The sequence below is a fragment of the Echiichthys vipera genome (genome assembly GCF_963691815.1).
Source record: "Echiichthys vipera genome assembly, chromosome: 13".
Taxonomy (NCBI): domain Eukaryota; kingdom Metazoa; phylum Chordata; class Actinopteri; order Perciformes; family Trachinidae; genus Echiichthys; species Echiichthys vipera.
In genome coordinates, this window is record NC_139838.1 from 654472 (window position 1) to 863162 (window position 208691).

At 41.8% G+C, this 208691-nt stretch overlaps 3 protein-coding genes across 5 annotated transcripts; 1 reads left to right on the forward strand and 2 right to left on the reverse strand.

The window, feature by feature from the left end:
- Window positions 1-16127: 16127 nt before the first annotated feature.
- On the forward strand, window positions 16128-133452 carry gatad2b (GATA zinc finger domain containing 2B). The gene is made up of 11 exons (XM_083925399.1): window positions 16128-16220; window positions 90597-90977; window positions 112145-112274; window positions 114034-114165; window positions 118920-119048; window positions 124258-124422; window positions 124886-125249; window positions 125337-125539; window positions 126804-126914; window positions 128906-129119; window positions 130125-133452. Exons 2-11 carry the CDS (start codon window positions 90598-90600, stop codon window positions 130259-130261), a joined length of 1965 nt encoding a protein of 654 aa, XP_083781525.1. The 5' UTR covers window positions 16128-16220; window position 90597; the 3' UTR covers window positions 130262-133452.
- Window positions 133453-166712: 33260 nt separating this feature from the next.
- On the reverse strand, window positions 166713-170019 carry txnipa (thioredoxin interacting protein a). Its single transcript, XM_083925698.1, has 6 exons — window positions 169638-170019; window positions 169132-169207; window positions 168869-169016; window positions 168351-168710; window positions 167956-168258; window positions 166713-167844 (listed from the first exon to the last, which is right to left on the reverse strand). The coding sequence occupies exons 1-6, from the start codon at window positions 169891-169893 to the stop codon at window positions 167797-167799; spliced, it is 1191 nt and encodes a 396-aa protein (XP_083781824.1). The 5' UTR covers window positions 169894-170019; the 3' UTR covers window positions 166713-167796.
- Window positions 170020-188318: 18299 nt separating this feature from the next.
- On the reverse strand, window positions 188319-195443 carry LOC310955737 (uncharacterized protein). Of its 3 annotated transcripts, none has more exons than XR_014593455.1 (10): window positions 195388-195443; window positions 193512-193589; window positions 192805-192829; window positions 192504-192630; window positions 191882-191964; window positions 191346-191389; window positions 190177-190229; window positions 190007-190069; window positions 188830-188880; window positions 188319-188531 (listed from the first exon to the last, which is right to left on the reverse strand). XR_014593455.1 is itself a non-coding variant. In XM_083925747.1 (9 exons), exons 5-9 carry the CDS (start codon window positions 191960-191962, stop codon window positions 188499-188501), a joined length of 315 nt encoding a protein of 104 aa, XP_083781873.1. In that variant the 5' UTR covers window positions 191963-191964; window positions 192504-192630; window positions 192805-192829; window positions 193512-193589; window positions 195388-195443; the 3' UTR covers window positions 188319-188498. The 3 variants fall into 3 exon arrangements, 1 of the variants encoding a protein (XP_083781873.1); XR_014593456.1 differs by having other exon boundaries at window positions 190177-190263; XM_083925747.1 differs by lacking the exon at window positions 191346-191389 and having other exon boundaries at window positions 190177-190263.
- Between the last annotated feature and the right edge of the window lie 13248 nt (window positions 195444-208691).

Here is a 208691-nt window from a genome sequence, read left to right on the forward strand (position 1 = left end):
AGGTGAACAGAATCGGTCCAAGGACATTACCCTGTGGGACTCTGTGACTAACTTTAGTGTGAATGGCGGATTTGTCATTAACATGTACAAACTGAGATCTATCTGATAAATAAGTCTTAAACCAGCTCAGTGCGGTTCCTTTAATGCCAATTAGATGCTCAAGTCTCTGTAGCAGGATGTGATGGTCAATAGTGTCGAAGGACGCACTAAAATCTAGTAAGACAAGTACAGAGACAAGTCCTTTGTCTGAAGCTATAAGAAGGTCGTTAGTAATTTTCACCAGTGCTGTCTCAGTGCTATGATTCGCTCTAAATCCTGATTGGAAATCCTCAAATATCCCATTATTATGTAAAAAGTCGCACAGCTGATTGGCGACTAATTTCTCGAGGATCTTAGAGAGAAAAGGAAGGTTAGATCTAGGTCTATAGTTGGCTAGTACCTCAGGATCAAGACTGGGCTTTTTAAGTAGAGGTTTAATTACAGCTACTTTAAAAGGCTTGATGCCTGAAGTACAGATCAAAGCCTAATAACTGCATATTTGGTGGCTAAAATTAAATGCAGATACCTATTTTTTTGGTGTACAGTCTCACACATACACAAGTGTATAATGCAATACATCACATGCAACATGGTCCACCAAAGACTATGCAAACAGTGGATATAGAGTGCTGCAGCTATGAGTCCTAAAACCCTAAAATGAGCTATGCCAAGCTCTCACTACAAAATTTTTAAAGTGGTCAGTTAGCTGTACTGTTCAATTCAATTCAATTCAATTCAATTTTATTTATAGTGTCAAATCATAACAAAAGTTATCTCAGGACACTTTACAGAGTAGGTAAAGACCACACTCAATGACTTATTTATGATTTACATAGACCCAACAATTCCTCTGTAGAGTACAGTGGCAACGAAAACCTTCCCTATAACAGGCAGGAACGTCAGACAGACCCAGCTCTGTGGAGGACGGCCATCTGTCTTGACCGGTTGGGGAGGAAGAAAAGGAGAGAGAAAGAGAGAAAAGACACACAGATGGACAGGGAGAGACAGACAGACACACTTCCAGAGATGCAAGCAAAGCCTAACAGTAACTATAATATTTATAGTAATGTGAATATGACGTATATGTTAAGGCAGTTAATACAACAGAATAGTAGAAACAAGCACAGCTAAAGTGACAGAATATGAAAATGATAATAATTATGGTGGCAAACATGATCAATGATGAGTAGTGGCAATAGCAGCTACAATACAGCTACAAATTTTATAGTTTATTAAATTAGTGATAGTATATATGAGTAACAGTGACAATAGCAGCAGGAAGCGTCATGTAGGACCACGGCAGCAAGCACCACCACGATCAGCAGAGACCTGCGAGACGACAAAGCACAAACAGCTCCGGGGAAGAAGCTGAATCAGTAACATGCATTGATGGGACATGAATGATTCAGACAGAGAGGAGAGAAGCTCAGAGTATCAGGAAAAGTATTATCCCCCGGCAGACTAGGCCTATAGCAGCATAATTAAGCAGAATAAAGTCTCATCGTAAGCCCTAGCTGTAAGCTTTATCAAAAAGGAAAGTTTTAAGTTTACTCTTAAATAAGGGGACAGTGTCTGCCTCCCGAATAACATTTGGGAGTTGGTTCCACAGGAGAGGAGCTTGGTAGCTGAAGGCTCTGCCTCCCATTCTACTTTTGGAGACTCTAGGAACGACGAGTAGCCCTGCATTCTCAGAGCGCAGTGATCTAGTCGGGTAATACGGTACTATGAGTTCTTTAAGATACGACGGAGCCTGACCAATAAGAGCTTTGTACGTAAGGAGAAGGATTTTAAATTCTATTCTAGATTTTACAGGTAGCCAGTGCAGAGAAGCTAATACAGGAGAAATATGTTCTCTTCTATTTGTTTTAGTTAGTACACGAGCTGCAGCATTTTGGACTAACTGGAGACTCTTAACAGACTTATTGGAGCAGCCTGATAATAAGGAATTGCAATAGTCCAGCCTAGAAGTAACAAATGCATGAACAAGTTTCTCTGCATCTTTCTGAGACACAATGTTCCTAATTTTTGCAATATTACGCAGGTGAAAATATGCAGTCCTTGTCGTTAGTTTTATGTGAGAATTGAAGGACATATCCTGATCAAAAATAACACCCAGATTCCTTACTGTGGTGCTGGAGGACAACACAACATCATCCAGAGTAACAATGTCTTTAGCTATTGAGTTTCGGAGGCCTTTGGGGCCAAGTACAATAATTTCAGTTTTGTCTGAGTTTAACATCAGGAAATTGCAGGTCATCCAGCTTTTTATTTCCTTAATGCACATTTGAAGTTTATCTAACTGATGGGTTTCTTCTGGTTTGATCGACAAATATAATTGTGTATCATCAGCATAACAATGAAAATGTATGGAGTGCTTCCTTATAATAATTCCTAAGGGAAGCATATATAAGGTGAAAAGAATCGGTCCAAGGACAGAACCCTGTGGGACTCCGTGACTAACTTTAGTGTGCAGGGAGGATTTGTCATTAACATGTACAAACTGAGATCTATCTGATAGATATGACTTAAACCAGCTCAGTGCGGTTCCTTTAATGCCGATCAGATGCTCTAGTCTGTGTAGCAGGATGTGATGGTCAATAGTGTCGAAGGCAGCACTAAGATCTAGTAAGACAAGTACAGAGACAAGTCCTTTGTCTGAAGCTATTAGAAGGTCGTTAGTAATTTTCACCAGTGCTGTCTCAGTGCTATGATTTGCTCTAAATCCTGACTGGAAATCCTCAAATAACTCATTATTATGTAAAAAGTCGCACAACTGATTGGCAACTAATTTCTCGAGGATCTTAGAGAGAAAAGGAAGGTTAGATATAGGCCTATAGTTGGCTAGTACCTCAGGATCAAGACTGGGCTTTTTAAGAAGAGGTTTAATTACAGCTACTTTAAAAGACTGTGGTACATAACCTGCTGACAAAGACATGTTAATCATATCTAATACAGGAGTGCTAATTAAAGGTAACACTTCTTTAAGTAACCTAGTTGGAATAGAGTCTAGAAGACAAGTAGAAGGTTTTGATGCTGAAATAGTAGATGTTAATTTGTTAAGGTCGACTGTAGAAAAGCAGTCCAAGAATATTTCAGGTCGTACAGTTTGTAAGGTTCCTGGGTTTGATGAACAAATAGTGCCAAGCGAGTTGATTTTGTCTCTAATAGTTATAATTTTGTCATTAAAGAAGGTCATGAAGTCGTTACTACTGAGGGTTATAGGAATACATGGCTCAATAGAGCTGTGGCTCTCTGTCAGCCTGGCTACAGTGCTAAAAAGAAATCTAGGATTGTTCTTATTCTCCTCTATTAAAGATGAGTAATAGGCTGCTCTGGCATTACGGAGGTCCTTCCTATAGGTTTTAAGACTTTCTTGCCAAACTAAGTGAGATTCCTCCAGTTTAGTGGAGCGCCATTTACTTTCCAACTTTCGCGATATTTGTTTTAATTCACGGGTTTGTGAGTTATACCACGGAGCTAACTTCCTCTGTTTTATTATCTTCTTTTTTAAAGGAGCAACAGAGTCAAGTGTTGTTCTTAGAGAGCCTGCAACACTTTCAACAAGGTGATCAATTTCAGAGAAACTAACGTTAGTGCAGGAATCTTGAATATTAGGATAAGGCATTAAAGTAAATGCAGATGGAATCGCTTCCTTAAATTTAGTTATAGCACTATCAGATAAACATCTGGTGTAGACACTTTTACCCAGTGGTGAGTAGTCCTGTAATATGAATTCAAAAGTTATTAAATAATGGTCTGATAAAATAGGATTCTGTGGAAAGACTATTAAGTCATCAATTTCCACACCATAAACCAAAACAAGGTCGAGGGTGTGATTAAAACAGTGAGTAGGTTTATGTACACTCTGACTAAAACCAATCGAATCTAATAGAGAGATAAACGCGATACTGAGACTATTATTATCGCTGTCCACATGAATATTAAAATCACCTACAATTATTACTTTGTCGGATTTAAGGACTAAATTTGACAGAAACTCTGAGAATTCGGACAGAAATTCAGAGTAGGGACCGGGAGCACGGTACACTGTAACAAATATAATTGGCTGCACAGTTTTCCAGGTTGAATGTGAAAGACTAAGAACAAGACTTTCAAATGAATTATAATTTAGTTTAGGTTTAGGGTTTATTAATAGGCCTGAATTATAAATAGCTGCAACGCCTCCTCCTCGACCACTGCCTCGAGAAATATGAGTATTAATATGACTGGGAGGAGTGGATTCATTTAGGCTAACATATTCTTCGGGACGCAGCCAGGTTTCGGTCAGACAGAGTAAATCAATATGGTTGTCTGATATCAGATCGTTTACTAATACAGCTTTAGATGAGAGAGATCTAATGTTTAAAAGTCCACATTTTATTTTCTGATATTGTTGCATTGTCGCAGATTTTGCGTTGATTTGTATCAACGCAACTGTTCAAACGACATACCTTTTACCAGGCAGAATCGCCTGAATTGTTTCCATCCCACCTCTGCAATGTCCCCCCTGGCTCCCGGTCTGCCCGGTGTCACTGTGTCACTAAGCCCCCCACTCTCTCCAATCGGCAAACTCCACCAGGCATTTCTGTTTGGCTGTCTTGTGCAAGTTTGAGATTCCACCTGGATGCAGGCATCAGATGTGTTTATAAAACATCAGCACAGTGACAATACAGACATTTGATACAGGATGTTCATATGATCACCTGTCACTCTGTCACTGTCACGAGAGACACAAGTATGCAGTGTAGCACAGACATTTAAACCACTGAATTGTAGAGTTACGTAATGTGATATCAAGATCAAATAGAGTCTCTCTTTCTCCAAATGCTTCCTTGCTGTGCTGTGTACAGCTTCATGTGAGTCACTAGTGAGACCCTTGGCTCTTCTCTACGAAAAGTTCACACATTGCACTTGTGTTGACCATAATCTCCAAGCCAACAGTGATTTGTCTCCATTCTTGTAGTCATCTGGTGATTAAATTCACGCTTCAAAAATAATTCGAAAATATATTTTAAAAGATTGCTTGGGGCAAGTCAATTTTAAACACAGTTGTTGATTAACACTGATTAACTGGGCAAAACATGAGAAAATGTAATAGAAAATTATTGTGAGAGAATAAAAATATCGACAATAACTGGGCCCATCATGAATCAAGGTTAACACTCATCACAGAGTTCCAAATTCCAAGATTCTCAATTCTAAGTTCCTAAATTCCAAGTGTCTCTTAACAGAACTTCCCCTCTTTTACTGAGGTTTCGTATGCTGACAACATTTACACCAGGTCTTTCCAATACACATTCATACATTTACCATCAGTAGGCTCTATTTTGTGTCCAGACGTCATCATGCCCAAATATAGTTCTATTATTATTAAAACAGAATGTGTGCTTATCAGGCCTATGTCCCAAGTACATTGTGACCTTGTCTTGTTATTCACTTTCTCAGTCATGTTTTCTTCCACAATGTACATTCATTTCTTACAGTATAATTTCTTTAGTTATGGATTTATTTGTGGCCAATATCTACAGGAAAATATTCACAGTCACCAATGACTAATTCAATATGTGCAAGAGTTCAAGAATAGGATTCAAAACTGATCCTTCACGAAGAACATAACACTCACATTTGATACATTTTGTAAATTCCACAAAAATGTCCTCCTTTCATGTAATTTTACTGTCATATCAATGTAAATGGTCCTGTTCAATTGTTTACAGTTAGCATTCATTTAGATTATATTGTCACAAGTATATTTCTTTTTTAATAGTTTATTTAACTATGACTATGTTTACAAGGAATCTTTTAATTCATTTCAGAATGTTCCATTCATCAAGGGTCAACCAGTTTCCCCTACAAAAACATACTGAGGGAAAGAATCAGGGAGGTTCGTTACAAAATGCATTAGAAATCACTGAGAAAAGACAATAAACAATTCATTAATTTAAGATTTAGGTATTTGTGTAATGCTATATGTTAAAATGTTCAGCTAATATTCATATCAGAAATTGTGTTATGAATGTAAATTTAAAGTCTTGGACATGAAAATAGTAGATTGCACAAATGAAGTCACAATTTTTATTTATTTTAAAGTTATATTGATAGTATCATGCTTTTATGTCACAATTAGTCCCACTGAGTTTATTTAATTTTTGTTATTTTACTTCAGTTTAATAAGGGACAGCAATATCTGATTGTCAAACAAATCACCTAGCTGCCAAACAATGTTTTGGGCAGTGTGTTGTGCATTGGACTTAAAATTAATTCACAGTATAAAATAAAATCAAGAACCCCCCTGTGCAATATCACTTAAATGTGAAATGAGTCAAAATTATATTACCTTGTAGAAGTGAGTTTTGGCCTGGTGTCTAATGCAATTTGGCGCCATACATACATACATACATACATTTCATACTGGCAATACAGTCTTTAATCAAATGAAACCTGAATTAGTTTGGGTCAGATGAGGCCCTGGCCATTAGTGCTGAGTAAAGGGCTTTTCACACAGATTTCGCAGCAGCATTGCATTGAAGGCTAAGCGTAAAGCAATCCCAGTTGTGATTTCACACAGAACACGGCATTCTGGAAGAAAAAGAGATGTTGGTGTCTAGTGTGTGAGACGATCTGCACCGTTTGGCTCTGTCAATTGCTCAAAGCCGAGCATACTCAATAAAGGCAACTTTATGCATTATAGTAGCATGGCTGTTAGTAGATAGGACAGAGATGGACTACAGTACTACAGTACCCCTTGCATGTTTGAGAGAGGAAGAGAAAAGAGCGAGAGGAAGAGACAGTGGACTATTGCATGCAATGTTTCTGTTAGTTACTACTAACTCAGGCTACCCTGAATGCTGCTTTTTCATTTTTTGACCGTCCTGTGGGTCAGCTCGTCATCACTAACGTGTGTCGTTCATTTACACAGTGTGCTGTTGCATCTCTGTGACTACCTCCAATGCCAGCTCAGAGGTGTAACAGATCTATCCCCCCCCCCCCCCCCCCCCAATTCCTTCTCCATGCCTTTCACGCAGACGTTGGGGAAATATGATATTGAAAAGCTAATTTTCAAACAAGAATGCATGCATACCTGTATAATCCATGTCTTATTGTAAATAGTACAGTGTCAGTAAAATTCTGAAGAATTAATAATCAATGAGTGAAGTATCATAATCGTGTTAGCGTGTGTATTAGTAATGATTAATGAGAGTGTGATAATCAATGAGTGAAGTATCATAATCCTGTGTTAGCGTATGTATTAGTAATGATTAATGAGAGTGTGATAATAAGACGCAATAAGTATAATCATTTAAGAGTGTGATGGTATGATTATTAGTCCAGGCTCAAGCTTTTCTGCTTTCTGCAAAGCACACGAACCTTTGGCAGTCAAGGTCACAAGACAATGAAATAGCCAGCTTGCACAAACGCACCTGGCAACTAGTTGAGATTAGGGAACTGCCGTTCGCAAACAACAACCATATAAGGAGGCAGGAACAACCAAATAAGGAGTCAGGGACAGGGAGGATGAGAGTATGTGCTTTTTTCACAAATAAAGAAGAAGAGTCCTGTGGAAACAGAGGTTACCCAAACGCGCTGGGAGGAAGATGGAGGCTGGAGCAGCGGCTACTTTTGAAATACACATATGCATGCACAAGCAGACACATAAACCACACCTTTGTAACAAGCATAAATGCTGGAGTATTTAGAATAGATATCAGAACTTCTTGCCTCTGATCACGGGTACACAGAGTACACAGTTACTCTAGATAGAGAATAGAACATTTCTCCAGACGTCTGTATCATCCGATGTCCATTTGCTAATAAATGCCTGCTGGCGCACTAAACTGCCAACGACTCTGCTGACTCCAGGAAGCCTCCTGTAGAATTTGAATTACGCAATATATACTCTGAGTTCCTTCTGATTTGACTAAAGTATAGTGTGTAAAATTCCCACAATTCCCAAAAACAGTTTGACATTAATACTTCTTGCTGTGTTTCTGTCTTACAGTTGGTCCAAATGGAAAAACGTTCCAAATGTTTTACAGCAATAAATGTTTTTAAATGACATACCAGTTACTGGCTGTGTTCCTTCTTATACACTTGATTTCTATGATTGTTCAGAACCTTTCAAGAGCAAATTGTAGTGGTTTCACTTTCCCCCAAAAAACATTGTGTTATTATTAATGTTGGAAAATTTGTGTTCAGTCACCATCTTAAAAACATGAGAAATAGAATGATTTACTGAGCCTGTGAATATTCTCATTTGTCCAGGTCATCGTTATCCCCAAAGCAATTTCAATCTCCTCTCAATTCCCTCTCATCCCTCTTGGATGAGAGGTGAAATGTCATCCTAGACAAATAACCAAGTCCAGTTGCTTTTGACTGAAATTGCTTTGGGGAGAATGATTTACTGAAAAAGGTGGATGTAAAACTATTATTTTCTGGCTTATTTCCTCACCATTTCTTAAAGCAGAAATAATTTTCCATATCCTCGATTTCTTTCTATGTATTATGTCTTTTTGCCCATCCATACCAGTGTCTTTGTAAGATGAAGACAATACCCATACAAGTGGAAGAGTACATCCTGTTCACACAGCTAAAAACAAAATGTTATCTTTTTACCTGTATCCCTCTTCTGTCAGCTCTGTGGGTGGTGCTAAAATGTAAAAAAAAATTTTAAAAACAATCAGATAGAAAATAAGGCAACTCTTTATGAACATGCAGATTGTATGTCCAAATCTGAGGATGTACAATTTTTTCCCCAAAAAGATTTGTGGTTAAAAAGGCAATCAATCATTACAGAATATTATAGCATCCTACTGCTCAGAGTGTTATTGGATAATTGAGTTACTGACTGTACCCTCCTTTTAAAAATAAATTGGATTTGTGGAACATACTATGTTTCGTGATGTTCTCTTGAGTGTGACAAAGGAGGCTGTCTACTTTGTCCAAGGCCTTTCTCAGGTACTGGCAATGCTGGGTCAGCTCCTTCACAATTATTAGTTTTTCCTCTTCCATATGCCTGACCAGCATAACCTGGTCAAAACGTCACGAAGGCTCACCACTGTTTTGGAAAAGAGAACAGATGGGACAAAATTAAAACCCTCAAGCCCCTTTCACATTTACACTGCAAACATAGAATTATCGAGACATTAATCAGTATGTAAGAACACAAATATCTGATCCAGTCAGACTGGACATCAAATGGAATTTACCTAGCCAGCTCCCTAAGTACAAAGACTTGTTAACCTCTGAGTAGGTTCTCGTGAGAATATAGCTGCTTTTTCTCTTATTATGCATGGGAAAAGTGGAGCAAAACAAACCTCCAACGGGGAAGAAGGTTGATTTACACATACGGTAACAAAATTGTCTTAACGGGAGAGATGACGATATACATGAACTTCTGTCGGTAAGGATTAACTCTGAAATCGTCAGACAATTTAGAGGAATTATAAGAGACTTGTTTGTGAAGAAAAAAAGTACCAGATACATTAGCCTGCTGTAACTACGTCATGCATGCTCTACCCAGGCACCAATCTGGTTGAGTGCTGCATGTGTTAAAGCAAACTCAGGACTATGTCAAGCAAATTGAGGCCTATTCTGGACCTGATTTTCCTAACATTGTTCAGGGATCATATGTGAAACCGGCTTTAATATGTTCCACCATAGGTCTAGCACAATGTTCTTCATTGTGCGGCTTGCAAGCTTGAATGGGTAGCCTGCATCACAGCTAATAATAAAAATGTTAGTGTTTTGCTTTCGGAATGCCGGAATTCTGTGTGAAATCACAACTGGGGCAGCTTTACATGGCATTTGCTTAGTCTCTTTGACTGACAAGCTGGCGGAAGGACTGATACTAACTGTTCTACATTCTTTTCTCAACTTCATTCAGTATTGTGATGTCAGGAATATGATTATTTTTATTGACAATTTAGATTTGTTGCCAGCAGGATATTATTGGTAGATTGCGCTCTACCGGGCCGCCGACTGGAACAGGTGTCGACCGGGCCGCCGACTGGAAGTGGTGCCGACCGGGCCGCCGACTGGAAGGGGTGCCGCCCGGGCCGCCGACTGGAACGGGTGTCGCCCAGGCCGCCGACTGGAAGGGGTGTCGGCCAGGCCGCCGACTGGAACGGGTGTCGCCCGGGCCGCCGACTGGAACGGGTGTTGGCCGAGAAGGGCGCCATGGCGGACGGAGGGAGAAAAAAAAACAAACCTGAGGGTCTGCTGGGTCCATGTTTGGCCGGATCATTCTGTCAAGTTGGGTGACGGGGAATTCACAGAGGATTTGACCCAAATGCAGACACGGAACTCAAGAGTCAGTTTTAACAGATTTAATAAACTTACTTTAACAAAAAAGGTGCACAGAGAACAAAGGCAAACAAGAAGAAAACTGATACAAACTTGGCCACAAGGCATGAACACAAGAGGCCAGGTACACAGGGAGACATCTGGGTGGATAGAGTGTGTGGAATAACGATCCGGCCCCGAATGAGGCTCAGGACCGGCTTAATATACAGAGTGGCAGGTGATCAATGCCAACGAGAATCACCTGCCAGGAAAACCAACTGGAACCAGGGAAACAAAGGGGAGCACATACAGAAAAACACCGACAGAGGGAGACAAAAACAACGAAAAAGGAGAGTAGGACTGTCGTGATCCAATCATGACACAAATACCATTTTCTCGATATAGCTCATGCTTTTTTCTTCTGAGGGAGTACATGATCTCATCAATTTCTGTCTGGAGCTCTTCCTGGCTACTATGAGCTGCAGGTCTCTCTTGAAAATCAGAAAAAAGCAAATTGACCATAAAAAAACAGTATTGTAAAACATTTAGCGAAATGTATGGCAAGACTACCAAATCTATACACCCGTGACCATAATACATACCACTACTTTACGTCATACACCCACAGCTCCGTGTCTTCCAGAGAGATGTTGAGCGCCTACTTGAGACTCTCAAGATTAGCTCCTTCTATCTCTGTGTGTTTAAAAAAACAAAACACAAATAAGTCCTGATGTGACCCTTATAAAGGTATATTAAAATAAGGCATTATTGATAAGACAATGAAGATGTTTTCACATATGAACAATGTCAGAGAATCAGGTCCGGAGATAGTCACGAGTTTCTCTTTCACACATGCAGTTCAAGCTCAAATTCATGAGGATATTCTTAAAAGAATGTTCTCAAAACAGACCATGTACCTCATGAAACAATTATTTCCTTGTTATAAAAAAGGTTATTTTATGGTGAAAGAATGCAATACATATATAAAAATGCTAATTGGATAGAAAGGACATTGAGTTGTTTGCTGCAGTCATTTGACGACAAAAACACTAAAAGGCAATTGTTGTTAGTTGCCATGATGACAACACACGGGAGTAAAGTCGTAAAGTACAACAAACATCCTAAATCAAAATTTACTTTTCTGTAAAATCAGTTAAACACTTCAAGCTATTTACAAACCAATAGTCCAATAAATCCACCTTACTGCTCACAGCTTTGAGTATAGCTTAGTGTGTTGGAAGCTATATGGCATGTTAAAGGTTAGAAATAAATCTGTTGCTATGTGGAGAACGTGTGCCGGAACTCATTGGGAAGATGCTTGGGAGACGTTATTCAGAGCGGGAAGGTGTGAAGAGGAGGGACTGTTAAACCCAGTAGCAGTGAGTCAGCGGACCATAAGACCCAGCCCATTGTTCTGCTCATTTTCTGTAGCCAATGCAGCACGAAAACACGGTGAACCAGCAAGCTAGCAGCCAACCAGCATATGGCTCTCTAACTCCGCCATGCCTCCACATCCCACCAGTCACAGGACATGAGCCGAACAAAGTTGTCACTCATTTAACCTGTGATGCCGGTTGCCTGTATTCAAGCCCAAAAAAAGTAACCATGAAATGACAGATGTTAATTTGCAGTAAAGACCTTTTACTTTGACAAATCTTTTCACCAGTGTCTTTTGGAGACTCTCTGTCTTCCTGTTGTTCCATCCAATGGCAAGCACAGTTATCTGCTCTGCCTGTAAAAAAAAAAAACCCACACACAATAACCCCCAGAAAATCTCAAAATTCAAACAAATTTAACAATTTGGTACCGTGTCAAGCCTACTCTTTTTCTGACTACACACCAACCTGACTTGGTCATCTATTTTGTAGTCAGAGCAGCCCTTGAGAGAAAGCTGTTGACCTGTTCCACCTCCTCACCAACTACATTTCCTGCACCATCTTGGCTTCTGCCACCCCACTTCACCTGAAAACACATGTACATGTGGACTACCATTTAGGAAACACCAATACTTGAAGGGATAACAAGCCATATCAATGTTTCCTGTGCAAGAGACTGTAGGGATATGTTCTTCAGAAAGGTATTGTAACACAAACATTAAACTTTTACACTGTACCTCACATTTGCCAGTGAGCCTTGGCATGCATCACAGAAAGAAAAGGCTTCATCACTGTAAGTGGCTGAAGCTCAAGCAACTTCTCTGCCATCTTCTCCAAATATGGCCAATACCTGTAATGGGAAAAACAATCTGTAAATGTGCGTGCATTAGAATTAACTACTAGTGCCCATCACTTGCCGTTAATTCCAAGATAGAGTAATTGCGTCAGTTCCTTGATGGCCAATCGAGCACTCATTTTTCCAAATATATTTTTAGAAGTCTTCCAGCAGGAAAAATTATGCACAGCAATACAGCCTACCCAACACCTAATGCTTATTCTCAATCTAAAACAGTCACAGTTTCCCTTTAAGGATTGATTTTTCACAACTACAATTTCAAAACACTGTTTCCTTACAAAAAAAAACGTAATTAAATTCACATTTGCATTCTGTTAATGATCAGTCCTGCTGTGGAGAACATGTGCTCCTCTGGCACAGAGGTGGGAGGGATCAGCAGCTGATACCTTTTATTTTACTGTGAAATTTGTATTTCAAACCTTCTAAACAGAAGTTAAAGTCAATTCCATGTAAACATGTTTTTAGCTTGTAGAGGCTGGAAATGAAATTTACTTTGTCAAGAAGCCAGATGCCATGGAAAAGTGAATCCAACCACATTTCTTTATATTTATGCTACTTTACACATATATTAATGTAACTTGCTTGAGCTTGTAGAGGCTGGAAATCAAGTGTTTTGTGTGAAAAGGCCAAATACCATGGAAAAGTTAATTCAACTAGTCTGGTTTGAGATTTGTTCGGTTGTGTATGGTTGGAATAAAGGTGAACAGGGAGGTCACGTCGTAGGATACCATGGTTTCGTCTGGAACAATTTTTAAGTCTTGGACGTTGTTCACAAAGTCTATGGAGTTTTGGATGTGGTGTGGGGTGTTGCCCACCAGTGGTGCCAGGATATTGGCTATGTGCTTGGCAATGTTGTAAGTGACCGAATTTATGCTGCTGACAATGGGCCTGAGCGGGGCCCCTTCTTTATGGATTTTTGGGAGTCCATATAAGCAAAGGGGGGGTCGAGCCCTGGGGTTAGAGCCTGTAATATTATGATTTGTCAATGACCCCTTATTTTTGTAGTTGCTGTAGACACTCTATAACCATATTTTAGTAACCGCTGATAGGGTCTCGTTTCAGAGTTTCATAAGTGTTAGAGTCACTGAGTAATGCAGAGATCTTTGCCTGGTAATCAGTTGTATTGAGAACAACTGTGCATCTACCCTTGTCTGCTGGAAGGATTGTGATGTTGTGGTCTTGCCTCAGTGCTGTTACTGCTTTTTTCTCCTCAATGGTGAGGTTGGACGGGGGGACCTTAGCTTGGCACAATGCTTCCACTTTGCTAACATCGTTTTTTGTTTTTGTTCCTATTTTTCGCTTTAAGGCAGACATGTTGATACACTGTACAACTGTTATACTTGCTCTTGTTTGATTGTCTGCAAAATTCAATTAAAAAATGGGAAAAAGAAAGTTATCAACTTTAAAATTTTATTTTGTTTGTAATTTAACAGGATTCTCAGGCAAAGCTGTACTGATACTAAGTGAATTATTCTGGTAAATCGAAAAAAAGCTTTTTTAAATTGCCTTATAAGAAAGTGCTCCCAACATGGGTCACCGGAGCAACACACATTTAATAGCTCATAATTGAATGATATTAAGTGATATTATTGTAGATCCATAACATAAAATAAACATTACAAGATACTAAATACATGAACAATAGCAACACATTTCTGTTCACCTTTACTGTAGTGCAGTTAAAACTTGTGAAACTACTAGAGGGCTCAGTCTCTGTGGTAGGCCTAGTCAATATGAATGGCTGCTACCAGCAGCTTCATTTACTGTATGTCTACAGTCTAAAACCAATGTAATCAAAATGTGTAATATAGCATAGCCTGACCCTCTCACCAGATTACCATGTTCTACCTGCAGGCTACACTGAGGTTTAAAAAACAGTGGATGATTTTTATCCTTTTGTAAATAGAGCCACACATGACCATGACATACAGAGAAACATCATAATACTTTAGGCTCATCAATAACCTACTAAGTTTCTTCTGCATGCCAGAACTGAAATTGTAAAACAAAAGGAGCACCTATAGCCTAGGCCTATAGTTGATATATGTGTTGCAAACAAAACTGGAGATAGAAAATGTCCTAGCCTTTGTCAGATAGATTATTTAATTTGTCAATATGCAAAGTAGATCAGTAAGTCCACTGAGATGGCTCTCTATTTTCTCTTCTTGGCAAGATCTATGTAAAACAAAATCTCAAAATCAAATTTTTGTTATATAAACATCTTAATGGAAAGCTATACCTATTGGTTTATTTTAATGAGTAGCTTTAACAGCTAAACTAATTGACAAAAGGTACCCTACGACCCATATTGAGAACATTGGCCTGATTAATTACAAGCCAAATTGTTGACATTGTTCACACTGTCAATGCTTATCCAGACCATAGAAAAACGCATATTTTGCATTTATGCGTGCAGATGATGGAACATCCCCCTTCTCAATTTGAAATGACGCTAAATTATTCAAAATTGAACAAATGTATTTTCAGACTTTACATTCTTCACATTTCAGATTCACATCTAAACAGAAATTATTGAAATGGTGAAAAAATAATGTTTGACAAACATATTTCTGACTCCACATTCATCTCTGCTCTCCTCCACTACTACTTTTCATATTCATCCATATCAATGAATCATGCATAAAGTAGACCCATATATACTGGGAGAAAAGGAAGAACTGAGGGTGAGTAGACATTACATGCCCGAGACCCATAGATTATAATTTACTAATCTAACAGTTAAGTGAGCAGTGATACGCGCTGAAAAAAACAACCTTTTTGTGTCCGTCCACCCCCCCAATCCTGACATCGGATCTGCACCCCTGTTTGCACTGCAATAACCCACTCTGCAGTTCAGGATAGCTGACCCTTGCAATGTGTTTGGCCAGTGGCACACTGAAGTGACGCTGCAGGCTGAAGAGTATTCTTTGTCAGAACATTTGGACTGACGGCAAACAGAGCCCTGCTTTGGAGTGCAGTCATGACGTTTCCTATCAACCACTCACACTGCTGTCACCGCTATGTTTGCCCTCTTGGGTCTTTGTCATGCACATGTGTGCATAGAAACACAGTAGAACAAGAAATCTGGTTTAAAAATGTAGCAACCAGGTCTCTATTCATTTCTGACATCAATCAAGGAAATCGGGTTACTCTACACATTAAATATGTCCCGCAGAGAGCTTGCAATGGCCCGGTTACTTTTATGGTGGCAAACGAACGCATTGTTTCACCAGCCCCATTGGAGTCAACATGGCAGTCCATCCAGACACCGACAACACTACTAGCAACCAATCAGGTTTCTCTATGTCGCCACCGCGGACATAAAGAACAAATCAGCTGTCTGAATGCTTCCAACATAAGGGCTGGAGGACCAATAAGCTGTCTGTCTGGATCTGCTGGGAGAAACGAACAGCCATTCAGCTGTGTGTCTGGGCTTTACACAGTGAGAGCCTGACCAATCAGCTGTGTTTCTGGGCTTTACACAGTTAGAGCCTGACCAATCAGCTGTCTGTCTGGCTGCACTGAGGGGTGAGCGTCTGCAGAGGCCCAATCAGCGTCTCAGTGCTGCCTGCCGGTGCCGGGGAACTGGTGGTGATTTCCGCTGCAGCGCGTCAGGACCGGACCGTGAACCCGGAGACGGTACACACTGAGGCGGAAAGGAGACACAGGTGAGTCCGAGGATGTGCGCGAGGCCCGGCTCCGGCGGGAGCTGTTCTGAAACGGCAGCGGCGGAATTCACGTCTCTGCGGACGGCGAGTTGTTGTGTCGGTTTCTTACCGGTTGATACGCTGATAGACAATAGAGCGGCTTTGCTTTGCTATTTATCGATGCGGACTGACATGTTGCTGAACAGCAGCCGTCGCCTCGAACCGTTAATTTACATTTAAAGGTCTGGAGTCGCAGCAGAAACATTATTAGATATCTAAATCCTAACCGGATATGTGTGTTTTGATAATAACCGAAAGGTAACGGAAATATGATGACATTGTGATGGAAACGCTGTGCGGAATGCCTCCAAACCGTTTCATTGTTTGATCCAAAGTCTCTAGGGGTTAACTCAGACCGGAGAAAGAGCCAGGATCCTCCAAATACTTGTTAACGCTCCTTTTAACATCACCGGGATGAGACCAGACAAGAGAACGCTTTTATTGAGGCAGAAGTGTATGAAGTGGTGGATTGAAACGCGCCAGGAAGAGGCCGGCACCGTTGATGGCTCTCAGCAATTAGGTAGAAAAATTCGAAATGCATCAGCCATTTACGTCGAGACTCAACTGGCCCCATATGCACCTAAATGGCTGCCTGGCGCCTGACAGCGTAACCAACACTTTACTGTAAGGCCAAGGCTGTATTGAGGCCGAGCGGCGGAGAGTTTGCTGAGCGGCGGATTAACGGAGGTACATGCAGATGACGTTAGAGACCAAATGAGAATCAATATTTCATGTGTGCTGCCTATTCTTCTGCGGAGCTAATTTTCGTGCCCTTCGAGCAGAAATGCTCTCTCCTCTGTTGCTGCACTGCTCCTCAAGATTTCCATGTCACACGCAGATGGTCCACAAATGACTGTTCTCACCGTCTTTGTGATTGTATTCTAGAGTCCCTAAATGAATTCGAATAGTCTTTGAAATGGAGTGGTTAAATGCAATGAAGAGAGAAGATTTGGTCAAATTATGTTCGTGTTATCTTCCCACTAAAAAGGTTACATTTACAGTTAAGGGTTATTTTAAGTTGGAATTGGGGAAAAAACAACTTATAGTCAGAAAAAAACAGTTTGTTGAAATGAGACGATAACTGACAGACAGCAGGAAAGCGGTTGTCATTGCTTTGTCAATTCTTGCCCTGAAACACTTTCCTCAGCAGTGTATCTATAAACCAGCTGTTTGGTTCTGGTCCTGACTCCTTTGTACAGCACCTTTCCAAAACAAGTGCTTTACATAAGACATTTTGCATTTAGGGCATTGTTCTCAAATCAGAAATCTTCACGTGACTGTTGAGGGGGAAAAAAATAGCCCGATAGCCTTTGGTTCTGAGATAAAAGTTGGCAGACCTTGATGCACTCAGCCCTTCACTCACAGTGATAGTGGTGCTGTATGAATGAAAGGTCCCTGCTGTTGAAGAGTGTGAATGAACTGTAGTATTCTCAATTATGGAGTCCTTCCTCTTCCTATTTCCAACTCAGAGTCCCATGGCAGCCCAGTGGCATACAGATGAACACCGGCATACTTATTGCAGATTGTTACAGTACCTCTAGAGTATTATAGTGTAGTTTTTAATGAAAATGAAATCAGTGCAGTTAGGATTTGATATTTTAAATCATCATTCAGCTGGTCCTTACTAAAACAATGCAGATTATTATTAATTTAGTCTTAACATGCACCAGGACATCATAATTGCTTGTAGGGATTTCAAGCTTGTTGTGCTCCTTTTGAAAGTTCTATGGTGTGGAGCTACCATGGAACTGATGTTGATGATTGGGATCAGGTGTGCAGATCCGATGTCAGGATTACCATATCGTTCACCTGGAATCATTGACTGTGCTTACCTTTCTTGTTTATTTGTCCTAAACAGCCAACAGTGTCATTGTTTACTTAACTTTTATATTGGTAAATCGTCATTTTAAGGGTCTTTTAAGGCTCATGTAATGTCTACTCACCCCAATTTCTTCTCACCTTTCTTTTCTCCCTATGTATGGGACTACTTTATGCATGATTTATTGATATGGATTAATATCAAATATGAAGCCCTTTTTTTTAAAGCATGCTGATCATCAGCATCTGTGTAAGAAACTACCCGTTCATTTGTGTTGTAGTGGAGGAGAGCAGAGATCAGTGTTTCCCCTCCCATTATATTAGAGGGGCGCCCTTATATAATTTTATCTAATTGTATTTTCTGAATAGCATCAGATCACAACAGGAGTCAATTAAGGATCCCTTTCCTGTATAACAGCTCTATACTTTGTCCTTTCAGTAAACAAACTAAACAGCCTTATGTTATGTATCTTATTTACACAACAGTATGTAAATTCTATCTCTACATGGTTGCCTGTTTCCAATTCTCAGAAAACTTGACAGTGTTGGAGATTCACTTGTTCAAAGATGGTTTGCGAAATCTTTTGGGAAGAGGCTCCACTCCTAACTGGGGGAAAACGAAACTGAAACTTATTAGAGATCCTTTATTATTTTGTTTGAGAAGAGGATTCACTCCTACAAAAAAACCAAAACAGAATTAAACAAACTAAAATTCTTTCTTTATTTTGTTGTGCTTGAAACCATGAAGTCATTTTTGATTTAACTTTGGACTGTTCCTTAAGGGGGCATTTGACCATTGAAACTTGTAAATATATTCGAGCCAATCCCCACTTTTAAAATTTGTTCAGTGGAATCAGTTGTGAATGTGACTCTTGGACTTGGAAGGACTCAAACATTAAATATTTGATGACTAAACACTTCACCATGGAAACTAACATCACTACAAAGAAGACTAGCTACGGTCGTAATTATGTCCAAAATTTGTCCGCTTGTGATTTCAACCAGCTGTATGTTGGCGGAGCGCCACCTACTGTACCGGGTGTCGTGTTTTTCCCCATTCTTCCCATTCTCCGCTTGTGTAAACGGGGGGACTTCAATACTCTGATTATTCCCTTAACCAGGGAAAGACCATTTTTGGGTTACTGATTTGCATGTAAACGCACTAACTGATTGATCAGCTCCCAGTCTGTCTGTAAGCTTGCCTGTTACAGTACAGACAGATCCCCTACAATGGGTGGGGAAATGCAATCAATGAATCAAATTATTGTTGATATCTTCCCATAGCCTCAGCCTTTGTTTTGAAGCAGCTCAAGTCTGACGCAATGAGAAGCATCCTTTCAGTGTAAACAACATGGCGGCTTCCACCAATGAGATGAGCGCAGCTATGGAGCAAGCCGCTCGATAGCTTTTTTCTCTTGGATCCTTCTGTTGGAATATGGACCAGGCACCTGTAATTGTGCATTTTATCCTTAAATTCATGTAACACAAATGGCAAATATATTTTACCCACATTTTGTTTACTTTCTGAGCATTGCTTCGAGGCTGTTGGCACGTCATACGCTTTGTTGATCTGATTGGTTGATTTGGCCAGTATGTTGGTTATAGATGGTTTATCCAATCAGCAACCAGTATTTTCACCCTTCCCAAAAGTCGGAGGAGTCAGGTTAATCTTCCCATGCAGCTGACATGAATACTATTTTGTAGGAATTCATGATATATCGGCAATCGTATCGGCTAGTGTAAGTAATTTTTTTTTTTAATACAAACCGGATTCCAAAAAAGTTGGGACACTACACAAATTGTGAATAAAAACTGAATGCAATGATGTGGAGATGGCAAATGTCAATATTTTATTCAGAATAGAACGTAGATGACAGATCAAAAGTTTAATCCGAGTAAATGTATCATTTTAAAGGAAAAATATGTTGATTCAAAATTTCACGGTGTCAACAAATCCCAAAAAAGTTGGGACAAGTAGCAATAAGAGGCTGGAAAAGTCAATTTGAGCATAACGAAGAGCTGGAAGACCAATTAACACCAATTAGGTCAATTGGCAACATGATTGGGTATAAAAAGAGCTTCTCAGAGTGGCAGTGTCTCTCAGAAGCCAAGATGGGTAGAGGATCACCAATTCCCACAATGTTGCGCAGAAAGATAGTGGAGCAATATCAGAAAGGTGTTACCCAGCGAAAAATTGCAAAGACTTTGCAGTTATCATCATCAACTGTGCATAATATCATCCGAAGATTCAGAGAATCTGGAACAATCTCTGTGCGTATGGGTCAAGGCCGTAAACCAATACTGGATGCCCGTGATCTCCGGGCCCTTAAACGACACTGCACCACAAACAGGAATGCTACTGTAAAGGAAATCACAGAATGGGCTCAGGAATACTTCCAGAAACCATTGTCAGTGAACACAATCCACCGTGCCATCCGCCGTTGCCAGCTGAAACTCTACAGTGCAAAGAAGAAGCCATTTCTAAGCAAGATCCACAAGCTCAGGCGTTTTAAATGGGCCAGGGATCATTTAAAGTGGAGTGTGGCAAAATGGAAGACTGTTCTGTGGTCAGACGAGTCACGATTTGAAGTTCTTTTTGGAAATGTGGGACGCCATGTCATCCGGACCAAAGAGGACAAGGACAACCCAAGTTGTTATCAACGCTCAGTTCAGAAGCCTGCATCTCTGATGGTATGGGGTTGCATGAGTGCGTGTGGCATGGGCAGCTTGCATGTCTGGAAAGGCACCATCAATGCAGAAAAATATATTCAGGTTCTAGAACAACATATGCTCCCATCCAGACGTAATCTCCTTCAGGGAAGACCCTGCATTTTTCAACAAGATAATGCCAGACCACATTCTGCATCAATCACAACATCATGGCTGCGTAGGAGAAGGATCCGGGTACTGAAATGGCCAGTCTGCAGTCCAGATCTTTCACCTATAGAGAACATTTGGCGCATCATAAAGAGGAAGGTGCGACAAAGGAGGCCCAAGACGATTGATTAGTTAGAGGCCTGTATTAGACAAGAATGGGAGAGCATTCCTATTTCTAAACTTGAGAAACTGGTCTCCTCAGTCCCCAGACGTCTGTTGAGTGTTGTAAGAAGAAGGGGAGATGCCACACAGTAGTGAAAATGGCCTTGTCCCAACTTTTTTGGGATTTGTTGACACCATGAAATTTTGAATCAACATATTTTTCCCTTAAAATGATACATTTTCTCAGTTTAAACTTTTGTTCAGTGATTTATGTTCTATGTTCTAAAAAGAAGTATGTTAATTGCAGTATGCAATGCTTGCAAGGTTGAATTAATGCGAGGAGGATGCCGTGCCAAATCCTTCAACACCACCAATTTGATCATTCATATTAAGAACCTCCATGCAGAACAAGGAGGTTCAACAAACAATATCAGGAGCAAAATAGCAGACAGTCTAAACCAGGGGTCACCAACGCGGTGCCCGCGGGCACCAGGTCGCCCGTAAGGACCAGATCAGTCGCCCGCTGGCCTGTTCTAAAAATAGCTCAAATAGCAGCACTTACCAGTGAGCTTTTATATATATAGATTTATTTATTTAGCTATTCTTGTTTAAATCACACTTACATGTAACAAATGACAATACATATATATAAACACTTAAAATGTAAAGTGTTTTTTGTGTTTAATATAAATTAACTCTGACCTAGTATAGTTCAAAGGTCAGTATTGTGCGCATGACCAAAACGTAGCATTTGTTGCGCTCTTACAAACCAGCTAACGTTAGCGGACGCAGCAAATATGAGGAGAAGAGTTACCCCAAAAAATGTCAGAAAAAAGAAAGAAAACATATAATAAGACGAATGGGAGGTAGAGTTTTTTTTTTACCACTGTGAGAGGATCCTGCGTGTGTTTCATTTGCGGGGCAACTGTGGCAATAGCAAAGCGGCACAATGTGGAGAGACATTTCACTATGTGTCACACAAGCTACCATGCTAACTATCCACCGGGCAGCGCACTGCGCACAGAAAAGGCTCGCGAGTTAAAGGCAGCTTTGTGCAAACAGCAGTCTTTTTTCACTAGACCGGTTAAAAACTCCCAAAAAGCAACCGAAGCCTCGTTTAGAGCTACGCAATTCTTGATGAAGAAAAAGAAGGCATTTACAGACGGGGAGGTTGTCAAAGAAGCAATGATGATAATTGCTAAAACTGTGCTTGAAGACGAGAAGTATTGAACCGATGTACTCTCGAGTCTCTCCGATGTTCAACTCGGGGCAACTACAATGGTAAGAAGAGTGTCAGCGATGTCTGGGAACTTGACGTGTGACGAGTCGATGGACAGCAGCAGTACGCCGCAGCTGATGGTCTTTATCCGGATGGTGTTTGATGATTTCTCCACAAAAGAAGAACTTCTGATACTACTGCCCCTGAAGACCCGAATTTTGCAACGTTTTTTTGTCACTTTTGGATGAAATCAAAGAGTTCATGCAGTCCAGAGGTGAGGACACCATGCTGCTGGAGGACACTGAGTGGATACTTGACCTTGCATTTTTAACGGACATTACTGGAAAACTGAACAGTTTGAACTGTGAGCTGCAAGGCAAAGGTAAAACTGTCGCCGATATGGTAAGTGCTTTAAATGCATTTAAAGCTAAGATGAACCTTTTCTCTGTGCATTTACAGAGAAAAAAAGTGCAGCACTTTCCCTCTGTGCAGATGGTGCTGAAAGACAATGCTTCTGCATCTGAGGCTTTTGACAAAGTTGCAGAAAAGTACTCTCAGGTCATAAACAGAGTTGGGCAAGAGTTTGAGAACAGGTTTTGTGACCTGGATCAGCTTGAGCCATGTATGTCGTTCATTTCTAATCCTTTCATGAACGTGGACATATCATGCATTGCTGAGCAGTTAAGTGCAACATTCAGCCTGGATGCTGAACAGGTGGAGATTGAAATTGTAACACTGCAAAATGACCTCCACCTCAAAGCCCACCAGGCTGCAGCAAACTTTTGGTGCCTTGTTGACACAGAAAAGTACAGTGGTGTATGTGCAGCAGCTATGAAGGTTGCAAGCCTGTTTGGTTCAACTTATCTTTGTGAATCAGCCTTTTCTGACATGAACTTCATCAAGAACAAACACAGAACACGCCTCACTGATGCACATCTGCAAGACTCACTCAGAGTTGCAGTGTCAAGTTACACACCAGAGTACAACACACTAGTTGACAGCATGCAATGCCAGGCTTCCCACTAACTGACAAAGAAAACTGATAACAGATTTGGTGTCCAGTTCAAAGTGTGACATGATTTATTTAAAAATTTGAGAGTTGACTTTTGTATTTTACATGAGTTATTATTTGTACAAACATGGTGCAAAGTAATTCATGATTTGTTAAAAAACGTTAGTGGCTAGCTAGTTAAAATGGGATATTGTGATTTCACAAGACTGTCTTAGAAGTGATAATTTGAAAATGTTCAATTTGAAAAAATGTGCACTTAGAGAAAATATAAAAATAAAGTGTTGCATATTGATATTTATCTGTTTCTATATATATTTATTGTGAGAAATCATTGAGATGATCAGTGTTTCCGCAAAGATAAATATTAATTATTAATAATAACATAGAGTTAAAGGTAAATTGAGCAAAACTATTTCTGGCAATTTATTTAAGTGTGTATCAAACTGGTAGCCCTTCGCATTAATCAGTACCCAAGAAGTAGCTCTTGGTTTCAAAAAGGTTGGTGACCCCTGGTCTAAACCATCCCCGGGAATGAGAGTCCACTGCTGTATTGGAAAAGTAACATGTCTTGCTTCCGTGCCACAGCGTGGCGCAAGTACCTCTCATGTCGACAGTGAACGTCTTTTCTCTGCTGCAGCACATGTTCTCGATGAAAGTGAAATAGGATTCTTTGCGAGAAAGCAGAAATGCTTCTCTTTGTCATAATTAAGTTGTCCTAGACATGGAGACAATCTTTCAGTTAACTTTGAGGACATTATGTTTGTAAATGTGCAAGGACTACAGTGTCAGTACACAGAATATGATTATCATAGAAACTACTTTAATACAGATCATATCGACGTCTGTAATTTTCGGTCATAACAGAAATGTTAATATTGGTTAACGGCATCGGCCAAAGTTTTTCATTTCGTAAAGTAAATTTTGAGCTATCAGCCTGGTGAAGGAGGTTAGTCAGACACTGTCCACTCAGTTCAGGAGCTGCTGAAAGGTGGCTAAGACAGGCATAGATGTTTACGTAAGATGGAATCAGTGTGAATTGTATGACAGAATTCTTTAAAAAACAAAGCATTTGAATACTGATTTGTACATCGATTACCATGGCAATGGTCGTGGTACGAAGCATTCAGGTCAGCCCTGCTAAATCCAGATTGCTGCATAGTAGTACCACCTTCTCAAGTTGAGCCTTTTAATCTTTCATATGAAGTCCTAAATCTGTATATTAAACAAAATAAGCCTCTCCGTCGAGGTTCATTCTCTCAACTTGGTCCAATCGTACTCACGGGAGTTGCCATCTTGTCAGACTTTAACGCCTCATTTCCTCTTACCAAAAGAGGGCATTGATGTGGGAGGGAGGAAGATATGTCCAACTGACTGACGTTTACCTCCGAGGAGAAGTGAAGGCCAGCAGCTAGCTGTCACTCAAGAGGCAACGGCCCTAATTATTCATAAACTTTAACCTCCAATAAAATAAAAACTAGCCTGGTCCAAAAAAATCTAATGATGCTGTGAAAACAGCCTGTTTAACATGGGGGTGAATGAGGAACTGCTCTATTATGAAACCTGTCCCTAGTGGACACTCAGAGAACTGATATTTTTGGCACTTCCTGGAGAGTGTGTGTGTGTGTGTGTGTGTAAAAATTCAATATTTATAAACCGAAACTGCAAATGTGGTGTCAGAAATACCGGAAACAACTATCAATGTGTTGTAAACAATCTAAGGAATAAAATACACCTTCTTTGTAGCTTCTGTGTTGAAAGGAGGCACAGTTTCAACTTCTCTCAAGCTCTTTTAATCATTTTTCTTTCATGTGAACACATGAATGGCTTTGAAGAGGGACTGTTTGTATTGTCTGCTGATTTTAGGCATGTCAAGATCACATGACATTCTTTTCAAGCATGCATATAGTTTTTCTAATGTTGTCCAAATTAGAAGTTTAGGTAGCTGTGGCCCAAAATAGGCAGAGTTAAGTGTTCCAAAAGCGTAACCTGAAACTTTTCGACAGGGTCTGAAATTAACTTTTTCCCTCACCGGCCATGGTGGTGGGTAGATGATGTCTCTAGCATACTGGCGACACACATAGAACAGCTCATTACAACATCATCGTGCTGTAGTCGTTTGAACATTTTCTTTTACCGTGTCCTTCCTAGAGATGTCCCGATACCAAAAATTCAGTAGTCGGTCCCACTACCAGTGAAATTACACCAGAAAAGGATTTTCTAAGATCCCATTTACTTAAACATGAACTTCTTTATCAGCAAATTTTCAAAATATATTCTTTAACAGACATACAGAATATAACATAACAGAATACAGTACAACTCTTGGTCGTAGTGCAACAACTTAACTTTTGGAGAATGCACTAGGGCTGTAACGGTTCACAAAATCCACTGTTCGGTTCATATCACGGTTTAGGGGTCACGGTTTTAAAGATTTAGAAAAGGTTTTGAAAAGATTCTAAAAATACCATGTATCAGATCTATAGCCTAATAATTACATTCTTTTTTAATCGGATATTCTTAAGGACATATCATGCAAAAACTGAAATAATTAGGCAGCTTGTTCAGGTATTACTGTAAAAATCTTAAATTAAGGTGAAGTGAGATTTTGAAACAGTAGGAGAGACATTGCTGCATTTACGCGTTTATATATTTGGCAAAAGGGGTAAACAATGGTTTGCATTCTAGGTAAGAATACAAACACTTATTCATTATCACATCTTTAAAAAAATAAGAAAATATGTTTTCTATCACTAAAATAGGCACAAACAGGAATCACTGAACTGACTGAAATAGGCTACATCAGGGCTATTCAATTAATTTGGAATTGGGGCCGGTTGACGGAAATTATCCAAAATGAGGGGCTGGAAGAATATGAGCATCACTAATGGATATTGTTAAACAATGCAGCGACATAGGAGTGCATACAGTATATTGTCTTTATTTTATCAATGTAAATATTAGTCATCGACCTCAAAGTGCAACAAGCTTGTCAAAAAAACAATCCTTGTTAAATGAACAAACCTGTTAACCAGAGGTTTACACTCAATATTTGGACTAAAGTAAAGTTTAAGGCTCTTGTCCTTTACTTGACTATTTTATTGACATGCTACAAATCAGTGGAAATATTCTACTTTTTACTCCACTACATTTATCTGATTACTTCAGTTACTAGTTACTTTACCAGGCTTACAAGCACATATGAAACATTAGTTTAGTCATCGTAAACTGGACTGACAAAAATTAACGTAACAGAGTAGCATGATTTTTCTGAAAATGCCTTCTCAATCTATCCTCTTTACACACCGATATGGCTGCAGAGTAAACACAGGCGAGCTGTTGCCAAGACGATTCAGAAACCCACAAAGAAGAGTGTAACGGGAGCGTGCATTGTAGCCTCGCGCCTACAGTGAGTGCGTGGAGCAAGTCTGAGCGCTGAGACAGTATCGCTGAGGTAGATACGAAAAAGGACACTACGTTGCACCTCACAAACCAAGCGGTAAACACGTGTCCCGAACTGTGACAAGCGTACTGAACAGGACAAATTTTTTAAATAAACCGTTCCACCCCTAGATTTATTCATTTATTTGATAAGACTGACTGAAATGTAAAGAGCCGTGCTAACTGATCAGCCGAGGCTGCATTACTATGAGGTACAGGCTAACGTTAAACCTACAGCAAGTATGCTACATGAGATAAGGCATTATTGCAGCAGATGTGTCCATTAGCCGTGCCATACACCATGTAATGTGCAGAGGCGGGCCATACTATTAGGCAAACCAGGCATTTGCCTGGATCCCCGGGCCCCATACAAGGCCATTTGGGGCCCCCAAAATGTCCAATTTATATTTTGTTCCCATATTTATTGTTTTTATAAAAATCTCTTCACAATAACATTGTCGAGATGTCTAATTTGATCAATTACTCATGTTTTGACGTTTTTTCTTTTAACCGTGCACCCCCCTTCAGCCTGCACTAGATGGACTATTCCATGTTACGCATCACGCTGCACGTCTGCGGAAATGATCACGGCATAAAATTCAAAACAGTAAATAGCGGTGAGAGAGAGGGGGGAGATAAACCGAGACAGAAATGATGCGAATATACGAAAGTGGGTCACAGAAGAAGAGGGACCAAAGGCAGGAGTTTGTTTCAAAGCCGTCAAAGCTATCAAGCTTTTTTACAGGAACCGCGATGGCAGCGGGACAAGAGCAGCTGTCTACACCGTTTGGTAAACGGGTAACGATACAGCTGAAGCTCTTACCGATGACAGCTCAGAGATGAAGACAAACTGAGAGAGAGGAGAAAAAACAAGCTCAGAGATGAAGACAAACTGAGAGAGAGGAGAAAAAACAAGCTCAGAGACAGGACAGAGGAACCATTAAAGCATTCAGAAACAAGTGAGGAAGAGAACAGCCCAGTAAGACGAGACAGGCAAAGAAAGAGTGAAGAGGTCAATGATGACATATTAGGTTAACAGCCTGTGTAATGTTTCACCATAACCAATCTTATTGTGTTGTGTGCTATACTCTTGGTATGTTGGATTTAATGAAAAGTTATGAAAAACAAAATTAGGCTCCTGGATTCACATGGTCTCTTTATATAAATGACATGGCTGTTATTAGCAGCAAATGCACAAATAAACACATTAGAAAATGCTTTCTGAATTTGAAAAAAATTTGATCCCTGCAGTTTACTTCCACATGGGGTTTGTTATGCCTGTGAGTTTCACTTCTTCGTGACCTCCTACTTCTGAATGCAAGTATGACTGAAACACCTGCTATACTGCCCCCAAAACTCACAGTGCCTCTGTTTCCGGTGCCTCAAAAAAAATAGGCACGGTTGGTGATTTTTTTTATTTTAGAATTGAAAGGTATTGCAAGTATCTGTTCCCATCTCTAGTCCTTCCCCTTCTTTCTCCTCCATTTTTTCGGTGCTGTGCTTTGGTTTAGAAGTCTGGCTGACTTCCAGGCGCGTCACAAGCTAGTGAAAACATCCAGGGCTGTAGCCCATAAGTTAGAGATCTTTTAAGACAGAAATTTTTGAAATTGGGCTGATGGAAAATGCAATTGTGAGTGTAGTTTAAGAAGGAAAGGAAAGACAGGTCATCACAGACACCAGCAGCCTGAATGAGACATAAGAACAGCCTACAGCCTCTGAAACACTGACATGCACCGACTTGATGTCAAGTGGACAGGGTTGAATCCACTGCAGGTCCTGAAACTGTGCAAACTAGAAGACATCACTGCTCCGACGGACGTTTTCTCTCCCGACCGGTGTTTGGGTTTAACTAGTGACCCGTTAACTGGACACTTTTGGCTGTAGGTACTCTAGGTTAATTGGATCAAAAGTGTGACTATCAAATGAAATATTTGAAAAAGAAAATTAATAAAGAAAAATTACTAAAAATTCATAACTTTAATCTATTAAAAACTTCACACGGAGAACCAATTAAATGTAGGGCCTTGACTCTTCAGATTGAGATTGAGTTTTCTCAATAAACTTATCGTGCATCAAGTTAATATTAGCTATCACCAATAATTATCAAAGATAATAATAAAAATTACTCTAGTTAAACCATAGTTCCTCGGGGCACTAAATGGTAAATGGACTTGTACTTATATAGCGCCTTTCTAGTCATCTGACTACTCAAGGTGCTTCACAGTGTCTGTCACATTCACCCATTCACACAGACATTCACACTGATGGCAGTGGACATCTACATACCATCTAATCTGATCTAACCATTCACACCACATTTACACACCCATGCGCAGCACGGGGAGCAATTCGGGGTTTAGTGTCTTGCCCAAGGACACTTCGACATGTGGACCAGGGGGAGATGGGGATCGAACCACCAATCTCTCGAACAGAGGACGACCCACTCTGCCACCAAGCCACAGCCGCCCCACTACCGATAAATGTAATAGTTATCTCAGTTGAAGGATTTAAAAGTTCTTTTCTTAGTAGAGGCTGGCTCATTCATCTTTGTGTAATATTAAATAAACAGACATATTGTAAACAATTATTTATTAATAAATGCACATACAAAACACACAATAAACTAACTAAAGCTAACAGCATTCTTATTCCGGTTATGTGTGGGTAGTCTGTTCAAATGTTGAACTGTTGCTTCAATGCCAGTGGCTGGTCCTTGTGAAGGTGTCAGCTGCGTTTTGTACATGCAACCACATAAAAGTCTACTGTACTGGGCTATTTTCATCATCATTATGTTTTTTTATTTTTTATATTAGACGGAACAGAGGTCCGGGGCTATTCCCAAAAGATCCGGGGCTTTAGCCCCTAATGCCCAGGTCTAAGTACATGCCTGCTGACTTATTTTAAATATTGCCACATAACGACCTATTTACTTGGTTAACAATCAAAACATGCCTTTTTAAGACGCCAGACATGCACTTCACGATCAAGCCTAGTAAGACTACTGCCGCTGTTGCCAGATTGGACTTTTATCAGCCAAAAGATTTGGGCGGTTTTGTCAGGGTTTTGTGTCTGGCTTGGAAATGTAATCTCAATTCGGCAGGCCTGACTGCAGCGCGTGTGCATCGAGAACACATACCATGTTCACGCTTCACAACAACAAACCAAGCTAATGTAGCTGCATGTATGGCTGAAGATGAAAATGAGTGAACAAATAGCACCATGAGACAAAAGACAAACTCTACCAGTCTCTGAATCGACGTTGTTAGCTAAATATGGATCATTCCATCGCACTGATGGTGGTTTGGCTTCGAAAACTCTGATGCTGCTCAAAAGACGCCAATCTGCAAACTATGTATGAAAGCGGTTGACATAAAAGACAGCTATACAATGAACTTGTTTCACCATCTAAGAATTAACCACTGCACAGGATATGAAGAATATTTGATAGATTCAAGATTCAAGATTCAAGAAGCTTTATTTATCCCGAGGGAAATTATTTTGCAACAGTTTCAATACAAAGGTGGAAAAGGATCAGAGTAACAATAAGCATAAACATAAATCAAATCAAAATAAAGCTAACGTCAGATAAATCAAGCAATGAACCAAGTGTGACAGAGTGCAACAGACATCGTGGTTAAGCGTTATACAATATACAACAATATGCGCTGTGCAGTTTAGCAGCAGATTGAAATAAAATAAGTACAAACTAGATAAGTGAGAAGGAGTGATAAGTTATAAGTGTAGCAGCATTTCGTACTTAAGTAAGTTACAGTAAACCACTGTGAAATGTAGCAGCATGTCCTAAAGCACAGTAAGTGTATCAGCAGATAGTTACAGTACCATTAATAAATAGATAAAGTGATGTAGTGGTGATATAAAGAGACAGTGTAAAGTGTAGCAGCAGTAAGTTACAGTACCACAAATAAGTGATGTAGTGGTGGTATAAAGTGACAGTGTAGTATAGCAGCATTACTTACTGAACTAAGTGACAGTACAACTGAATAAAGTGGTGCAGTGATGGTATAAAGTGACATTTTCAGGATACAGTGTCTCCACTGTTCCTTACCTGACTGGGGTTGAGCGCAACCGGCCAGGTACCGACAAGAAAACACCTTAGAGCAGTTAAATGTGTCTCCACATTGTAATGTTCATGCCTTGTAGTTCAAATATGTATTGTTTACATTTGAATAAAATGCTCTCATGATAGATTTTGTTGGTCATCAATATTTTATAAAGTCAGTCCTATAAGCCGCTTTGAAATGGTGTCCCTATACTTGCGCCGTTTGATCTCAACACTTATTATTTATATTATCATTAACATCTAATGTACTATTAACAAGAGCGAGCTGGTAGATTTTTGAGGGATGCTAAATATCGTCGATAATCGTTATCGGCAAAATCACCAAAAATATCTGGATATTGATTTTTGTCAATATCGCACACCTCTACCATTAACACACTTACAGAAATTAGCTTTACAGAAATTAGCTTTGCGATATCATCCTAACAAGAAAAATAACTCCTATAGTGAGTATAACTGCGCCAACCACGAGGAAAATAGCTACTGCTTAGTGTTAATTTGTATTGTTGCAATATTTACTAATTTACAATACGTTTTTTAAATTAAAGAGTGTTGGCTCAATGCCAGTGCTAATGGAAATGGAAATTATCATTGCAATTGCGACCCCATCCTAACACAAGATCCAGTTTAAGTTATAAAACGACAAGTAGTGGCATATGCTTACTGTCAAAATGCTTTAAAATGACAAATGACTGACAAACAAACCACAGAACATATTGATTGACATTTATTTATTCATAGTGGAATCAGTGATGGTTGTAACATTACCACTCACAAAGAAAGGCTGACTTGTTTGGCCACCTTCTTCCTGATCTTTCATGTGAAATATCAAGTATGAAGAAACGTCGCTGTATCACCATGGCAACTTTGCTTTCAACCAAACCTGGTCAGGAGAATGTTTTCAGCTCAGACTTAGAGCTAAGACCTATACTTTTGGGTCGGCTACTTAATGCTAAGCACAGCTTCAAAGACTTCCTTTATAAGAGACACAGTTCCCTTCAGAGGGTTTTCAGTAATTGATCGTCCTTGTTGGACCTTATGTTGGCAATGCTACACAGAGAAGCTTTGCACTTAGTGTTGCGCAGTGTCTGTTTCCCGGCGATTCTTTGCCATGGGTCCATATTTGCACGTATGCAGTTGGTGATGCCAAAAATCTGAGCAAAAATATGGTGTGCTGTGCTATCCGCAGAGTTGTAGCTGCGCTCAATAAGTTTGTGATGTTTCTGAGTTTGTTGCCCACTCAAAATGTAAAGGAAGGATTTTTCAGTGTTTCAGGTAAAAGAAAACCTCTGCCTCCGTTAGACAGTGGTAGAGTGGAGGCAGAGCATCAGTCTTGACATTGTGCGTGTGGAGTTTGTCTCCCATACGATGTGCAGTTATGTGTAGTAAATCCAATTCTTATGTCATGGAAAACATATTCACTAAATGTTATGGACTTATGGCCAGTGTAGTGTATTACACCTATGCATTCCCTGAAATATAAAATAAAGCAAGTTGGACATTTTTGCATTTTTAAATCATCACTCTATTGGGATTAATGACGATGAATTCTGCATTTGGCATAGTTATTTTTAGACAATCTGTGGAATCTTTTCACTTATGGATTTACCCAATCTGCTAATTTTTTTATTGCCAGCATTAGTATTTGAACGCGCTTTGAAACTAAAGCAGAAACCTTGGCTTGACAAATTTACTCTTAAGTGAGCTTTGTGGTATCGTTTAACTCTGATGGAGAGTTTCGTATTTGTCGATCAAGGTTATCAAAAGAAGGCCTTGGTATGTTCAGCGCGCTTCGTAGTGCACCACTCAGCTATAGTCCTGTTTATCTTCTGTGTTCCTGCTGACTTCGCTCCATATTATCTCTGCTGATTAAATAGAGTTGGTATAGCAGCTGCCACTGTTTCTGTCTCGTTGGTTGACTTTTCAGACACATTATTGTGTCATCCTGTTAAATTAACAAGTCTTAACGCTAGACACAATGACTGATCATGTTAGCTGCTTTGTTCCGTCATTAACCTTAATGTTTATTATTAGACGCCAGCGCATGGGTGTCAAACTGATTCAGTAAAGGGCCGCTGTGGCTGCAGGTTTTCATTCCAACCTAGCGAGAACGCACCTGATCAGTTTGACACCTTGCACTGGCGGCTTGTTTACATCCTTAGCCTTTCCCTGGTTGTTGGTGTCGTATTCTAAATTCTTCAAAACGGCACTTTGCTTTGTTCATTTTCTACTAAAACTGGTCTGAAGGTCCTCCAGCAGCAGCTCAGTGTTTAGCTTTAGCTTCTGTCTTTTTTTGTCTGCAGTGCTGTTGGGTCAGCTGCAGGAGGCAAATATTGCCTTATTGATGGCAAAAGTATCAATACTTTTGCAAGTTAGTATCTAATCCGATACTAATTTTTAGAGTAGAGTATTTTTTTGGACAACCCTAGTAATAATAATAATAATAATAATAATAATAATAATAATAATAATAATAGATCGATTTTATATAGCGCTTTTCTCAGTACTCAAAGACAATTTACACATAAAAAAATAGGCATACACTTTTTGATTTTTAATAAATTTGCAAAAAATTCTACGATTCTGTGTTTTTCTGTCAAAATGAGGGCTGTGTACATTAATGAGGGAAAAACACTTAAATGATTTTAGCAAATGGCTGCAAATGAACAAAGTGTGAGAAATTTAAGCAAGTCTGAATACTTCCCGTACCCACTGTATACATCTGATCTCTTCTCCTCTGGAAAAAAGGCAATCCGTTAAAACGGGGAGAAAGGGCAGATGATGTATGCAGGATCTTCTTCTCTGTCTCACTGCTGTACCTTTCTTAGAGATCTTTCTTGATTGCATTCTTGATCTTGGTGATCAGGGTGAATCTCCAGTGGTGTCTGTCATGATCTGTAGAAATTTTCTGGTTCCGACGCTGTGACGAGTCAGCCAGCAACAGTCGCTCCCTCTCTTTTCCGCACTTTTTAGCTATTTTATCTTATTTACTATCTTTTTATTAGTGCCTTTTTCCTGTAAGTAGTTGTGCTAACCTTAGCCAAATATGTTCGTTAACTTTCTTACATGTTTTATGTCCGTTTGTCTCATTCTTGTGACTATTTTTGCCGACCGTGTCTCCGCCTGGACGCAACAATGCGGCGGCTCCATTGTTTACACCCGTGAACAGCTGTTGTCGCTAGCACCAACGGCGCTAATGCGGGAGAGGCCTGAAATCCCCACAGAACTGAGGAGAAAGTACACGGGATGTAAGGCTGGACGTAAACACCGGGAAAAGAAGAGGAGATATAAACCATCTCTCCCTTCCATCACCATGGGGAACGTGAGGTCGCTGGCTAATAAGATGGAAGAGCTGGCGGGCCTGGTGAAGACTCAGTGGATGTATCGTGTGAGCAGTGTGATGTGTTTCACGGAGACGTGGCTCCATGAAGACATCCCGGACTCTAACGTAACTGTGGACGGCTTTCAGACTGTTCGGGCGGACAGGAGTCACCGTGAGAGTGGCAAGAGGAAAGGTGGGGGACTTAATATTCTTATTAACAACAAGTGGTGTCATCCTGGACACGTTATTGTAAAGGAGCGTGTGTGCAGCCCGGACATTGAGCTGCTTGCCGTGCGCCTGCGGCCATATTATCTGCCAAGGGAGTTTTCACACGTGATCGTCCTGGTTGTTTACATTCCTCCGACTGCATAATGCAGCGCACGCAAGTGACGACATCCACACCGTCGTCGCGGGCCTTCAGACACGGCACCCAGACGCATTCATTGCAATATCTGGGGACTTCAACCACATCACTCTGGCTGCAACACTGCCCACTTTCAAGCAATTTGTGGACTGTCCCACCAGGGAAAACAAGACACTGGACTTGCTGTATGCCAATGTTCAGGAGGCTTACAGCTCCACTGCTCTTCCTCCTCTTGGAAGATCAGACCACAACCTCATCCACCTGCAGCCCCTGTATAAGCCCCAAGTCCAGCGGCTTCCTGTGACCACCAGGACTGTGAGGAGATGGTCACAAGAGACTGATGAAGCTTTACAGGGCTGCTTTGAACTCACAGACTGGGGTTTGCTCTGTGATTCACATGGAGAGGACCTTGATGATCTCACAGACTGCATAGCAGAGTACATCAATTTCTGTGCGGACAGCGTTGTTCCTACAGTGACTGTACGCTGTTTCCCAAATAACAAGCCTCGGGTCACCAGAGACATCAAGGTCCTGCTGAATGCAAAGAAGAGGGCCTTCAGAGAAGGGGACAGAGAGCAGATGAGGCAGGTCCAGAGGGAGCTGAAGGAGAGGATCCAACAGGGCAAAGACACCTACAGGAGGAAGCTGGAGCACAAACTCCAGCAGAACTACTTAAAGGACGTGTGGAGCGGCATGAGGAGCATCACTGGCTACAAACCATCTGGTAGCCAGACAGTAGGTGGTACTGAACGTGCCAATGAGCTGAATCTGTTCTTCAAAAGATTTGATGAAAGGGCTCTGGACCACCCCCCGACGGCTCCTCCACAACCATCCACCTCCAAACCTCCAGCCCTGTTGACACCCCCCCCTCAATTCCTTCTTGACTTTGCCCTACCTGTCCCCTCCCCCCCACCACCACCTTTCTCCACCCCTACCAACACACACAGCAGACAGACCCTCACTCAAAGACCCCCCACTGCAGAGCAGGTGAGGAAGGAGCTGTGCAGACTCCGCCCAGGCAAGGCAGCAGGTCCCGACGGTGTCAGCCCGAGGGTCCTCAAAGCATGTGCAACCCAGCTGAGTGGAGTCCTGCAGCACATCTTCAACCTCAGCCTGAGTCTTGAGAAGGTCCCTGGAAGACATCCTGCCTGGTACCAATACCGAAGAAAGTGCGTCCCAGCACCTCCGAAGACTACAGACTGGTGGCGCTGACGTCACACCTGATGAAGTCCCTGGAGAGGCTGGTCCTGCCACTTCTTCGGCCCCTGGTCAGCTCATCACTGGACTCGCTACAATTTGCCTACCAGCCGAGACTAGGTGTGGAGGACGCTATCATCTTCCTGCTCCACCGTGCCTGCGCCCACCTGGACAGACCAGGAACCACAGTGAGAATCTTGTTCATGGACTTCTCCAGTGCGTTCAATACCATCCGGCCTGCTCTGCTGGGACGTAAGCTGACGGCGATGCAGGTGGACCCTCCCCTGGTTTTCTGGATTACGGATGACTAAACGGGTAGACCACAGTATGTCAGACTGCAGGACGGAGTGTCTGACACTGTGGTCAGCAGTACTGGAGCTCCACAGGGAACTGTTCTTTCCCCCTATCTGTTCACCCTGTACACCTCAGACTTTCAGCTCTTCAGCGCTTCTCTAAGTCCTGCCACCTGCAGAAGTTTGCTGATGATTCTGCAATTGTTGCCTGTGTCAGTGAGGGGGAGGAGGAGGAGTACAGGGGCTTTGTGGACTCCTTCGTCGACTGGTGTGCAGCTAATCACCTGATTCTAAACGCCACCAAGACTAAGGAGCTAGTGATGGATTTCCGCAGGAGTAAATCTGCCCCCACACCCATAACAATCAACGGCGTGGCTGTGGATGTTGTCCAGGATTACAAATACCTTGGAGTACACCATGCTGAGGATGTTCTACCAGTCAGTGGTAGCCAGTGCCATCTTCTTTGCTGTTGTGTGCTGGGGCAGCAGACTGAGGGCAGCAGACGCCAAGAGAATCAGCAAGATCATCAGGAAGGCTGGCTCCGTCCTGGGGGTCAAACTGGACTCTTTGGTGGCGGTGTCTGAGAGGAGGATGCTGTCTAAACTGCACAACATCCTGGACAACAACTCTCACCCTCTCCACCAGCTGCCGACCTCCAGCAAAAGTACCTTCAGCCACAGACTAATTCTCCCCCGGTGTAACACTGAACGCCGGAGGAAGTCCTTTCTTCCAGTGGCCATCAAACTCTATAATTCATCTCCCCCCGGTCAGGTAAGGAACAGTGGAGACACTGTATCCTGAGAAAATGTCACTTTGTCACTTTATAACACCACTGCATCACTTTATTTAGCTGTATTGTAACTTACTTCAGTCAGAATGCTGCTACACTTCACTGTAATTTACTGTAACTAACTGACTTCAGTCAGAATGCTGCTACACTTCACTGTACTTTACTGTAACTAACTTATTTCAGTAAGAAAGGCTGCTACACTTACTGTACTTTACTGTAACTAACTTACTTCAGTAAGAAAGGCTGCTACACTTCACTGCACTTTACTGTAACTAACTTACTTCAGTAAGAAAGGCTGCTACACTTCACTCTACTTTACTGTAACTTAGTTCTGTCGCAAATGCTGCTACATTTTTAAGGAAATGCTGCTACTTTTTTAACACTGTTTCAATTATCGCTCCTTATCACTTATTTAGTTTGTACTTATTTTATTTCAATATGCTGCGGAATTGCATAGTGCGTATTGTTGTATATTGTATATACCTACGCTTAACCACAATGTCTGTTGCACTCTGTCACACTTAGTTATTGTTTGATTTATCTGAAGTTAGCTTTATTTTATTTGATTATGTTAGCTTATTGTCACTCTGATCCTTTCTCATCTTTGTATTGAAACAGTTGCACAATAATTTCCCTCGGGATCAATAAATCTTGAATCTTGAATTGAGTGGAGCAATGAGAGACACTGTTTGATTGCACTCTTCTATAACATCAGTGTGGTCGCATCATTCATTGGCATTAATGCACTCACAGCGTCCTTTGCAGTTGACCAGTGTTTCCCCAACCATTATATGAGGGGGCCTATTTCTCCTATATTGCAAAGGAATTGATTAACAAGGATTTTTTCTGTAGCTGAGATCAAAAACATCCATAAAATCAGCTGTAATAAACAGGTATCAGCCAGACACTTCCCCCAAACGAAGGCCTCCTCTTTACACCATATGATTTGCCCAAGATTTGGGGAAGTGTTTGACAACCTAGGGTGTATGTTTTTGGAAAAGATAGGATTTTAAATTGGTTGAAATTAGTTTTTTTTTTTTTTTTACTTTATTGGAAGTGCATTTTAACAGTAACTTCAAAAATGTTAGTTCTGACATTTAGGTTGCACTCACACTGTCCATCAGTACCGTGCCGAAACAGGTTTTACGGCTAAAGCCTAGTTCGTTTGACCAGTGTGAGTGCAACCGCACCGCGTATAGCAGCAGCCAGCTTGCCGGCCACAGACCGTTTGGGAGAGGTGGGCTTTTGTAAAGCACATTTACACATGTACGAGCATGAGCGCGCACACGTGCACGAGCAAGAGGAAAAAACAAAAAAGACGGACCATGCGCTGACATTTAAGTACCCTAAAGCACGGGACACGGTACGCACAGACAGTTTGAGTGCGCTCTTAAAGTTAACTTCCTGAAACATAGGCATACGTGGCTTCACTGGCTTGCCATATCCTGTGAAGAATAAAACATTAAAAAGGCCAGAATAGAATTCTGTCGTTCATCGACAACAAAACAGATGCTCATCTGCTTTCAAGTTGACCTGTCTTCACCAGAGCCAAACTAAACTGAATATAATATGTAACCCGCCCATTTTGAACAGAAGACTTTTTTAACTTTTTGTACATTCTGCTGCTATTGGAATATTTTAATGCTTTAAGCATTTGAACCATTCCAACGCGACTGGAGGAAGACGTCTTGTCAGAGCAAATACAACTCAGCTCAATAATATACACAATGAAGAGATGGGTATGTCACCACAGTAACACACAGTGACTTAGATTAGTGACTTTAATCTGACTACTGAATTGTAAATAGTAGGGAAATAGTAGGTTACTGAAAAAGGGAGTCAGATTATGGTAGCATTACTAAGTAGTTTTACGTGTTAGTGGCATCACTGGTCATCACTGACAGGCTGGCATAAGGTTGTGATGAATAGTTTATAATAAGTTTTATTTAATGACAAGTTACAAACTACCTCTAAGGAGCTATAGTGACACTGAAATGTCAAAATGATAAAACTGTGTACTGTAGAGTAGTACTGAACAGTTCTAATTATGTTAGCAATAGCTGTGGCTGACAGGCAAACAGATGTGTTTTATCACACGTATCATAGATAATAAATAAACATGTAAGTCAAAGGTTAAAAAACATATCACATAGATGATAAACAGTTACACTTACAAGAGCACCTTTGGTTTGCCTATCCAATCAGTGATATTTCTGCTGTGTGTACTATAGCTGGCTGAATGGATGCACGAATTCCATGAAATAATCTTATACCTCAGTCTACAGCTGCCTTTCGTGAAGGGAAAAGAATATTCTACCGCGCAGCTATTCCACCAGTCAAAATACCAGAAATATGGACATTCTGCTCTGAGCTCTTGGCTGGTGGCACTTGTTTTCGCTGGCTTTAGCCTGTGTGAGTAGTAGGGTGCACAACTATACGTGTCATTTAGTCAACATTTTCTTTTTTTCCTGTATACCGTTTTCGGATCTTAGTCAAAGTGAAAACTAGGGACATTTCAGGGACTGCAGTAGCCAGGGAAAGGTCACTGAAAATGGGGACTGTCCCCAGAAAACAGGGATGGCTGGTCACCCTATAGTAATAACTCATATATTCATGAGTTTGTTTATTTGTGTTCTATTTCAGAAACTGTACGTGCACAAACAAGCGTATAATTCGTCCTGGTGAATTTGGTATTACTCTGGGAATAAAAGACGCTCTCTCACCAAAGCCCTGTAGTGGCCACAATCCCATCTCACTAACCAGTTTCAGGGGTCGTATCCCAGATACGCCAGATAACGACAAAAGTAATTTGAGGATAAAGGACATCCGTAAAGAATACCTTTCCTATAGAACAAGTCTATATCTTGTCCTATTATTAAACAAACTAAATAGCCTCATGTTTACCTTATTTACAAGAAGGCATGTCATTTCTGTTTCTATTCATTGGCACGTATACAATTCCCCTCTGCTCTCTGTATCGCGCATGTGTCACACTTCCACTGGCGAACAGATAGCGTGTGTTGGAAAATCTGTTGCATCACCACCTGAAAAGCAGACCAAAATATACTCCTTTTCCATTCAGGCTCTGGGGGTGCTGAATGTCTGATTTTACATAAAGATGCTTGGGTTCTCCCAATAAACCATGAGAAAGCCTATTTATAAATACTGTTGCTAAAAATGTGAAAATAACTCATGTGCTTTTAATCTATCTCCTTAGTGTGCAGAAATAACCCCCCCCCCCCCCCCCTCGTAGACTAAACTTTACTATCAGAGCGCATCTTTGCTGGGCTTTAAATCTATCTGGGCGTCAGAAATACAACAGTCTGCTACTGTTTAATCATCAGCATCATTTCATTTGAATATTTGCCCATTTGTTGTTTATCCTTATAGACGTTATATCCGACAGTCTGACACAGCGCTGTGAAAGTAAAACTACAGTTCTAAATATCTCATCTCATCTTCAACCGCTTATCCGGGGTCAGGTCGCAGGGGACCCCAAACTTCCCTTTCCTGGGCCACATTAACCAGCTCTAACTGGGGGATCCCGAGGCGTTCCCAGGCGTTCCTAGTCCTGGGTCTTCCCAGAGGCCTTTTCCCAGCTGGACGTGCCTGGAACACCTCCCTAGGGAGGCGCCCAGGGGGCACTCTTACTAGATACCCGAACCACCTCAACTGGCTCCTTTCAACGCAAAGGAGCAGCGGCTCTACTCCAAGTTCCTCACGGATGGCTGAACTTCTCACCCATCTCCAAGGGAGACTCCAGCCACCCTCCTGAGAAAACCCATTTCGGTCGCTTGTACCCGCGACCTCGTTCTTTCGGTCATGACCCAGCTTTCATGACCATAGGTGAGCTCTCTTTTCGTCACAACAGTGCGGTAGAGCGACTGCAACACCGCCCCCGCTGCTCTGATTCTCCGGCCAAACTCACGCTCCATCGTCCCCTCGTGAACATGATCCTGAGGTACTTGAACTCCTTCCCTTGGGGCAAGGACTCATTCCCTACCTGGAGTAAGCAATCCATCGGTTTCCTGCTGAGAGCCATGGCCTCAGATTTAGAGGTTTTGATCCTCATCCCAGCCGTTTCACACTGGGCTTCGAACTGATCCAGTGAGTGCGACGATGCCATCAGGACCACATCATCTGCAAAATGCAGAGACAAGATCCTCAGCCCACCGAACTGCAACCCCTCCCCACCAAGACAACACCTCGATATCCTGGTGGCAAAGCGCACCCCTGGCAGAGGCCGACCCCCACCGGGAAAGAATCCGACTTACTGCCGAGGATCCGGACACAGCTCTTGCTTTGGGTGTACAGAGATTGGATGGCCCGCAGAATTGACCCCCTCACCCCATACTCCTGCAGCACCTCCCACAGTATCTCCCAAGGGACCCAGTCATATGCCTTCTCCTGATCCACAAAACACATGAAGACTGGATGGGCACACTCCCAGGCCCCCTCCAGGATCCTTGCGAGAGTGAAGAGCTGGTCCGTTGTTCCACGTCCAGGACGGAATCCGCATTGTTCCTCTTCAATCTGAGGTTCGACTATAGGACAAACCTCCTTTCCCGCACCTTGGAGTAGACTTTTCCGGGGAGACTGAGTAGTGCGATAACCCTGTAATTGGCACACAACCTCTGGTCCCCTTTTTTAAACAGAGGAACCACCAACCCGGTCTGCCACTCCCTTGGCACTGTTCCAGACTTCCACGCAATGTTGAAAAGACTGCGTCTGAGACCACTCTGCCATGGGAGACCCTACCAGGAACACTAGGCTCCAGACAACACAGCCCTCAGGTTCACAGGGACACACAAACCTCTCCACCGCGATAAGGTGATGGTTCCCGGAGAGGAGTTTTTAATATACCGTCAGCTATTGTTAAAAAAAGATACAAAAACACATTAATGTTATAAAAACAATACTTTTAATAAGATGCCCCTATCAAAAAATCAGAAATTACATCTCTCAGTAAGCCTGTGCATTTTCTCATTGGTCCAGGTCATCATTATCCCCAAAGCAATTTAAGTCAAAAGCAACTGGACTTGGTTATTTGTCTAGGAAAATGTTTCACCTCTCATCCAAGGGGCTTCATCAGTTCATGTACTCATCTGACCAGGCAGGGACTGGTCCAACTATCTGGTGTGGAGATCCAGGTATTTAACCTTTCACAAGGCCGATGATGTCACTGGAACCCTTTGTGCTCCAAGTGCCAACGGCCGTCGTTGGTGGGAAGTTGGTTTCAACTTTGTTAGTGCTCTAATGGGTTACAACGACAGTCATTTGAGTCACAGGAGGCCATTTGTGAACACTTGTTCTTTGAGGTTAGATTGTTGAATCTGAAGGGATGAAAGGGCAGCATTGTAAATTGGAGGTAAGTGGTGTCTCAGACCTCCTCCTCTGTTTAGCGATGGTTTCTCTACTTTTACATAGACTTAAAAATGGATCCAGATGTAACCATGGTATCCTACGACGTGACTTCCTTGTATTCCAACCATAGGCTCTGGCAACAGTAGGAAAGCAGCTTCTTCTTCTAACACAACCTAACAAATCTCAAACCAGACTACATTTGCCAATTTCTGGATTTGTACCTGTACACCACATATTTCCAGTTTAATGGCACTGTTTACAGATAAAAACATGGCTGTGCCATGGGTTCACCAGTGTCCCCTATTGTGGCAAACCTATACATGGAAGAGGTAGAGGACAAGGCCAGGAGGATCTTCAACAAACACTGCATCCCTGTGTATTTCAAACCCAGTAACATACATAGACAGAGACTAGTACATCCCAAGGACAGAACACCACACACCCACAAAAGCAATCTGGTTTATGCTGTCCAATGCAATGAGGAATGCAAAGATCTCTACATTGGAGAAACAAACCAACCACTGCATAAACGCATGGTCCAACAAAGGAGAGCTAACTCCTCGGGCCTGGACCCTGCTGTCCACTTTGGTGATAGCAATGTCCACATCCGGGACAGAGAGGACAGATGGTTTGAAAGAGGAGTAAAAGAAGCCATTTTTTTAGTGGACTTCAGTTACAATTTACTGAAACAAATGACACAGGTACTTATTATTGAGTAAATATAACTTGTAACTACCTACCATCTATTTTATAGTTCAAGTTTCATTTTTCAGACTCAAATCTGCTGTGATGTGGTGTGATGTGTCTCTGAAATAACATTTGCTCCAAATGTAAATAACCACCAGCGTCCGACAATGATGCATTGGCCCTTTAAATACCACAAATGCAGTGTGATGTGAGGAGTGGTTATGTTGGTAGTCTTCATGACTGCCACATTCAGCTCCATTTTAAGATGTCTGTGTGCCTCGCTCTGACTGGATGTCTCATGTTCCTGCTGCTCTTTTCTTTCTTCGTTTTCTCTCGTTTGGCTGGTGAAACAGTGTCTGCCCCACCCTGCAGTCTGAAGTTCTGGACTCTTCTTTTCTTGTCAAAGTGCCAGCTCTGAAAGAAAGATATTTTCCTTTCTGCGCTGAAAACACTGGGCCTCCACCTCATCACTTCCCACCCTGGCTGTGTCTCTCCAACTGTCTTACTGTGTGATGTCTTGACCACAAACGGCTACATATCAAGAGATAATTCCATACCCTGGGGTTGGTAACTGGCTCAATGCGTTTTGACTGTACAAAAATAAATATTACAAATAAATTATACATCTGTGCTCTTTTTTTGGTAAAACGTGACACTAACTTGTAGCAGGAGTGTGATAGTAACAACAAAAAATGCACACTGCTGTCGGATTTTACCTTAGGAAATAAACACATTTACATTTTTACTGGGTTGTTGTTTGATCACCTTCCTTTCATAAATGGAATGTTTCTCTCTCACATTAACACAAAGGATCACAGTAGTCCACCTGACCTGATTTCAAAGATAAAATGATTGTGATGTTTTTCTATTGTCTGAATGAGATGGCATATTTACCAGACAACTCACAGAATTTTGGTTATATTAGTAACAGCTGACTAAACCTGCCAACCACAGCTGTCTTTATCGGTGAAGACATTGGAGTTCCCTGACCATGTATCTTGCTAAATCCTTGTGGAGATATATCACACGTGTTTCAGAATTTTATGTCCCTCCTGGGGGAGGGGCTGTAATTTAGTGTTTGCCAATAGAGGGGGCTATCATTGTGAGTCAATATTGAGATATAGGTGTGTTTAGGCCAAAGAACTCTTGTCATGTATGAGAAATTTTGGGGAAAATGGACATTGTAATTCAGGTTAAAGCAGCTTTGTCTTGTTTGGCATTAGGGCCAACTTTGGCACCCTGCCACACCCATATGATGCAATAAAGTATCGTTTGGTCACACAACCAATTTTGAAGTCAATTCATGTTGAATCTCTAAGTTTGTTAAAGTATAAAAATATGTGACTTCCTGTCACCAGTAGGGGCCCTATGACTGTGAGTCAATAATAAGACGGGGTTGTGTCCAGGGGGGGACTCTTATGAATCACACAAACTTTTGCGCAGATTGGATACTTTATGCTGAAATTAAATGTGCCGAGTATGGTTTGGTCAGACATGTCTTTAGATGATACCAGCTGATTTTGAGGTTGATTGTGTTAAATCCCTTGGAGGAGTTTGTTAAAGCATGACGTGCAAATGTGCAAAAATGTGTGAAAATGCAGCATCGTTCAAGTCAATCGTGTTGGATCTCTAGTAGAAAGTTTGTAGACATGTAAAGACATGTAAAACGCAGGGGGCCCTATGACTGTGAGTCAATATTAAGATGAGGTTTTGTTGGGGCTGCTGGTGGCGCAGTGGCTGGGGCGGTCGCCCCATATGGAGAGGCTGGGGGTCCTCAAGGCAGTGGCTCAGACCTGCGGCCCTTTGCTGCATGTCTCCCCCTTCTTTCTCGACCCATTTCCGTTTCTTGAAACGCAAACGCCACGTATCGTTTGATCAGACGTGTTTTAAAGATACCTAAAAATATGTGCCACAAACCGCGGGTAACTTTGCGCGTCCCGCAAACACAGCCACAACGCTACGCACACTCCCGCTATGCACCTTTACCGCAACGCTCTTGCTACGCTCTTCTTCGTGGGTTTTTTGAATCCCCTTGGCAACAGCTCGCTTAGCTCCGCTCTGTTTGTTCATGTCTGTCTGGTCAAATGCGTGGTTGAATCACCACATCAATGTCTCTTTCTACTCTGAAAAATTAAAAGTTGTCACAGAAAACCGTCACTTTTCCAGAATGGACAGAGAAGTTTTTGTTTCTGTCACTGTGAAGCCTGTGTTTACTCTGCAGCCATATCTGTGTGTAAAGAGGATAAGTTGATTAGGCATTTTCAGAAAATTCATGCTACTCAGCATTTATGTTACGTTAATTTGTGTCAGTCCAGTTTCAGATATTAATTAATATTAATGTTTCATATGTGCTTGTCAGCCTCGTAAAGGAACTAGTGACTGAAGTAATCAGATAAATGCAGTGGAGTAAATAGTAGAATATTTCTACTAATTTGTAGAGGAGTAGAAGAATAAAGTAGCATGTTAATAAAATACTCAAGTAAAGGACAAGAGCCTCAAACTTATACTTAAGTCCAATAATTAAATGGTAAATGGACTTGTACTTATATAGCGCCTTTCTAGTCATCTGACTACTCAAGGCGCTTCACAGTGTTTTGTCACATTCACCCATTCACACAGACATTCACGCTGATGGCAGTGGACATCTACATACCATCTAATCTGATCTAACCATTCACACCACATTCACACACCCATGCACAGCACGGGGAGCAATTTGGGGTTCAGTGTCTTGCTCAAGGACACTTCGACATGTGGACCGGGGGGAGATGGGGATCGAACCACCAATCTCTCGATCAGAGGACGACCCACTCTGCCACCAAGCCACAGCCGCCCTAATTAAGTGCAAACCTCTGGTTAACAGGTTTGTTCATTTAACAAGGATTGTTTTTTGACAAGCTTGTCACACTTTGAGGCCTATGACTAATATTTACATTGATAAAATAAAGACAATATACTGGATGCACTCCTATGTTGCTGCATTGTTTTACATTATCCATTAATGTGATGCTCATATTTTTCCGGCCCCCCATTTTGGATAATTTTTGTCAACCGGCCACAATTTCAAATTAATGGAATAACCCTGATGTAGCCTATTTCAGTCAGTTTATTGCTGTTTGTGTGTATTTTAGTGAAAGAAAAAGTATTTCTTTCATTTTTTTAAGATTTGATAATGTAAAAGTGTTTATATTCTTACCTAGAAGGCAAACAATTGTTTACCTTTTTGCCAATTAAATATATAAAAGCGTAAATGTAGCAATGTGTCTATTGTTTCAAAATCTCACTTCATTTTTATTTAAGATTGTTACAGTAATCCCTTAGCAAGCTGCTTTATTATTTCAGATTTTGCATGATTGCATGACATGTCCTTAAGAATATCTGATTAAAATTTTTTTAGGCTACAGATCTGATGCATAGTATTTTTAGAATCTAAAAGAAATAGAAAAAACCACCGAACAAAACCGAACCGTTTCACCCCTAGTGCTGATCATTGTCTATGATGGCTAACAGTTTGTTCAGCGTTCTCCTCTCCACCACAGACTCGAAAGCCCGAGACCAAGTACAGAGCCAGCCTTCTTGATGATTTTATTAAGTCTGTTGGTGTCACTGGCTCTGATGCTGCCGTCCCAACACACATCAGCAAAGAAAATGACACTAGCAACAACCGACTGGTAGAAGATCTCCAACATCTTGCTGCACACGTTGAAGGATCTCAGCTTCCTCAGGAAATAGTGTGCTCATCCCCTTCTTGTACACAGAAAGTAACCAGGAGAGCTGTTGTCGATCACCACTCCCATGTATTTGTAGTCCCCCACCCCCTCCACCACCTCCCACCTGATCCATAGTGACTGTGAAGGCATCCTCTTCTTCCTGCCGAAGTCGATCACCATCTCTCTGGTCTTTCTGATGTTCAGCCTCAGGTGATTCTGTTCGGACCACTCTACAAAGTTGTCTACCAGTGTCCTGTACTCACCCTCGTTCCCTCACCTTACACACCAGACAACTGCTCACTGCTGAAGAAAACTTCTGCAGGTGGCATGACTCAGTGATGTACTGACAGTGGTATATAAGGTGAAGAGGAAGGGAGAAACCACAGTTCCCTGTGGAGCTCCTGTATCACTGACCACCACGTCAGACAGGACACTACGCAGAAGGACAAATTGTGGCCAGCCCGTTAAGTAGTCAGTAATCCAGGAGATCATCGAGTCGTCAACACCCACCACCCGCAGCTTCTCACCCATGAGCAGAGGCTGAATGGTGTTGAAAGCACTGGAGAAATCAAAGAAAGTGATCCTCCCAGCGTCAAATTTTTACCAAGCTTGAATTTTGTGTGACGTTTGGTGAGTTATTGAATATGATAAAGCCTTCAAAAAGGCGATTCATTGGAGGAAAATGAAAAAGGAAGAAGAAAAATAATCATAAATAAATACAGTGCTGCACAGCAACTGAAACAAGAACAATTTGTGCAATTTTAATTCAAGAAAGTGCAAAACATGTGCAAAGGTGGTCAGTAACTACTACAGAGCTGACATTTACCATCGCTACAGGCTTGGTTTAACAAAGAACAACTCAAGGGCCCTGTTGAAATTAAACTCTTTCACCGTCTGAGCTGTAATGTGCTGCGGGAAATGTCCCTGTACTTGTCTGCTAGGGCTGGGCGATATGGCTGAGAACTGCATCACGATATAAGTGATTTATTCTTAAATACTGTTATTTTTCAGATTTTTTTTTTGTGTCTATACCACTGCTGTACTAGCATATTTTTTTAAATAACCAAGGCACTGCAACAAAAACCTTTATTTTGTGAAAAAAGCAGTGAGCACAATTATAGAGCAGTGACCACTGGGTCAGAAAAAAAGATTTCAACATTATTTTCTCGGGCTATAGGATTCAAAAATAAATAGGACGTGTAGGGGCCCTTGGTTTGAATGACTCCAGCACATCTGCGCCTACAGGACATCACTAGTTTCTCACACTGCTCTGGTTTGATCTTGGTCTATTCTTCTTCAGTCTCTTCCCCAGTTCACAGAGGATTGTCACCGAGGATTTTTCAGAGATTCTCTATGGGGTTTAGAACTGCACTCTGGACTTCTTTATACACTTCTTTATACACTTGGTTCAGTCTTTCCCTAGTCCTAAGCTGAACATAATGTTTCCCATCAGACACAAATAAATTGAACGTACACTGATCACTGAAGTGCACTCTGGACCAGTTCTCCTCTGTCCACACAACTTGCTCCTCAGCAAAGGCAAGTCTAGGCTTTTTACTCTTTCTGCTGAAGAAAGGTTTGGTCACTGCAGAGTGGGCTTGCATTCCAAAAAGTCTTTAACGGTGAGACAGTGGCCCTCATTTATCAATCTTGCGTGAAAACGGGCGCAGATCTGAGCGCAGAATTGTTCCTACGACAGGACACACGTGTGATTTATGAAACATTCGTATCTGACCAATCTCACCGTACGAATGAGCGGGCCTTGATAAATGCAGCGGCTGAATTCGATTGTCATTAGTATGTTACGCCCTTAAAAATTCCTGGTTCGGAGGTCTCGCTCACTGAGGTCAAACATGGAGAGACGAAACACTGGTTAGAAAATAAACTTTTCCGACACAGAGATCGGCATCCTAACATCCGAGATGGAGCAAAATAAAGATGTGCTTTTTGGCAGTCTTAAGAGTGGAATAAAAGGGGCCCGTAAAAACGCTGTATGGAAAAGAATAACGGAGGCAGTCAACCCGAAGCAGCGCTCCACTGTGACCCGTGTGCGTGTGTGCGCACTGTTGAACCTGCGCTCCTGCTCTGTAGTGGGGTTTGCCAGCGGGGTTATGTGGTATTCCGTTAGAGGATAACCTTTGTCCCCATCTGATTTAGATCTGATTTGATGTAATGCAATTTATCGAGGGTAGTCACTTACCGAGGAGATGACTTCGGCTCTGCAGTTCGCATTCCTGCACCAGCGCGCCAACACATTAATTCATTCACTTATTCATCTTCAACCGTTTGTCCCTGTCGGGGTCGCGGGGGGCTGGAGCCGAGCTGTTTTGAAATATAAAAGAATCGTGTGTGTCCCCCTGGTCACCTGGCCACCACGTTTAAAAGCGATAGCTTGGCATCACAAATCACCTGTACATTTATCGAGTGGTAGTTTTTGCGATTGATGAATGCGTAATCATTCATGGATGGTGCCTTCAGGCGCACATGAGTACAATCAATTGCTCCAAACACAATTTTTATTTTTTTTATTGGTTTTAAGAATCTGGTTTGATCTGTTATTAATATTCAATGCTTAATGACAGCTGAGGTTTGTTAATTATTTTCTGCCAGATTTTGCTGTGCTGCACTGCAAATGCACAGGCTCAAATTTGCGTACACGATCTCAGACCTGACGTGAGATTTGATCGTAGCTCCCGCTCACATCCAAATTGATAAATGCCGGAGTTTGCATGGAAATGGTCGTACACACATTTTTCTGCCGTATGTTCGTTTGATAAATGAGGGCCACTGTATGCAGAGAGACAGGTCCTTGCCCTGTTCAGCACTGATCTGGCGAGCAACTCCAGCTGCAGTGTTGAACAGATTCCCAAGTAAGAGTCTTTGCATAATCCTGTCCTCTTGCTGACTTTTTTATGTGGATGAACAGCCTTTTTTGAGGGACTTAAATTAATCTGTGTCCTTATATAGTTTCAATATTCTTGAAATCGCAGACTGAACGCCAAACCTCTCTCAAATGGCTGAGAGGGTCATCCCTTTGGCCTTCACCTGCTGTCTCAGGGTTTCAGTCTCCTTAGAGCAGCTCGCCATCTTGCAAAGTAACCAGGAGAGCTGCAGATAAATAGTGTGTCCAACAATGAAGTCAATTGTCACCAGGTGCCAGATTAACACCAATAACTGGAAGGGAACAGAAAGTGTTCTCTTATTTTGATCACTGCTTTTTTGTTGAAGTGCCTTGGTTAATCAAATTATGAATAAAGAATATAAGAAAACATTTCAGAATAAAGTATTTATAAATTGTTCTCTCATTTTACTCTCCAGTGTATTTAAAATGGGGACCAGGAGAAAAGTAAATTAAATATAAACGGCTTTTTTAAAAACTTAACTATCCTCTGATTTTAATCACCCCAGTAATCAAGGCAGACAGGGAAAAGAAATGTCAACACAACCATGGAAAACACTCAAATAAATGTAAACAAATGAAAGACATGTTTAGTAGGATTAGCGTACAATTAATAGGCCACAAATTGTTCCCTGTTCTTGAAGTCATTTAATTCTTTTTGAATGGGTTTTTGATCATGCTGTAAGTGACGTCTTTTATTTCTTTAAATTGAGGTAATTTATGTAGAGAATCAAAGAAATAAAAAAATCTGCTCTTTTGTGTTTGGCTTAAAAAGGTTTCTGCATTCTATGTTCTGTTAAAAAAAAATGCGTGCGTGCGTGCACGCGTAAAAATGTCATGGAGAAAAAAACGCAATCAATTTGTATGGGCTCAGTGTTGATTTTGTGGCGCAACGCCACACAATTGGTCTATGTATGGGACAAACTGATAATTAATGTAAACATTTAAAACTTAGCTTATACATTTATAAGGACATGGACGGAAAAGTTGAACGGACACCAACCATGCAGTCACTTTTCACAGGAACACCACCCAAAGCCGATGAATGATTCTTGCCTGCAGTTACTGTATCAATCCTTATTTTTTTTTACCTTGTTTATCAAATCCAAGCAAATGAAACCAACATTTCGCTCTGCGCAGGTGGGTTGCAATCACGCTGAGCACAGCGTTTGAACGGAGCCCTCTGAGCCCCGCAGAAACTCAAGCAGTGCCTCAATGTAATTTTGCGGCCTGGGGCTGAAATCAAACGCAATCCTTTTGCTGGTCGAGTTTAACTGAGTCTAAAACCTCGCCACTGAGCTTCCATAGATGTACATTGATTTTCAATCAAGAGTTCAGCGCGGCAGCAGACGATTTCAGCGAGACGGCTGCCTTCAAATTTATAATGCAGAAAAAACCCTGCTGATAAACAGGGTGACCTGTATCGATACAGCATTGGCATTCTAACCCAGGGTGGACAGTGGGGCTTCATACATACATTCTATTCATCTTATCTGATATAGAAAAATACCTTCATGGCCTGCCTGCCCTAAGGCATCTGGGCGCCCTCTGCTGGCGAGTTTAATTTAATTTTGAGATTTTGAATTTGACATGTTTTTTTTTTGTTGTTTTTTAATCCGTCTGCACTGGAATATATTTGTTTCGTTTCACTATTTTCCCTCTTCCCTTGTGGTGACTCGAGGGGTCAAACACTGTTAGTTAAGGGAGGAGACCACGGAAGCTTAGTTTAACTGTTCTGGTTAGTTTGAAGGCTTAGAGACTTAGACTTCTCTTTATTGATCCCTTTGGGATGACTCCCGCAAGGAAATTGAATTTCCAGCAGCTTACAAAAACACAAGGGAGGTATAAAAAAAAAAAATGGTATAGGATAACCAATAAACTCTTGGCTAAATAAATACAGAAGGTATAAAAAAAAACGAAAAAAATTCCAATTCTCCGCTCGCTCTGCCTTAAGCTTCACCCCAACCTTGCAGCCCCTTGGTCTCCTCCTCAGCTCCACCATCTGAGCTCTCCGGCTCAGATGGTGTTTTTTCTAGGGGAGTAGCCCTCAGATTGGTCACAATGTTGTTGTCTTGTTTTATGTTATTTTGTTCTGTTTTATGTGTGTTTGGGCTGTTTAATTGTTTGTTTTGGTTTTGTTTTGTTTGTTCTGTTTTACCCTTCCTCCCCACTCTCTTCCTCCACTACTACAGAATACTTTAAGGCCATGCAGTGTCTTACTAACCTACTATTATTCCTATGGCTAATACTGTAAAGACAAGTACTGAAGTGCTTCTGATTTCCTGTATCACTTGAATGAACAATGCGATCAAAATCGGTAAGGTCTTGACACAGTTACAGCACCTTAAGGGGAATGTGATGTTTCTGTGGCTGTAGGTCAGTGATAGAGTGGGTCGTCCTCCAGACGAGAGATTGGAAGATCCCCAGCTCCCCCAGTCCACATGTCGAACTGTCCTTGGGCAAGACACTGAACCCCTAATTGCTCCCTGTGCTGTGCATGAGTCTGTTAATGTGGTGTGAATGGTTAGATCACATGGTATGTAGATGCCCACTACCATCTGTGTGAATGGGTGAATGTGACAAGTGTGAAAGCGCCTTGAGTAGTCAGGAGACTAGAAAGGCGCTATATAAGTCCATTTACCATTTACCAAATAACCCCCAGGATGTAACGTGAAGTCAAGCGAGTGTTTATTTTGTGCACAAGGCAGTCAGGGCTAAAGCTAACTGTTTAACTGTATGATGTGTTTCACACATCTCTGTAAGCAAAAAGTTCATACTGGAGACATTAACTTTACCAGAACATGCCGTCCCCGCATGCCCCCGCAGCCTCTGGAGGTCTGCAGCCAGACCCCTCTCATAACATGAGCTGGTGTAAGCTGATCAACAACACCAGTTATAAATGATCCACTTTGTTAATCAGTGCTGGTAATATAATCATAGCATGTACATTTTTGTAAATAATTTATAATATCTATTAATTTATATAATTTGAGTGGTCTGATTAGAGCACAGACCTCCACCATGTCTGAGTCATTTGTCTCATCTCTTATCTCATCTTCATCCGCTTATCCGGGGTCGGGTCGCAGGGGCAGCAGCTTTAGCAGTGGACCCCAAACTTCCCTTTCCCGGGCCACATTAACCAGCTCTAACTGGGGGATCCCAAGGCGTTCCCAGGCCAGCGTGGAGATTTAATCTCTCCACTTAGTCCTGGGTCTTCCCAGAGGCCTCCTCCCAGCTGGACGTGCCTGGAACACCTCCCTAGGGAGGCGCCCAGGGGGCATCCTTACTAGATGCCCAAACCACCTCAACTGGCTCCTTTCAACGCAAAGGAGCAGCGGCACTACTGAGTTCCTCACGGATGGCTGAACTTCTCACCCTATCTCTAAGGGAGACTCCAGCCACCCTCCTGAGAAAACCCATTTCAGCTGCTTGTACCCGCGACCTCGTTCTTTAGGTCATGACCCAGCTTTCATGACCATATGTGAGGGTAGGAACGAAGATTGACCGATAGATCGAGAGCTTTGCCTTCAGGCTCAGCTCTCTTTTCGTCACAACGGTGCGGTAGAGCGACTGCAACACCGCCCCCGCTGCTCCGATTCTCTGGCCAAACTCACGCTCCATCGTCCCCTCACTCGTGAACATGATCCCGAGGTACTTGAACTCCTTCACTTGGGGTAAGGACTCATTCCCTACCTGGAGTAAGCAATCCACCGGTGTTGTACTTAATAACATGTTATAAAGCTCAGCAGCTTTTACTAAAACATTTACTTTTTAAGTTTAAGTGTTTTAATTAATAAAAATAAATAAACCATTTTAAGTTCCACATCTAATATTTTATTCCATTACTTTGATGTTGTGTTATTTTTCCGCGGTGATATCGTTTCAGTATCGAGATATTTTAGGCAGATACGTATCATAGTCATAATTTTGGTATCGTGACAACACTACTTCTGACCATGCTCTTACCACTGTTGACATTAGTTTTCCACGGGATACAAGTCCACGTTCACCATGGAGGTTCAGTTCACATCACTGTCGGACAGTAAGTTCAAAATTTTTGTTACGAACCAAATCCGCTCTTAAAAAGAGTTTAATGACACCCCTGACATCATCACTGGCACTCTCTGGGAAGTGCTTAAAGCAACTATTCAGGGACAAGTGATATCCTATATTTCTCAAATGAGAAGGGCTGAACGGGCTAGCCTGATTGAAAGACAGCTGTGACAATCCAAACAAAGCTTTCTTGAGCAGGGAGATAAGGCAGGGAGGCTCCTGGCGCAGGTAGTGCTTCTAGACTGATCTCTCAAATTCAACTACTGGACGGCGGCCACAATTCTGATCCAGTGATTATCAACAAGTCTTTTTCTGTCATTTTTATACTGCACTATATACTTCTGAATCCTACCCAATTACTGTAGCGACCTTGTATGCGGCATCTATTTCATTGCTCCTGAAGAAAGACAGCATCCCACTGCATGTGGCAGCTACAGACCGGTGTCACTTTCAAACATAGATTGTAAGATCCTTGCTAAGGCCCTCACCCGCCGCCTCCAAAGTGTGATTTCATCGATAATTTCACTAGACCAGACAGGCTTCACATTAGGGAGACACCCATTCTTCATTACCAGAAGGCTGCTCAACATCATATTCTCACCTGGGTCGGACACTCCTGAGGTGGTAGTGGCGCTAGAAAGCCTTTGACCGGATGGAGTGGGGCTTTCTATTTTTCATTTTGGAGAAATTTGGCTTTGATTCAAATTTTATTTCTTGGATTAAGCTTCTGTATGTAACCCCCTCTGCCTCTGTAAACACTAACTTGTCCGTTCAGCATATTTCCCTCTCCAACGTAGGACCCGGCTATACACAGGTAAAGTGAAGATAATGTTGTGGATACCGGTTACAAACTGACTAAAATAACTTAAAGCTTGGGCGCCCGGTGGCTCAGTGGTTGGAGCGAGCACCCCATGAGCAGAGCCTGGAGGTCCTCGCTGCAGCGGCCTGGGTTAAACTCGCGACCCTTTGCTGCCTGTCATCCCCCCTTTCTCTCCCTTGTGTCATGTCAATCTTGTCAATCCCAAAAAATTAACTGAATTACTTGCCCTCAGTGTTCTGCCACAATGGAAAAAATTAGATTTTAACCATCATTGTTTAAAAAAAAGCCTATATTTACAAAAACAAATTTAGTTTCATATATTTAGTTAATGCGACCTCTGTTCAGACCTCACTGATTTTGAAAGTGCAGGCAGGGAGAGACAGACTGAGCCAGTGAAAAAGAACTACTTTCAACCACAATATCTAATGCAGTACATGTGGTTGTAGTACAAGGGGAAAGCTATGCTGTGTGTGAATTGTGGTCTGTCCATTACAGGCAACTCTGAACTTACCAAGTCAACACAGTTTAAAGATGCCCTATTATACTAGTCTTCAGGGTCATATTTGTATTTTTCGTGTCAACTACAACAGGTGTATATGCTTTAGTCTTTTAAAAACACATTATATTTCTAATATTGTCCATTGCTGCAGCACCTCTGTGTGGCAGGCCAACCCAGACAGTCAGAAGAGCTCTTGTCTAAATGCAAGTACTTCATTATTTGACGCTTTGGTTTTATTTTCCATGACTATAAAACATAACTACATGTATAGGTCAGAAAAGACAAAAAAAGCATGATTGTTTTTTAAGCTTCAAACCTTAAAGTTGCCCAATGACAATAAGAAAGAAAAAACATTCCAGAACTGATGCATGACCCAAACACTGAGCCTCTCTTCTTTTCAGGGATCACTGTCAATCTTTACATCAATACCATAGGGAATCGTAGCTTGATATTTGCAAAAAGATTTAATATGAATTTTATCTGAATGTAACTCTCATCTAACCCCTGAAAAGAAGTAAAGTGGGCCTCACTGTTTTGGGTCACGCGTCAGTTCTGGCAGGTTTCATTTTCATCAGAATATTCATCAGAATTCAAGGTTAGTGATAAATGCAATGCTGTATGTGCATGTGCTGGTCTGACCAACTGAGAAATGCTCTATTTAAATCTGTAAACAAATTTTCTTGGCGGGGATAGAAACAGATTTTAATGGCAGCCTAATTATTGTGGAAAGGCTAGTAGCTACAACCTGAAAATAAGATGAGCAGCAGAAGATATGACATTAATAAAATATGTAGGGTCGCCCCCAAATAAAAAATCATTAGCTGACCAAAATTTCATTAGTACATTGGTCGCAGGAATAACAAACAAACATTTGGAGCCATGTCTTGTCAACATTAAGTGAAAATCTATGTGACTGGCAGTAGGTTTTTCTGTATTTTTTAACACGGAAGGCAGGTCCCTTCGACATCGCGGTTAGACAGTTAATAATTAATAGGCAATCATGACAGGAAAGACGTCTAAAATATGGGATCACTTTGAAAACAACAAGGATGACCCCAAGAAGGTCACATGCAAACTTTGCAAAAAAAACTTCACCTATCACTCGTCCACAACAAACATGACCTACCACCTTAAATCGTGTAAGTAACGATAGCCTAGCTTCCTGCCGATGTTCCGACAGTCTCCTTGCTGATTTTTTTCTACAACACAGTGGCTAAAGGACAGGAAGGTGAATGTCCTAAGAGTGGCCTAGTCAGAGCCCTGACCTGAATCCTACAGAACATCTGTGGATGGAAGAGTGCAGTCCATCACCACAGAATTTGACTATACTCAAACAGTTCTGTGGGAAAAATGGGGAAATCTTTCCCAATCTAGGTGCACCAAGCTGGTAGAGACATATCCAAATAGACTGATGGCTGTAATAAAGCAAAAGGTGCCTCCACACAGTATTACGTCTGGGAACTCATCACTCTTCCAACCCTGCTATTTTAGTTTAATTTTTTTAATTAATTTTCAGAAATTTTGAAAAAAAAAAATATTTCACTTGAATGTTGTAATGTTGTTGGTCAGTGACCTTCAGCACTGGATCAGTTCGCAGCCGAGTGTGAAACGGCTGGGATGAGGATCAGCACCTCTAAATCTGAGGCCATGGCTCTCGGCAGGAAACCAGTGGATTGCTTACTCCAGGTAGGGAATGAGTCCTTACCCAAGTGAAGGAGTTCAATTATCTCGGGGTTCATGTTCATGAGTGAGGGGATGATGGAGCGTGAGTTTGGCCAGAGAATCGGAGCAGCGGGGCGGTGTTGCAGTCGCTCTACCGCGACGGCAAAGCTCTCGATCTACCGGTCAATCTTCGTTTCTACCCTCAACTTTGGTCATGAAAGCTGGGTCATGGGTTTTCTCAGGATGGTGGCTGGAGTCTCCCTTAGAGATAGAGTTCCTCACAGATGGCTGAACTTCTCACCCTGAGTAGAGCCGCTGCTCCTTTGCGTTGAAAGGAGCCAGTTGAGGTGGTTCGGGCATCTAGTAAGGATGCCCCCTGGGCGCCTCCCTAGGGAGGTGTTCCAGGCATGTCCAGCTGGGAGGAGGCCTCGGGGGAGACCCAGGACTAGGTGGAGAGATTATATCTCCACACAGGCCTGGGAACGCCTCGGGATCCCCCAGTTAGAGCTGGTTAATGTGGCCTGGGAAAGGGAAGTTTGGGGTCCCCTGCTAAAGCTGCTGCCCCCGCGCCCCGACCCTGGATAAGCGGTTGAAGATGAGATGAGATGAGAGATGTAAGGCAAAATGTGTACATTTAAATTATATATATATTTTACGTTTTATCATTTCAGGCTGGAAAACAAAAAAAGTGACCATTTCAAACGGGTATAATAACTTTCTATAGGCACTGTAGCTTAGCAAGTCTGTGCATTTTGTGGTCCTCAGTGTCTGAAGCCGGAGTCACTCAGCAGTTTGTGCACTATGGAGACTACTGTCATGAAGGAGAGCTTGGGCCTGTTTCACAAAGCAGGTTCAAAAAACTCTGAGTCTAACTCTGAACTCTGAGTTGATCTACTCTGAGATAGGAAACTCTGAGTTTTCGGTTCCAGAACAGCAGATTTGCGTTAGGTTGATCAACTCAGAGTAGTTTGACCTGGAGTTAAGCGCGTGCACCACAAGTAAAAAAAGACAGCATCAATGGAGCCCTGATTCGACGAGTCACCATGGCAACGGGTAAGCAGAGCGCTACGCTACAACTGGAATTGGAAATATTAATGCGCTCATACGGTGAGTTTGAGCAGGTTTACACCGCTGCAGCAGCAAAAGAGAGGGAGACGGTGCGGGAGAACATTGCGGCTCGGGTCAGTGCATAAGTTTAAATGTAGTCAATGCAATCACAGTAATATCACAGGGGAAACTGCTTGAGTGGGAGCCTATTAGTTTATTTCATTTAAGTGCAACCCCGCGGGGGAGAAGCGCACTTGGCAGCAGCTTAAGATGAAACATAAAAACATTGTTCAAACAGGTAAAACATTGGCACAATCTCATGGTGACGCCTCATTTTGAGCATGTTTTACATGGTAAAGTAAAGATTACCGTAAGTGGCTGTTTATATGTTGTATAAAAAACTCCCATTTGCAAAAAAACGCATCTGCTGTGATATAAGAGCATTACTGGTTGTTAATGTTGGAAATGTAAGGAGGGATGAGATGGACTGTGACATGAAACGGTGTTGTGCGTATTCAGCTCCCCTGCCGTGAAATGGACCCCCTCGCATTATAGGTGATATTCTGGATCAGAAGGCTGTTGTTTCCACTTATAGGAGTAGTTTATATACAGGTAACCCGATTAAAAGCACACACTTTTGAACCTATGAATTGCAAGAAAAGCTGGGATTATATTTAGGAAACGCTAAGTCAAATACATTCAACTTGCTTAAAAGATCCATTTCATTCATTTTGTAATTATGGCTGCAGTATATTAAGGACGTCTATGCGAAGTCTGATAATCATCTCCCGACGAATATTTAATTCTCTTTGCGGTAATGCGTCACCTTCATCCACGGGATCGTTATCAAAAGGACATGCCGTGGTAGTGAAATAGTCACCACCTAATATAACCTCTATATAGGCCTACTGAATGCAAAAAAACGCAGCGCAACACACAATATCTGCTGGGATATGAAACGGTACCGCTCAAAAAGAAAATTGCCTGGAAATGCAAGAACATCTATAATCAATAGTTTGATAATCATCTCCCGACGAATATTTAATACTCTGTGCAGTAATTCTGCACCTTCATCCACGGGATCGTTATCAAAAGGACATGCCATGGTAGTGAAATAGTCGTCACCTGATATAACATCTAATGACTGATTTTTGCAATGATTTTCTGAAAAAACAGACGACAGAACTATACTACGCCAAAACTCGCCCGCTGACTGAATGAATGAGGAAATCAAACACCGTGTGTGGCTGAAAGAGGGCGGAGACAGAGAGAAACTCAAGGTTTTCTGAGAAAACCTGGTCCCGACCAGGTTAGTTTCAGAGAGCATGTTTCCATGGTAACTGACCAAGAGGTTAAGTTACCTCTCTTTGTGAAACAGGCTAGAGTTACCCCTCTGTCTCTGGTTTGAGTTACCTCCCTTTGTGAAACGGAAAACTCAGTTTCCCTCATTTCAGGGTTAACAGACTGGGAGTTTTCACTAAACCTGCTTTGTGAAACGGGCCCCAGGACTGTGGCACTAACTGGCTGAGGAGGACAAAACACACTTGAGTTTAGTACCAGTCCTTTTGAAATATGCCCAGATCTTCTCCGATACCAAGCCTCAAGATTATCTAAAGTCCAGTTCAGACCGAAGATTCCCAACGAGTTGAAACTTGCAACTACTTGCAACTTGCAGGTCTACAGCGTTCTAAAACCTGCCCATTCAGACCAATGCAACGAGACAAGGCGGTTTATCATCTCCATAGCAATGCCCTCTGTACTTCCGTTCAGACCTCTGACTTTTCAGACTTTTTTCCATAGCTAGATATAATTTGTAGCATTATAAAGTATAAATGAGGAAAGAGACAGTGATATACTTGTTACAACTGCATTTCTATAGAGATAAAACAGAGAAAATACCGTTTTATTTCCCCGATTGACTGCTTTTTTCTGGATTACTGCGCTCGCTCTCCTTATTCATTGTATTGCTTGCTCGACCCTCTCTCTCTAAACTTCTCTTTTTCTCTCTCTCTCTGTCTCTCTCACACACACACACACACACACACACACACACACACACACACACCCTCGCTGAGTCTCCATCCATAACGGCCTTTTCATCTAGCTGACAGTCTCTAAGTGACTTGATCAACAGACTTTGCTAAGATTTGATTGGCTGTTGAAACAGGTGACGTGTTTTACCTTCTAAAACCAGCTGATGGAGATGATTTGAATCACAGGAGACGACATCAGCCGTTAGATTCACAGTTCACACTGCTGCAACTTTCACCTGCGACGTTCTAAAACAGTTGCGTTGCAAATTTTGGGTTTGAACTGGGCTTAAGGACAACTCTACAGCAATTAATATTTATTACCAATTATTATTTTACTCTTTTGAATAATGTATTATATTTTGTCTACAAATTGTAAAACAAAAACTTCATTGCTTGAAGAGATGTCTTGTAGAGGTTATTTAGTCCATCCAACAGTCCAACCAGTAAATGTTTGGTCCAAAGCATTGAACCAGTCTGTGGCAAACTGACTAACAGACGTAGTGGAAACATTCAGACAGTAACATGGATGAGACCTCTGCTGCGTGGAGTGTGTTGGTATGAGATATGAGCTGAATCCTTTTTCTCCCTTCTTTTGCCATGCTCTTTGTTTCCAATCGCACACTCACCCCTCCTCTTCCCCTTTGCCTCCCCCCCAACCAAAAATCAGTACCCTCACATGCACACCCCACCCCCATCCCTCAGGCGACAGCAGAACAGGAATTTGTTAGTGGCACAGCTTAAAAATAGAAGACTGGTTGTCATAGCAACGCCCACAATGAGCTGTTGTCCAGTTTAATAAAGAGCTGCGTTGTGTCTGAGTGCTAGGTAGAGGTGTGTGTTGCCTTACGTGCAGTGTTTTTATCACACTGTGGTCCTGCTGGGTGGGGCTACTGTATGGAGTCAATGCAACAGCAGCACCATCTGAATTTGCATCCCATCAACTCTTGAGCCTCTCCACGCAACCAACTACAATGAGCTCACTTCTGAGTTCTGATTGCCCTCATTAGTGTCAAAAACGTGTGTGCAGACCGTCAACACACAAGGTAGGTGTGTGTGTGTGTGTGTGTGTGTGTGTGTGTGTGTGTGTGTGTGTGTGTGTGTGTGTGTGTGTGTGTGTGTGTGTGTGTGTGTGTGTGTGTGTGTGTGTGTGTGTGTGTGTGTGTGTGTGTGTGTGTGTGTGTGTGTGTGTGTGTGTGTGTGTGTGTGTGTGTGTGTGTGTGTGTGTGTGTGTGTGTGTGTGTGTGGTGGGGGGGGGGGCTGGCTGGCAGGCAGGCAGAGCCACTGCCTGTTGGCATATAGAGGGGTTTCTTGTTCCAGGACATCTCTCCATCTTTGTTAGCACTGGCTAAAGATGCCAGATGGTAGCTGCTTTCCTGAAGGCCTGTGTTGATGATTAGCAACAAGGACTTTCCACCACACTGCCGTAGACAGGGCACTAGCCGGTCAGGACTCTATTTCTGCTTCACAAAGGTGTAGCCGTATTGATAATATGGAATAAAGGTGGAACTGTGTGTTGATGCCTGTAATTCAACAAATAATACATGATGCTGAGGCTAAAGGCAGGGACACACCAAGTGGATAGGCTTGGGAGCCAGAGGAGCCCGTCGGCCAGAGAAATCAATCTTGTCAGTGCACAAGAACAGAAACGGAAGTGAGGAAAGGGAACAAAACATTTTCACCTTGAAAGTGAAAACTTTGGTGGAATCTGGATCCACACACTAAACTAAGAATATTATAACATTACAAGATAGTGTATGCTTGCCATTGTGCATTTTCGTAAAGTAAGACTTTATTAAAAAAGGAATGTAGAAGTGTGTGATATTGACAAAAATCAATGTCCCCATATTTTTTAGGGATAACGATATATATATAGATATTTTGTCCCTCGAAAATGTGTTTGTAAAAGCATCAAAGGCCTATTGTACCAGCTTGCTCTTGTTCATAGTACATTAGATGTAAATTATCATATTGACAAAAAAAAACAGGTTTAATTTATTAACTTAAAACTGAGCCATTATAAGTACAATCCAAAAACAATGAACTCACCACTGCAAGTATTGAGATCAAACACTGTGAGTATACAGAAACATTTCAAAGTGGCTTATAGGATTGACCTCATAAAATATTGAACAACCAACAAAAATCTATCATGAGAGCGTTTTTAATTGAATGTAAACAATTCACATCACATTGAACTACAAGGCATTAGAACGAACATTAGATTGTGGAGACAAATTTAACTGCTGTGCTCTAAAGCCCAGTTGAGACCAAAGATTCGCAACGCAACTGTTTTAGAATGTCCCAGGTGAAAGTTGCAGCGCTGTGAACTGTGAATCTAGTCGGCTTATGTCGTCGCCAGCGATTCAACCTGTCAAATCACCAGCGGCTGGTTTTAGAACGTTACACACCTGTTTCAACAGCCAATCAAGTTTTAGCAAAGTCCACTTGTCAAGTCACTTACAAACTGTCAGCTGCTCTAAGGTGTTTTCTTGTCGGTACCTTAGCAGGCCGGTCATGGTCGACCACACACTGTCAAATAGTTATATTCTGTGCAGTGGTTATTTCTTGGATTGGTCAAACAAACAGGCAGCGAGCACCTTTGCTGTATGTCTCCCCCTCTCTCTCACACCCAATTTCCTGTCCGTCCTATCTAATAAAGGCTTGAAAAACTGCCAAAAAATAATCTTTAAATCTAATGACATCGATTCCGAGGCTGGTAGAGTTTGTCTTTTGTCTCCTGGTTCTGTTTGTTCAATCATTTTTAACTGCAGCCATACATGCACCTACATTAGCTTGGTTTGTTGTTGTGAAGCGTGAACATGGTATGTGTTCTCGATACACACATGCTGCAGTCAGGGCTGCCGAATTGAGATTACATTTTCAAGCCAGACAAAAAACCCTGGCTGATAAAAGTCCAATCTGGCAACAGCGGCAGTAGTCTGTCTTACTAGGCTTTATCATGCAGTGGATGTGTGGCCTCACAAAAAAGGTGTGTTTTGATGGGACATGTTGATATTGCGATTTCACACATCGTGAAAAACAACAATTTAGATACTATTGTTATTCAATTCAATTTTATTTATAGTGCCAAATCATAACAAAAGTCATCTCAGGACACTTTACAAACTAGGTAAAGACCACACTCTATGACTTATTTATAATAAACATAGACTAACAATTCCCCCGTAGAGTACGGTGGCAACGAAAACCTTCCCTATTACAGGCAGGAATGTCAGACAGACCCAGCTCTGTGGAGGACGGACATCTGTCTGCACCGGTTTGGGAGGAAGAAAAGGAGAGAGAAAGAGAGAAAAGATGGACAGAGAGAGACACTTCCAAACTGCAAGCAACCAAAAAGTAACAGTAACTATAATAATATCTATAGTAATGTGAGTATGACTTATATGTTATGGCAGTTAATACAGTAGAATAGTAGAAACAGAACAGATAGAGGATGTATAGTGTTTATTAAATAGTGCAGTATATAGGGAATGACCAAACAAGATTTCGGACACTACAGTGGAATTTTCTAACAAATCGTTGTCAGTAAATGCGGTGGGTTGTACTGATGTTGATGTTAATTTCAATGTTAAATCCCAAATTAGTTGTTGAAATTTCGATGGTGTTAAAGTGTTTTGTTAATGTTTGTGTGTCCTGGTTGTGAGCTGTAATAATTCAATTCAATTAAATTCAATTTTATTTATAGTGTCGAATCATAACAAAAGTTATCTCAGGACACTTTACAGAGTAGGTAAAGACCACACTCAATGACTTATTTATGATTTACATAGACCCAACAATTCCTCTGTAGAGTTAAAACCTTCCCTTTAACAGGCAGGAACGTCAGACAGACCCAGCTCTGTGGAGGACGGCCATCTGTCTTAACCGGTTTGGGAGGAAGAAAAGGAGAGAGAAAGAGAGAAAAGACGGACAGATGGACAGAGAGAGACAAAGACAGACACAAAGACAGAGACAGACACACTTCTATAGTAATGTGAATATGACTTATATGTTATGGCAGTTAATACAGCAATATAGTAGAAACAAGCACAGCTAAGGTTATGAATTATAATAGTAGCAGAAAGCGTCATGCAGGACCACGGCAGCAGGCACCACCACGATCAGCAGAGACCTGCGAGACGACAAAGCACAAACAACTCCGGGGAAGAAGTTGAATTAGTAACATGCATTGATGAGACATGAATGATACAGACAGAGAGGAGAGAAGCTCAGAGTATCTGGAAAGGTATTATACCCTGGCAGACTAGGCCTATAGCAGCATAATTAAGCAGAACAAAATCAGCTTAAAAATAACAACATTGCTAAGGGCTCGTAAGCCCTAGCTGTAAGCTTTATCAAAAAGGAAAGTTTTAAGTTTACTCTTAAATATGGGGACAGTGTATGTATTCGGAATAACACTTGGGAGTTGGTTCCACAGGAGAGGAACTTGGTAGCTGAAGGCTCTGCCTCCCATTCTACTTTTGGAGACTCTAGGAACGACAAGTAGCCCTGCATTCTCAGAGCGCAGTGAACTAGTCGAGTAATACGGTACTATGAGCTCTTTATGATACGACCAAGCCTGACCAATAAGAGCTTTGTAGGTAAGGAGAAGGATTTTAAATTCTATTCTACATTTTACAGGTAGCCAGTGCAAAGAAGCTAATACAGGAGAAATATGTATTCTTCGATTTGTTTTTGTTAGTACACGAGCTGCAGCATTTTGGACCAACTGGAGACTCTTAACAGACTTATTGGAGCAGCCTGATAATAAGGAGTTGCAGTAGTCCAGCCTAGAAGTAACAAATGCATGGACTAGTTTTTCTGCATCTTTCTGAGACACAATGTTCCTAATTTTCGCAATATTACGTAGGTGAAAATATGCAGTCCTTGTCGTAAATTTTATGTGAGAATCAAAGGACATATCCTGATCAAAAAGGCAAAAAGCATTCGCTCTGAGGCCCAGGTAATGTGAGGGCGCACTCACACTGTCCATCGGTACCGTGCCCAAGCATGTTTCACAGCTAAAGTCTAGTTCGTTTAACCAGTGTGAGTGCGACTACGGCCCGTTTCAGAGAGGTGGGCTTTTGTAAAGCACGTTTGAGCATGTACTAGCAAGAGTGTGCGCACGTGTACGAGCACAAAGCCTACGGCAGTTCTGACGTAATTTTATGTGCGCCTGTTCAGACAGAAAAAAGTAGGACGGACCATGCGTGGACATTTAGAACAATGGCGGTGAAAGGATCATGTGTGTATGATGCGAGGGGTGGGGTGTTTACTGCAGATTTGGTCAGAAAACCACAAAGCCAAAAATACCATTACCATGTTTTCTACGCTGAATTTCATTATGTGGCCAAAAGACGGCACACTTTTGTAAACAAAGCGACGCATCGCGATGTCGTCAATCAATGCGTGGGATGTGTTACGGCATGATGACACATAGGCAGGCAAGAAGTATTCGCTCCGAGGCCCAGGTACTGTTCAAAGTTAACATTAAACCGGGCTACTTCTGTTTTGAAAAAACAGTGGCAGGGCACACAGAGCAGCAAATAACGACAGTGCAACTATACAAAAACATTTTAACCTAACAACAAGAATAAAGTGTAAGAGAAGAATAAGTGTCAGGATGTTAGTGTGTAAGTACTGGTAGAATAAATGTCAGGATGTTAGTGTGTTAGTACAGGTTAGATACAGAGAACATCGTCGGCGTGAGATGTAGAAAGACATGCGTGTATCAGATGTAGGCAGACATGTGAACGGGTGTATATGATGTAAACATGCAGTAGACTGTTGAAACAGGTATGAACAGAACTGTAGTGCAGAAAAGATATAAGTGGACAGTGATCGGATTCAGGTGAGGACAGACATGATACATGTGTGTAATGAGCAGACGTAAACAGAACTATAGTGCAGTAATAGAGTATAAATATAATATATAACTATAAGCTAAATAATAAAGTGATAGTGGTGCATGGCAGGAAAACAGCAGTCTAAGTATATGCTAGCTCTGTGTAACAGATGAATACTGAAAAATAAAGTGACCATAGTGCTATGATGGATACAATATAAGGCCTGATATAAAGTGGAGTAGTGCATTAATACCATAAATTAAAATAACTAACAGAATCAAGTAGACCACTAAGAACATAGTTACAGAATAAGTCCGGTGTGAACATAATAACATAATAAATAAATAAATAAGTAAGTGGGGTAGTGCAACAGACCGGAGTAACATTATAAACAGAATAAATAAGTGGCGTAGTGCAACAGACCAGTAACATTATAGACAGAGTGAACAGAATAAAGTGTAATTGTGCATCAAACCAGTAGTTCACAGCTTTGAGGACAGGAGTGGAGGAAGATAGCCAGTTCACGTGTCCGGTAAGTGTCCAGGGGGGGGGTGGTGGTGTCCAGGGAAGGTGTCAGGGGTGGGAAGGGGGGGTGATGGTGATGGTGTCCAGGGAGGAGAAATAGACTTACTTGAGATTTGGTGAAATTGTGGAAGCCATTTCAGATAGGTGGTCATATCAGGCATCTGAGGGCGCACTCACACTGTCCTTCCGCACCGGGCCAAAACAGGTTTTGCAGGTAAAGCCTGCGTTTGACCAGTGTGAGTGCAACTGCTCCGCACCTAGCTGCGGCCAGCTGGCCATCCACAGCCCGTTTGAGAGTGGTGGGCTTTTGTAGAGCGCGTTTACACATGTACGAGTACGAGCGTGCGCACGTGTATGAGCACGAGCAAGACGCCTACGGCGGCTCTCATGTTATTTATGTGCGCCTGTTCTGACATAGAAAGAAGAAAAAAAAGACGGACCATGCGCGGACATTTAACAACAACAATGGCGGCGAAAGGTTCACGTTGGTGTGATGCGGATTTGGAGTGTTTACTGCAGATTTGGTCGGATGAAAATATTCAAAAACAGTCGGAAAAGACGCAGAAAAACTCTGAGGTCTATGGAAAGATTTGTAAACAAAGCGACGTATCGCGATGACGTCTCAATGTGTGTGACGTGTTACGGCGTGATGACGTATGGACAGGCAAGAAGCATTTGCGCAAGGCCCAGGCAGTGTGAGTACAAACGGGCCTGGCCAGCGGGGGAAGAGGGAGGGGGGGGCAAGTACCTTAAAGCACGGGGTGCGGTGCGGAAGGACAGCGTGAGTGCGCCCTGAGAGGGTGGCCACACTGTCTTGATCACGGATCATGGTGCTTTGAGTATGCAAATTATCCTTAAAGGACCCCCTCCTTGTCCCTCCCCTCAAGCCCCTCCTCTCCACATCAAAAGAGTGACAGAAAGTCGAAACTGAAAACCGGTGACATTGTCAAAATCCTGACATCGAAAAAAAAAAATGTAATTGAAAAAGACAGACCTCAAGAAAAAAATTAAAGATTGAGATTGAAAAAAAAATCATAATGCATAAAAATAATAATAATAAACTTGTTTCAAAAAAAAATTCTATTAATTTTTATTTACAGTACCAAATCATAACAAAAGTTATCTCAGGACACTTTACAGAGTAGATATAGACCCACCCTATGACTTATTCAGGATTTACAGAGACCCAACTATTCCCCCTTTGAGCACAGTCAGAACAGGCAGAAACGTCTTGACCGGTTGGGGAGGAAGAAAAGGAGAGAAAAGACAGACAGATGGACAGAGAGAGATAAACACAGACAGAGAGGCAGTTCCAGAGATTCAAGCAACCACAAAAGTAACAGTAACTATAATAATATCTATAGTAATGTGAGTATGACTTATGTTGTTGCAGTTAATATAGTAGAATACTAGAAAAAAGCACAGAGATTAAACGCGATGCATTGATAATTGTTTTATAATCGCAGTGCAGCCCTCTGAATTGTAATCGAATTGAAGGTGCCAAGAGATTCCCACCCCAATGAATAGTAGAAATAATGTCAATAAAGGTCATATAAATATGAATATTAATAATTATTGTGGGGAATATGTCACAAAAAGAGACGAATAGACATGGCAATCAAACACCATATTTTAGTCCAACTTTTCAATTTTATCCATTTAGAACCAAATCTCAACCAAGGTTCTGTCATGACACCTGGAGTCAACAACCATGAGCAGATGGCCTACAAGAACAGCACCACTCTGTCATTTTAACTAAAATTTTATAAGTTTGCCATTCTTACTTATACTAATAACGTTACCACCAGTAAATAAAGCCTAATTAAATCCTTCTACTTTATAACCTCACTGGTTATGTCAAAGAAAAGGACTAAAGCCTGCGTCTCTTTGGAAGTTAATACCTCCGCTCCATCATGTGTGTTTCAGACCACATTAAGCTGTGACGTCATATTACTTTTTCTACACACAACACAGCTAAACACACAGCTCTGCTGTGACAGCAGTACTGAGTTGAACATGAAGCTTTAAACAGTAAATTGCAGTTTTATATGGAAACACAACATAATTGTACTGAAGTACACTAGCTGACAGTTCACTTTAAATGGAGCAAAATCGGCATTCCCCCCCCCCCCCCCCCCCCCCACTGGGGTCTTTTTTTATGTTGCCAAGGTATTGGGTATGTTATTGATTTAATGTTAATACAAATTAAAGTGCATAGTGCCACAACCCAGTGTTAATTAAACAATAAGACTGATAACCGTGACTGGTCACCGCCAACTGTTTCATCTCTACATAAGAACAGATGATTTGCTCCTAAACCTTGCCAGTGGATGGGACTGTAGCCAGATGCTGTGTACATTCAGAGCCTGCTGCTGTTCACCCCGTATGACCTAAGCACAGAGCTGTGTATACACAGCCTAAAGCTCAATGTTGCCACAATTAGCATGACCTAAATTGCAGTAAGAACTGCTGATGGCTGCCCTCATGTTACTCTATAAGATACTGACAGAGGCATCATGCATCTTGGTGGATCTTAATGGATTGTCCACGGCCGCCATTTTGTCCTCAACTTATGTTCAAACTTTAAACCTCTTGTCTGTTAAATACTAGCATTGTCTGATTGAACTATTTTAAAGGTCTATGGTGCTGGCATGTTTTCCAGTTTTTTCTGTGAACCATTCATTTTTTATGAGATGTTCTGTTGTACTGCAGAAATACACTATAGAAGTAGGATTGACCATTGATCATTGACAAGATGATTGGTTTTGGCACCAACACCTAAGGCTGGATTACCAACCAGGGAAACTGGGCAACTGTCCCATGGCACCTAGGGATGCAAATTATTGAGTAATTCATTAACCAATAGTTGTTTCATCTTATCGATCGATGATCGATTAATTGATAAGCGGCAATTCTTCTGAAAAGCTGAATTTCCCTCTGAATAGGTTAACTGTATAGACCTTTTTAATGGAATTCCATTTCTAGGCAACAGCCTTGGTCCTTGTTAACTTCCTGTCAGCTGATGTCGTTCACATTCAGTGCTACATGAATCAAACTTGGACAAATTTAGAATGTTTATGTTTACAACTTTGAAAAGGTCTATACTTAACATATTTATTTATCAATATAAATAGTAGCAGTAGGCCTCAAAGTTCAACAGCATAACAGCTGATCAAAACAACCAGTGATAGGCCAACTCAAAGCAACAACCTTATCAGAAAACAATCCTTATTAATTTAACATACCTGTTAACCAGAGGTTTACATTCAACAATTATTATACTTAAGTATGAGTTTGAGGCTCTTGCCCTTTATTTGAGTATTTTCTTTTCATGCTCCTTTATTCTTCTACTCCACTACAAAAAAGTGGAAATATTCTACTTCTTACTCTACTGCATTTATCTGATTACTTCAGTTACTAGTTACTTTTCCAGGCTTACAAGCACATATGAAACGTTAGTTTATTCATGATAGATAGATTCATGATGGACTGATAGAAATTAACGTAATGTTAATGCAGAGTATTTTTTACACTTCAGTGGTAAAGTGGTGTTGACGTTAGCATGATTTTTCTTAAAATGCCTTATCTCTTAAGTTTGACAAACAAAAACTTCTCTGTCCATTCTCTGGTGAATTGCGGGTTTTGTGTGTCAACCTTTCTTTTTAAGAGTAGAAAGAGATATTGATGTGGTGATTTAACCACTGATTTAATCAGACTGAAACGATTGAGAACAACAACAGAGTGGAGCTTGATGAGCTACTGCAAAGTGGATTCAGAAACCCACGCAGAAGAGCGTAGCGGGAGCGTGCGGAGCGTTGTGGCTGCGAGCCTACAGGAAGTGCGTGGAGCAAGTCTGAGGATTTGACACGATGAGATTAGAGAGGACAGCAATTGTGCAGCCCTAGTTTATACATATTAAAATACACATATAAACATATATAATTTATTTGTATTTTGTCATTTTACTATGCACTTATTTACAGCAATTAATTAATTAAATACATCCCTAATAAACTCAGAAACATGTAAAACATGCAAGTCTGTGCCCTGTCTTCCAGCAGGAGCAATCTTACAATGGGTAGAGATTATAACAACTAAATGTTTAGTGGAGATCAAATTTAGAGAACAAATTAGAAATACTTGATTTATTCTGAAATACTGTTATTTTTTATTGTTCAGAATTTGATAAAAAATCAGCTGTGGCTATACCACTGCTGTACTAGCATTTTGATTTTAGATAACCAAGGCACTGCAACAAAAAACTATTGTACTTAAAAGGTAATAAGCCCAACAATGCAGTCTCTCATCCACTGCCACTGTTTTACACACACGCATGGTAATCTGCAAATAGAGAAATATTGAAACAAGTAAAGAGGAAAGCTGTCTGTATCTATTCTGTTTTTCTCAGGTTGACACAAATCTTTGGCCAAGAGCTATAAAGGAGCTGCTGGCTGAAACAAACCAGCACCTGTCCCTACCATAGGTGGCTTTGCAGGTCACAAATTGTTCCCAGTTCCCTGTTCTTGAAGTCATTGGATTTTTTTTTGAATGGGTTTATGAGATGCTGTTAGTGAGGTCTTTGATTTATTTAAAATGTCATTTATTTAAAGAATTAAAGAAATAAAAATCGTTTTTTCTGCATTCTATTTTCTGTTTTAAAAAAAAACAAGGTTTATATTTGCATATTGGAAAACATATATGCTGATACAGATAAAAACTAGAGTGGCGGTATCCAAATTTTGATAGCGTCAAACCACCTCCTTATTTTACCCCGGTATACGGCATTACCGTGAGTAATAAAAAATTATGACGTAAGACTTAGACGGCGTCACCAAACTGTTGGCTTGTGCCTACACCATTCAGAAACGAAATACCAAACACTTATAGTGAAACAATAACAACAAAACATGCGCAATATCAACAACTTTTATAAGCAACAAATAGCAGCTTGTAAGTGCAAATTGCAAATACAGCAGTCAAACCGAATTAAATTAATGTAAACATCCAGAACAGGTTGTGCGCAGACTAATCAATAAAATCAAATCGGCCCGAACAACTTTTAATAACACTAAAGAGCAGCTTATAAAAAGGTGCAAATAGTCCCACAACAGTCAACCAGAGTTGAATTAACATAAACATCCATATTATAACTGTTGCAAATCAATAGGCCTAAATTAAAACACAGTCCGGTGCGGAACTGTGTGGCAAGTGGCAATAAATCTAGTCAAGATTTTTCACCAGAAAAACCAGCATGTTACTTTGTCCCGCTTTTTAACAGGGCACGTCGTTGGAATTTTGCTTGTGACACAGATGCACAGGTACTTTCGGGCCACTTGCAACATCTGGGAAAAACATCCGCCAGCACATTTCCACCAGAGAAGTGGGTCCTTGTCTCCTTGAATAACGGGCTCCAAACAGTAGGCTGTTATTTCAGCTCTGACTCGATCCTCTATGGTTCAGGCAGGACCTGCCACTGCATCGGTGTGTTTTCGAAGGAGACTTACCAGAGTCATCACCGACTTTCAAGATGTCCATTTTCTGCCAGGTCAAGGACAGGCTGCCCCTTCTGTCATCAGACAGGATGTGTCTGATTACTTGGGCATGCTCAAGGATGTGTTCCACCATCGCCAGTTTGGAGCCCCAGCGAGTTGCGCATTCCTGCCGATGGATGGATGAATAAATGAATAGTCCTAAATAAACGCATGAATGAATAAATAAACAAATAAGCCCATTAATGTATATTATTCCATTCCATTATTAGTTAGTCCCATGTCATCTAACCTCAACGGATTCCGATAGGCCTATTCAGATACAAATTTATGCTTATCATTATGAGAATATGTTTTGGGAGTCCCATCTCCACTTGCTTCTTGTGGAGTTCACGATTACGTTGCCAGCTGTTTGAAAAGGCCCCGACAATGTTACGGCATAGTCCAAGGGCGCACTTGTTTTTTTGCCTCTAGTCATGCAATGCATTTGTGACAGCCAAGTTTAGATTGTGACCGAATCAGCTAAGTCTCGGCCAATGCAGGGACCTGATTGCGGCAGAAATGTTGGCAGCGTTGTCAGTGGATATGGCTGAAAGTTTTTTCTCGTTAAGTTGCCAGTCCTGAAGTGCAGCTCTGAGCACAGCTGCAAGATTGTCCACGTATGACTCTTAGGAAAATACTGGGGACAGTCAGGGACATATATGGTTTTATGTTAACTGACGACCACATGTCTGTTGTTAAGGAATAACTGTCTGCCTCTAACAGCAGCACTTGGACCTTGTCTCTAAATGTATTATTTAAATGTGGGACGGCTGTTTGTGAGAAATGTTTCGGTCCAGGCAGCTCATACTGGGCATCTAGGACCTTTGCCATGTCCTGAAAGGTCTTTTTTTCCACGGTGTGGAAAGAGACCATTTCCTTCGCCAAGTATTTTGTCACTGTATCAGTACAGCTTTTCCAACGGACACTGTCCCTTTTCTACTTTGTTGTTTCCCAAAGGCCCCCATTATCGTCGGCTGCGTATAACTGGTGGTAGTTGTTGTTGGTCCTGCATAGGTATCAGCGGGAGGCGATGAAACTGTTGCACTGAGTGAACTCTGGGCCAAATGCCTCCTCGCAACAGTGAGCGGGTGACTGTTTCAGAGATGCGTCCTTAGGTTAGAGATGTTTCCATCTCTCACAGTGACCTTTTATTGCACAATTTACAAATTACCTCGTGAGTATTTACCGCCTCTCCCTTCTCGTAAGGTCGGAACCTGAAATACTACCAAACTGCAGAAGGCTTGTTCTTCTTTGAGACCACTCGTGCGTGACTTGCCATCACACCACCCACCCCCCACCCCCCTCTCTTTCTCCTCCACACTGTCACTTGATGACAACCACACATGCATGTTTAGGCATTAAATAAATTATATTTAATATTTAATCCTTGTCTCCTATATAAGTACATTGCATGTTTTTAATGACGGTATTGAAACTGATACCATTGCTATTTTTATGACCCGTGGTATACCGCATTACCGCCCAAGCCTATTAGATACCGATATAGAACGATGATATTGGCTGAGTGATATATCAGTCTGGCTCTAGCACTAGCAGTAGATAGCAGCACAACCAGAAATAACAACAAAATGTTCCTCAGCATGATTTTTTTTCTCTTTCTATCTCTTAGGTTACACTCAAATTATTACTTAAATAAGTTTGTTTAACTTGGTTAACACGTTTTATTTTTAAAAACATGTTAAAAATGCAGCAGGAGTGGGCCTCTTGTACAGCTACATGGCAGGGTGAATGCAAACGTTTATGTGAACCTCCTTCAGCAGACAATGTCCCCTGTCACACTGTAAAACAGGTTAAGCAGTTCCTTGAAGCTAAGAATGTTGAAACGATGAAATGACCAGACCAGAGTCCAGATCTAAACCCCATAGAGAATCTCTGGAAAATCCTTTGCGAAAAAGTAAAGTCACTACAGTTGTCACTACAGTTACTGAACTGTGGATGAGAATGAAGAACAATGGACCAAGATTAAACCAGAGCAGTGTGAGAAACTAGTGATGTCCTCTGGGCGCAGATGTGCTGACGTCATTCCCAGCTGTGGCCTCTACACTTCCTATTCATTTCTGAATTCTATAGAGAATAAGAAAACATTGTTGAAATCTTCTCTTCTGACACAATGGTTAATGTTCTCTAATTTTTCTTATTTCCTTTTTCACAACATAAAGTCCCAGTCCCAGCCTGGTCAGATACATACATGTACTGATGAAGCCTCTTGGATGAGAGGTGAAACGTCTTCCTAGACAAATAACCAGGTCCGGTTGCTTTTGACTGAAATTGACTGAAATTTCTTTGGGGGACTGGACAAATAAGAACATTCACAGGCTCACAACATAAAGGTTTTTGTTGAAGTGCCTTGGATTTTTAAATACCATGCTATTACAGCAGTGGTATAGCCACAGTGGATATTCTATCAAATTCTGAACAATAAAAAAAATATAAATATGCAGAATGAATCCAGAGTTAATACTTTGTTCTCTAATTTTGATCATCAGTGTATATACAGTATATTCAAGCACTGCATTTGCACTTCTACATAGATCACTGCTGGGAATCTGAATGGGAAAAGGAAAGGTTGCAAAAGAATCCAGAGACTTGACAAACAGTCAGTGCGTTTACATGCACATCAGCAACCTGAAAATGGCCTTACGTTAAGGGAATGATCATGAATGGGAATGATTGATGATTATTGAAGTTCCCCTCGTATACATGAGCAGGGGGATGAATGGGAAAATGACAGAGTAACTCGCATGCGCAGACAAGAAACCCGATAATAATCCGAGAACGCTGTTTACATGTGCGAATAATCGGGTAACTGAAGGAGTTCTCTAGGTCTGTTAACAGTGGTATGAAAACCCAGATTTTACCCGGGGTATGGTGTTTACATGGTGTTTAAGAAACCGGGGTATGACCTTAACCCGAATATAATCGGGTTTTTAAACTTGAGCGTGATGTCTCATTGCAGGGAGTCTTCATGCTCATTTTTATTATCCTGTGGTTCTTGTGCGAAAAGAGAGCAAGGAAAAAAAACTAAAGAGAAAGGCTTTGGCTGCTCAGTAAAATAGAATTTTATTATCAATTAAGATTTGGGCTTCCAACTACTATGAAAACAAAATAATCAAGACCTAATATAGACAGGTAGCAGTCAACAGAATCACAAAGCCTAAAACATTACAATTTGTCATTTACAATTCTCAAATTTGCACTCTAAAGCAATATAATAGTGATGGATCAGCTCTTTTCCCTATTATTGAGTAACTTGAACTTTATTTTAATTGAGTAGCTACACTTAATTCACCACCTCCACCCACCACTCTACAATCACATGCCCCAATTTCACAAACATTCACTTTTCACAATATTTATTTAAAACTCTTTGTAATTGGCCTATTACAAAGAGTCAGTTATTTATTATCGATCACAAACGATTCACAGGCTCAAGGCTGCAGTTGTGTTTATTATGTTACAGATGTTCCTTCTTTCATTTGACATGAGCTCTGCATGAATGCTGTGGCGTAATTAAGGGGGTCAAACGTGATTTTTTTTTTTTCCCTGTTTATTTTACTGACTGCAGTAGCTGCAGTGCTGAGTTGGCACATGTGAGCAGCTCAGATGAGTTATAGAGTCTATGATACAGACAGAGAAACAGATGAAAACATATTGGGAATGAATCACAGGACTCTAATCAAATTATCTGCCGGAATTTTACGGTATACTTAAACATTACAGTCTTAATTTCATAGTGGACATGTTATGTAATGTGTTATGACCAGAGACGTGTAATAAAATAAGTGGACAGATGTGCTTCCGGGTCTGAGTGTGTGCCTAAACCTTATTAAACTCATACAGTTTATGTTCTTAATCTATAGTTTCAAGTCTTCTACAATACAGAATGCCGTTCATTTAGTAACTTATGATCCCATTTAGAGTAAAATAGACCATAAAGCAGCGGATGCTTTAGGGCGGGGCTGCACTGCTGCCTGTCAATCAGAATAAGTGTAAACATAGCTGTATGTTTATCCATGGCAGTGGTGGCTGCTGGTCTTTCAAGGAGGGGAAGCTAATTTTTCCGGCCTACATCATAAATGTGTTTGTTTATTTATATGGTAATTCTACCCTTTGTTCCTTTTCGACAAAATGATCTGTGACCTTGTTGTACCAACTAGGCGTCTTCTTCAGGGACTTGACCAGTGTCCTCTCAATAGCCAGCAGAGCTAGGCTGCTTACACTGCCTTGGCCCAGCTGGAACTGCGGTGCCAGGCTACTGTGAAGTGTGACCGCCTGTGAGTGTGAGTGTGAGTGACGAGGGAGAAGCTCCGCAGCTGCCGCTGCTCGTTGGGGAAAGAAACCGCACAATGACAGCACAGAGTCGCCAAACACAACAGTAGTCATTTTTAACAAAGGCAAAGTCTCAGGGGATTGGTAAAGTCTCAGGATCAGTTCAGAACAACGGAATAAAAAACTTGTAAAATGCTCCGCTGGATGTTTATTCTTCAAGATCGCTGATTTGCTCATTTAGCTGTCAATCAAAAAAGGATTCCGTCTCAGACAGCTCATCAAATCATCATGCAGAAGCCGAGCATCCAGGCCAGACCACTGTCCCATAGACCCCCAGAGTGACGCTGAGTGTCCAATGAGCGTCTAGTTTCTCTGCAGTGGAACAACCCGCTCTACTTTTCCCTGAATCAGTGGCGATTGTTCTAAAACTGCAAGCTGAGCTTCCCTTGCAGTTTTAGAACAATCGCCACTGATTCTCGACAATCGACACTGTGGACATTAAATAATAATAATACATTTTATTTATAGGCGCCTTTCTAAGCACTCAAGGACACCGTACATTTGGTAAAAACACAAACAATAATGAAAATGGGAAATAAACAAAAGTATCAAATCAGGTTAAAATAACAACAACACAGTGCAAATAAGATCAAATGGAAAAGGCAGTTTTGAACAGATGGGTTTTCGGTTTGGATTTGAAGTGAGGGAGTGTTCCTGAGCTCAGGAGGTAGGCAGTTCCATGGAATGTGAATGGATTTAAATGTTAAGAGGATTTTAAATTCAATGCAGAACTTTATTGCGAGCCAGCAGAGCTGTTGTAGGACAGGGGTGATGTGGTGGATGGATGGTGTCCTGGATTACTGACTACTTGACGGGCTGGCCACAGTTTGTCCGTCTGGGCAGTGTCCTGTCTGATGTGGTGGTCAGTGATACAGGAGCTCCACAGGGAACTGTGCTCTCTCCCTTCCTCTTCACCTATACACCACTGACTTTCAGTACAACACTGAGTCATGTCACCTGCCGAAGCTGGCAACTGGAAGCTGTTGTTGGGTGTGTAAGGGCAGGGGATGAGGGTAAGTACAGGACACTGGTAGACAACTTTGTAGAGTGGTTCAAACTGAATCACCTGAGGCTGAATGTCAACGTCAAGACCAGAGAGATGTTGATTGACTTCGGCAGGAAGAAGAGGATGCTTTTACAGGCACTCCGGATCAGGGGGGAGGTGGTGGAGGAGGTGGAGGACTACAAATACTTGGGAGTGGTGATCGACAACAGACTTCACTGGAAATCTAACACTGAGGCTGTGTACAAGAAGGGGATGAGCAGACTCTATTTCCTGAGAAGCTGAGATCCTTCAACGTGTGCAGCAAGATGTTGGAGATCTTTTACCTGTCGGTTGTTGCCAGCGCCATTTTCTTTGCTGCTGTGTGTTGGGGCAGCAGCATCAGAGCCAGCTACTCCAAACGGCTTGATAAAATCATCAAGAAGGCTAGCTCTGTACTTGGTCTCAGGCTGGAGTCTTTTGAGTACGTGGTGGAGAGGAGAACTGTCGGTTTTGGATACTGTTGATTTGGAACCAATGAGGAGAACCTCAGTTTTGTCACTGTTTAGTTTGCGAAAATTGGAGGAGAACCAGGATTTTATGGGGAAGGCTGGGATGTGAAGGATTTGAGTTGGATGAACTCAGTGCGGCCTGAGAGGTAGGATCTGAACCAGTTTGGTGGAGTGTGGGTGATGGCGATGGAACGTAATCTGTTGAGGAGGTCTGGGTGGCTGTGATGGTATTAAAGGCCACAGGATAAGGATAGTGAGTAGACCAGAATCAGCTGCCATGAGGAGGTCATTTCTGATTTTTATAAGTGCGGTTGTGGAGGGGACGGAAACCAGACTGGAACTGTTCATACAGGTTGTTAAGTGATAAGTGAGAGTGTAGTAGAGTAGTGACTATTTACACGAGGATTGATTGGCTGATTTGAAATAGGACAGAAATTATTGTAGTTGGTAGGATCTGCACCAGTTTTTTTCAGGATTGGAGTTATTGCAGCGGTTTGAATGATGTAGGAACTGTTCCAGTGGTGAGAGGAGTGGATGATGGCAGAAATAAGGGGGACCAGAAAGGGGAGGCAGGATTTAATCAGAACTGTGGGGAGGGGTCCAGCTGACATGTGGTGGGCTTGGACTTATGGATGAGGTCAGAGATCTCTGAGAGGGTGGGGAGCTCCAAAGAGTAAAAGGGGTGGGCGGGTGGGTGGAGGTCAGAAGTGACACAGGAGGAGTTAGAACCAAGATCCTGGTGGATTGTCTGGATTTCGGTGTTGAAGTTCAGGTGGGGTGGTATAGAAACTGGTGATCGGGTGATATTGTTGAACAATGAAAAGAGTGACTTGTTGTTATCTACATATGAACAGATTATGCTGGAGTAATAGTTTGATTTGGATTTGTTAATACAGTCCTGGAAGTGCAGAAAATTATTTTTGTACATCTCTTTATGAACAGTCAGTCCAGTTTTACGGAGAAGCCTTTCAAGCTGCCATGAGCAGGAGTTCAGGCGTAAACCAGGGAGCATAGAGGGAGAAAAAGACAGATCTGGTTTTTAGTGGAGCGAGGGGGTTGAGGATATCATGAAGTCCTGTGTTATAGTATGAAACCAGCTGTCCAGGGGTGGATAAGTCTTCAGTGTCCATGAAATTGTCAATACTACAGGAGAGAGAGGCCGTGTTTATGTCCTTAATATTATGAAAGGAGATGAGGCAAGGGGACTTAGTGATGGAGAAAGTGAGATCGACATTGAATGAGAACAGGAAGTGGTCGATGATGGGGAGTTCAGCTGCTTCACATTCAATAGGGGTGACACCAGAGCAGTATATTAAATTCAGGATGTGTCCTTTGGAGTGTGTGGGAATATGGGTGTGCTGCTGAAATCCAGAGCTCTCAAGGCAGGATGTAAAGTCTCTGGTAAGTCTCTGGTTATATTGTCATTGTGTATGTTAAAATCTCCCAGCAATATTGTGTTCGGTGAGAGAGTGAGAAGGTGTGCGAGAAAAGCAGCAAGTCATTTCAAAACTCGCTATTTGTTTTCGGGGGGCAGTAAACAGTTGCAATAGTTGTAGGAGTAGGTCCAGGCAGTTGGCAGACAGTGGATTCAAAGGAGCTGAAGGCAGGGACAGACAGTGGCGAGACTTTCCACGTATCGCGGTAAATTACTGCAAGACCCCCCTCCCCGGAACAGCGGGGTTGACAGATGTAAACAAATCCCGGAGCAGTAGAGTTGTTGAGGTAGGAAAAGTCGTTGGGCTGTTGCCATGTCTCAGTCAAACAGATAAAATCAAACTTGCGGTCACTGACGAGATCCGGAATGAGAAGCCCCTTGCTCGTAAATGAGCGGATGTTTAGCAAATCGAAGTTGACAGTGGTGTTGTGGTACTTGACAGCTGTGTTAGCCGACGGGCTAGGCTGGTTAGCACGCCGGTGGGTGGAGAGCGACGGGAAAATTTTTACATCTGGAAATACAGCGTTCGGTTGCACTTTGCTAACCGAGCTACAGCAGTTAGCACTAGAGTTACAGGGTCTGTGTGTCTGCAGGTGAACGGAGCGGACAACAGGAGTATGCCGCTCAAACCGCCGACTAAAGAACACTGTTGAAAATCATCAAAGTTTCCCTCTTTAGTGAATTAGCGTTTAATACAGCAGCAGGGCTCAATGACACAGGTTTATGTTGTGTTTCAGTTCAACCTGGAACTCGTAAATTCTTCACGGTTGGATATTTCAAGTGGAGCGAGAATAAGACACAGCACAGAGCCGCAGGTCGGAGTCAAACCTGGGCTGCTGAGGAGGAGTTTTAGCCTCTGTACACAGAGCCTGCTTTAACTACTGGACCACTGTCAGTTACTGCAGCACGGCCGTCTGCTCTGGGAATAATTCACCAGATTGTTACAGGAACGCTGTGAATGTTTTCATGAAATGCTTTATTTTCGTTTGATAATAAATACTTAATATATATATATATGCTAATATAAGTAGGCTTCAGTGAGCTGTAGGTACTTTGGGTTTAATTGGATCAATAGTGTGACTATCAAATGAAATATTTGATAACGAAAATTAATAAAGAGAAATTACTAAAAATTAATAACTTCAATTTATTAAAAATGTCACACGGAGAACCAATCAAATATATTGCCTTGACTCACGTTCAGATTATGAGATTGAGTATTCTCAATAAACTTACCGTTAATCAAGTAAATATTAGTTATCACCAATAATTATCAAAGATAATAAAAATGACTCTAGTTAAACCAGAGTTCCTCGGGGCACCACCGTCATAGACGGAGTGATAACTAATATTAAAGTCTCATAAAATATGTTAAACTACTAATTAAGGGTTAAACACCAATAAATATAATAGTTCAACTAGTTGAAGGATTTAAAAGTTCTTTTCTTAGTAGAAGCTGGCTCATTCATCTTTGTGTAATATTAAATAATCAGACATATGGTAAACACAAACATTTATTAACAAATAATAAATGCAACAAACAAAACACAATAAACTAACTAAAGCTAACAGCAAACGTATGTTTGTGTGTATGTGTGTGTTTGTGTGTGTGTGTGAGAGAGAGAGAGAGACAAAGAGAAGAGGTGGGGGCTCGAAGAAGGTGTGAACATTCTCTTTGTTACACAAAGGCCGGACGCCTGATCTCTCAGTTCTTATGACAAAGTTACAATTGTTTCTAGCCGTTCATACAGTCCTATAACATGTAGTAATGCCCAGTTGGTGATTAGTTACCAGTCCATGAGATGGGAGATGTTGCGCATTGCTTGATGCCAGCAGCTGGGTTGAAGAAAGAAAGCTCCGTGGTAGTTCTTGTCTGATTGTGGCTCTTAGGCAAAAGAGGATTCGGATCGCTCTGTGCTGGGCTCAGTTGAGGATAACCGGTTGGTTAACCTTTGTGGTGATCCCACGCCATAGGCCAGGTCCAGGGCCGAGGGGACAGCTGGAAGCTGGTCTCCTGGAGTTGAGTGATCGCGTAGAGATGGAGAAGAGTAGGAGGATGATCCGGAAAAGATCCAGTAGAAAGAGAGCGAGAGATGGTGTGCTTCACTTTATATAGGCCAGGATGATGTCATTGTCAGTGGTCAATTCAGCCAATGAACAGTTTGGGTGCCTTGGAGAATTCACACCTGGGTGTGACCTGTTGTGGGGGAGAGGGCATGGCAGCCAAACTTTTGAGGTCTTTGTTCCAGCAGGCTGTGGGCCTACTGTAATCAAACTGACAGTTCGAGTTAATCCAGAAAGTGAACAATCATCTTTGGGCGCCGGTTGCACCTACAGAGCTATACTATGAATACAAATACAAATGATGGCAAAAAATAATACAAACAAGAATAACAATAATAGATAATATTTATATTGCCATTTTCTAAGCAACAGCGTGCTTCACAAGAGAAACATAAAAATGCCATTTGTAACCTATGGTATACATGAGAACCAGGGATGAAGTCCTGCCGGAACGCACCGGAGCGGCGCTCCTGCACTTTTTTGTGAGAAAGTGAGAAAAAAAAAGAAAAGTACAATCTAGTTGACATTCAGGCACAGCAAATAGCTTATCATTTTGATGTTTAATGTAAATACTGAATGACAGCAGCACTATTCACACCGCCAGCAGTGCAAATGTGTGACATAAAAGGTTTGAACATTCACAGCAGCTCAGGAGGAGTCCTTTCCTGTTTCTGCTGCTGAGTGAGGTGATGGAGGCTAGCTCCAGAGACTCCGTCCAGGAGACAAAATAAAAGCGTCTCCTCCTGTGATTTCTGAACAGTTAGGAAGCTGAAGCAGGAAAAGCTCCAACTGAGCTGCTGGAAGATATTAAATTGAGTTTCCTTTTAGTGAAATGCTCTGAATCTATTTAAATTTTGTGTAGTGTGTGTCTAGAGCTTTTATTGTGAAAGGTCAGAATGAAAGAAGTGAAGCTATCTGTGTTGCCTTTGTCAATGTTGAAAGTCAAATAGTTTTCCGTCTGATCCATAGATGAATGAGGTCTAGCAGCAGACCTTTGTGGTTTTATAATCCTAATAAGTATACTAACAACCTGATTGGTTCATGTTTTTATTTGCGGTGTGAAAGCCCTGAAAAATTGTCCTTGATCTGAAAAAGTATTAATGAGATAAACAACAATTATAAATAAATATTTAAGCGCAAATTAATCACAGTCACAATCAACAAACCCAACACACACCTACAGTACACTAGTATCACTTTAACAGCAGATCTCACTGTGTTTTCTTCACACTTCATCACACTTCACTGGAACATTTTTGCCACTGGAAATAACCTTATGTTACAGTAGTTGTGTTATTTTGTTAGTTATGTTCAGTGCTGTGTATCATTCAAAAAATTTGGTATCAGAACTGATACCTTGATTTTGATAGCAGTTTTAGTTTTTCAATACCAGTTTCATAAAAATCCATTTGGACAAAAACAAAGGACAGGATGACACATTACTGTACAAGTCTTAAATTAATTTTTCAGCTTTTTTACACCTATGCAACACACTGTAATCAAATACATACACACACAGGAGCCCTGTCTCTCTGTGTAACATAGTGTTTTTCCAACATGACAGCCAATCACCAGCATTACTAGACCTTGGTACAAGCATTGGCTTGCTGACAATGATGAGATTTACTTCTTGAAAAAACTCTAAGCATACATTTTTTAATATAAATTTGGCACACTTTGTTTACCTGAAAAACACTGGCCTTCAAAAGGCCACACCTATTTGGTCTAACTGACCTGTTCAAACTCAATTCAGCAATCCAATCATGTGTCAGAGCCATAAACTCTATAAAAATGGACGTAGCATACCTGTCGGGGTCCGTTCTCTCAACTTGCTCCAATCGTACTCGCCTACAGGCCATCTTGTCACTTGACTCCGCCTCATTTCTGCTTACCAAAAAAGGGCATTGATATAATTTTGGAAGAAGGTAGACACGTCCATCTGGCTGACATATAACTCTGAGGAGAAGTGAGGGCCAGAGGCTAGCTGTCGCTCAAGAGGCCGTGCCCCTAATTATTCATCAACTTTAACCTCGAGAAAAATAAAAAAATAAACATACAGACTAGAATGGTTTCTGTATCAGGCCTTAAATAGGTTTAATGAGGCTGTTTTCACAGCTAACATAGGAGTCAATGAGAAACTGCTCTATTGTACAAACTACTCCTAGTGGACACTAAGAGAACAGTAGTTTTTGGCACTTCCTCATTTGATCAACCAGGAAGTTGCAGTGGTGGGGGCATGGTCACAGCATAACCTGTGTTGCGTTGGTATTATTTTGAACATCAATAAATAGGACACCCCTGCTACAGCCACAAGGCTGAACAGTAATGAATCCCAACCTAGACGTAAAATAGTTTTACCAATACTGCCTTTTGCCTGACATACAATGTTACAAAGATCTTTCCAAGGAAAATAAACAATCCAGCGTGAAATTGGAAAAATTATTATTTAAATCCCAAAACTGTCTGATCAGAGAATAACATAAGAGGTAGCCTGTGTAGTATAACATAATATTACTTTAGGTTTAGGGTCCTGACAGTCTTTTGCCATGGCAGCCATTTTGCACCCATCACCACCATTTTGACAGCAGGCTAAATGGCACAAATGAAGGCTGTGAGTGATTCACAGCACCGCATCAGTAATTTAGCTTTTATTTCTTCTTTGTTTTGTCTTTGGGCAGAGATGAGTATTCGGGCTGACACATCTTGCTCCTGCACCTCTGTGATAAGCCTGAGATCCACTGATGAATCAAACCTTTGAAAAAAATCAAAAAAAGAATGCTTCCCTGGTCGTGTATAAAAAGCAGAATCCAGGAGGAGGAGAACTGGAGGTGGTGGAGAGACAGATGGAGGACTGTGAGGAGTGGAGTTGCATTAACAAAATGAATTGCCATGATGCAGGTTGTGTGTGAAATGAGCAGCACAGTGCGGTTGCAAACAGCCTTATTATCATTACACTCAGCTAGCTGGCAATGGACAATTTTTGTCAAATGGTTTTAATCTGGTGTTGAGCCAAAAAAGACAGAGCAGGACAGGACAGACCGGAACAATACAGGACCAACAAAGGCGGGACAGTTGAGGAGTTGAGGAGAGGACAGGATAGAACAGGACAGGAGGGTGCTAGCGTTGGACAGAAGCAGTGTGACACTGGTTTAATTCTGAAGAGGACTTTTTACCAGCAGCATCTGATTGACAGGTCAGATGCTGCTTGTGTGTGTGTGTGTGTGTGTGTGTGTGTGTGTGTGTGTGTGTGTGTGTGTGTGTGTGTGTGTGTGTGTGTGTGTGTGTGTGTGTGTGTGTGTGTGTGTGTGTGTGTGTGTGTGTGTGTGTGTGTGTGTGTGTGTGTGTGTGTGTGTGTGTGTGTGTGTGTGTGTGTGTGTGTGTGTGTGTGTGTGTGTGTGTGTGTGTGTGTGTGTGTGTGTGTGTGTGTGGCGGGGGTAGTTGAAGTTGGCATTAAATCAGGGGAGAGCTGCCATCTCTGCCTGCTCTCTAGTCCTGTACGTACGTACATACACACACACACACAGCCTACACAAAGACTTGTGTAAGGAGAGCACAAGATGAAGAAAAAAAATAATTCCGCTATCTGTCACTCTTTTATTACCCCACATACACGCCCATGCACACATGCCTACACGGGCTCCATATCCAATCCAGATTGGTTGGCTTAATATTAACAAATGAAGCCCTCAGCTCTGGCTACATTTAAGGGGCCCCTGAAAGTAAGCATGTGTTTATTTTTACATTGAAAGAGGGGGGAGGTAAAGACTGAGGGTTTGAGGAATTGGGGGAGGGTAGAGGAGCAGGGAGGGGTTTCTTTGTGGTACTATACAGCAGAAGCAGAAGAGAGGATTACAAAATCCTGCCTGCTGTTGGAATGGTGTGCTGTACACTGATGTGAGGACACTTTCTATCTGCTGTTTTATGATGTAGAGCAACGTCTACTTCTCTACAAGATTCTCTCCTCATATGGTAGCACAGTGCTACCAAAGTGTAGTCTTCCGTCAGGTTTTGGATGAAGATGTCTACCTTTCCTAACTTTGTCTTGGTGTTGAGTTGAAAAGTGTGATTTTGAACCTTGGTGGAGGTACATTTGCCGTCTGTCCACCTCCACCCTGTCTCTTTCTACCTCTCTCTCGCAATGTCTCCTTTTCTTGTCCTTTATTGCATTGGCCTGGCAGAGCGCCCAAAGCTAGAGGGTTGGGGTGGGAAGGAGGCTGGGGGAGGGATTGTGTGGCTTGCGTAGCAGCTGACTGAAACAGTCATTATATTATGTAAAGCCAAGCAGTGGCAGCAGTATTGGCTGGGAGGAGGGGGAGGTGGAGGGGAAGAGTGTGAGATGCCAGTTACTGACGCGCAGCACAAGGCCAACCGTGATTGGCTCATCAGCGCCGTTCTCAGTTGTGCTTTCTGGCTCATTAAAGGTGGAGGCTCGGCAGAGGTTGCAGTGGCTGCTTGTGTTTTTCCCCCAGCAAATGGAGGCGACGACTGTGCTCCACCGCTGCGTCACAAATTAATTAGAGAAGAAGTAGTGGTTGTGAGGGCCGTGCTGTACAGTCATTAAGACTCCTCCCTGTGTTAAAGAGGCTGCTGTAGATGTGATGGATAACGGAGATGTTAAGGACAGAATTAACAGATTAGAGTAGTGGCAGCCACAGCACGATGATACAATAGATGAGGAGAAACGATAGAATGACACTAGCAGGAATAATCTGCTAATAGGAAGCTGATTAAGTGATAATAGGCCAATTAAATCTTTGTCTGAATTACAGTCATTGATGCTCTTCCGTACATGACATTTTTGCCAAATTCAGTGTCAATCCAGTTGTTCTTAATGCTGTGGCGCAGTGCTGGAAATGAAAGCAGCCATTTGCATGTTGTCTGGCCACACACATACAGCACTGTCTGTTATCATGGAGGAGAAGTCTGCAGATTTAGTTGATCACATATGTTTTATACCAAACAGACAAACAGTGAACAGGATATGTTCCCTCCATAACTACAGAACTACAAATAATGTAAACTAATGTAAACTACATTACTGCTGCTGAATCCTATGGATACAGACCTCGTTTCCAATGAAGGGGGGACTTTTTCTGAAACATATATAAAAACATAATACAATGATTTGCAAATCCTTTTGAACCTATATTCAATATATAAACAAAGACAATATATTTAATGTTCAAACTTATAATAATAATAATAATAATAAATAATAAATAATAATAATAAATAAACAGTTGCTTAACACTCCTGGGTCTCTGTCGTATTTTGTGCTTCATAATGCTCCACACATTTTCTGTGGAAGACAGGTCTGGACTGCAGCAGGCCAGTCTAGTACCTGCACTCTTTTACTACAAAGCTGCTCCTGTCATCGTCTTGCTGAAATAAGCAGGGACGTCGCTGAAAAAGACGTTGCTAGGATGGCAGCATGTGTTGCTCCAAAACCTGTATGAACCTTTCAGCTTTAATGATGCCTTCACAGATGTGAAAGTTACCCATGATGCCATGGGCACTAACACACCCCCAAACCATCATAGATAGGGATGGGAATTGATGAGAAATTATCAATAAAATTGTCGATTCTGCTTATTGATAAGATTCCTTTTCAATTCCATATCAGTGTGTTACATCCCTGGTGTGCATGGGAGAGATGGGGGTTAGCTGATGTCTTAAAACACGTCTTTTCCTATTTTTCTATAAGGTATCTTAATAACAGTCTTGTATGTAGTACCTGGAAGCAATGCTTGGGTAAAAGTATCTTACCAGAAAATAACTTTGGTAGAAGTTAAAGTCACTTTTTTGAATATCACTTGATTAAAAGTCTTCAAGTATCGGATATTTAGTATCAAAAGTAAATTTCTGAAAATAAATGTACTTAAGTATTGCAAGTAAAAGTACAAAAACTTTGATTATAACTGTATTGGGACTTGAACAGGCTTATGTTAACCAATGTTAATGTAGAGCCTTATTTACTTATTTTTGTGTAATTTAGTATTTGGAGCGCTATCCCGATTTTCACTACTAGGGGGCCTCACCTCCCAGTTAGACGGCACGGGGTGGTTATAGCCAGCTCTCGTTTGGAGAAAGAGACACACAACACATCTCATCGTTTTTCTGTGTCCACAGGGGCCTGTAGCCAGAAGATTCAGGCGAGTGACAGTAGCACTGTATGCTCCGCTGCCCTCCAGCACTCCAGTACTTTCAGCTGTTTGCTGGATGCTTTCTCTTTTCGTGCAGCCATGTCCCGCCCTACTCTTCTTCTGACTTGCTAAACACGTTCGGTAGGTTGAAAGCAAGAGCTGCCATTGGAGTGGTATCTCTAACAGTGAAAACCATAACCCTCATCTATAATGACGGTGCAGGAATACTATGTATGCCACGACACAGGAACGCCTAGAGTTGTTGGAATTGATAACATAGGCATTTACAATGTGTAGCCAGTTCCAAATAAGAACCGGTTCTCAATTCCCAACCCTAATCCAGATGCTGGCTTTTGAACCTTTCTCTGATAACAATGAGGATGGTCCTTTTCCTCTTTGGCCCAGAGGACACGACATCCATGATTTCCAAAAACAACTGTAAATGTGGACTCGTCGAACCACAGCACACTTTTCCACTTTGGGTCAGTCCGTCTCTGATGAGCCGCGTCCCAGAGAAGCTGGTGTTGTTTCCGGGTGTTGTTGATATATAGATTTCTTTTTGCATGGTAGAGTTTTAACTTTAACCTTTTAACACATTCAAGTGACAATGGTTTTCTGAAGTGTTCCTGAGCCCACATGGTAATATCCTTTACAGAATGATGTTACTTTTTATTGCAGTGCTGCCTGAGCGATCGAAGGTAACGACATTCAGTGTTGGTTTTCGGCCTTTCAGCTTACGTGCAGAGATTTTTCCAGATTCTCTGAATCTTTTGATGATGTTATGTACTGTAGATGATGAAATTCCTAAATTCCTTGTAAATTCATTGCAATTGTTTGTTTGTTTAGAAACGTTGTTCTTAGACTGTTGGACATTATGCTCACACAGCTGTTCACAAAGTGGTGAACCTTGCCCCATCCTTGCTTCTGAGCGCCTGAGCCTTTCGGGACTGCTCATTTTATACCCAATCATGCCACTCACCTGTTTCCAATGAACCTGTTCACCTGTGAAATGTTCCAAACAGGTGTTTTTGGAGCATTCCTCAACTTTGAATATTTGCAAAAAACTACAATAAAGTTTATCAGTTTATCTCTTTCTCTCACCCCATTTCCTGTCTGTTCTATTTAATAATAAAGGCTTGAAAAACTGAAAAAAAATCTTGTATTTTAATGTATTGAATTGAATATAAGTTGAAAAGGATTTGTAAATGATTGTATTCTGTTTTTATTTACGTTTTATCCAGAAAAATACTCGATAAAACAATAATACTTTCAAAAAGTTGTCTGACCTATTGAAAAGAAAAAAGAAAACGCATAACTGTAGGGCGTATACATGACAAATATGTAGGTTTTCCCGTTCTGGGCCCGGTTTTTCAAAAGTTGTCCATCCACATCGCCTCGCCACAAGAAACATCTACGTCCATTAAGGTCTCACTTAATCCAGTCGTCATCAATACCATTAAAATTTGGATGCAGTTCAGGAAGCCGCACAGCTTGCACAGGGCTTCAACCCTTGCCACCGTTTTGAATAACTATGCCTTTCTCCCTTCCTGCACTGATCCTATGTTTCGATATGGTCAGATAAGGGCCTCAAAACGCTTGATGCCCTGTATGACAATGGTATTTTTACATCCATTGTATCTATATGGGACCAACACAGCCTACCTAATTTTCCAAACCGAAGTTTAGATGGACCAATTCCTTTCTCTCAACGTAAAACACAAATGACTGATATCTGTAATTTATAATAAGATTGCTCTTCTGAGCCAAGTCCCCACTGTATCACCTAGAAGTGCATGGGAAAAGGATTTGGGGGTGGACAGGTCCAGTGGAGGGACATTCTGAAACTGGTCCACTCATCTTCGATTTGTGCCAGGTACAGCCTATCACAGTGAAAGGTGCTCCATAGAACGCATTTCACCAACGCTAAATTGGCTAAGATGTACCCTAGTCACAGTGATGCTTGTAATCGTAGTAAGCAGTCCCCAGCTGACCATGCACACATGTTCTGGACGTGCCAGAAGCTTGCTGAATTTTGGTCCGATATATTCCAAACACTCAAACAGCAAATTCTTAACACAAATTTGGAACCAAATCCCCTGACTGCTCTTTTTAGGCTTCCTCTGTCTAAAAATCTTTACTACCCTTCTCGCCAGACGTAACATTCTTCTTAAATGGAAATATGTTTCTCCACTAACTCACAACAGTTGGATACATGAAATTTTACATGTTTTTAGTCTACACTTAGAGAAGTTAAGGTTTTAAAAGAAGGGGTCTTTGACATCATTCCACAAAACCTGGGACCCACTGATGACACTTAGTAATAGTCTTAATGTTATTCCTGATGATGCTTTGGACACTTCATACTTGGAAGGAGAGACCCGCCCCCCCCCCCGCCCCGCTTTTTTTTTTCTTTAATTACCTATTATTTACAGTTTTTACTCTATTGTACTCTGATTGTACCTTAATTATCTACTTATGTTAATTATCTAGTTGTTTACTGTGACTACACCTGACATGGGTTGTTGGAAGGGATCGTGGGATTCATGTTGGGGTTTTTTCTTTTTCACTTTAAAACAGATATTCTGACCCAGTATGCATACATTGTACTTTTTTTTTGCCTGTCTGCAAAAAGTTAATAAAGTGATTTTGGAGAAAAAAAAGTCACTAGGATTGGTTAATCTGCGTATCTTTAGAGCGGTCCATGAACTAGCAAATAGTGGGACTTGGCTAAGGAAAAAAAAAAACTGATGTCTGTGCAGAGCATAGAACAGCAGTGGATACAATGTTCCCTACAGATGATACTACGATCTCTGCTTTGGTACATCGTCAGCACGTTCTAATCGTTCACAATCTATTATTGTCATATCGCCCACCCCTATCACAATGCATTCTGTGATTCCCAAAATGGCGCTTTTTGCAAAACTGCTTGTGTCTGTGACCGCAGCCCTACATACTACTGGACCTGTCAGCCTGTGTCTGGGCTGAGCTCCTCCGACTATGCTCGTTATCTACTGTCAGTGCTGATCTTTGTGAATCGTACGTTTTTTGTAGTGAGTCTCATTTGCACCAAATATCTCTGCATATTTCATTTAAATATGCCCAGATAGCACAGGAGCAGCAAAACGCGACCTGCTTTGCGGCACAGTTAGGGTTGCATTTCACCCTTTGCAGGTACTTGGACAATGACAAGGTTTCTTTTTGTCTTTTTTGTGCAGGTTAAGTATTAGCTTCAATCACATTGTGAATTAATCTATTCGTTGTAGTATTAACAGAACTACAATGTTTGTTTTTGGACCATAACCATGCTTTTACGTGACAGCTTATTCGTTTTTTTTGTCTCCTAACTGTACAGATGTCATTTACAGCTGGCTGTGTCCAGGTTGATTAATTCACATTCCGTTTTTAGTGTGTTATGTGTGTATTCATACTGGCATTACATTGTCCTTTCCAAAAACCAATAACATGTAAATACTAGGTGGGAACAGTTCCATTACTACTAAAAAGGTGTTCATGTTCCATACCTGGCGTCTCTTAGACACTTTTAATAACAATATTAATACGTTTTTGAAAGAACAATAAGGCCTGGGTTGCAATAGAAAACAAGTAGAGATCTTGATAGTTGATGTTTGATTAAACCCTTTGTCCTCGTTTGTCTCCTTCAGGATGGAGCGGATGTCAGAGGAGGCGCTGAGGCTCAACCTGCTGAAGAGAGGCCTGGAGTCACCAAGCGAGCGAGAGGAGGCGCTGGCCAAGCGCCTCAAAATGGAGGGCCACGAGGCTATGGAGCGCCTCAAGATGCTGGCACTACTAAAACGCAAGGACCTAGCTGACCTGGCAGCCCTAGAGGTTGCAGGGCCCCTGGCAGAAGGGAAGGGGCCCGGAGTCAGTACGCTCCACCACCAGAGCCTAATGGGTTCTGCTTATGAAGAGAAGTTGAATGGGAGTCTGAGGCTGGGAGGCCACAGTAGCCATATTGGACCCAGTAAGAATGGGAAGGAAAATATCCTGGATGAGCCGGTGGATATGAGCGCTGGGAGAAGATGGTGAGAATCAAGTATTTACACATAATAACAGTGGACTCGGGGTCAAACGGCTGCCACTCGCTTGTCCCACAGAACAAAGTCTATTTTTGATGCGCTTGTGAAGTGACATTTGCTTAAGTCACACAAATATCTCACTGTGTTTTGAACTTAACAGCATCTGCATTGATTGATCAAGGCTTCAAGTCTGTCTGCCAATTTTCTGCTGGCTTGGCTCGACTAGATTACAACAAATAAACTGATTGACTGACTGCTACAGTGTCAGAGAGTTAAGAAGTAAGATGAAACTTAACCCTGTGAATATTCTCATTTGTCCAGGTCATCGTTATCCACAAAGCAATTTCAGTCAAAAGCAACTGTACTTGGTTATTTGTCTCGGAAGACGAGATGTTTCACCTCTCATCCAAGAGGCTTCCTCAGTTCATGTACCCAACTGACCAGGCTGGGACTGGTCCAACTAAGAGCGTACTCACACTGTCCTTCCAGACCGCGACCCGGGCTTTAGGGTACTTCTCCCCCCCTCCCTCTCCCCCCCGCGCCCCAGCCCCGTTTGTACTCACAATGCCAGGGCCGGCCAATGCTTCTTGCTGTCCATACACCATCACGCCGTAACACGTCACACGCATTGATCGCGTGTGTGTGGCTTTGTTTACAAATCTTTCCACAGACCTCTGAGTTTTTGTGCGTCTTGTCGACTGTTTTTGAATATTTTCATCCGACCAAATCTGCAGTAGACACTCCACCTCCGCATCACACCAACATGAACCTTTCACCGCCATTGTTGTTGTTGTTAAATGTCCGCGCATGGTCCGTCCTTCTATTTACATGTCCGAACAGGCGGACATAACGCTACTGCGGTAGGGCTCGTGCTCGTGCTCGCACACGTGCCACGCTCGTGCTCGTACATGTGCAAGCGGCTCCGCTAAAGCCCACCTCTTTCAAGCGGGCCGTGGACGGTCCGCTGGCCGCAGTTGTGCGCGGAGCGGGTGCACTCACACTGCTTAAAGGTACTAGGCTTTAGCTGAAAAACCGGTTTTGGCCCCGGCCAGAAGGACAGTGTGAGTAGGCCCTCACTGGTGTGGAGATCCAGGTATTTAACCTTTCACAAGGCCTATGATATCCCTGGAACCCTTTGTGCTCCAAGTGCCAACAAACTTCGATAGAGTGACAGTCGTTGGTGGGAAGTAGGTTTCGACTTTGTTAGTGCTCTATTGAGTCTTAACGACAGTCGTTGGAGTCACAGGATGCCATTTGTGACCAGTTGTTCTTTGAGGTTAGATTGTTGAATCTCCTGGGAAGGGATGAAAGGGGAGCATTGTAAATTGGAGATAAGTGGTGTCTCAGACCTCGACTTTTGCATAGATGGCTTCTTTTACTCTTCTTTCAAACCATCTGTCCTCTCTGTCCACGATGTGGACATTGTTGTCATCAAATGAGTGGGCTTTCTCCTTGAGATGTGTGGACAGCAGAGTCCAGACCTGAGGAGTGAGCTCTCCTGTGTTGGGCCATGCATTTATGCAGTGGTTGTTTGGTTTCTCCAATGTAGAGATCTTTGCATTCCTTGTTGCATTGGACAGCGTAAACCAGATTGCTTTTGTGGCTGTGTGGTGTTCTATCTTTGGGATGTACTAGTCTCTGTCTATGTGTGTTACTGGGTTTGAAATACACAGGGATGCAGTGTTTGGTGAGGATCCTCCTGAGTTGCTCTGATACCCCAGCCACATACGGAATGACTATGTTGTTTCTCTTGTTTTCTTTTTCTTTTTCACCCACTTTGGTTTTCTTTCTGGAAGCAGCTGCCGTTTTCACAAAGGTCCAGCTGGGGTAACCACAAGTTGTGGGGGCGCCTCTCAGGTGCTTGCGTTCTTCCCCTTGGGCCTGTGAGCTGGTGGGTACATTATAAGCTCTGTATCGCAGTGTTCTGACAACTCCAAGCTTGTGTTCCAGGGGGTGGTGGGAGTCAAACAGTAGATATTGATCTGTGTGAGTGGGTTTTCTGTATACCCCAGTGTGGAGGCTCCTGTCTCAATATGGACGTCACAGTCTAAGAAAGCCAAACTGTTGCCCTTGACTTCTTCTCTGGTGAACTTGATGTTTCTGTCCAGTGAGTTTATATGTTCTGTAAAAGTTTGCACCTCTTTGGATTTGATTTTAACCCATGTGTCATCCAAATATCTGAACCAATGGCTTGGGGTTACTCCTTTGAAGGAGTTCAAAGCATTTTCCTCTACCTCCTCCATGTATAGATTTGCCACAATAGGGGATACTGGTGAACCCATGGCACAGCCGTGTTTTTGTCTGTAAAAAGTGCCATTAAACTGGAAATATGTGGTGTTCAGGCACAAATCCAGAAGTTGGTAAATGTGGTCTGGTTTGAGATTTGTTCGTTTGTGTAAGGAGTTGTCCTGTGTGAGCCGCTTTCTTACTGTGGCCAGACCTTCCATGGTTGGAATACAGGTGAAGGAAGTCAAGTCGTAGGATACCATTGTTTCACCAAGTCATTTTTATGACAATGAGCTTTCTTTATGGATTTTCGGGAGCCCGTACAAGCAGGGGGTTAAGTCCTGGGGATAGAGCCTGTAATATTCATCTCATCTCATCTTCATCCGCTTATCCGGGGTCGGGTCGTGGGGGCAGCAGCTTTAGCAGGGGACCCCAAACTTCCCTTTCCCGGGCCACATTAACCAGCTCTAACTGGGGGATCCCAAGGCGTTCCCAGGCCAGTGTGGAGATATAATCTCTCCACCTAGTCCTGGGTCTTCCCCGAGGCCTCCTCCCAGCTGGACGTGCCTGGAACACCTCCCTAGGGAGGCGCTCAGGGGGCATCCTTACTAGATGCCCGAACCACCTCAACTGGCTCCTTTCAACGCTAAGGAGCAGCGGCTCTACTCCGAGTTCCTCACGGATCGCTGAACTTCTCACCCTATATCTAAGGGAGACTCCAGCCACCCTCCTGAGAAAACCCATTTCGGCCGCTTGTACCCGCGACCTCGTTCTTTCGGTCATGACCCAGCTTTCATGACCATAGGTGAGGGTAGGAACGAAGATTGACCGGTAGATAGAGAGCTTTGCCTTCCGGCTCAGCTCTCTTTTCGTCACAACGGTGCGGTAGAGCGACTGCAACACCGCCCCCGCTGCTCCGATTCTCCGGCCAAACTCACGCTCCATCTTCCCCTCACTCGTGAACATGATCCCGAGGTACTGTTTTTTTTTAATGACCCCTTCTTTTTGTAGTTGCTGTAGACACTCCCAACCTTCTTTTTGTAACCGCTGGTAGGTTTCGTTTCAGAGTTTCATAAGTGTTAGAGTCACTAGTGCAGAGATCTTTGCTTGGTAATCAGTTTAATTGAGAACTGTATCGCTAAACAGAGGAGGAGGTCTGAGACACCACTTATCTCCAATTTACAATGCAGCCCTTTCATCCTTTCCCAGGAGATTCAACAATCTAACCTCAAAGAACAACAGGTCACAAATGGCATCCTGTGACTCCAACGACTGTCGTTAAGACTAAATAGTGCGCTAAGGAGGACGAAACCTTCTTCCAACCAACAGTTGTCATGCTAACGACGGTCGTTGGCACTTGGAGCACAAAGGGTTCCAGTAACATCATCGGCCTTGTGAAAGGTTAAATATCTGGATCTCCACACCAGTTAGTTGGACCAGTCCCAGCCTGGTCAGTTGGGTACATGAACTGAGGAAGCCTCTTGGAGGAGAGGTGAAACATCTCGTCTTCCTAGAAAAATAACCAAGTACAGTTGCTTTTGACTGCTTTGGGGATAAGCCTGTGAATGTTCTCATGTGTTCCGGTCATCATTATCCACAAGGCAATATCAGTCAAAAGCAACTGGACTTGGTTATTTGTCTGTTTGGGGATGAAACTTAACATAAACACTTTTAACCCTTAACTACTAATTCATTGACATTTATGAAACGAGAGACAGAAGACTGGTGACTCCCTACCTTTGAAGCATCATAGTCGTTGTTTGTCATCATATTTTTGAGGGGCTTACACCGGGGCACGACGGACGCGACAATGTGTCGCATGATCATATTTATCATTATATGATCAAGCGACACGTTTTGAACGACAGGCAGTTAGCGAGTAGCTGCCTTAAGCTCTGCCAGGAGGTGCTAAATGAATAGTTATGCTTGTGCTAACCAAGTCTGAAGGCTTCTAAAAGAACAGGAAAGAGCTCTCAGATGAAGTTCCGGATAGATCAGACCGGAATACGCTTCACTCTGTAGTGACGGCTTTCTTCTTCTTCTGGATTTCTGGGAGACTAGATGCCTAAAGACACGTTGCTGCCATACACAGGTCAGAGTTATATCCATTATTTTATTATATCCATAGGAACAGTCTGGTTTCCCTGATACAGTCAAGGACTGCAACAATGGCGGCTTTGGTGATCCCCTGGATGTAATCCCGGAGAACTTGATGAAGCTTACTGCAATCTGGACACTGATTGGCTGTCGTGCGACACGCCTGAAAAGTTCAAAATTTTTAACTCGCCTGTTGGACGCGTTTGACACGTTTGAAGCGGCATCGCGTCCATCTTGTTGCACAATATGCACCTAACTTCGCACCCGTGTGAACGCACCTTTAGGATGCACGTAGGCTCATTGAAATTGGCACACAGGTCAGAAGTGGCACAAGTTTATTGGGGTCAGGTGTGGCCAGTGGGTTCCATAGTGCTCCCAAACATACGCCCTGGTTGTGATAAAGGTCTTTTGATGTTCACGAAATTTGGTGGGATCATTGCTGTCATTTTGAAAAACATATTGGCAGTTTTTTTTAATTATTATTATTATTATTGCATTATCATTGATCCAAGGTATGGCAGCTGCTATCCCTTGTCATACAACTACGAAGGGTTGTGTGTAACACAAACCCATTTATTTCCTATAAATTCTTCACAATAAAAGTCCCCTGTTACTTTATTTTAAAGCTTTTATTTTAAAGCAGCAAAATCAGGAAATGTTTCCATCAAAACTAACTTAACGCGAGTCCTATTCAGCTGAAAGAAATTCAAACTGTTCAAATAAAGAAGATATCTGAAAGTAAAAACAGAGAAAGTAAACTTTAGACCACATAGTTTCACTTAGAAGCTACAAAAGTACCGAGAGCTGAACACAGAGACTTTAAAGACATCTGTCTCCCTACTGCCCTGTGCACACAGCTTTCTTTGAGGGGGAGAAGGGGCTCCTCGGCATGGCTGCAGTCGGCCACCCCCTGTCACTCAGCCGCCCAGGAGCTGCTGCTGACAGACGGGCAGAGACGGTTACAGAACACAGTCGTGACGATTGAATGTAACGCTTTTAAACAGGGGTGGAGTGGCCGGCAGCCAATAAGATCAATTGAACCGGCCGACAGACTGCTCTGCACAGCCTGTCTGTCTACATCTCACTCATGGTTGCTAGAGTGTCAGACTCTCATTAATCCAGCCTACTGACTTTTGTTTAGCCTCCAATCTTGATCTAATTATTTTTATTCAGACGTTATATTACTTTCATGAGCACAAATATAAAATGGCCAATGATTTAATTAGTTTTTTCGTTCATAAATTAATGTAGAATGGTTGGAGCAAAGCCTCATGGGAAATGGGAACTGCGTATCGCTCCAATAATCGCTCCAAGTTTATCCATGAACGAATGGGAGGGTGGCTGGAGTCTCCCTTAGAGATAGTGTGAGAAGTTCAGCCATCCGTGAGGAACTCGGAGTAGAGCCGCTGCTCCTTTGCGTTGAAAGGAGCCAGTTGAGGTGGTTCGGGCATCTAGTAAGGATGCACCCTGGGCGCCTTCCAAGGGAGGTGTTCCAGGCACGTCCAGCTGGGAGGAGGCCTCGGGAAAGACCCAGGACTAGGTGGAGAGATTATATCTCCACACAGGCCTGGGAACGCCTCGGGATCCCCCAGTTGGAGCTGGTTAATGTGGCCCGGGAAATGGAAGTGTGGGGTCCCCTGCTAAAGCTGCTGCCCCCGCAACCCGACCCCGGATAAGCGGGAGATGAGATGAGAATTGGGATGAATGAGCGGCTGTCAGACAGAGAGAAAGCGGGCAAGGTTGAAGTAGTGGATTTTCTTACAGTGGAAAAGGAATCAGATTTGCGTGTTTGATTTGCTCAGTTGCACCTGATGGAGGGCAAGAAGAGAAAGGAGGGGCTGAAAAGGCCAAAATGAAGAAGAAGCAGAGGCTGGAGGAGAGTGCATCAAAATGGGTCAAAAATGACAGACTTATCCCGAACAACCAGGCGTCAACTAGTGCTGCAGGTGAGTTGGCAAGAAAACGGTTAGCTCAAGCTTTGACATTGTTGCGAATTAGCATAACATTTGAGCTGAGTTGTTCATTCACGGTATGCACCGCAAGTTTTACACACACACACACACACATACACACTCACTTGCTCACTCACACACTCACTCACTCACTCACTCACTCACTCACTCACTCACTCGCTCGCTCACTCACACTCACACACACACACACACACACAAACACACAGCTGTCATTTAACTTGTGTCAGAATAACAGCAGTCTCAGTCAGTACAGATCAGTGGGCTCTGTTGGCTTGGGCCAGTTGTAGGCCGGTGCAGTCAGAATTGTCCCAGTGGATTTTTGTGTCCCACTCCGCGCCTGCTTCTAAACATGCGTCTGGTGGGAATTCTCTGTAATGGGGCGTTCAAACCAAACGCAATAGATGCAAATTGAGCGATAACTCTACATTGAAAATCATTGTAAATGGCGCGATTCATGCGGAGGCGGAGCGAATGGAGCGAAGCGAATAAAGTGGGACATCACACCGCAACAGCCAGTCAGCATTGAGATTGCGGTAAGCGGTAAACTTTGATGACCAAAGTTCTTTGTGAGACATCCAGGGGCTCACCGGGATCACCAAAGCCACTATTGTTGCAGTCCTTGAGGGAAGTCTGTTCCTGTGGATATAATATAATGGATATAACTATGAACTGTGAATGGCAGCAACATGCCTTGAGGCATCTAATCTGCCGGAAAACCAGAAGAAGAAAGCCGTCAGTGGAGTGTGAAGCTGAGGAGACCAGGCAGCACCCTGTACAGCTACTCACTGAAGGCCTGATCTCACTACAACACATGTATGCTACATGCGATACACGTGAATGAAGCGATGATCGAAAATGTGACAAATATGAGCAAGCGGCGCGATACAAGCATCTGAAGTGTTTGTATTCGCATCATTCTCGTTTGGTGTAAACGCAACTTAATAGAATGTTAGCGCGCCATTCATGTCTCGCTCATGTCTCGTGTCTGGGAGGGATTGTGTGTAGAGATGCAGTGTTTTGTTTTTTTCTTGTCAGCAGGACAAACTTTAAGCATTTGGCTTCATAGATGCATTAAAACTGAGACAGATCCACTAAATGGATAATGGTAACAGGTACAAGACTGAAGTCATCAAAAAAAAATCAGCAACTAACCGAAAGTGAAGGTGAAAAGGGCTACTCATGGACTGCGAAATTCATTTCAATTTTATACAAATTGCAATATACAAATCGCAGGGGGCGCTATATTTGTGAAAGGCAATATATATGTCAAAAGTACTCATTGTTTTTGTATGTGTTTTGTATGTGTTTGTGTGCTACTCTCCAGCTTTTGTCACCCCACCTGCCCCCTGTTATCAGAATCAGAATCGGCTTTATTCACCACATATGTGCAAACAGACAAGGAATTTGACTCCACAATACACAGAAAAACACAGAAAAATACAAAATAAAAATAAAGTATTTACCAAAGAAGACAAGATGAATATATAAACATGTTTAGTGCAAATGGGCATGCAATGGCAGGGGGATTATGGGGAGATCAGGGAGATGTCCTGGGGGAAGAAACTGTTTTTGTGTCTGGTGGTCTTGGCATACAGAGCTCTGTAACGCCTACCAGAGGGAAGAAGTTCCTACAGTTTCTGTGCCGGGTGTGAGGGGTCTGATCCTTCCGGCCCGATGATTTCTGCAGACCTGATTGTCCGTTGCAGTCTGTTCCTGTTTGGTGGCCGAACCAAACCAGACAGTGATTGATGTGTGCAGGACAGACCGGATGATGGAGGTGTAAAAGATGATGAGCCGCTCCTGAGGCCAGTTGAACTTCTTCAGCTGTCGCAGGAAGTTCAACCTCTGCTGGGCCTTCTATGTCTATGTGGGACTTCCACTTGAGATCCCAGGTGATTGTGGTTCCCAGGAACTTAAAGGAGTCCACAGTAGACACAGTGCTGTTGAGGATGGTGAGGGGGGGGTGAGTGGGTGGGTTCCTCCTAAAGTCTACGGTCATCTCCACAGTCTTGAGTGGGTTTAGCTCAAGACTGTTCTGACCACACCAGAGGACCAGCTGGTCAACCTCACGTCCGTAGACGACCTCATCACCGTCCCTGATTAGGCCAACTACTGTTGTGTCACCTGCAAACTGCAACTACTGTTGGGAAAAAACACACCCCATGGGGGCGCCGGTGCTGACCTAGTGCTGGAGGTGATGCTCCCCAGCCTCACTTGCTGCCTCCTGTCAGTGAGGAAGTTGTAGATCTAATGACAGGTGGAGGCCGGCGCTGTGAGAGTTTCTGGTGGAGGGTTTCTGGAATGATGGTGTTGAATGCAGAGCTGAAGTCAACAAACAGGATCCTGGCGTACGTCCCTGGGCTGTCGAGGTGATGGAGATAAAGTGCAGTCCCATGTTGACTGCATACTCCACCGACCTGTTTGCCCGGTAGGCAAACTGCAGGGGGTTGAGCAGGGGGCCTGTGATGAGCTTTAGGTGATTCAGCACCAGCCTCTCAAAGGACTTCATGACTACAGACGTCAGGTCTGTAGTCATTCAGCTCTGTGATGGTGGAGTGTTTGAAGCAGGAAGGGACTTCACACAGCTCCAGAGATCTGTTGAAGATCTGAGTGAAGATGGGTGTCAGCTGGTCAGTGCACATTCTGAGGCCGTCCTGGTCTTCTGTCTCTGGAAGAGCCGTTGCACCTCCTCCACTTTGACCTTCAGAGCCGGTGGGAGGTCTAAGTTGAGGGGGGAGGGGTTGGTGTCCGGGATGTCACAGAGGTTGAGGGCTGTGGATGGGTTAGGGTGGCGGGTGTGAAAACCGACAGTAGAAGCTGTTAAGCTTCTCTGCCAGTACAGCAGGGTCATTGGCTGTAAAAATGTTTTTCAGCTTCTCAGAGTTGCACCTCTTAGCCACTCTGATCTCCCTCGTTAGCCACAAAGACACTCCAATCTGTGCATTCAAAGCAGGCCTGTAACTCAGTTGTCCATCTCTTAACTCTCCTCACTATAGGGTTTGCTGATTTTAACTTCTGCCTGTAGATGAGTATAAGGTCGTACTTGGTCATCTGAGTATGAGGAGTCTTCTGCTGAAGGTGCACCTCTGCTAGACCAGTGTGTCATAGGGCGTACTCACACTGTCCTTCTGGCCGGGGCCAAAACCGTTTTTCAGCTAAAGCCTAGTACCTTTAAGCAGTGTGAGTGCACCCGCTCCGCGCATAACTGCGGCCAGCGGGCCGTCCACGGCCCGCTTGAAAGAGGTGGGCTTTAGCGGAGCCGTTTGCACATGTACGAGCACGAGCGTGCGCACGTGTACGAGCACGAGCCCTACGGCAGTAGCGTTATGTCCGCCTGTTCGGACATGTAAATAGAAGGACGGACCATGCGCGGACATTTAACAACAACAACAATGGCGGTGAAAGGTTCACGTGTGTGTGATGCGGAGGTGGAGTGTTTACTGCAGATTTGGTCGGATGAAAATATTCAAAAACAGTCGACAAGACGCACAAAAACTCTGAGGTCTGTGGAAAGATTTGTAAACAAAGCCACACACACGCGATCAATGCGTGTGACGTGTTACGGCGTGATGGCGTATGGACAGCAAGAAGCATTGGCCGGCCCTGGCAGTGAGAGTACAAACGGGGCTGGGGCACGGGGGGGAGAGGGAGGGGGGACAAGTACCCTAAAGCCCGGGTCGCGGTACGGAAGGACAGTGTGAGTATGCCCTAAGATGGACCATGCACTGGTAAATCCCAGAGCAGCATGGGAAACAGAGCGATAAGTGTCCTTTAAAACAGTGTAGCAGTGGTCCAGTGTGTTAGCATCCCTGGTGGGACACATTGTCATATATTGTATAATATGTGATGTCGCTTACAAGTTTTGGTACTTATGTAAATCTCTGCTTTTACAAAAGTTGGATCTTTATTTGTCATACAGTACAGACCAAAAGTTTAGACACACCTTCTCATTCAATAAGTTTCCTTTCTTTTCATGACTATTGACATTGTAGATTCACACTGAAGACATAAAAACTATGAATTATCACATGTGGAAATATGTACTTAACAAAAAAGTGTAAAACAACTGAAAATATGTCTTATATTCTAGTTTCAAGAGAATGCAGAGTGTGTGCAAAGCAGTGATCAGAGCAAAAGGCAGCTTAACACTTAATATGGATTAAAAGAGAACCTTTATTATTATTATTATTATTAATATTATTGAATTTAAACAAAGAGACAAGGCCTGGAAAAAATATTGAGCAACTTAGGATGTCTCTGATTGGAATGCTTATAAAGATTTGAGGAATAAATGTACAACTAAAACAAGAAATGCTAAAGCCAATTACTATAAAGACTACCTAACAACCACCTTTAAGAACCCCAAACAATTTCGAAGATTATCAATAGTGTAACTAATAAATCTACAAAAACTCAACTACTGCTTTTAAAATGAATAATGAGATTATTAGTGATTTAATATTAAAAGCCTTTAGTCAGCACTTATCATTTTTTGGCAGTTCTGTCTAATAATCACTGCTCTGCCTTAAACCCTGATTAACGAAAAGTCCGGAAGCTCCTTCTCCTTCAGAACGGGTCATTGACGATATAATCTCTGGAAGCAGTTGTGGTCCAGACGGGCTGGAGATTAAGGGCCCAGCCACACGAGAATGAAGGATGAGGATTTGGGAAGTCGCCAGATTTGGTGTTGGTGTATTTCTGTGGCAGTTACAGCGCCACACCCAAGCCCGGCATGTGTATTACAGTGCTTTCAGCTGGTTTCACTGGTTTCGTGTGGACGCAGATATTTCTTGAGCCAAGTCCGTGTGGATGGAACATTTTTCAAGAATGGATTCGATCATGTGGCTGGGCCCTAAATTCTTTAAATTGGCTTCTCAGGTTTTATAAAATTATTTTTTCAAAATTATTTGAAAAACCTTTTTTAAGCAATTATCCAATAATCTTTATTATCTCAACACCAATCTGGCTTTCAACCCTACTTCTCGACAACCACTGCTCCCACAAAATTAACCAATGACATACTATCCTCTTTTGATAATAATATGCCTACCGGTGCCATATTCATTGATCTGTCAAAAGCTTTCGATATGGTTGATCACTATCTCCTCCTAGATAAGCTATATGCAATTGGTCTTTCAACAGAATCAGTTTTATTTTAAATTATTTTCTTCACATTAGAAGTCAGTGCATCTCTTTTCATAATAATCAGTCAGACTTTAGTTAATAACAAAATGTGTGCCTCAAGGCTCAAGTTTGGGCCCCTTTTATTTTCTATTTTTGTCAACAATCTTCCACAAATCTGTTCCGACACGAAATTCCACAAATTCAGCACTACTTGCAATCAAATTTTAACTTGCTTCAAATAGGGTTTTCATCAAACAAGCTTCACCTAAATAAAAAAAATCTCATAGCATGTTTTTCAGTACTAGATCGAGTTTACAATCCAAAGACTGGTCCTTAAATTTTCTTGATGGAGCACCACTAGAAAATGTAGATGAATTTAACTACTTGGGCCTCTTGCTTGAATCTCAGTTATCCTTTAAATCCCAGATTGACTCAATTATAGAGAAAATGTACTGTCGTTTGAAATTACTTTATCATTCCATTGATTGTTTCACACTACAGGCCCAGAAAATAATTAATACAATTAATATTCCCAATTCTTGACTATGCAGTCATTATCTATCAGAACATCACAGAACCAAATCTTCGTCCTCTTACTGTGCTTTATAACAGCCTCTGTAGATCCTACAGGACTCATCACTGTACTCTTTACAGATCTTTGAATTGGTTAACCCCAAAGCCAGAAGATTCTTTGATTGGTTGTTGTTTATTTTTAAATGCATTCACTTTAATTTGCCTTCATTCAATTTCTAATTCCTTACAATACACACTATCACATACTGACATACTGATCACCTCTTTTTCCACACTCCTAGAATATTTAAAAGAATCTGGTCATCGCGCAGGCGGAAATAGTTACTCCATACTCCAGATATACAAACAACAAATATTATAACGACTAAACATATATTAGAGAAGATTTAAATTTACAGAAATTAATATTTAGAGTAGGGAAATATCAAGGATCAAGGATGTGGCCTAGGGATGTCCGATAATATCGGCCCACCGATATTATCGGCCGATATTGAGTTAAAAATGTAATATCGGGAATTATCGGTATCGGGTTTTTACAACCGATGTTAGTTCTGTAGGCTTCAGCATTTCCGAGTGTACCTGAATGCAACACGGGCCGTAGGCTTCAGCATTTCCGAGTGTACCTGAATGCAACACGGGCCGTTTACAGGCGCGTGCTTGATGACGTATAACAACAACAACACGCTCACTCGTAGGTTGCTAACCGTGGCTAACAAGCTTCAGCTCTCCCGGTGCATGAGATGTCCGTGGTTTGGAAGTATTTCCAAGTGTCATCTACTAACAGTAAATGTGCGCTTTGCAATGACTGCAAGGCGTTAGTTATGAGAGGAGGAAACAAGGCGTCTCCCTTTAATACATCACATTTAAACCCACCGCAAGAAGAACCATGCGGAGTTAAACGCTACATTTGTGCAGCACAGTGATGAAAAGAAGCAACAGCCGACACCGAGAAACAAACTTTTTCTATTGTTCAGGATGCCGGATTCACCAAACGTGTGGAGTTCCTCGAGCCACGTTATGTCTGTATAACGCCCAGTAGCAAGTATTTCTCAGACCAGTGCTTACCCGAACTGTACAGCGTTGTTTACCGTCACGTCGAGAAGGTAATTTCTGGTGCTGTATCCATTAGATCCAATACAGGTTAGCATGTTGAGCTTGACTGCTGATTTATTGATTGTATTATTTGTCAAGTTACTCAGTCTGGGAAAAGAAAACTAAGTTTGTTTACTACTGTGGACTGAAGCTATGCATCTTCCTTGTTGTGATGTTGTCTGTAGTGTGTTTGAGGCTAAATATTCTCTCTAAAAACACAAACAATTAAATGAATGGCACTTTTTTCAATAACTTATTTTGTACAGACTGTGTTTACATTTGAAAAGCCGTGTTGCATCTATGTATGCATCCAGTGGGGCATCACAATAAAATTAGGCATAATGTGTTAATTCCATAATAGGTGATATGTGATGAATTTTGGTGTAAAAAGGCTGCATATATCGGTATCAGGTGATATCGGTATCGGGTGATATCGGTATCGGAAATTAAGGGTTGGACAATATCGGAATATCGGATATCGGCAGAAAAGCCAATATCGAGCATCCCTAATGTGGCCCCTTTGGTCATCTGAGTATGAGGAGTCTTCTGCTGAAGGTGCACCTCTGCTAGACCAGTGTGTCATAGGGCGTACTCACACTGTCCTTCTGGCCGGGGCCAAAACCGTTTTTTCAGCTAAAGCCTAGTACCTTTAAGCAGTGTGAGTGCACCCGTTCCGCGCATAACTGCGGCCAGCTGGCCGTCCACGGCCCGCTTGAAAGAGGTGTTCACGTTGGTGTGATGCGGAGGTGGAGTGTTTACTGCAGATTTGGTCGGATGAAAATATTCAAAAACAGTCGACAAGATGCACAAAAACTCTGAGGTCTGTGGAAAGATTTGTAAACAAAGCCTCACACACGCGATCAATGCGTGTGACGTGTTACGGCGTGATGGCGTATGGACAGCAAAAAGCATTGGCAGGCCCTGGCAGTGTGAGAACAAAAGGGGCTGGGGCGCGGGGGGGGAGAGGGAGGGGGGACAAGTACCCTAAAGCCCAGGTCGCGGTCTGGAAGGGCAGTGTAGTACGCCCATAGAGAGGGTGTGAGACATTATCCAAGATAGACCGGAGCCTGGACAGCATCCTCTTCTCTGCCACGGTCATCAGGGTGTGCAGCTCCTCCCCAACGACATCACCGGCCCTCCTGATCAGTTTGTTCAGTTGTTGTCTGCGACCTTCAGCCCACTTCCCCAGCATGTGACAGCGACTGATCGCACTGGCCACTACAGACTCATAAAACATCATGATGTAGAGCAGGGGGGAGGGGTGGAATAGGTAGGTGTGAAATAAGGTGGTGAGGGGCAGACAAAGCGTCTGTTAGGAGGAGTAGGGGGAGGTAAAGTGGTTGAGGGGCCGGCAGCAGCAGAATCATGTGGGGGATGGCCCGCAGGCCTATTGAAAAATAGGTTCAGTTCATTGACCTGGTCTATACGGTCCTCCAACCCCGTGCTACCAGTCTTCTGGAAACCGGTGATTGTTTTCATGCCACTCCACACATCCCTCATGTTGTTTCACTGGAGTTTATTCTCCAGCTTTCTTCTATAATTGTCTTAAGCCTCCCTGATTTTCAGTTTCAGTACCCCTTGCACTCTCCTCACCTCTTCATGGTTGCCATCTCTGAATGCTCTCTTATTTTCATTCAGGATGGCCAACAAGGTTTTGTTGTTGGCGTAGCAGGTTACAGTCCAAGCTGGGACATTGCAGTTCACGCAAATATTTACGTAATCTGTGATGCACTCAGTGAGCCCATCGATGTCCTCCCTGTGCGGCTCGCAAAGTGCAGGCCAGTCAGTCACTTCGAAGCAGCCCTGCAGTGTCTCATAAGCTTCCTCAGACCACCTCCTCACAGTCCTTGTGGGTCGTGGGCTTCCTTTTCACCAGAGGAAAAGGAAGTCCTATGGCCCCGTCCATAACAATTCGACATCAGGGCTACAGAGCTGTTCTTTAACTGTGATATGACCAGGATTACACCATCTGCTGTTTACTAGAATGGCAAGCCCCCCCTCCTTTCCACTTACCACTCTCGGTGCAGTCCCGGTCAGCTCGAAAGGTGTGGAAGCCATCCACGGGGATGTTCTGGTCCTTAATGTCCCTGTGCAGCCATGTCTCCATGAACACATCAGACTGCACTCACGGTACTCCGGGTGGCTCTGCGTTAGCGCCGTCACTTCATCCATTTTGTTGTAGAGAGACCATACATTTCCCTTAACAACAGAGGGGAGACACGGCTTAAATCTTCTCCTCTCCATAAGCCTGTTCCGTCTCGACCCTCCTCTATTGCCCCAACGTTGCTTCCCACCTCTGCATCCCTGGTGTGTTTTCCTCCAGAGTTAGGGTGGAATCTCAGCTGGTGTGGTTGCTATGTCAGCCGGCATTAGCGCGATCAGCTGTTCTCCGGAGTAAACAAAGAAAGCGTGTCCCGGTGAAAGAGGCATTGATAAAAACGGCACGAAAAGAAACACTAAAAACATTCAAAGGTAACCTCATGTAGAGGGCAGAACTTCACAGAATTTAGGGTGAAGAAACGAAACGGACAAAGGGAGAATAGAAGTTAAGAAAGTTTTAAAAAAGCGAACTCAAAGACCGGAGCAGTACCTGGCAGCATTAAACTTTTGCGCATGCGCACAGCTTTTACTACTAGCTTCTACTACTACTTCATGGTTTCAAACTTCAAAAATCACTTCTAATTCATTTGATAAATCCTTGTTCTTGTTTCTGATTTTCTTTCTCCCTTTTTTATTTTCTATTTGGCCCAATAGTACCAATTGAGCATTGTTTCCACAGCCTACCTGAGTATTGTTACTGACCATGTCCATCCCTTCATGACCACAGTGTACCCATCTTCTGATGGCTACTTCCAGCAGGATAACGCACCATGTCATAAAGCGCGAAACATCTCAGACTGGTTTCTTGAACATGACAATGAGTTCACTGTACTCAAGTGGCCTCTACAGTCACCAGATCTAAATCCAATAGAGCACCTTTGGGATGTGGTGGAACAGGAGATTCGCATTGGACCAAACTCTATGAGGAATGTTTCCAGTACCTTATTAAATTTATGCCACGAAAGATTAAAGCAGTTCTAAAGGCAAAAGGGGGTCCAACCCGTACTAGCAAGGTGTACCCAATAAAGTGGCTGGTGAGGGTATGTCTGTGGGTATAACAAAGATGTATCTTTTTTAAACTTCAGTGTTTCTTGGAACTGAATAATCATGATCCCATTTGAAGTTTATAGCGTGATGGGGCTGACATTTACGTGATTAAGACATCTATTAGGCTATACTTGTATGTCTTTATGTAGGTCACATTAGAGCCACCCAGTCCCTTTGATCTGCAGAAATACCTTTTTATTTGACTGAAATTTTTGAGTACTAGAAACTAGGAATTCTTTAACCACGGCAGGTGCCTGACAACAACAACAATAACAATACTACAGCTGGACCAGAAGCTTGTTATTAAACACAGTTTAACGAGATTGATAAGTAGGGATGTAAGGATACACTGACTCAACTCATGATTGGATTCGATTCACGATACTGAGTTCACAATACAATGTTTTTAACAAAAATTGATAAAATCTACAAAATATATAGGCTATTCTCTTCTCTTTTCTTTTTAAAATGAATGAATGACTATTTCTGAGTTATGAACTGCAAAACAGTGCACATTTCCCTTTCCCCTTAAAAAAGTAAACTGAACATATATATATATATATATATATATATATATATATATATAATTTTTTTTTTTTTTTTTTTTTTTAATAATAATTGAATTAAAAAACAAAGAAACTAAGGCTTGGCCTGTGTTCTCCCGTACACATGATTAAAACCATTCTGTTAGCAGATGCGCTGTTTACAGAAACAAACCAACGTCAGGAAATATAAAACATTTACTAAAACTTAACAGTTTAATTGCTAATTTCTTCTCTGCTCCAACCATCACCAGCTATAGCTGTCTGCTCTGATTTCACACACTCAAATGAGCCTCCGTAGCATACTGAGCTATTCTTGAAATGATTTCCGTAAAACAGGAAATCAGTGGATGAAGATTCACAACTTATTTTACTTCCAAAAGACAAAACTGAGTTAGAACCTCTGTTAAAACAGGCTGTAGCGACCTGCTGCGCTCGCTGCAGTCTTTGCACCGATGTCAACAAAGTCAAAAGTAGATAGCGCGATGCTATTCATTTTTCGTCTCAATCAATGTGTTTCGTCACACATTTGAATCGATTTTTAACTGTCTCAAGATGCATCGTTACATCTCTAGCTCTATACTTGCACAAATTCAGGGATTTTGTGGGATTAAAGTCAGGTGTATGATCAACCAATTATAACAAACAGGTGCAGCTGTGTAGGAGGCTTAAAACTGGGTGAGAAACAGCCAAACTCAAGGTGAGGTTGTGGAAGACAGTTTCATGTAACAGGTTATACACCATGGCAGCACTGAGCACACCAATAAGACACAAGGTAGTGGCATCAGTAAGGTCTCTCCAAACAAAGATTTCAAAGCAGACTGGGCTTTCAAGATGTGCTGTTTAAGCTCTTTTGAAGAAGAACAAAGATATGGGCAACATTGAGGATCGTAGACGCAGAGATCGGCCAAAGAAACTAAGTTCAGCAGATGAAAAATACATCAAGCTTATTTCCCTTCAATATTGGAAGTTATCCAGTGTCATCAGCTCAGAACTGGCAGAAATCAGTGGGACCCAGGTACACCCATCTACTGTCCCGAGGAGTCTTGCCAGAAGTGGTCTTCATGGTATAGTTGCAGCCAAAAGTCAAACCTCAGACGTGGCAACAAGGCCAAGAGACTCAACTATGCACAAAACATAGGAACTGGGGTACAGAAAAATGGCAGCAGGGTTTCTGGACTGATTAGTCAAAATTTAAAATATTTGGCTGTAGCAGAAGGTAGTTTGTTCCCTGAAGGGAAGGAGAACTGTACAATAATGAGTTTCTGCAGGAAACAGTGAAGCATGGTGGAGGTTCCTTGCAAGTTTGGGGCTGCATTTCTGCAAATGGAGCTGGAGATTTGGTCAGGATTAATGGTGTCCTCAATGCGGAGAAATACAGGCAGATACATCATGCAATACCATCAGGGAAGCGTGCGTTTGGCCCCAAATTTATTCTGCAGCAGGACAACGAGCCCAAACATACAGCAAATGTCATCAAGAACTATCTTCAGCATGAAGAACAAGAAGTCCTGGAAGTGATGGTATGGCCCCACAGAACCTTGATCTCAACATCATCAAGTTCTCCAAGATGTTTGGAACAACCTACCAGCCGAGTTCCTTCCTGCTGAGAGGATCTAATTAGGCAATCCTGCAGGCACTCTCCTGGTGATGCTGGTGAGCAGCTGATCTAATACAGTAGCGGCTGCTGGTCTTTCCATGACAGGAAGCTGATTTTTCCAGGCCTACATAAATGTGTTTGTTTATTTATACGTAAATTCTACCCTTCGTTCCTTGTCAAGAAAATGATCTGTGACCTTGTCGTACCAACTAGGCATCTTTTCGACTTGACCATTATCCTCTCAATGACCAGCAGAGCTAGGCTGCTTGAACAGCCATGGCCCAGCAAAACACAAAAACTATAAACCCATAAATAACTACAGGCCTGTATAATTTATACAAATCCATTAATCATTTTCCAATAAACTTAGACATTGTTCTTAGGGATGCAAATTATTGAGTAATTCATTAATCGATAGTTGTTTCATCTTATCAATCGATGATCAATTAATTGGCGGCAATATTTCTAAGAAGCTGAATTTCCCTCTGAATAGGTTAACTGTATAGACCTTTTGAATGGAAATCCATTACTAGGCAACAGCCTTGGTCCTTGTTAACTTCCTGTCAGCTGATGTCGTTCACATTCACTGCAACATGAATTCAAACTTGGACACATTTAGAATGTTTATGTAATATAAAAAATGCAAATCATATTCCTTAATCACTTGAGGGCAGGGAATAACATTTTGGTAGCATATCAAACATATTCTGACTGGAAAATATCAAAATATTACAAGCTACTTAACATGAAATAAATTATCTCATCTGCGGCATTGGAAAAATTAATTGCAGCAGCATCTCCAAAGCAATTTCAGTCAAAAGCAACTGGACTTGGTTATTTGTCTAGGAAGATGTTTCACCTCTGGTTTGTCGTCAATAGCAGCAGCATAAAAAAATCATTCCTGAATAGAAGAATACAATACTATGCCGTATGCCTCACTGACATGCTCTCTGTAAGTAGGACTTCTTTTAACATTTATTAGCAGCATGCCTGTAGTAACCATGTTACATACCAGCTTGGTAATGCCCTCTGCTTTCCTGGAGTCACATACCCTTTGTCCCAATGCTGTGGTTATTGTAGGCTGAGAACCACTCACTGCTTGTAGCACAGCTGTACTTTAAAATACTTCCACATATTGTACATTTTCGGTCTTTGTAGTCATCAACCAACTTAAAGAATTGCCGCTTATCAATTAATCGATCATCGATAGATAAGATGAAACAACTATCGATTAATAATTACTCGATAATTTGCATCCCTACTTGTTGTTAAGGAAAACACTGAAAATAGAAGTACTGCCTCCCCTGAAGACTGCAGTAACATCGATTGCATAGTGGCTTCTAGTGATTGATGATAACACCACGGTCATCTGCCTCATACGCAAAGTACTTCCTTACACGACTCTTGGTGCCTTTGTTATCAATGAGTCAGAGCTGTAGTTCACTTCCACATTACGCCTGTGAGTTCCACTTCTTCATGACCTTCTACTTCTGAATGCAAGTATGACTGAAACACTCGCTACTGCCCCCATTAGTTCTGAAAGAGTCAGCACCGAAACTTCCAGTGCCTCTGTGCTTGTGGTGCCTCAGAAAAAATAGACATCATCTGTGTTTTTTTATTTTAGAATCGAAAAGTATCGCATGTATCAGTTCTCTATTCCTATTCCTCAGTCATGACCCAGCTTTCATGACTGTAGGTGAGGGAGGGTAGAAACAGTAGATCGAGAGCTTTGCCTTCCGGCTCAGTTCTCTTTTTGTCACAACGGTGCGGTAAAGCGACTGCAATACCGCTCCCGCTGCCCGATTTACCAGAAAAACTCAAGCTATATCATTCCCTCACTCGTGAACAAGATCCCGAGGTACTTGAATTCCTTCACTGAGGGTAAGGATTCCCTGCACAGAGTAGGCAATCCACCAATCTCCTACTGAGAGCCATGGCTTTAGAGGTGCTGATTTTAATCAGACAACTTAATGGTTAGGTTGGTATTGAAAGATCAATCCCCACATGGATAAATTAATTAGTGTTAAAAGTTGTTAAAAATGACCAGACAGAAGGAACACAATTATACAAGCAATAATTGGAGCCAGAAATGCAAATTCAGTTTAAATCAGTGTATTGCACAATGAGCCACACTCTGCATCAGAAAATGTCTTTAAAATAATTGTCCAAAAGGTCCAAATAATGTTCTCCGACAGAAACAGTCCAAAGTTAAATCAAAAATCACTTTATGGTTTCAAGCACAACAAAATAGAGAAAGAATTTCAGTTTGTTTAATTCTGTTTTAGTTGTTTTTTGTAGGAGTGAATCATCTTCTCAAACTAAATAATAAAGAATCTCTGATAAGTTTCAGTTTTATTAACCATTGACAATAAAACACATGACACTCCCGGTCGTTGCACTGGGTAGCCCTGTGTATCAAAAGCATGACTGCATCACAAACTGTGTATGAACTCACATTATACTACGTGGTCCGGTTTAGGCAAAAAAACGACTTGGTTATGGTTAGTTTATTTGTCCCATCCACCACCCCAACCTGCCTCCTTAGGCAAAGTTTGGCACTCTTCATCCTGGAGCACTTGCTCTGAGCGTCTCTAGACAGGTTTACAGTTGAAAACCTGGTGAGTCTGTATTTGACCCCTTGGGGATGAGAACGGGCTGCAGCTCCTAGAGTCTGCGGTGCTTCTCACTTCCAACTGCCTGACAATGACAAACTAACTCCCGAGTCAGCTTCAAAGTGTCCAGATCGAGTTGCGAGAAACTAGCGTTTAACAATGAGCATGCATTTCAGATATTGGAAAAGTTGACAGGAAGTTTTGTTTTTCTTGTTTTTCCTTGTAGTGATGCAGACCATGACAGACGAACTCCGTCTCCAGACATTATCATCCTGTCAGACAATGAGGCGTCCAGTCCCAGAACAACACCTCACCCTGAGGAGCGCCTGCACCAGGCCAACCTGGACATGTTTAAGGTAAAACTTTAAGGAATACACTCAATGGATTGTGCAGCTGTTTTCAACCTGAATAACATGTCAGGTTCAGGAGCTGTCAAAATATAGCCTTAATCATCCTAAAACATAGTAAAAAATTTAAACAAATTGTCGGACTAACTAACTAACTAACTGAAGATCAGGCATGTTAAGAGAAACAAAACAGCTCATCACAAATAACTGAAGAACTGTATTATTTGAACATGAGAAAAAAAGAGACATAAAAAAAATCCTGTTTTTAACCTTGTTAATGTGTTTATATATATATATATATATGTATATGTATATATATATATATGTATATATATATGTATATATATGTGTGTATATATATATATATAAATGTATATATATATGCTACAAGAAGTGTTGTACGGTAAATTGATACTAGAAAGGTACTGCGGTACCCTGCCGTTAAAAAACAATACTATTTCACATTTTTTTAGTATCAGTACTTTATGAACTTTCTCTATGCTTCATCACTGCCTGCAGCCAGAGCGGGCGTGGTTTCATGGTGACAGACAGAGACAAACATGACTGAATATGGCATGTGTGCTCTTGCCGACCATCCTAGGATTGTTTATAAGCAGACACAGGGAGCGAAAACATAACTGACAGTGTCAAGCCCACAGACATCACACAGCCCGTCTGTTAACGCTTTAAATCGATACAGACCAAGGGAGGCAACATCACCAACTTGGTGAAACATCGAGCTGACAGACATGAGGACTTGTTCAAAGAATTCAGAGAGCTGCAGGTTAGAGATAGATAACATAAATATCCCCGGATGTAACGTTAAGTCAAGCAAGTGTTTATTTAGTGACAAGTGAACTTTTTTCACTATCCTAGCTGATCGAGGCAGTCAGGGGTAAAGCTAACTGTTTAACTGTCCAATGGTTCACACATCTCTGCATGCAAACAGTTCACACTGATGACATTAACTTTACCAGAACAAGCACTGGTTTTCACAAGTATGATCAACAACACCAGCTATAAATTATCTATTTTAAGTCAATCAGTACTGGTAATATAATCAGAGCATGTACATTTTCTGTCAATAATTTATAATATATATTGTTATTTATATTAGAAGAGCACCAACCTCCATCAGGTCTGGGTCATTTGTGTTGTACTTTTACATGTTCAGCTACAAAGCCCAGCAACTTTTACAAAAATATATTTCTATTTTTATGTGTTTTAATTAATAAAACGAAATAAATAATTTGAAGTTCTACATTCTGTCATCTAATATTTTATTCCTTTACTTTGATGATATTTTATTTTTCCACATATGTGTGGTTTCAGTATAGGTATAGAGATATTTTAAGCAGGTATCGTACTACATAATTTTGATACCATGATTACACTAGCTACAACACATCTGTGAAATGAGCAGTCAACACTGGCTGAGCAATTTTGCTTTGAGACTGCAGTGTACCAATGACAATCGCTAAATTCTGGATTCAGACAGCCGGAGTTTCATACATCACATACCTAAGGAACCAATTCTGTCAGTTTGTGGCTTGGGCGTTCTAGCGGGCGGGGTATGAGGCCAGATTCAGAATTTCGCACTGTTTTTTTTTTATTTGTGGGACAGTGATGTTAAACAAAAATAAAAATCATACCTTTAAATGTGTCTGGAGGAGAACTTTAAGTAAACATTTTGAACTCCTTTATTTAAAGATGTTTTTCAGGTAGGCTATAGAGCTCATGTGTTACTGTGATTTCTCTGTGTCTCCAGGGGAAGACAGGAGAAGAGAGGCAGCAGATGATCAAAGCTCTGAGAGAGGAGCTGCGTTTGGAGGAGGCTCGCCTGGTGCTGCTCAAGAAACTCCGACAGAGTCAGATGCAGAAAGAGAATGTGGTGCAGAAGGTCAGTGATGATGATACCACCACACTTTTCCACTGCTGGACACTGTCCACTACTCAGTGTTATAATGTAGGGCCCAACCGACACTCGCCCGTAAAGTATACCCCTTAACCCTCGCAGCCCCCACAAGGCAGGGGGGCGCCAAAAGTGCCCCGCCCGACGACACGCAGTCTATGTTCCACACAGAGAGCCGTGTAGAAGCGTTGAGACGACCGTCACTCACTCGTCTCACAGAACAGATACATTTCCATTTTATAGATATATTGACCCACACCTGTGTTTTCTGTTTTTCACTGTATATGTGTTTTGAACATATTAACTATATCTACATTGATCAGCTCAGTCTGTGTGTGTCTGTCACACACTCCGTCATGCTGCCTGCTGCTCTGCAGGTATGTACGGTAATTGCGACAACTTTTCACCTCAACGATAAATATCAAGTTTTTATACTACACCTGTACTGCTTTCTAAAACAAATATCTTCATGAAAGAATATTTAACATGATTATCTATTATACATACAATATATTACACTGTCGACCAATCCCAGAAATGAACTCTAAAAAAAAGAAATTAATTCAAATTAGGCTTCATAGCACTTTGTGGTCAGTATCAGTGAACTGCTGACCAGTACTTCCTAGTAGTCCAACAGAATGAGAGCAAAGGGTCCATCATTGGTTAATCCCTCTTCCTCCTTTAGCTCATGTCAAGTGAATTCTGTGCCAATATTGATCCTCATCCATACTCAGATTCTATCACCATCCCTTTTTCTTTTCTCCTCCTACAAAACTTTTACTTTCTACAGTTTAGTTTTATTATTGACCATCAACACAGTATACACACAGCAGCTAACATATAGTCTACCCACGCTGTACAGTGCCACGTGTGTAGACTGTACGCTTGCTAATGTTTTTGACATAAATTAGCAAGCATTGGCAACATAAAAGATAGTTTGCAAGCTAACTAATGTAAAAACAGACTTTAATAAAAAGGTTAATAAAATATGATATATAACCAAAGCAATACTGCTTACATGTGGCTGTGGTGGGACATTTTGGTGTTGCTATTCAAATTACATCATCCAGTTATGCAGGCCAGGACTGCTAGACAAGAGGGGACGTTAAACTAACATCCCACAACAGCTGATGTCTCGAGATACATGGAGATAGGGCAGAGTGGAAGTGTCGGCGACATGAGTGTGTCTGACTGAAGAAAAAAAGTATTCTACACTGTCCTGTTCAGTGAATGGAGTTTCTGTATCTTTTATTTCTTATTCTACCCAAGTATATACCTACAACCCTCGATTACAATTGTAAATGATCAAAAATAATAATCCAGCTTTAGTCGATCAACTCCACTCTGTTCTGTTGATGTTTCTGAATGCTTCCGGGATGTACGCTATAAATATTTGCAATCTAATTGGAGACGAAACAGCCAATCTGAATTGAGCAAGTCTCTGATTGGTTGATATTGTGGCACATTTGTGACGGTGTGCCAAGTCGAGCGAGTGTAAAGGCAAAGTTGAGCGCGCACAGCAGGAGGAGATTGAGAGCGCGCATGCAGCGGTCTGCAGCGCAGCGAGCAAGAGTTTTGAGAGAGCATATGAGTGAAACTGAGTGAAAGGGCTTATTATTGCACATTAAAATGAATAAGAGCAAATACATTTATTGAGCACAGAATTTTTTTTTGTGATGTATGCCTTAAAGCAGTCGATTTCTTTTTTGTAGTTTTTTTGTGCACAGGTGTCACTCTGAAATCTGAAGTTGCATTTTGCTATTGAAAGCGATACAGACTCCTCCAGGATACGAAAGATATGTCATCAAACTTATTGCATGTGGATGTACCATCACAAGGGTCTACTATATAATATTATGAAGGGTGAAAAACTACATGATTTTTCTTTAAATAAAGAATAAATGAAAATAAAATAAATAGCTATATGACACAATTTCTCAATCACCCAATGCATTATTTTACGCATTATGGCCGTCATTTATCAAACGAACGTTACGGCAGAAAAACGTGCGTACGACCATTTCCTGGCAAATGTCGGCATTTATCAATTTGGACGTGAGCGGGAGCTACAATCAAATCTCACATCTGGTCTGAGATCGTGTATGCACATTTGAGCCTGTGGATTTGCGGTGCAGCACAGCAAAATCTGGCTGAAAATAATTAACAATTCTTTTATATTTCAAAACAGCTCGGCAACCCCAACATTGAATTAATGAATGAATGAACTTTCGCTCTGCAGCAAGACGCACTGCAGAGCCAAAGTCATCTCCTCGGTAGGTGGCTACCCTCGCTAAATTGCATTAAATCAAACAAGGTATCAGATGATTAACATCTTGGTATGGTTCTTCTAGGTGACAAAGGTATCCTCTTACGGAATACCTAATATCCCCGCTGGCAAACCCCGCTACAGAGCAAGAGCGCCGATGTTGTGCCGTTTTTAGCACCCCTGCCGTGAAATGCACCCCCTGGCATTATAGGTGATATTCTGGATCAGAAGGCTGTTGTTTCCACCTAAAGGAGTAGTTTATATACAGGTAACCCACAACGGTCAGAACATTGGTTACTTACAGTCTTTAAACTATTTTAAAGAGTTTAAAGTCACAAACTTGGATAATAGCGAACACAAAATAACACCTTTTTGTATGTTCTGTGGAAATATACTGCAGCCATAATTACAAAATGAATTAAATGGATCTTTTGAGCAAGTTGAATGTAATTGACTTAGCGTTTCCTAAATATAATCCCAGTTTTTCTTGCAATTAATAGGTTCAAAAGTGTGTGCTTTTAATGTGGTTACCTGTATATAAACTACTCCTATGGGTCGAAACAACAGCCTTCTGATCCAGAATATCACCTATAATGCGAGGGGGTGCATTTCACGGCAGGGGTGCTGAATACGGCACAACTGTCCAACAGTGCGCACAGGCGCACTCGGGTCACAGTGGAGCGCTGCTTCGGGTTGACTGCCTCCGTTATTCTTTTCCATACAGCGTTTTGATGGGCCCCTTTTATTCCACTCTTAAGACTGCCAAAAAGCACATCTTTAATTTGCTCCATCTCGGATGTCAGGATGCCGATCTCTGTGTTGGAAAAGTTTCTTTTCCAACAAGTGTTTCGTCTCTCCGTGTTTGACCTCAGTGGGCGAGGCCTCCGAACCAGGAATATTTAAGGGCGTAACATGTTAATGACGATCGAATTCAGCCACCACATTTATCAAGGCCCGCTCATTCGTACGCTCAGATTGGTCAGATACGAATGTTTCATAAATCACACGTGGGTCCTTTCCTACGACCAATTCTGCGCTCAGATCTGCGCCCGTTTTCACACAAGATTGATAAATGAGGCCCATTATGTTTTTAAACAAGGCTTTCATATCATAACATATTGGAAGACATATACGCGGATACCAATAGATACCGCCATGTACCAACTGATATATCGGTCTGGCTCTAGTGGAATGTAATAAAATACATTTTTCCCAGTACTGTACTTTAGTACAATTGTGTGTTTCAAATGTAGTTGATGCAGGTGAAACAAATACATTTGTTAGAAGATATTTACTATTATTATACATACAATGTATAATAATTATAGAAATGAATACAGAAATTAAAAAATAAATACAAATAAAATAACTAAATAAAGATTTAGTACTAAATCAAGGTCGTACTTTATGTTCAGTATCAGTCACTTGCTGACCACACTGTTGGACAAATTGCATTTTCTGCATGATATGTTGTGTAATCGGTGCATATCAGAAAACATACACTGGAGATCAAAATTAGAGAACAAGTTATTAATTCTTGATTTATTCTGAAATATTGTTTATTGTTCAGAATTAGAAAGAGTATCTTCTGTGGCTCCAGCACTGCTGCTGTGTATTGTTGGACACACCCTATTTATCTGCAGCTCTCCTGGTTACTTTGCAAGATGGCAGCTGTTCTAAGGAGACTGTAACCCTGAGTCAGCAGGTTGTCCAGATGAAGGCCAAAGGGATGACCCTATCAGCCATCAGAGAGAGGTTGGGCGTTCACAGTCTGTGATTTCAAGAAGATTAAAACTTTACAAGAACACAGAGTCATTTAAGTCCCTCAAAAAGGCCGGTCGTCCACGTGCACAAGAGGACATGATTATGAGAAGACTCTCAATGGGGAATTTGTTTGCCTTTGCTGAGGAGCAGGTTGTGAGGACAGAGGAGAACTGGTCCAAAGTGACTTCAGTGATCAGAGTACGTTTAGTTTATTTGGGTCTGATGGAAACATTATGTTGGGCGTAGGACTGGGGAAAGACAGAACCCAAAGTGTGTAAAGAAGTCAGTTAAATTTGGAGGAGGAAGTGTCATGGTTTGGGGGATGTTTTCTGCAGCAGGAGTTGGGCCTCTTGTACAGCTACATGGCAGGGTGAATGCAAATGTTTATGTGAACCTCCTTCAGCAACTAGGGTTTTTTTCACAAAATAAAGGTTTTTGTTGAAGTGCCTTGGTTATTTAAAATAACATGATAGTACAGCAGTGGTATAGACACAGCAGATATAGTATCAAATTCTGAACAAATAAAAAACAATATTTCAGAATAAATAAAGTATTAATACTTTGTTCTCTAATTTTGATCTCAAGTGTATGTATGTCTGTAATAGGCTGTTATATTGGTCTGGCTCTATTACAAATACACATGTACATACAATACACAAGTAATACAGAAATCATATTGCTCTGTTAATGCTGTGTTGATGGCTGCATGCAGGTCCCAGTGGTTCAGAACTCAGCAACCTCTGTGCAGCCTCCTCCCATCCACGGCTCTCCTGGCCTGGGGAAATTGCCTGTGAGGCAAGGCCTGCACAACCCTGAGCCCCAGAACCTCCGCACTGCACAGGTCGGCCTTTCTTTCTGTCTGTCTGTCTGTCTGTCTTTCTGTTTGTGTTTTATATATGTGAGTAACCATTTCACTTCTATAACTCCAGAGATTTTATTTAAAATTCTGCCCACTCATTGAGAACGTTTGGTCGGTGGGTGGGGCCTCTTTTGGCTCAACTTGGTCATAAACTTTATCATTTTACAGCTAAACTGTACACTAAAATATGTTTTGAAGGCACTTTGTGTAAGACATACAATACAGTAACATAATCTTGATTCAAATTTGATCAGTGCTGCCCAGTTTCACTTTTTGATTGATTGCTTGAGTTCACAGCAGCCATTGACACTGGTCAGACTACTGGGCTCTGATTGGTTGTTTTAGGTCTTTAAGACACCATAGAGAGCAGAAGATGTAGGCTAAGCAACCTGACTTTTCACACATCACCTGCCTCACTGTGCTGTCAGGATATAATGACAGTTTCATCAAATATGAAAGAAACATATTTTCCTTTGAAATTTCCCAACTTCAGCTTTAAGTGGTCTTGACTAGAACTCTGAAATTTTATTTGAAGGAAGCCTATAGAAAGAAATTGAACCTTCATTGTTGGAAAATAAACATTTGATCACAGAAAAAAAGAAATGGATGCCTTTTACAGAGGTGAATATGAACTCCAGCCTCTGTTTTTTCAAAGGTCTTGATATCCCGGGTTTCTAACAAATTCTGAGTGTGTCTGCTCTGCGAGTTCAGGGTAAAGGTACAGGTAAAATTGGGATTAAGACTTTGGTATTGACTGACATTGGAATTTGGGTTTAGATATGACAGTGGATGGGTTAGAATGCTATGAATTAGGGCTGATGCCTTTTGTCGACTGGTTGATTTGCTCTTGTCAAATTCTCATTAGTCGGATGAGAATTTGGTCAGACAACACTTTAATGAGGCCATAAGTCCATCAGCGTAAGCATTTTATACAAGCTGAAAATGCCAGGCAGTAGGCGCTATTCTAAAAACACCCAGCAGAGACCGCCAGAGCAATTTGGAGTTGTAGGGGGGTTTTTTTTCAGCTGAGATGCCTTTATCCCATGAGTGTGATATCACAATAATCCCGCTGCTGTGCTTTGATCCTCCAAGTAAAAATTATAGCAAAAGGTAGAGTACCTGCTCTGGTGACTCTCCTAATCCCCTTGATGACTTTTTTGTGTCAAAGCGTCTAGAGACTGTGATGTCGAAGCTTATATCACTCTGCATTTACTTCAGGTGTGATGAGGCATCCCCTGTCCCAAAGCACTCACATGGGGTCAGCAATGTTGGCAAATTAACGACTAGAACACTAGATTTAGCCACTTTTCACACCTTCCTAGCAAATTAATTTAGAAAAGGCGACTGGCTTCACTATTCAGACCATCAGGCAAAATGGAGGAAAAAAATGGTAATTCATTCCCATGTATGGCACTCAGAGTAAGCAAACTCCACAGCCACTGATGCCTGTCTCTCCTCCTATCTCCTCTTAAGCAGCAGCCCTGTGCAGGTAGTCAGTAGGGGTATCACAGAATATGTGGATCTGCTGATCAGACGACAACACAAAGGTGGCGTTTTGTTTTTATCCACTCTGGGATCCAGTTTCAGATTTGCTTTTAGTTTACTCATCAAACAGCTGCTGCCCTCTGCCCCCCTAACTGTGTTTATTATTTGTCTTAGCACTTCATCTGTGTACATGAAGGCAGGATTCCACCTTAAATATAGATGATCATTAAACCTGGTTTTTGATAGGGTATGTCAGCATAAATACTTCATATAGTATACTGTCTTTTGACCGTGCCATGACGTGTTAACTGCAGGTCAACGTTTATTTGTGAGTTATTGTGTATTGTGAGAATTTGGTAGAGCAGTCCATTGTGCCTCAGCTGTGTGTAATAAATCAGCACAAAAGAAAAATAAATGTTTGGACATTTTGCTGTGTGCAAGTGAACTTATTTCACCGTCCGAGCTGATCGAGGCTATCAGGGGTAAGGCTAACTATTTAACTGTAAAATGGTTCACACATCTCTGTATGCTTTACACACTGATGATATTAACTTTACCAGAACAAGCACTGGTGTTTACATGTATGATCAACAACACCAGTTATAAATTATCTATTTTAAGTCAATCAGTACTGGTAATATAATCAGAGCATGTACATTTTCTGTCAATAACTTATAATTCATAGTAGAAATGGTCTGATTAGAGCATAGACCAGGCCGTACTTTGTAGGGCTTGAACTTTATTAACATGAAGTTCAAATCCTTTTTAGGACGAAATAAATGATTCTCTTATTATATGAAATGTTAGGTAGCTATAAAGCTCAGCAGCTTTTACAAAGTTTAAATGTTTTAATGAATAAACAGAAATTAATTTATAATTTCAAAAGTTCCACGTTATGTCATCTAATATTAGATTCCATTACTTTTGCCGTGGTATCGTTTCAGTATCGGTATCAAGATATTTTAGACGGATATCATACCAAAGTGATAATTTTGGTATTGTGACAACTCTATTATTCAACAGTTGTATTAGGGCCACCTATCTCAAACTAATACAGGCCAATACAACAGCCCTGCAATGAATCCTCCCTTCATGAAGGTTATAATAAATTGCATTAGTGTATTGTTAAAAAGAGGTTATCTTGCATAGCTCATATTGAATTGTATTGCATCATACTGACAGGTTTCTTATATCCACATGATGTATATACATGATTGTAGACTAAATATTAGATAACAGTTTGAACAAAAGTTGTTCATTAGCGTGTAATGCATACTGTTAGTTTGAGCTCTGTGCACCTTGTTAACTGAACACTGGGTGTATTTAGGTACATTAAGTGAGCAGTACTCCTGTGGATATGGTTAGGGTTCAGTGGTATTTGATCAAATCTGCACATTGAATCCAAATTCTTGTTGTTCAATTCATGTTCTTTATTGAATCTATTAATGTCTAGTTTGTATGCTTTTTAAAATTTAACAAGTAAATCTAGTGATAAATAAGTCAAAGTAAACATGTGTGGGATCAGAATCAGAATCAGAATCAGAATCAGGTTTATTGCTAAGTATGTTGGACATACAGAGAATTTGACTCCGGCTTATGCTTTGCTCACAGTTTCCAAACATTTAACAGGACAAACCTAAACATAACAATAACAATAACATTTACATAACAATAACAGAACAATAACAGAACAACACAGAACAATAATTTAAGATAAAAAATAGAGGTAAAATGACTGCTAAGATGACTGCTCATTAAATAACAATTGGTACTGCCGGACCAAATAACATAAACAGCATATTGCTTGTTAAGTGAATATATAATCTCATTTCCAATATTATCGTAAAATCCTGTTTCCAAAAAAGTTGGGACGTTGTGTAAAATATAAATAAAGAGAGAATCAATGATGTAATTGAAAATTGCACAAAGACAACATTTTAAAACAGAAAAACTCCGTACTAAGCACTAACTAAGTACTCCCTTTATTCACCTGTTGGTATGTGTATCAGGCAGCTGATATCGGCAAATCATTAAGCATTACATTCTGTATTTCTACAGTGAATAAAATATACTCAAAGATAATGCTGATTTTCACAACATTAAATTATTCACATATTCACAGTGGTACAAGAAGTACTCAGATCTTTTATTTAAGTAAAAGTAGTAATACAACACTGTAATAAAAGTCCTGCATGCAAAATGTTACTTCAAAAGTACAAACTTATTAGCATGAAAATTAACTTAAAGTACAAAAAGTAAAAGTACTCAATATACAGAATGGCTCATTTAATAATATTAAATAATTGGATAATAATTGATAGATTAATGTAACTATGAAGTTGCAGCTGATAAAAGGTGGGGCAAATAATTGTAATTACTGTATATACTGCTGTGTAGCTCAATATAAAACAATATATGATATATATAAAAAAAAAAATTATAATTGAAATATTTTCTATTGAGAATCAGAATCTGTAAAGTAACCACTTTATCCAGGCCTGCTGCTTTCCTGGGCTGGAGCTTCTTCAGCTGTCCTCTGATCTAGTCTGTGGTGATGTGAGGCGGGGATTGTGTTGAGGTGGAGGAGGAGGGGGGTGTTGTGGTGACGGGCGGGGGGGGGGGGGGGTGTTGTGGTGTAGAGAGAAGAAGGGAGAGATGGCTGCGGTGAGGGAGGGTGGGGGTGGGAGGGACAAGGGCTGGTTAAACCTGTTGAAGAAGTCATTCAGCTCTGGTCATTGTGTTGTGACCTGTGATGGTCCTCACACCTTCTCAGACCTCCCTCATGTTGTTCTCCCTTAGCTTCTGCGCTTTCTTTCTCCTGTAGCTGTGCTTAGCTTCCCTCACACAGTATTTCACCTCCTGCTGTGCTGCCTTCATGGCCTCCCTGCTCCTGTAGGCATCCTTCTTCTTGTTGAGGACAGCCTTAACTTCCTGCATTACCCACGGCTTTCATATAAGGGTAAAAGCAGACAGTCTTGACAGGGGAGACCACGTCTGCACAGAAGTTCAGGTACTCCGTCAGAGAATGTGTCATCCCCTCTATGTCCTCTCTCTCTTTCTCCAACCGGTCATTATGGATGTCCGTCATCAATAGAGCTAGGTCTGTTCGACGTTCCTGCCTTTTCAAAGGAATTTTTTTTGTCTCCACTCTGTGCCCAAAATTGCTGTATAAATACTTTATATAAATATTATGATTATTGTTAATATTAAATTAAGACTTGTTGCTGCTCCTGGGGAATTGCTGGGTCTCTGTATTAACTCTGTATTTAAACTATGATTTGGCACTGAAAAGAAAATTGAATCGAAATGTGAGAACTTCCACCAGTGGATATCTTTTAGCATTTCACTGTTACAGTCTCTTTTTTTTTGCCACCGTCACAGCTTTTTGAAACGTGTTGCTGGCATCAAATTACACAGCGTACAAACATTTGGAAACAGGCTGTTATATGCACAGCTTAATATGGGCTTATTTCTACAGCTGATTTCTACCATGGTATTTAGCCTTGTATATTTATCAAGTGTTTAACATGTGTCAGTACTCTACAACCCTCTGCAAATTGCCATTCAGGGACAAATACAATAATCTGGAATTGAATTGAAATTAGATTGCAGGTTTAACTTGAAATGTTCTGTCCAATTGAATGTTCCCTTTACTTTGAGCCTTCTCCTTTCATAAAACTCCTCTCTGTTTTTTTCCTTTCTGTAGGGTCATACAGTCATCAGGTCAGCAGCCAATGCTAGCCTGCCCCCCATGCTGATGTCCCAGCGAGTGATAGCCCCCAACCCTGCGCAGCTGCAGGCCCAGAGGGTCTCTTCTAAGCCTGGGATGTCTCGCTCCAGCAGCATGGCCAATACTGTCAGCTACCAGCAGGTATGGATTCCTACCAAGTCTGTCTAACTGCTCAAAGCTCTGCACTACACCAATTTCTGTAAGCCTACATGCATCCTAAGCCCCTCAAAAGTGTGATGGCGCAGTAGAAAAATAATAATAATAATTTCTTCAAAAACAGGTGTCCTCGCACTTTCATTGCCATGGACCGTTTCAGCCCCTAGCACTTTCGCGCTTGGGCCCTGAGATGGAGGCCAAATAAATGGCAAACTTCATCAATGGAGCAGGAGCACTTAAAAATGAATTGTGATTAAAATCTGATGTATAAATACTAAGACATACAATAGCTTAGGACTTCGAAGGGCATTTTAACTAACTTTACTTTGATAAGGCCGCAATTAAAAAAAAAGAAAGATTTCAGGTTTATAATTGTGACAAAAGAATTCAAACCTAAGTAATTGGACTTTATTTTACTAAGCAATAGAGAATGTGTGTGTCCTTGCAGGCCAGCCAGCAGGTGACAGCTTCCCAGCGCTCAGGCTCTAGTGCCATGTACATGAACCTGGCCCACATGCAGGCAGCGGCAGGGGCCGGTGGGGTGGCGGGCGGCCTGGGCGGAGCTTCGGCCGTCAGCCCATCCACCATGTCCAGCTCAGCTGGCGGAGGGGTGAGCTCCATGGCTGACCAGGCCAGCAGCCAGGCAGCGGCCAAGTTGGCCCTAAGGAAGCAACTGGAGAAAACCCTGCTGGAGATCCCTCCACCCAAACCCCCCGCCCCACTCCTCCACTTCCTGCCCTCTGCCGCCAACAGCGAGTTTATCTACATGGTAGGCCTGGAGGAAGTGGTGCAGAGTGTGCTGGACAGTCAGGGTAAGCAAATATCAGATTATTCTCTTATAGCCTGAACTTAAAACCTGTGAGATCAAACCAATGGATAACCAAAATGCTTCTCTGCAGGTAAGCTCAGAGGGACGCTGGGCCGCATGGAGCCTTTCTTCTGCGCCCAATGCAGAACCGACTTTACCCCCCACTGGAAGCAAGAAAAGAGCGGGCGAATTCTCTGTGAGCAGTGCATGACTTCCAATCAGAAGAAGGCTCTGAAGGCGGAGCATACCAACAGGCTGAAGAACGCCTTTGTGAAGGCCCTGCAGCAGGAGCAGGTAAGCACCACTGTCCCTTCCTTAGTTAAGTCTTTGACCGTGTTCTGTGTACATTTGGAGGCCAGAGAATTGTGAAAGTACATTTAAAGATGTCAGGACCACTAGAATACTACCTACCCACGACCACTTAACACAGTGCAATGACTTATGAGAAACACCTCTGACTTATGAGAAACACCTCTGAACTTTATGTATTTCAGTAAACACGATGCAGGCAGAAAGGCACCATGGTCACACAGCACAATGTACTAACGGAACTGTGTCACCACTCGGACGGATTTTGGCTAAATTCTATCAAACTGTCTGTTAAACCTACAAATATAAATGATGGTGTAATGTTTAAAGGTTAATGTAATGGAGTTAAACTAAAGTCTAACCTTTTATCTTTGTAACCAAATATAATTGATGGTGTAATGTTAAGAGTTAATGTAATGGAGTTAAACTAAAGTCTAACTTCTTATCTTTGTAACCAAATATAAATGATGGTGTAATGTTGAGAGTTAATTTAATGGAGTTAAACTAAAGTCTAACTTCTTATCTTTGTAACCAAGTATTGTTTTAATGGCCTGATTTATCTTTGTGTTAACCAGAGTGGTCAAAAGGACGCTAACACTGGTGAATTAGCCATGTGCTCCTCTCGGCCCCTAGTCAGACACCCGCCTCTCTGTAAACACTGGGAGCTGCTGGTCGTCCACATTAACATCAATGCTGTCAAAACATCAATGACCATTCTTCAGTCCTTCACTTTAAAATGACATGCTTTAATATCTCAAAAATAAACCGTAAAGTCTTCTTAATTTCCATTTTTAGGGTAATACAACTACTGAGTGTCGTCCAAACGTTCTTACTGCTTTCTCGCATCAAGGTCACATGACATGGAAATGTTCATATACAGATATGAAATTTCACTTGTTGATTCTTAGAAGTGTGTAATATATCGGTGGCAATCACCTAGTAAAAGCACTATGAAAAGACGGGAAACTGCGGCAGACCGGATCTGTCCGGATAGAGATAATACGGAACAGCGAACAGTGTCCGCTGGTGATACAGTTACATGCCCTCAAGTTTTTAGTGCTCACTGTGTTTCTCTGTCCCAGCCTTTTTAGAACTTTTTCTGTTATCCTGCTAAAACCTCCTAAAACATAGTTGACTTTTTACGACAACTGTTGGTTTCAAACAACTCTTAGTCACGAGGAGTAGATGAACAGATGTATGTGAATATACTAACCCATGTGCATTACAACTGTGCATTTCTCCATGTCAGGAGATTGAACAGAGGCTGCAGCAGCAGGCGGCCCTCTCACCCAGCTCAGCCCCTACTGGACCCAACGCTTCCAAGACTGACACCATGATCCGACATCATGCACTCCGTCAGGTACACTGCAGCATGCCATGTGACATAATGCCTTCCACCTGCCTTCACTTGTGTTATAGTATGAGGAAGTTTGGAATGATATTCAAAACCAGGCTTTGAATAAAAACTGTGAATGTCTCATGGGTTCTGCAATAAGTAGGGCTACCATTATTAGTTTCAGTTTCTTTGAAAAGGGACAGTGCAAATCAATAAATACACATGAAAATTAATTTAATCATCTGTAGTCCCTGTAGTCCTCAAGCAAGGACAAAATAACATGGCACAGAGTTTAGCGATTAGAAATGGGCACACAGTTTAGCAATTAGAAATGGGCACACAGTTCAAAAGCAGTAGAAGCAGTAATGACATATACATACAGTAAAGAACGACACTGTAAACAAACAGGACAGGTAGCAGCAGTAAAAAGAGTTTAGTGCTGATTTGTATGTATTAATCATCCTTTGTTTTAGTTGAATACTGAAAGATCTATTCTGTCAGTGTTTTGTTTCTCTCTGGATCCTCTGACGGACCAGGCTGACTGGCTAAAAGCCACTTTTTCACACCAGAATAGTTGTATCTCCTCTTATAGAGCATCTAGTGACACGGTTAGTAATGCTTCCACTGTCAATAAAGGCTACAAGTGGCAGTGGAGTTAACTCATGGATGACTTCCCATAACAGACACAAGTTTGCTGGAAGTGAAGGAAGTGTGTTGTTTTTATGTAGTGTTTTGAGTGCTTGATTGGCAAGATTGAACTATTACAGTTTGTTTTTTTACTTAAAGAAGATGTTTGTCAATTAACAGTCGAAGATATTTACTTTGACGCACAACCCGACACCAAACATTATGTTTCCCATTAGACCTAAATAAATTGAACTTTAGCAATGTTATGTCAAGGCTTGGGGAGTGTTTTCTGCAGCAGGAGTTGTCACACTGCAAAACAGGTTAAGCAGTTCTTTGAAGCTGAGAATATTGAAACAATGAAATGTCCAGCCCAGAGTCCAGATCTAAACCCCATCGAGAATCTCTGGAAAATCCTTGGCAACAAAGTAACAACAACAAAGTAATGTCTAAGAAACCCACTACAGTTACTGAACTGTGGAAGAGACTGAAGAGGAATTGACCAAGATCAAACCAGAGCAGTGTGAGAAACTAGTGATGTCCTGTGGGCACAGATGTGCTGAAGTCATTCAAAGCTTCCTCTTCATTTTGAATCCTATAGAAGAAAACATTTTTGAAATCTTCTCTTCTGACACAATGGTCACTGTTCTCTAATTTTGATCACTACTTTTTTCACAAAATGAAGGTTTTTGTTGAAGTGCCTTGGTTATTTAAAAAAACATGCTAGGACAGCAGTGGGATATTCTATCGAAATCTGAACAATAAAAAATAACAGTATTTCAGAATGAATCAAGTATTAACACTTTGTTCTCTAAGTTTGATCTCCACTGTATAGTTCTTGAATGATAAGAGACATGAATGTTTATTAGACTCAGTTAATTAGCTTTATCCGCGAGGTGGATGTCATTTTCGTAAGGATAAGCTTTAGTAGTGCTGTTGATTACATCATGTTATGAGCTGATAATAGCTGATATTCGGCCCAGCTGTTATTAGCCCGTTGCTAGCTGGCGATTTTTTACTTTGTCATATGGCACAGCCCTACATTTTGTCATATCGCACAACCCTACATTGGGAGCCTCACTTTAAATCCATTAAAGTGAATCCATTAATTTGTTTTTCAAATAATCTATTTAACGTCACTGCTCCTCACGAGTTACTAGAGCCCCACATTTAATCACAGGATGTTATTAGAGGGATTAATAGCTGAAGTAAACAATTCATGTCGTTAAACACAGAAATGTTTTAAGCTGCAACAAGCTATTTTGTGGTATTTGTACTAAATAACTGACTAAATGCAGTAATACAATGAATCTGCTACCCACCGCTGTGCACTGATTTGTGCACTGTGTGGCAGTGATGGTAGGTTAATGGGATGTGTGTACTGTCCTCAGGCTCCCCAGCCTCAGGCCTCAATGCAGCGAGGTCTGTCCAACTCGGCGCGAGGCGTCCTGTCCAACTTCGCCCAGGCCTCCCAGCTGTCAGTGGCCAGCAGCCTCATGGGAATGACTAGTGCCAAGCACTGTGGCAGCGGTGGAGGCAGCAGCGGCAGCAGTAGCAGTAATAGGCTGCACCATGACAGCCGTCGCCAGATCTACAACATCCCAGGTACCTACTGTACACTATAGTCATTTTGTGTTTGTGTCTCATGTTCACCAGGGATATCCCCATTAACTGCTTTGATCCATGTCCAATCTGATACTTATATTTACTAACTTGCTTATTTTTCATGAGCTACTTGATCCAAATACCTGTGATCCTGTTTCACAGTCGATCATCTTTATTTTTACCATTATTGATATGATATATGAAGGAAAGTTTAACTGTTAGAATGTCATTCAGCAAGAGAGAAGACGTCATACTGTTCAAGTTGTCGAAATTATACAGACACTCTGATTGTACAGTGGTGTTACAGAGTGGAACCAATAGTCTTTGGTTGAGTACAGACACACAAACCAGAAAACAGACAGGTTTCATTTAGTTCTGTCGGCCAGAGACAAACATAGTTTGACTTGCATATGCAGTAAAATGCTACACTATAGGCTGTGCTAAAGGAAAACATAGAGTACAGTAAGGGAGGGGCTTTATCTCAGCTGGTACCAGTCCAATAAAGTCCAATACTATGCTGACTCTAGTTTCACCATGTGGTTGACTCTAGTGGCGTTTCCAGTGAAATACCCAGTATAAGGCGGGTCTCCCTTGCTGAAATGCCCCTAATAACTGGATGTTCTCTAATTTTGATCTCCAGTGTACATATGTCCTTAATAATAAAAATAAAACAGGCCTTTACTTTTTTGAATAAAATATATTTTGACCCAGGGCCAACCGTGGACGCCTCAGTGAAATTAGTCAATTAGTCAAGTGAAGACCAGATTATACTGCACGTTCTACCACTATGATATGACATATGATGCACACATGTATTTTTTACTACATTCGTTTGCATTAATCTAAAAGGTGCCATTGCAAAAACTACAAGTACATTTTAAAAAAGGGGTTTTTAATAGGCTGCTGTCTTGCCCATCTATATTTCCTGGATTTAAAATCAATTCAATTAGTAATTGAAGAGCCCTGCCTTACAGTATCCTCTGTCTCTGTCTGTTGTTCCCACAGGGTTAAATATTGCCTATCTGAACCCAGCGGCAGTTGGAGCCCATAAGAGCTCCAGCTTAGCAGACCGGCAGAGAGAGTACCTGTTGGACATGATCCCGCCTCGATCCATATCGCAGTCCATCACTGGACAGAAATGAGCCCCCACAAACCCATCCACCCATCCTGCCCTCCTACCCCATACTGAAGCACTCCCAGATTGACCAACATCCCCTACCCCCAACCCCCCATCCCCCATCGCATGCAGTGCCTGTCCGTGTGCCTACCTTAAACCAACCCATAAAAACCCATCCAGTCGGACAAAGACACTAAACTGTCAGTGCATCTCAAATGTTCTTATTATAGTAAAAATCTTCTCTGTCAGCATTGTTTAACAATTATAATTCCCATTATTATCGCTGTTGGTAGCACTATTATTATTCCTGCAACTACCATTTTTGCTTCAGTTATGATGACTCATTATGCTTTTTTCTTTTCTAAGTGTTTCCCCGCTGTCTCCTTTACTTTGGGCAGTGACAGTGAATCATTGTAGGGTCACTTTAGGCCGCCATCATCTAGGATTTTTTTCTCCACTTAGTTATAAAGCTTAGATGTGACTATTGCTAGTAACAGAAGATCAACAGGGTGCATTCTGGTTGCTATGCAACAAAAGTTTAACAACTCTGAAGTTTTGTAAAAAAAAAAAAAGTGTTAGCTCGCTAACTTGGAGTAATAAAGTGGAAAATACTGATTTGAACAGGGGGCCATTAAACTGAGAGCAGAGCACCCACACTTGTTCATGTTGTCGAAAGGGCCAGTTCCAAGAGCTTTCTTCACACTGGTACGCAGCTTAAGCAGCATTACCAATTTTGAGGAGGCACCCTGCAACCGTCAGAGCTAATGAACTGGAAATGACTGACAAAAGGTGCTGTTCAAAAGAGAATCCTGTGTGATGGAAGTTTAGAAAAGCTTTTCCTTTGCTGCGTGAATCCCACCATTCCCCATCAAGAGGTTGTCATCAGTTCCTACATTTCAGATGTCAGCCTCTCCTGCTCCAGAGTTTAACAGTCCCCAGGTGGATGAAAATGTTAACCACAGACTGTAGTTGTACTGACACAGCTACATCCCTGCTGCACCTTCAGCTGACATGCCAGACGTCTACAAACCAGCCAAGAATCCCAGGGGGGTGATGGTGTCCACTCACAGAGAAGCAAGTTGATTCTCCCTCCCATCTCATTTCCTGCCCATCCCATCCCCCATCCCAGACCTTTGATTATCCAATATGCACAGACTAAACCCTTTTTACCCAGCAGCTCCTCTTGGCATCACATGTTCTTTGAGAAAGTGAAAAGAACTCAAATCTGAAGATGGAGGCATATTTTATGCATCCAAACCACAGATTCTGTACCTAGAAAAAAACTGGGTACCTTTTCTTGTTATATTCGGGTTTTTAGATTGTTTTCTGGTTAACAACCCCCCCTCTTTTGGTTAGTTTATTTGTTTGTGTGTTTGTTCTGCGGCGTCTCCTAATAAATTGGTGGCATACCTGAGAGGTATTATCCTCGGAGACGATAATCATCAGAGCTAAAAACAGAAATTATTGAAATACCTGTATGGATTATGTATAAATACCTAGCTTCAGAGGGAGACAAAAGGATGTGGATTATATCTTTTATGGGAGACACATGCATCAATCATTGTGTGCATGCTCTGCACACAAGTTGCCTCACTCCAGAGGAGCACTTTGCATATTTCCAATTGGAAAAACATTTTTTTAAAAGAAGAAAAGGATTTTACAATTGAGAGTGGCTAAGGTCTGGATGCTAGCAGAGTCAAGGGAGTATTGGGGAGTGCATCAAGTTTGTTGAAGGGATGGTGAATAGTCTTATCCTTTTGTACATTACCAGTGTTGATCTCTGCTAATGTTGAACCTGTTTCCAAACCCTGTGCCAGGTGTGCTGGTGTTAGAGCCAGGCTGTATAAAAGCAGCTGAAGTAGATGTACCAGGGTCAGCACTGGGTTCCATTGACTCACTGTGTGTCCATGTGAATTGTTCTTCACAGATATCGGCTTGGCGCGTGCAGCTACAACATGAACACTCTTCTCTGATTAAAGTGACAGGAAACCAAAAAATGGAATGGAATGTGACTTGATTTTGACTTCAGGCTACGTATATACGTATAGCCACAAACAGACACTTACCTAATAAAGTGTAGGCATTTCAAGCAGTGTTAGGTCAATGTGCAGTATTACTCATGGAACATGGTGACAGAAGGACAGGGCTGTGAGGAAGCAGTCATGAACAGACCATCCAACACATTTCAGTCTGATTAGTCAAATAATTAACGAAGATGGGAAACAGCTTAAAACCTAATCTAGGAAATCTTCTGTATGATTTGGATCAAATACAATGCAAATACCTTTTTAAGATGACACATGGATCCATGCCAACCATCATAGAGAACATCGAGATTGTAGTGTACGGAAACATCATGGCACAGGTTCCTCATTGACATGAGCAACACTGCTGCAGAGGGTTCCAGGTGGCCAACCACATGGCAGCCATGTTTTGTCTTGGGGAACAGCACATGTGCTTCTATCAAAATGTCTATCTCAGTTTCTGTGCAGTTAATGTGTGTGAATGGAACAGTATGTTTGATTACATTACTCTCACTTAGTTCATTCTGGACTCACTCTTTAACTTTGAATCCTCTGAAACCTCAGACAGTACCTGACACAATGTTGTACAAATACCTGCATCAGCTTCAGCGCTACTTTGTGTTTAGTGTAATTTAGCAAAAATGTTAGCATGCTAACATGCTAAACTCAGATGGTAAACATTGTAAGCATTATACAGTAACCTACCTTGTTAATATTGTCATTGTGAGCATGCTGACATCCAGACATTGTGCACTGCTGTGCTAAGTGAAGCCACAGTTAGTGTGGCTGTAGTCTCTTATTATTTGGAGCTCTTTCTGCTGAATGCTGGCGATGCAAAAATATAAACTGAAGCAAAGGGCGCACTCACACTGTCTATTCGTACCCAAGCACGCTACACAGTTAAAGTCTCGTTTGTTGAGTGCAACTGTGCTTACTTGGTTGAGAGAGTAAGACTTTTGTAAAGCCCGGATGCACATGTACGGGCACAAACATGTCTATTTATATACGACTGTTCCCCGCAAGACATTTAAAAAGATGCAGTCCAACGGTTCACGGTGGTCTGATGCGGAGGTGGACTGTTAACTGCAGATTTGATCAGATGAAAATATTAAAAAAAACAGTCCGACAAAACTAAAACTTTGAGGGTTGATGACGTGTGAGCAAGAAACATCTGAGCCCATTTCAACTAATGTGAGTGCAAGGGGGCATGGGGGAAAGAGGGAGGGATCATCTGGGCCAAGAGTGCGCCCTATGAAGCAAGATAAGTTAAGCAGGCCATTAAAACCCTTTGTAAAAGTATCTTTTTGTAATGGCTAATAGATTGTAGCTTCTCCCTAAAAATGAAATGTGGAGGGGGGGGGGGTCTATAGCACACTAAAGTGCGTGTTTGGAACTGGCCAGTTTTGTCCATGCCTGTGATTGGCACCGGTCAAGACAGATGGCCGTCCTCCACAGAGCTGGGTCTGTCCGAAGTTCCTGCCTGCTATAGGAAAGGTTTTCGTTGCCACCATACTTTACAGAGGAATTGTTGGGTCTATTGTTACTCTATGACTTATATAAATAAGTCATAGAGTGTGGTCTTTACCTACTCTGTAAAGTGTCCTGAGATAACTTTTGTTATGATTTGACACTATTAATAAAATAAATTTGAATTGAAGTGATTTGAACATAACTACTGTCTGTGCAGCAGAAGAAGCTAGCAGTGTTGAATAAGGCTACATTCACATCAAAGCACTCGTCGCATGGGCTGACCGATAGTTTATCTGGTAGAGCGTGTGCCCCATGTAGGCTATAAAAGCCCTTTAAAATAATCAAATCAGGAATTGCAGTGGTTAGTGCAGGGTTGTACGGCACTGTGGGAGTGTCATTTAAATGGCCCATTTATGTCTCCATTGTGGTCACCACAGAATGACGTCGGGTTGCATTTCTCCAAACGTTCATGCTGTTTTCAACTTTTCAAATTGGCATTTTAACTAAATAACGGTCCTTTGTTGTTAAATGAAGGACAGGTTTTCTCGCTAATGCAGTAGCAGAAAATGTTATAGCTTGAGACTGTCTGGGAGCACAGGCTGTCTTAAAAAAAGAGGAGGACCTCAGTTCTCTCATGAGCTCCTCTTCTCAAGCCAATTTAGGACCTAGTGTTGATGTATACTTCAATAAAACAGTCTTTTCAGGTGTCTCTGATTTTGTAGCCATGACTATATTTAATTACTAAATTGGATGTCTGTGATGGAGCTTCACATGGTTGAGAGATTTGTGGTTTAACTGCACAGCCTCTACATCTGCTGTTAATTGTAATTTTTTGTGTAATTGTTGTCACCGTTACACTGCCAGTGTAGTTTCCCAGCCAGACTGTCAGATGGATGTGTTCTGGTTCATCACGTTATGACGGAATCCAGACCTGCCTGTCATCCCAATGAGCCGATGATAAACAGCCCAGTGAAATGACAGAGTTAGGCCAAGACTATGAAACTACCTACGATTAGATTCAGAGATGTATACAGAAGTTTACACTTGTTAGTTATATTTCAAAAAACAAAACAAAACATGGATTAATGTTCCCGTTGGGACAGTTGAAATTGGATGTAGAGGTATATTTTCATGAGCTCCTAGTTTCCGGGATTTTATTTTTATTGCCACTCAAGATTTGATTTTAGCAATGTTTGTGTCATGCACCTCCCTTTGCTGCCAAGCTAAAATTTAAAAATAAACAAAAACAGCTCCTTTCTCACTCGTGCAGATTCATCAACACACTTTGTATTCGGACTGTAGATTCTTTCTGAAATCTAAACATTTGAATTTGAAGTCATTCTATTTTATGACGTCTCATTTGAGTTCTGTTTTCTTTCTATTGCAGTTTAAAAAAATAAATGTATTGACTATGAAATAAATGACACGATATTTGCTAGGTTTGAAGTAATAATGACTTATTGTACATAAGCATTTTCTCCTCCCTTTTACTGAAAAAAAGAAATTAAATGGTTGTATATTGTGTAGAAAAGCAAACAAAAAGCCATGAATATTGTGAAGCTTGTCATTTCGTTTTGTGATCACTGTGTATTATTGTGTAAGAAATGTGCAAAATGTTTGGGACTCTATTTTCCCCTCTGCTTCTTGAAGCAGTCTCCCTGGGTGCATTTGCTTTGATTGGGGACGGTAGAGTTTGCAGGAAGGTGCTCATTGGTTCAGACGGACAGGGTCTGCAGTCTGCTTCACATTACACTTCTGATCATTTCTTTAGTTTCTGAAACTTGAAATAGTTGTTTCTTACAGAATGGTTTTCTGAACTCGCTCTAGATAAAAGCACTTTGAATGTTTCTGTGTATTGGATTACATCGGGAGAATTGAGGGACCCTTCTGAAATAATGGTTTGATCCAGGGTCAGACTGATGTACTCTCACCAAAGGCCCCGACTGGCATTTTTGCGTGTTTATACATCATTTCTGCTGACCATGTTCATATGTTCCACTGAGTCTTGAAATGTGCTGGACTGTGTACGGTGTTGAAAGATGACACTTTAAAAGTTTTTAAAAAATTTCCAATGTTCAAGATTCATACAGACTTTTCCCAACTGTTCATAGTGACTATGGATAACAGGGACATTGGTTCTGCAAAGATATCTAAAGGCCTGGACAAATATAAGAAAAGCTAAATTACCTGTATAATAGGGTTAGTGAGAAAATATTTGTAATTGTTGAGAACCAACCCTTAATTTCCAGTGTGCAGATGACCAATGGCTGGCTAAAGCATAGGCAAAACCATATAAATAAATACAAATTTTAATGACTTCATAAGTGGACGATTATCATTAGTATTAAGCACACACAAAAGTGTTGATATAACCCCAACCTGAGTTTCAAGAGGGTTCCATCTTTTCACTATGGTTTACATGCTGTTACGTCCTCTTTTTTGAGGGAACACTTGGATTTTTTTTCTGTCCATTTCAGACAGAAGGTTGACACTAAAAATCCACATCCAGGTATACGCTCTTACATCAGTGGAGCCCATTTTTTTGGTCACAGCTGCTGCCTGACACTGAATCAGTGATCACTTTTCCTGCCAACAACAGCATACAACATGTATGGTCCTTGATCTTCTATGAGTTGTTGTTGCTAATGCAGGGAAGTATTTTATTTCAAAATCAGTTTTATCAATTTTCAGTTGACTTTTTGTATAATGTTGACACTTGAAATAAACATCTGGGGAAGCAGAAACGTGATGAGATCGACCAGAAACTAATTGTCCTTTTTTGTTTTGCTTAAATCAATCCTGACCTTTTGCACATACTTGATATTTAACGGTCTTCAAAAAAGTAAAAGAAAATAATGCTGTTTGAATACTGCCAGTTGATTGACAATTATGCATTGATTGAAAAAATAAGCTAATTTTGGAGGAAATGACTTTGTAATATTTATCTCTTGCAAGCTATGTTTAATAAAGGTTGAAACAATTTGCTTCCAGGTGTGACTTCATTAACCCTTTTCAGGTACTCCGGATAGTGTCATTACGCAACTCTTTATCTCATGTCACTAATTTAACACTTTAACAACTTCTTTCAGGTCTTCCGAAAACTCCAACTTTCACACGATACTCTCATTGGTTTAATTTGGTTGGATTATTAGACACCCCTATAAGTGCAACAGCAACATAAACAGCCTCCAAAAGGACTGTAGACACAAACTGAAGGACTGGTGGTTTAGACTGCACTTAGACCTTTTGCCTTAGTGAGTCCCCAAACTTTATCAACGTTCAAACTAAGTTTCCACATTTATTTCCAGTGTACTGAAAATGGTGAACTGTAACCTGCTCCTCTACACAGTATTTTATTTAGAGTTAACAGCTTCAAAATAAATGTGAAAGTTAAGCTTCAAAGTTCTTTCTTGAGCTTGGTAACAGCTGCTGACAAAACAACTTCCTGTATCCATCACATGGTGGCAGGATTAAGCAATGATACATATGAGTCTGATGAAAGAGTGAGTCAGCTGTGTTGAGAGCTGCCTCTTTTGACTCATACTACTTTGTGAATGACAAATGGAAACCAAATGTGAAACCAGCATTGACCATACTCCTTTTTTACCTTTTAAAGTAGACCAAAGGAAAGGTCTACTCACCCTTCGAATATGGAAATGACTATTGTAGATATAACAATGGTGATCTCTTGTTTTAATGCATATGATCTTGTGTTCTAGTCTAATATCCATATACTGTGCATATATAATGAATTCCGCTTTACATCTTTGCGTGATCATCATGGTGTGTTGACACCATGGGGGGAGGGGGGGTCATGGTAATGGGGGCTGGAACCTATCACTCCAGTAACTGGGCCAGAGGCAAGTAAACCTGGACAGGTCATTAGTTTTATTATTAGTTTATCACAGGGCTGATGCACACTATTGAGCAATTTGAGTTTCCACTTGACCTAACCTGAGGGTCTGTGGGATAAGAGACATGCAGGCTGCTGCACATTCCAACATTCTGCTTTGAGGCGAACCGTAACACTGTACTGTGAAACAAGTTTGTATGATATCAATGTATGAAATACATTGTTAAATAGAATGTCATATTTTGTAATATATCATACAAGTTGTTGTACATACATTTTTGTAAGATATCACAACTTACCAATCTATTGATGAAAATGGAATATGTCTGCTGTCCTGTGCTGCATGCCTACTCTACAGCACACATCCTGTCTGCTTAGCAAAACACAGTAAGTGACAGTAATAGAGCTGTACTTCAATTAGATGATATATAAAGATAGCTTCCAACCAGTAGTCACAACTCAATTCTACCCAAGAGGACAAACACTGCCCTGGCACATTTGTCACACAACCAAAAGTTCTTCTTACTAATTTTATATTTTTAGCACTCTGCATATTTACAAAAGACCATTGGACTGTTCCAAACTATACAGCTGGATTGTACAGTCAAGACAACGACAGACATGCATCAAGTCGATGAGGTGGGAAACATATAATATTGTCTCATTACGCAATTTCAGTCATCCTCTATCGTGTTTTGACATGGCTCTGTTTTCTCAGTTTAACATGTTGAGGGTATTCTGCTCTTTGCAGAAACACAAACAGCTGCACCTCTTTCTGTGTATGCAAGAGGAAAACACATGGCTGAGAAGTGTGGCTATAAACAACATGTGAGGTATCTGAGGTATTACCACAGTGCATATTGTGTCAATGAGTGGGGCCCACTCTGTGGAAAACTGTTGGATGTGTGGTACATGAAGTACTTTGAGTGTTTACACACAAGTCGGCCTCAAGGACAACCACACAGCAGCTGGAAGATTTTGCTTATTTAGAGGGGTCCGTGCTGAACTACATGGAAATAAAACGACAAGTATGCTGAAAATGAGCATAGACTGCCGGAGACTGCAGGCTGTATGATATAACTCCAGTGTGACCTTCCAAAAGCATTTGGAAGAACACAACTCCTCTGAAATGAAATGCACACACCACCATTATGTAAGTGTGGCTGCAACCCTCTCCCCTGACCCTGTCTCCTCTCCATTTGGCCCACTGGTGGTCTTTGGTTTTGTTTGTGCCAACTACAACACACCAGGAATCCTGAAATGAACCTGTGCACACTTTGTAATAGTTCAAACTTTAAAGATGCAAAAGTCTTGGTTTAAAGTTGTAATCCATAAGAATTATTGTAGTTGTTTCTAACATCCGCTTTGGCGGTAAGATGTAACTGCAGGCGAGTCTCTAGGACCTCATGTCCCAGACACATGAGAGAGAGCCCAACTCGGAATTCAGACTAGAACTTTCATTACATTTTTACTTGTCAGAAGTAGGAAGTTCCAGATTTCTGAGTACAAGTAAACACAGCATAACTGACAGTGACAAGCTCCAGCTGTGCAGACAAACTGCTGCTGACTGACGCAGGGCATTTCTCACAGGTGTCTGCTGGTCATGGTGGTGCCTGCTGCCGTGGTCCTGCATGATGCTTCCTGCTTATATGGTTACTGTTACTCATATCATTAGTTTAATAATCATAAATAAGTCATAGAGTGTGGTCTATACCTACTCTGTAAAGTGTCCTGAGATAACCTTTGTTATGATTTCGCACTGTAAATAAAATTGAATTTAATTGAATTTCCATCTAGAAAGGGAATGTCTCCACAGACAAAGATATTGGAATAATCAGCAAAAAGGCAACAAGTGCTTTCATTAGTGGGTCAAGTGATCAGTCACCATTGTTTTAACTCACTCTCTGATAAATAGGAAGTTAAAAGACAATGAATTAGATGAAAATCTTACAGATTATATCTTTAATTTATCATTATACTGTAAATTAATTATTGACTATACAATGCAATGGCTATAGAGTAATGGCATACTGTATAAAAACAAGACTAGGACAGCACTCCAATTTGACTTTTACTGTTAGTCTTGTCTTTATATATTATATGAAGGTCTGCTATGGTGGTGACCTGCTTACCTTTTGTTTTGTTTTAGAATCTATCAAATCTGATGGAGAATGGAAAAGAGAAAAAAAGAGATAGCACCAGGAGACTTTCAGAGACAATGAAAAAATCCTGTTAAATTACAGTGAACTACTGGCAGCAACATTTACGTATTGTAATATACAACAACAGTTTATCAAGGTATCACAATACTCACTGGTGTTCATTATTTCAAATTCGGTCCCACTTTGAGTCAAATAGACGATAAAGCAGGGGATGTATTGGGGGCATGGCTTACTTGTAACTGACAGGTCTCAGAGATCTTGACTCTCAAACCTAACGTTACAGCAGCTGTAGAAACCTACAGCCGTGATGTTGTTCTTCGGTGTTCGCAGTTTGTTTTCAGTTTAACCGGTTGAACTAAAGACACTCCAAGCGGTCTGCTGTTCAGTTTATCCGAAACGTTACATATTATTTTAAGCCTTAACTCTCGCTAACCAAACTTAGCATGTCAGCTAGTATCACAGTTAACATAGATGCAAAATCTTCACCAAGCTAGCGCTAATGTTAACCTGATATTAGCTTCGTCATTTATGTGCTAATAGCTGCTTGTTGTCTGTAACTCTTGCATAGTTTAGCTATTTCTCTGAGTATGCGCTGTTGTTAATGTTTTGCAAATTAAAATGAGCCTCTATAGCTGAATCTGTCTCATCTATATGATGTATTCCAGTGCTTAAACAAATGTATATGAATTTCACGTCTTAAAGAAAATAAAAAAAAACCTAATGTGAATATACACGTTATACTATACTGTAGAGTCTGAACGCCAACAGAAGGAAGAGCTCATCTGTGGAGGGGCATATTTAAAGGGGAGGGGCTCTTTAAAATCACCCACTGCAGTTTTTGCAATTTATTTATAATTCTTTTTCCTTAATTTGCACAATACTTTTATTCATATCCACAGTTATTGTAATTGAAAAATGTAAAGCCTCTGCGGGAACCATCACCTTACTGGGTGGAGAGGTTTGTGTGTCCCTGTGAACCTGAGGGCTGTGTTGTCTGGAGCCTGGTGCTCCTGGTAGGGTCTCAGGCGAGGGGCCGGATTAAGAATGATTCACAAAGACTCTATGGAAGAATGAGGAAGAGGAATAGAGACCCTGCCCGGAGGAAGCCGGGGGCCCCCGTCTGGAACCCGGCCCAGACAGAGGGCTCGCCAGGTTGGACCCTATTCTTTTCTGGAGTTTCCCAGGGTTTGAGGCGCCAGCGGGTGTGGGGATACTCACAAACCCCCGGCTGAGTGCCGCGGTGTTGGAGGGTCGCCTCCTTACACTTGCGGGTGGTAGGGGGGACGGGACTCTGACTGTTGTTTGTGCATATGCACCAACAGCAGTTCAGAGTATTCTGCCTTCTTGGAGAACCTGAATGGAGTCCTGCATGGGGCTCCAGTAGGAAACGCCATAGTTCTGCTGGTAGACTTCAACGCCCACGTAGGCAATGATGAAGACACCTGGAAAGGCGTGATTGGGAGGAACCCTGATCTAAATCCAAGCATTCTTCTGTTATTAGACTTCTGTGCTAGTAACGGATTGTCTATAACGAACACCATGTTCGACCATAAGGATGCTCATAAATGTACATGGTACCAGAGCACCCTAGGCCAAAGGTCGATGATCGATTTTGTGATCGTATCATCTGATCTGAGGCCGTATGTTTTGGACACTCAAGTGAAGAGAGGGGCAGAGCTGTCAACTGATCACCATCTGGTGATGAGTTGGGTCAGAAGATGGGGGAAGATTCTAGACAGCCCAGGTAAGCCCAAACGAGTAGTGCGGGTGAACGTCTAAAGAAGGCCCCTGTCCGAGAGGTCTTTAACTCACACCTCCGGCGGAGGTTCTTCTGTGGGCCATACACTCAAAACAAGAGCTTTGTCCGGATCCTCGGCAGTAAGTCTGATTCATTCCCAGTGGGGGTTGGCCTCCGCTAGGGGTGCGCTTTGTCACCAATCCTGTTTGTGATTTTCATTGAGAGGATATCAAGGCGTAGTCGTAGTAGGGAGGGGTTGCAGTTCAGTGGGCTGAAGCTCTTGTCTCTGCTTTTTGCAGATGACGTGGTCCTAATAGCGTCATCGGTCAGTGACCTTCAGCACTCACTGGATCGGTTCGCAGCTGAGTGTGAAACAGCTGAGATGAGGATCAGCACCTCTAAATCTGAGGCCATGGCTCAGAATACTGGTGGATCGCTTACTCCAGGTAGGCAATTAGTCCTTACCCCAAGTGAAGGAGTTCCTCGGGATCTTGTTCACGAGTGAGGGGACAATGGAACGTGAATTTGGCCGGAGAATCAGAGCAGCGGGGGCGGTATTGCAGTCGCTCTACCGCACTATTGTGACGAAAAGAGAGCTGAGCCGGAAGGCAAAGCTCTCGATCTACCGGTCAATCTTCGTTCCTACCCTCACCTATGGCCATTAAAGCTGGGTCATGACCGAAAGAACGAGGTCGTGGTTGCAAGCGGCCAAAATGGGTTTTCTCAGGAGGGTGGCTGGAGTCTCCCTTAGTGATAGGGTGAGAAGTTCAGCCATACGTGATCCATTAAATTATTGCCACAGCAGACAGCAATTATTTTAACAGTTTTAACTTTTAACTGATGGCACCTTTTTGGACGGCCGTAACCCCTTAATGAAGTTTAATGAAAGCTGGGCTTTCCACTTTACTCAAAGGCTGCAGGTCTCCGACAGTTAACTGCACCACCGGGTCATCCAGCTGTGGCTGGGAGATGACAGCAGAGCCGCTACTGTACTCAGTTAATTGGAGTTGGGTGGATCTGTCTGGACTGTCTTTTCATTTTTTATTTTCTTACACATACCTTGAAATGCTCGGTGCTTCAGTTCAGTGTGTCGTTTTAGGTTTGCTGTGGGTGTGACTGAAATGCAGATTTTCTTTTTGAAAGCTGGCAGGCAAACTTTGTAAAAAAAATAAGATTGTTCCATACTCACAACCTTGTCATGACACTCGTTTAAATGATCATAAGACACCTCCTTACTGCTTTATCCCCTACACGTTGCTGTCGCCTCCATGCTGTGTTTTGTTTTGATGACGCATGCGATGGTGCCACAATGGTGGCTGGTGTTGACTTGACTTGGTTGGGTGTTGCTAGTTAACTTAACCCTGTTGATTTGATTGGTTATATATTCAATCATGTAGCTATGAAAATCTGGTAACAAAGTTCATCAGAAAAATATAAACTTTTGTCCACTCAGTAGCTAATGGGGAGTATGCTAATGGTAGCTAACTTAACCTAAAAGGTTAGCATACATTCTCACAACATGTGACTAGCATCAAGCAAAGAATACAATATAAATTCAACACCAAATGACTTAACAGGGTAACGTTAAATTTGATAAGACCACCATTACCTTGTTGGAGCAGGATGATTCATGTGTGTGTAGGAGAGGAGGAAGCATCAGTTGGTGCTCTGTCCACTGAGGTGATGGCAAAGGGATTTTGTTCAAATCGGTTCAGATTAGTTAGGGGCAGCCTCAAGTCTGACTAGGGTTGCCAACCGTCCCTTGAAAAACGGAATCGTCTCATATACAGAAACAAAAGTATGCGTCCCGTATTAAGCTGAAAAGGGACGCACTTTGTCCCGTATTACCGTGAGAATCAAAAATAGTATGTAAATTGTCAATAGAAGGAATGAATAAACAGCGCCTTATAATTAAATTTACAGTAAACTTATTCTCAGCCTCTCCTGCTCTGTGACCAATGAGCTGACACACTCACACGAGTATGATGAACCAGAATCCCGCTCATCTCATTGGTCGAGGTATTGTTGTTTGTGAAGAAGATACCGGAAGACAACAAAGCAGCATGGAGGGCAGTGACGCCGACAGTACTTTACAGGTCTCGGGTGGTACATCTTCTAGCAGCAATGCAACTACTCCTCCAAGAAAAAAACAGAAAAGAATGCAAAAATCCTAAGAGGAATGGTTGGAAGGAAAAACATGGGTAGAAAAAGTGCATGATAACATCTATAAAGCGTACTGCGCTGTGACTTTTTCCATAGCCCATGGTGGACTAACTGAATTAAAGTGACAGGCACACAAGAAACATAAGGGACACCAAAACTAGGGGAACCCCAGACCAATTTACTGTCCACCAGGCAATATGTAAATAATGATTTTAACACTCTGGTTAAGGTTAATATGGGAAAGTACAATGAATGTCTGAATTGTATGGAGAAATATATAACAATTTTATTTTCTGGGGGTCACGTGATGACGCCGAGTAAGATGGCTGCTTAGGCTGAGAGCTGCGACACCACCCTTTGACATTTTGTGTGAATATATCGGCTTTTGTTTTTTTTTCCACATTTTTCTCTCACAAATTGCCGATTGTAACTTTTTCTCACCACCGATATGCCGAATAACCGGAAAAATGATGCAAGTGCATCTCAACAACAACAGAGCACCAGGGCTAACGTTAGCTCTAGAGCTAACCCGCCCTCTCCTGATGCGCCTGCCCCGCAGCCCGTGGATGAGTCAACTTCCATTGCTAAAATACATGAGCTTCTTCAAGAACTATCAGAGTCTCAAACGAAAATCCACAACGACCAAACCAAACACTTTGCAGACATCCGTAAAGACGTGTCAGAAACGAGAAGAGCTGTCGAGGCGGTCGAAGCTAAATTAGGTGACGTGCTAACCAGGATGACTAGCGCCGAGGCTCGTTTGGACATGCTAGAAGAAGCAGAGAGGCAGCGGCGCGACTCGCCCCCGGCTGCGGCTTCTGAGGTTGAAAGGCTGAGCGCCAAGCTAACTGAGTATGAGGACCGGGAAAGGCGAGTTAATCTACGCATTTATGGATTCCCAGAACGGGTTGAAGATAAAGACGCTATATCGTTTTTGAGAGCTACCCTCCCTGAAATCCTCCGAGATGACTTCCAAGGGGGTCTGGATTTGGAGCGTGCCCATCGGTTGCTGTTGCCAGCTAAGCCCGGAGCCCCCCCAAGGCCTTTCATCGTGCGCTTCCTGAGATTTCAACAGAAGGAGCGGGTGAGACAACTGGCGAGAGAAATCGGAGACGTCCGTTGGCAGAATCACAAAATAAGCTTCTATCAAGATTTCTCCAAGGCCACGCAGGAGCGACGACACTCCTTTCTGGAGTGTAAACGTCTGCTTCACTCAGCTAAAATCCCGTTTGGCATCGGGTATCCAGCTGTGCTTTCATTCACAATGGCAAGCGGGGTAAAGCATCGTTTTGATGACCCTAAGAAGGCTCTGAAATGCATCAAAAACCTGTAAGTGACACTGACCTCAAATGACCCCCCCCCCCCCCACACACACACACACACACCGTCAGAGTGACCTGGGTGAGTCAACGTGATTTATGTTTATCTTCATATCTTCAGCCCCCTCTCTGATGGACATTTTGATGAACATTTTTTTTAGTTTCATTATATTGAAGATGGGAATGTTTTGTTTTGCTCTTTCATCCCGGCGTCATTACTATTGTTTTTATTGGCATACATTGTATTATAATCTATAGGCCATATGTGCACTATCAGTAGGTGTGCATTCATACTGTATCTGTGCCTAGGCTGCAAGTGATGTGGAACCACGGGGTGTGTGTGTGGGATGGGGAGCTTGTCCAAAGATGTTACAGACTGCTAAAGGTGTCACATAACTGTTACAAACCAGATGTTTTATTGCTAGAAGAGGGGGGGGGGAATGGAAAAAAAAAAAAAAAAAAAAAAATGTTCACACTGTTGCTATTTTTGATATTTGATAATTGGTGGTGTTGCTGCCTTACTTGGGTGGCCAGAAACTCATAGTTCTTTGAGTTAGTTGTCCGGTTGTGGATTTATCAGGAAGGTTTGAAAGTACTTTTCTTCTTCACCTTCCTTTGTTCTTTTTGGTGTTTTTGATGTTTTTTGTCCTTTCTTGTTTTGGGGTGCTTTTCTTTTTTGGATCCAGACTTCTCTCTTACCACTATGGAGGCACAACTTCTTTTATCGTATGACTGCTCTTAATCTCATTTCAGTCAATGCCAGGGGTCTTAACATTCCACATAAAAGAACTACTGTACTAGATTTTCTCCGTAAGAAAAATATAGATTTTGCTATGATTCAGGAATCACATCTATTATCCAAAGATGCGGGTCGCTTAGCTAATAAGTTTTATCACCCCATTGCAACTTCTTCTGCATCTACTAAATGTAGAGGAGTAATGGTACTGTGTAAACGAAAACTGAAATTTGATATGATTGACTCTTGGGCAGACGATGCGGGTCGGATGGCCATTGCTAAAATCCGTATGGATGGGAAAAACATTGCACTTATTTCTGCTTATGCCCCTAACGCATTTGATGCCGCTTTTTATGGACTATTAACTAAAGCTTTGCTTGATCTCACAGGATTTAATTTAGTTCTAGGGGCAGATTTCAATGCGGTGTGGGACAGCAGTATGGACAAAACGGGCGGCATTGAGACCAGAGACCAACGTCTTGCATCCGAGGCGCTGCGCCAGTGGGCAGCTGATACGGGCATGGTTGATATTTGGCGTATGTTAAACCCTTCTCTAAAAGACTTTTCATTTTACTCAGGAAGGCATAAATCCTTTTCGAGGTTAGATTTTATCTTCGCCTCCCAAGATTTATTTCAAAATATTCAAAAAGCACATTATATTCCAGTTACCTGGTCTGACCACAAACCAATACATTGTTCGGTTACTGTTCGTCCATCTTCTACTAAAGCCCCTAGGTGGCGCTTTAACTCATCCTTACTTCGAGATGAAAAATTTAAAACTCAGTTTGAAAGCAATTTTAGCGAATTTCTGGAGTTTAATGTCGGCTCTGTTTCTGATCCTAGAATACTTTGGGAGGCAGTGAAGGGCTTTATAAGAAGCAATACCACCTTATATGCCTCAACACGAAATAAGGAGCGCTCGACCAAATTGGAGGATTTAGAATTAAAATATGCAACTCTTGATGCCACCTTGCAACATAATTTTAATGACCACACAGCCCTACAGAAGGAAATGATTAAAAAAGAGATTAATTCTCTTTTGAAATGCCGTTCAGAATTCCTCATGCACAAAACGAGGCAAACTTACTATTTTAACTCCTCTAAACCCAGTCACCTCTTAGCAATGAAGCTTCGAAATGATGAGCACTTTGCTGATATTTTTTGCATTAAAGATAAAGATGACATCATACAATCTGACCCAAAAAAAAGTAAATGCTTCTCTTGCCTCCTTTTATCAGGAGCTGTATAGTTCGGAAAATCATTTTGATAAACATGCCTGCAATAATTTCTTAAATGACATTAAATTATCTCGCCTTAGCGAAGATGACTCTGTAAAACTAGATGCCTCTGTTACTTTACAGGAGTGTGAAGCAGCAGTCAGAGAAATGCGTAAAGGTAGATCACCAGGGCCGGACGGAATCCCACCCGAATTCTATCTTACTTTCTGGCCTTTGATTGGTCCACTGCTAGTGGACATGATCCAATATTCAATAGAAGTGGGTTCATTTTCGAGAGATGTTAATTCGGCTTTAATCTCACTCCTTCTTAAAAAGGGAAAGGATCCGGTCGAGTGCTCCAGTTACAGGCCTCTTTCACTTTTAAATGCAGATTTAAAGGTTTTTGCTAAATTACTGGCCCGGCGGCTTCAAGGCTATATGACAGTATTGGTTCACAGTGACCAAACAGGGTTTATAAAGTCTAGATTGGCAACGGATAACGTTAGACGATTATTGCATGTTATAGATGGTGTTCAAACCTTGAGTTCCCCTGCTGCTGTTCTTTCACTAGATGCGATGAAGGCCTTCGACCGCCTGGAGTGGCCCTTTCTATGGTCAGTGCTAGAGTCTATGGGATTTGGCATGCCGTTCATTAATATGATTAAGGTGCTGTATAAAAACCCAACAGCCGTGGTGCTAACAGGCAAAACTAGCTCTCCTCCCTTTGCTATATCGAGAGGGTCAAGGCAGGGCTGTCCTCTCAGCCCTCTGTTATTCGCCCTTTCTCTTGAACCACTGGCGCAGGCCATCCGTATGTCTCCCACAATTTCTCCAATTACCATTAGAGGAACACACCATCACATTTCGCTTTATGCCGATGATGTTTTATTGTATTTAAACAACCCAGTGCAATGTATACCACATGTTTTGTCAACCTTTGAAGATTATGGCAAGCTTTCCGGTTTTAAAATAAATTGGCAGAAATCAGCCTTGCTCCCTTTGAATCTGGCCATGTATGATGTACCTATCCCTGCATCCATTCCAGTTTGTAAAAACTTTATTTATCTCGGGATTGATATTTACTCTTCTGTACAGACGATAGCTAAAAACAATTTTGGTAATACACTTAATAAAATCATTGCAGATCTAGACAGGTGGTCTAACCTGCCAAATTCACTCCGTGGCAGGGTAGCTATAATTAAAATGAATATTCTGCCCAGAGTCAATTTTGTAAGCTTTTGTTATTTATTTATTTATTTATTTTTCTTTGACCTTACTACATGCACATGTAATTTATTATTATTTTATTATTTTATTTGTATTATTATTTTAGTTTTATTGTTCACTTTCATGTATCTATACAGTACGTTTATAGGTATGGGTATATATGAATACATGGCTTATGATTTATTGTTGTATTATTGACTTGTACCTTTCTAAGTTTTTCAGTATAAAAAAAAAGAAAATAAAAATTTGATCACAAAAAAAAACAATTTTATTTTCTGTGTAATAAGAAAGTAAAATTGCTAGATGAGTACATTAAGTAGATAAATAATACATCAAACTAATACATAGATGAATAACAATAATTAATAATAATTAATTAAAGGAGAGCTCATTTTCACTCTAAATTATGAATTGTCTTGCTTAGAGTTTTAAACAGCTTGTGGCTGCAGCAAGAGCTCAGAAGAAGTAAAGACGGAAAAAACAAATAGACTGACTACAACTGTAGGCTACAGTCAAGTGTTTTTGGTTTTACTCAGACTTTAGGTTTGCACTTTTCTTGTTGCATTCTGTACTATGTTCTGCTTTGTGTTGTTTTATATTAATTTATACAATTTTAAGTTGAGCAAGAAAGATATTTATTTTATTCTGTTAATGTTTGTTATTTTTTATTTAAAAAATGCTGATGATTATTTATTTTCTAGGGTTAGGGTTAAGGTTAATTGAATTCAAGTTTGAGTCAAATAGTAGAAAAAAAAATCGCTTCACATATAAAAAAAAAGGGCTAAAAAGATTCTCTACGCCAGGACAAATGAAGGCAGCAAGGCCAGCCAGCCCAGCCAATAAGGTGTCCCTTTTTTTTTTTTTTAAGGGAGATGGCAACCCTAAGTCTGACCCAACTGAATGTTTTGTTCCTCCGAGGCAACAACATGTACAGTATTAAGCTGTGTTGGAGAACGGTACATTACTGTTGAAAATGTCCTGTATTTTTACAGTAATTTGTTGCAGTGCAGCTATGAGATTGTTTTATTGAGTCACAGGCGCTTGGTTTTATCAGTAACAAAAAAAGTTTTGCTATAGTCTTGGACTTCGGGTTAAAGTTTTTTTTCTTAAAAAGATGTGAACAATTTAAACAACTTTTTAGCCAACTTTTTAGCCAAACAAAATATTAATTCAGATTAAATATATTTTTTTATGGGAAAGCAATACTTTCATTCTGTTCCCCTCAATACACGAGTGTATTTTTTTTTCAATATAGCTTTTAATAAAGATTCAACCTTTAACACAGCGTTACGCCAATTTTACATTCTCAGTAGGTAAGGTTGACATCCACAGACACATTTAGGCTTAAGGATTCACTGTGCCTTCTACATGTTATTTAACATTTCAACATGATGAAATTAATATGTCGATAATTATTTTTTAATAGCATAGTATTATATGTATTATAAAAAGGATTCAGTTTCTATCCCCTGGGAGCGTCAATGACGATGTAGAAACAAGGCTACTGGAGTAGATGCAGATGGCTGCAGTGAGAGCCCCCCTTCTTTAAAATTTACTGGACATTGAAGAGCTTTGTCTGCCTTGTTGAATTTCTTCAAGCCAGTAGGTTGGTCAATAATGTGTCAAAAATATTTGTCAGGATCTCTGTCCTGTCAGGCTCTTTCCTTTTCCTTTTGTGTGAGTTTGTCTCCCTCTGTCTGCTTCTCCCCTCTTGTGTCTTTCCCTTTGTGTTTGTCTGTCGGGGCTGGTAGGCGTGGTTCCGCCCAGTTGTGGCTCATCCCCTCAACAGCACCTACTGGATAAATAGCTGGATGTGGCTCACAATCGGTGCAGACCTTTGTTACTATTTTATGGTTTGTGTCTCTCTCTTGGTTGGCTACCTATACTTATGATCGTGTTCTCTATCCCTGTTGCGTTGTTCTTTGTTAATCATTTCTTTGTTACTTTTGTTATAGTTTCCCGAGCTCCTGTTTTCCACCCCCCATTCATGTTTTGTCTCCTGATCCCCGCGTTCCCCCTCGTCTTCACCCGGATCTAATACCTGTTTTCCCCGTTACCTGGTTTTTGTTGTTTCTCGTTTTTTCATTAAATATTTGTTTAAACCTTTCTCGGTGTCCTTGTCTGCATTTGGGTCCCGCTCCTCAGAGTTATTCCCTGCACCGTTCATGACAGAACGGTCTGGCCATTACACGCCTGTGTTTCCCATATCGAGAGTAGTCAGGGAAGGCCTTCCCTAGCTTCCTCTGCTAACGCTGAGTCACTCGCTACCCCAGTAAATATTCCTCAGCCACGCGAACCGTATTTACCCTTGCCCGAGCGTTATGATGGAAAGTTGGGTGAGTGTAGAGATTTCCTGTTTGAGTGCTCAATAGTGTTCGGTCAACAGCTCCTCACTTACGCTAACGACAGCTCCTCACTTACGCTAACGATGTGTTAGGTTTGCTTACAGGTAGGGCCCGTGCCTCGGGAGAAGCTTCCTGGTATAACCCTCAGACACAATACGATACCTTTCAGCAATTCGGCATCCTGTGTCCGACTGTGATACCAGCAATCAGTTGCTCATCCTGCGCCAGGGCTCCGCCAGTGCAGCGGATTACCCTGTAGACTTTCGTACCCTGGCGGCAGAGTTAAGTTGGGATGATAGAGCACTACAAAGCATTTTCATCCAGGGGCTTAAATGAGGAGGTAAAGGACTGTTTAGTGAGTAGATCTGAGACCAGTAGTTTCCCGGAGCTCATCGGGTTAGCCATTAAGATAGACAACCGTCTCCGTGAGAGACGGCGTGAGTGTCGGCCATTACCTCCTGTATCTCATATCCCACTCGCAGTACCGCTCGACCCCATTGCTAGTCGGCCTAGCAACCCAGCTAACTCCAGTGTTGTTCAATCCTCCGCTCTTTCCAGGAAGGAACATATGCAACTGGGTCGTAGTCGTCTAACCCCAGCAGAACGCCGACGTCGTTTCAGAGGGAGGTTGTGTATTTACTGTGGGGCTCCTAACCACCAACTGGCCTCCTGCCTGGTCCGGTTAAACTCCAAGGCTCACCAGTCGCAGACAGGGTTCTGGTGAGTCGATCTGTTGTCCCTGCTCTTCCTCGGAAACGCACCAACCTGGACATTGTTTTGAGCTGTGAGGACAGAGATTACCCTCTTCAAGCCTTAATCGATTCAGGGGCAGATACAAATATTCTGGATTCCGAGGTGGTAGGTAATAGCCAGTTCCAGGAGTAGCAGTTGTCACTCTTCCTGTCTTCGGTCGGACCCAGGTGTATCAGTGACCCCAGTTCCTTGTTGCCTGAAACTCCTGATCTGTCCTCCGTGCCACCAGTGTACCATGACCTCGCCAAGGTGTTTAGCAAGATGAAGGCTCAATCCTTGCCACCTCACCGTCCGTACGATTGCCCTATAGATTTGTTATCCGGGTCGACTTTTCCTACCAGTCGCTGGAGACGTATATTAATGATTCTCTCAAGTCTGGGATTATCCGTCCTTCTTTCTCTCCCCTAGGAGCGTTTTTTTTCTTTTTTACGACCCTGTATTGGTTATCGCATCTGAATAACATTACGGTCAAGAACAAGTACCCGTTGCCACTTATTAACTCTGCTTTTGAACCACTGCATGGTGCCAACGTTTTCTCTAAACTGGATCAGAATCAGAATCAGAATACTTTATTTATTGATCCCCGGGGGGAAATTATTTCGTTCCAATGCTCCGTGCACAGTAGAAACAAGCCATAAAGATGAATAAAGTAGAAATAAAATAAAGTAAAGATTCAAATAAAATACAATTAAAATAAATCTAAAGTAGCTAATAAATAGCCAATAAAATACAGTACAAATAAATAATAAACAATCAAGTAAACAATCTGAAGTGAGTGTGAAAATACAATCTGAGATATATACACTGTACAATTAGGTTGTTATGGCAAATTAAATGAAATGAGAACAGATATTTAGTAGTCAAGAGTCCGATAATTAAAGAGATGAGTTGTACAGTTTAATGGCCACAGGTAAGAATGACCTCCTGTGGCGCTCAGTGGTGCATTTAGGAGCAATCAGTCTCTGGCTGAAGGTGCTCCTCTGTTCAGCCAGAGTGTTGTGGAGAGGGTGAGAGCCATGCTGCAGTATCGCCCGCACCTTCGACAGCATCCTCCTGTCTGACACTGCAGCCAAGGTGTCCAGCTCCACCCCCACAATGTCACTGGCCTTTCTGATCAGTTTATTGAGTCTGTTGGCATCTGCAACCTTCAGTCTGCTGCCCCAGCACACTACAGCAAACATAAAAGCACTAGCCACCACAGACTCATAAAACATCCTCAGCATGGTCCGACATATGTTGAAGGAGCGGAGCCTCCTCAGAAAATAGAGGCGGCTCTGTCCCTTCTTGTAAAGGACTTCAGTGTTCTTAGTCCAGTCCAGTTTATTGTCAATGAACACCCCCAGATATTTGTAGTGTTCTACAATGTCCACGTTATGCCCCCGGATGGAAACTGGGGTCACTGGTGTCTTTGTCCTCCTCAGATCCACCACCAGCTCTTTGGTTTTTGCTGTGTTGAGCTGCAGGTGGTTCAGCTCACACCATGTGACAAAGTTGTCAACCACAGCCCTGTATTCAGCCTCCTCACCCTTACTGATACATCCCACTACAGCAGAGTCATCAGAAAACTTCTGAAGATGGCAAGACTCTGTCTGGTAGCTGAAGTCCGTGGTGTAAAGGGTGAAGAGGAAAGGAGAGAGAACAGTCCCTTGTGGTGCGCCAGTGCTGCTAACCACTGTATCTGACACACAGTGACGCAGGCGCACGTACTGTGGTCGACCAGTGAGGTAGTCCACAATCCAGGAAACAAGGGGGGGATCCACCAGCATCGCCGTCATCTTGTCACCCAGTAGAGCAGGCCTGATGGTGTTGAATGCGCTGGAGAAGTCAAAGAAAGTGACCCTCACAGTGCTCCTCGGCTTGTCCAGGTGGGTGTAGGCACGGTTTAGCAGGTAGATGATGGCATCCTCAACTCCAATCCGGGGCTGATAGGCGAACTGCAGGGGGTCCAGGTGTGGCCTGACCATAGGCCTGAGCTGCTCCAGGACGAGTCTCTCCAGGGTCTTCATGATATGAGACGTCAGTGCCACCGGTCGGTAGTCAGAGAGACCGCTGGGCTGCGGCGTCTTTGGCACTGGAACGAGGCAGGACGTCTTCCATATCACAGGGACCCTCTGGAGGCTCAGGCTCATCTCGAAGACGCGGTGTAGAACTCCACATAGCTGTTCGGCGCAGGCTCTGAGAACCCGTGGACTGACACCATCAGGGCCTGCAGCCTTACCGGCGTGGAGTTTGCTCAGTTGTCTCCGTACCTGAAGCGGTGTAAACTGTGCAGGTTGAGCAGGGGGAGGTTCGAAGTCCAGAGTGAGAGGAGGGCAGGTAGCAGGGGAGCCAGGAGAGGTGTGAAGAGAGGGGGATGGGTGTGAGGGTCTCATGGCGTTGAATGAGGTGCTATCAGGAGGAGGAGGGGGGGTCAGAAGCAGTGATGGCTGTAGACAGTCAGCAGGAGAGACAGCAGGGGCCTGGGCTGCAGTGTCAAACCTGTTGAAGAACAGATTCAACTCATTAGCCCCAGCCACACTGCCATCAGATCCACCGCTAGCTGGTCTGAAGCCTGTGATGGTCTTCATGCCACTCCAGACCTCCCTCATGTTGTTTTGCTGGAGTTTCATCTCCAGCTTTCTCCTGTAACTGTCCTTAGCCTCTCTGATCTTGTTGTTAAGCTCCCTCTGAACGTCCCGAAGCTCCTCCCTGTTGCCACCTCTGAAGGCCCTCTTCTTCTGGTTCAGAGTGGCTTTGATGTCTTTGGTTACCCAGGGCTTGTTGTTTGGGTAACAACGCACAGTCCGAGCTGGGACAATGCCGTCCACACAGAAATTGATGTAGTCTGTGATGCATTCAGTAAGCCCATCAATGTCCTCTCCATGCGGCTCACAGAGTGCATTCCAGTCTGTCACCTCAAAACAGCCCTGCAGTGCCTCATAGCAGTCCTCTGACCATGTCCTCATTGTCTTTGTGGTCACAGGCAGCCTCTTCACTAGAGGCACATAGCAGGGGGTGAGAAGCACCAGGTTGTGATCTGATCTCCCCAGGGGGGGAAGGGACGTGGAGGTGTATGCGTCCTTCACATTAGCATACAACAGGGACAGGGTCCTTTCGTCTCTTGTTGTACAGGTCACATACTGGGTGAATTTCGATCAGAGCAGTCGGGTGTGCGGTCTGTAGTCTGGTTATTGTGGAGTGGATGACGTCACATGCCGACGTTGGGTTAGCGGACGGGGGAATGTAAACAGCCACAACGATAGCATGTGAGAATTCACGGGGTAAATAGTACGGACAGAGGCCCACAGATAACAGTTCAATATCCGGACTGCAGATGCGGTCTTTGATGGTAACGTGACCAGGATTGCACCACCTGTTGTTCACGTAAACAGCAAGCCCCCCTCCTTTACGCTTGCCGCTCGTAGTGCAGTCCCTGTCAGCCCGGACAGTGTGGAAGCCCTCGGTGGAAATATTATGGTCAGGAACATCCGCGTGTAGCCATGACTCCGAGAAAATCATCAGGCTACACTCCCGGTATTCCTGACGACTCCGGATTAGCGCTGTTAGCTCGTCCATCTTATTCCCCAGTGATCTCACGTTGCCCATGATGAGAGATGGGAGACACGGCTTGAATGTCTTCCTCTCCATAAGTCTCCGGTGTTTCGCTCCTTTTCTCCGCCGTAGCGATCCTTTCCCTCTGCCTCCACGGTGTGTTTTCCTCAATAGTTCAGCAGGGATGTCCGCCTTCACCGTAGCCGAGCCGGCCGGCTTCAGCTCTAACAGCTGATCCCTGGAGTAAACAATGCGGAGTTGTTGAGCAACCGTCGTGTGGCGGAGTAAAAGCAGCGATTCAACCAAAAACGCCACAACAAAAACTCTCCACACAAGCATGTTTAAAGAGAGAGGCTTAATAAATAACTATGTTAAAAGAAAAAAAAAAGAAAAAAAAAAAGTAAGATAAAGTAAAAAGGAGAAAAGTTGAAACAAAGTAAAAGTAAGCAGGAGCGACTAGAACAGGCTGCATACACCGCGGCGCATGCGCACATGACGCAACGCCTACCATCTGGTCTAGATTAAGGAGGGTGACGAGTGGAAGACCGCCTTCAATACCCCCCTAGGTCATTTTGAATACCTGGTGATGTCTTTTGGTCTTACCAATGCTCCTGCTGTATTTCAGGCCCTACTGAACGATGTCCTACATGACTTGTTGAATCGCTCTGTGTTTGTTTACCTGGATGACATCCTGATTTTTTTCCAAGGACTTGTCAGAACACGTCGAGCACGTCCGCCAAGTTCTACAGTGATTACAGGAAAACCCCTGCTGTTCATGACAATATTTCCTGTAAGCCCCACAGCTCTTTGGTGTTTCAGCACAGCAGGAGCAGGTGATGTGTGTTAGGCTCTGTAATTTTGATGACTTTTTTTTCCCTGACACCCAACCCCGAATCAGCAGTCTCTCTGTGTTCTGGCACCTCTTGATTCACAAAGTAAGCATTGCATAATACCTTTATGTTTCTAAATGAAGTCCATAAACCATAGAGTTGGACTTAACACCTGAGAATGACTCAATAAAAACAGTTTCATGAAGATTGTTTTGGAGGTTTTGGACCATATCACATGATCTTCATCAGGAACTTGAGGCTTCCCATGATTCTGAGCACCTGTAGGACTTGTCATCCATGTAAACAGTTTGACAGTTGGATCTCGACCAACAGCAGTTGACAAGCTAGTAAGTTGACCTTGAGTTGAAACCGTTTTGTCAGCTGTTGTGTCCAAGGTCAAAAATAAGCCTTTCTTCATATATTTTTCTGGGAGGCTGTGACATTTGATGGTATTTTTTTTGTGCATGTGTTAAATCTACTATGGCCATTCCTGTAACACATAGCCAATATAAAAAAAATCTTGCTTATGTTAGTTTGAATATGTCATACACTTGAAGTAATAGCTGCTTCAATATCAACTGAAAAGGACCATCAGGACAGGGTTTTGTTCTTGTTTATCATGTTAGATATTTTTCATGTGGTTCCGTCCCTCATTTAAATCTGGGTACATGTACAGTGGAAGCCAACATTACTAATCAGGGAAAAACAGTTTTTAAAAGGAAAGGTGTACTGGGTACCTACAGCTTCCACAAGTACTGGAAGAATGGTATTAGAAACATTTATATTCTGCAGAACATACAAAGTAATTCATGAGAAGTAATTAAATAATATAATATTAATATAATAAACATTATAGAAAGATAGAAACAATGCAGTGGGTGGTTGAAGGGAGGAGCATGGAGGTGGAGGTTAGGTAAACTTGTTTTGCAGTTGGTTTGCTGAAGGTGCAGCCAGACATTCCACACTCCCTCGGTCTATTTACTCCCTCCTCTGTCTGTCTCTCTGTCTCTCTCTGTCTCTCTCTCTCTCAATCACAAACACACGCTACTGCTGCTACTACTAGCCTACAACTTTTTTTTCCCTTTTTTCTCACTTTTCCCTTATACACATACATACTTGTTATGGAATTGTTACTTGTTTCACTTGAATTATGATAAGCATGGTTACTGTCAGACAGTGGTGAGTGCCGGACTAGGTTGGTTGGGGCAGGAGGGTGGGGGCTTGTGTGGGCTGGGCGTGGCCCAAAGCAAGACCAACCTAAAATTAAAAACAATTAAAAACTATATAAAAAAAGGGTGGAGGTGGGGCAGTCCCTCGCTGACCTGCCCTGACTCTCATGTAAAGCAGCCAAACACACACTACCCACACATAAAAACTGTATCTTATCTGATCTCTACTCTCGGACTCTGCTCTATGTTTTTGTCCATATGTCTGTTTGTCTAACTTGTTTATTTTGTTTAGCCTATATCTCACACTTTTTTTCTTTCTGTCACATCATTTCCCAAAATTTCAAATAAAAGGAAATTTTAAAAGCATGTCATCACCTTAATCAAACTTGCTGGGAAAGGGTTGTGACTCTTGAAAGTGGACATCATCAGAGCTTTTAAAGTTCTTACTATCTATACCTGAGGCTGGCTAGTGAAAACATTTGGGGCTGTAGCCCAGAAGTCTGAGTCCTTTTCAGATGGGAGTCAAGAAAACTGTGACATAGTTTGAGAAGGAAAGGAAGGATGTGTGACTCCTGTCTGGGCAGGTCTACTGAGTAGGTTAATGTTTCTGTTAGGAAAGGTCAGCACAGACCCCAACAGCAGAATGACACATTAGAACAGCCTACAGCCTCAGAAACACTGACATGCACCGACCTGATGTCAAGTGGACTGGACCGAATCCCCTGCAGGTCTCCTGAAACTGTGCAGACTAGAAGAAATCACTGCTCCGACGGACGTTTTCTCTCCCTCCTCTCCACTCCCTTTGTGAAACGGAAACATCAGCAAGTCAGTCTGCTTTAGTTTGATTTGAAGTTATCACTTCACATCAGTGTGCAGACACGTCAGAATTTGCAGTTTTCACTGCTACAGTGTTGCATCTGTGGCTGCTGGTAATGCAACCACATAAAAGTCTACTGTACTGGGCAATTTTTCATCATCATCATGTTTTTGTTTTTTTATTTGACAGCACAGAGGTCCAGGGCTATTCTCAAATTCTCCGGGGTTAAAGCCTCGAATGCCCAGGTCTAAATACGTGCCTACCCAACTTCTGCCGATTCTTTGGAAGTCGGTTGGTGAGGTGCATGTTACTTCACCATAAGGTCTTCACACTGAGTCTGTATTTTTTATACATATTTTTTAATCCACAGCCCCAAACTTTTCAACGTCTTGTCAGAAGCCCTCTGTTGGATCCTTTCTAACGATAGACGGGGCCATACCTTGAAAGCTTTCTCCAGTTCTCGTCATGGTCTCTTTACCGTATAGTTAGCCGGGGACCGTATAATGGCACTTTCTACTGTAAAAAATAATCAATAAAGGCTTCACAACAATACACAACCAGACATGTAGTTAGCAGTGGATTGCAATGGAGTAATGTTATAGCATCACTTTTTACCATCAAAATTCATCAACCAAGGTTTCTAAAAAATACTGCACAACCATTTTCTCTGGCTCAATCTTCCGAAACAAGTTGTAAACCATCTAAAGCAACATTTACACCTGGAAATAAACATATATATTAGGTCGGTTCAGGAGTCCCCCTGCTCAAATTGACATTCTAAGTATGGTTCCCACATCTTCTTAAAGATCAAATTCAGGCCAGTGGAACAGTGGTGAGGGGCTGAAGGTCCTCATGTCACCGGCCGCGGGTTTGATTCTGACCTGAAGCCCTTTGCTGCATGTCTCCCCCTCTCTCTCACTCCATTTTCTGTCTGTCCTATCTAATAAAAAGGCTTGAAAAACTAGCAAAACTGCCAAATTCAAAGACCCAACACAGCATAGTTTGAGACACAGAACAAGGTTGATTAATGTTACAACAGAATTTCTATTATGAGAACTAGCAGGCTTGCGCATGAAACAATGATGCAGGAGACAAACATGCAGAGAGCAGAACATAGCCTATTTACTGCAAGTTTTACTTCAGTTTCCAGTCTTGCACAAATATATTTATTATAGGTGTGTATTTATAACTATTTTCAAAAACTTCCAAGGTCTTGATTTTTTCCCCCAATCATGTTCACAAACCTTCAATAATTTCAAAGGGATTCATGTGTTATGTGCCATGGCTGAGTCAGCTGGCAGCAAATTGCATCTTTAAAAAAAAAAGGCTATTTTTAGAGAGTGACAGGCTAAAAACTGCAAAAATACAATGCTCAGGCCAAGGTCACCAAAGGGCAGATATCTCTCACTCTCTAGCAGTGTATGCAAAATGTGGACACTGCCGCACCATGCCTGGAGTAGATGACCATATAAAGAAATCCGGCATGGACTGATCACCTTGAACTGAGAATAGAAAAAACTGATGGAAAACGGAGCAGTCTGAAATAGGAGGTTTTTGCTCACAGGAATTACTTTTACATGCATTTACCTCATAATCTTGGCCATGTTTAATATGAACATCCAACATGTAACATTATATATGATTAAAAATAAGGAAAAATATAATAGGTCTCCTTAAAGGGGACAACAACAATGTGCTGTGACATTTAATCTCTCAGAGTAAAGGTTTACCATGAGAATGCACAAAAATAGATGGGACAAATGTAATTCCATAGAGGCAGATCTTTTTGCAGAACCAGATAAGGGCACGTAGTGACCTGTGTTTTACAGCAATCACACCGGAATTCTGAACACCTAAGTGAAACTAGCCTCAGCAGCAGTGAGCGGAAAGTCCCTCCTGTGTGAAGCCATTGCAGCAAAAACAGACTACCTCCAGAAGATGCCGACATGCTCTGCCTGCATGCCCCATGCATGAACAAGGACATCAGCCAATCACCGAACACATGACAGTAGACTTTAGCCAATGGGTGCTTTGCTGGTTTTCAGCAGACAGTGTCATGAAGAGGGGAGTTTCTTTGGATGGATGTAAGTGGTAATAAAAGAAGGGAAAGTGGGGAAAGAAGAAGTGACAATGTGACAAATGTTCATGGCAGTTATGGTTAGGTTTCATAATCAAACTCCACCCTACTTTTTCTACCACTAAGAAGTGAAACATAATTAGAAAAATGATCATTCGATTATATTACAGTCCGTCCGCTATATGTTGCCCTCTTAAATCTCTACACACACATGTTCCTATTATACTTCTGTCCTCATTACAAGCCTGAATCAGAAGATGGAAATTCATGATATTCAATTACAAGTGAACACAGCATAACTGGTAGTGACGATCTATGCCGACACACCAACCTCTGTCAACAGAGTCACTAACATGTAGGCTTATTTACATTTAGAGAGGGAATGTCTCCAAAGACACACAGATGTGAATACTCAGCAAAGAGGCAATAAGTGCTTTCATTAGTGGGTCATATCAATCACCATTGTTTTAACTCACTCTATGTTATATAGGAACTTAAATTACAATTAAAGAGATGAAAATTTTACCGAACACAACTTTGAGATATCAATGAGGACAATCTGATAAACAGTCCTCACATACAGACTTTTAATAGTATATTATTTATAGAAAACTGAAACTGAAAAGCATGTCAGATTATGAAGTTTTTTTAATGATTCTTTATTGATGCATATTGTTCCTCTTTAGTGGTGAACAATCTTGGAAAGGTCTGTTACTGCCACCTACCCATGGATCTATTCTCTTCCACCAAATACATAACTGCAGTGCATTGTGGGTGATATCCACCTCTGGAGTGACCATCGTTGTTTACTCGATCACTCAGCCCTCCGAGGGTCCATCTCACCAAGTTACCTTCAATTTTTTCAGACTATTGGAATGACACTTAAGATGGTGGCGGGGATTCCCCTGAAAGCAAGTGAACGAGGGGAAGTGAACGAGGGCAAGTGAACGAGGGAAAGTAAACAAGGGGAAGTGAATGGGGGCAAGTTGAACCACTATTGAAACGCAGCAAGTCTTGATCCCGTCACATCTTGCTCCCATCACTTCTGAGTTAGCTCTGAAGGTGACAATGATGTCACGAATTATATGGAGATACTTCATCTCACTAAACGATGCCGTAAATGCAATAAATATAAAGTATATTATTAGGGATGCATTATAGAGATGGATGCTGTATTAACTGCAAGCATTAGTCTACCTGTTTAATTAGAGTAGTAGTTTAAAGACATTATTCTATTATTTCTGTATAAGTGCTTCCTTCTCTTAATCACTTCTCTGTGTGTTTAGAAGAAGCAGGTTTGTTAACCTCAGGCTGTGTAAGCACAATGAACGTTTTATTAATATCATACACAGCAATACAGTTACAGCGATCTAGTCACTTCAATTCTATGTTTGCAACACCAGTTAGGGTTTTATATTACATTTTAAAATATCTGTTTGCAGTGCAGGCAGCACGTGGTGTGGTGGTAGCACTGTCGCCTCACAGCAATATTTTTTAATAATAAACATTTTGTGTGTTTGTCAGTTATGTAATGTCTTTTTGCACTACAATAAAGCTGCAATCATAGGTAATGGAAAACTACGGACCAGTTTCTCCTCCATGTTAGTCTTTTTTGGAAGCGGACAGGTGTGCAATGTTTTTCATGCACATGTCAGTCAAACAGACTGTTGACATGTGACTGCACCCGCCCCCTCACCCACCCATCCACACACTCGTGGCAACACACTTAGAGGTAGGGGTGTCACCATAGACTGTAGGCCTATAAAGAATGGACGGAGCTACGGTGACGTCACTCATAGGTTTGCTAACATCCGAAAAGAAACAACCCCGGACGCTGCCATCTTCTTTTTTCTATGTCCACGGGTCTACTCTTTATGTCTATGGGCGCTGCCATCTTTAAGTTTTGCAATGGACAGGAAAAGGAGGAGCTTGGGGGACGAGGGTGCATCGATTGGATCCAGGGTTGGACCTGACGAAGGGGCCATGTGCCCGCCCACTTCTATCAGCAAGCTGATGTGTCTGAGCCGCTGCTGCTGCTAATAACATTAACCTTTATAATCGGAGGTAAGCTGTACGGCTAACTCAACCTACATTACTGTAGTAGAACTACGTTTGGTTATCACGAAAAAAAAACGTTAACCTTCGATTGTTATTGTAGCTGAAGTTACATTGTGTGAGCTGTCACTGTCGTTAATTGACGGTAGTTAACGTGAATAATGGAATTATATTACGTTATTATAATATTACCTTCTGTTTGATAGTGACGTGCTGTTTGTTCATGACTCAGGATATCAGCAGATGTAAATGAGCTAATTTAACTAGTTTACACCACAGAATACTGTCTGAGTGCAGCTCAGTATTATGTTTGTTAAGAATTAACGTTTCAACTGCATTAATAATATTGTTAATGACATTAAAAATATTTAACTAAGAAGCCATTGATATTATATATATATATATATATATATATATATATATATATATATATATATATATGCAGTCACCATGGCATGTAAACCCGCACTGTGAGTAATAAGTTACTTTTCTATTGTTATTTAATATAAAACAGTACAGCAGACATTTTATTTTTTATAACCAAGGCTTTTCCTCTACAGCCATTACAATATTTTCTGTCCATCCAGCCAGTGTGTGGATTATAGGAGACCATGTCCTGTGATGGGTTGACAGAGCTACAGAGGACAGGGGAACAGCCTTGGCATTGAATGTAAATTTTGCACTGAATTAATTATTTGTTACATTCTTCAGTACACATTTTAGTATTATCTTAATGGGGTTTAGAAGGATAATATACTGTAATTTTTTGAATTAAATCAATTTTAATGTGCAATAAAAGTTCTTATGAAGGTCTTGCCAAAAGTTTGTTGATGTTTTATGGTGCAGATATGGTATGAATTTTAACATTAGCAACATGTACAGTATTGTAATCAGACAAGAATACATTGATCAAAGTTTTTGCCAAAACTTGTAATCGGTTACAATGCTCTTTATACAGTATGTTAGCTGTTATCAACATTATAGAAATGTCTCTTGTGATTAACCAAGCAAGAGTATTCTGTAGTTCATGTTAATACACTCAGTACTGTAAAATCCCAGCAGGAAAACAAAAAACTAGAATCATCATTTATTACATTTTCCAATTACAATAACTGTGGATATGAATAAAAGAATTGTGCATATTAAAGACTGCAGTGGGTGATTTAAAGGGTTCACAACATTAACAGAGCCTGGTGAGCATCAGTGACTTGGTGATGATCCTCCTCATCTTCAACAGCTTATCCGGGGTCTGGTCGCAGGGGACCCAGGCCAGTGTGAAGATATAATCTCTCCACCTAGTCCTAGGTCTTCCCTGAGGCCTCCTCCCTGCTTCACAATAAAAATATTTTCTCTTGTGTAGCATACAGTGAATACAACTTGCATTTCATTGTGCAAACCTGTTTCGTAGAATCACGTATAAATGACCTTCCATTTATCCTCACCACACATTTGAGAACTAAAAATGTTGTCCATGCAGTCGCCCTTTTCTACAACCAGATGAATGACACCAAATCTGCCCCTCCACAGATGAGCTCTTCTGTTGGCACCGGTCACTCACTTTTCTCTGTGTGGAGACCCTTTACAGATGTAGCAAAAAGACAAACAACATCGATTCAATAAATTATACCATATAAAATAAAGACATCTCAAATGTTACCGGATGTTAGTTTTTACATTCACCACTAAGTATTGATCCATTTACTGTGTGATTAGTGCATCATAATGCATCTGTCTACCGTCTTGTCTAAGAAGAACTGATCCTCCTCAGAGTGTGTACTGCACAGACCTGGTGTGTCTGATGGGTCCAGTTGTCTCAGGCTGCACCCATCACCTGAAGGAAATGTGTTTGAAAAAATGTGTTTACTGTTGTGCATTCAGACTCTATATTATAGTATAACGTGTATATTCACATTCACCTTTTCCCACTAACGTGAACTCATCTGCAATATGTATCTGCAATCAATATGAGGATTGTTTATGACAGTTGCATATCACAAAATGATGTGCAAATAAACTGTACAAACAACTTACTACATCTGCAATATCCATCTGCTATTACATTGAACCTGTTTATGTTTATTTAAGATGTGACAGATTCAGCTTTACAGGCTCATTTTAATTTGCAAAACATTAACAACAGGGCATACTCACCGAGAAATAGCAAAACTATGCAAGAGTTACCGCCAACAAGCAGCTGTTAGCACATAAATGACGAATCTAATATCAGGTTAAGATTAGTGCTAGCTTGGTGAACAACGTACTGTACAACTGTGATATTAGCTGACATGCAAAATTTGGTTAGCGAGAGACAAGACAACTCAGTTCAAATACAAGGTAGTTTAACATTTAAAGTTATAGTCTAAGATTTTCATCTATTTAATTGTCTTTTAAGTTCCTCTCTATCACAGTGTGTTAAAACAATGGTGATTGATCATATGACCCACTAATGAAAGCACTTGTTGCCTCTTTGCTGAGTATTCACATCTGTGTGTCTGTGGAGACATTCCCTCTCTAGATGTAAATAAGTGTCCATGTTAGTCTCGCTGCTGACAGTAGTTGGTCTGTCTGCCCATATCTTTACCAATGGTTATGTTGTGTTCTCTTGAACTTCCAACTTCTGTGATATAAAGTAGTGTACTTGAATGTGTTTAAAGAATATGCCTCTCAACCTGATATGTAATGAAGTGGTGCATGCTTATACATAATAAAGACCTGATTGCAGAATGGTATGCATTTCAGGTTAGAATGGCTTGACAGAAGTTTTCCTTTGAGGAGTGAAGGAGAAGGAACAGAGAGTATCAAAAGACAAGGACCGAAAAAATGAATAGCCAGCCTGAGTTGAAGGAGGAGTTCCTGAGAAAGGAGAGGGAAAGATGGAGAAAGAGGGTGAGCAAGGGCAAATTTAAAAACATCAACAATTTGAAGGAGCGAGAAAAGAGGCATAAGAGAAAGTATTGGAAACAGACACAGAAAGAATCAAGAGGACGAAAGAAACAAGCAAAGAACAACACGATACTCCACCATATAGTCCTTTAAGTATCTGCTGTTGTACCACCAGACTACAGAGCAGTTCTTTTCACAGGCTGTGAGACTCAACTCATCATCTGTACTCCATCATGAAAAAAAAATTGGTTTTGTTATTTTTCTTGTGTAGCTTAGGACTAGAACGCATATTTCGTTGTCTGTGACCTTTTATTTGACTTTTCTTTACCTTCTTTATAGCTAGGGAAGAACTGAACATCCTGGGCTATTTACAGAACAGATGAGTCAATCATTAATCATCATCATCACATTTTTTGTCAAAACAGCATCATGAAGTAAAACTAAAAAAAATGGTTGATGGATAAACCTGGTTTGCTTGGAATTCGATTGTTTTTTATGAACCATTTTAATGTTAATGCAATGTTTCTTTGTAAATGTAATATGCCATGCCATGTACCAGTCATCCTTGTTTACTTTTTTTTAACTTCTCCCAGTAAACCCATGTTTAGTCTGAACTTCTATCCTCTCTGTCATTCATCTTTCATTAATTTATTATGTATAAGCATGCACCACTTCATTACATATCAGGAACATTAGGAACATGTTACTAATTCAACTTCTTCCCTGGTGTTCTTCTTCCCTGGTGCTTTGTCATCTCACAGGTCTCTTCTGATCGTGGTGGTGCCTGCTGCCGTGGTCCTGTGTGACGCTTCCTGCTGCGATCATTACTATTACTATTACTATTACTATTACTACCCTCAGGCAAAGTCTGCAGAAACAAAGACTTACAGAAAGTATTCATATAGGGCTCAAAATGATTGCAAGAGAGCCCTTACTCATTTGACGATGACAGTAGGACAGCTGTGAGTCTGAGTGCAGACATTGGGATTCAACCCTGGCCTCTAAGGACCATGAATATCCATACTGACTTTTTGTATGGCCATTCTTGGGCTGTGCACTCAAGACTCAAGAAACCTAAAGCCTGGCGCAACAGCCCCTGTCACAGAAGGACTCACAGAAAAACACTTTCCTTATCTGTTGCTCTCAGCAGTTGCCAGATGTCAGCAGCACGGAAAAATCAGCATACTTTGAAAAGGAAAAAAAAAAAGGCATCTGTCTGCAAACCACGACAGGAACACTGGCATTTCTCTCATTGGTGTGGTGTCTGATGGCATCTATGTAAGGCTCTGCTATCTCTTATTTATGTAGGGGTCAGGACACCATTGGATTAAATAGCAACGTTTGGGATAATTAAGTAGTCTGTGGGAACTTGGGAACCAGACGGTAGCCGGTTCAAGGTCCTGCATCGACCAAGTATAGAGTGTGTACTGGTAACAGGAGAAGTTCATCCCCTGGGCACTGTTGGAGGCACCAAATCTCTATTTGCCCAGGAGGTTCCTGTGTGTGTGTGTGTATTCCAGGCCTGTGTGTGCACATATACAATAACAATAAAGTTATTCTTCAGCTTAATTATATTGAAAATGCAAGGTTTAAGTAATAGAACTATCTATCTAGCTATGTATTTACAGAATCTATTTGCAGATGTATATATGCGTGGGGGTAGTTGTGGCACCTGGTAAGTAGCCCAGGCGTCCTTCTTACCAGAGACTTAAAAATCCCAAACCCTATTTAGAGATTGTGCACCTTTGATGTTTGGCATTTTCCAGATGTGCAACTAGTATTCCTGCTCGACTACACAGCCAGTCCTGCTATTTGGCAGTGATAATAACAATAGTACCAACATTATTTTCCAGCTTGTAACTCACTTCTGTAGAAAATAACTACTGTGGTGACCGCCATGTTTATGCCTCTATGGATGTCAGCAGGGTCAAAACACTGGTTAAGGCCATAATGTAACAATGGTTCCCGCAACAAAGGTCCTCTCTACAGGCTCCAGGTGGTACTTAAGACTGCCAATCTCTTCCATACACCTTGCTGGTCCTAAAGGGAAGGCTGAACCAGAACTTTGCTGATGACCAGTCACACAGGAATGAGCTGACACGCTGGCTATTTTTCAATATTCCTTTAATAAAAAAATAACCCAAAGGGTTTCATACAAAAAATACTAGGTTAAGTATCAAGGATACATTGCAAACATTCTTAATCACAAATTAGTCTTTAACAGTGATTTTCTTTGCGCCCTGAAAGATAGGAAGTCATGAAACCACCACAGTGGAGCTCTCACAGTGTAATGTTGTCTATGACAACTGCAGATCAGATACAATGATTATCCTCACATAAGGTGCGTTCCACAATATTGGAGTGTGTTAGCTGTATGGATCATGTTTGGCACTTTAGAGCCAATCACCAAGCTGGGATTTGGAAATTAAAGGTGAGGTTGCAACAAGTGCCTTTCCTACAGAAAATTTGCTCTCCGTATCACAAACATTGTTCTAAACATAACAAATATAAACTCTTGTAGGCAGTAGTAAAGCAAAATGCATCAAATCAAAAAGTGCAATAATATACAGGAACAAACCACATTTTTTTTCAGACACTGGTAAATAATAAAAACTATAGATGCTGCATGAGGTTCTATAGGCAGCTGGGAAGATCATTCTACATGCTGCAATCCTGAAAGGCAGCAATAGTCCTAACTTCTTTACAGCACTGCAAACTGAGTGGATTTACCAGAAGGGATATTCCTCTAGTGAAATCGCTTAAAATATGGGGTTTGACAGGAATGACAAGGCCTCATGAAGAAAAGACAAACCCCAAAAAACAAGCTGGCTGGGGGCTATCTAATACAATGCTTGGTCCAAAAACATAAAGTCATAAAGTGGCTGTTAATGGACACTGAGACCCTGAAAGTTTGAGGTGCGGGAAGGGACGGCTTATTTAGAAATGTAGCGCGCCACAGCCTCTGTGGCTCCACCTCCAGGTCCATGACCTGAAGAGCACCAGCAGGAAGGTGAGGAAGCGCAGTGAAGACAGTGGACAGAGCAGGGGAGCCTCTTTTTGTCCATTTACATGTCGTGGCTTTACTTCTCCATCCAACACATCGCCTGTAGAGTTTGGACCTTTAGCTCCAGTTTCCTTAAGACCAACGCTCCCCGAGGGCTGGACCACAGTTCTAGAATCCCTGCTGGATTTCAGCAGACTGGTAGCATGCGAGCGTTGCCATTGTACTCCTCTTCGGCCTGGAAAAAAAGTATAGTTTACTTTATTACTATCTGAAAGGGTTGTTTCTTAACAGTTTGCCAGAGATGGTTATGCTCACTTATTGAAAACAACTTGGTTGACACACCTACCTCAGTGTATGCCGGGGGTGGCGGGAACGGGAAGACCGGAGCGTTCATGAAGATGGGGCTGTCGTCAGCGTCAAAATCATCCAGGAGTGGTGTGAGGGGCTGGTCCAGGCGGCAGTCGCGGGTGACGTCACAGTAGCTGGGAGGTTCAGAGGGCATCCTGAGGGACACCCAGCTCTGAGAGCTGTTGCTGACTGAACCCTCCTGGCTGCTCACGCTGTTGCTGCGGCTGCCAAGACCTACAGTACCAATGACCAGAGGCAGCTCCAGGATCAGCTTCTCACTACCGGGGATGTGGATGTAAATCTGTCAGAAGGAACATGAACACATACATGAACACTGATTATCAATTCTCAAAATGTAACAACCAAAAATCTCTGCAGCAACTGGAGGCTTACCATTAGAGCATACTCAACACGGATTATGTTGCATCCCAGCATAGATGGTTTTATCTTTGGCACCCTAATGGTCTTTCCCTGCCAGGCATCACACATGCCGGAGATGATGTGGTTGCCACGCACCGAAGACAGTTTCTGGCGAAAGACCTTGGTGCGGCCATTGGCTTGGTAGGTGTGTTTGGCGATGATGGCAGCCTTGGGCACCACAATGCGGGAGCAGGTGTTCTCAAACTTTGCGTTGATGCAGATGTCTTCACCTTCGCAGAAGCCACGGCGGTCAATTTTTGCATTCAGTGACACCTGGCCATCAGGAATGAACATACAGGTGACCTTCTTCTCCTTCATGCCACCTGTGGGAGACTGAGGAGATACAGGCAGGTGAGATTAAACTAACCTGGAGACCTCATTTCCAACTCATGCAACACTGTATCATAATTAGTGGATACAAATGGACACAAAAGAGCTCAATATGTTTGGGCTGTAATATGCCTTTAGCTGATCAGTGTCAGTGAACTCACTAGTAGGTCTGGGGTGTTGACATCCAGGGGCTCCTCGACCTCAAAGTGTTTCTTACACTCAAAAGTAGGCTGGTGTGGCCTCTCCATCAGGGCCTTCACATAGTACTGAACATAGCCAAACTTCCCCTTGTATGACGACACCAGCTGCCTGTGAGAACACGTGCGAAGAAAATTAAAACAAATATATACACTTGTACCTCAATGAAGAGCCATACATCCAAATATGCTGTAAAAGAATTTTAAGTTGAAAACGAATGCCTTACCCTTGCTGGGGGAGTTCAAATCCAAAGATGTACTCATATTTGTTGCCAGGCCTTAAGAGGACTGATCCATCAGAGTCTGGAAAGAGAAAATGAAACATTGTCTTGGCTTGAATGACACTGACAGCTGTTAGATTCAACATGGGAAACAACTCTGGGAGACTCCCTTTAGTCTGCTCTAACGAGGTGAAAGGGGAGTTCCATGTTAAGTACACTCACTGCCAGCAAGTCATTCCTCAATTCACAGTAGGCTAAAGCCAATGAGAGGATGGAACCACGAGCAATCCCATCAAATGACTCTGACAAACCATACCTATATTTTACCATATAGTCTACTATATCTTATTGCACATCCCACAATTTACTAAATTCCAATATATATTATTATACATAATTCAATCATCATGTCATTACTTAATCATAGCAACAGTTTACATAGACTAAATCAGATCTTAGTAGTATGTGGTGGAATGTGACTCCAGACGGTGATGATGTGAAAAGTAACGTACCCGTGGGCTGTCCATCCAGCCGCAGTACCTCTTCATATCGGAGGTACTCCGCCTCCTGTCGACACCGCTGCTTGCCTTTAGCGTACTCCACCTTGGCGCAGCCCAGACCCAGAACCTTCACCGCCGAAACGCGCGTCACCTCGCTCACCTCCACTTCAATCCGGCCACACACTCTGTCCCCGCCGCAGTAAAAAGTCTTGCTGGGGTCCGAAAAGATAATTTGAAAGGTTTTCACTCTCTTTACCATAGCCACCATGATTGCTTCTTCAGGATATCCAACACAAATTTATGAACTGATCTTTAATGCGACGAAGATCGCACGGTCGTTTCAGGAAACGCCAGGTTCCACCTCACACTGCTGTAAACAAAGACGACACTACTGGTTTTATGTGTCGAGCCTCCGCAGGACATGAGCAGCCAGAATGAACAGCATGGCTCAGCGCGTGCACACCGCTCCCATTGGTGGAAAACCTTTGTTTGTGTCAGCTCTAACCAATGAGCGCCCGAAACCGACGCGTGGACACCGCGTGGCTGAGGGAATGTAGTGCGTGCTAAGCAGATGTGAGCACAGGAAGTTAAAGGCAGACAGAGCAGTACATTTGTAGTAAACACACTGAGACCTGGGAACAGTCGGGATCTGACTAAGTCAAGTGTCATTATCTCACACACTGAACCTGAACACACAGTTAACCATTAGTATCATCAGGGTGGGCTGGAAATATGACACAAAAACAGACAGAAATTAGCAATACCATAAAATACAGTGTGTAGGTTTGCTACTGTATAGGAATGTATGGTCAAGTTTTCAGTATGAATATGATACACAATGAGTATAATAAATATTTATCTGGACAGGCATTTGTATACCTTTATGAGAGAGCTGACAGTAAGAGATGGTAGGAGTTGATGTTTTATGGTATATTAGGAAAACTAAGATAAAATGCATTTTACAGATTAGGCTATTTGCTTTGTGTAGGCTACGATGGGGTCATCCCTATGTTCCCTGGTCCCATAAGCCTCTGCCTTCGCTGATTTAATTCAGCATTCTGTTAAGGTTAGGGGCTACAGTTAGGGTCAGGGTTAGGGGCAAGTGTTAGGGTCTACATAGGCCTATTTACTGTGGAATTTGGCACTGATTGTGGAAAGCATAGGACCCAGGGGACGTAGGTACGCTCCCGGCTACAACCACACTGTTATCACCACTGCCAACATTTTTCCTTCTAGCACTCCCAATATCCACAAGACAATATATAATATTAAGGTATGGTTTATTTTAAGCAATCATATGTATTTTGTTAAGAATAGTGAAGGATTTGTTTAAATTATAAAAAAACATCAAGCTTGACAGTTGATGCCTAACCTTGTGAGCAGTTGATAAAGCAACCTTAACTTAAGCTCCACTGACATGTCCTGGATCACACAGCCCACCTCAGCATTCCCAAAGAAGGAGAAGAAGCTAAACCTTTCCTTGATTCTGAGAACCTCTATGCTTCATATCCATGTTGCCCTCAAAGTTGAGCGTGACACATGACATGTAACCTTAAAAACAGCTGTTGACAAAATGACTAGTATCATATAGAGTTGACAGTGAGCTGCTGGTGTAAATGGCAATCAAAAATATACAATCCACTGTGCTCATATTACCAACACACTTGTTGTATTACCAAGCTGAGAAGGGCTTTCACACAGCTAATCTAGGACCAGGCATAGAAAAAGTGTACACACTGCAAAGAGAGTTGATAGGAACCTAGCAGCTTATTTTTGTCCCAAACCTAAAGAAATAAATGAAAAGCGAATGTATTCATCAGGAAACCTGATTGCAACTACATATTTGACTTTAAAGAACAGAAGTTAAAAAAATATGCATATACTGTACATATACAGTATAAACACGTACAAAGTAACACTACTTTAAGCTTTATGTGTGTTGTATATGTGTGGTCTGAACACTTTATATGCGTCTGTTCTCCACATTTAAAAAGATGCCACCGAACGGGTCACGGTGGTTTGATGCAGAGGTGAAGTGTTTGGACAGATAAGCACAATTACACTAAAGCACGGGGCAAGGGGCACGGGGTACGGGGTACGGAACGAATGGACAGTAAGTGATGGAGCCCAAGGCCCCCCGGAGCTCGAGGGATCGGGATCCGGGCTTGCCTCTTGTACAGCTACATGGCAGGGTGAATGCAAATGTTTATGTGAACCTAATTCAGCAACATGAAATACCTTCACTGCAACTGTCTCCAAATCAGCTGCGATTTTCATGCAGACAATGTCCCCTGTCACACTGCAAAAGAAGCTAGGAATATTAAAACAATGAAATGTCCAGCCCAGAGTCCAGATCTTAACTCCATAGAGAATCTCTGGAAAATCCTTGTCTAAAAAGTCATGTCTAAGAAACCCACTACAGTTACTGAACTGTGGAAGAGACTGAAGAAGAATGGACCAAGATCAAACCAGAGCAGTGTGAGAAACTAGTGATGTCCTGTGGGCGCAGATGGGCTGAAATCATTCAAAGCTGTGGCCTCTACACTTACTGTTCATTTCTGAATCCTATAGAAATCTTCTCTTCTGACACAATGGTTACTGGTCTATAATTTTGAGCACTGTTTTTTTTCACTAAATAAAGTTTTTTGTTGAAATGTATTAGTTATTTAAAAAAACACAGTGGATATTCTTTCAAATTATGAACAATAAATAACTTACAGGATTAAGAATAAATCAAGAATTGATTGTTCTCTAATTTTGATCTCCATTGTGTGTCCATATACACTATATATATATATATATATACACACACACAAACACACACACACACACACTGTGACGCTAAGCAGTTTCACAGTCGTTTTCTCTGTAATCTATGTGAGTGTGGTGTCATACAGTGTTGTTGTTGTGGGCTTTAGATCTGAGGCTGTTTTATATCTGATGATATCACATTGTTCCCTTCCGTCAACTTTCACCCACTTCTTTTAGAGACCATTATCATCAAAGGTATACTCCACCCAAATCCTCAGTCTTTGCTCTGCTTATTGTTGGATTTCTGAATGTACCCCTAGTAAAGAGATTGCATATAAAGTGACAGTTAATATGTTTTGTTGGAAAGTGCAAAGTAACGCAAAACAAGAACACACCAAACAACCAAAAACACACACACTCATTCTTCTAGTATGAACATACTGCTCACTAGTGGAGGAAATATACTGTTACAGTTGTAAACTTGACATGTGATGTAGCAACACAATCCCAAGGCAGATCAAATATCATGCTTGGAGGACATCATGCTTAAAACCATTTCTTTCTCAGCTTTTACATCTTCAAATAACTTTGAATTATTACACAATTTAAGAACCTTTCCAGCAAAATGCTGAGTAACAGTAATCTGACCGACTTGTTATGTACAAACACATCAAAATCTGTTATTACTGAAAATGCAATAAACGTCGGTACAAAGGGCCACCTCAACAAAAGAGGTCACTAAAGTCTCTGTAGTATTTACATAAATAAATAAAAGATTACAGCCTGATTTACACATTTTGCCTTGCAACGTTCCAGTGACAGCTGGACAGTGACAATGTCAGCTGGGATCGGCTCCATCACCCCCCGCGACCCCGACCCCGGGATAAGCGGTTGAAGATGAATGAATGAATGAATGAACTTTCCAGTGATTTTTTTTTCTTCAAAATTTCTGAAAATGAATTTAAAAGAAATAATGAAAAACGAGAATAGCATAGTTGTAAGAATGATGAGTCCCCAGATGTAATCCTTTGTGGAGGCTCATTTTGCTTTAACTACAGCCATCAGTCTGTTTGGATATGTCTCTATCAGCTTTGTGCACCTAGACTGGGAAATATTTCCCCATTCTTCCTGCAGAACTGTTCGGGTTCAGTCAAATTCTGTGGTGAGCGGTGATGGACTGCACTCTTCAAGTCCATCAACAGATGTTCTGTAGGATTCAGGTCTGGGCTCTGACCCGGCCACTCTAGGACATTCACCTTCCTGTCCTTTAGCCACTCTGTTGTTTTTATGGAGGTGTGTTTTGGGTCATTGTCATGCTGGAAAATGAACCACCTGCCTATTTTCAAGTGTCTAACAGAGGGCTGCAGGTTTGCCTCAAGAATTTGGGTGTACTTGGCAGCATCCATTTTCCCATTCCATTTTGAATTCTTTGTGTGCACTACTAGGAGTGGAATCAAGGAACAGCTGATTTTATTCTGAAGTACAATCAAAAACTACAGGATGTCAGGTGCAGGCCAATTACCTTGTTGTGTAATCTGGAAGGTGATTATTGATACCTGAGAATGTTTATAATGCTTATTCTAAATGGACTCATCACTTTTCCAACCCTGCTATTCTAGTTTTTCTTTTTTTATTAATTTTCAGAAATATTGAAAAAAGAATTCACTTGCATGTTGTGAGGCAAAATGTGTGAATCACGCTGGATATATTTTTTTATGATTTATCATTTCAGGCTGTAAAACAAAAAAGTGACTATTTCAAAAGGGTATCATGGGACCCCCTCGAAAACGAGTTGGTACAACTCAAGGGGTTTATCCCATCAAATTACTACATTTCAATATATATTTTTCTATAGGCACTGTATCTTAGCCATATAAATGTTGGTGAAATAGGCTTTATGAGGCACCTTCCACTGTAATAGGCCGTGCCTAGCACAAATCGAGGATGAGTGGACCAGTTTTAAAAGTAGTGTCTACCCATGCATTTTAGGCGATACAGTGTCAGGATTCCGGTCCTGTCAGTGTCTTCCCTCTTCCTTTTGTGTGAGTTTGTCTCCCTCGGTCTGTTTCTCCCGGCTTGTGTCGTTCCCTTTGTGTTTGTCTGTCGGAGCTGGTAGGCGGGGTTCCACCCATAGCTCATCTCCTCATCACCGTCTGGATAAATAGCCGGATGTGGCTCGCCCAATCAAATCTATCTCTCTATTAGATTTGATTGGTTTTAGTCAGAGTGTAAATAAACGTACTCACTGTTTTAATCACACCCTCGACCTTGTTTTGGCTTATGCCAATGGAAGCGATTCCATCTGCATTTAATTTAATGCCTTATCTTAATATTCAAGATTCCTGTGCTAACATTAGTTTCTCTGAAATTGATCACCTTGTTGACAGTGTTGCAGGCTCACTACGAACAACACTCGACTCTGTTGCTCCTTTAAAAAAGAAAATAATGAAACACAGGAAGTTAGCTCCATGGTATAACTCACAAACCAAGTAATCATGAAAATTGGAAAGTTAATGGCCTCTACTAAATTGGAGGAATCTCACTTAGTTTGGCAAGAAAGTCTAAAAACATATAGGAAGACCCTCCGTAATGCCAGAGCAGCCTATTACTCATCTTTAATAGAGGAGAATAAGAACAATCCTAGATTTCTTTTCAGCACTGTAGCCAGGCTGACAGATAGCCACAGCTCTATTGAGCCATATTCCTAAAACCCTCAGTATTAACGACTTCATAGCTTTCTTTAATGATATAACTATAACTATTAGAGACAAAATCAACTCGCTTGGCACCAAATTTTCTTCAAACACAGGAACCTTAGAAACAACTGTACGACCTGATATAATCCTGGACTGCTTTTCTACAGTTGATCTGAACAAATAAACCTCTACTATTTCGCCATCAAAGCCTTCTTCTTGTCCCCTGGACTCTATTCCAACTAGGTTACTCAAAGAAGTGTTACCTTTAGTTAGCACTCCTGTGTTAGATATGATTAACATGTCTTTTAAAGTGGCTGTAATTAAACCTCTTCCTAAAAAGCCCAGTCTTGAGCCAGAGGTACTAGCCAACTATAGACCTGTATCTAACCTTCCTTTTCTCCCTACGATCCTTGAGAAAGTAGTCGCCAATCAGTTGTGTGACTTTTTAAATAATAATGAGTTATTTGGGGACTTCCAGTCAAGATTTAGAGCGAATCATAACACTGAGACAACACTGGTAAAAATGACTAACGACCTTCTAATAGCTTCAGACAAAGGACTTCTCTCTGTACTTGTTTTACTAGATCTAAGTGCGGCCTTCAATACTATTGATCATCACATCCTGCTACAGAGACTGGAGCATCTAATTGGCATTAAAGGAACCGCATTAGGCTGGTTTAAGTCATATTTATCAGATAGATCTCAGTGTACATGTTAATGACAAATCCTCCATGCACACTAAAGTTATTCACGGAGTCCCACAGGGTTTCTATTCTATTCACCTTATATATGCTTCCCTTAGGAAATATTTTAAGGAAGCACTCCATAAATTTTCATTGTTATGCTGATGATACAATATTATATTTGTCGATCAAACCAGAAGAAACAGCTAGCTAAACTTCAAATGTGCATTAAGGAAATAACAAGCTGACCTGCAATTTTCTGATGTTAAACTCAGATAAAAGATGAAGTTATCTTACTTGACCCCAACGGCCTCCGAAACTCTGGATGATGTTGTGTTGTCCTCCAGCACCACAGTAAGGAATCTGGGCGTTATTTTTGATCAGGCTATGTCCTTCGATTCTCACATAAAATTAACGACTGCATATTTTCACCTGCGTAATCTTGCGAAAATTAGGAACATTGGGCCTCATTTCTCAGTCTTGCAAACGGGTGCAGATCTGAGCGCAGAATTGGTCGTATGGCAGGACCCACGTGTGATTTATGAAACATTCGTATCTGACCAATCTCAGCGTACGAATGAGCGGGCCTTGATAAATGTGGCGGCTGAATTCGATCGTCATTAACATGTTACCCCCTTAATTATTCCTGGTTCGGAGGCCTCGCCCACTGAGGTCAAACATGCAGAGGAGAAACGCTGGTACGAAAAGAAACTTTTCCGACACACAGATCGGCATCCTGACATCCGAGATGGAGCAAAACAAAGATGTGTTTTTGGCAGTCTTAAGAGTGGAATAAAAGGGGCCCATAAAAACGCTGTATGGAAAAGAATAACGGAGGCAGTCAACCCGAAGCAGCGCTCCACTGTGACCGGTGCGCATGTCCGCGCTGTTGGACAGGTGTTGTGCCAACACCGGTGCTCTTGCTCTGTAGCGGGGTTTGCCAGCGGGGTTATTAGGTATTCTGTTAGGGGATAACCTTTGTCACCTAGAAGAACCATACCAAGATGTTAATCATCTGATACCTTGTTTGATTTAATGCAATTTATCGAGGGTAGCCACTAACCGAGGAGATGACTTTGGCTCTGCAGTGCGTCTCGCTGCAGCCGCGCGCCAACACATTCATTCATCTTCAACCTGTCGGGGTCGCGGGGGGCTTGAGCCGAGCTTTTGAAATATAAAAGAATCGTGTGTGTCCCCCTGGCCACCACGTTTAAAAGCGATAGCTTGGCATCACAAATCACCTGTACATTTATCGAGTGGTAGTTTTGGCGATTGATGAATGCGTAATCATTCATGGATGGTGCCTTACTAACGAAAACAAATCGAAGAGAACATATTTCTCCTGTCTTAGCTTCTTTGCACTGGCTACCTGTAAAATCTAGAATAGAATTTAAAATCCTTCTCCTTACCTACAAAGCTGTTATAGGTTAGGCTCCGTAGAATCTTAAAGAGCTCATAGTACCGTATTACCCAACTAGATCGCGGCGCTCTGAGAATGCAGGGCTACTCGTCGTTCCTAGAGTCTCCAAAAGTAGAATGGGTGGCAGAGCCGTCAGCTACCAAGCTCCTCTCCTCTGGAACCAACTCCCATGTGTTATTCCGTCCCCATATTTATTTTTGATAAAGCTTACGAGCCCTTAGCTATGTTGTTATTTTTAAGCTCATTTTGTTCTGCTTAATGATGCTGCTATAGGCCTGGTCTGCCGGGGGATAATACTTTTCCTGAAACTCTGAGCTTCTCTCCTCTCTGTCTGTATCATTCATGTCTCATCAATGCATGTTACCAATTCAACTTCTTCCCCGGAGTTGTTTGTGCTTTGTCGTCTCGCAGGTCTCTGCTAATCGTGGTGGTGCCTGCTGCCGTGGTCCTGCATGACACTTCCTGCTACTATTGTAACTATTATTCATATATACTATCACTAGTCTTATAAACTATAAAATGTTTAGCCATAAAACACCATCAGTAGTATGTCTCGCTGTATTGTAGCTGCTATTGTCGCTACTCATCATTGATCATGTTTGCCACCATTATTATCATTTTCATATTCTATCACCTTAGCTGTGCTTGTTTCTACTATTCTGCTTCATTAACTGCCACAACATATAAGTCATATTCACATTACTTTAGATAATATTATAGTTACTGTTACTTTTTGGTTGCTTGCATCTCTGGAAGTGTGTTTGTCGCTCTGTCTTTCAGCGTGCTCACACTGTCCTTTTGGCCGCGGCCAAAACCGGTTTTTCAGCTAAAGTCTAGTACCTTTAATTAGTGTGAGCGCACCCGCTCCGCGCTCAACTGCGGCCAGCGGACCGTCCACGGCCCGCTTGAAAGAGGTGGGCTTCAGCGGAGCCGTTTGCACATGTACGAGCACGAGCGTGCGCACGTGCACGCGCACGCGCACGAGCCCTACGGCAGTAGCGTTATGTCCGCCTGTTCGGACATGTAAATAGAAGGACGGACCATGCGCGGACATTTAACAACAACAACAATGGTGGTGAAAGGTTCACGTTGGTGTGGTGCGGAGGTGGAGTGTTTACTGCAGATTTGGTCGGATGAAAATATTCAAAAACAGTCGACAAGACGCACAAAAACTCCGAGGTCTATGGAAAGATTTGTAAACAAAGCCACACACGCATCAATGCGTGTGACGTGTTACGGCTTGATGGCGTGTGGACAGCAAGAAGCATTGGCCGAGGCCCTGGTAGTGTGAGTACAAACGGGGCTGGGGCGCGGGGGGGAGAGGGAGGGGGGACAAGTACCCTAAAGTCCGGGTCTCGGTCCGGGAGGACAGTGTGATCACGCCCTTTGTGTCTGTCTTCGTCTCTCTTTGTCCATCTGTCCGTCTTTTCTCTGTTTCTCTCTCCTTTTCTTCCTCCCCAACTGGTCAAGACAGATGGCCGTCCTCTAGAGAGCTGGGTCTGTCTGACGTTCCTGCCTGTTAATGGGAAGGTTTTCATTTCCAGCGTACTCTACGGGGGAATTGTTGGGTCTATGTAGATCATAAATAAGTCATAGAGTGTGGCCTTTACCTACTCTCAAAAGTGTCCTGAGATAACTTTTGTCATAATTTGGCATTATAAATAAAATTGAATTGAATTGAATTACGCTGAGAGACAGGAATTGGTTAATTTCAGCTTCAGGGGGCAGATCGGAAAATTTGGGAATTGCTTTTGGATAAAATGTCTCATTTGAAGCTACCTGAAAAAGTGGTTATTAGGCAGGCTGTATTTGTCCAACATAGATGCAAAGGACATAAAAACACCTCCGTCAAACACGTCATTAAGCATTTTGAGGCCCTTATCTGACCATATGTGAAAAGGATGTGAGGTTTGAAATAAATAAGAGAAGGTCATCAGCATAGAAGGAGAGTTTCTGGACTAGACCAAAACGAGTGGTGCCTTCAAACTCATTCTGGTTTCTAAGCCGGATGGCTAATGGTTCGATGGCTATGTTGAACAGCAAGGGTGAGAGCGGACAGCCCTGCTGGGTCCCACGTTTGAGAGGGAAATATGCTGAACAGATGGACTTGGATGCTAAATGGACTTATATAGCGCCTTTCTAGTCTTCTGACTACTCAAGGCGCTTTCACAGTGTTTGTCACATTCACCCATTCACACAGACGGTAGTGGACATCTACATACAATCTAATTTAATGTAACCATTTACACCACATTTACAGGAGCAATTTGGGGTTCAGTGTCTTGCCCAAGGACACTTTGACATGTGGATCGGGGGGGGATCGAACCGCCAATCTCACGAATGGAGGACAACCAATTTTGCTTCGGGGCCACAGTCGCCAGACACCTTAAGTGTTTAGAGATCCAGAGGAGGTTACATACAAAAACGCCAGTTCCGGCGCTGTGTCGAGCGTCTCTCTCTCTCTTTTCCGCACTTTTTAGCTATTTTATCTTATTTACTGTCTTTTTATTAGTCAGTGGATGTATCGTGTGAGCAGTCTGCTATGTTTTACAGAGACGTGGCTCCACTAGGAAATCCCGGACTCTAACGTAACTGTGGACGGCTTTCAGACTGTTCAGGCGGACAGGAGTCACCGTGAGAGTGGCAAGAGGAAATGTGGGGGACTTGCTATTGTTATTAACAACAAGTGGTGTCATCCTGGACACGTTACTGTAAAGGAGCGTGTGTGCAGCCCGGACATTGAGCTGCTTGCCGTGAGTCTGCGGCCATACTATCTGCCGAGGGAGTTTTCACACGTGATCGTCCTGGTTGTTTACATTCCTCCGACTGCAAACGCGGCGCGCGCGAGTGACGTCGTCCACACCGTCGTCGCGGGCCTTTAGACACGGCACCCAGACGCATTCATTGCAATATTTGGGGACTTCAACCAAATCATTGTGACTGCAACACTGCCCACTTTCAAGCAGTTTGTGGACTGTCCCACCAGGGAAAACAAGACACTGGACCTACTGTATGCTAATGTTAAGGAGGCTTACAGCTCCACTGCCCTTCCTCCTCTTGGAAGATCGGACCACAAACTCATCCACCTGCAGCCCCTGTATAAGCCCCAAGTCCAGCGGCTTCCTGTGACCACCAGGACTGTGAGGAGATGGTCACAGGAGACTGATGAAGCTTTACAGGGCTGCTTCGAACTTACAGACTGGGATTTGCTCTGTGATTCACATGGAGAGGACCTAGATGATCTCACGGACTGCATAACAGGGTACAATCAATTTCTGTGTGGACAGCGTTGTTCCTACAGTGACTGTGCGCTGTTTCCCAAATAACAAGCCGTGGGTCACCGGAGACATCAAGGTCCTGCTGAATGAGAAGAAGAGGGCATTCAGAGAAGGGGACAGAGAGCAGATGAGGCAGGTCCAGAGGGAGCTGAAGGAGAGGATTCAACAGGGTAAAGACACCTACAGGAGGAAGCTGGAGCACAAACTCCAGCAGAACAATTTAAAGGATGTATGGAGCGGCATGAGGAGCCTCACTAGCTACAAACCATCTGGTAGCCAAACAGTAGGTGGTGGTACTGAACGTGCCAATGAGCTGAATCTGTTCTTCAGATTTGATGAAAGGGCTCTGGACCAACCCCCGGACGGCTCCTCCACAACCATCCACCTCCAAACCTCCAGCCCTGGTGTCACCCCCCCCCCTCAATTCCTTCCTGACTTTGCCCTACCTGTCCCCTCCCCCCGCCATCACCTTTCTCCACCCCCAACAACGCACACAGCAGACAGACCTTCACTGCAGAGCATGGGAGGAAGGAGCTGTGCAGACTCCGCCCAGGCAAGGCAGCAGGTCCCGACGGTGTCAGCCCGGGGGTCCTCAAAGCATGTGCGACCCAGCTGAGTGGAGTCCTGCAGTACATCTTCAACCTCAGCCTGAGTCTTGAGAAGGTCCCTGTGCTGTGGAAGACATCCTGCCTGGTACCAGTACCAAAGAAGGTGTGTCCCAGCACCTCCGAAGACTGCAGACCGGTGCAGCTGACATCGCACCTGATGAAGTCCCTGGAGAGGCTGGTCCTGTCACTTCTTCGGCCCCTGGTCAGCTCATCACTGGAGCCGCTACTGTTTGCCTACCAGCCGAGACTAGGTGTGAAGGACGCTTTCATCTTGCTGCTCCACCGTGCCTGCGCCCACCTGGACAGACCGGGAACCACAGTGAGAATCTTGTTCATGGACTTCTCCAGTGCGTTCAACACCATCCGGCCTGCTCTGCTGGGACGTAAGCTGACGGCGATGCAGGTGGACCCTCCCCTGGTTTCCTGGATTACGGATTACTTAACGGGTCGACCACAGTATGTACACAGTATGTGAGACTGCAGGACGGAGTGTCTGACACTGTGGTCAGCAGCACTGGAGCTCCACAGGGAACTGTTCTTTCCCCCTTTCTGTTCACCCTGTACACCTCAGACTTTCAGCTCCTCTCTGAGTCCTGCCACCTGCAGAAGTTTGCTGACAACTCTGCAATTGTTGGCTGTGTCAGTGAGGGGAAGGAGGAGGAGTACAGGGGCGTTGAGGACTCCTTCGTTGACTGGTGTGCAGCTAATCACCTGATTCTAAAAGCCACCAAGACTAAGGAGCTAGCGGTGGATTTCCGCAGGAGTAAATCTGCCCTCACACCTATCTCCATCAACTGTGGATGTTGTCCAGGATTACCTTGGAGTTTACCTGGATAACAAACTGGATTGGTCCAAGAACACTGAGGCTGTTTATAAGAAGGGCCAGAGTCGTCTCTATTTCCTGAGGAGAATCCGGTCATTCAATGTGTGTAACACCATGCTGAGGATGTTCTACTAGTCGGTGGTAGCCAGTGCCATCTTCTTTGCTGTTGTGTGCTGGGGCAGCAGACTGAGGGCAGCAGACGCCAAGAGAATCAGTAAGATCATCAGGAAGACTGGCTCCGTCCTGGACTCTTTGGTGGCGGTGTCTGAGAGGAGGATGCTGTCTAAACTACACAGCATCCTGGACAACAACTCTCACCCTCTCCACCAGCGGCTGACCTCCAGCAGAAGCACCTTCAGTCATAGACTCATTCTCCCCTGGTGTAACACTGAACGCCGGAGGAATTCTTTTCTTCCAGTGGCCATCAAACTGTATAATTCATCTCCCCCCGGTCAGGTAAGAAACAGTGGAGACACTGTATCCTGAGGAAATGTCACTTTGTCACTTTATAACACCACTGCATCACTTTATTTAGTTGTATTGTAAACTTACTTCAGTCAGAAATGCTGCTTCACTTTACTGTGGTTTACTGTAACTAACTTACTTCAGTAAGAAAGGCTGCTAGACTTCACTGTACTTTACTGTAACTTACTTCAGTAAGAAATGCTGCTACACTTTACTGTGGTTTACTGTAACTAACTTACTTCAGTGAGAAAGGCTGCTACACTTCACTGTACTTTACTGTAACTTACTTCCGTAAGAAATGCTGCTGAACTGCGCTGTACTTTACTGTAACTTAGTTCTGTAGGAAATGCTGCTACATTTTTACATCCTTATCACTTACTTAGTTTGTACTTATTTTATTTCAATATGCTGCTAAACTGCACAGTACGTATTGTTGTATATTGTATATACCTCAATGTCTCTTGCACTCTTTCACACTTAGTTATGTTTGATTTATTTTATGTTAGCTTTATTTTGATTTGATTATGTTAGCTGTAATTGTCACTCTGATCCTTTCCCATCTTTGTACTGAAACTGTTGCACAATAATTTTCCTCGGGATAAATAAAGCTTCTTGAATCTTGAATCTTGAATCTTATCCTTAGAAATAAAATTAGAATCAAAGCCAAAATTCTCCAAAATGAAAAATAGAAATCCCCATTCCACCCGGTCAAAGTCTTTCTCTGCATCTAGTGCCACTACGACCTTAGGAGTGTCCGACCCAGGTGAAAATATGATGTTGAGCAGCCTTCTGGTGTTGAAGAATGGATGTCTCCTGAATGTGAAGCTTGTCTGGTCCAGTGAGATTATCGATATCACACTTTGGAGGCAGAGGGTGAGGACCTTAGCAAGGATCTTACAATCTACATTTAAAAGTGAGACCGGTCTGTAGCTGCCACATGAGGTAGGATTCCTGTCTTTCTTCAGGAGCAATGAAATGGATGCGTTATACAACGTCACTTGCAGTCTGCCTTCAGTAAAGGAGTCATTGAACATTCTCACAATGATGGGAGCTAATAGCATCGAGTACGCCTTAAAGAACTCGACTGTAAAACCATCTGGACCAGGAGATTTCCTGTTTTGCATAGACTTGATCACTTCATGCACCTCCAACAGAGAGATGGGTCTACCGAGTTCCTTCGTGATATTTATATCAATCTGAGGGTACGTTAAATGGTCTAAAGGATCAGGGGTCGCTGCAATAATTGGGTATTGGGTGAATGCTGCGGCTGTGAGCTGTGGCCTCAAGGTCTTAGGTGCCTCAAGGGGCAGTAGCCCTTGAACACCGTGGTGGACACAGGTGGTCAGGGAAGCGGTCCGACTGAAGAAGGAGTCCTTCCGGGATATGTTATCCTTTTGCAAAGAAGTCATGGAGAAGAACTTTAGGGCGGCACCAAGGTGATTCTGGAAAACCATTCGGCAACTCAGGAGGGGGAAACAGGGAACCCTCCAAGCTGTTTACAGTAAGGGCAGGATGTTAGTGACCTCAGCTGATGAGGTAATCGGGCGATGGAAGGAGCACTTTGAGGAACTCCTTAATCCGACTAACCTTTTGTAGAGGCAGAGCCGGAGGCTTATGTGGGATCATTGTCAATATCTCTGGCGGAAGTCAAAGCCCTGGGGATTGATGAGATTCGTCCAGAAATGCTGAAAGCTTTAGGTTGGCAGGGGCTGTCTTGGTTGACACGTCTCTTTAACATTGCATGGAAGTCTTGGACAGTGCCAAGGCAGTGGCAGACCGGGATGGTGGTTCCCCTGTTCAAAAAAGGGAACCAGAGAGTGTGTGCCAATTACAGGGGTATCACACTACTCTCGCAAGGATCCTGGAGGGGGGATGTGACCGGGTCCCCGGAGATACTGTGGGAGTATGGGGTGAGGGGGTCACTTCTGAGGGCCATCCAATCTTTGTACACTTAAAGCGGAGCTGTTTCCGGATCCTCTGCAGTAAGTCGGATTCGTTCCCGTGGGGGTTTGCCCCCACCAGGGTTTCGCTTTGTCACCAATCCTGTTTGTGATTTTCATGGACACGATATCGAGGCATAGTCATGGTGGGGAGGGGTTGCAGTTTGTTGGGCTGAGGATCTCGTCTCTGCTTTTTGCAGCTGACGGGGTCCTGATGGCATTGTCGGTCAGTGACCTTCAGCACTCACTGGATCTGTTCGCAGCCGAGTGTGATACGGCTAGGACGAGGATCAAGTACCTCTGGATCTTGTTCACAAGTGAGGGGACGGAGCAGGGAAAGGAGCTAGTTGAGGTGGTTCGGGCATCTGGTAAGGATCCTCCCTGGGCACCTCGCTAAGGAGGTGTCCCAGGCATGTCCAGGTGGAAGGAGGCCTCTGGGAAGACCCAGGAATAGGTAGAGAGACTATATCTCCACACTGGATTGGGATCCCACAGTTAGAGCTGGTTAATGTGGAAAGGGAAGTTTGGGGTCCCCTGTGAGAGCCGCTGCCCGATCCCGGGTAAGTGGTTGAAGATGAGTGAGAGCTTGATCTCAACCTTGGCAAAGATTGAGATCAGCAGCACTCAGAGTTGAGATGTGAAGGGAAAGCGTGATGACTTGACGTCACAGGTGACATGAAATACAGTGATTCTCATTACGATTTTTCCAGAGCCTTTCACTGACATGACTGGGACCAGAAAATATAGTGGAGATTAAGATTAGAGAAACAAGCAATAATTCCTGATTTATTCTGAAATATTATCATTTGTTGTTCATAATTTGATAGAATATCTGATGTGGCCATACCACTGCTGTACTAGCGTGTATTATTAAATAACCAAGGCACTTCAACAAAAACCTTTGTTTTGTGAAAAAAAAAAAACAGTGAGCAAAATTAAAGAACAGTTACCATTGTGTCCGAAGAGAAGATTTCCACAATGTTTTTTTAGGGCTCTATGATTCAATATTTTTACCTTCAAAGAACTGCTTCACTTGTTTTACAGTGTGACAGAGGACATTGTCTTGCATAAAAATTGTAGCTGATGGGGAGATAATTGCAGTGGAGGTTTTGCATGTTGCTGAAGGAGGTTCACGTAAACATTTGCATTCACCCTGCCATGTAGCAGGACAACAAGCCCAACTCCTGCTGCAGAAAGCATCCCCAAATCATGACACTTCCTCCTCCAAATTTAGCTGGCTTCTTTACACATTTTGGGTTCAGTCTTTCCCCAGTCCTACACCGAACATAATGTTTCCATCAGACCCAAATAAACTGAACATACTCTGATCACTGAAGTGTAATCTGGACCAGTTCTCCTCTGTCCACACAACATGCTCCTCAGCAAAGTCAAGTAACCGTTTCATTCTTTCTGCTGATGAGAGGTTTGGTCACTGCAGAGTGGGCTTTCAGTCCCAAAAGTCGTAAACAGTGAAACACTGTGTGCAGAGATAGATCCTTGCCCTGTTCAGCACTGAACTGGAGACCAACTCCAGCTGCAGTGTTGAACTGATTCCCCATTGAGTCTTCTCATAGTCCTGTCCTCTTGTGCACTTGTTTTACGTGGACGACCTGCCTTTTTGAGGGACTTAAATGAATCTGTGTCCTTGTAAAGTTTCAATCTTCTTGAAATCACAGACTGTGAACGCCCAACCTCTCCGATGGCGGAGAGGGTCATCCCTTTGGCCTTCATCTGGACAACCTGCTGACTCAGGGTTCAGTCACCTTAGAGCAGCTCGCCATCTTGCAAAGTAACCAGTAGAGCTGCCAGATAAATAGGGTGTGTCCAACAATGAAGTCAATTGTCACCAGATCCCTCTCAATAACTGAGAGGGATCTGAAAGAGTCTCTAATTTTGCTGTTTTTTTCCCCACAAAATAAAGGTCTTTGTTGAAGTGTCTTGGTTGTTATTTGGCAGTTTTCCAAGCCTTTATTATAAAGGACAGACAGGAAATAAGGTGAGAGAGAGAGGGGGCAACATGCAGCAAAGGGGTCAGTCGAACCGTTGGCCGCTCCCAAGGACCTTCAGCCTCTTTACATGGGCCGACTGCTCTAACCACTGTGCCACTGGATGCCCCGTGCCTTGGTTATTTAAAAAAAAAAACATGCTAGTACAGAATAAGCACAACTGATATATCAAACAATGAACAGTTAAAAATAACAGTATTTCTGAATAAATTAAGAATTAATACTGTCATTTTTCCATTTCAATAGAAAATGTAAATATTTCAGGAGCACCGAAACTGCATTACACGGGCTTACCAGCGCAACGCAGACAATCGATCCATCTTTTCTGTAGCACAACCCTCTGCCGATATCTGCACTCAGAATCCAGCTCGCACCACAGTACAGAAGGACAAACTCAACGGTATCCATTTTTAAAAAAGCGTGCAGTTTAACAGCGGAAGCTAACAAGTCATTCCAAACGTTATGCAGCACCGAGATTCATCTCCATCAGAGAACTCGACGCGTAAAGTGTTCTAGCAAGACTGCCGCCACTACAGAATACACCCACAGTCCACTCTGAGCTGAAAGTTTCAGGTTTCTTCGCCGGTGAAAATATATTGTAAATTGTTGATTTGAATTGATTATTGTATCATTATCAATTAATTGTATTTTTTGTGTTAATATATATATCAATATTTATTCATGCCAATCAAAACAATTGAATTGAGAGAGGCACATCAGCATCAGACACGGTGGTGTAGTGGTTAGCACTGTTGCCTCACAGTGAGAAGGTTCCTGGTTCACCCCGACTGGGGCCTTTCTGTGTGGAGTTTGCATGTTCTCCCCTTGTCTGCGTGGGTTTTCTCCGGTTTCCTCCCCCATTCCAATAGACATGCACGTGTTAGGTTAATTGATTTCTCTAAAATTGCCCGTAGGTGTGAATAGTTCTGTCTCTGTTCGTCTCCTTCTCTTCCCTGTTACACTGGCGTCCTGTCCAGGGTATACCCCGCCTCACGCCCGATATCAGCTGGGTTCAACTCCAGCCCCCCCCTGGTTGAAGATTGATGACATCAGCTTATTTACCATATTTGTCTTTTGTTTTGTGGGCGTGTCAGACTGCAGTGAGATGTTGCCACAGCGACAGTCAGTGCTCTATGACCCTTGGAGCAGACAGCCACCCACACAGAATGTATTGGAGCACACCTCTCCAACTCATGCTTCTAGCTCAGACTGCATCTCTGATCGCTTTGATCCCACAGTGAGACACCCTGGTGAACATGGTGAGATTTGTGTGGAGAGAAAAAAATTTTTTAAATTGCCCAAACAAATATTTCACTGAACGCTGATTGGTTCATGGATTATGTTTGAATGTCAAATTTTAGAGAAGTGCACAATATATCTCCTTCAGGAAAGGAATGTGAAAACCACTCCTTAGTGACAAACTTTGCTCAGAAACAAGTAACTTTAATCAGTGTGAGACGTTTGGTTCTCAAACTGTGGTACTTGTACCAATAGTGGTGCTCTCTGGTGGTAGGCGAAGGAATCAACAACATGAAAAAAGGAAAAATATGAACTAATATACTAAGAAAATACTTTAACTTTTAAGATCTGTGATATGTAATTTAAAATAAGTTCAGCATTTCCTGTAAATTCTTTCATTATCAGCTTGCTACATAGCCATGCTCAAGAGCTAAACTGATGGTAAGCAGAGGTAAAATGATTGGTTTGAAAACACCGACATATCAGTTCTGATGCTGCCCTTTCCTACATTGTGGCAGAAGACAGTCAACAATAAATGATCTTTTGACTAGGAAAAAACCTTCCTGTCTGTAGCTGAGGAGTGTGGGCCTACGCTGCTGTATTTTAACATTGGTCTTAGTGGTGGTACATCATGTAGAAAGTCTGAGAACCACTGTATTAGGACAGAAAAAGAAGAACACAGAAGCGTCGAAGCAGTTAATGCACAATGTGATTCATGGATTGTATCCACATGGTTAAAAGGGCACATATTACAATTCACTTCAGATAAAAAAAAAAGCCAACATTTTAAATTCTCATTTATTCATAGATGAGATACACATTTAACCTGTTCGAACAAATAGAGTATTCAGTAGATAGAAGACAAGGCAGTGAACACACGCCACTGCCGTTCAGTCACTTGCAAAAAATGAATGAATGTTTCCAAAGTGAATGATAGCAGATCAAAGTGCTGACAGTTGTGCACTCAGCTGATCCCCCCCGATGGCTCAGCATCCATCTGAAAATACAGCAAGTAATGGTTCAGATATTACACTGAACAGTAGTTACGGCCCCAGTGCTACAGTCACTTTTCATTTGACAGATACAGACAACAAAATATGTATACAGATGGAACTGTAAAAGTGTCAGAAATGGAAATGCAAGACTTGTTCCCAACCAGTCTTCTCAGCAGGCTGCTGCAGAAGGCCAGTGGGATCGTTTTTGTTGTCTGGTCAATTCCACAGCAAGTCAGGAATGGAAAGTCCCGAGAGCCTTGGTATATGACCAAACTCAAACACTGAGAGTACATTACTTACAATGAAAGGCTGCCAACACTCATTCCATGTCTTCAGGACTGTTTCAGGATTCTGAACAAAAACAAACATATTCAATTGCATTCCAAATCCCGTATTTTATCCATTCATCATTTAAAGTAAACAATTTCGGTTGAGTTCTAAAAGAGGGATCAATTCCTGATTCAATTCTATGGCTAGGAAATATGAAAATACCATCAATCAACACAATATTAGTTTGCCACGATAATGGTCCTAAAACCTCCAACACAAAATCAAATTATGCAACGTCAGTTATAGCTTTTGCGCTCAGTTGCTCTTCATATACAGTCTACAGCGGCGCTCCGCCATGTTTCAAAGAACGTAGCTGTCCATGTTAAGTTCACATGTCTGTAGTAACTGCAGGACAGGCAAGGGTCGGTTATAAAAACTAAATCAGTTGGACATTTGAAGATACGGTTGGTAGCCTGCTGGTTACCAATTGGCTCTGTAGGGAACAACGACCTAACGTGCTGACAGGTTGTGTTTTAAGTGAAGCTAAAAAGGAAGAATATTCTGTTAAACAGATCGGTGAAGCCATTTGGCCCTCACTGGTCTCGGAAATTTGCTGGACATGATGTACGTTAATGGCAGTGGGTTTACTGTGGACTAGTAAAAAGGTAATCACACACGACAGTGTAAGAAAACAGCTTTGCCCGCCTTATTTGCTGTAACAAATAAAGCACTGATGCCAGACTGAATTAAGATAGCTGCGTTTGCCAGCTGTCGTTTGATAAACACTAAATTCATCGACTGACCGATCTAGGTGTGGACAAAATGTAGGCCTGTGTTCTCATTCCATAGATCAATGTTGATAGTTGACAGGTCTGACCCATTCATCTTGGGTAGCCCTTCTGTTACTGCCTATACTTTGCCTCATGAGTCTCCAGTCCATAAATATTTAAGTCTACGTGCTTGCAATTTCAATATTGCCCAATCTCATCTCTGGTTATCACTTTTTTTTTTTAAATCATGGATGTTCTGCAGTAATATCCCACAAGGCTCATGGCAGTGAACACGTGGGTAAAGCGAAACCACAGATTTACTGTCTGAGGCATTTCCAACGACATGACCCTACAGGTAAAGGTCTGTCGGGATAGACCTCAGCTTTCAACGGTAGACACCACTTCTATAACCTTATCTTACAACTCAGGACACTCACCCTTGTTGTTGAATCCCTGCTGGAGACATGGATAAGGAGACTATCCTTTACTGCAGCAGAACCCTGCGAGAGCCGTAATAAGAACTTAGTGAGGAATTCAATTCACAACAAAAGTTCTCAGGACACTTTACAGAGCAGGTTTGGACCACACTGACTTATTTATGATTTACCTGGATCCAACAATTCCTCCATAGAGTACGGTGGTGGCGACAAAAAACCTTCCCTATAACAGGCAGGAATGTCAGACAGAGCCAGCTCTAAGGAGGACAGGAATGTGTTGACCATCAGTACATTCAGTTTATTAGTGCACTACTTCATATGGGTCCCAGCCATTTGGACAAAAAGACTCATTTTGGAGGTCATAATTACTCACATCCAGTGGTGAAAAGTAACCAAGTAAATTTACTCAAGTACTGCAGCCTTAAAATGAAATTCCGGCATAAAATTATCCTTTGGTCTTTTGACACCCACACCAAATAAGCCATCAAGAGTTTATTTTGTGTAACAATTGTTAACCGAGAAATCCGGTAGAGTCACTAACAGTCGAAGTGGCTAATAGTGATTAGCTTGGGGCAGTATGGTGAAGGCATTCAAAACGTCTTTAACGACTAATACTGCTCAAAATAACAGCAAACCTCTCAGTAGCATGAGAAGAGCCCCTACACAGAAAACAAAGCACCATTTGGAGCAGTGTTAGTGGTTAAAAAAAGTTACTCTATTGCCGTCACCAAACTGTTCTGAACTGACCAGTGCTTGCCACATCCTGCTGTTAGCAAATCCCCTTGACATCTGTTAATAGTTCATACAAAGGGGGGGGGGGGGGGTGTCTAAGTGTCCAAAATGACCATTAATGATTTTATGCCAGAATTTCACTTAGAGTGCAAATCTTAGGTACTTCTACTTTAAGATAAGTTTAACCTTAATTGGTCTGCAGGGGGGAAAAAATTCAGTTGAAACAGCACAGACCACAACAATACGCCTACAGATGAAAATAGTTTAGAAAAGCACATAAAATGATTGGTTAACTCCTAAGCAGATGTGGGCTGTGATGGAGTTTGAAAAGAGGGCAAGAAAGATCTGTTTATTTTGTTCAAGTGTCACTAGTCTATGCTGAAGCAAACTGGGAATGACAGCTTGTAAGAGGATAAGCGTGTTTCAACAAACAAACCAGGACTCTAAACACAAGCAGCATAGAGTCCAACGATGCCAGATGTTGAAATTTGTCTAGCACTGACTTTTGAACTAACCAGCTGATGAACCAACTGGCTGCAGATACCATACAGTGCTGTCAAATGTACATCCAGACATTGAAAGAAAAAAAAAAGATAAACCTACTTACTGCTTACACAACTTCATGAGACTCTTGTTTCTGCCATCTGTCACCTAAAGACAAGACAAGTTTAGGCTAAAATCTAATTTACCAAAACACACAAGGTTAACTTCACTATCAAAAGTAAATGAACATGTAAGGCTTCATAGTCAATTCATCTGTATCAAGAACCATTCTATGTTCAACCAGCTCAATCAATTGGGAGGCCTCAGTATTCTCCAAGTGGATTCTGGTAAGTTTCCTGTGAGACTAGCGGGATGTCAGAGTCACTGAGCACTGTACATCTGGTGAGTCTGACTACTAATGTGGCACTGCCTGAAATTACCGACACGATCATTATATAGTCACCTCCCTGCACTGTGTTCTGTGGTAATATCCCACAAGGCTCATGGCAGTAAACACGTGGGTGAAGCGAAACCACAGATTTAATGTCTGAGGCATTTCCAACGACATGGCCCTACAGGTAAAAGTCTGTCAGGATAGACGTGAGCTTTCAACAGCAGACACCACTTCTCTAACCTCATCTTACAACTCAGAACACTCACCCTTGTTGTTGAATCCCTGCTGGAGACAGGGATAAGGAGACTATGCTTTACTGCAGCAGAACCCTGGAAGAAGTCAGGCATTTCTGTTGATTATGAGGGGGACAAATGGCATTTACTTGTTACCACCTCATACTACCTTACAAAACACACATTTGTCAGAAGAAAGGCACTGTAACATCACAGTTCAGTTTAGATAATGGAATCAGCATTAGTAGAACACAGCATGTATGCACACCTTCAGTTTTCAGTCAACACTACAGACAATTAAGACTCCCAATTTAAAGATGGAAGACACTACTTCATGGTGTATTCCTGTATGTTAGGAATAAGTACAGATGCAGGGCCAATGCTTTCCAAGAGGACAAGTATTTCAACAAACAAACCAGGACTACAAACACAAGCAGCATAGAGTCCAACGATGCCAGATGTTGAAATTTGTCTAGCACTGACTTTTGAACTAACCAGCTGATGAACCAGCTGGCTGCAGATACCATACAGTGCTTTCATTACATGCATGTCGTCACTTGTCCACTAGCTGACCTGTACGTTTTACAGACTACTTGGTTTACCATAAGTTGGTGGTACTCTTCCTGGTATCACATTTGTCCATTATAGCATCTACCTGTTGATTTGTTAACAGCTCTGTGGCAGGGAGGGCAGTGGCCTCATGGGAAAAACTGATGTCAATGCACATCCTCTGTACTTAAATGATGTTGGATCAGTGCTGAAGGCCAGGGCAGTGAGGAAACCTGCAGGAGGGAGAACAAAAGCTGACCATATGTTCCAGAACCATCCCTTTAGTCAGTTATCAGTGCAGCATGTTGTTCAGAGAGGCAGCTGTCACTCACATTTCAGAGCAGTTGAACATATTTTGCAAATCATCATGACACTTAACAGTAAATGGATTTTTTAAGTCAACTTACCCAGCTGGGCTGAGGTCCTCAGCACCTGCCACAAACAATACTATTCAGATTAACCAGCGATAGGTTTTTTTATTTTTTTTATTTAAAGCATATAAAAACAAAGTAAGTAACAGTTGTCAGTTCCCATTAGTAACACTACTGCAGTGTCAGCAGCAGTGAGTTGCAAGAGAATCAATCTCTGTATGCACTGTACAAGCTCTATGGCCCACTTGCCAGGACCAGAGCTCACACTGTGCCAACAAAGTGAGACTATAACATCCTTCCTCAAATTCATGTAATGTTCTGCAAGGGTTCTGTTTGGTTTCCTCTACTGCCCGCTCAACTTTGTTAATAACTGCCTGGAACCAAATTGGAACCCTGATCAGGGCATGATAAATGCAATTTACAGGCACTTCATGGGAAGCACAGGCAGGCATGACTGGTCTAGCAGCTGCAACATCACAACAATAACCAGAAGTGTACTACATCGGTAAAAGAATAAAACTAACAATAACAAAACTATAAAGCTATTATGTGATTTGCTTTATTTTGGACCACCAAGCAGCTTGGGCCATTCCTGTAGTGCTGGATCACATAAACATGAAAAAAAAAAATTCAAAAATTGGTGGATCTCTGAGGGTTGTTTAAAAAAATAATTCTAGGAAAAAGGTGTTGATTTGTTTCTTTGATGACACTATTAACCTATTACCAAGACGACAAATACTAACCTCATGTCCCAGAGGGGCAGCACAAACTGTCCAATAACGCCGCCCCCCCATCATCACTTTCAGCAATAAGGCCATAACCTGCAAAAGAGAGGTACGTTTTAATCACAATTTTGTACCATGCCCAAGCATGAATTTCAGCTAAAGTCTAGTTTGTTTGACCAGTATGAGTACAAGTGTTCGGTGCTGTCAGGCGCTTGCCACCCAGGATCAGATGGTTTATTATATCCACACGTTAGTAGTGCAATTAAAAAGAATAAACAGTACAAAAATGTACTAGCAAAATGTATGCCTTTATTAGTAGCCTACATTAAGCACAATGCTGGGTTTTTTTAATTAAAAAAATTATGTATTTTCTTAAATTAAAAAACTCAATGAAAAACAAATATTTGAATATTAGGATCCAGCCCTAATATTTTCAGGGTATTTCCTGCATGCCTAAACCAGTAAACAGAGGATGGGTGTGCCAGGCCTCATTGTCACCTTTCAGCAACCAACAGCGCAGAGGTGAAAGCAAAACCTGTTGTTATGTAGCCACTGTTGTCCTGGGATCAGCCACTGCACAGAAGAATCCCACTGACTGAGTCTGCACTGTGGCTCTGATATCTGGACTAGACAAAGCCAGCCCTGGCCCAACCCTTTCCCTGGAGGGCCACTGTCCTGTATGTTTTCGGTTTCTCTGCTACAACACACCTGAATCTGATCATGTGCTCATTATCAAGCAGCTGAAGCTTGTCACAGGTTTGATAATCGTTACTCGGGTGTGTTAGAGCAGGGAGAAGCCTAAAACATGCAGGACGGTGGCGCTCCAGGAGCAGGGTTGAGCAGCCCTGCTGTAAGCACTCGCATTTTTTACTGTTAACAGATAATTTGAAATCAAAATCTTAAAACTCAATACAATGCTCATTTGAGACCTTGTTGAAGCCTGAGAATTATTCATTAGTTGTGTCTGGAGTAATTGCCTTTCCATACTTCTTAGAACAATGGTTTTGTAATTAGTTTTGTCATGAGAGTTTTGTCATGTGCCCATTCACATACAGTCCATACAAACCCAACACAATTCAACTAAGGTTAACTGAGAAATTAAAGCATGGTGGACCAGATCCAATCAGATTTGTGTAGAGAATTAAAGCTCTAACATCACGACTGATTCTAGTTTCTAGATATTCTAAATATTTGAAATTGCATTTTTTCAAGTCATAACACAAATTGTGGATATCTGTAATTGCATTACTTGTAAAAATGTATTTCGGAAGGTCAAAATTACACTATGGATATCAGGCCTTGCTTTTCAATTGGATATCTGTAATTATAACCAATAGCTGAAATGAGTTGACATTAATATTCATGCTAAATATCTGAAATATAATTATAGATATTTACAATAGAAGGCCAAATACATATGTAGCAAACGTGACGTCATTTGTACTAATATGAAGTTGTGGATTTCGAAATGTTCTATTTCACTCGCTAGAATTGAACAACTATCTGCAATAAATGTCCAATCTGGCTCTTTACTGTTTAAAGTGCGCAGTAGCTTTGGGTGAGCCATGGACGCGCCCGGGGCTCTATGCAACAGTTACTTCATTTGAGAAATTAACACGCGACATGATTGGCGTCATAAACCAATGCACTCAAGACTTTCCACATATTACAACATGCTTATAAAAAATCGTTAGCAATTTAAGCATCGTAATGCCTGGCATCTAACGTTAGCCTCTGTGCTAAACCAAGAAACGTGGTGCCCAGAATTTGAGCACGAAACCTTTGAAATGTCCACTAAAATCCTATTAACGTCCCGTTACTTATCCACGGCGGCAACGTGTGTACAACTGTGTGCAGCGCGTTTCCGCTTAATCACTTCATTCTTTATATTTACCTCTATTTGCGCAGCGACCAGTAACTCGTAAGACAACGAGGCGATGAGAGGACCCCGTGACGTGCCGCAAACCTATTTATAGGATGGGTTACGTCAGTTGAAGTCGCTTTTCGGCCTGTTTTCGACACTCACTGTTGCGTTCATGGCAGCTCTGGAATCCAAGAAGCGTAAGTTTTGCTGAGCTGAATCAGATAATAAAATTCAAATTCGCCCGACATCGTCCCATAGATATAACTAATAAATAAAAGACTGATGCAAGAAATTCCCATTTTTCACAACTCATCTCAGATAAAGATAAATGATAAAACGACCTCTTCTCCACAATTGCTCGTTTAACTAATAGTGATTTTAAGAAATCTTCCATAGTTCCAACCAAACATCTCTGTGAGGACTTTGCAAACCACTTCAGAGGTAAAGTCGTTGGTATTAGGTCCACTCTTTCAGAACAAAACAACGTTGCTTTTAACAGACGTGAACTATCACTTTTATCTGAGGACACAATGGAGCACTTTGTCCTGGTAGAGTTTTCTCCCGAGTTAACCCAACAACCTGTCATATAGACTACATTTCCACATCACTCTTAAAACAATTTTATGTGTTCTTTGAGTTTGAACTTTTGAACCTTGTGAATTGCTCTCTCCAGACGGGTGTCTCCCCAACTGCCTTTAAAACAGCAGTGGTGAAGGCCCCTCTGAAGAAGAGGAATTTGGATCCTGACAATTTCCCCAACTACCAACCTGTATCTAACTTACCCTTTTTAAGCAAAGTTTGAGAAAAGCTGATTTTTATCCAGTCAAATTATTTTCTTAACAGCTACACGATTTTAGAACAGTGTCAATCTGGTTTTAGGATGAACCACAGTACCGAGACAGCCCTCGTGAAGATTGTTAATGATCTCAGGTGTAACATGAACTCTCAGACACTGTCAGACATGGTGCTACTGGATCTAAGCGCTGCTGTTGATACAGTAGACCACCACATATTGTTTAAGATAGACCCAGATACCTGATGGGCCTCTCTGGTACTGTTCTTAACTGGTTTTATTCTTACCTCACAGATTGTCCCTTTCTTCTCAGCAGGAAGGCATGAACTTAAGTGTGGGGTGCCCCAGGGCTCAATCTTAGGTCCAATACTTTTTAATTTATATATGCTCCCCCTTGGGGACAGCATCAGGAGGCTACGCTGATGATACACGGCTCTACATCGTCTCCTGATGACACAGGGCCTATTGATTCCCTTTTAAACGGTATTTTAGATCTAAAGTCATGGATGGCAGAGAACTTCTTACAGGCCAGGACAAAACAGAGGTTTGAATAATTGCTCCTGAAGGCAAGAAAGAGAAACTTTTACCACATCCGTTCATAATACAGTCTATGGTTCAGATCTCCGACTTTTGAGACTTTTTTCATACCTAGATATAATATGTAGCATTAGAAAGTATAAATGAGGACAGAGACAGTGATATACTTGTTACAACTGCATTTTTAGAGAGATAAAGAAACTTCTGGATTATTGCGCTTGCTCTCCTTAGGACACACTCACACTGTCCATCCATACCGTGCCAGAACACGTTTCACGGCTAAAGTCTAGTTCGTTTGAGTGTGAGTGCAACCGTACCGTGCCGTCCACGGCCCGTTTTGGAGGGGTGGGCTTTTGTAAAGTACGTTTTCACATGTACGAGCAGGAGCGTGCGCATTAATGTGGAGTCGGTGTGTTCTTATGCAAAAACTATGTCGGACTCCGTAATTTTCTCTGGTCCCCTGCCCAACTTGACTTGCGATGACATGTATAGCCGCATGTCATCATTCCGTCGCTGGCTGTCTGGATGGTGCCCGGTAAATAATGTGGGCTTCGTAGATAATTGGCAGTCTTTCTGGGGAAAACCTGGTCTTATTAGGAGAGATAGTATTCATCCTACTTTGGAGGGTGCCGCTCTCATATCTAAGAACCTGGACGCAGTTGTTAGCGGTCTAAAACCATGACAACCCAGTGTTGGGATCAGGAAGCAGAGTCGCAGTTTAATACACCTCTCTGCGCTGCCCTTATCGCAGGTGCCCAGGAAGCAGAGTGGCAGTCTGACAGCGTGCTCACACTGTCCTTTTGGCCGCGGCCAAAACCGGTTTTTCACGTAAAGTCTAGTACCTTTAAGTAGTGTGAGCGCACCCGCTCCGCGCTCAACTGGGGCCAGCTGGCCCTCCACGGCCCGCTTGAAATAGGTGGGCTTTAGCGGAGCCGTTTGCACATGTACGAGCACGAGCGTGCGCACGTGCACGCGCACGCGCACGAGCCCTACGGCAGTAGCGTTATGTCCGCCTGTTCTGACATGTAAATAGAAGGACGGACCATGCGCGGACATTTAACAACAACAACAATGGCGGTGAAAGGTTCACGTTGTGTTTACTGCAGATTTGGTCGGATGAAAATATTCAAAAACAGTCGACAAGACGCACAAAAACTCCGAAGTCTGTGGAAAGATTTGTAAACAAAGCCACACACGCGATCAATGCGTGTGACGTGTTACGGCTTGATGGCGTGTGGACAGCAAGAAGTATTGGCCGAGGCCCTGGTAGTGTGAGTACAAACGGGGCTGGGGCGCGGGGGGAGAGGGAGGGGGGACAAGTACCCTAAAGTCCGGGTCTCGGTCCGGGAGGATAGTGTGAGCGCGCCCTTACACACCTCTCTGCGCTCCCTGTGGAGCATTTTCCAGCTCAGTTTAGTATACAAACACTGTCTGCCCCACGATCATTTAAATTAAACAGATCAAAAATGAACAGAAGAGGAGCTATAAAGAAAAACTTGATACAAATCAACGCAAAATCTGCGACAATGCAACAATATCAGAAAATAAAATGTGGACTTTTAAACATTAGATCTCTCTCATCTAAAGCTGTATTAGTAAACGATCTGATATCAGACAACCATATTGATTTACTCTGTCTGACCGAAACCTGGCTGCGTCCCGAAGAATATGTTAGCCTAAATGAATCCACTCCTCCCAGTCATATTAATACTCATATTCCTCGAGGCAGTGGTCGAGGAGGAGGTGTTGCAGCTATTTATGATTCAGGCCTATTAATAAACCCTAAACCTAAACTAAATTATAATTCATTTGAAAGTCTTGTTCTTAGTCTTTCACATTCAACCTGGAAAACTGTGCAGCCAATTATATTTGTTATATTGTACCGTGCTCCTGGTCCGTACTCTGAATTTCTGTCTGAATTCTCAGAGTTTCTGTCAAATTTAGTCCTTAAATCTGACAAAGTAATCATTGTAGGTGATTTTAATATTCATGTGGACAGCGATAATAATAGTCTCAGTATCGCGTTTATCTCTCTATTAGATTCGATTGGTTTTAGTCAGAGTATACATAAACCTACTCACTGTTTTAATCACACCCTCGACCTTGTTTTGGTTTATGGTGTGGAAATTGATGACTTAATAGTCTTTCCACAGAATCCTATTTTATCAGACCATTTTTTAATAACTTTTGAATTCATATTACAGGACTACTCACCTCTGGGCAAAAGTGACTACACTAGATGTTTATCTGATAGTGCCATAACTAAATTCAGGGAAGCGATTCCATCTGCATTTACTTTAATGCCTCATCCTAATATTCAAGACTCCTGCACTAACGTTAGTTTCTCTGAAATTGATCACCTTGTTGAAAGTGTTGCAGGCTCTCTAAGAACAACACTTGACTCTGTTGCTCCTTTAAAAAAGAAGATAATAAAACAGAGGAAGTTAGCTCCGTGGTATAACTCACAAACCCGTGAATTAAAACAAATATCGCGAAAGTTGGAAAGTAAATGGCGCTCCACTAAACTGGAGGAATCTCACTTAGTTTGGCAAGAAAGTCTTAAAACCTATAGGAAGGACCTCCGTAATGCCAGAGCAGCATATTACTCATCTTTAATAGAGGAGAATAAGAACAATCCTAGATTTCTTTTCAGCACTGTAGCCAGGCTGACAGAGAGCCCCAGCTCTATTGAGCCATGTATTCCTATAACCCTCAGTAGTAACGACTTCATGACCTTCTTTAATGACAAAATTATAACTATTAGAGACAAAATCAACTCGCTTGGCACTATTTTTTCATCAAACCCAGGAACCTTACAAACTGTACGACCTGATATATTCTTGGACTGCTTTTCTATAGTCGACCTTAACAAATTAACATCTACTATTTCAGCATCAAGACCTTCTACTTGTCTCCTAGACTCTATTCCAACTAGGTTACTTAAAGAAGTGTTACCTTTAATTAGCACTCCTGTATTAGATATGATTAACATGTCTTTATCAGCAGGTTATGTACCACAGTCTTTTAAAGTAGCTGTCATTAAACCTCTTCTTAAAAAGCCCAGTCTTGATCCTGAGGTACTAGCCAACTATAGACCTATATCTAACCTTCCTTTTCTCTCTAAGATCCTCGAGAAATTAGTTGCCAATCAGTTGTGTGACTTTTTACATAATAATGAGTTATTTGAGGATTTCCAGTCAGGATTTAGAGCAAATCATAGCACTGAGACAGCACTGGTGAAAATTATTAACAACCTTCTAATAGCTTCAGACAAAGGACTTGTCTCTGTACTTGTCTTACTAGATCTTAGTGCTGCCTTCGACACTATTGACCATCACATCCTGCTACAGAGACTGGAGCATCTAATTGGCATTAAAGGAACCGCACTGAGCTGGTTTAAGTCATATTTATCAGATAGATCTCAGTTTGTACATGTTAATGACAAATCCTCCATGCACACTAAAGTTAGTCACGGAGTCCCACAGGGTTCTGTCCTTGGACCGATTCTTTTCACCTTATATATGCTTCCCTTAGGAAATATTATAAGGAAGCACTCCATAAATTTTCATTGTTATGCTGATGATACACAATTATATTTGTCGATCAAACCAGAAGAAACCCATCAGTTAGATAAACTTCAAATGTGCATTAAGGAAATAAAAAGCTGGATGACCTGCAATTTCCTGATGTTAAACTCAGACAAAACTGAAGTTATTGTACTTGGCCCCAAAGGCCTCCAAAACTCAATAGCTAAAGACATTGTTACTCTGGATGATGTTGTGTTGTCGTCCAGCACCACAGTAAGGAATCTGGGTGTTATTTTTGATCAGGATATGTCCTTCGATTCTCACATAAAACTAACAACAAGGACTGCATATTTTCACCTGCGTAATATTGCAAAAATTAGGAACATTGTGTCTCAGAAAGATGCAGAGAAACTTGTTCATGCATTTGTTACTTCTAGGCTGGACTATTGCAATTCCTTATTATCAGGCTGCTCCAATAAGTCTGTTAAGAGTCTCCAGTTGGTCCAAAATGCTGCAGCTTGTGTACTAACTAAAACAAATAGTATTAGCTTCTCTGCACTGGCTACCTGTAAAATCTAGAATAGAATTTAAAATCCTTCTCCTTACGTACAAAGCTCTTATTGGTCAGGCTCCGTCGTATCTTAAAGAGCTCATAGTACCGTATCACCCAACTAGATCTCTGCGCTCTGAGAATGCAGGGCTACTCGTCGTTCCTAGAGTCTCCAAAAGTAGAATGGGAGGCAGAGCCTTCAGCTACCAAGCTCCTCTCCTGTGGAACAAACTCCCAAATGTTATTCGGGAGGCAGACACTGTCCCCTTATTTAAAAGTAAACTTAAAACATTCCTTTTTGATAAAGCTTACAGCTAGGGCTTACGATGAGACTTTATTCTGCTTAATTATGCTGCTATAGGCCTAGTCTGCCGGGGGATAATACTTTTCCTGATACTCTGAGTTTCTCTCCTCTCTGTCTGTATCATTCATGTCCCATCAATGCATGTTACTGATTCAGCTTCTTCCCCGGAGCTGTTTGTGCTTTGTCGTCTCGCAGGTCTCTGCTGATCGTGGTGGTGCTTGCTGCCGTGGTTCTACATGGCGCTTCCTGCTGCTATTGTCACTGTTACTCATATATACTATCACTAGTTTAATAAACTATAAAATTTGTAGCTGTATCGTAGCTGCTATTGCCACTACTCATCATTGATGATGCCACCATAATTATTATCATTTTCATATTCTGTCACCTTAGCTGTGCTTGTTTCTACTATTCTGTTGTATTAACTGCCTTAACATATACGTTATATTCACATTACTATAAATATTATAGTTACTGTTAGGCTTTGCTTGCATCTCTGGAAGTGTGTCTGTCTGTCTCTCTCTGTCCATCTGTGTGTCTTTTCTCTCTTTCTCTCTCCTTTTCTTCCTCCCCAACCGGTCAAGACAGATGGCCGTCCTCCACAGAGCTGGGTCTGTCTGACGTTCCTGCCTGTTATAGGGAAGGTTTTCGTTGCCACTGTACTCTACAGAGGAATTGTTGGGTCTATGTAAATCATAAATAAGTCATTGAGTGTGGTCTTTACCTACTCTGTAAAGTGTCCTGAGATAACTTTTGTTATGATTCGACACTATAAATAAAATTGAATTGAATTGAATTGAATTCTAAAACCAGCTGCTGGAGATGAGTTGAATCGCAGGGGAGGAGCGGTGTATGCTTTTGAGTTCAGCGAATAGAGAAAGTTTGAATTGCTTTGCTTTGTTTTGTGAAAACAAAAGTCACAATTAATTTTTTAGGGATTGGTAGAAGTAGAATAGATTAAGTGGAGAGAGTATTTTGCGGGAGTATTGGCCGACGGCTGGTATAGGTCCGGTATACGATACACCTGGACATATTCTCTACCATGGCAGAGAATCAGGAAGATAGTTGTTGCAGTATGGATGAAGTGGAACTAGACGATGGGCACTGGCAGACAAGGAGGATAAATAAAGCAAAACGGACTAGGGAAGTGAAAGAGAGTGAGGAGAAATGGAATGTCGTGGTGAAGTTTGAAGAGCCAGGAGTGAAGAGTTTGGATCCAATAAAATTGACAAAAATAATTAAGCATCAGGTTGGCGAGGTTAAATATGCTAGAATTCTTAATGATGCCAATTTATTAATAGGATGTAACTCTGAAGAGCAGATTGGAAGAGCTCTAAAGCTGCAAGCTATTGGGAGAGCAGTGGTGGTAAAAGTGGGTGAACAAGGAAGTAAAGGAGTGATTTATGGGATCCCGTTAGCAATTGAGATGAAAGAGCTGGTTAAGAACTTAAAAGTAAAGTGTGATGCTGTTCAGAGTGCAGAGCGCTTAACCAAGGGAGCTGAGAAAAAAGAATCCGAGTCAGTTCTGATACAGTTCAGCATAGAAGAGTTGCCCGCAGAGCTATACTTTGGATCTATGAGATACAGGGTAAGAGAGTTCACTCATAAGCCAATAAGATGCTACAAGTGCCAGAAGTTTGGTCATGTAGCTAAACTGTGTAAAGGGACAAAAAGATGTGCGAAATGTGGTGGGGAGCATGACTGTGGAGAATGTGGAGAGGGGGTAAGACCTAAATGCTGTAATGTGGAGGGTGACACGGTGCGGCCTACTGGGGGTACGAAGTAATGAGAAAGGAGACTGAAATTCAGAGTGTGAAAAGGAAGTATAGAGTTCCTTATGCCGAGCAGTTAAAAGAGTGGAACAAACAAAGAAGGATAATGAAGGAAATGTTAGGGGGGAAATACCGACAGGAAATGTGTGGATACAGAGGCAAGAACATTTCAGAGAGAAGGAGAAAAAGGAGAGGGAGGAAAAGAGGGACTTGGTTATCTTTATTGCTGGGGTAATCGATGCAACAGCTGAGATTAAATCTAAAACTGAAAGGATTCATATCATTACAAAAGCAGCAACTCAACATTTGGGCATGGTAGACCTAAAATGGGAAGAAGTAAGGGACTGTCTTGCTGTGCACTCAAACCAGGAACTAGGGAAACGGATGTTCATTTTACAATGGAATGCAAGGAGTCTGTTGGCAAATGGTCAAGATTTTAAAAAGTTTATAGATAGTAGGAGTATAAAAAGAAATAATGTGTGTTCAAGAAACATGGTTAAAACCTAGATTTGATTTTGTTTTATCTGACTATACTGTCATCAGACAAGACAGAGAACAAGGAAGTGGTGGGGGATGTGCTATAGGGCGTTGGGTACAGGGAAGGAACAAGAATATGTGGTGGAAGTATGGGCAGATAAAAAGAAAATAGTATTGATTCATTATTATATGCCTTGTAAACAGCTAGAATTAAATGAACTAGAGGAAATAGAAGGTCAGGATAGAGATAATGTTGTATGGTGTGGAGATTTGAATGCCCATAATACACTGTGGGGAGGGGAAAAGACACAACAATGGGCAGGTAATTGAAGAATTTATGAGTGATAGGAACTTAGTTTGTTTGAATGACAGTAGAAGGACTAGGATTGATATTTGAATTGGAAAAGAATCCGTCCTAGACCTCACAGTTCTGTCCAGTAGAATGGCTCCAAAATGTGAATGGGAAGTGCACTGAGAAGGCACTATTGGAAGTGATCACTACCCAATTATATGTAAACTGGATGTTGATGTAAGGTTGAGCTCAGAAGATCGCCAGGGAAGGTGGATTTTCTAAAAAGCAGAGTGGAAGAGATTTAAGAAGAAAGTGATTTGTACATTAGTTCAATCCAAGAAAAAAATGATGTTGAAAGAAATGAAAGAGTTACGGCACAGTATTTATATGGCTGCAATGGCATCAATACCAAAAAGTTCAGGAAAACTAGTAAGGAAAGTGGTTCCATGGTGGGATGCTAAATGTGAAGAGGCAGTTTGGGAAAGGAACAGAGCATTAAGAAGGTTAAAAAGAACTCATAACTTTCAACATCTGATTGATTATAAACAAGCACAGGCAGTAGTGAGAAGGTCTATAAGGCAAAGAAAAAGAGCATACTGGAGAGATTATTGTACCTCAATTGGAAGTACTATTAATATAAATGATGTATGGGGAATGATCAAGAAAATGGAAGGTAATAGAAGAGAATGGAATTATCCAATCCTGTCAGATGGAGTACAGTTGGCTATATCAAACCTAGAGAAAGCAGAAATGATGGTGAACACACTGAGTAAGGTACATAGTTCAAGTAATTTATCAGAAGAAGCAAGAAGGGGTAGGGAAGAAACAAGGAGTCTATATACTGAGATTATTCAAAAGAAAGACAAAATAGAGGATAAATATAATTTTCCATTCACACTGAGAGTTAAGAAATGCTTTGGATAAGTGTAAGAACTCAGCTCCTGGTAAAGATGAAATCTGTTATTGCACGTTAAGACATTTAAGTGATACAGGAATTTATTTAATAAAGTATGGGAAGAAGAAAAGATTCCTGCAGGATGGAAGGAGGCAGTTATTGTTCCAATACGAAAACCAGGAAAAGATGCTAGTAATCCAGCTAATTATAGGCCAATAGCTCTAACTTCTCACTTAGGTAAATTAATGGAAAGGTTGGTGAATGGAAAGATAATGCACTTTATTGAAGAAAGGGGGTGATGACTAGTTGTCAGAGTGGTTTTAGAAAGGGGAGAAGTACTATTGATTCAGTCATATGTCCTGAGGATAAAATAAGAAAAGCACAGGTAAAGAAAGAGACTGTTGTTGCTGTATTTTTAGATGTGGAAAAAGCATATGATATGCTATGGATAGAGGGCCTTTTAATCTAAATGCATATGTTAGAAATTGGAGGAAATATGTTTAACTGGGTGATGGACTTTTTAAATAATAGAAGTATTCAGGAGGAAATAGGGAAAGAAACATCTAGAAGGTGCTTGGCTAATGTTCAGCCAGGTATTGAAAATCACTATTTGCAGACGATTGTAGCTTATGGAAAAGGAAGAAAATGTAAAGTACACCCTGAAGAAGGTACAGGAAGCTCTAACACTAGTGGAGGACTGGGGAAGGAAATGGGGCTTTAGATTATCTATTGAGAAGACTAAGGTTGTGTTTTTTACTCAAAAGGAAATAGATGAAAGTATAAAAATGGAGCTGTATGGTAGGAATTTGGATAGGGTTAAATGTTCTAAATTTCTTGGTGTGTTTTTTGATGCAAGACTTACATGGAGGCATCATGTATCAAAATTAGTAGATAAATGTAAAAAAGAAATGAATTTTATGAGATATCTTGTTGGAACAGTATGGGGAGCAGATATAACTTATTTGAAGCACATGTATGTATATTTAATCAGATCAAGAATTGAATATGGGTGTTTGGTTTATGGATCTGCAGCCAAATCAGTTTTAGCTGGATTAGATAAAGTCCAAGCCATGGCACTTAGAATATGTACAGGAGCAGTGCGATCCTCTCCAGTATGCTCTTTGCAGGTAGAAACAGGAGAAATGCCACTCTGTCTAAGGAGAAAGCAGCTTCAGGCTAAATATTGGGTCAGCTTGATGGGTCAAAGGGATGACCACTCAATTAAAATAACAATACAGGAAAGCTGGGAGAGAGAGGTGGCAAGACTCCCAAGTTTTGGGTGGACCAGGAAGGCAGTGGCACAGGAAATGTCAATATATGACAAGAACTTTTGTATAAGAGTACTGTGGCCATTAGTTCCTTTATGGGAACTGGAGGTACCAAAGATCGATTTAGAGGTACTTGAGATTAAATCAGATAATCCTGAATCAAATTTGGTGCATCACTTCCAGTGTCATGTAATAGAACAATATCAAGATCACATTCATTTTCACTGATGGTTCAAAGGATCCAGAAACAGGCGTTACAGGAGCAACTTTTGTTGTGCAGGGATGGAATGCCCAAGCTTTTAAGAGAACCTCAAATTTCCTAAGCATGTTCACAGTGGAATTATATGCAATCCTGATGGCGGTGCAATGGACAGAGCAGATCCAGAACCATAAAGTTTTGATATGTAGTGACTCTGTGTCAGCTATCAATAGTGTTGGGAAAGGATCATCAAAGAGTCGACAAGACATAGTATATGACATTCTTCTGGCAATAAGAGATGTGAAAAGGAGAGGGGTAGAAATATAATTTCTATGGGTCCCAGCTCATGTCGGTATTGCAACAAATGAAAAGGTTGATAAGTTGGTCAAGGAAGCTGCTCTAAAGGAAACTGTAGATGTCAACATAAATCTATCAAAGGCAGAGGGTAAAAGTATAGTGTGGCAGGAAACTGCTGCCAAATTTTAAAATGGCAGCAGCTCTGGGAGCAAGAAAACAAAGGAAGGCACCTATTTGCATTATCTAGAAGGGTAACTGACTCAGTTAACATCTGCAAAAGAGGGGGGTTAAGACGTAAGGAAGAGGTTATTATTTCTAGAATGAGAATTGGTCACACATATCTGAAGAGCACTTTGTTTATTCTAGGAAAACACCAGAGTGGCTTGTGTTCCTGTCTGGAACCTGAGACAGTACAACATGTTTTGATGTCTTGCAGAAAATATGACCGCCAAAGACAAGACCTTCTTAGAGAATTGCGAAGAGTTGAGTCGCAGGAGACGACATCAGCCGTTAGATTAACAGTTCACACCGCTGCAACCTACGACCTTCGAAAACAGTTGCGTTGCGAGGCTTTGGTCTGAACTGGGCTTTACCCTGCATGAGAACAATCTATGGTCCGTCGTCTCAATATCACTTTCACAGAGTGAGCACATGTTATCATCAATATTAAAGCGTAGCCTCAGTGATTCTTTGGAAGGATAAATGTCGTGTGTGTATTTCTTTCATCCTGGTTGGTAAAGGGAATGTTCTGTACATAGTTCTCAGTTTATTTATTGAGTTTTTATCAAATTGGTGTAAGATGTTGTTTTTGTTTTGTCTCCCAGGGAATAATTTATCACTGAGTTTCTTGAGATTCCCTGAATTGTAAGCAGGGCCAGTTGCGGCTTTAAAGGTTGATGCTCCATAATATTTTGTGTTAGAAATACAAATTCTTTGGGTAGTTCTTTATGCATTTTAACAAAGTCTGATTTCAAAGGGATGAAGTGGTGTTTAGTGCAGAACTGATCGTAGTCTAGTAAGTGACCCCTATCATCCATTAAATCGACCATGGACCTTATATTCTTCCCAAACCAGTCTCCGTAAAATAAGGACTTATGTGGGTACAGTAATGTATCTGTTGTTCCAGAGTATAGTAGTATGAGGGGAGAAGTTATGTGCGTATAAAATTTTCCAGAACATTAATATCTGTTTGTGGAACTCTGATAATGACACAGGGAGATTATTAATATCCAAGTATGTAATAAGAAGGAGTTTCAGTTCTCCACTTTTATTGAATATATGATTTGGGATACAGTACCAAAAAGAGTTGCTATGTTTTATCCAAGATTTCAGCCAATTTATCTTCAAAGTTCCATTAAGTGGAGACCCATAACCTTTGGTCCACCTTCTGCTTTTTCTTTGATCATGTTGCTTTTTTTCATAGAGTGTGGTTTGTTTTCCCAAATAAAACTGAGGTTAATTTGGTTTATGGATTTTATTATTTATTTGGGATGGCATGAGAGTTGTTTGGGAAAATACATCCTGACAAACTTTCCATTTTTGTCAGATAAATTTGACCTAGTAAACATTAATCTCTCTGGAGTCATACATTTAACTTTGCTTTAAATTCTATTAGTTTGTTATCCACATTCAATGATTGACCTACTTTGTGTCTTTTGTTAGGTGAACTCCTAGATATTTGATTTCTGATTTGATAGGGATATTAAAGATATTATCTTGTGGTGTGTCGTGAATGGAAAATAGTTCACATTTTTAAATGTAATGGTAACCCTTAAGCTTTAGAGATTTTTTTCATTTTTTCAATAGATATTGGGATTTGATGTCTATTTTTCAGAAAAATAGTTGTCATCTGCCAGTTGACTGATGACAATATCTGTACTTAAGACATTTAGTTTTTTAATGTCATTGCAGTTTTTAATATAAATTGCTAACATTTTAGTGACTAATAGAGACAAATAAGGTGAGATGGGACACACTGGGGGACTCCCACATCACTCTTAGGGCTGGGAGTAGTCCCGTTGGGTAACATGACACAACTGTTAATATTTTGGTATAATCCCCTAATTAGATTTCTAAAGTCAACTCCAAACCCAAAATGTTCAAGCACCATCATTATAAATGGATGTTCCACTGAATCAAATGCTTTGTAGAGATCTAAGAAAAGAATAAAATAAAAAACATTAAACAATAAAAACATTATCTTCAACGACATTTCTGTATTGGATTATGTCCATTACCAGCCTTATATTATTGTGGGTTGATCTACCTTTTAAGAAGCCCGATCGTGTTTCTGCAATAGAATGTGAGATCCCTGTTTGAAGATGGCTCGTGAAAATGTAGGTTAGGAGCTTGTAATCTGAATCTCTTAGAGTAATAGGCCTTCTGTTTTCTGTAAATCTGGGGTCTTTATTTGGCTTTGGATA

What these genes read in the sequence shown, in the direction of transcription:
- gatad2b (XM_083925399.1), top strand. Translation starts at nt 90,598, where the DNA reads ATGGAGCGGATGTCAGAGGAGGCGCTGAGGCTCAACCTGCTGAAGAGA. An exon ending in ATGAGCGCTGGGAGAAGATG is followed by an intron (nt 90,978 to 112,144) that starts GTGAGAATCAAG and finishes TTTTCCTTGTAG; the next exon opens with TGATGCAGACCATGACAGAC. An exon ending in AGGCCCTGCAGCAGGAGCAG is followed by an intron (nt 125,540 to 126,803) that starts GTAAGCACCACT and finishes TCTCCATGTCAG; the next exon opens with GAGATTGAACAGAGGCTGCA.
- txnipa (XM_083925698.1), bottom strand. Translation starts at nt 169,893, where the DNA reads ATGGTGGCTATGGTAAAGAGAGTGAAAACCTTTCAAATTATCTTTTCG. An exon ending in GCTGGATGGACAGCCCACGG is followed by an intron (nt 169,208 to 169,637) that starts GTACGTTACTTT and finishes TTCTCTTTCCAG; the next exon opens with ACTCTGATGGATCAGTCCTC. An exon ending in GTGTTGAGTATGCTCTAATG is followed by an intron (nt 168,259 to 168,350) that starts GTAAGCCTCCAG and finishes TCCTTCTGACAG; the next exon opens with ATTTACATCCACATCCCCGG.
- LOC310955737 (XM_083925747.1), bottom strand. Translation starts at nt 191,962, where the DNA reads ATGCCTGACTTCTTCCAGGGTTCTGCTGCAGTAAAGCATAGTCTCCTT. An exon ending in GCAGGGATTCAACAACAAGG is followed by an intron (nt 190,264 to 191,881) that starts GTGAGTGTTCTG and finishes TGTCCTCCTTAG; the next exon opens with AGCTGGCTCTGTCTGACATT. An exon ending in GGAGGAATTGTTGGATCCAG is followed by an intron (nt 190,070 to 190,176) that starts GTAAATCATAAA and finishes CGGCTCTCGCAG; the next exon opens with GGTTCTGCTGCAGTAAAGGA.